Here is a 288,358-nt window from a genome sequence, read left to right on the forward strand (position 1 = left end):
TATTGAAAAAAGATACCCAAATAACCACTTTCATTCCCACTTCAGTTTACTTTATCTGTATGAGATCTCCAAAGCCTCAGCTGACAACAGAAGCAGTACACTAACAGACTCACTGTGCGTAAGGGGCCAAGCTAAGCCCTCCCAAGGGTTAGGTCAGTGCTTATGAATACGTTCGTTCCCCAAAAAACATCATAATACTCACATGTGGGTTTAAGTAGCCCAAAGATCCAGAACTAGTAACATTTTTGTTCAGCTGTAGTATTTTCCACCTGTACAGAATCTGCCAATGCCCTAGAGTTTGAAAACGAGCCCATGGTCTCCGGGAGAGCTGTGGACACACATACACACCAAGTCCATTTCCTCATTTGGAACACAGACCACTTCATGTTTATCACTATTTTCCTAATTGTTCCTTCCATGTTGCCACGCCTGACGAGCCAGTCTGGCATAGAAGGAAACCTCCAGGACCCATGGAAAGTACCCAGGGACTCCTTAAACATGTTAGCTACGTGCACTGCAAACAACAAATTAAGCAACCCAATAAATGTGTTCATTCACTACGGGTCTACGGCCTCCCGTGTGGGAAGACGGTCCAAGGTCCCCGTGTGGGAAGATGGTCCAAAACCCCCCATGTGAGGTCTTCCTCACAGCCCCCCCCCCCATGTGGGAAGACTATTTCAACATCCCAGTCGCATTGTCACCATCAGTTTATACCCTATACAGGAAAATACATTCATCGCGTTTGTCCTCCTTCAAGGCAAGAATCATGAACTTTATATTTTATCCTTAAAAAATCCATGGAAGGGGTGCCTGGGTGGCTCAGTGGGTTAAAGCCTCTGCTTTCAGCTTAGGTCATGGTCCCAGGGTCCTGGGATCAAGCCCCGCATCAGGCTCTCTGCTCAGCAAGGAGCCTGCTTCCCTCTCTGCCTGCCTCTCTGCCTACTTGTGATCTCTGTCTGTCAAATAAATAAAATATCTTTTTAAAAAATCCATGGAAAACAATTATCCACCAGATATTCTGTAAGGAAAGAAATCAAACAAAAATTCCAGAAGTGGTGATTATTCTACATGCAGAGAATGCCCCAACATGTTTTTCTCTATGGCTACGTAATGCTGGGCGGTAGTGAAGGGGGCTTTACTTCATCATGGAGTAGACAGGGGTTCTGAAGTTCTAGTCCCAATAGTAAGTGTTAATTATGTACTATTTTCCTTTACCATTTGGAAATTGATCTTGGGGAATTATTATCTTTGAACATTTATTTCATAGAAAGATTTATTTGCAGACGGATTTGTACATTTATAGTGCTCTAGAAACCCAGCTCTGGGGGGAAATTTTGTGTAATCTGTTTTGAGTACATAGAAAACATTCAACAAATAACTTACTGAATGTTAAATTATTGTTCTCTGGCAAAGGTATAAATACCTATATTCATAGGTACTTTAAGTTGTAGAAATCAGTAAATATTATGTTTTACTTTGTGTTTGATAGTTTAAACACCATCACAAATCATATTATCAGAGCATAGTACTCTCTATAAAAAGCAGAGATAAAATAATACACACACCACAACAGAATATATGCATTTGCACAACTTTTAATATTTTAGGGAAAAAACAATGTAATTTCATAATTCAAATTTCATTTGATTTCTCTTAAAAATATTTTCCTAATTTAATTCAAAAAGGTTATTTCATTAACAAATAAGCAGGTAAAGTTTACAAATCAGTAAACTGGGTAATATGTCACTGCAGTTTGGTACAAATATTTTGTTTTCTCTTTTAAAAAGAGAGCAGAATACAATGAATTTCACTATCTATAAATCTGCAAAATGCCAGCTACCAAAGTGAGGAACATTTCCGGAACTTACCATGATCATTTGTTAAAGTTGTAGTGATTTTAGGGTGTTAACAGTCTTCTGTGCATTAACTAGAACCTATCGTTTTTGTGCTGAATCCTTCTCCATTCTGCATAAGTCTTTGTGTGTGGGGTGGTATATATCATTCACCAAAGTAGGTTCTTCATATATTACTCTATTGAGACCCTGAAAATCCTTCATTCTTCACGTAAAGAAACTTCGATATAGTACTGTGGTAGATTAACCTTCACGTGACTCTCATGATCTCAACCTGCTGGCTCAAGTCCTTCCGCGTTCCCCTCTTCTTCAGTGTGGGCAGGACCTAGGACTTGCTTCTAACCAACTGAATTTGGCAATGGGGATGGGCCATCACCCCCATCATCACATTACAGTGTATAAAACTCCCTCTTGTTAGCAGACTTGCTCAGAGTCTCTGTCTCTTTCTTTCTCTCTCTCTCTCTCTTTCTCTCTCTCTCTCTCTCTCTCTCTCTTGCTGTCCTCGAGCAGAAGCAGGCTTCCAGGAATCTCCCAGCAGTAAGGAACGGAATGCTGTCCATAACCATAAGACTGAGGACTTCCTCAGCTGAGTCTCCGGATGAGGACACAGTCCTGGCTGATACCTCAAAGCCGCCTTGCAGAAAACACGGTAAACCCGTGCCCAGCTCCTGATCCACAGAAACTATGAGATAATATATTGTGGTGACTTGTTAAACCTCATAGAAAACTAATATGAAACCATAAGAAAAAAGGGTTGTGTTTTTTTGTTTTTGTTTTTGTTTTTGTTTTTTGAGAAAAGACTTAGTACAGAGGATATCTTTTTCTACTGCTTAAAAAAATCACAGAAAAATAGGCATACACTCGAAGAGCATAGCAAGGCTCAGTGTATGGAGTTCTGGGTGGTCCTGTTGTGGTCAAAGAAAGCAACGTGATTCCTGGCAGGCACGTGGCAAGTGGCTTATCAAGACCATAGCACATTTCACTTAGAAATGGCTAGTGAGTGCAAATGGTCATCTCCATGCAATTATCCTCCGACCCCTACCACAAAATTCATTACTGGAATAATTCCTGTGGTTAATTCAAATTCTTTACACTCGGAATATGCAAATATCCCTGAATATGAAATGAACTGGTTGATTCTGGGTGTTCTGATGGATGACTCTGACTCTGAGATCCTAGATTCCTAACCAGAATGACAGATCGGGTCCAGATCCTACAACCTGCATTTTCCATGGCATCAGCACCCTTCCCCTGACATTCCAAAACAGTGACTAGACTGAGATGGTATTTCAGGGGATGGTTTGCCTAGATCGTTCATAATTTAAAAAAAAGAAATGGAGAGCTTTTGTACAAAACAGGACTTTTCCCAAGTAAATGAAAAAAGATGGTCGCAAGAAATCCAGTTGCGACAACCTTCAGAAAAAGAGAACCACAAGACTGCAAAGAATCGTGACCATAGCACCCCACATTTGAAAGAAACAAATTTAGGATTAAGTTCATTCTGATGAAAGGGAGGAAGGATACATTTGCAGTGTTAAGGACAGAGTTTATACCTGGGCACAACTTCAGTTAGAAAATATACCTTTTGGGGAGATTGTCAGCTGATCTTTATCATAATTTACAAAGATTAAAATGACGAATTACAAAGAAAAAAAAGCAAAGTAGCACAGACTAGAATGCTTCACACGCTTTGCTGACTATGAATTTTTCTGCTCCATAAGTGAACAGAATACTACAATTTCATAGCTGACATTCAATATTCATTTCATCACTAAAAATGTATGCAAACTTACTAAAAAGAGACAGATCATAAAAACACTCGGCCAAAAAAAAATGCTTTTTTCTAGGTTGCTAGTGCACTTTTGGCCCATGGGCTCTGGTTCACACGAAGATAGAAATGCACTCCAAGACCATCTGAGAAGCACTTCCCGGCTTAGAAGCATCCGCAGGTGACCAATAAAGGAGGCAAAACACAGATTTCCACGCAACACACAACACTAGGGTCCAACTTTGACTTTTATAAACTTCCAGGTCTCATTTTTAAGAGAGTAGGACCACAGCTCACATCCTTGTTCTCACTTCAAACCCAAAGTCATTATGCAAACCACATGTGAATTTTCGACAATCAGGCCAGACAGTCAGACACCGCTGCACAGGGGTTAATGGGCACAGCCGAGTTGCTTCTACACACACAGGTCATTGGGGGGGGGGCGGTGAGGGGGAGGCGGGGCTTCATTCGCTGGGAGGCCCCCACTTAGCAAGAAAGTCCCATCACCAGAGCCCAAAGTGAGGCGCCGCTGCCCTTCAGAAGAAGTACTCTCTCTGGCTCTCACTGACTGAGCTTTGCACATTGACCTCACTCTTCAGAGCAGTCTCAGCACTGTCTCCAGCCGGGGGAACAGTTGACTGATTTTTTTGGTACAACCACCTCTGTTGATAAATGCGTGCGGCTACCACGGTGAGACAGAGCAAGACAAATACCACCACCGCTATCACACCTGGTGAGAGAACGGGGAGGTGCAATCAGAATACAGACTTCTAACATACAGGACCTACATAGCTGATAGCAAGCTTCACGTACATCACACGCGCATCATCAGGAAAGTGGGCACTGGCCTACTGGAACACTGACTTTACTTCTAAGTCCGCACGTCCTTTGGATACAACAGTTTTATGCCTTTAGGTTAAAGATCTATTGGCCTGGCATTCACTTGGTGCCTTCCTGTTAAAATTCGGAACCCCAGCATGGCCTCTAGGTCATGCTCCCACTTCATGATAACAAGCGAGTATGTTTTCATTATTTTAAAAGGATGGAGTGTATAGATTTGTCATGGAGTAATTAAATGCTTATGTGCAAGTACATTAAAAAGATCTGCTGCTGACATTCTGCTGATTTACAGTTCTGTGGTGAGTACACCAGTTCCTTCTATGAGGCTAGAAGAGTCTTACGTGATCTCTGCTGCTGGAGGCCATGTCTTGTGTGTGATCCCTTTCAGTTGCTTGTGTGTAGGGTCTGTGCTGTACCTTGGTTATGTGATTATGGTATGTGAGAAGGTAGCACCTGTCTTACGGGACTGTTCCTCTTCCTGCTGGCGGTAAGGGGGCAGGCAGTCATGGTGGGAGTCCACATGGGAATCCCTACATGGCACAGAACTACAGGCAACCTCTAGGTACTAAGGGCAGCCAGCAACAATCGAGACACTCTCAGCCTTACAACTACAAGACTCTGGATGCCTTCAACACCCATGCAGAGGAGGAAGTGGATCCTTCCCCAGAGGAATCTCCAGATGAGACCTCAATGCTGGCTGACACCTTCATTGCAGGCTCCTATGACACTGAGCAGAAGACCCAGCTAAGCTCTGCCCAGACTTCTGACCCACAGAAACCAGGACATACTAAAAGGGAGTTGGGTTAAGTTCTACGTGGGTGATGATCTGTCAGATAGCAGTAGATAACCGATATACCACTGTATTAAAAATTTGTAGAAAGAGAGACAATGTTCAGCGACAGGGAAAGTGGATTATTTGACATCTTTTGCTGGTAATGCTTTAAGTACTGAAGTGTTAGCTGTGTCAGTGCTTCTCAACTTTGGCTGCATGGCAGACGATGGCTCAGAATCTTCGGTGGGAGGCTTGGACACCAATATTGTTTCAGAAGTTCCTCTCATTTTTTTCAAGGGCTGCCAGTGTTGGGACGGTCAGATAAGCCTAGAGGGGTTTGCTCAAGCTGCCATACTCATTAAAGAATGAGGGTTAATCCGTACTGAAACAGGGAGGTACCAAAACAGTGTTCATCAGTCAAACACTTTTAAGATGACTGACAGGCATTGATATTGCAATTAGCAAATGTTAGAAAATGCATTACTGTTTAGTTAACTGAATCCAAATTCGTGTTGTTAAATGAAGATTCTTCACTATGCTCTGGGACAGAAATAAAGAGCATAACGGAGCCCAAGAGACTCGCAGCTCAGTGGGTGCCTTTGGTCACAGGGATTCCTGAGCAGATGCTCAGAACCTTTGGAAAGGTTCTTAATACTAACAAGTACAACAGTCATCACGTTCACTACACCTTGCACCTCACCTGACAACAAACAGTTGTTGCTTTAATTACTCTGAAGTTTTGTTACAGGACTTCACTTTGAAGAGCTACATTGTATCCAATTTTAGTGTCAGGGACAGGAACTCAATAACAGTGATCAGGCCACTTGATTATCCAGTCACTGTCACCGTTACCCTCAAACACCTAGGATGTTACTATGTATGTAACTGAGTACTAGCTTGTTCTTTCTGTGAGACTTGGTAGGGTTCCAGAGCAACCTCTGTCTTCATCCGCTCTCTGAAGAGACTGAGATGATGTGACTAATGCATCCGATGCCTTCTATAACCTTCCTTTCAGCAATCCCAGTGTGAATGTGTCTGTGACAAGCACTTAGGTCTGTCTGCCTCTCCATCCATCTACACATCTGTGTCCTTCTCTGCCTGTCCATCAACACGATGGATGCCTTGGCAAGAAACACTCTGTGATCTCCAGTGTACCAGGTGTGAGCATGATTTAGGTTAATTCCCCTTCCTCTATTGTTCCCTTTGTTTGCAAGAAGAGAGGTGATGGAGTGCAGCACGAGGAGAAATCCACCTGTTGGGGTGGTTCTTTAACCGGACTAAGTACTTTACACATAGTGTGGTCTGTGGTCATTCAGACACAGGGCTGAGGATTCCACCCAGGATTCTACACTGCAGCTCAATATACTTGGCAGCTGACAACCGTGCAGCACAGAGCCATAGCACAGATCGAAAGCAGAGCCAAGTGAGTTGTGGGGGCCAGTAACCTGAGTTGTTACCTCCCTAACACCCCATGTGCTCTGGTTCTCCCTCCCGTCTATCAGGAGCCAAGCAGGATTTCTCAGGGGAATAATATTGCTGCAACTTACTTACTTTGTACAACTTGACAGTGATAATTAATCAAAGGCGATAAAGCTCCAAAGACCACACCTTCTGTTCTAGCACCAACCTGACTGTCATCGTTGCTCTCTCTACACATGGCACCAACCATGACATTTTGCATGTTTGGACTTTGATTCCTATTTCAAACGCATGGATCACATTTAAGTCGTTTTATTTTAAATCAGCTTCTTGCTTTATAGTGAAGTCTTCTCATTCAAAATAAATGAGAACTGTTCAGGATTAAGACTTGATTTATATTTTAACACAAAAGTATTCCTTTTAGGTGTACATTATAAATAACACATATGTTTCTTTGTTCCTGGAGTTATGAAATCAGAAGATCATATACTTCATTCTTTAGAAAAAAAGAAGTGGTTAAGATAGGAATGGGCAAGTTCACATTCTTAAACAGATTTGGTCAGCACTTGAAAATGTCTGAGTACCTTCCTAATAGTCTGGAGAAAACTGGCATCTTGATGAACAGAAACTTAATGGGCAGATCCAGTCTGGTCTGCCTGAAAAGTGGACACCCATCTGTATCCCCCAGCTTGAGGACGACCTCCCTTATCTGGAATAGCCGTCAGACAGAGAGCAGCTCGTTCCCTCCTGGCCCAGAGAGTTTGCAATGGACACATTCCAGTAGTCTAATAAATATAAGTGTTCTCTGAATCATAAGGAGGAGACTTGAATATTCATTTTTTAAAGCAGGCCTAAATAAATTCTGTTTCAGAGAATACAGTGGGAGATATTTAAGATGGAACAACTTGTACCTCTTCAAATATATGTAAGTACATAGAAAATATAAATATACATTATATGTGAATATATGTAAATATATATGTAAATACATACATAGTTTATCTATAGGACTTTGCTTTAAAGAGCTGTTATATCCAGTTTTACCATCACATGCATAGAATACATGTGACACTGAACGTGTATATATAATACAAATATATGTGAATAGTTACATTTAGAAATACAAATAAATATATGTAAATCTAAGTTAAGACTGACACCAGGAAACAGTTCCATATACTTATGTTTAGAAAACTCTTTAAGTTTTCTATCTTTATGTCTATGAAAATGACAATTTGCATAGTTTAGGCGATTCTAAACTCACCTAATGCTTTACTTTTAATATTATTTTTAACGTTTGGGCAAATGGATTGAGAGATCCCTGGCTATTTTTGGATCAAAGATGTAAAGGTGAGTATGTTGTGTACGTACATGTGTACATATGATCTCCTGAGAAATATGAATGGGTATTTTCAAACAAAAAACCTTATTACTCTGTGGTTTGGCAACTATCCTTTAAAGAGCATCTCGGTGCAACCATGGGTTCACTCCACTCAGCCCCGCAGAGGCCGACATGGGGGCAAGCCAGTAAAGAACGCCCACAAAGGGGTGTCCTGCCATTGACCTCGCCCCTCAGCTCGGACTCCCGGACACGGCTTTATGCCGGCGGTGAGAGCAACCCCGAGGACCAGGTCGTTCACAGCCCTGTTACCTCCGATGACAGCAGGGTCACTTCTGTCAGCGCTAACTAAGGGCTCTCCCCCGTCTGTCGGTCCAGAACCACCTACAGCAGAGAAAGGGAGAATGACAGAGGCAGAGGGAAGAAGGCTTTGGCGACGTTCGCAAACATCTGACAGGAGAACAGAGCCCTACGCGAGCGGAAAGGAGCAGGAAACCCAGACCAGCGCAGGGCCAGGCGACCCCACCGAGGGCCTGGGCAGCCCTGGGGTACAGACGGGGTGGAGGACCGCGGGCGGCGAGCGCGACCGCGACCGCAGGCGGAGGGGCACGCACCTGTGCTACCTGCGAGCGGGCGGGTGGCCTCCCGCGCTGTGGCTCCGGGCCCAGCGGACTCCGCGCAGCGGGACGTGGCGGCCACGTATCCGTGCACAGTGACCGCGACGGGGCCGCCTGGGCGCAGCGCAGCCTTGAGTGGAGCGGCGGGGCCGAAGCGCACGGCCGACAGGCAGCCAGTGAAGCCACGCGCGCCGGCCCGCTGCGTGTCCGGATCCGCGCCGGGGGCCTCTGCGGGCAGACAAGAGAGGCACGCGTTAGGTCGCGGGGGGCGCAGGCCTGCCCCGCGTCTGCAGGACCTCCACCAACCGACCCGCCCTCGGAACCCTCTGCCCTTCCTTCCGTAGGGCAAGACAGGCAGGGCGGTCCCTGCGGCCTTCGCTAGTGACCGGCTGGCGCCAACTTTGCCCGGGGGCAGGCCGAAGCAACCCCGGGTGCGGTCCCGCCCAACAAAGGATTCCACCTTTGCTGTTGCGTTTCAAAGATCACGGCAGTATTTTGTAACGGGAACTGTGGCTGGTAATCTAGGCGATCGCAGTGAAATGTCACCCGCATGGGGACAACAGTGCTCTGGGAATCCCTGGGGCCGTTCTAACCTCTCCATTTACACTTGATTCTGGCCCCGTTTGCAGCCCCACAGGGGCCCCGCCCAGCTGCAGCTGCCACCGGGGAACCTCACCTCCTGCTGCCTTTCCCGCGGTCCTAGCCCCAGACCTGGCTCAGATCTCACCGAGGTTGGTTAGTGGGAGAAGGGCAGTGACGGACCCACAAGAGCAGAGCACCAATCCCTTCACCTCGAGGACGATTAGCTCCTACACTGCACTTGCTCAGTGCGCCCAGTTCCGTGCAGGCTCCAGACATTTCATGGATGCGCAGGGAAGCTGCCTCAATATGGGGACCCGCGTCATCTGTGTCTGACTCCCTCCCTGCTTCAGTGTGTTCACTAGTCGGGTGACATCTTCTCCTACCAACCATACACAGCAACCAAGAATTCACCCGGTGCCTTCCGCAGGCCGGCCACCGTGTGGGGTCATTTGCAGAGGTGAGAATTTCATGCTCCCGATGTAATACCTACAGTGTTTTTATTCCTGCTGGAAGCTAGTTCACATTAGATTTCAGAAATGTCTGAATGTCTCTCACGTGGAGCGACCTGGATCCAGGCTGGTCACGGGAATCCCGTTTTCAACAGGATATTATCTCTTTATTCTGCCAATGGCTTTTGGACATGTTTGTAATTGCTTGCATTAAGGGGTGGGTAAATGGGGATCATTACACGATATTTATTTTTTTTATTTCTTTATAAACTTATAATGTATTATTAGCCCCAGGGGTACAGGTCTGTGAATCGCCAGGTTACACACTTCACAGCACTCACCATAGCACATACCCTCCGCAGTGTCCATAACCCAGCCACCCTCTCCCTCCCCCGCTCCCCCCCAACCCTCAGTTTGTTTTGTGAGATTAAGAGTCTCTAATGGTTTGTCTCCCTCCCTATCCCATCTTCTTTCATTTATTCTTTTCCTACTCCCCATGTTGCATCTTCACTTCCTCATATCAGGGAGATCATATGATAGTTGTCTTTCTCCAATTGACTTATTTCGCTATATTTAGAATAAATGCTATACCTTCCATAGAATATATGTGCGACTCTACAAGTCTTTTTGGTTAGCATGATAGAAGGTCTTTAAGTTCACCCTGAGAATCTCAGCTGTGATCTATCCCTCTTGATGTTGTGGATAAACTCTTAGGGGGTAGTGTTTGCTTCCTTTGAGTTTTTGAGGGGTAGTCTAAGTGCTATGTAAAAGACCTCTAAAAGCAACTACAATGAGGGGCATGTTTACATTGCTACAATACTAATAAACAACTCTCTGAAACACACAGCTCTCTGGGCCAGGCTGATCATATGAGGCATCAAGGAGGCTTATGTATGATGAATTTCAGGTAGATTCTTACAGTGAAATAAGCCAGCTGGAGACTACTCAGCTGAATGATCATTTTAGATTAAAGAGCTCTTCTGGGGCACCCAGGTGGCTCCGTCGTTTAAGGGTCAGCCTTTGGCTCAGGTCAGGATCTAGGGGTCCTGGGGTTGAGCCCCTTCATGCTCCCTGCTCTGGGGGGAGTCTGCTCTTCCCTCTCCAACTGACCCCCCCCCGCTCCAGCCCTTATGCACACTCTCTCTCCCGCAAATAAAAAATAATAATAAAATAAAATAAAAAATAGAGTTCTTTAAAGGTCACTTCTTTTTGCTTTCAAACAATATATATTCCATAAAGAAAGGCATTCTTGCTTGAATATACTTAAGAGAATGTCAAGAAGAACTAAAACAGGAAAATGCTCTGATAGTAACATAGGAATGCCACAATGCTAAAATACTAAAAAACAAAAACAAAACACCACAGGCCAATTAAAAGTCCCAGCCGCTGAGCAAAGAGAGGACCTGCACAACACTCGCTTTCCTGGTCAAAGTCTAAAACGAGCACTACCAGGATAGGGTCACAGAATCAATCCTGGGCAGACATGTATCTTATAATTAACTGGACTAACTTTGTGAAATTCATTTTAAAGATAAATTTTAAAATGTCTCTAGGCAGTGCTATTATTCAAGAAAGGAACCCCGGTAGAACACTACATTGCAGTCAAGAACTTGTGCTTGACATTTATACGTACTTGAGGATTGTGGGTATGGGCATGTGTGGGTGGGCTTGTGTGCCCCCATAGCCTGTTATTAACCCCAAAGCTGTAGCCATGACTTTGTATGCATATGGGGTACCAAGAAAATGCAAGTTTACTGCTCACTGCTTCCTGCTGCCTTCATATTTTCCATCCTGAGGTCATGGTTGTGATTCGTTTTTTGACTGGAATAATTCTCTAGTATTTTCCTCAGATGGGAGGCATGGTCAATATTTAATCTCCATCCTTCCTTGTTATCCAAAAAAACTTTTTTTTAACCTTGTCAAATACATTATATATTAGATGCTTGCATTGTGGCTCATTCCTCATCCATACTAACGATAATCCACATCATTTTTTTATCCCGCTGTAACAAATGAGAAGTTAGATGCTGATGCCCAAATCATTATTTTTTCATTGTAGTAACTTCTGTCTAGAAAGTTTGGAGGATTATTCTCTGTGGGTTTTGCAATTCAGAAATTTTCCCAGTTGTATGTCTTTTCTCATCGAAATGCATTCTTTCAATCTGCAACTCATATTTTCCTTTAGCTCAGAGAATTTTTTTTTCATGCATAATTACTCTTTGCTTCCAGTTCTGTTTCTGGACCTCTAATTATTCCCATTAGGTTTTCTCTCATTTTCCCTTCTAATTTCTCTCTCTTAATCTTTTTTTCTCTGCGGTTTGAGATAGCCCATCTCTGTAATATTCCAGACTACTGTCTAATGAGAATCAGTGATGATTCTCTCCTTCAGATAACACTGTGAAATCATGAAAACCCATATTTACTTTAACCCTCAGAGTTGGTGTGTGACTTTTTCAAGTGTCCTTGAATGCCAAGTTTCATCACAGTTGTGTTCTGTCTTCTTTAATGGCTCTATTTTGATGTGGGAATTGTAGTTTTGTCTTCATTCCTCCTCCCCATCTTCTTGGGGGGTGACATCATCTTTTTAGCTCTTGATTTATCATTCCACTGTGAGAACTCCATGGCTGAGGATCTTAGATGATAGGGGGGTCCTGGCAAGCTAGAGGCTGCATCTTTTCTGCCCCATACCCAGCAGCAGACCTGCAGGCTCATGATCTGGCCCCAAACAGAATGTAGGAAGTAGTCTCTCTCCCTTACAATGGCAGAAGGAACGTGGCCCAACCATCCAGTCCATCCCCTGCTCCATGAGGGGCACAGAGGATAGGTATAACCATGCTTAGCAATGCTGACCTTCCCTCTGGAAGTCAAACTTTAAAAAAAAAAATTCTAGATAAGTGACATAATTAGAAAACGAGTAGAAGACAGACTTTTCCATTCCATCTTTCCAACAATTCAGAGCCAGAGGGTCCTGATTTTTGGAATGAGAAAGAAATGAATTATTCCTTCCTCCCCAAAACACATGCCCACCGAGCACCAGGCTCTCCCAGCGCTTGCAGCTAACACCAGAGAAGAAATCAGGGGTAATCTGGGACCTGATGTGCCCAGAGCGAGCAATGCCAGTAGGCACTTCCTGGAACACTAGTCATTGTACATAATACAGACTCTTTGTATAGTGACATGTAGGCAGTCTCCACCACTCTTTCACCCAACAAGGTGATCACATCAGAACTCCACGCAATCGCTGCTTTTAGTTCTTCAATCCACTTCACAACTGCGCAGCCCCTCCCGATGTGGCTCTGCCCGTTTCAGCAGTCCTGAACCCTGAGCCCTTCCACTTCCCTCCCCCCACCTCCCATCATACCCTGTCCTTAAACACACTCATTCACACTTCAGAATAGACACCCAGTTACGACCCAGCTGTGTGCGCAGAAGAGGCATTGGCAAAAGAAATGAATCTCTAATGGTTTTTTTATATTATTATTGAGATATAATTCACATACCATAAGACAGGCCCTTTTAAAGTATACAATTCAGGGGGATTTTGTATATTTACACCGTTGTAAAATCGTTACCAGTATTCCCTCGCAGAATATTTCCATCTCTCCTAAAGAAACCCAGTACACATTAGACTCCATGTCCCATTCCTACCCCTCTCCAGCCCTGGGCAAACCCAAACTTTCTATTTCTATGATTTGCCTATTCTGGACATTTCATATAAAATAAGTCATACAGTAAGTGACTTTCGGTATTTATCCTCACTTATTTAGCATCATGTTTTCACCCATTTGTAGCCTGTGTTGCTACTTCATTACATTTTATGGCCAATATTTCACTTTTCTTTGTGGCACACAGTGAAACACTGGCACAAACGTAATGCTGTATCACTTAGTTGATAGTCCCTGGGGTTATTCCCAAGCTGGGTTATTTATTAGTGGAGAACACAGCTATGGGGATTTGCATATACCTATTGTGTCTGAACATATGTTTTCAGTTCTCTTGGGTATATACCTAGGAGCGGTCATACAGTAACTCCGTGTTTAACTTCCAGATAAACTGCCAAACTGTTTTTCCACAGTGGCCACACATTTTACATTCACATCACCAATGCACAAGCGCTCAAATTTCTCCACCTCCTCCACTTGTTACAGTTTTTTAGTGATATCTTGTGGTTTAGATTTGCATTCCCTTGCCGGCTAATGATCTTGGGCATCTTTTCATATTGGTCTTTAGTAAATCTTCTTCAAAGAAATGTCTTTGATTTCAGCCTTTGACCAGATCTTTTGACCATTTTTTAAATTGGGTCATTTGTCTTTTTGTTTGGTTGTGAGAGCTCTGTATATACTCTGCACAAAAATTTCTTATGAAGCTGGAGCAAACAATCCTAAAATTTGTATGGAATCAGAAGAGACCCTGAATTGTTACGGAAATGTTGAAAAAGAAAAACAAAACTGGGGGCATCATGTTGCCTGATTTCAAGCTTTACTACAAAGCTGTGATCACCAAGACAGTATGGTACTGGCATAAAAACAGGCACATATACCAGTGGAACAGAGTAGAGAGCCCAGATATGGACTCTCAACTTTATGGTCAAATAATCTTAGACAAAGCAGGAACAAATATACAGTGGAAAAAAAGACAGTCTCTTCAATAAATGGTGCTGGGACAATTGGACAGCTATGTGTAGAAGAATGAAATTTGACCATTCTCTTACACCATACACAAAGATAAACTCAAAATGGATAAAAGACCTCAAAGTAAGGCAGGAATCCATCAGAATCCTAGAGGAGAACATAGGCAGTAACCTCTTCGATATCAGCCACAGCAACTTCTTTCAAGATATGTCTCCAAAGGCCAAGGAAACAAAAGCGAAAATGAATTTTTGGGACTTCATCAAGATCAAAAGCTTCTGCACAGCAAAGGAAACAGTCAACAAAACAAAAAGGCAACCCACAGAATGGGAGAAGATATTCGCAAATGACAGTATAGACAAAGGGTTGATATCTAAAATATCAAAAATGGGCAGAAGACATGAACAGACACTTCTCCAAAGAAGACATACAAAAGGCTAACAGACACATGAAAAAAATGTTCATCATCACTAGACATCAGGGAGATTCAAATTAAAACCAAATTGAGATACCACCTTACACCAGTTAGAATGGCCAAAATTAGCAAAACAGGAAACGTGTGTTGGGGAGGATGTGGAGAAAGGGGAACCCTCTTACACTGTTGGTGGAAATGCAAGTTGGTGCAGCCACTTTGGAAAACAGTGTGGAGATTCCTTAAGAAATTAAAAAATAGAGCTTCCCTATGACTTTGCAATTGCACTACTGGGTATCTACCCCAAAGACACAGATGTAGTGAAAAGAAAGGCCATCTGTACCCCAATGTTCATAGCAGCAATGGTCACGGTCATCAAACTGTGGAAAGAACCAAGATGCCCTTCAACAGACAAATGGATAAGGAAGATGTGGTCCATATATACTATCGAGTATTTTGCCTCCATCAGAAAGGATGAATACCCAACTTTTGTATCAACATGGACAGGAATGGAGATTATGCTGAGTGAAATAAGTCAAGCAGAAAGAGTCAATTATCATATAGTTTCACTTATTTATGGAGCATAAGGCATAACACAGAGGACATGGGGAGATGGAGAGAAAGGAGTTGGGGAAAATCAGAGGGGGAGATGAACCATGAGAGACTGTGAACTCTGAAAAACAAACTGAGGGTTTTGGACGGGGGGGTGGGAGGTTGGGTGAGCCTGGTCGTGGGTATTATGGAGGGCATGGATTGCATGGAGCACTGGGTGTGGTACATAAACAATGAATTCTGGTACACTGAAAATAAATAAATAAAAAAATGTTATTTGTCAAAAAAAAATTCTTATGAGATGCCCGACTTGTGAATGTTTATCCTCATTTTGTGGATTGCCTTTTTACTTTTTTAGTAATGTCTTTTGAATTACTAAGCTTCTAATTTTGAGTAAGTCTGACTTATATATTTTCCTTTCTTCTTGTGCATTTAATAAACGATGATCTAACCCAACGCTTTTGAGAAGCCTTCTCTAAGAAACCAGTGCCTAAGCCAAGGTCACAAAAATGCACAACCATAGTTTGGTCTAAGAGTTTTATAAATGTAGCTCCTACATGGAGGAATATCATTCATTTTGAGTTAATTTTTCTAAATGGTGTGAGGTAGAGTCAACATCACTTTTTTAACCTGTTAGCTCTGTACCATTTGTTCAAGACACTAGTCTTCCTCCACTGGATGGGCCTGGCATCCATGTCTAATATCAACTGATGATAAATAGTTTGACTTCTCGACTCTCAATCTACTACGTTGCTCAATACGTTTGTCCTCATGCCAACAGCACACAGTTTTGACACCATGGCTTTGTACCACATCTTAAAATCCAGGCTGAGAACTCCAGCTTCACTTTTCTTTTCAAGATGGTTTCGGGCTAATTGGAGTCCCTCACATTTCCATATGCATTTGGGATCAACTTGCCACTTGGACTTGGACCAGAATTGTATTGAACCTGTAGATCAATTTGGGGAGCACCACCATCTTAGCAACATTAACACTACCAGTCTACGAACACGATGTCTTTCCGTTTGTGTAAATCTTCCATAATTCCTTCCAGCAGTGCTTCATAGTCTCCAGTGTATGTGTCTCACACCTCTTCTGTTCAAGTTATTCCAAGGTATTTTATTCTTTCTGATGCTACTTTAAGTAGAATTCACATTTTGGTCTTCATTTCATTTTTGTTTTATTCATTGCTAGTATAAAAATACAATAAATTTCTGTATGTTGATCTTATATCCTTCCTCCAACTATGTACTATCTCCATTAGCTTTTTTCATGGATTCCTTACAAGATCACATTCTCTACAAATAGAGATAGTTTTACTTCTTCTTTTTTATTCTAGATACTTTTTACTTTTTTTTTCTTGCCTTGTAGCCCTCACTCAAACCTGTACTACAGTCCTGAAGGAAGGTGGTGAGAGTAGACATCCTTATCTTATTCCTTATCTTAGGGAAAGATTTCCATTATTTTCCATTAAGTGTGATGTTAGGCATGGAGTTTTTATACCTGTCTTTTTTCATGCGAGGAGTTTTCTTTCTATTCCTACTTTGTTTTTTTTGTTTTTTTATGAAAGCACAGTGGATTTTTCTCAAATGCTTTTTCTGTGTCTATTGAGGCAACCATGTGGTTTTTGTCCTTTGTCCTATTAATATGCTGTTTTACATTGATTGTTTTTATCTGCTGACCCAACCTTAAATTCCTAGGATAAATCTTATCTGGTCGTGTATAACAATTTGTTTGTGTGACTGGATTAGATTTTACTGGATTAGATTTGCTAATATTTTGTATTCATATTGCTGAAATTATATAAACTTTTTGTGTCTTCCACCTTATGACTTTCCTCCCAAATGAGATAAATTCTTAGGCAGAGCAGAGCAACGACAAAACATATGTCAGAGAAGTCAATGGAGTTTTTAATATCCAAACTGTAGTCTGTCCATGAGGGCATCAGTAAGTAACTCCCACATTTTATTTATAACCCAATTCTCATATATGGAGTTCCATTTCAACACAAGATCCTTCAGTGGGTTTCTTTTCCCTACTAAGGTTTATCCACATGACTATACTGACTTGAACTACTCTCAACGTATTGTACTCTTTCCCAGGAGGAAAGAGAAAGGCACATCTTTATTCTGCACCTCTCAAAACAGATTTTTGTTTTGGTATTTTGGGGATATTTGCTGTTGCTGCTCTTTAATGCACAAAAGACAAAATCCACAGAATACCATTTACACAAAAGTCTTTAGTGAAATAAAACCGAGTGAAAATGCCAGGACACCTTACTAGGTTGTTGTATTTTAAAGCTCTCTTACTTTAGGGTTACAGGCCATATCCAAATCAAGACTAGACAGAAAATTAGAAACCTAACAATCTGCACTTAAACTAGGATTTTACTAAAATTATTTTATAGTAACCGGGAGCACTTGACCTGAGTAGTCATCGTTAATAAGACCACCGAAGACCGGGAAAAGCAAGAGAATCCTGTTAATTTAGAAGATGACCCTGAACCGTTCCTCCCAAAACATATTAGGATAAATAATAATGACGATAAAGGAGATCCATCATGAACACTATTTTATTCTTCATGTTCCCTATTGTACTGAGAGCGCTTTGAGGCAGCTTCAATATGTCTTGTTTCTAGGATTCAAAATGCCCAGGGCAGTACCAGTGCACATCAGGGACCCCCAGAGCTTTTTTAATGAACAGACATGTTGTTGAGTCGAAGGAGCTAACCAAAAATAAGCGGAGGACAGTCTGCCATAGCTCAGGACAATTGTCTTTGGAAAATGAACGGCTCTTTACTAGCCGGTCTGTTGGTCTATTTTACTGCAAGTTTATGAAAGGAAGCTCAGCTTATATTTCCCAAATCTGAACACAAAATAGTTATCTTCTCATAGTTACTAACTGCTAAGTAGAAGTTATCCTGAAATAAAGCTACCCAAAAGAGGAAAAGTTTTATTAGCCTTTGATCAAGACATGTATCTCTAGGTACAGATGAGATGAATATTTATAATTTTATTAGACTCAGTTGCTTCAGGCAATAAACTTCATTGCTGAATTTCAACTTTAATTTCTACAGCCTGAGAGAGATGCTTTTTGACTAGACCATTCTTGAATAGAAACATTAACATCCTCGATTCTGTACTACTGCTCTCGACATATGAACTTGCAGGAAAATAAAAATGTATATGATAAAATGTATTATTCTCCTTTTTTATTAAAATGATTCCCTTTATACAGGGCAGTTTAGTTATTAAATCAGTTTCCATAATCCATGACCTATCTTTTTACAGATAATACATCCAAAGCTAAATTGTCTTTAAAAATGTTTATCAATTTCACACTTTCTGCTGTCAACTTCCTACCTTGTGCCACAGTCACTTCTGAACCTGTCTCATCTCTCCTGTCAGAGCCAGAGTCACTGAGGGCAGGCACTTGTGTGTGGTGTGTTCCTTTTGTTTCTTGACCCTATCTGTCCTCCTGTCTGGGAAGAGTGGCCACAGACACCTGCTCCAGCAACAAAGGAGTGATGACTTTGCTGGGGGCTGACAGGGCCATCGTTGCACTCACAGACTGCACTGGCACATAAGTAAGCTGAGCTCTGAGGCTTGCACACCCCTAAGATGATCTACTCCTCACTCTGTACAAGCCATGAATGGTAACTGTCAGGCCAGAGAGTGGAGCTCAGCAGCACATAAAAGGGAGCAAATTCTTTTCCACTTGGATATTAAAAATTCTTTTCCACTTGGATTGTATAAAAAATTATACTATTCAGCTGACAGCCGAGGATGGGGTTCCATCCCACTGTTCTGTGAAACTCAGCTAGGCTCTGACTTTTTAGGAACTTCATAACCTCTTCCCACTAATTGTATACTGTTATTTTCATGGGTCAAAGCCAGAGGAGAACCTTATCTCTTTCCATTGTTTGCCCAGTTCTTGTGGTTTTTCTACACTATGTCACTGTTTTTGTTTTGTTTGGTTTGGTTTGGTTTTGGTTTTGGTTTTTAAATTTATTTGACAGAGAAATAGTGGGAGATGGAACACAAGCAGGGGGAGTAGGAGAGGGAGAAACTGGCTTCCCACAGAGCAGAGAGCACAATGCGGGGCTTGATCCCAGGACCTTGGGATCATGACCTGAGCAGAAGGCAGATGCTTAATGACTGAGCCACCCAGGCAAACCTCTCCCACCATTTTTTTTTTTTTTTGCCACTGTTCTAAATAGAATTTTAAAAAAATCTTACTGGGTGTGTATCTAACTGATGAATCACTAAATTCTACACCTGAAATTAATATTACACTGTATGTCAGCCAACTAGAATTTAAATAAAAACTTTTAAAAAAAGAATAAAAAATCTACTCATATCACAAAAACATGGATGTCCAGAAGCGCCTAGAAAACACACCTGAAGTCATACATTAGAGACTGAGCTGTTCCCCTCCCTCTCCCATGGGCTGTATAAGCTACAGATTTCTCCCAGCACTGGAGGGGAACAACTGCTCATCTGCATTCCTGTGGCAGCTGCTGGAGGCCCACACTGCACATGCGGAGGGAGCAGGAACAGAGAGCCACAGCTAAGCCTTTCTGCCAACACATCATGGGGCCCGATTCTTTATCCACCTAAAGCACAGTTAGAAAGCAGGACCACTTTGGTCCAAAGTTGGTATCCATTACATGATGCCAAGACTATGTTTTCACAACAAAGAACCCCGAGACCCTGTTTCACTGGCTTAACCTGCACCTGTAACTCCCAGGACTAACATGAAGCTTCCCGTCCCCTCTACCATCTAAAGGATAGGCATCTGCGTTTACCATTTACAAGGGCATGCTGTGATTTGCCCCATTTCCTCTGAAAAATAAGAACTCATAATTTTATTGCCCATCATCTTTTAGAAAAATGTCACCGTCTCACCCTATTTTGAACGTGTGCTTGTGGGCTGTCTCTAAATCTCCAGCATCTGTAAGATGTTTTATGTGTCAGGGATGGAAGAAATGATCAAAGATCAAGGTACAAATGGCTGAAAAGATAGTAAAGAGTCCAAGAGTTATCTCAGATTAAACACAGCCAGATGAGGACGCCTGGGTGGCTCAGCGGGTTAAAGCCTCTGCCTTCAGCTCAGGTCATGGTCCCAGGGTCCTGGGATCGAGCCCTGCATCGGGCTCTCTGCTTAGTGGGGGGCATACTTCCTCCTCTCTCTCTCTCTGCCTGCCCCTCTGCCTACTTGTGATCTCTATCTGTCAAATAAATAAATCTTTAAAAAAAAAAAAAAACACAGCCAGATGAGTATCATGTACCAGAGCAGGAATCCTACCCAAGACCACAAGAGGTTTTCTCCCAAATAGCTTTAAATATCGACAGCACATACAGTTTACAATATAAACAATCAAAAGAAAAAAATACCCTCCAAACTTTATTTTTATTTCAATTTAATTCTTGGTGACAAGGGGAAAAACAAAGGCATAAATAATTTGATGCTTAAGTAGTCTGGTATGCTTTTACTCTGCTACTTTTATGGAGAATAACTCATAGCCCTAAAGGGTGTGGGGGGTCTTCAGATCCTGACCTTCCAAGGGTAGCTGGGAGCACTGAACACATCTCAGAGCAGGTCCCAGCCTACTGCCCAACACGTACTCACTTGCTCAAAGAAAATGTAAGTCCTTTCTTCTTGTATGTGTAAATCTATATTTACTGTTGGGTGATTTCTGCATTTGACCCCTGATTAATATACAATTTGTGAACATGATACCTGCTTTGATTTTGCCTTTCCTCAATTGTTATAAAAATACCAAGTTTCATTCTGCATGATTGCCAAGCGAGAGGGCACATGTGGAGATACTTCTCAGGAGTCACTGTGGCTCACCTAGCAGACAGCCCTCACTGGTGATTACAGGCACACTCGGACAAAAGGGCCACTTCTACTTTGATTGTCACTTGCTGGGAAACCATGAATAAGACAAGGAGCTTCTTTCAGCCTCAGGAACCCTTCCCGTGTTTGCAACCTGACACTTCTAATCCATGGCCGGGGTGGGGGTGGGGAGACGACGCTCTTTCTGACACTTACCTAAAATTGTCCCCAACATAAGGGATTTGACAGCATTGAATTCTGTCCCTGACGACAGGATGACTTGTCTCCTTGCATTCTGGTCAACCTATTAAATAGTCCACGAGAAGCAAACATCAAAATGGCGAGTAATTTTGGTGATAAGAGAATGGGAGTCTGAGGGAGACCAAGGGAAATGGTAAAATCGAGCCACACGTTCATGCTATCACAAGGGTGGAATGGTTTCATAGCAATTGTTTTAATACCTCAGATTTCATGCCACCCTATTGCCTATTCTTACACCTTTATTTGTCTTCATGCTTTAGGGATCTGTAATTGGTACGATCCACAAAGAAATGCAATAAGCTATTTCAAACCTTAAAGCTTTTGCTTATTTCAAACAGAAATTAGTAACACAAGCCACAAAACATATTACAGGCACAGAGTCAATATATAAAGGTTATTCTTCAAAACCCAGTGACAATGAATAATTGAAACTCAGAGGCTTTTAAAAAATGTGTTCCCGGGGCGCCTGGGTGGCTCAGTGGATTAAGCCGCTGCCTTCGGCTCAGGTCATGATCTCAGGGTCCTGGGATCGAGCCCCGCATCGGGCTCTCTGCTCCACAGGGAGCCTGCTTCCTCCTCTCTCTCTGCCTGCCTCTCTGCCTGCTTGTGATCTCTCTCTCCGTCAAATAAATAAATAAAATCTTTAAAAAAAAAAAATGTGTTCCCACTTTCAGCAAAATCTTGCTTTTCCCCTTGTGTTTACATTTCCGCCATCTTTGCTCTTTTGTACTCAGATGGAAGTAGGATCTCATTCTCATTGGAACGTCTCCAGTCATCACTGGGAGAAACTGGGCAACATTCCCCTACCGGCGAGGATAGCTTGGCATTTTCAGCGGTCAGATATTAACAAGAACCCTGTCAGCCTCTTACTAAACAAACAAAGGACATTGCTAAAGAAATCACTTTGACTATGTTTTCTTTCCCCAGGACTTTCTGGGAAGACTAATGAACGTGTATCTCTTTTACTAGGATTTATTCTCAAAGCCTTGTTGGAGGTCATACACTGAATGCCACAAGTTTGGTTACTGTGGCGGCTGTGAATCTACCCCTTACCTCTACAGAGACCACTGCTGCTTCTCTGTGAATTGTCACCTGGTGAAGCCGCCCATCGGCGAAGTTTTTAAAACCAAAGTTAAAAACGTCAGGTTCTTGGTGCCTGTCCAGCTTATACCTGATCTGCAAACTTCCTAAACAAGACCAAAAAAATGACATTTTTAACTAAAATGGAATTTTATAAAAACCGTCAATACAGGTTCTAAACCACACTTTGTTTTCATTTATTTCCTATAATTTGAATTTATTGAGCATTTGCTTAAGAGAACCAAGAGTCTCTATTCCTGGAAGAATGATCATTTATGTGCTATTCCAGGGCTGAATTCAGAATCCGATTACACTATTTTAAAAGTCAAGACCAAATGGTCTTTTCCCAAGTTCTTCCATTTTCCTTAACAAAAGGAAAAAATTCTAAGTTAAGCATATGGGAACAGGGAGCTAGGCTCAAAGTTAATTATTCATGTGATATTCATAGTATTAAATGGTAAAACCTCTAGCAATATTGCATTAACATTCAGTTTCTGTAAGCATCACTTCTTTTAATGTGACTTATTTTAATGCATTTTAATGTATTGCTGACATTTGCATAATGAATTTTTTTTTTGCACAACTAGAATTTTTTTCCTAATGTTTCTGCCATAATCAAGAAACAGAAGACCAAAAATTTGCTACAACATCTAAATCTCCTGATATCCTTCACAGGGATGCCCACTACCCCATAACCCCATATTGCCTGGAGCAGATCTTCCAGAAAGTAGGTCTCTGCCCTTCCTCTCTCTGAAGCTAGGTTACAGCTTTGTCTAATGCTCCATCTGCAATAGTCTTGAAAAGACTTGGTGGCCATGAGTTGGGTACCTCTCACCCACTTTTCTTTGTATGAAGATATTGCCATGAATGGCTTCTCAGTCACTGATGAGTAAAGAACAATCCTATTCATGTGATGCATAGGAATAGTGGATTTTAGATAAGTATACTTCTTTACTTTGCTAAGAAGGAGGAGGAAATATTTTCCATGTACAAAATGAGCTATCTTGTTTCAAAGTGAATTGCAGAACTAATTTATTCGAGTACAGAAAGAAAGACTTCCTAGAATAGCAAGAAGCCTAGCGGCACATCAAATACCTAAAATGATCAAGCTTCCGTGGGGGAAATGTATCTTAGATGTAATCATGGAAATGTGAACTTTAGTGATAAACACTTAAGGGTTATCATGAACTAATGTAACAAGCATGGCAAGCCATGCAATTGTGTTTCCTTTTCGTAGGGTCCCCTTCATTGTCCTTATTTTCTAATTCAGCCTCCTCATTCTTACAGTCTCGACACTCACCATTGGGGGTGAGGATCACAGACAGGTACTCCTCATATAAGGAGCTCACATAGAGGAGTAAGCTGGGCATCCCTGTGGTCCAGAAGCTCAGTGTGGCCACTTCTTCAGCCAGCGTCAGACCTTCATGAAGTAAAGCTGCAAATGAACTGGAGTTCTTGCTGGCAGTGTAGTTAGAATGTTCCTGAAAGTTGTAGATAACGGACGAGCCAGTTCCAAAATACGCAGAAATCTCTGGAATGACACTCATTTTTGTTATGTTAGCATGAAGTCAAGGCAAGGCTCTTCTCTACGTGTATTTACACACTATCTCTAACCCTTAGTCTCTCAAGACAGAAAACAAGAATGTCATGCTTTGCTGCTTTTTTTTTTAATTTAGAAATATTTCCAATTAAAAAGATAATCAAGTATGGATAAAAAGATAACTTATCCCCATGTGTATTCACATGACGTAGAACTGAGTAACAATATTTTATTATGGCCCACAAAATGCTTCATCTCAGAGTTACATAGCATTAAATGCCGAGTGTGAGTTATTGTCCATCTCAGTGCCACGTGAATGGTGCTGAATCCAACAGAAGTCATCATGAGCTTCTCAAGAACAGAATCATAAATGGACAAATTTGGGAGAGAAAAACTCTCCTTTAGCTGATCAGAGAGAACTGCCTTACCCTTTCGTAGAGAAAGGGTCAAATGCCAGAAACACGAGGCAAACAGCCAAATGAGGTGCCTCCTTCTCCCCGTCCTGCCCAGGGTACACTCACCACTTTGGCAGAATGGCCCGTCATATGCAGAGAAGGCACAGTCACAGGTGATGCCCCTAGGTCTCTCCCTACATCTCCCTCCGTTGCGACAAAGGTGTCCATAGCTGCTGCAGTGTCCCGGGCAGCCTGGGTCCACACCCGGCGTCATTGTGGCCCTTTCTTCCAGGTCCAGGGCCATCCCGTTCAACCGCAGCGACCGAATGCACCCCAGGAAGCCTCTCTGTCTGGTGGCCGTCCCGCCTACAAAGGAAACAATTACAGCCGTGCCCTGGGGATCTCGGTGGCGTTTCAACCCCACGTCCAACTGCGGGCGGACTGACCATGTCACAAAAGGGACCCGCCAGAAGCTTTACAAACACATGCGATTTTGAAAACCTAGGCTGTGATCACATACTAAGAATCATCAAACGATATTGAATAAACCACAGATGGAAATATTTTTGGAGTTGATCTTGGTAAATATTTACTCTAAAAAGTACTTCTTCAAGTTCTGTTTAGAAAGATTTGTACATTTTTAAGTCAGTTCCTTCATTAAAAAAAAAATCTCTCCTTTTCAAAGTTTAAGTGTATAAACTGTGATGGGCACAATAAAGTTAGATAGTTGAAAATCTTTGCAATACAATATATATTACAAATTTGTAACATGCAATGTATATACATTGTATAGAGTTAATATGTAATATACATTATAATTTGTATACGCATTTGTCATACATATTTTGTTACATATTTGTTATACACTTGTTATATATAATATAATACATATATTATATATAATAACAAATTATACATGTAATACCATCCTTTCTTAGAAATGCTCCCATTAACAATGCCATGAAAAAGGAATTGAGGAGCGGGCCAAGAAAGAAAGTAAGGTTAACCCAGGCTTGGGGCGCCTAGATGGCTCAGTGGGTTAAGCCTCTGCCTTCAGCTCAGATCATGGTCCCAGGGTCATGGGATCGAGCCCCATGTCGGGCTCTCTGCTCACCGGGGGGCCTGCTTCCCCCTCCCCTGCCTGCCTCTCTGCCTACTTGTGATCTCTTTCTCTCTCTCTGTCAAATAAGTAAATAAAATCTTTAAAAATTTTAAAAATAATAATAATACCCAGGCTCAGGCCTGCCTCACTCCAGCCTGCCAGCTCTGAGGTCAGGAGGGTAACAGTCACTGAACACTGAGTAGCTCTCTCTCTTTCTATCATGCCTCACAAATTTGAGCCTAATCTCAAATCTGGGGGCATGGGGGTCACCTGGAGTGCTTGCTAAAACAGAGTTGGGGATTATTTCCAGGGATTCTGACTCAGTGGGCCTGGGGCACATAGATCAGCATTTTCCGCCAGCTTCGCATGTTCTGGAAACATTGTTTCTGTGAGGATGGCAATTCCAGGTAGGTGTTCATGCCAACTTTGTTCCTAGAAATTCCATTCCTTGATCCTCAGGTTTACGAATTAGAAAACAGAATTGTTTAATTTGTATCACAGTTTGATGACTTGATGTGAAGACTTGGAGTTTTCTGTGTCATGGGTTGTGCACACACACACATACACACACACACACACACACACACACACCTCCTTGCGTAGCACAGTCCCCAGAAGCTGTAGGTGTCCTCTGGCAAAGCAGACTGCAGGCTAATCTGTGATTTAGATTAGTTCCTAATTGGACCAGCTCCTTTTTTTTTTTATTTGACAGAGAGAAATCACAAATCACAAGTAGGCAGAGAGGCAGGCAGAAAGAGAGGAGGAAGCAGGCTCCCCGCGGAGCAGAGAGCCCGATGTGGGGCTCAATCCCAGGACCCTGGGATCATGACCTGAGCCAAAGGCAGAGGCTTTAACCCACTGAGCCACCCAGGTGCCCCAGACCAGCTCCTTATTTACTTGAAAACACATGAGAAATGACCAAAGAAGCGCTTCTTCATTGATTTGCTTGCTTTCCAAATTAGAATAGAGTTATCTGAAAAGTAATGTAGCAAAACTTCTCTCTCCCTTTGAGAAAAAGAAAAAAAAAGTCTTAAAAAAAATCAGTGAGTAAATGAAAAGGAAGACTTCCACTACCCAGAGCTTTCATCCCTGAAGCACCAGCAGAGAGTATGGAGACGGTCCAGTTCTGAACTCAGTGTCTGCAAGGACTGGGCAGCGGAGGAAGGTGACACAGCCATGTGAGTCCTCCTGCGGTCTGTTTTAGAGGTGACACAGGAGAACTTGGGCATAGTCACACAGCAGATTCTCTGACTGTACTGAGAAGTGAAGCCGGGAGTTCTGGATGAAATTTGCTAACTGTTTTATAAATAGCATTGATAAGAAGTCACTAAAGCAAACACAGGTCTTCAATACTGTTGAGGTCCAGCCTGGGAATCCACTCACTGGGGTCTGGGTTTCTCTTCTATTTCAGTTTCTAGACTACATCACTCGCTCTCTCTGGACCTCCATTATCTCATCCATGACATGGGAAATCTATGGAAACCATGATCCCAAACAACACACTATGGAAACTGTATTAACAACCATCTGAGGACAGAGAGCCTGATTCTTGCTTGAGCTCTCAGTGCGCGGTGCCGACAGGAGCCGCGTGTACCTGCTGCCATCACAGCTGGATGGCTCAGGTCTCTTCTGTGTCCACCAGCACAGCCCAGCCAGAGCGCAGTCACACTCACCCACGAAGAGCTGGCTGTTGAGCTGCAGGCGGGCATGGCCGTCCACAGGCGCGGCTTGCGTCTTGCTGGGGAGCTGGTCCACTTGAAGTGTTGCCTCCTTCACGTTCCTCTCGGCCCTCACGTGGTGCCACCGGTTGTCGTTAAAGGGAGTGGGAGACCGCACTGTGACCTCACATCGCCCGTTGCCCACATCGAAGGAAAAGGTCACTTCTGCAGGAGCTGCAAACACAGAGAAGAGAACAGCCTGGTTCATCCCCGGGGAGGATATTCAATCTCAAGAGACAGGAGGGAAGCGGCACGACACGCTCTGTATGAAAGCGGACAGTGACATTGCCGGCAATCAATGTCACTCTGAGCTGGGTAGGAGGCCAACAGAAGTGTGTGTCCTGCGGGAAGAAAAACAAAACCCTTCTACCCTATTCCTCCTCAGAGAATGCTCCTCATTTTGCTCAACCTTAAGGAGTAGAGATCTTTCCCCACCGGAGGCAAACTGGCCTGTGACCTGCCTTCTTATATATCAGCGAATTTATTTCAAGGTGGGTGGAATCCTCATGTACTTTATTTAAAAAGCCCTCCGTGAAATTTTGAAGTAAGGAACCGAGCCTCGCATACATGCGTGAATGATGTGGCGAGTCAATTACATGAAATGTTTCTGCAATTTAGGGAGTAGTTATCGGACCAGTTTGATTTAAAAGATCCTTATTCCACACACTGTTAGGGCAGCATAAAATTGGACTGACTGCTGTGTGTTTTGTGAATCACTGTTTTCCTCTCTATTAAAAATAAAGATTTAATTAAAATAATGGAGCTTTAGGCACTCCTGGGTGGTAAGGTTGGTTAAGCATTTGACTCTTGGTGCGAGCTCAGGTTGTGATCTCAGGGTCACGAGATCAAGCCCTGCACTGGGCTCCACACTCAGCGTGGAGTCTACTTAAGACTCTGTCTCCCTCTTCCCCCCTCCCAACTCTGCTCTCTCTCTCTCAAATAAATAAATCTTTTTTAAAAAGGTATTAGAGGGGCGCCTGGGTAGCTCAGTGGGTTGAAGCCTCTGCCTTCAGCTCAGGTCATGATCCCAGGGTCCTGGGATCGAGCCCCACATTGGGCTCTCTGCTCAGCAGGGAGCCTGCTTCCCTTCCTCTCTCTCTGCCTGCCTCTCTGCTTACTTGTGTTCTCTGTCTGTCAATTAAATAAATAAAGTTTGAAAAAAAAAGGTATTAGAACTTTAGTATGTACTAAAGGAATACAAGTCATGAAGAAAGCATAGCAGTACTTTGGGAATTAGGTTCCCAGAAGGGTTATTGCTAAATACTGAGGCCTGGTGGCTTTGCCCAGGGGGCAACTCACCGTGCAGCTCTAGCCTGATGAAGTCTGTGATCCCCAGATTCTCTACAAACACCCCAGAAGGCGCTGTTGTCTTAAAAAAGAAAGACATGTCAGCACTGAGCTCTCCATGGAATGTAGGGAAGTGAAGGTACGAGGTCTCGGTGTTGAAGGAAGCAGAATTCCAAAATGAATCTGTTTCAAAAAAAAAAAAAAGACAGTGACAATAACAAGAAAACAGAATAACAACCATATTTTGTATTTCTAGCAATTTTTTAACCATTATTACCATTTTTACCATTATTAAATGCATTCATTATCTATGCAAGCCTTCATTTGGGGGTTCTTCCAAACATACAGCCACGATGTGAATATCCAGATACTGACTCTTTCAAGGATTAAGATGGACAAGACTGCAACTGAGTGGACAGATAATCACTGGAAATACCCTGCATTTTTTAGAAGATGATATTATTTATAGATTACCATTAAGTCAAATTGACTCTGGGGGGGGCGTACAGTTAGATGAACTTTAATACACGCGTAGGTTTGTATAACCACCACCAAAATCAAGAAAAAGGATAACTCCATCTCCCCTCCTCTCTCAGGCTGTTCTCTTACAGTCATACCCTCCCCCTGCCCCTAAGCCCTGGTCATTGTGATCTACAGTTGTGCCTTTTGCAAGTGTCATATAAACGGAGTCACACTGTAGGTAACCTTCTGAGACTGGCTTCTCTCACTCAGTGGAATTCGAGATTCATTCAGTTTGCCACGACTTATTGCTGATCTATCGTCCTTCATCCCGTGGATCAGGCCACCATTTCTTTGTCACTGGAGAAAGTCAGTGTGGTTTCTAGCTTTGGTCGTTCACAAACAGAGCTGCTCTAAACATGTTTGCCGATCACACATGTATCTGCAAATAGTTTTCTTTCTTGCTTTCCAACCTGGGTGCCCTTCCTTCCTTCCTCGGTTGCTGCAATGGCTCGGACATCCAGTGCGACTGAAGTCACAGAACAGAAGCAGTGAGATTGAATATCCTTATCTCGTGCCCACCCCTGCAGGGAAATGGTTCAGTTTTTCACCAGTAACCATGCTGCCAGCTGTTCCATATATAGATAATCTTTATTAGAATCAAGAAGTTCCCTGTTATTCATAGTTTGCTAAGAATTTTATTGTGAATGGTATCTGATATGAATGTATCATGTTAATTCATGATACAATCATAGTAATTCAAATGATCATGCTCATATCAATTGATGCAGAAAAATCATCTGGTGTGATTTTTCTTCTTTAAACTGTTAATATGGTAGATGATATTGATTGATTTCCAAATATGGTCAACCCTTGAACAGCAAGGGGGTTGGGGCACTGACCTTTGCACAGTTGGACATTCACATGTAACTTTGGACCCTCCAAAAACTTAACTACTAATAGTTTACTGGACAGGTTGACTGGACACCTTACCAAGAAGCATCAACATTTGATTAACACACACTTTGCATGTTATAGTATTATATACTGTATTCTTACAATACAGTGAGCTGGAGAAAACAAAATATTATTAAGAAAATCACAAGGAAGAGAAAACACATGTACAGGATGGTACTGTATTTATTGAAAAAAATCTGCACATAAGCAGACCTGCCCAGTTCAGACCCATGTTGTTCCGGGGTCAACTGCACTGAATCAGCCTTGTGTCCTGGGTAAACCCCAGTTGACAACGGTGTGTTATTCTTTTAATGTTCCTGGATTTTTTGCTAATGTAGTTGAGGATTTTTGCATATGTATCTGTAATGATGCTGTTCGTAGTTATCTCTGTCTTAATTTTTTTTTTTTTTGCATTTTCTTTGTCTAGTTTGGGTATCGGGGCAAAGTTGGGCCCTCCTAAAATGTTAGAAAGAATTTCCTCTGCTATTTGCTGAAAGAGATTGTGTAAACATGGTGTTATCTCTTTGGTGGAGCTCACCAGTGAAGTCATCTCCGACTGAATTCAATTCCATCAATACTTCTAGGTCTCTACTAGTTGTTCAATTTATCTTGAGTGAGTTTTAGTAGTTAGTGGTTCTCAAAGAATTAGTCTGTTTTATCTACATTGGAGAACTGACAGGTGTAGAGTTGTTTGTGGTATGCCATTATTATTCTATTGATGTCTGTAGGGTCTGTAGTGATACTCCAGCTTTCACTACTCATATTGGTAATATTTCTCTTCTCTCTCTCTCAACAATTTTGCTAGAGATTTATCTATTTTATTGTTCTTTTACAAATATTTTGTTTTTATAGATCTCTGCCTTTAATTGATTTCTTATCTTTATTATTTCCTTCCTTCTGCTATTTTGAATTATTTTTCTTCTTTTTCTAATTTCTTATGATAAAAGCTTAAATCATTTGGTTGAGATCTTTTTCTTTCATAATACAAGCATTTAATGCTATTATTATCTCTCCAAGCACTGACATAACTGCCTCCCACCATTTTTGGTATGTTGTATTTTCCTTTTCATTCAGATCAATATATTTTATAATGTCTGTTGAGACCTCCTTGACTCATTTAATATTTAGTAGTTTGGTGTTTAATTTCTAAGTGTTTGGAGACTTTCTCACTCTCTTTGTTCTTTGTTTCTATTTAATTCATTTATGTCAGGGAATGTATTTTTGTGTGATTTATTTGGTATGTGCTCAAGTTTGTTTTGTGACACAGAATATGGTGTATCCATGTGCAATTTAAAAGAATGTGTATTTTACTGTTGGTAGGGTGTTCCATAAATGTCAATTAAATTCTGTTGCTTTGTGGTGACATTAGGTTTTATGTACACTTTGCTTGTTTCCCCCCATTAGTTCCAAAGATTAATGAGAGAGGAGTATTGGATTCTTTAATTATGATTGTGATTTTGCCTACTTCCCCTTTCCATCCTGTTGGTTGTTGCTTTATGTATTTTGAAGGTCAGTTATCAGTGTACACATTTAAGAGTCTCATGTCTTCTTAATCGCTTTTTGTATCTATTAATTTTCTATGCTTTCAAGCAAAAACTTTAATACAGAAACTCCAGCTTTCTTTCAATTAGGTTTTGTGTAGTATATCTTTCCCTGTTCCTCTTTTTAAACTTGTGATATCATTATATTTGAAGTGAGTTTCTTATACAAAGTACATAGTTGAGTCATAACCATCTGTCCTTTAACTGGTTTGTTTAGACCATTCATATTAAATATAAATGTTGACAAGTTTAATTTAGTTTTATCATTTTATTATTTTTTCCTGTTTCTTGGGCTTTTTTGTTCTTTTCTGTCTTCTTTGGGGTTAAACATTTTTTAGTATTCTATTTTTGTTTGTCTATACCAGTTCCTTGGTTGGTTATTTTAGGAGTGACAGTATATACACTTACCTTTACAGAGTCTGCTCAAAATCTACAGTTTAACCACTTGGACTCATATGTCAAAATCTTGCCAACAATTCTGTCAGTTTACTGAGTCCCCTTTATTTATTGCTGCCAAATGTATTCCATCTGTACAAATTAAGAGCTCTATAAAATAATGTTGTATTTTTTGCTTTCAGCCACAGGTATATTTAAAATAACTCAACAGGAGAATATCTGTTATATGTACCCTGATATTTACCATTTCTCATGCTGATTTTATACCCCCGAGGTCCCAAATTTCCTTGTGGTATCATTTCCCTTCTGTCTGAATCTTCCTTTAGAATGTCTTTTAAAGTATCTTCTGGTAACGAATGCTTTTAGCTTTCCTTCATCTGAGAATTTCTTAATCTTCGTCCCTGAAGGAGGTTTTTGCTGAATATGGAATTCCAGACTGACAGTTCTTTACTTTTAGCCCTTGAGAAATGTTTTGCTACTTCCTTCCTGGCTTCCATATTTCTAATGAGAAAGTTACAGCCATATGAGTAGGTGTTCACCTACAAATTGATGCATCACTCTTCTCTCTGGTTGATTTCAAAAAATTCTTCATAGCCTTTGTTTTCAGCAGTTTGATAATGATGAGTCTGAAGGTGAATTTGAGTTTATCCTGTTTCAAGTTCATTCAGCTTCTCAAGTCTGTTTTTTGCCAAACTTGGACAATTTTCAACCTTTTTTTTTCCATTTTTTTTTTTCAGCACCACACTATTCTGTCTGCTTCTGGATGCTCAATTACATGAATGTTAGATCTTTTGTTGTTGACTCAGAGTTCCCTGAGGCCATGTTCATTTTTAGATTTTTTCTTTCTTTTGATCAGATGAGTCATTCCCATCATTAAGGCCAATGACTGTCTCATCTCAGATCCACTATTTGGCCCACCCAGGACATCTTTTATTTCAGTTTCATATTTTTCAGTTCTAAAGTTTTATTTAGCTCTTTAGATATCTATTTCTTTGGTGAAGTGTTCTTTTTCTATTTGCTACAAAAGTGTTTATGATTACTTGTTAGAGTTCTTATGTAATAGCTGTTTTAAACTCTTTATCAATTCATTCTAACCACTGTGTCACAGTTGCCTTAGTATCTGTTGGCTATATTTTCCTAAGCCAGCTTAGATTTTTCTGGTTCCTTGTGCTAAGTAATTTTGGATGACTTCCTAGATATTTTAAATATTATATTATTAAATTCTTGGCTTTGTTTAAATGTTATGGAGCATGTTGATTTCATACACACACACACACACACACACACACATATACAAATTTTATTTTTTGTTTTTAATTTATTTAGGTTTTTTTTTGCAGGCACTTGGCCTACTTAGGATCTGGTCACACATTGCAACCTGCCTTCTGTGGGCCTTCTCTAATGGCAGTCCAGTTTCCAAAGCCTTTGCAGCACAACTCAGCTCTGCCTCACTTGTGCAAGACCCAGTGCCAGCCTGGGTCTTGTGTTGTCGACTCTCCATTCAGTTCTCAACCTCTTGGGTCTACAGTTAGGACCGGATCCATGCATGTGTCACTCCAGGATGAACCCAGGACTTCGTGAACAACATATAGTATGCTTTCCTGAACGGCTGCCTCCCTCTGTTCTTCTAGGTACTTTCTGGTCCCCTGGTCTCCCTTGTCAGTCATGGAACTGGAAAACAGACTCTACTGAGACTGCTTTGTAGTGCTCTCCTATGCAACTGTACCTGGTCCATTGCCAAGCGACAGGTGAGTGGAGGAAGAAAACAAAAATAAGAGGAATCTTCCCACCATCTCTGAGCCACAGCTGCCCTATGCAGAGCAAAAGTCCCCTTCTGAAGTCCTGCTCTTGTGCATTCCCTGGGCAGCTTCTGCTGCTATCATCATGGGTCTGCCTGGATAGAAAAAGAGGGAAATGGGATTCCTGCATTCCCTGAGAGTTAAGAACGTTCTGTTCCAGCCTCTAGCAGGGCTCAAGGGCTTCTCCTGGAACCTCTCTGTCCGTGATCCAGTGCCCACATCTGGGTTGACCGACAGATGTTGGAGGGAAAAATAAATGATGCCTTCTGGTTTCTCCTCCTTGCCACTGCTGGCTTCCCAGAGCCCTGAGATAACTGTTTCAGGCATTCTGCCCAGGTTTCATAGGGAACTCATGGGAGAGATGGGGTGGGCACGCTTAGTTCATCCTATCCGGACACAGAGTGTGGTCTGCAGTCTAAGGTCATGAGTGGGAAGAACAACTCTTCGTACTATCATCCATCGAGGCACGTTCATATGTTCTTTAGACTGTGACTATCCACCTCTCAATATTTTTGTCATGTGATGTAGGAAACTTCCTTTTTCTCAAAGGCAAGGCTGAGAAATGCCAGGATTTCTCCACATGGCAACATCTCCTATGCGGCCCCAGGAAGGGTTGGCCACCACAGCCTTGGTAGATGTTGAATTTTGGCCTGTTGAATTTTGCCACTGGAGAGTCTGGGCCAGAGGACTGACGTGCCTGACTTTTCCCTCTGGCCATTCTGTGGCATCTCTGCTAAATGAGAAGAAGCAGCTGCAAGCAGGCCACTCAAGCCACTTGGAGGGGGGCGCTGGATCCAGTTTTGAAGTTCAAAGCAATACGATTTGTATTTGTGAATGAGTCCAATGTGTGTTAAGAGAGGAAAGAAGTTATGAGTGGCGGTTACATTTTCCGTCTAAGCTAATGGAAGCATGGAGTTGCCATGCCCTGAGTTGGGGAAGGTTGTCGTGGAAACACTTTTTTTTTTTCTTCTTTTGGACAAACTGTTCTGAAATGCCTACCGAGGCAGAGAGGTACAGCCTAAGCAGCTGGATGGCAGGGGTGGGAGTGCAGGGAGACGGCCTGGGGTATAGCGATGGCAGAATCATTGACCTCAATGTGGGATTTAAAGCCACGAGCCTGTTGGGAACAGCTCACCTCTGGAGAGCAGAGAGATGGAGGGCTGAGGACGCAGGCCGGGGACACAACAACAGGATGCCACTGGCAGGGGGAAGGAAGGAGGGAAAACCCAGACTTTTGTGGGTAAGCTGGCAGCTGAACAAAGACGTGAATCAGAGTGAATGAGGACAGCAGGCCAAAGTCAGGTCTGACGCCGCCTGAGAACAGAGTGTGGGTTTAGCCGGGTTCGAGCTTTACTGATGCCTGGGAAAGGCAGTTTTTAGGGATGGAGGAGAAGGCTTGAAGAGAATATATTCAAAAGGGATTAGAAAGAAGTAAATTAAAGGTAGAGTGGATCCACTCTATTTCAGTTAGTTTGGGAAAGGGAAGGCTTCAAAGAAATCCACATGCAGTGGGAAGGGTGAGGACAGTTAGGACAACTGAGGTTCACAAACTGTCAGAGGGTGACAATGAACAGGCACGTGATGGTTTCCGTCACCCTGTATCTCAGTATCTTACCACTTTTAGGCATCTCATCACTCAGCCAATACTTACTCCAATGAATTAATTATCAAATCACTAGATTTTGCTGACTGGGTGATCAGTGTTTCAGATCATCCCACCAACATTCACAGCAATAGTCCAACTCAAATACTACACAGAGGACACACATTCCGAAGGTAATACAATATTCCTCATTTTTTTCTCAAGCACAATGCCGATGCACACTTCTTTTGTAAGTTAACACATTCCTAATGAAATGCAGAGTATTAGGATAGACGGTGTTTTTACGGACACAGGCAGCTACATGTCTCCTAAAACACTGACATGTATTTCCAGGGGTCAAGACAGTTCCTCTTGCCTCTACTTACTGTCCCCTGAGCAGAGCAGAGGCCCCAGCGCATAAGCCACTTCTGAATGTGGTCGGCCTGTGTCTCTCATCGCAACCTGAGTGACTGGCAGGTGCTCCTTATGGGAAAGGACTACTGTGTCGCTGGTCCTACAAAACAAATACAACCACCTTAGCGTTATTCTGAACAACATCCAGAGAAGGAGCAAATAGTCTCTTACTGCAGTGCAAGACATGGTAAGCTAAATTTGCAAATACGTAACAATAAGGAAATCAAAGGGCTCATCTGAACTCTGACATAGTAACATACTTAATAAGTCTCTGAGGATCGGAGTCCTTATTCCTCTGTGTGACCACAGAGATAACAATGGGCAGGGCTGAAATCATCACCGTCACTGCGAGCACAACATTATATTTCCCTGCAATGAAACAGTTTGCTGCCCTTTCCCATCTAGCCATCTTGTGAGATTTAAATGCAAAACTTACACGTGCAAGATCTGCCTGGCTTCATTAAAAAAACAAAACCAAACTACCCAACTGAAAAGATTTAGGTGTTCAATTCCCAGATTTTTCTTTTTTAACTCAATTTTCCAAAATTCCTATTGTGGTTACTAAGTATTTCCTTACATGTTGATGCCATCCATTAAAAAAGAAAGAAAGAAGGAGGAGGTTGATTAAACCAAACTGAAGGTATGATACAATGTGCTCTTAAAGTTAATACATGGGGTGATGTGTAGGAAGAGCTCGCCAGTGACTGTCACTATCTGTTCATTCACCCAACATTTGGTGCACAATGACTCCTTGCCAGGTCCTGCATGTCGGGGGCAAGGGCATAAAAATCACCATCAGTGTCCCCAAGGAATCTAGTGGATATTATAAACAATGACAAAAATATAATTGTAATACAATAAAATCACGTAAGTGAATATTTAGGACTGAATAGCTATGATTCCAATGTAACAAACACCAGACTAGAACCAGAGGTCCTGGTAGGAAGCTAGCTGTCCCACCAACCAGCACTCTGGGCTAAGAAAGAAGATTCTTCTGCACCTTGTGAGCTGCTCATGTTTTTATGTCCTGCTTCAATTACCTATGTACTTTGGATTTAGAACAAACAACAGTGGGGGTGCCTGGGTGGCTCAGTGGGGTTAAGGCCTCTGCCTTCAGCTCAGGTCATGATCCCAGGGTCCTGGGATTGAGCCCCGCATTGGGCTCTCTGCCCAGAAGGGAGCCTGCTTCCTCCTCTCTCTCTGCCTGCCTCTCTGCCTGCTTGTGATCTCTGTCTGTCAAATAAATAAAATCTTAAAAAAAAAAAAAAAAAAAGAACAAACAACAGTGTGTCTAATGCATCCTTCAGGTGCCCTGCAACTGTGTAGAACCTAGGAAGTTTCAGTTTCTAACAATTATAAAGCCCCCACTCGCTCTGATGTATACAAATGGAAGCATCTGAAACTGACATTTTTGCAAGTCAAAACAACCAGCAATTTCGAATGGTTCAGCCTAATAGCTTTGCTTCAAAAAGACCCTGCATCACTTAATAGTTAATCAGTCCAATTCTGTTGAGGCATCAAAAATATTCTTTTGAGGTAGGAAGCTTAAAATTATTAGCATTTTTATTTTGCTTTAAAAATGTAACAAAGTGACTGCCGGTGCATATTAGCAAGATATCAAAACTTTGAACTAAATATCCTGAAGTTCAGAAACAATTTTTTTGGAATCAGATGGTTTCCAAAACTCAGACAGAACAAAATCCCAGGGCTTTATCTTGGTAAGGCCCTGCGATTTCTGTGCTTGGAAGCACACAGGCAGGTCGTCCCAAATACTGAACACCTGGTTTGTTGGGACAGGACAGGTGGTCCGTCACAAGCCGGAAGATGGCGTGGATTGTGGGGGGAATCAGTCTGAAAAAAATGTTTGTTATAGATGTAGGGCTAACACAGTAAACTTAATTCCTGGTGTTAAGCATCAGGAAATCTTACAAATAAGCATTTTCATTCCTGTCATTGCTATTTTGGTAGACCATCTACAGGGAAAATGTAAGAGCATTAGTTATTCATTGAATAACCCTGAATTTTAAAGAACCACTTAAAAATATCATTTATAATGTAGTGAAAAGCTACACTTTAATTGTTTTTAGCAATGACAAAGTACAGAAAGCCCTGCCAAAAAACCGAAGGAAAATCATAATGGGTAATTGTGTGTGTTAAGGCAGATATTATAATACGTTCTTTTTTTCATTCTGTTGTTTGAAAAATAACTTCCTGAACCTGAGGAAATTTTAAACAGCTCAGAACTGAAAATTCTTTCTCAGCACAGGTCATTCCCAATGCCCACGTTTCATGTAGGACGAGATTCATTGCCAGGGTCACCAGACTCATTTGAAATCGCTGAATTTAGTTATATCTCAGTTTTTTTCCTTGCCTCTCCATTTTCTCTCTTTTCCCCGAAGGTTGGGAGTGTTGCTCTCTAGGTATGACGATTCTCACGATAGGTCTGGAGCACTCAGTGACAGGACTTCCAAGGCCACTTCCTCTTGGTCTTCAGTTTCCAGCGCTCTAGAGACACTTCTTTCTCTGGCTGTTTCACAGAACACTTTTTCACAGGTGCAACACAGCCACTGCGACTTCTGAGTTCTGGGAAAGGCTACAGAGATCAAACACCGGGGCAGTTTTCACGTTTCCTAATTGTTCTGGAGAAAGCGAGCCTGGGGACCATGGAATGATCACCGCCCGGAGCTCCCTGTTTTGAAAGCCCCTGGGCTCACTCGGGCTGTGCTGCTCCCTTCGCTGATCCCATCAGCAAATGCCCTCCATTTGGAGCCTGCAGTCCTGTGACACTCCAGGTCCTGGAGGGCCAGTCTCCCGTCCTTGCTTCCACCTTCAGGACAGCCATTGACCACTGCTTTCCCACGTACATCTTCCCAGCACGTCACCATCCCAAACATTCAGCAAATGACTGGCTGGAATTTGTTGGAATTAAGTGGATCAAGAAAATACTGATTTTTCCTACTCATGGCAGTCGTGTGATATCTCCATTTAGATACATCTTCTTATAATCTCATAATAAAACATAAAAGTTCTGTATATTTTTATCTTTATTCCAGGATCTACAGTCTTCATGCTGATTTTGCAAGTGGTATTCATGATATTTTCTTACAGTAATAGGCTCTTTGTAGGAATTCAGTTATTCTAAGATTCAGTGGGTAGCCCTACTAAATCCTCATTAATTTCAATAATATTTCTGTCTATCCTCTTGGGTTTTCCTGGTAGGCAACCATATTTTCTATGAATAATGTCATCTTCATTTCCTTGTTTCTAATCATTTGTGGCTTTGAAATGCCTCCTTACTTTTGTCCCTCTGCTATTCATTTCTAATCTAAATGTCCTGTAAGCAGAGAAATTGTCCATACCATAACAACTACTGTAAAATTTTTTGGGTTTTGCTTTATGAAACATTAGGAAAATCAGTTTGCAAAAATGTGTCATGTGTGCCTGAGAAAATTATATATTCTGTAATTTTCAGGGCCTACCAAATCAAACCATTGATTTCATATAAAAATATTCCATATCCTTAATAATTGTCATCCATTTGATTTACCAGTTGCTAACAGATGTATGTCTAAACCTCTCCTTACAGTGGTTGATTTTTATATTCCTTCTTTCAATTCAGACAATTATTTTCTATATATATTTTGGGTCATTTTTGTTAGAAACATACAAATTTAGGATTATTAGGGGTTTTTGGTGAAATTAAAAATCATCATGATATTTAGATCTATATTAAGATCTATATCTTCTATATTAAGACTTCAAAATTTGGGGGCACCTGGATGGCTCAGTGGTTAAACATCTGACTTTGGCTCAGGTCATGCATGATCTCAGGGTCCTCTGATGAGCCCCAAGTCACTGGGCTCCCCACTCAGCAGGGAGTCTGCCTCTCCCTCTGCCCTTTCCCCCACTTATGGGCATAGGCACACTTTCCCCCTGTCAAATAAATAAAATCTTTAAAGAAAAAAAAAAGACTTTTAAACTTTAATTACTTCTGTGCACATTTGCTTGGTAAGTTGATTTTGCTTTCAACATTTCTAGGTGTACAAACAAGATATACTTATTTTTATTATTTTTTATTTTTTTATTTTAAAGATTTTTTATTTTTTATTTATTCAAGAGAGAGAGAGAGATCACAAGGAGGCAGAGAGGCAGACAGAGAGAGGGGGGGGAAGCAGGCTCCCTGCTGAGCAGAGAGCCCAATGTGGGGCTTGATCCCAGGACCCTGGGACCATGACCTGAGTGAGCCAAAGGCAGAGGCTTAACCCACTGAGCCACCCAGGCGCCCCAAGATATACTTATTTTTAATTCAAAATGACCTATCTGCATTTAAATGGCTATTTTTGTCACATTTATTGTGCCTCATTACTCATAATATTCTTATGTTATTTTGTTGCTCCTTGTTTCCTCTTCCTTTTTAACTTTTTTTCCTACCTTCTTTTGAATTAACTGTTCCTAAAATCCTGTTTTTCCTTCCTTCCCTCTTTGGATTTGAATATTACACTGTTTCTAACCTTCAGTGCTTACACTTGAAATCTTAATGCATGCACTATGAGCCGTTTAATGCTGACAAACTTCTACAAAACAAGTTTCTAAGTTCAATCATATTCTTATTTCTAACCCTAGCTGTAGTCCTCTGTTGATCACAATCATTTTGTTTCCTGGACAGGACTGCTCCCTCCTGTTTCAGTATGGTACATACCTGACACATGACTGGTTTCTGTTAACCTCTGAGTTTACACATTTCTTTCCTTGATGTTTCTTCTAGCGTCTGGGACTCTCCTTACCAGATCACCCACTTTCATTTTAAAAACCATTCTTGAAACTTTGTCTTCTGGAGTCGGCTGGTGTTGTATTTCTTCTGTCTGTCTGTCTGTCTGTGTGTCCCTGTATCTTGGCCGGGGACACACTTGGAACCGGACAGTTACGGTACTTACTGCTGCACAGTGAGGGGAGTGCTGGCACCACAGAGGGGGTCTTGCCTGGCTCCAACAGTCCTTGCTTTGACACCTTCTGTTCACCTCCACTCCCTTTCACATTCTCTTTAATCTTCCTTGATTTCAGCATGATGCTTCTACAGATGGATTTACTCTTATTTATCCTGCCTGGTATCCTAGTATTTTCTCAAGTCTGGCCACTTCTTAGCTATTTTGGCCCATAATTATAGCCGGTCTCCTCTGTTGAAACTTGACTCCAACCTCAGTTCTCCCCTCCCTGTCCCCCCTTTCCTTCCTCCCATGCCCATCGCTCTGGGCTAGAGTCCCTGCCACTTATCTACACTCATTTTCCGTTTCACCGGTGTTCTGCTCTCGCATGTCTTGTATCTGATCTGACAATCTTACATTTCAATGAGTATATTTTCATTTCTAAACGTTCATTTGGTTCTTTTGTAAGATGTGATCACCTTTGTTGATAGTATCTGGTTGCTTTCTCAATCAATCCCAGGCCTTATTTTTCCAACAGCTCATGCATTTATTTTATCTGATGTTCTTAAGGTATCTGTGATCTGGGATTTTTAGGCATCCGTTTACTCGGTGGTTTCTTCTGCCTCCCACTTCTGTCCCCTGGGGCTGCATAGCCCTGATTGTGAGCTCATGTTTGGTGGCATTTTTTTATCTGTGGGAATCCTCAGGGAGGGCAGGCCTCTAGCAAGAATGTCACATACTTCTGCAATGAGCCATCGGTACTGCTGACCTGTGGCCACACTAACTTAATCCAAGGACCATGTAAATTTGAACTCCGGATCTGTGTGAGGGCAGGTCTATGGACATGTGTTTTCAGGGAGTTATTTCTTGCTATGTGGGGGGTTAGCTGGAAGGTCGGTCCCTTTCCACCTTCTCTCTGGGTTTGGAAACATTCTGAGACCTCCAACAACAGGGAGAGGTTTGTGTCCCATAATCCCATTTTATGTACCCTAGAACCTGTTTGATTTCCCCTACAAGGCCATTTTAAAATGCAGCTGTCAGCGAGGGAGGTGAGCAAGCCTGCTGGGGTCAGCCACGGGGCCGTCATCGTATCTATCAGGTTAAACTTAACCATAGGAACTCTGATAATGGTACTTTCAGTGAATGGGAAACATTAATCTGGTATTACTATCTTGTCTTATTAGGAAAAAATTAAATGGACATGATTAGTTACTCATAGGTAAACAGAAATAGCTACCTTAACACCTCAGTCCTCGGATTAATTACACTGTACACATCAAAGCTTACCCCTTGAACTGGCTGGGGAATACTTTAATCTGTTCCCTTTCTACAACTGTCTTGTCCAATGTCTGCCTAACTTACACAGTTTAAGCAACACAAAATTACAGTTTGCACAGGGAAATTATATGGAAATCACCATTCATTCCGGGCAGCATCACAGTTGCAGTGATATTGAGAATCAAGGCAGTTCCCCTGTAATCCACAAGCACATTTTTGAGCACCAGGCAGAGAACCTCCCCAGTAAGTGTGTGTCTCATTGGTTCTTCCAACCCACCAGCTCACTGGGGTTCCATCTGAAAGACAAGTATGAGAAAGGTGACACCTGCTTTGCCCCCACTGCCTGCCTCCCAGCATAGTCCTTCACTCCCCCATCTAAAACACAGATGAGCAGACTCTAACTCCACAGCAGGCTCATTTCCAAGAGACTTCCAATGGTTTAAGAAATACTTCCACGTCTAGACTTACGTTCTCCCCATATGTTTTACTTTAATTAGAAAACGAGCAAGTCGTCCCTAACTCATTCAGGCATGGTATCTACACATTTCTCTTGAGGACTCCAATGACATCATGTATTTGGAAAAAACACTGAAAGAACTGTCATTTAAAAAAAAAAAGGAACAAACAAAAACCAGAGTAATTTGTACACTGCATCCAAAAGCTGTTTGAGAGCCTAAAATGTCATTGAAAGATGTAGTATTATGAGACAAAATATGGATTTCTTATCTATTGGACGAAAACACTGTACTCTTGTCATGTCTTTGAAGTCTGCTGAAGGAACGAGCTTCTTGTACTGACACATTGGCTTTGTATCTGGAAACCACAGACATGGCCTGACAAGCCTCCCTCATGCCTGAGGCGGGTCCTAGGCTCTGGACAACTGAGGCCAGTTTAGCTCAATGCTCAAATGCTCCAACAGGGCCAGAGGCCACCTCAGCTCTACTGGGCTGTGTCCTCTGCTGAGGCCCCAGGACAGACATGCAGGGTGAGGGTGACAGGGAAGAAGGGCCCTCGGGAGGGTGGAGGGGAACAGTGCCTCATAAACAGAGAGAGAGCAGGGGAAATGGAAGTGACCTCCATCAGCTGCCCGCGATGTCTGTGTCAGCATGCTCCCTCCCTCAAACCCTCAGGTTGTCCCCACCCGGCCCCCACCGGGAGTCTGGAACACATCCCACCTTCTCCCTAACTTACAGCTGCCACCGTTCGTTATGGCTCCCTGTTCGATGAGCCTTCACCTGCTGCCCACAGCCTCCCAGCAGGCGCACATGGGCCACACTCATTACCACCCACCACAGGCCTGCTGGGTGAGATGTGCGCCAAGAAATCAATGTGGGCAATGTTTGGTTTTTCCCCTCCGTGTGTTGAAACATATCTGTAGGGGGTAGAAGAGCTTTTCCACTCAACAGATACTTTTTCAAACACCATTTTAAACACAGGATTACTCAACATCCTTTTCATAGATGGGGGAGCAAAAAGTCATTGCCCACAGATGCACAATTGTTTGTTTACATCTGAATTTCTCATTTCCTCTATCAAGTAGGAACCAGCAAGTGTTGTTCAAGGTACAGAATGCATTTGGCTCCATTCAAGGTTTCTTGGAGCAATCCAGAGAATTTGCAGAAGGATCATTAAGAACAATGCAAAAAGGAAGAAGAGGCTGAAGGGAAAGGGAACAGGGATCCCCACACCTCCGGCACCTGAGTCCCTGGCTGGCCGTCCTCCACTCTGGCCAGAAGAGTAATCCTCAGGGACATTAATGCTCATGGCATGGAGACCAAACAGTCTCCTGGAATCAGCACTTGCCCTCCTTGAGCTCCCTCTTAGGCCCCCAGAACCGCAGCCCCTGAAACCATGGGCAGCATAGAGACCTACCAGCCACTGCAGGCAAAGGCCGTGGGAACCTAATGAGAGCTGAAAAACGAGCCAGGGCCTGCGACACTTAGGCCCCAGCTCCGCCTCCTCTCCTCTCATGATAAACCCCGGTGAGCTGATAACAACTGAGGATTTGAACACAGGGGAATTCTTGGGGGGAAAAACTCGATTCTGACTGACATTCCCATTCCCAGTCCTCTCCATGACACTCTTAAGCTCCCTGCTCTGCAGGCAGCAGCCGCCTAGGGTGGTTTTCCATGGCAACATTCCACTGAGGGCTCCTGGGGAAGGCTTCTTGCTGCCCATTCGTGTGCGTGGATGACACACCGTGAAGCAGTGCAACCCTTTCAAGTGTCAGGCGACAGTGTTAGGCCTCACCTGCACCATAATGAAGGGCTGCTGGGATCACAGGCTGGACTGCGTCCGTCTTAACGAGGTTTGTACAAGTTCTCCAGCAGCAGCCCACGGAAGTGCAGCCTCCAGCCTGTGTAGTTAACGAAGTCCCTTGTTCGTCTCCACCCCAACCCCAGTTAAAGCCTCAGTTTGGTCGTGGCTGTGGCTGCGTTATTTACTGCTGTGGGTGCGTTATTTACTGCTGTGGGAGGGAGCACAGCCGAGGGATCACTTGCGAATCAGGTCAGGAGAGGCCCGTCCTCTGCGTGGGGATTCTTTACAGACCCGGGCGGTGTGTCCAGGCTGTGGGACAGACCACACACCAGCACGCACAAGTTTGCTTCCATATTCAAGGGGGTTTTGCTTTCCGACCCTGCTAGTTCCTGGCATCTACACTGCTCTGCCTTTTCCTCTTTCCCTGCTCCAGCAGCCCAACCTACCCTGAGCTCCTCCCCCAGAGGCTGCTTTCTCTCTCCTGGGAGCAAGCCAGTTTAGCTCGCTCATGTGTTTGGCAGGAACCCAGTCACAACAACACTAAGCCCCTAGCACTAACTATGCATTCCACTCACTGGAGCGAGGCCAATGAACAGCATTTGCTTTATGCATTTCATCGACGTTGTGCAGTTTGGTCCTGGCGAGGTTAGTGTCTTAGCGTGAAAGTCTTGGGGAGATGCACCCCTCGGCTGCTGAGCGGCAGCTCGGACCCTGAGCTCAGAGGATCCTGACTACCTTTCTGACAAAATGAGGTATTTCAAAGGAAGAAAATACAAAACAAAAAATAGAATTTTCAAGAATAGTAGCGCTATGAAGAATGAGCCACTGGCCGGTGTGCTGTGTGAGAGAACTGTGTGATACTGACATGGCTCCCTATTAATGATGACCCGAGAGACTAATCACACTCAGACCATGATGAAGAATCTCCAGATAACTAAGCCACACATGCTGTCCCCCATCTGTCTAAGACCGAACATTATGGAGGTGTGGCCGCCCTTCATGGTGGCTGAGGACCCAACGTTCCGACGGCCTCGTGAGGAGGCTTTCATTGATCCGTCGCTCACTTGAGTCTGGGAAGAGACTTCCCAGCTCGTTCTCTGCTTTGAGCGAGGAGCCACACATACGGACCTCGCTCTTTACTCTGAGGAAAAGCATCTCTGTAACGTCCCGATCGCGACATGAGCACCTGGGTCAGGCCCCTGCCACCGGCGGGCATGGCAGCCCACGATGGCGAGGGACTCCCACTACTCACCGCGGCCAGCTGACAGCCTCGACTTCTTGCAGTGCAGGACCAGCTCCTGTCGGCAGTTGTCCGCATCGTCCATGATGGCTTGCAGCTGGTCCGGGCTGGCTGTGTACTTAAAAAACACGGGCTGGGGGCTTTCTCCATTTGAGCTTTTGACCTTGGCCAGCTGGGAGCCATTGTGCTGTACCGAGGTCCAGGTGGTGTCCTCTGGGCAGAAACAGGGTTGGGAGGGAGAAAGCGACTGTGACTAGGTTGGAGCAGCTAAACATAATGTGAAAGTCGGAAGCCTCTTTTATCTGAATTAGGGTTTTAATGTTTGTAGCTATCAGGTCTGTTTGACGTTGGAGTCAGCATAAGGGACCCTGTTAAACTGTCAGGAATGGGGACTCTCTTTATTGGAACTCATGTTACCCTGAATGCAGCCAGCACTGTCAGGGGGCCAATTCTTAAAATTCTGCGCTATAATATTCAAAGTTATAAATAAAATGTTTTGTCCTTTAATTTATGTCTTTCCATCACTGTAAGAAGAAAGCTAAGTTTTTACTGTGTGTGTATATACCCTTATATTAATATACATATTACTCTTCACTGGACTGAGCATTTTTTCCTCTGGTAATCAAAGAAATGCATAAGAGACACGTGAAGGGAATAAGCAGCTCACATGATCATGCAAAACGATAGGAAGCCAGTGTTTTTGACAAAAATTGACTGATCGTGTGTCAGCATCTCATTCAGTGCCCAGCCCCAAACGAGGTTCCTGCTGAGTCGCTAATATGACCATTCCCGTCGGGAACATGACACACTAATGTCTGCTGGCAAATTCTGACCTGCTTCTGTTCCATGATTACCCATACTTTTAGAAGAGACTTAAAAACAATAGATGAGCTCTCCACGGTGTTTCAAACAGAAGAGAAAGATCTCCCCTTCTTTTACCTTCCAACACCTGGCTCCTCCCACAGTGTAAAAGGGCCATGGTTCAGGGGCCAAAAGGCTGGCCTCACATTGTCCTACCCCAACTTCGTTTATAACATCAAATCACATAAAACATCCTCTGGTACACGCATGGGGTACAGAAATGATCAGTCGACATATTTCCAAATTATAGGGGCTGGAAACAGTCACGGGAGGTTTGTTCTTATTACTTTTAGTGGTTAAGACCTAAACGAGGTTAAAAAATCAAAATGATGTTACCAGGAACCCTCAGAGCCCTCCCTGCCCGGCCCTCCCCATCCTGCCCCAGGAAAAACCCAACAGCCCCACTCGTGCTCACGGACCCATCGAATATAGTCAGAGACCCAGAGCAGAGAATTCCCAGGGGCCATAGCTCAAAGCCTATGAAAAACATCGCCAAATATGCAAAATCCAGCAGGGACAGGGGCAGACTGTGAGTCAGCATGACTAACACAGTCATTCATTCAGTCAGGGAGAAAAGGCTTCATAGATCATCCCCTCTCTTCACTCATTTAAGGGGCTCTAAGTGTTCCTATAGCAACTTGAATCCCACAGGTTTTTCTCCCCCTCCCCCCCCCAATCATGTCTTCACCAGACATTTTATATTTCAACATTTTTCTGGAAAATTTCTTAAATGGACCTGGTGTTATTTTTTGCAATTACCTACTCACATTCACGGTCAGGGTTTCTTCCACCAGACGAAAGGTGGTTAAGAGCGCCAAAGGAGAAGTCAGGGGCTGGGCTCAGGGACTCATGGGTTCTAATGCCGGAGGGTCATTTACGTGCATGGTTTATGGCACAAAGAGAAACGCTGTGCCTGAGGGGCTCCTGCAGGCTGGTAGCCGTGCAATGGACTCACGGTTGTGCATGTTACAGTGTAATCAGAACTCTTTCTTGAGTGGAGAGAAGGGAAAGGGTGAACAGAATATCAAAGCTGCCTTTTGAAAAAAAGAGAAATTTCAATGCTTGCGCTTTCTAGAAGTATCACTTGCAAGGACCCAGCGAGGGCTTGTTATGTTTCCTCGATGTGGCACAACATGGGATTTTCACAGGTTTCCGACTGTAGCTGGGAAGGCACCCTGGAGAGGCAACATGACAGAAGCTCTCAGGACAAGGAGACGGACCAAGGATCTGAAGGGACCAGAGTGTTGGGAAGGCACTTCACTGTTACACACCGTAGTATGGAGCACGAACGAGATCGGGGGAAATTAACTGTAATAGGGAAAATTTCAAGCAGGACTTTCGAACAGTTGAATGAGGCCCCATCATGTCACGTTCTCCAGCTCAGCGGAGCCTCTGGTCTGCACACAAGCAGGGAGGCTTACTGTGGCTCCTGGCCTACCGTTCACTTGGGCAAACCCAACCCACATTAATGTGGCGCTTTGGTTTGATAAGCAGGATATAAAAAAATTACACTGACTCACCATATCATATGGCACCCCTAGTTTCTCTTTTTATTTTGCCAAATTATATCCACTTGGCAACCTGCAACACTTATTACACTGTGGATTGTATCTCTGAACTATACAAGGCATCGTTTAAGGGAAACAGGTGGTCGAATGGGGAAAAGGAAATGGATGTGTATTTTCCACGGTCTGGGAAATGTGAACCCGAGATGTGTCTGCCATGTTCGTTTTCATCTCCCCAAGGGAAAAGAAGAAAAAAGACTTGATCTCAAAAACCCCGATGCCTGCCTAGGTGGTCGGTCTGTCCCACACGAGATGGACATTGATCTCCAGGAAAGGGAAGGCAAGAATCCCCTTTCTGACAGATGCCTGAAATGAAGTCCAAGCTGGGTCCAAACACCACCTCTTCGGAAATGAAGCCAGCTGCCTGCATCTCCTCTGATGGGAAGTGGGTGCTCGAGTTCAAAGACGAGGAGGAAGGCAACATGCGAGGCGATGGGACCCATTGCCTCCTATGTGCAGAAGAAGGACGGGCACTCACAGTGACACAGGATGGCAGAGGGATGGGAAGACTAGTAGGCATCCCTGGAGTCACCAAGATGATGTGAACACTGTGTTCTGGGCAGGACAGCCCCAACCCTTCTCAGGACTCCGCCACGTCACGATCCGGAGGCAAACACTGCAGCAGGTGGCTCCCATCTGTCTCAAGCCCAATCCTCCTGCTGCCCAGAAAATGGAAGGGAAGCCTGGGAACACCCACTCACCGAACTTCAGGAAACTGTGCCACGTCACCACACAGTGTGGTCACCAGGCTTTCGGAGGTGCTCAAGTTCTCAAAGAGAGCTGAGGCCCATGACCTTTCCAGAGTGCCTCATGCACCTGGGTTGTATCCTGGATTTCAAAAGAAAACACTCCCGGGAAAAAGAGAACCAGATCTGATGGGCACCTATGTGCACACAGGGCTGCGAGGGCCAAGCAGCTGCTGTGAACGTTCAGTGGGGGCCAGAGGAAGACAATTGGTGGCTCTGATCTGTACCTGCCCTAGACCTGGGAGGAACTGGCCCTGCTGTGTTGTCCATGTGCCAGAGCCCAGGAGGACTGGATGCTTGTGTTTCACCAAGGAGAGGGACAGCTCCTAGCAGCAGGCAGCCCCTGCGTCCTGGGAGAGGCCCAGAGGCCGTCCTGTCTCAGCCCCATCCCTTTGGGTCCCTCTGGATCAATATTTGCATTAGGGCCCTTAGAAGGGCTGCCGTTCTTGTCATGGCTCGGAGGCCTTGAGCTTTGCATGATTCACTTTAATATTTTCCACGCAAGAAAATGCTCTAAGACACAACTGGACACCCCCAAGAAATGTAGCTACTTCACGGCCTTCTTCTCCTGGGGTTTCAGAGGGTCATCTTGTCACTTAACAGGTCACACTAAGTGTAGCTTTATGTGTCCGCTCAGTCATTAGTGTGGACACCTGCTGTTTAACATGGAAGGACATGGGGCCCCGCCCCCAGAACCTTCCACATACTCGGTACCATGAAATGTCATTAGTGTCTCCCCCTGTATTTCAGCCCACCACATGGCAAGAGAGCAATTTCCTTGGAGAGAACATTATGTAGACACTTAAAAAATTAGATACGGACAGAGCACTGTGTCACGGTCAATGGGAGAATACGGGCTCCAATCAGTGCTCTTGGAATCATCAAAAAATTCTCTAAGCTTTCAGTGTCACATTTGGTAAATGGGGAGAGTGAACCAGGTGACGTCAAAAGACTGAAAACCATAGTTCTGGATATTTTCAAAGGCCAAGGCACTGCTTGTTGAGACCATCTTCCTGTCCATCCATAGGCAGGGCCATGCTGATGAGAGCAGGAAGATGAACTTTCCCAAAACACACGTCTTTCCACTCCCTTGGGAGCAGGGACAGGACCTGCTCCAGAAGTTGTGTGTTCCCACGCATGCTGGGCACGACTACTTTCGGAACTCCCTTTAGAAGCTGCAGGAGATCAGCCAGAATGATGTTTCCTCGGTGGGAGCAGGAAGGATTCCTTGCAGGCAAAAACCCATAAAAAAAAGAGATGCAGAGTCATGGTGTGTGACCATCATCAAAGCGCAGATTTTCTCTTTCTTTTTTTTCTTACAAATTCTAATGTTTCAGCATTATAGAATCTTCTGGAAGAGATGCAATTTACGAGCAAAACTTGCCACATGTGACATGATGATGTCATGCTTACCGTCCATCTCAGTTTTCAAGGGCAAAACAGAAATCACAACTCTACCCAAGCAGAGAAAAATAAATTCCGCAGAGGCTGTGCATGTGTTCATGAAGGAGATTCTCCAATCCACATGCAGAGCCTTTTTATTTTGTTTTATTTTATTTTTTACAAATTCCCAGCAAGTGTCCCTATCTACAGGCGTACCTCAAGACACACAGGCCCCGTTCCAGACCACCAGAATAACACGTGTATTGCAAGACAGTGAGTGAGAAGAACGTTTCAGTTTCCACTGCATGTACGGGTCACCTCTCCGCCCTCCTGGAGTCAGTACGAAATGTGCAATGACATGATGTCTAACAAACGTACATACCTAGATCAAGAGTGCCTCTTGCTGAACGAATGCCAGCCATCGTCTGCACTCTCAGCGAGCTGTGATCTTTGTTGCTGGAGAGGCTTGCCTTGCTGTTGGCGCTGCTGACTGATCAGGGTGGCAGTGCCAAAGGTCAGGGCAGTCATGGACACTTCTGAAAACAAGACAATGGTGACGTCGGCAGCACGACTGACTCCTCCTCTCCTGAGTGATGTCTCTATAGCGTGGGATGCCATTGGGTCGCGTTTCACCTGCAGTAGAATTTCTTCCAAACTGTCAACTAAGCTGATGCAATATTCTAAACCCTTTGTTCTTTTAAGCACCTTCACCAGGAGTAGATCCCACCTCCAGAGACCACTTTCTCTGCTCATTCGTCAGCAGCAACTCTTCATCCATCCAAGCTGTATCCTGCAGTGGGTGCATCCTGTCCTCAGGCTCCACTTCTAATTCTGGCTCTCTTGCTATCTCCACCTCTCCTGCAGTGACCTCTTCCTCTGAAATCTGAACCCCTCAAAGTCATCCATGAAGACTGGAATCTACTTCTTCCAAATTCCTAATAATGCTGATATGTTGATCTCTCCCCATGAATCATGAATGTTCTCCATGGCATCTAGGACGGTGAATCTTTCCCAGAAGGTTTTCAATTGACCTTGCCCACATCCATCCTAGGAATCACTATCCAGGGCAGCTACAGCCTTAGGAAATGTTATTTCTTTATAATGATGACCTGCCAGTTGAAATGACTCCTGATCCATGGGCTGCAGGAGGGATGTCGTGTTAGCAGACATGAAAACAACATAAATCTCACTGTCTGACTCCATCAGAACTCTGGGGCGATTGGGTGTACAGTAGGTAAGTGATGATAATGTGAAAGGAATCTTTTTCTTTTTTTCCTTAGGTGGGTCAAAACAATGGGCTTAAAACATTCAGTACACCATGCTGTGAACAGATGTCCTGTCCTCTAGGTTCTGCTGTTCCATTCACAGAGCACAGGCAGAGGAGATTTGTCATGATTCCTAAGGGCCCTAGGGCCTAAGGGCCTAAGGGCCTTGGAGAAATGATAAATCAGCACCTGCTACACGTTAAAAGTCACCAATCGCCCTGGCCCCGACCAGACGATCAGCCTGTCCATGGAAGCTGTGAAGGCAGCACTGACTCCTTCTGTCTAGCCAGGAAAGTCCTTGATGGCACCTTCTTCCCATGGGAGGCTCTCGCATCCACCCTGAAAATCTGCTGGTCAGTGCAGCCGCCTTCAGGGACAATCTTGATCTTCCAGATCTTCTGGAACTTCCAGATCTTCTGGATCTCCTGGTTACTTGCTGCAGCTCCTGCCACAGCGCGTGCTGCTTCACCTTGCACTTTCGTGCCACGGACGCAGCCTCCTTCCTTAAACCTCATGCACGGATCTCTGCTCATTTCAGGCTTCACTCCTGCAGCTTCCTCCCCTCTCTCTGTCTGCACAGAACCGGAGAGAGTCAGGGCCTTCAGCTTTGGCTGAGAATGTTGTGGCTGGTTGGACCTCTTATCCACTAAACGTTCTCTGTATCAGCAATAAAGCTGTTTCACTTTCCTATCATTCATGTGTTCACTGAGGTAGCACTTTTAATTTCCTTCAGGAGCTTTTCCTTAGATTCACAACTCGGCAAACTGGCATCAGAGACCTCAGCTTTTAACATGCCTTCCTCACTGAGCTTTAGTAATGTCTAGCCTTTGACTGATAGTGAGAGGCATGCAGCGTCTCCTTCCAGCTGAAAACGTAGAGACTACTATAGGGCTATGAGTGGCTTAAATTTAATATTGCTGTGTCTTGGGAATAGGGAGCCCAAGGACAGAGAGGGACCTACGTGAGGAAATGACCAGTTGGTAGAACCATTTACCAATGAAGTTCACGGTCTTGGACACACATAGTTCACGGCGCCTGAAAAACCCCAAGAGTAAAGATCACTGGTCACAGATCATCGTAACAAATATGATGGCAACAAAAAAGAAGTATTGTGAGCATTACCAAAATGTGCCACAGAGACACCAAATGAGCATGTGCTGTTGGAAAATGGGGCTGGTAGACTTGTCTCACCCAGAGCTGCCACAAACCTACAATTTGTTTCAAAAAAAAAAAAGCACATCCCTTTGATCTGAATCCAAATTCAGTAAAGCAAAGTGCAATAAAATGAGGTATACCTATATTTAAAATAGCAATGCAAACCTATAATAGTCATAATATGTTCAGTGAGGTGAATTACATCTGTCCCCCTCCCTAGTCTGAAGGTCAACGAGAGATGTTCATCCCTCTTCTTACTCAAACGCGGTGTGGCCCCTGGAAGCCCGCAGCACAGTGGTCAGGTGTGAGGATGAGTGACCAAACGCCTGAATTGAACATCTGACTGGAAAGGGAGATGTTTGACTGGGCTGAGACAGAAGCTGTTGCAGGAAGACAGAGGCAAAAGAAACAGAAAATCCATACAAATCCACAAACATAAAAAAAGCACAGCAGGATGCCTTGACAGGTGCCCATTCCGTAGAGAATTTCCTTTTGAAATTAATGGGAGAGTATGTAAAGCAGCTGACTGGCTGTCCTCTGTTCTACCATGACACCGGCTGGAGGCCACTCACAATTTCTGTCACGGGAAGAAGGAGGCTGTTTAAGAAACACGGTGGCTCGGTTAGCATAAGCCTGACAGAGTCCATGGTAAGTGCTGCGTCACTGACACACTGAGCCGATGAATCAGGATCCGAGCGGGGCAGCGGGCAGGTGTGCAGCAGACCATGTCCTCAGCGTATTCCTCGAGCCCTGCCGACTCTTGCGAATCTGATGCAGAGTCATAGCTCTGTCTTCATGCCATCTCTTCCCTGAGACAAGTGTTCCCACAGTGCCATGTCTGGGAACCAGTGTTTGGAGCACGACTAGGAACACATCAGAGGACAACTGCGGGGGGTTTCCGGGGCACAGATGTCCCCACTGTCCCAGCGGGCAGAGCCATTGAGCTCACATTTCTCATCCCGCTGTCAATGAAGTTAGATGCTGTCTCTTCTGCATAGGAAGGGGATGGATCTGTTAACAAATTGCATAAACAGTCTCTTCAAAATAGTTTTGTTTTGTTTTGTTTTGGTTGCTTTTATACTAAAGATACTAAAATTTATACAGAGTATATTTAGGGTATATTCTGGCACCAGAGTTTGGAAGGCTGTTACCAAGTATATACTTGTAGCCATTGCTTTAGAATTTTGTTTTTTGCATGTTTCTCCAAGTGTGAGTATTTGTTTATAATAATTAAAGAATATTTCCTTGTCCATGGGCATGGCAGCTTCATGGAGAAGGTGACCTTGCAGCAGAAATATTTCCCTCTGGAAGAAGAAGGACAGGATCTTAGTTCTTCCACCGTCATGATGAGGTTTGTTGGGGGACCTCGTGGGACTGTAACTCTGGTTCCTTCCTGGATCACCTTGGATTGTTTTAAACTTTTGATTGATTAAAAACTTCACAGTGAAACTCCGCATCCTTATATCAGGGAGATCATATGATAGTTGTCTTTTTCTGATTGACTTATTTCACTAAGCAGGATACCCTCTCGTTCCATGGAGGACATTGGGAGATGGAGAGGAGAAGGGAGTTGAGGGAAACTGGAAGGGGAGATGAACCATGAGAGACTATGGACTCTGAAAAACAATGTGAGGGTTTTGAAGGGGCGGGGGTGGGAGGTTGGGGGAACAGGTGGTGGGTAATAGGGAGGGCACGTATTGCATGGAGCACTGGGTGTGGTGCAAAAACAATGAATACTGTTATGCTGAAAATAAATAAATAAATAAATAAATAAATAAATAAAAATGAAAAAAAAAAAACTTCACAGTGTACCTTCTGGAAATATTTGTCGTCTTAGCACGGCACTTTCCTTATGGGTTTGAGTTTTATAAAAACCCTTGGCATTTAATATTATTTGGAAATCCTCTCTGCAGTATTTCTAACAATAACAAAGCAGGATGTGTGTGTGTGTGTGTGTGTGTGTGTGTGTGCACGAACACATGTGTGTTCCATGCTCCAGCTCAACCCTAACTCATGGAACTTTATGCCATTTATTCATCACATAGAATAAGAATATACTAACCTTAGGGGTTTTATTTTATGAAAGGCAACTAGAAACTTTTCTAAAAACTTAATTACCCAAAAGGTCTTGTGATACAATGATCTGTACTTTGCTTGGTCATTTGCAAAGTAATATGAAGGCGTAGATGGCTGTTAAGTGTTATCTGATAATAAAAACATATAGCAATATCAATCATTAAATCATTACCCCTAATGTTCATGAATTCCTACACACACAGACACACACATGTGCACTTAAAAGCTCTAAGCCTTTCCAAGATTAAGTTAGAGAGTTTGGAAGATGTTTAATTTACAGAATCCATGCCTTCAATATTATCTTAATAAATATGAGCGATTCTGCTGGCTTTGTGGATGCTGTGGTCATTAAATTCCACCACAGCCAATTTTACAAATGGAGCGACAGAACCATGGCCTGGACTGAGAAATGAATAGCAGCTCCAGAATTTTACAGCTGCATTGGCTCTATTTCTCCTTTCTGTGATGCCCTTTGCCCTATTTCCATTTTAATTTTGGTGGACACAGGGCAGGCTGTGCCAGTGAAACTAAAGATCCAAGCCCTGTGGCCATGGCTTCTGAATCTGTATGTACATCAGAATTTCTCAGGGGGCTTCATAAAAACACAGCTTTTCCTGGGATACTACTGCAGAACCCAATCCTGCTGAGATCAGAGCTGCCCTTCCGTGGACAGTGGACAAGGGTGTGGGGACCCAGAGATGCCCCATGTTGCTGTGGGATGCTGGACAGCATCACCAGCCACTCCAAAGCAAAGGGGAGCCTGCTGGTCTGTTCAATTAATGTGTAAAGTCACTCTCCAAAATTTATTTTTAGAAGTTCATATTGCCGAGGAGATTCTAACTATCCAGCGGGCTTTCAGATGACACATTGCACTTGTTTTTATGACCAACAGGTCCCCACTAACTAGTCGCACAGTGGGCAACCCAACCTCACGTAGTCACTGCGGGAATCCTGCTCTCCTCTGCAGACCTGACTCTTCCCTGCTGCTAATACCTGCACCTTCCTTTCAGAGCTTGGATGCAAGCATGGAAGACATTCCAGATGCCTGTCTTCCTCCAGCCACTTTCAGTCCATGGATTCAGCCCCGACTCCCTCCCCTTCTCCATTCCCACCTGCTCCACCCCATCCCCACTAATGGGTCTCCTTGCTCGTGCTGGGCACAGCCTGTAACAGTGGGGGTCCTGGACCTGTCACTTTCCAGGAGTGTGACTTGAGGGTCCCCTCTGGCCCCCTCACCCACATCTGTCCAACACATTAGGATCCCGGGAGCGGACTCCCTCTGCTTGAAGGCTTGCTCGGGTTTTCTGGAAGCAAACCTAACTGTCAAACTGAGTGCTTCCCTGAATGGCTCTACTTAAAATTGTGACCCCTCCCCCATCCACGGTCTGTGTGCCCTGCTCCCACCGTATTCAGCCTCACAGCACCTGCTCCCCGCGCACCAGCCACCAGCTCCAGCAGCAGTTCTCAGGGCTCTGGTTCTGTGCACAGACTTGTGCACCACACACTGGGGGCAGGGAGTGTTCTCCTCCACTCCCTGCTGCAGTTACCCCCGTGCCCAGCACAGGACTGATACTGAGGACATAGGTGTTCCATGTTGGGGGACACTGTTTTTTCAAATCCTCAGTGTGGGGCATCACTTGGACATTCCTTCAAGTCATGCCTGGGAAGAAAGTGATTTGTATCCTTAGGAGACAGTCGGTGAGGCCTTCCTCTTATATAAATTGACCAAGAGATTTTACCTTTTAGAGGCTCCTTCTTGCCTTGAGGAAAAAAAAAAAACAAACAAAACCCTGGCTTATATGCCAGCAGATAATTTCTTGAGTTGCCCAGAATCAAAACCCGAGATCTGTTCTTGCTTTCTCTTCGTACTTTGACCGTAACTACTCTTCCCTCTGCTAGTGGGCCCACTCTGAAAAGGCAGCAGCAATGACAGACCATCAAAACACATCAGTGATGCTATGCAATTCATATTAAAACAAGTGTCTGTGAGCCAGCGGTACATTCCGAAGGCACTTTATAAATACACACAACAAAAGCTTCCTGGTGAAGCCTGGACCATGTGTCCATGTGCATGATTAAACCATTTTTCTTTTATTATAACCATACACTGCAGACAATCAGGCAATTAGCTGTCTGTCATGCCTTTTGGCAGCAAACGTCTTTTTTTTTTTTTTAATAAATGTGACCTCAGCCTTACCAACCCCGCCAGCAGTTAATTATCAAGAAAACAACTTCAATCATTGATAGCTTACTCATCTTTGCAATGTGCCAGCTGGGATCATTTTCACTTTTCTCCAGATCTCAAAATTTTTCAGTGTATAAGGAACTTTGCTTATAGGACAAAATATACGAAAATCTTTAATAGGTCTTAGACTTCTGTGATAATTAGGCATGTGATTGATAAAATTAAAATGTATTACTGGGATGCCAGCATCTTTATTTAGCTTTCTCTGTTCTTGGCATTCACTTGAGCCATGAAAACAAAGCAGAAATTGAGTAAGTTGAAGGCCTGTTACAACCACTGGAGCACAGGATGTCTAGAAAGATCTTTACATACTTAACACATCACATACCTTTCAGTAAAGTAAGTCAATATATTCGCCTCTTATCCCGTTGCAGTGTTTTGGTCAGTTTCTATGATAAGATGCTTGCCCCAAAGCCCCCAACAGTCATATATCCATCCAACGCAAAGTTGGGGGTAGTTTTGGGGCTGGAAGATATAACTGATCCAATTCAGATCAACACTAGATTCACCATCACCAAAATGGTCAGATTTTATGTATGCAGTGAGAGTAGGTATAGAAACCACAGCAGAACTTCCAGCTTGTCACAAACTGCCATTGTCAATTCCCCCATAAGTGACTCCTTCCATCTAGAAATTGCAACCCTATCGGGGTGACACGTAGCCAGAGCAGAGAAAGCAAATTATAACCAGGTTAGGGTTACCTGAGAACCATTTACAGCTGACTCTTTTCTGACCAGTGTCTCAGACTTTGCAGGGTCAAACTCTAAGGTTGCCAAAGTCCCCACCAGGTCCACGCCACTAGAGTAGCATGGGAAGTTTGTAAAGGAGGGTTGTTTCTGCTGGTGAAATGTGATGTGAGCACAGAAGAGAAGATGTGGCCACCAACACACACACACACACACACATTAAAAGAGGCATTCAAGGTTGCATCAGTATACAGGCAGCAGTCATTCACCACGGTACATGCAATGATCCTTTGCAGGACTTGCCTACGACACATCTGTATCCATCCACCATGTATAACTGGGTTTCTAGGGAAAATGAAATATTGCTTATACATAGTTACACAGGAACACACACGTTACTGGACAGAGCTAAACCTTGTGGTTTTGCACACAGCAACCAATCACACGAGCTTAACAGGCACAATAAAGCATATCATTAGTGTACCTGTCATGTTGCAGTACACAAAAGCAGGTCCCAGTGGGCCACTTCCATCTGAATCGATATAGTAGAACCCTGAGGAGTCCCCTCTGTGCCTGTGGGCGTCACAGGACTGCTCGAACAGAGCTGCAAAGGACAGGGGTCTCAGACAGGGCTGCAGTGGGATGGATCCCTCCCTGTCCTTAGTGATGGGATGGTCTCCCCAGTGATACTCATTCTGCCTTGCTCTCTGGGACAGTTTCTCCAGGGGAGTGGTCCCCTGTGTCAGTCAGGCAGCATGAAGACCCTGAAACTTGGAACGAAAGATTTTAAGAGGTTATCACCATTTGTATCTGAACCCTGCCTGTTCTAGCAACAAGATTCATTCCAAAACCACGATAACTGGCCTCACGCTATCTCCTATTCTGCCCCATGATATCTAAGCCTCAGAAGTGCACTGGCTTCATCTCCCTAAGTGATCTGTTATTACCTAATAACCCCATCAATGTATTAAATTACTCAGTAATTATATCCTCTGTTTACTTAAAACAATCTATCTGTGCAATGCATTACTTTCCAGAGGAGTTTTATAAATCAGCAACTCTCCTTCATTGCATTTATGATGTGTGTTTTAAAAGGAAATTTCCTGAAATGATTCACAAATGATTATTCAAGCAAATTGAAAGTCAAATATATATATATGTATATATATATATATACATATATATATGAAATATCTCTCAGTAATTTCAACATATCCCGATTCTTAGTTGAATTTTTTATACGTGCAATAAATATTTTGCTATCACAAGGCAAGTGACTAACATCAGTAGATGATGGACTTCATCAATGTTTGGAATAAGTCTAAATGACTAATCAACTGAGTAACAGCTCACATTTGTCTCACTCATTTCCTTGGCAAGAAAGACCCTTTGAAAACCTGAGAAGTGGCTAATGGCAGCCAGTCAAGAAGGACAACGTGGACTGGGTCCCTCAGCCCCACTAAGGCTGAGACCTGGCATCCATGAACACAGACCCACAAGTGGCCAGGCCAGAGCCACAGAGCAGAGTGATCCTAGCAGGGACAGAGGGGGCCGAGCATGGGCGGAGAACAGACACCATTCGAAGCTCACTGAATTATCTACCTTTTAAAACTCTGCCTCTTTTGAAGAGTGGAGAGAATCCAGGAGAAGGGGTCAGCCAGGGCACAGGGATTTTCTCTTTTCTCACAGAAGAAGATCAAAGTTATGTCCGCCTGCCCAAGGATTTTGCAAAATATGACATTCTTTTATAAATTATGGCTGTGTCAGTGTGTCAAATTAGACTGGCCCCCATCTGTCACACACCTAGCACCACCATCCACACTCATGGCCACAGAGACAACATGGATTGCTTTCCCAGACATGCTGGCAGTTTGCCCACTCATGTTTGTGTTTCTGCAAATACATAAATATGCTCATAACTGCCTAGGAGAGTGTCCAGAGGGACAGACGCCAAGTGCTAATGGTGGTTACGTTTGGGTTGGGGCTGGGCCTGCCTGGGGACCAGAGGTAGAGAAGGAGACACTAGGAAGACACCTGCTGTACGTGTGAATGCAGACATCACTGGACCCTTACACCAAAATCTCATGGTCTCTAATCCCTTCTTGTGGCTTTGAAACTATCCCACCTTCACTTCGGTAGACAGAGAATCACAGTAAAGTCAGTTCAGTCATTCGACCAAATCAAATTATGAAGGCCATGAGTGAAAGACCGTTTTTTATAATACCTGGGACTTTTTCAATCAGAGTTGTTTGGAGCAATGTTTAATCAGAGTTACTGATAACACTTTAGCAACTGTGCTTTAGTCATTAAATCTGTGTAGGACACGTTACTCGATGTGATAGGCAGACACTGTAAGTAGGAGTCCACCCCATTTCTAGCTGCAACTCTAGACCAGTCACTCAGCCTCAGATGGCCCAGATGCCCAGCTCCTTCCAAATAGTTACCTCAGCAAGTTCTTACCTGGCACCATAATAGTAAATAGAGATGCAGGTAGAACTGCTCTGGTTGAACTTGTGGGATTTTGGTGGGGGGGTGAGTGACCTCCCTTTGTCTGCAGAGCCTTCTGGCTCCTCTGCAGAACCCTCTGGGTTGGGGACCGGGTCTTCTCATCCCAACACTGATGCCTGCTTCCCTGGGGTTCAGTTCACTTAAGGTTGGATACAGGACAATCCACGCTTTTCTTGGTGAATATTCATGTCATGCTGTCTCTCTAAAGACCCAGAGAAGGGAGACGTGCTACAAAAGAAGGGACTCAAAGTGGTGGCAGCCACTCTGGAAAACGGTACGGAGGTTCCTCAAAACGTTGAAAATAGAGCTACTCTATGACCCAGCAATTCCACTACTGGGTGTTTGTCTGGAAAATACAAATGTCGTGATCCAAAGGGGCACGTGCACCCCAATGTTTATAGCAGCAATGTCCACAATAGCCAAACCAGGGAAAGAGCCCAGACGTCTACTGACAAACGAATAGACAAAGAAAACATGGTGTGAAAATACAATGGAATATTACTCAGCCATCAGAATGGATGACATCTTGCCATGTGCAACAACATGGATGGAACTAGAGGGTATTATGCTCAGTGAAGTAAGTCAATCAGAGATAGACAACCATCATGTGATCTCACTCAAAATTGGAATTTAAGAAACAAACAGAGGAGCATAAGGGAAGGGAGGGAAATATAAAATAAGATGAAATCAGAGAGGGAGACAAACCATAAGAGATCTTTATGAAAACAAATGAGGGTTGCTGGAGGGGAAGGGGTGGGGGAATGAGATCACAGGGTTATGGGCTTTAAGGAGGGCATGGGATGGAAGGGGCACTGGGTATTACAGAAGACGGATGAATCACTGACCTCTCCCTCTGAAAATAATAATACACTACGTGTTAATGAATGGAATTGGAATAAAAATAAATAAATTAAAAAAAAGAAATGTCACTGATACACAAAAAAAAGGAAAAAGTGGAATAAAAGCATAGACAACAAAAGTTAGTAATTAGAAAGCAGTGAGCATCTTGGGGCTCTGTTGTGAGCTTCTAGTAGCAATGAATTAGGGGTCAATAAAGTGTGCTTAGCTGTGAAATTGAGAAAATGATTCTTCAGGAAAGAGACCGGCATTCAAGGTGGAAGGAATGGGACGGAGAGGTGGTCGAGAGCCCTCACTGGCAGCGGCGTCACCACGGTCAAGGGAGCTGACCTCTGCCTTTCCTCAAGCACACAGTGTGGAAAATAAAGCACTTACCTTCCAGGGCAGTTCTGAGGGTTAAAGGAGTTGAAACGTGCAGAACTAGACAGAGTGAGAGTCCCACAGGCATGCAGTAAGTCCCCAGTGTGTAAACCACCACCGTCATCAAAGAACATCAAGATTGCAAGGGACCTGAATGTTTGCCTGGCTTCTTCTGGCTGACATTTAGAAACCCCCCATGGTATTTCCCATCCTGTGCTCCTCCAGAGAATCTCCCCGTGTGATTTTATAAATACTGACCATCAGTACTTTGTCCTCTTTACTTTGGCAGACAGGACTTGAGAACCAAAGTTGGGTCCAACCCAAGGAACAGAACAAGTAACATCACCATGCCATCTAGATTGCTTTTTGTATTGGGGGAAGGGGAGCTTGTTTTTTCACTTTTTGTTGCATTTTATCTTCCTATACTTATCTTCCTTTGCCTCCTATTTTATTTTATTTTTTTCCTGTCCTATTTGATACTGTGGATTTCTGTAAGCTGTCATAACATCACTAGGAAATAAAATTGATTAAAAATAACCCAGACAAGGGCACCTGGGTGGTTCAGTTAGTTAAGTGTCCGACTCCTGATTTCAACTCAGGTCATGATCTCAGGGTCATGAGATCGAGTCTGATGTCGGGCTCCATACAGGGCTGGGATTCTCTCTCTCCCTCTCCCCCGGCCCCTCCCCACCTCTAAAATAAATAAATAATCAAACCAGACACAAATTAGTCTCTAAAATACCTATTGGTTTTGTTGTTTTCCACCACATGGTTGCACAGATACAGACACATATACACCAAATTATGGAAAGGAAAACAGAACTGCACGGAAATTAGGACAGCGAGGTGTGAGGCTTACAGGAATGGCAGGTCGCGCCTGTGTATCCAGTGTGCACGCAGTCACAGTTGAAGGTGTCCCAGGACTGGGAGCATTTGCCCCCGTGTTCACAGTAGCTGGGCAAACACCTGCAAGAAAACAGATACACCTGCTATTCCCCACATTCCGTCAGGAGAAAGTGTGTGTCTTAGCGCTAACCCACTACAGTGAAACATGGTATCAACAGGGCCTTCGGGAGAAAAATGAGACCATGGACAAAACCTGCTGGGTCTGTCAAGAAGGTTTCCTAATGCAGTACCCACCACAGATAAGAAATCCACTAGATGCTACCAATTGTTCTGTATTGGCAGAAGATCAATTTTTATACATTGCATTCTATCAAAAAATGTGATTGCTTTTTCACAAAAAAGGCAAGATTCGTTTCATCCATGAACTGAGAGACAAAGTGCTAGCAAAGGCCAAAGGTGGTCAGCTGCACCTGTTCCCCTCCTGGCCTCCATGTCCTTGCAGTGGGACCTGCAGATCCTCCCACCAAGAGGCTTAGCCTTCTTCAACCTGGGTTGGGCATGGGACTTGCTCTGACAAATGGGGCATTAGCAAACTGAGACATCGGGGGCTAGAAGAGTGTTTGGGGGTGAAAGACCTGTATCTGAAAAACTATAATATATTGATGAGAGAAACCAAAGATCACACAAACTGACAGAAAGACATGCTATGCTCATGGATTGGAAGAATTAGTATTGTTAAAACGTCCCACTGCCCAAAGCAATCTACCTATTGAATGCAGTCCCTATCAAAAGGCCAATAGTACTTTCCACAGAACTAGAACAAAAAAATCCTAAAATTTATATGGAACCAAAAAAGACCGTGAACAGTCAGAACAATCTTGAGAAAGAAGAACAAAGCTAGAGGTATAATTCTAGATTTCAAACTATACCACCAAGTTACAGTAACCAAAACAGTAAAAACAGACACAGAGATCCATGGCATAGAAGTGAGAGTGCAGAAATAGACCCATGATTGTATAGTTAATTAATCTATGGCAAAGGAGGCAAGAACATACAATGGTGAAAAGACAGTCTCTTCAATGAATGTTGGGAAAACTGGACGGCCACATGCAAAAGAATGGAACTGGTCCAGTTTGTTACACCACACACAAAAATAAACTCAAAATGTATTAAAGGCCTAAATGTGAGACCTGAAACCATAAAACTCCTAGAAGCAAACATAAGCAGTAAACTCTTGCCCATCAGCCTTAGCAATATCCTCAGGCAAGGGAAACAAAAGCAAAAATAAACTATTGGGACTACATCAAACTCAGAAAGTTTTGCCCCATCAACAAACAAAAAGACAACCTTACAAATGAGAGAGGATATTTGCAAATAATATATCTGATAAGAGCTTAATAACCAAAATATATAAAGAGTGGATATAATGCAACATCAGAAAAACAAATAACAAATTAAAAAATGAGCACTGAATCTGGACAGATGTTTTCCCAAGAGGTCATCCAGATGGCCAACAGACACATGAAAAGATGCTCATGACTCATCATCAGGGAAAGGCAGATGAACCACAATGAAATCTCATCTCACTCCGCTCAGAATGGCTAGTATCAAGAAGACAGGAAACAGCAAGTGTTAGGGAGAATGTGGTGAAAAGGGAAGCCTTGTGCACTGTTGGTGGGAATGTAAACTGGGGCATCAACTATGGAAACAGTAAGGAAGTTCCCCAAAAAAGTAAGAATAGAAATGATATATGATCCAGTAATTCCACTTCTGGGTATTTATCCAAGAAAAACAAAAACATGAATTCAAAAGGATACATGCACCCTATGTTTATTGCAAGCATTATTTACGACAGTCAAGACATGGAAGCAATCTGAGTAGTCATAACAGATGGGTGGACGAGGAAGATGTGGTATATATACACACAACGGTAGACTGCTCGGCCATAAAAGAGATGAAATCTTGCTATTTGATAGAACATGGATGGACTTAGAAGGTATTATGCTCAGTGAAATAAGTCCGATGGAGAAAGACAAATACCATATGATTTCATTTGAATGTTAAATCTAAAAAAAAAAAAAATGAGCAAACAAAAGACAATAAGGAAGAGAAACCGAATCATAAATATGAGAACAAACTAGTGGTTACCAGGTGACGGAGGAAGGAAAAAGGGCAAAATATGTGAATGGGATTGAGAGGAACAGACTTCCAGTTATAAAATAAATGCCAGGGATGAAAAACATAGCATAGACATGAACAGACACTTCTCCAATGAAGATATACAAATGGCTATCAGACACATGAAAAAATGTTCATCATCACTAGCCATCAGGGAGATTCAAATTAAAACCACATTGAGGTACCACCTCACACCAGTTAGAATGGCCAAAATTAACAAGACAGGAAACAACGTGTGTTGGAGAGGATGTGGAGAAAGGGAAACCCTCTTACACTGTTGGTGGGAATGCAAGTTGGTGCAGCCACTTTGGAGAACAGTGTTGAGATTCCTTAAGAAATTAAAAATAGAGCTTCCCTATGACCCTGCAATTGCACTACAGGGTATTTACCCCAAAGATACAGATGTAGTGATGAGAAGGGCCATGTGTACCCCAATGTTTATAGCAGCAATGGCCATGGTCGCCAAACTGTGGAAAGAACCAAGATGCCCTTCAACGGACGAATGAATAAGGAAGATGTGGTCCATATACACTCTGGAGTATTATGCCTCCATCAGAAAGGATGAATACCCAACTTTTGTATCAACATGGATGGGACTGGAAGAGATTATGCTGAGTGAAATAAGTCAAGCAGAGAAGTCAATTTTCACATGGTTTCACTTATTTGTGGAGCATAACAAATAACATGGAGGATATAGGGAGATGGATAGGAGAAGGGAGTTGAGGGAAATTGGAAGGGGAGATGAGCCATGAGAGACTTTGGACTCTGAAAAAGAGTCTGAGGGTTTTGAAGGAGCAGGGGTTGGGAGGTTGGGGGTGCCATGTGGTGGCTATTATGGAGGGCACATATGGCATGGAGCACTGGGTGTGGTGCATAAACAATGAATTCTGTTACGCTGAAAAGAAGTTAATAAATAAAATACAGCATAGAGAATATAGTCAATAATATTGTAATAAGGTTGTGTGGTAACACATGGCAATGACATCATTCAGGCTGAGTGTTTCATAATGTATGTAATGGCTGACTCACTCTATTTTACACCGAAAACTAATACAATATGTCAACTGTGTTTCAATTACAGATTAAAAGAACTTAAAGGTAACTCAACTTAGATCATAGACCTGATTGTAAAATACCAAACTGCTAAAGTCCCAGAAGAGAATGCAGGAGAAAAATATAGCTGACCTTGGGCATGGCAATGACTTTTCAGATATGGTCTGTGAAAGAAAAATTGATAATTCAGGCTTCATTAAAATTTAAAACTTAAGGGAATGAGAATAGAGGCCACAGACTAGAAGACTATCTTTACAAAGACATGTATTTGATATAGGATGGATATCCAAAATATAGATAAAACTTTTTTAAAATTCAACAATAAGGGAAATGAACAACCAATTAAAAACTGGGTCCAAAGAGTCAAAAGATCTGAACAGATGCCTTAAAAAAGATGACCAGATGGAAAATACACGTATGTAATCATGAACAGACGCCTTACAGAAGATTACCAGATGAAAAATACATGTATGTAATCATGAACAGATGCCTTACAAAAGATGACCAGATGAAAAACACATGTATGTAATCATGCTCAACATCATTAGTCATTAGGAAAGCACAAATCAAAACCACAACAAGATGCCACTTCTCACCCACTGGAATGGTTCTCACCAAAAAAAATCATAACACACGTATTGCATGGAGCACTGGGTGTGGTACAAAAACAATGAATACTGTTACGCTGAAAATAAATTAAAAAAAATAAAAAAAAGAACTCCTCAAACTCAACACACAAAAAACAGATAATCAAGTCAAAAAATGGGCAGAAGACATGAACAGACACTTCTCCAATGAAGACATACAAATGGCTATCAGACACATGAAAAAATGCTCATCGTCATTAGCCATCAGGAAGATTCAAATCAAAAAAAAAAAAAAAAAAAAAACCACATTGATATATTACCTTACACCAGTTAAAGTGGCCAAAATTAACAAGACAGGAAACAACGTGTGTTGGAGGGGATGTGAAGAAAGGGGAACTCTCTTATACTGTTGGTGGGAATGCAAGTTGGTGCAGCCACTTTGGAAAACAGTGTGGAGATTCCTTAAAATATTAAAAAAAGATCTTCCCTATGACCCTGCAATTGCACTACTGGGTATTTACCCCAAAGATACAGATGTAGTGAAAAGAAGGGCCATCTTCACCCCAGTGTTTATAGCAGCAATGGCCACAGTTGCCAAACTGTGGAAAGAGCCAAGAAGCCCTTCAAAAGATGAGTGGATAAAAGAAGATGTGGTCCATATATACAATGGAATATTATGCCTCCATCAGAAAGGATGAATACCCAACTTTTGTACCAACATGGATGGGACTGGAGGAGATTATGCTGAGTGAAATAAGTCAAGCAGAGAAAGTCAATTATCATATGGTTTCACTTACTTGAGGAACATAAGGAATAACATAGAGGATATTAGGAGAAGGAAAGAAAAAGTGACTTGGGAGAAATCGGAGGGCGAGATGAAGCAGGAGAGACTGTGAACTCTGAGAAACAAACTGAGGGTTTGGGAGGGGAAGACTTTAGGGGGTTAAGTGAGCCTGGTGGTGGGTACTAAGAAGGGCACATTATTGCATGGAGCACTGGGTGTGGTGCATTAACAATGAATCTTGGAACAACTGAAAAAACTAAAATACGATTTAAAATATGATTAAAATATAAAATACAATAAAAAAGCTCTTTTAGAAGAATTTGCTAAAAAAAAAAAAAAGACATCATAACTGATGTAGGCAGGGACGAGGAGGATTTGGACCCTTCTACGTCACTGCTGGGAATATAAAATGGTACTTTGGAAAGCAATCTGGAAGTTCCTCAAGCAGTTAAACACAAACTCACCCCTGACCCAGCAATTCCCCTCCTAGGTATCTGCCCAAGAGAACCAAAAACACAGGTCTGCACAAAAACCTGTACATTCATGTTTATATCAGCATTATTCATAAGAGTCAAAAAGTAGAAACAACATACATGTCCATCAAATGAGGAATGGGTAAAACAAATTTGTTAATATCCTCACAAAGGAATGTTATGCATCACAACTTTGTTAATGATGTAGAAATGAAGACTGACATCAATTTAAAGGCAGATTACTTGGGTCCTGACAAGCCACAGGGCCTCTCTTGTTATACAGTTAAAGCTCTCAATATAGTCAAAAGCCTCATACATTTGCAGGAACTTACTTACATAAGTACTTGTTATCCTCTGGAGCTCTATGCCTATTTCTCTCAAGGAGTCAAAGGAATGGATAATTTTGGGTTCCTTCTACTCCTATGCAGTTAGCACTCCTTTGCTATTCGGGAGGAAGGTGCTGGAAATGAGCACAATGTCTTTCAAAGGACACACATAAACACTCTCCTGCGAGGTCCTCTGGCATTTGAGTGGAAGACACCTAATTCTATGCTAAGAACTAGAAGGTGAGCTTCTTGGGAAAATGGAAGAACATCTCTTCACCTCCAATGATTATAGAGCAGGTCTGTTTGTACCCGGGCCTTTCCCTTAGTGACTGTTGTCCCATGTCCTTGGCCTATTTAGGACAGTTTCCTTGACTCTACACACCTGAGGTCAGCTTCCTTACCCCAAACCTCCAGCTTTCCTGGCAGGACCCAGCATACACAAGGAAGACCAGAGAGAAGCACCAGCTATAATAAGAAACTAAAATGGTGGCACACTCCCATGTTTGTGATTGGTGGAAACCACAAGTCCAGCATGCTGGTGATGCTTACACACAGATGAGGTGAGCTTAGTCTGCACCAGTTTCTTTGGGAAGGGAGGTTATGAATCCTACATATCGTGCATGAACCAGGTGCCTTCCATATTTAGGGAAGATGTTGGCCACAGTTGGTGCAGAGGAGGACAATCAGGATTGAGATAGTGCTTAATGCCTTGACCTCTAAACAATTGCCAAGAGAACAGTTGTTAGCCTAGAGGAGAGCCAATGAAGGGAATTCACTGGGTACTTGTTGGACTATGGGGATAAGTGTGCATAGATTTAGAGCAGGAAATATGAAGATTCATGGTAGAAATCTGGGTGGAAAGGAGGACAATGATGAAGCATTTGGTGAATGGGCAAGGGTCTCATTCCCAAAAAATGGAACAGAAGCAGGATTCTCTTCTCTATGGTGAGAGGAGATCCCTACTTTGAGATGAAAACTTCAATAGATGTCATGCTTAAGATTCTTCTCAACTTTAGGATTTTGTACTTCTATGATTCCCAAAATATCTTCAGATTTAATAACTAAGCCTCTTGACTCTGTACCTCCAAAAATTGTGCTTCCTCTTCAGTGTTCCATTGAGTAGTGATACCACCCTTTATCCAGCTGTCCAAGCCAGAACCCGAGGGTCATCCTGACCTGTCCCTGTCCATCCCCCCATAGACATGCACTCATCAGCTTGCGCTTCTGTTCACCAAACACCGTGTACATCATCTACATTTTTCTCTTCCCTACCTCAGGCTATCATCCCTTCTCCCATGGGTAGGCAGCCCCTTACCTGGCCTCCAGGCCACACACCCTCTCTCTGTGGCCCACACCCAAACCATCTTCCCCCGTCGGCAGTATTGCTTAGCTGTGCAAGTGGCTTCCTAGCACAGAGACCTCAGTGACTTCCTGGAGAACCTTAGATCAGTTTCCGGATTTTGAGCTGGCCACTAGGCCTCTGTGGTGTAGCCCCTTCCCAGCCAGGCAACCCCATCTCTCGCCATCCCTGCTGCTTGTCCTCAGACACCCAATTTCTACAGCAGCCATGTTCAAACAGGCAGACTCATGGCGGAACTTTGGCTTGGGCTCATGGCTGAACCTTTGCCAGATGCCCAGCCTCTCTCACTCAACTGACATACCCACCTTCCACCCCAGGGTAGGTGTCTCTCCCTCTTCTCTGATAGCCCTGCCTTGTCCCAGCACAAATTAGGCACCCATCCTGCATGTCTCCACAGCCCCCCCACAGTTCCACTTCAGTCTACTGATCTCCAAAAAGCAACAAATAGAGCACCTGATGCTGCATTTAGCATCTAGAAGATGAACGCTGGCCAAAGTCCACAGAGGTGGGCAAAACAGCCCCATCAGTATAGTCTATGCCTAGAGATGTTCAAGGTGGCATTCCTGTGATCCTAAAAGAAACCTGGAAAGGACTGTGTAACCTGAATTATAGGACATGAAATTCTAATGTCCAAAACACAATTGCTGTAAGACATGATCCCTCACCACGATAACCTCATTCCTGAAGCCTTGTCCCCAAGAGCCCACAGCTTTTCCCATGTCATGGGAGCCTGAGGTGCACAGAGCACCATATGCATGAGTCCTTGTGCAGCTCAGGAAGGTCTCCTGTATCCCCAGCAGGTTTCAAACATCTTTTCATAACCTGCTGTGCTGTTGGACCAGGAATGCTGTTATGCATCATGAATTATTAACTCCTTTGCCTGACAGATAAGAGTTACAAAATTCCCTGCATTTCGATCATAAATCTCAGTTTCACCTGAACACAGCGTGACTGGCTCTAGACAGGCAAAGTGCTGGCTGGCGACGGCTGGGCTCGGCATGGAGCAAGTGCCCCGCAAGAGCCTGGCATGGATGGTTGCTCAGTCGTATTTCCATGTGAATTTACTTCACAGTGCATTGAACATGGAGGTGGAGGTGAGGCCTGAAGCACTAAGGAAGAGTGAAGTTTCTAACAGTGCAGAGTAAGGACATGTTTTCTGATGTAAAACCACAAAAAACATAAAAAATTACAATTATCGGCTACATCAGCCAAAGTGCCGATGGCTCTTTTCAGACCCACTTACAGGGTTGCCATGAACCTCAGTTTCTGCTCTGTGCAGAGAAGGTAACTTAATAAATATCCCGGATCCCCGATGTCCCCCTCCATTGCTGGTATGTACTTCTAACAACCATTTTTAGGTGTGATATGGGAAATCTTTCTATTTTGGTGATACACACCACACACACACACACGCACGCATGCGCACACACACACACACACACACACACAGGCATACTTCATGCATACTTTGTTGTTGGTTTTTTGTTTTGGGGGTTTTTATGTGTTTTTGGCTAAAACCTTTCTGCCCAAGGTGCAACATGCATTTCTTATGTAAGAGAAACACTGTGATTGCATCATGCTTTGTGTAGGAATTCCCAGGGCACTGAAGTAACTTTCTCTGAGCTACATGAGCTCCACGACTGAACAACAACCTGACCCCTGACCCTCCTGAGCCACGGACAGCCATTCCCATTGGCAAGGGCTGTACCCTACCTCCAAATGAATATTTCTGAACCCCCTCCCAATACTAAGATTCAGGATTCCAGAGCTGGTGGAAGTTATCACTTACAGACGAAGCCAATTTCTACGCCAGCATACATTTCATAACCTGAGAATTAGGATTCAGAGTTTTTGCCTAATTCTTTGAATCTCCTTTGCCCCTACAAATGAACATAATGTAAACAATACCCATGAACATCTGCATTAAGGAAACAAGTTCTTATGAGTTAGTATTTCAAGCTACTGGAACTTAAGGCTTTCTAACACACTGCCAAATTGCAACACATGACATTGGACATGACATGGGATTCCAACTAGTGTCGTTAAACTGGGAACAGATTTACTGCACAAAGCACTTTGCACAGCGTGAACTTGGAAGAGATTGGCCACACACGGATGTGGGAGGGTGTCTGGAGTGTGATCATTTATTTGACAGGAACATAAGGCAGTCCTACTTCAGGAAGGGCAGACATACCAGGCACAGAAAAAATTTAATATCATCAAGCTAAGCCATCCCTTTTAGTTAGAAAACCTGAAAGTCCAAGAGCACGACAAACAATACAGTTTGAATAAAGTTTCAAGGCTTCGCGATTTTAACGTCCTACGGTTTGGGGGGTTTTCTTTCTTTTTTTTTTAAGTTGAGGAATAATTGACTTATAACATTATATTAGTTTCAGGTGTGCAATAGAATGAGTCAATATTTGTGTATCTTGTGATCACAATAAGTCTCACTACCATCCAGCACCATACACAGTCACAAAAATTTCTTTCTTGTGACAAGGACTTTCAAGATCCTCAGCAACTTTCAAATATGCACAACAGTATTCACTACAGCCATCATGCTGCTCATTACATCTCCACACTTACTTATTTTAGAGCAGGAAGTTTGTGCCTTTGTCCCCTTGCACCTGTTCCCCCACTATGTCCTCACTGACTGCTCAGTGTGTGGTAACTGGGTTCCTTCCATTCCTCCTTGTGTTTGTGTGACTAGGAATCCCAGAGGCTGAGATGCTTCTAGGAGGCAGAGTTACTTTTCATTTTCCACATAGAGAAAGGAGCATGGGGTGAATTCCGCTGACCACATGTGGCTTTTGACTTCCTGGTCCTCAACGATTCATCATCTCTCTAGAATATTCTAATCTGTTTTGTGCCGTGAAAGAATTTTTAGAAGTATTTTTACTCATCAGTATTTACACTCTTCAACAATTACAGTACCATGAACAGGATTCTGTAAAACCTAAGTGGCTTGGGGACACACACAAGGAAAACTCATAACAGTGCGTCTTCTAAGAAAACATCATTTGAAAGAAGCAACTGTTTGAAATTAAACAGAGTCGATTTCTAGTCTTCAATTAATTATAGTTTTCCATACGGGTTGGCTATCAGGAAGAGAGAAGGGACTAGAAGGAGGTGCTATCCCTCAGAGGCTCATTTGTTCTTAACCCATTATCCAAAAATTTTGAAATCAGGAATGCCGAAATGACCTGGGATGACTTTACCTGTCAGTGAGGCTGCAGGTATCTATCTGGAGGTCATGGAAAGTCCCCAGCGACCCCTGCTGTACCGTGATGGGGTCCACCACCTGGTCACCAACAGAGATGAGCCTCAGGCAGCCCTGAAACGTGGCCAGGGGACTTCCACATCCAGGGCCAGAGCTGCTGTTGGGACAGCCTGAATGAACACAGAGACACACAAAGGAGAAAGTCAACAGTCATGACCAAAACAGCCATCAGTATTCTGTACGTGCAAGTTTACCGCCTCTGGCTCACAGATGCCTGAAGATTACGCTTCTTCATGGACCGGGTGGTGGATGGCTGAGAACAGACACTACTGGTTTTGGTAAAACACAGAAATAACAACTCAAGCCAGGCTGGTGGACAGCTGAGCCAAAGGTAGACTCTACCAGTAGAGTCAAGGCCCATTTCCTCTAAGCTGAGTTTGATTTCTATTATGAAACCACCCAAAGAAATCAGTCCTTTCAGTATATTAAACTATATGAAGTAAAGGCCATGGGATAACAGAATCAGAAGGAAAAAAAATCACAGGCCTACCAGGACCTACAAAATTTAAAATGCTTGAGAAATAATTATGTATGTGAGATTCCTACTCTGAGCGTGTGTGTGTGCGTGCAAGCACAACACAGTTAAAACAAGGTTTGACCATAAACAGTCAGAGACATCTAATGACAATGTAGGTGACTTAAATTTCCAACTGTTTCTGAATGAGGCATTTTAGTCAAATACCTTTTCTCACACACACACACACACACACACGCGCGCGCGCGCGCGCGCGCGCACGCGCACGCAGCTAACAAGTATCTCAATGATACGGTCCTGAGAATAACGGAGAAAAGTTAGCATCCTGGGGCACCCCATGCAAGAAGAAATGGGCTTTGACTGTTTTCAGTAATAGTAAATTTTTACAAGTTCTGATGCATTCACTAATTGGCTTGCTGTAAATTACTGTTAAATCAATGAAGGAAAGAGGCCATCAGACCACAGTGACTCACCAAAAGCTTTAGTGGCCCAGGACAGCAAACCAGACTCTGAGACTGTAAATGAGTTTGATTTCTGTGTGGCTTCGTGTGGCTCATAAAGGCTCTGAATCCAGAACCTATGGACAGCGACCCCAGACAGCCACCCCTGCTTTCAGCTGGAGCCAATCAGTAATTTCTCTCCTTGCTGCCTCCCCTCCTCTCCAGGAGCCTTTCTCCGGCTCCTGCCCATGGAGCACTCCTGACCACTTCTATTTTGGTGTTGTGTGATTTGGATCAGTTTTTGCTCCAAAACACACTTAAAAATTTGAATCTGCCTCAGGTTATCTTCTACCATTACAAACCACAATGCCTAGTCAGTGTTTTATTGTATCCCCCTGGTTTCCCATGAGGACAAGGCTCTTATACCCATGATGAGCAAGGACACAGCTTTGAAATCAAAGTCAAAGCCAATTGGGGTTCAGAGCTGCCTCCTTCCCCTCGTGAGGTCAGCAGGCTGGCGGATGCTCTCCCACCTTCTGTGGAGCTGCCCTCAAAGCAATCACAGGTCCTTCGATATGAGCGCCTCCAGATTCCCAGGGGACAGGAAAAGAAAACACACTCACAGCAATTGCTTTGGTGAAAGGCCATCATGGGGAGAAATCTACAGACACAGCTTCGTCTCCATTTCACAAACACCCCTCATTTGGGGGACTGAGGTTGAGCTGCCCTGGCTGCAGGGAGCAGAGTATCATGGGTGGTACCCTCCCCAGGGATGTCCAGTGCCCACGGATGCAATGTATGGGTCAGTGACCCACAGCTTCAACTGGGATGTCCGTGAGGGGCAATGCTTCTTCAGAGCTCCCTTGAGGTTTCTATGGTAATGGCATCACACCTCGCCTTTCTGCTCATCCCACTGCTCTCTCCCCCACAGTGGGGGTCATTCCTGAGAACTAACCTCACTAAGCCACTGTACACACAAATGTCCCAAGCAGAGAGCCAGCTTCCTGGGAAACCTACCTGTAGCCACATGGGATAAAAATCTCCAAGCATTCACTTAATTAAATATTTTACTTTCAGATGCAAACACAATAGAAGCACATTTTTTAATAATTTAATATTCTTTTAATTCCAAGAAATTGTGAAGTAAATTTTATGCTTCCTGAGAAACTCGCCTATTTTATTCATTCTCTGCCTTATACAATTATGTCTCATTGACATCATTTCCAGGAGAATGTTTTCTTTTAATTTGTTAAATACAGAGTCATAACTATTCATCTTTCTAAAAAAATCATTAAAAAATCATTTTCTAAGCATTTAAATATTAAGGAAGTTTTTGGTAATATTTACAGGTGGGATTTGAGGTTACTTTAGAAGTCTCTTATTTTTTAAATGGAATGAAATCAATAATTTATTTTTTTAGAAATTTATTTGTTTATGTGAGAAAAAGAGAGATAGATAGTGACAGCATGAGGGGAGGAGGGACAGAGGGTGGGAGACTCAAGATGGGAGCCCAACGTGGGGCCGGATCTCACAAACTTGAGATCATGCCCTGAGCCGACATCAGGCATCAGACATTGAACTATGCAGCCCAGGTGCCCCTAGAATCAATAACTTCATAAAGATTTTATTCATTATACCTATATGTTTTTCTTTCTCCTTTCTCTGAACTTTTGTCATGAGGGTCACTGGTGCACCTTCAATGGACAGGGACTGAAGACAGAGCCTCCTCTTGTTCCCACCCAACGGCCACAGCTTGCACCTAAGAATTTCCACAAGATGCACATGATTTATCTCTCCTCTTCTTTCAGTGACTGAGGCTTTGCATTCCTGACAAATATACCCCAAAACCAGCCAAGGCCTTCATCCGGTTAAACCCACTGTTGGACACAATGAAGCCCCATAAATGAGCCTCGTGGAGACGTTGACACTTCAAATGTGATGTTACATCACAAAGAACGGACAAACTGTCCAGTTTCCCTTTCCTTTTTCCTTGTTTTATGTGAAAATATGCACATTTCTGTTTATAAAAGAACTTCTGGAAGGTTGGATATGTTTGGAAGACACCTGGTGTGTCTTTGTGTCTTTATAGGCGACTTCTACCGACAGTGCTTAGGGACTGAGAACGTTAGGATACAGGATTAGAAACGTTCAGCCAATAAACCTTCCCCTTTCTCCAGATCACAAACTTCAGATGCATCTAAAATACAATGCAGTATCTGGGGCGCCTGGTGGCTCAGTCAGCTGGGCGTCCAACTCTTGATTTCCACTCAGGTCATGATCTCAGAGTCGTGGGATCGAGCCTCGTGTCAGGATCTGCACTGGGAAAGATTCTCTCTCACTCCCTGTCCCTCCCCATCCATCCCCACTCACACACACACACACACACACACACTCTCTCTCTCTCTCTCTCTCTCTCTAAAAAAAAAAAAAGAAAGAAAAGAAAAAGAAAAAATAAATACAGTGCAGTACTTAAGTGTTCCTATAAAGACTCAACTGAATCCAGTGGTCACAAAGAAAATTTTCTCAAAGTGGAATATTAAGAAGGAAAGAAGGAAAGGTCAAACCACAAAGTCCTTCCTTGTTCCAGTTATGAGAGAGAGGTCAAGAAGCAAGGGGTGCCATGGCCCAAGACAAGCCCAGACCACCAGCTGTCTGTTCATCCACACAGATTGCCCAAAGTCCCAATGGTAAGGTGGCAGAGGGTCATTCCTCCATGACCTGATTCGGGATGTACAGTGAAAGTGGACAGGGGATATTTATTGCTAAGTCAATGGAACATATCCATCACCATGGAAGGAGTCAGAAATTTAAGTACCTCTGAGGATAACAGAGAAATTGGCACTGGTTGTCACAACCCCGGAACGGGTCATGAGGTGAGACCTCATTACAGCCGTCATTGTTCTCTGGTCTGCTAAGGCCTCACACACACAAGGACACTCACGAGATTCAGAGCATAATTTAATGTTTCCCAACTCTGCAGGGCATGTGTGCTGGTGGACAGCACTACGATTCCACAAAAGGAATCCAGAGGACAGCAGCTTCCCACTACCCTCCCTGTCAGGCACTGAACACTGAGTATGGTATGGTAGAGCAAAACTGTTATCAGAAGAACAATTTACAAACAAAGCTCACACTGAGGAGAAATAGAAAAGGAAAAAGGGAAACCTGCATTACATGTAAAAAGGCTACAAATCTGCGAGAGGAACTTTGTCATGGAAAGAAAGCCACAGAGCCCTGCTTTATGCCTGCTGTCCTGCCATAATTATTGAGATCATCCCCTCCATTCACTAAAGCATCCCGGTTTGGACAATAAATTATATGGCCACCCTAACTGTAATAGGAAGATGCCTTAATCTGCTCTTATGGGAAAGCATGGCAAAAAAAGAGTCACTGACCACATGGTGAGCAGGGACTTGCCACTGAACCTCCATCAGGAGAGCTGGCTAAGGAGGGTCTCAGAACATGGGGCACTGACTGCCATGAATACCGCTTACTGCCATGGAGCATGGACTGGATAAAGTGGATTTCCCTGTTAATACAATGCATATTCCAGTCCCGATGGATGCTCATTAAGAGGATAATTAAAGAGACACTGGCATACACCACTCTTCGAATTGGATAAAACATCTCTGGCATTGACCTCTTTGGGTCTCAAAGTTCCCACTCAATTTGAAATTGACCTCTCCCCCCCTTTCACCAGAACAGAACTGGGGAGTCCAACGGACCATACAGACGAGGGCTCTGTACAAGGGATTCTTTCACTGTGCATACAGCTTTGAGCACAGCACATCTACTGAGAACCAGGCTGCATGTTCACTGCTCCTAGACCTGCCTCTCCTACTTTTCCTTCACAACAAATAATGCTCATCTTCTTATTTAACATCAGTAAATTGGGGTGTTTTAGTTTTGAGTGTTTGCTCCACCTTGGTGACAGCATTAGCTGGGTTGTTTGGAAAGTGTATATTCCTTCTCCAGGAAAAAAGATGCTATTATGTTGGTATAAAAAGGAGAGTTAGCATGGAGGTTCCTCAAAATGTTGAAAATAGAACTACCCTATGACTCAGCAATTGCACTACTGGGTATTTACCCTAAAGATACAAACATAGTGATCCGAAGGGGCACGTGTACCCGAATGTTTATAGCAGCAATGTCTACAATAGCCAGACTATGGAAAGAACCTAGATGTCCATCAACAGATGAATGGATCAAGAAGATGTGGTATATATACACAATGGAATACTATGCAGCCATCAAAAGAAATGAAATCTTGCCATTTGCGACGACGTGGATGGAACTAGAGCATATCATGCTTAGTGAAATAAGTCAATCGGAGAAAGACAACTATCATATGATCTCCCTGATATGAGGACATGGAGAAGCAACATGGGGGGGTAGGGGGATAGGAGAAGAATAAATGAAACAAGATGGGATTGGGAGGGAGACAAACCATAAATGACTCTTAATCTCACAAAACAAACTGGGGGTTGCTGGGGGGAGGTGGGATTGGGAGAGGGGGAGCGGGCTATGGACATTGGGGAGGGGAGGCGAACCATAAGAGACTATGGACTCTGAAAAACAACCTGAGGGTTTTGAAGGGTCAGGGGTGGGAGGTTGGGGCAACCTGAGGGTTTTGAAGGGTCAGGGCTGGGAGGTTGGGGGAACAGGTGGTGGGTAATGGGGAGGGCACGTTTTGCATGGAGCACTGGGTGTTGTGCAAAAAGAATGAATACTGTTACCCTGAAAAAATAAATAAAATGGGAAAAAAAAAAAAAGATTGAAGCCACCTAAAAGCAAAAAAAAAAAAAAAAAAAGGAGAGTTGAATACGTTGGTTTGAATCAGTGCCTGGAATTGCTTTGTAGGAATCAAGTGGTGTTTACAGCGGAGTACGTACAGGTCATTCTGAATTTATACATTAGTTACAGATAATGTGCTGTGATTGCAAGATCTTACACTATTTTTGCCACTAAGAGCCAAATTTTAATTATAACCAAAAAACAGCAAACTGGTAATGAAGAAAAGTCATTATACTCTCTCATGGGATGTTTAAACTTTGTAATTCTGCTCATTTTAGAGACATGATTTGTTATTGGAAACTGTACTAACGAGACCGTTTTTCTGCACATCAACACAATTTTATGAAAACACGTAAGAAAAGCCCATTATGCTTTTTTTTCCCAATACACTGCCCCCAAATCTCTAGGGTCCTTTCATAGACCAAAGGCTGGAAACAACGAAAGGTTGTTTCATTAAATTGACTGTGTATATTAGGAAAGCTTGACAGTTTGTACATAAGGAAATTTTTTTAAATCACTGGCAAGATGATTCTTGGCAGCTCTAGGATATTTATCACATTTTTGTAATAGCAAAAAAATGGGCACCATAAGGTTGTTGCTCTACAATAAAACGGGATGGTGGATTTAATAAGTGAAACATGGTGTCATACACATCGAAACCACAGGGCAGTAAAAATTAACTAACTTTACCTATAAATACTCACAGGGCTGGATCTCCAAAACTAATCTAGAACAGTGACAGCAATAACAATAAACAGAACCCAGAAGAAGGCACACGGTAGTGCCCTATGTGTGAACTGAAAAGCAGGAACACAGAACACTGCTGTGTGAAGTCACCTGCATGGATATAGGTTCTAAAGAAAAGCAATACATTAGAAATTACAAACTTTCAGTTGTAAAATAAATAAGTCATAGCAATGCAATGTACAGCATGGTGATTACAGTTAATAATACCTTATTGTCTACTTAAAAGTTGCTAAGAAAGTAGACCTTAAAATTTTCATAACAAGAAAAAATTGTAACTATGTATGGTCATGGATATAAACTAGTTATTGTGGGATTATTTCCTAATGTATACAAACACTGAGTCATATGCTCACATCTGAAACTGACATGGTGCTACATGTTGATTAAAACATAAAAATGTGATACAAAGATTAGTAAAAAAGGGGGGGCAGGGTAATACTTAACTGGGGGAGTGAGAATTTAGAGGAGCGAGGGAGACATTAAAAGCATTGTAGTGTCTAATTGTGTACATTAGGGGGTGAGCCCACAAAAGCTCTTTCAAGAAACATGAGTAGTATTTTAAAATACATACATGAATTACATAGTGACTTCATATCACATCAACATGTAAGTATTTATGGAAAGTACCTGTTCTCATGTAGCTGTGCATTGCACATTTGGAACTTGTCCGATGCTCAAATAAGAGAGAAGACTCTGTAGTTTTAGAAAGCTTTTTTTTTTTTTTTACTTTTTAATACAAAATAACTAGTATTCCATTTTGTACCATTAAACAATACAGCAAGGACTTTTCTTCCTATCCCTTTTAGTGCTTCAAAATCTTTTACATTTTAGGGGTGCCTGGGTGGCTCAGTGGGCTAAAGCCTCTGCCTTTTGCTCAGGTCATGATCCCAGGGTCCTGGGATCGAGCCCCACATTGGGCTCTCCGCTTGTCAGGGAGTCTGCTTCCTCCTCCTCTCTCTCTATGCCTGCCTCTCTCCCTACTTGTGATCTCTGTCAAATAAATAAATTAAAAAAAATCTTTTAAAAAAATCTTTTACGTTTTAAGTTACAGCTCCTGGATAAATTCTTTATTTAGTTTTGAAGAAATCGGTTCCTCTGCAGAGCTCTAAAATCCATCATAAGCATAAAGGTTTAAAAACCTGTCTGGGTCAGAGGTGCACCATATTTGGCAGGCGGGGAGAGTGAGCAATCCAATGTTCTAATGCTCCTGGTGCCGCTCCACGCTCACAGTGATGCTTGATTTAGAGGGCTTGAAAGATTAAACGCCCTGTGTGGGCTTACTGTCAACTCTTCAGGAGGATTTTATACTTTCTTATTGGGCTATCAAGTTATCTCCACCATGACCTCGAACTTATTTTGGAAAGAAACAACCATAAAATGCGAAACAGGAATAATATCAAGGATGGCTTCCAGCCATGATTAGAAGGAAGTCTCACAACTGACAGGCCTAAGCTTCTTGTGGCTCAGAATTTTCACACGGATGCCTCAGAACAGACATTTGTTACCCTCAGAAGCTCCCCCTCCCTGGCTGCACAGATCCTGGACAGACTTGGTCAAAGTTCTACCGAACAGGCAAACGCACCGTCTCCCACAGTTGGGTGATGGCCTGGTGTTGTCTTGGTAAAGTTCACCACGAGGTAGTGAGTGAGTGTCAGTAGCCATTAAATTCCTCTCTTGCTCTGGTGTAGGTAACGGCGTCTTTGTGCATACACAGTGGGCAACAGAACGCTTCCTGAACATTTAGGGCAACAGAGCAGCTGGGGATCTTGGGGAAATGCAGATTCTGGTTCAGGAAGTCAGGGGAGTTACATCTGCACCTGTGAGAGGCTTGAAAGTGGTGCTGCCATGGGTGGCTCCCGGGCCACACCGGAAGACCTGGGCCACCCGGTGAGGAGAGCAGCTGATGAAAAGAAGACCACCCATGTGCAACAAGAAAACTGTCGCATAAAAACACCTGAAGGAAAGGTTCTAAGGGTTATCTGGCCTTCCGAAAATACTCTACAGTGAAGCACAAAAGGTTAGAGACAGAGAGCAAGGACCCTCAGAGTGGCCTGCACAGAGTCACCTGGAGAGCCCACTCCCCGGGCGTCAGAGCCAGAGAAAGCAGATCTCTAGGGACAGAGACAGGCCCTAGCATTCTGGAAGGTTTCCAGGTGACTGCAGTGAAAACAAGTGCTAAATTCAAAACCAATCTTAGCAAATGCACATCAAAACAAGGCCCCCCGTAGACTTGCGTTTTAGGCCATAATTTACCGCCTTTGTCCGGGGCGCCTGGATGGCACAGTAGGTTAAGCACCCTTTTCTTGGTTTCGGCTCAGGTCATGATCTCAGGGTCATGAGATCGAGCCCATGTCGGGCTCTGCACTCAATGGGGAATCTGCTTGGGATCCTCTCTCCCTCTCCTTCTGTCACTCCCACTTGTGCTCTCTCTCTCAAATAAGTAAATAAGTCCTTAAGAAAAACTTACTGTCTTTGCTCAACATTCTCATTGACTAAGGTGAAAGAGAAACCTCACTCTTCAGTATTAACCTTCATTTAAAAATGCCGGTTGGAGCGGGCTATGGACATTGGGGAGGGGAGGAGAACCATAAGAGACTATGGACTCTGAAAAACAACCTGAGGGTTTTGAAGGGTCAGGGGTGGGAGGTTGGGGGAACAGGTGGTGGGTAATGGGGAGGGCACGTTTTGCATGGAGCACTGGGTGTTGTGCAAAAAGAATGAATACTGTTACGCTGAAAAAATAAATAAAATGGAAAAAAAAAATAAATAAATAAATAAAAATAAAAATGCCGGTTGTCGCAGAAGGCAGGAGCTGGAAAGACAAGGATGGTTTGATTGCCAGCACCACCAGTTCCTTTCACTTACCGCCCAAATAATAGGTGTCCCCTGAATCAATCTGCCCACGCAGGGAGTGAGCTATAGAGGCTGCCTCACCATCCACCATCACATTCAAGTGATTTCCTTTCAACAAGAGGGACACTGAATGCCACTGCCCATCACTTAATCCAGCACCTGGAAGTAAAAAAAATTGGGTAAGAAATTCCTAAAAACCCTATAGATACAGCTACGCAGAGCCATGCTTGAAAACAATACAATCACGATCTTAGACACCCTACCAAACTTCACCATGAACTCACCTGAAACCCACCAGGTTAATTAGCTGGCTGGGCAATGGAGACCCACCACAGAGGACAGCTGGGCCTCTTAGAGAGAAAGGGAGAGACTTGGGACAGATGTGAGCTTGGGGGTTTCTTAACAGGCAATGAGATCACATGGTATCCTGGTCATGTTTATCTAGGAGGAAGGGGTGACCTGTGGAGTGATGCTCATTGAGTAAATGTATGGTTCCAGAAGGTCCTTGCATCTGACCTCCCACAGTCATAGATTGGCCAGTTGCGTTCTAACACAAATTATATTCTAGCAAAAATTACTGTGGTCAGTTAAGAGTATTAAGACATAGGTGCACATGGCAATGACTGTGTTTCACTTTCTCATCACTCAGTTAAATCAGAAAAGTACAGGGAGAAAAAAAAAGAAAGCTGAATTGAAGGAGGAAGGAAGAATCAAGAGTGGACAGTCCAAACATTCTGCCTTGGACAGCACAATCTTAGTTTCTCCCAATGCTAGGGCTTTAACAGACTAACACAATAGGATCCTGAACAAACTTAAAATGATCAAATATCCTAGTCCCCTGGCACAGGGCGTACTTCCCCCTCTTCTAGTTTGTTAATATTTTAGGATGTTGAGAAGCATAAGATTTTCCAAAATTGTTGTTATAAAAATAAAAGCTTGTCCCTACTTTCATTTATTATTACTATATATAATCTTGGTACACTACTTAGAAAAATATATCATATATATCAATATAACTCTTTAGAAAAAGTGTATCAGCAACTTAAGTATTACTAAAATATGAAAATTCATAGAACAAACTGTAAAGTTTAGAAAGCATCACATTAAAGTGTATGTGTGTGTGCATACTCAATCACTGTCTAAAAATGGACCAAAAAACAGTAGGAAATATTTTTAAATATTAACATTAACTTTGGATGAGAGAATTGTGTTTGCCTTCTTGCCCATATCCCATTGGCCAAAGCGAGTCATTCGTTCAAAGGCAAGGGACTCCTCCCCTCCACGGGGAGGTCAGGGCCACTGTCACGACCCCAGACTCACCTGCTGCTCTGAAGGAGCACAGTGAACAATTGGAATCTTTAGAAATTGTCTTACCCAACAGGGAAACAGGCCATAAACAAACACTTCAGCTCATTGAAAACAATAAAGTGAGACTCTTTTGATTCCTTTGATGTCATGCCCAAGCTCACGAATGAGCCTGCCTGACTCTAATTTGATCGTCTTAGGGGATTGTCCTGATAGATTAGCCTATACCTCTTGCAAACGAGAAAGGCTCAGACTGCTTAGAGTCCTCTGAGTTTTGAAGTCAACCTGCAAGTTTCAGAAGTTATTTTATAGCTCATGGGGGTATTAGCCCCAAAGAAAATATGGTCATGTTTCCAGTGGAAAGTTAACCAGGCATATTTAATTTAGTATCAGAGTTTGGCCCAAGGAACCTAATCAACCCCGTAAATCCATGTTGCTCCAATGCTCTTTAATATGTCAATGACACTGCAATTAAAAATGAAAATACAGCTTTTTTTGTCTTGGCTTCATTTCTCATCAGTGATGTTGACATGGATTCAAGACCCATGTGCGTGGGAAATATGTTTCTGGCCTGACCCAGAAGGTCATAGACCCTACTGTAAAAATTGCGATGCCTCTGCTCCTCTCAGACTGTGAAATAGGAGCAATGGTACTTCCCAGCACTCCCTTTCAGGGACTTTAGCTCTTTGCCATGTACACACATCTCTCACTTACTGTGTCACATTTGTGAATCCAAAACTGTTGCAAAGGCCCCACATGGGTTAGGTTCATGAGCAATGATGAGAAAGCTGACAACAGAATATGGAGGATTGCGGTTAGATACTCAAGACCTATGTTATGACACCCGTCCTGAAGGAAATCCTCCAGCCCCGGAGCTGAAGGAATCCACAAACAAGAACCTGGGAGTGTCCCTTCCACTCTTGTCATTCAGTATTTATTTTAAAGTTTACCTAACATTATCTGTCAGGACAGAACCACATCCATTTAAAATCGATGGTAATGGGGCGCCTGGGTGCCTCAGTGGGTTAAGCCTCTGCCTTTGGCTCAGGTCATGATCTCAGGGTTCTGGGATCAAGCCCCATGTCAGGCTCTCTGCTCAGCAGGGAGCCTGCTTCCCCTTCTCTCTCTCTCTCTCTCTGCCTCTCTCTCTGCCAACTTGTGATCTGTCTGTCAAATAAATAAATAAAATCTTTAAAATAATAAAGTAAAATCTGATGTTAAAATTCCCTCCTGTCCCCCCCCCCCCACCACCTGTCTAGGACATAGAGTTATTTCCTGGGAAAACTTGCAGAAAACACTCCAGAATATCTCCTTGAATGGGTAAAAGATGCCATTTACCTCTATAATAAAAGACTGTTTTAATAAAATTCGACATTCTCATTTAAAAGTGAAATGCCTGCTCTTACGATCATTCTGTTTCTCCCCATTATAATTCTCACCCTTTGTGTTCCTTTTGTGTGTCTTCTACCCTCCTCACTTCTGACAGAACAATGGTCTGTCTCCCAGGCAGCCCTTACAGCCAAAGGATGGATGGAGAAAGGAGGGGCAGGGGTGTTTTGATTTGTGCTACTGGGAACACGATGCTCATTCTCCCACCCACCCCCCAGCTCCACGAAGGCTTCAGTCTGGGAGGCCAGTGATGGTCTCGGGACTAGTTCTGGAATAATGAGAACTAAAGGTTTGGGATTGACTGCTGACTAGCAGGCACTGGGCTCATGGTCTGTAGGCTCAACATCATTGCTTCTACGATCGGTCACACTAGTGTCACTCCAACGACGAGGACTCAAGGCTTGGGGAGAACACAGGTGGCACTTTTCGAGCCCATCAGCCCTAGCAGGACAGAAGTGGTTCTGGAAATGGGCCTGGGAGGCGAGTCCTCTCACGCACCCCTCCCACCAGCTTGTGTCAAATCCATCCTGATCGCAGAGAACACTGCCCTGGGCAGTGGAGGCCCTTTGGGAAAAGGTGGACCGTGTCTTTTCCTACAGAAAGGGAACACATGCTCGCCTCCCCCCACGCTCCACTGGCCCAGCTCCACAAGCACACGGACACTAGATTGTACACTCTGGACCTTTCTAGATCCCTTCACAAACACAGTGAGGTAACTATTTGGATAAAGGACCCAAAAGCTGGAAGCAGGATGAATGGTAACTGGGTGTCCTTTCCTGGCATCCGGCGTGATTATGTGTCACTCAGCCTTTAAACTTTGGTTCTTGGTTTGGTAGGTGCTTTCACACTTCATCCAAGGTTTGGAGTGAAAACCAGTTACCATCTGTCTCCTCTTCCTCACTTTCTGTGCCTCACAGACACCGCACCTTTCTCCAACTGAAGGCTCGTGGCCTGCTGCCCAGAGTGCGACTCTCGGAGACATTTTTCCAACAGCATCTGCTCATTCTGTGCCTCTGTGTCACGATCCTTCAGATTTTTTCATCACTGTGACATTTGTGATGCTGATCTGTGATCCGTGATTACACCTCGCTGAAGGCTCACGTGACACCATTTCTTATCAATAGAATTATTTTAATTAAGGCGCGTATATTGTTTTTCCAGACATAAAAGTTCCTGCACATTTAACAGTACAGACATAACTTTTATATGTGTGGGAAAGCAAAAAAAAATCAATTTGGTTCACTTTATTGCAATATTTGTTGTATTTGGGTGGTCTGGAACCAGATCTGAGTATCTCGGAGGCAGGCCTGTATTTCAAAGGTTAAAAAAAAAAAATCACCCCTCAAATGCTTCTTAAAAAAAGCAGCAAGAAAAATGCACCTCTGGTTTGCTTCCAAAAATTAATGCACTGTCCAGTGAAAGCTTAAAAAATCAATTCAATAAAACGTTTCTATAATATTTTAGTGCCAGCCTTCAAAAAAAGTTAAATAACTAATCTCAGTGTGTTGGAAGGGAGAACGGTGTGTACTCATGTGAAGCAACAGCAAAACACTATCTCTTCATTAATAACGAATGCAGCTTGTAGATGTACACAAACCAAGATTGAAGCGATTTCCACAATCTGATTTGACACTCCTGGTTGTGCTCATCTGAGGTCCACAAGGGAATTCCCTACACCGGTGGTCAGATTTTTTCTTTTATTTATAAAGAGAAACAAAGAGCTATGTTTCATTCCCAGCTTTCAATTCCGACCTGGTAACCTGGGTCAGGCAAGGCGCTCCTTCCATAGTCAACACTCATGGAATGACACCTCCCTGGCTTTACATTTTCACCAGCACTCTAATGCAAAACAGTCCCCAGTGTCTGAGGATAACATGACCCTGGAAGGGAGTTTAGAAATGTGGGTCCTTCTTGGAAGCCAAGCAGAACATTCACCTATAGTTATAAGAAGCCTTATCCAAAACAGGGATTCCCAAAGGAATGGAAAATCTGAGAAAAATCGTAACTTCAAATATTATGATTGGTGTGCATATAGGCTCAAAAGATGGTATAAGGAACCTCTTTTGTCAGGACTCTGACTTAGGCTACTGTTCTCCAGTGTTTCAAGCAGACTGCCAACTTCCCACCAGAAGTTGATAACTAGGTTATTTTTTAAACTTTTAAAAAATATATTTATTTATTTGACAGAGAGACATCACAAGTAGGCAGAGAGGCAAGCAGAGAGAGAGGAGGAAGCAGGCTCCCTGCTGAGCAGAGATTCCGATGTAGGGCTCAATCCCAGGACCCTGAGATCATGACCTGAGCCGAAGGCAGAGGCTTTAACCCACTGAGCCACCCAGGTGCCCTATTTTTTTAAAGATTTTTTATCATTTATTTGTCAGAAAGAGAGAGAGAGCACACAAGCAGGCAGAGAGGCAGGCAGAGGTGGAGAGAGAAGTAGGCTCCCTGCCGAGCAAGGAGCCCAACATGGGACTCGATCCCAGGATGCTGGGATCATGACCTGAGCTGAAGGCAGCGGCTTTAACCCATTGAGCCACCCAGGCATCCCTATTTTTTAAACTTTTTGAGAGGTATGTGTGATCTGCAGCTAACTTCGGGTCACACTGACTCACACACCAACAGCCTGGATGTACCTAGTTCAAAAGTAAAAGAACTCTAGTTCGCTCTAGAAGGATTATGAGTATCTTACTGATTCAGTTGCTCGTTTAATGCAGAGGTGACAGAAGGACCATGTGGTCACAGTAAATGCCTATTACCTGCTGTGACATCCCTCGCCGGGTGTCCGGGCTGGAAGAGACTCAGCCTGAGTTTTCCATCATTAAGAACGAGGACGAGAGCCGCTGGCCCATGTTGGAATTGAGTGGTCAGCAACAGCCCTGCCCTGTTCCACGTTCGAAATTGGAAAGCGACTGACACCTTGTCCTCTCCAACGGTGCCCGGTAGAGCCAAGTAACTCCTGGAGCTCAGAAAAGTGATGGGCACAATTTGAGGATGTGAGCACGAGAAGGACACATTTCCCTGTGAATACAGTGGAAAAGGATTTAGGAAGGGGCAGAAGGGATGCTTTCGTGAAAAATGGGCATTCCAAGAGGTGCAGTTTCCTATCAACCTTCCAGCAAGCAAGGACCTAAGAACTAGGCTTCCCCATCCAACTGCAACCCAGATTTACCTGACAGGTCCCTCAAACCGTGACACTGCCCTGGCTGGGTAAACCTTCTTCTGAGGCCTTTAGGGCAGTTCTGTCTCCTCCATTTCTGGGCATTGGCAAAGGAATCTCAAGACACATCTTTCCCAGGCCTTGTGCTGGGCTCAGGACACAACAGAGGAGACAGATTTCTTATACCTCAAGGCACTGGCTGTTTACATGCAGCATGGAGCCCAGCACCACGGACAGCGGCTCTGGGAACCTTCCCGCACTCCCCTTGGTTGTGTGAACTCTAACACACCTGTCGCTCAGGGAACACAAATATCTGGCTCAGGCAGGCCCTGGGCTTCGGCCCCTCTGAGGCAGGGGTGTGGCCGGTCTGAGCGGGCTGCCCACCTCTCAGAGGCTCCCATGGGCCGTGCCAACCAGCATGCTCTCCCCAGCCTGACCTCTGACCTGCTGGCTGCCTGTTGCCTTTACTTCATTCTATTTTACTAAAAAACATACCGTTGAGCTTTAGATTATGTCTGCTTCTCCAGGAGAAAACTTACCTTTAATCATAGTGTTTGGGAGGAAGGAACTTTAGTTCTTAAAAGAACTCCAGTTAAGTGGGGTGCCTGGGGTCTCGGTGGGTTAAGCCTCTGCCTTCACCTCAAGTCATGATCTTGGGGTCCTGGGATTGAGGACTCAGCAGGGAGTCTGCTTCTCCCTCTCCCTCTGTCTCCCCCCCCCCTGCATGTACTCTTTCTCTCTAAGTAAATAAATAAATTCTCTTTTAAAAATTAGATAAATTTTCATAAATTCCAGAGGAATATGTGCCCAAACATTGCCCTTCCTCTCCAAAATGTATACCGTAAAAGCACTGTAATCAAGTCAATATGGCATTGGTATGGGGTAAACACAGCAGCGGAGCCCAGTGACTGACCCACAGGAAGATCTGAGACCACAGGTACAGCCAGTACATATTGAGAAGTAAGATTCAAGCCTGTGCTCAGAGGTTGGGTCTGGTCACTAAACACCTCAGACACTAATGGGTACCCACAAGACCTAAGATAACTATGATCCGCACAAAGAGTAAAGACCAGACAGTCGAAGACTTAATTTTTTTTTCAGTTTTAAAGTAAATAAATAAAGGAAACCGTCTTGAAATTTTTACAGGAAAATCCTTGAGACTGTATCTAGAGTCTAGGGTTTCAGAAGTATTTCAAAGCAAGACCAAACACTTCAAAGCTATTTTTTAAAAAATACATTGACTACGTACCAATAAAGGCATTTATATACTCAACATGGCCCATAACATTTAATATAAAAGATACGATATATGATATATAATTATATTATAACATGATCTTCTATTTCATAGAAAATTGGTTAATCTGAGAAAACATTTGGATCATGAATGACATAGGGTAATCTATCAAACCTAAAACTCTCTTATAAATTGGGGCACCTGGGTGGCTCAGTCAGCTGAGTGACGGACTCTTGATTTTGGCTCAGGTCATGGTCTCAGGGTCCCGGGATTGAGTCCCATGTGGGGCTCCGAGTTCAGTGGGGAGTCTGATTGAGAGATCCTCTCTCTTTATCTCGCTCATGCTCTCTCTCTAAAATAAATAAATCGTTTTTTAAAAAAAGCATTTCCACAGGGGCGCCTGAGTGGCTCAGTGGTTTAGGCCTCTGCCTTCGGCTCAGGTCATGATCTCAGGGTCCTGGGATCGAGCCCCGCATCGGGCTCTCTGCTCAGTGGGGAGCCTGTTTCTCCCTCTCTCTCTGCCTGCGTCTCTGCCTACTGTGACCTCTCTCTGTCAAATAAATAAATAAAATATTTTTTTTTTAAAAAAGCATTCCCACAAGGTTTCGCTGAGTTGGAAAATGGAGATGGAAAAAAGCTTACATAAAACAATCTCATTTCTGTAAACGACACTCGATATGGAGGCATCGATATTCACAAAGCTGGGTGCACTGATTGTAGAGGACTCGGGTCTAAGGAACCAAACGTGGAAGGGCAGACGCTAGCTTAGTAACATGCCGGCCCGGGGGGACGACATGCAGCCACGTGGAGAGACGGAAGTCTGACAACAGTCCAACCCATCTAAGGGGTCCACCTGCTTTGAGATAACATGCTCCTTATTCACTGACCTAAAGGAGATCCACAGCAGACAGATCCTTGGCCTTGGGGAGAGAAGGTCCCAAACTTTCCTAGTTGTCTGTTTGAAGCCACATCTGCCTTCTGAAGAGTCAAGCAAGTTTTCTGGAGAATCTTTTTCTTTCTTAGGTCACAGGACTGATTTTACTAACCTCCCTTTGTGTATCCGTGGGCCTTGGCCTCCCTTTGCAGAACAATGGGGCGTTCCTGCACATCAGCAAACAGGCACCAGACCACCGGGGCACAGCCCCTGAGCACGGAGATAGAGTTTGTGGCCAGCACCACGGAGTCTGCCCGGGATGAAAAGATGCAACAGGCCACCCCCTCCCTTCACCGACCCCCTCCTAACCTCTCTGCAAATCTCTGGGCTGGGCAGAAACCCGGCAGCTGGCTTTTGCAGAGGAGTCCACCTTCTCCCCAGGTTCCTGACCTCAAATTAAATTAAGCTCAAATTCCTTTCCAATCCAAATTTGTCTCTCGAGTACTGGCCTTTCGAGCGAGTGACGGGCAGCTGAGCTAGGAGTTCAGTAGCAGGAGAAAGAAGCAAGAGGAAATCAATCCCAACAGAGACCCTGCCCTGAAAATCTTTATTCAGATGCGCCATGATGCATTTGCGAAAGCGTGCGTCTGTTTCCACACACCTGTAAAAATTAAGAAGCTGGTGATGGGGATGAATGAGGGCACTTGTGAGGAGTGCCAGGTGATGCAGGGAAGTGCTGAATCCCTAAATTGTACACCTGAAACTAATATTACCTGTATGTTAACACCCGGAACTAAAATTTTAAAAGTTAAATTAAAAAATCAAGTTAACGTGTGTAAACCTGGTGATTCACAGACCTGTACCCCTGGGGATAAAAATACATTATATGTTTATAAAAAAAAAGAAAGAAAGAAAGAAAAGAAAGGATGAATACCCAACTTTTGTTGCAACATGGACGGGACTGGAAGTGATTATGCTGAGTGAAATAAGTCAAGCAGAGAGAGTCAAGTATCATATGGTTTCACTTATTTGTGGAGCATCACAAATGACATGGAGGACATGGGGAGATGGAGAGGAGAGGGAGTTGAGAGAAATTGGAAGGGGAGATGAACCATAAGAGACTATGGACTCTGAAAAAGAACCTGAGGGTTTTGAAGGGGCGGGGGTGGGAGGTTGGGGGAACAGGTGGTGGGTAATAGGGAGGGCACGTATTGCATGGAGCACTGGGTGTTGTGCAAAAACAATGAATACTGTTATGCTGAAAATAAATAAATAAATAAATAAATTTTTTAAAAAATCAAGTTAATTATTTAGTGAATTAAGTCAAATACGAACTAAAAGGTACATGTGATTGGCACTTTCCCTGCCTGCAGGAGAGGCATATTCTAGACTGGGTCCATCAGACAAGCTGCAGTTCCCTGTTCCTTTGACCTCACATGTAGCTTTCTTACCATGATGAGGATCTGAGGTGTGTGTTTCTTGGACAAATCAATGATATCCACTCCATTATAGTAGAGATTTTCGAAGCAGCCATGAAAGTCTTTTTGTGGGAATGCCACTGATTTTCCATGTCCAGGAATCCCTCCAAAGCTGATCTTAGAAAGAAAAAAATGACATAAATAGTATTGTTTAATGATTTTGTGATTGTCTGCCTAAAACACGTATGCTCAGCCAGTGTAGGATAATTGCCTCCAATCTATCTGGCATTATTTTAACATTATCATGTTAATTTCAAGTGAATTTTTAGATGTAGAAGTACCGAGGCTTTCTTTATTCCATTTAGATAAGTAGGTTAAATATCCCTTCTCACAATTTGCTACTCAAAGGGCTATGTCACTTCAGCTGACGGGGAATGTTGTACGTTCATTTCCATGGTCACTCTTGATCTGGGTGACAAGGCGGCTGACCGTGATGACATTCTACTTTACAAACCTTCCTAGAACCCAGCGTCGGGATCTGGGTCTTTGCCAGGACACTGCTGATGGGTTAGAATAGTGAAGGCATCAATAATCTCATTCAGGACCAGGCTCTGCAGCTGGCCTCCTCGGCTGAGGCCACTTACACTAAATGAATGTTGAAATCATCCCCTTTGCTCTGATAGATGTGCTGAGCAGAACTGGCAGAACAAAAGGTGTTCTCCAGTGCCGGGTTAGATACGTGCGGGCTACACGCTGGGGATGCATTAAGCCTTTAAAGGTCCCAAGAAACAGTATTTTGAATCACCTGACTTTGGCTCTCTTGTTCCTCGAAAAAGCAGGGTGGAATGTATGGTGATTACTTCTCCAAGCACCCTAGATTGTTACTTCTGTTGATGATTGTCCTAAAGCACAGAGATCTCCAAGGGAACAGGTCACAGCCAACACCAGAAGTAACACAGAAAGTCGTCCAGACACGTGTATTTTACTATGCCGCCTGTCATACTGATAGCTCTTCATCTACACACTTTCCGAGTTCAACAACTACTTCCTCTCAGGGGAGAACTCACACCTATGAGTGATACAACATCTCAACAGTGCATGTGGGTCTCCTGCTGGGCCGATGTCACCCATGGGAAACGTTTCACCAGAATTCCAAATCTAGCAAAGGGAATTTCTCTGCGCAGAGGTATTTTCTTAGAAGGTTATGTTGTGTTTAAATAATAAAATCTGTAATACTTGAAAAGAAATGTTCACACCTTATAATCAAGATCCAAGTAGTCGGATTCGCCCTCGGCCTGGAAATGCTGACTGTGCCTGTCCACGGTGAAGTGGACATACGTGCTCCCGAGCTCGATGAGGACAGAATGCCAGTGCTCATCATCCAGCAGGCTGCCCAGGGTAAGGGTCGCACAGGCATCAGGGGAAGGCAGGTTAGCACGGCCTACAAGGACAGGTGAAGCAAATGAACCCCTCCATCCAACTCGGTACCATGGCTGCCGTGTGGGAGGTCAACTCTTTCCCCAATCACTTTCCTTGCACCCTTCTACCTAGAGAGCTGGTCAACTGCCTTTATTTCAGCCTCATGTACAAACTTCTCTCACTTGAGAATGATTTCTTCTACCTTTCTTGTGTTTATTATTATTAATTATTGCATTTTTTTTTTTTTTGGAAATATCTTCTTCTGAGAACCTCACAAAGAGCATTGCCTCACAGTTTCGGGGATCCACCCTTTGTCTTTACAATATCACCAGGTTGTTTACTGAACATGTGCAAATGGTCTTACACCCTAATCAAGCTATAAAACTTGTTATAGTAAAGTACTTTCGGTATACATGTGTGTTCTTTGTAGTACACCTCAACTGTGGAGCGACCACACTTCCATTTGCCCAGACCATTCTGTTTCATGCCTCTTGCTCCAGAGTAATTATTTCTAGGGTCTTCTTTCTTTCTCAAAAGTGTTCTGGTTTCAGGATAAATTAGCTACTTAACTGTGAAAAACTAAGCATGAAAAGATACTTCCATCTAAAGAGGCATATTTTTTAAAACACCCACTGGGAACTTTTTACCTGAATTAAGCGATAAGATGAGCTTTCCTCTAACTAACTGTAGGGTGACGTGTTTGCCGTTTTGTCCTTCTTTGTGGAGTAGAATCCCATCAGTCTGTCTGGTTTTAAATTTCAAAGAAATAACATCTTTTGCTGGATTCACAGATTTCTGATTAAACGTGTATAGCAAGAAGCTTTTCCCATCAAAATTAACTATCTCGGATCCTACAGCAGAAGACATTAGAAAATAATCTAAGTATAATACATATTTACAGATGCACTGAAATGAGCGAGTTGACACAAACACACACACATACATAATATACCTCTGGTCTGTTTAGTGCAGAGGGGAAAAAACGGTGCTGCCCATCCTCCCCGATACCCGTAGTTGAGATCCCTAACCTCCACTCTTTGCCTTTTCTGACATTTTCCCTAACATGTATCAGCTAGAAATACTTCTGTTGACTAAGCCCAATTGCTTCTGCCTTTGTACTGGACACTTCTCATCCTGTAAACAACAAAGATTGGTAAAACAGTTGAAGTCACTCCCCATGGTGGCACATCACAGCTATGAAGCTGCCATTGTCCCTCAGCTCTCCAATAGTCTTATTTTTCCCACTGTCAAGGTGACTTGCATTCTCTTTATTGAAAAAGTTGTATTTTATCATTAACATAAAAAGAACACTGGTCAAAGAAACCAAAGACAGAACAGGAGAAGCACGAAGGGATTCATACTACCCAGAAGAATGTCTTGTATTTCTCATATTTCACAAGTAAAAAGACAAGACGTTACTGTCCTTAAAAAGTCAAAAACCATATGATTTTACTCATGCGTGGAATCTAAAAACAAAACAAACAAACAAAAGAATAAACAAACAGAAAGCAGAACCAGACCTATAAATGCAGAGAACAAACTGGTGGCTATCAAAGAGATGGGGTGGGGGGTGGGTAAAGTGAGTGACGTGGAGCGGCAGGTCCCAGCTTCCGGTCATGGAGTGAGTGAATAAGTCATGGTGTGAAAGGTACGGCCAGGAAATTAGCCAACTATATTCTAATCGAGTTGTACGGGGACGTGTGGCAGCTACGCTGGTGGTGAATATCATACAACCCATAAAATCATCAAATTACCAAGTTGTACACCAGGGGCACCTGGGTGGCTCAGTGGGTTAAGCCTCTGCCTTCGGCTCAGGTCATAATCCCAGGGTCCTGGGATCGAGCCCCACATTGGGCTCTGCTCAGCGGGGAGCCTGCTTCCCTTCCTCTCTCTCTGCCTGCCTCTCTGCCTACTTGTGATCTCTGTCTGTCAAATAAATAAATAAAATCTTTTAAAAAAATTACCATGTTGTACACCTGACGCTAATGTAACATAGTGTGTACACTGCACTCAAATTTTTGAAAAAGAGGTTTTTTCAAATGTGTGTGTGCAATAAATGAAGGTGCAAGAGGAAGCCAAAGAAACAGGAAGCTGATGTCTTCTGAGCTGATGATACGTTGGGTTTATTTAACTTCACAAAAGCCTGGGGCCAATGTACACTAGGACCTGCATTTCATTCAGATGAACTAAAATATTTACAGTAAACCCTTTATGTTCACAACTCTAAGTAATCCTTTATTTCATGCAGCCATCTTTTGAAAATTCAGGAGTTTGATTCCAGTTCCCATACATGGTGGAAAATATATAAACGCAGCAGTGTGTCTAAAAATCATGGAAACAAGCAATTATTCTCCATTGCATAGTTAAATGAACGTCTGATAAAAACATATCCCTTTGTCAAATTCGAATGATGTCCCTTCTGTGGTTAGCGAAGAAGAAACTTTTGTCCCACAAATGATTTTATCAGGCTTCTTTTGACCAGATCGGGTTTGTCCCCAGCTTCCCTGTTGCCGCTATAGTTTTGTAAAAGTAACATTGGTCTTCTAGGTATGAGGACGTCCTGGTGTGTTGGGTAAGCACAGATCTGGCCCCATCCCAGAACTGCTGGGCTGGAGTGGGACCTGAGACTCTGCTTTTCTAACATGTCCCCTGGCGATGTTGATAATGATGATGCTGCTGGTCTAGTAACTACATATGAGAACCACTGCTCTAAAGAACCTAGATTATATTTCCTGGAACATTCCCCTCAGGCAAAATGGAGTAGTGAAAAATTTATTGCATTTATAGAAACACAAAAGAATGGGCTGAAAATCCTTTTGTTGTAATGTTTTCTTTTCCTCTCCAGTGAGATCCCTAACACTCATACCTAGAACAATCAACCACAAGCTAATCATCACATTCTATCTTATGAGGCACATTTAACATGTGTTTTGACAGGTTCTCTAAGCCTAGAAGGGGACTGAGTTATAATCTAGAGATGTCATCAATGGAGTAAAACAAAACCACTTCAAACAACATATCTTGTAGTAGTCCTGGTGGTTTCACTAAAATCTTAAATGGTAGCAAACATAAGCTCAATGGAGAGGAGTTAAAACAGCACAGATAAAAATGAGGAATTGCTTTCAGAAGTCTGGAATGTGAGGCTGCTTTCTCTTCATCTGAAATGACCCGCATCACTCTGCAGCGTGTATGGCCCCATGAGCTAATTTTTAAAAGTTCGTTAAAAAAAGAACAACAACAACAAAAAAAAACGAAGAATTGTGGCAGAGAGCACAGGTGCCCACAAACCTAAAATGTTTGCTGTCTGGCCCTTTACAGATGCCTGTCATCCCGCACTCAGCGCCATTAGCCAGTGATCCTTTCTGAGCCAGATTCCTGACTGCTTACAGGTGGCCGTGATAAGAACCAGCTCACCGCAAGATATGTGGCAATCCTTCTTCTATTTAAATATTAAAAACCCCATTTTTGATGGGAAATCACAAATTTAATTATTTTTGTTGAACTACCTGTTGCATAATTCAATACACTTTGTTTGTGGCTTTTCATGAATCTATATTTATGAGGTCAAAAAATAGGTAAATATTATGGCTCCTGTGGAATGTCACAGAAGACTGGTTTTATATGGACCATCCTCCATAGCTTCAGACCCTGCCTTGGCAGGGATTTGGCTTTGGAAAATACAGTTTTGTTATTAAAAGACCATTTCCCCCCATATTCCCTTCCTCCCCCACCCCCACACTGCCCTGACTTCATTTCCATTTGTTCCCCCAAGTACACTCTATTTTCATTTAACATGGGTGTAGCACCCCTAGGTGCTGGGATGAAACCCAAGAGGACAGACATGGCTTGGCCTTCCCAGAGCTTACAGTGCTCCCCTCACCTTCTCACTTCAGCTATCATGAAAAGAACACATTTTACCAGGAATAGCCTGTCTTACTGCGGGCTGCTAAGGAAACTAGAGGCAAGGAAGCTCACAGTCAGGAAGGAGGAAGTGGAGCAAGGGGGAGGTCTTCTCTGGGGAAGTGTCTGGAAAGAAAGAAAGACCTTACCCATCATATGGCATGTGTCACATGCAGTTTACAAATAGGCACCCAAAAGCAGCCAACACGGTTCAAACAATGGGCCATACTGTTGATCAAGAAGCCCCTCATGATAAACATGAAGCCCATGTGATAAGTAAGAGTGCGCCCTGTCACAAGGACGACTTACAATGGGAATGTGTGGACTGGAAACTCAGTTTCAGGCCTCGTCAAAGAGAAGCAACTCTACAGAATGTCGTTCACTTACAAATGTTCATGAATCAGTCTGAATATCTGAAAACAAATGGACACATCACTAAACATAACATGACATTTTTAAACAGTGTCACTCATACACCATTTTTAAAGGCAATAGATTTTTTTTCAAAGATTTTATTTATTTGACAGACAGAGATCACAAGCAGGTAGAGAGGCAGGCAGAGAGAGAAGGGGAAGCAGGCTCCCTGCTGAGCAGAGAGCCCTATGTGGGGCTCAATTCTAGGACCTCGGGATCATGACCTGATCCGAAGGCAGAGGCTTAATCCACTGAGCCACCCTGGTGCCCCAAAGCAATAGATTTTTTTTAAAATTAAACCAAAACACCATATTGTGGGACAGAGAAGACTCCGCTCAGTGAGTTTGCAGTGGCTAGCTCTCCAAGCACGGATGGGGAACAGCCCATCTGTAGAAGCAGAGGTTCCCTCACCTTCATGCCCATGTTGGTGATAGTCGTCAAAATATAGCCCCAGTTAATAAAACTAATAATTATAAATTAAAATCGTATAAATTGGAAAAACACTTTGTATTTTCAATGAAGTATCATATCACATTTTCCATTTTGGAATATAGGTTCTGCACTCTTGCAATGGGCAAAACTATTGGTTCTCATTTTGATTCAATAAGTGACCTCCATCTCAAGTATCCCAATAATTTAAATAGTTGAATTACATATGAACACATTTTTCATGAGCCTTCTTGTAAAAGTTAAGTGTGATGCTAAGGGGTAATTTAATGCATTATTTTGGAGTTTTTATTCAAATAAAAATATGTTAGAGTTGGTTATTTGTATTAATTATGGACATTTAAATTTTTATGATACCTATATTACATATGTATTTATATTACATATATATTTATATTTATAGAAATATATAAATATCAAGGATGTTTTGAGGTTGCTAAATAAAACCTACAAATTTCTGCTGTAACAGTCAGTACATTTTTGAAATAAACACAATATTTTAATTTTTTTTTTAACTAGGCTCCATGCCAGGCATGGAGCCCAATGTGAAACTTGAACTCATGACCCTGAGATAGAGACCTGAGCTGAGATCAAGAGTCAGATGCTTAACTGACTAAGCCCCCCAGGTGCCGCAGATAAACACAATGTTTTAAAATGGCCAATTACATGTTTTACTCCCAATTTTATTTTCATGCCTGACTTGACACAGGATCAGAGTGTCACGGGGATGACTGGTAGGTCCCCATGGTGTTGGCCATTCTGTGACTACATAATCCCTATTCCCAAGGACTCATGCACTCCTTTCCTCCCTCTTCTCTCCTTCTGTCCTCCCCCCCTTCTCTCTTTCTTCCCTTATTAAGACAGACAACACGCTAATGAACACAAGACGACATTACACCACCACAGAATGGGACAAGTACAAGCTCAGGGAATGCTTGAGAAGACACTGACCATGAACACGGGAGTCCAAGTGGAAAAGAAGGAACAGAAGATGCCCCAGGGAAGAATAACAGTCGAGAAAGAAATGAAGGAGGACCTGGGGCCAGTGTTGGTGTCTGTGGCTTACAGTAGAGACCTACATCAAGGATGTCAATGTGAAACTGATCAGAGTGTGCAAATGTTACTGAAAACTTAAGAAAGTGGAGGATACCCGAACGGAAACCTTTTTAGAGTGGGATACAAAGCCTAGAACAAGTCCGTGGGGAATATGGCCCTGGACAGCCCCCTTCCGCAGGGCTGCTGGAGGGGGCATGGGACTCTAAGAAGACCTCATGCACACACCACATGCACTCTAGGAGTTGGGGGAAGGGAGGGATTTTCAGGTAGAGAACCTGTGTGTGCCACCCCAGGAAGCCATGAAGAATGCCTGGTGTTTATAGGAACAGCAAATATCATTGTAATTGGAGTTTAAAGAAGTGAAACCAAAGAGAGAAGTTACATCTAAGAGACATTATATGCCAAGATAAGCAATCTGGACATTTTCTCAATATCAACAGAGCAGTGAAAATAGAAATGGGTGGGGGGGACAATAATTAGCACTTTGGGCTATAAATCATGTCATATACAATTACTGTCAAAAACAAAAGGGCAAAGCTCTATACTTAAACATTTGTTCTTATTAATAGTAAGAATGAAGACAAGACAGAAGCTCCACTAGAAAGCCACGGACTCCGAGTAGTTTTGCGAGTCGCCGTGACTGTTATTGGTCCACAGTTTTAGGCTAGGAGCCCCCCCGTGGCGCACAGCTCATGTTTGCTGACTTTAGGGTGCACGCAGGTCCTTCCCAGGACCGGGCCCGCAGCTTTGATCTCCCTGGGACTGACCTCTCCCTCAAGGAGTTGGTACCGCCTCACGAAGAACATCAAGCTAATGGCAAATCGTCATCAAAGACCTTGTTCTGCTTTGAAGTCAGTAAACCTGAAGTCGTTTCCAGAGTAATGGGAGGAAGGAGAAGCTGATTTTATGGGATCAAAGAGAAAATGGAGTATCGGTGTCCCAGCCGCTTGCAGCAGTGAGCATGTTCACAGATCTCGGACACAAAAGGAGATAAGGCAATGGCCTGAGGAAAGGGCGGGAAAGGGCGGACAGCATCATGAAACCATCTCTGCTGAACGTTGCGTGGAAAGGCCAACACAGAGACAGGGTTTGGAAATGGAGTGAAAGCAGAGCCCGTCTGAACTCAGGAAAATGGTGGAGCTGAGGCCGAAGGGGACCCTTGAATCTAGGATGGGGTCGCTTCTGGGATGGTGAGCCCCACCTCCAGAAGGTCTCCCTGCCTGTGGGATCAGCAAAGGGGCGATGGTATCCTTGCTTTGCAGCAGCTCCCTGTGCCCCACAGCGCCCACACCCTCCTGCACCCTGAGACCACAGCAGCCCAGAGTCCCACAGCCACTGTGTGCATGCTCCTGCCTTCCTCCCTCCAGAAGCCCCTCCCTACCCCAGCTCACTCCGCAAGCCCTTCACTCAGAAAACTGACTGACCACCCTTCTCCCTAGGCCCCAGGATCGTGTTCCAATATTTTACATTTGTTTTGTACAATTTTATGACTTCACATAAAATCCTGATGAAGAAAACCAATCATTTTAGAAGGGCCCCCTACATCCAGTCCCTAACACAGTTCTTTGCAAATAGCAAGTGTCTGATAAATTCTTACATGGCACGTGAGGGAACAAAGAAACGAAAGCCTGCATAATATAGTAGTTATGAGAACCAAATCTGGGGGGAAGACAGAGTTTTTAAATCCTAGGTCCAGTATGGAATAGATCTTGCAAACATCTCCATGTCTCCATGGTGAAGTTCTTCTCCCTTGAGGCCATACCAAATCTGTCTGGCTGGTGTGGTTGTTGAATGAGAAAATGTCTCTTAGGTAGGATCTGACATATTAAATATTCTGCCTGTGACAGATCTCACTGACACTTTTCTGCAAAGCTAATGCTTGGATCAGGTATGAAATGAAGTGTGACCAAAACCCCAACCTCCCACGATGTTCCCAGCCAACATACTCTTTGGGTTATTCTCCAGTTTTCTAGAAATTTTTCACTAATATTTTTTTCTTTTTGTACTCATTTTTAAAAATTCCATTAAAAAAATGTACTCATTTAAAAAAATCTACTCCGGTAGAGTCGATTTCCCCCACAGACGTCACTGAATGCGTTTCTGCTTGTGTTCACACTCATATTGGCTGTGATTTTTGTCCCTCTGCTCATCAGTGGGGAAAAAAGAGAAGACACAACACATAAATGATGTTCAAACAAAGGTTCACGTCGAGGAAAGTGGGGATTCGAGCAGTGAGTATGGGCGAAGCCTAGAGTCATTTTGGATTACGGGGAAAACAAGATCATCGACAGTCCCCTGCAGCCCCACACCAGGGTCACCTCAGTGCCCAAGAACGGCACCATCCATCACAGTGAATTGCTGTGGTTGACTTGGACCTCATTGTTTGGATGACTCACCCACTCTAAAACAGGTACCCTGCTCTCTCTTGGGAATCTTGGATTCCGAGGCTCAGTTCAGGCCCACCTCTATATTCAACTAAAGTAACTAAAGACAGCAATATCCAGGTTTTCCACAAAAACCCACAGAGACACCTAAAAAGTTAGAAACAAGTCAAGCTCGGTTTTCAGCCTGGCCGTGAGAGCATGTCCCTCTGTCACTGATTTGGGGGCGGGGAGAGGGGTAAACAGTACTTACGGTACTTGCATCCGTACACTTCTATCCTCATCCCAATCCTGCCCTTGGGGCTCCAGGCTAAGGGGAGGAAGCGCACGAACCTGGCTTCAAAGGGAGGCTGCAGTCGGTAATGCACTACGCTGTCTGCGTTTGTGTTTCCTGGAAAACCCTGGGAGAGAACGGGGAAAGGGATCAGTGTATCTGCAAAACTCCAAGCTCCCTGGCTCTTCTCCTGCGAGAGTTAGGGTTGGAGGCTTCACTCTGTTCTTATGCAAAAGCCTGCCTGCTTTATAGAAAGTCTGCTAATTTTTAAGAAGAATGTGACCACATTTCCTCAGGGCCTGGATTAGTCAATATTGTTCTAAGCTTTCCTTATTTGCAGGGTGATTTACATTTCAGCACACCATTAAGCTGGCTGTAAACCTGCCACCCTTGAAGGCTTGCTCTTCCCCTAAAGCGTTTCCCTCATCTCTAAGCAGCAAGGATGCTCTCATGTAGCCCCACATCTAAGGCAATCAAGCACGATGTTAACTTGTCGTCGGTGCAGGAAGAACTCTCGATGCTGGGATATAAGCTCTGGGAGGGACCTACACAGGGTTCTAGTTCCAAATCCTTCATTTATAAAGGCAAAACTAAAGTCCAAGAAAGTAGAAAGAGTGAAACCATATGATAATTGACTCTCTCTGCTTGACTTATTTCACTCAGCATAATCTCTTCCAGTCCCATCCATGTTGATACAAAAGTTGGGTATTCATCCTTTCTGATGGAGGCATAATACTCCATCGTGTATATGGACCACATCTTCCTTATCCATTCATCCGTTGAAGGGCATCTTGGTTCTTTCCACAGTTTGGCGACCATAACAAATAACATGGAGGACATGGGGAGATGGAGAGGAGAAGGGAGTTGAGGGAAATTGGAGGGGGAGATGAACCATGAGAGACTATAGACTCTGAAAACAACCTGAGGGTTTTGAAGGGGCGTGGGGTGGGAGGTTGGGGGAACCAGGTGGTGGGTATTATGGAGGGCACGCACTGCATGGAGCACTGGGTGTGGTGCAAAAACAAAAACAATGAATTCTGTCACGCTGAAAATTTTTTTTAAAAGCAGAAAAAAAAATCCAGTAAACTATTTCTTGATTAGCTGTCTAGAATTATTAGAACACTAAATGTCTATCTCTGTCAAAGTAGGTTGGACCTTTAGAGGCCGGTCTGAATAATGAGTTATTTTCTTCTTATAATTGTGTTATAAAGCAATTTTGCTTAAAATATAAATATAAATAAATAAATTTTTTTTAAAAAAAGGAAAGTAGAAAAAGTCTGCAGTGGTAGGACAGAGGCTACCTGGCAGGGCCAAGACTAGATTCTGGGCTTTGGATTTCAATCACAGTGTTCTTAGTGTGCGGTCCAGTTGCCCCCAAGTTAGCCACATTTCGGGAGCACTGGGGAGACCCACAAGACAGAGGGGTGCCCTTGCCTGGACACAGGCACCTGGCCTCAGGCTAGAAGGGGCCAAGCTGAGCACAATGGACGTTGTTACAGGGGACGTGCAACTCGTTTCTCACCGCGTTGATTTCATGTGAAGATCAGCATATGGGGAAACCATGAAATGGGTGATGCTCTGCATATACACACATCGATCATGCCACTGATGATTTAATCTATTTTAGACAGCTGTGTCACTAATGATTTGCTCGGTTTCTCAAAAGTAACACATACATGCAGGAGTAATCAGAGAACAGAGCACAGACTCCAACACCAGGAAGCGCGTCCCCATGCAACCTCTCTGCCCTGACCCGCAACCTCTCTTGAACGCTCCTGAAGTACTCCATACTTGCGTCCGGGGAGAAAAAGGTGGGTGTGCTTTCGATGACATGGACTTTGTTACCCTGTCGGCGAATCCGCTCCCCTCATCCCTACGGTCCTGCCTACCTTAGCATTAACTCCCGCACAACGATCTTCCAGAAGCTGGACTGTGAGTCACAGGACCACAGCTCTGGTGTAGACAATTTGCACCTACAAAGTCCCCTGAGACACGGGGCTCTTCTGTCCTGCCACTTGGGCCCCAGAACCTCCGCTAGCCTCCTTCACACCAGGATTTCGAAAGGCTCTTCCTGCTCTGGGCATTTTGGTGTCTGCCCCCAACACTGTGCACCCCCTTTTAAAACTGATTCCATCGACTCTTCCTCAGATTGTCCATCAATTTTCCCAGAGGACCTATGAAACAGCAAAACCATAACAGCCTAAGGTTTTCCAATCGTAACACAGCATCTTAGCAGAAAATGCTGCCCCATCCAAGGACCTTACCAGTCTACACTCTGAAAACAGACAGAGCCCCAGCTATGGTGCGTCTCTTCTCAAAACCTATGTCGACTGGTAAATCTACCTCAATGCTATCAGTTCTTTGGAACCCCTGTCAAAAGTTCAAGTTCTGCATTCTTTGATCTCTCCAAGTTTTATCATCCAGAGGGCCAAAGATGTTCTCATAATACTCCTTCATATAATAGTAATAAAATGAGGGAACAGAATACTTGACACTTTCTTATGCTCCCTTACACCAGAAGGACACACTCCACCTCCCACCGCAGTTAAAAGGGTCAGACATACTCACACCGCAAGGGAGCAAAGCTCGTAATTGGGCCAAAAAGAACGCCCATCTCGTCATTTTGCTTTGTGAAACCCTAGACCTGGCTTAACACCCAAACCAAACAAAGCAAGCCCGATCACTACTCGGGCTTATAAGCCATGACAAGCAGGTAGGAACAGACGGAACCAAGAATACAGAAAACTCAAATGTGGTATCAGGGGCAGTCTCAGAACCTATAACGCTTCCTCTTGGCTAGTGAATGAAACATCATCTGGGAAGTCCTCCGGCCTCCCTCTCTTGCTCAGTGGAAGCACCGTCTTTGTCCAACGTCACCTGTTCTTCAAGGGTCAGCAACCATTACACCAAGAGCAGGCAAACCCTCTCCATTGCCTCCATGCTTCGAATGGGAAGTAGGGAACTGCAGGCTGGCGTGGGCAGGAGCTGCTTTGTACCAACATCACCACTGTCCAGCACATGCTCTTGGCTCTTATTACAGGCTCCCAGACCCACTGCCTTCATCCACAAAACCAGCTTGGTCCAGCGAACTCTGAAGGTTGAAGAGCTATTACATGAGATAATACTTGACAATCATGTTCCCACACGTGCCTGGAGTTAGGCCATCCACGAGCACCAGCCGTCCACTGTGGCCACAGCCTTGGCTGCCGTTTTGGTTATGGTGGGTGCATCTGGCAGAGGCTGTTCATCTGTCCAACTCTGCATCCCCTTCCTTACACCCTGTCTCAGGTTCAAGACCCGAGATGTGCAGATCACCATCAGCTCCCACATTCATTGTGATGCCAAGATTACAATTCAACCTCAGAACTGAAGTCCATGTTTATCTGAGGGTAACTGACAAAAACTAGGAAAGGTATTTGAACAAATTGTTTTATTTTCCTTGGATATCATTACTTCTTTCTGAAGCATTTTGTCCATGGAAGGTAAATTCTGGACACTGTCGTTCAGATTGTGTGATGACAATGCCATAATAGCAAAAGGAATTTCTAGGGCTGTTTTAATGGAATTTAGACAGAATTTTTAGGAATTTTAGACAGAATTTAGACAGACTATTTAAGGAATATGTCAAGTGTCAATAATGTCTTAATAGTCTATGAAAAGAGGAGAATCAGAAGGCACTCTTTAAAACTTCTGAGAATCTGTATACGAAACATTTGTCACACATGATTTTACTACATTCAAATATTGGAACGTATGTGTGTATGTGTGCACAGCTGTGTGACCATGTTAATTCATTCTAATCTTAAGGAATCACATTATTTTTGTCTTACATAGAACTATCACCAGTCCCTTTGGGTACAAATCAATCATGCATTTCTTTAAAGATCCAGAAGTTAAATGAAATGACTTTGGCACAAGACGGATCCCCACTAGCACGTCACTCTCACTTTTGTGGCTCACTACTGAAATGATCCCATATATTTTGTGAGGCTAGTGTTTATCTCTTAAGAGGCGGTGTGGTCTGTTCTTTGCCATATGTATTTTTGCTTTTGTGTTTCCAGAACAGATCTGGGTGAACAGGCCACACAGACTTGCCAGAACGAAGGCCCACTCTGTGCTCTAGTAAGTGGGAAGATGAAAACCCCATCTCTCATGACAGGAACCTTGGGGAAGCTAGCATTTTCGTGTGTAAAGTAAGAACAAGAAAACCTCTCATAATTTTGATGAGTTAGTGAGAGGAGTTCCATGGGCCTGTCTTTCTGGCATCCCTCTTGGCTCGCTAGCACTAAGAAACACACCAATGAGACTCTCCCCACGACTGATCACAGGGACACTTCATCTGGACACGGACTCAACATCCGGTCACTTTAAAGGCATAACATTGAATCCTTCGTGCACTATTAGGAGCAGACCATGTCTGATGAAGTCTTCCGTTTCCACGTTAGTTAGGTTGAAGGTAACCTGAGTCCACGGCTTAGGCTCCGCTCACATGCTAGAAACATGTTTCTGAGATAATTTGTTTTAGGAATCTGTGAATTTTCTGAAAAGCTGCCAACTCTGCACTGATTTAGTTAGCAGTCACGTTAGTAGACTCTAAATCCAGAGAAGGGATCATTGGGAGACTCTCGCAGAGCCATGGTCTTGGTTGTAAACTGAGTCATCACGATTGCACACTGGAGTCAACAAATGACCTTCGAGATGCCTATTATGTATTTGTCACTTCAGATTTGAAATGTCTTTGTCCTAAGGTTGGCTTTTATACCAATGCCTTCTTTCCAAACACAAGCGGTGTTGCCTATAGAAACAGGTCTTGGTGATTTTAAAAATAAATAAATATTAAACCTCATCTGCAGGCCCCTAGGAAATCTGAGCTTCATTATTCACTCACCGCTGTTCATTTTATTTTAAGACCTCTGAGGTAGGAGGAAGGATGTTGCTGGGATCAAGAGAGTGTGCAAGAATCCCCAAGCTCTAATTCTGGCCGTTCTAATTACGGGGCCAGGATGGTCTTGGACAAGATGCTTAAATCTCCCCACATCTCAGCTTCTTCATGAGCAATGGGGGAATAATAATAATTACTGTTACTATTAAAAATAATATTTTGTCCCCATCAATTCCAGAGGCTCACAGACCATGAAAGGACGTACTAAAATTATTTCCTGTAGTTAGACCACATCAAAGTTGTAGTCAGTTGCTTTAAAGTGAGTGACCTTGTTATGAATTATTTTTAATATTTGAGTGAACTAGAAAGTACCATAACATTTACACATATATAAATCAAGAAAATCTTCCTCCTGTCATTTTACTGAGTGAGCTGGACTGGGATGTCAGAAGTATGACCTGGAGGGAGGGCCTGACCCCTTAGATGTCAGTCAGCCAGGTGCTTCGTGCGAGGTGAATGCTAGAGTTTAACTCGTACAGATGAATTAACTTCAACAGTGTCCTAGAAAGTGAATGAATAATCTCCCTTCTCAGTTAAAACAACCAGACAGGTGCCTGATCTGCATCTTCTGATGTGATGATCTCAGTGTGTTGGAAAAAATGTGCACTTAGTAAGCATTTCCTGGTTTCTTTCATGGAAGCAAGTCTTTCTTTCATGGAAGCAAGTCACACAGTCAAACCAGTGACTGAGCAAAAAGAGACGACCATGTCTCTGAGTCCCAGCACCTTCCCCTACCTGGAGAGGGCACCCGCCCCATGACTGAGCACAGCTATGCCTCCCAGAAACCCATAGCACCTGGCCCTGAATTCATCCACATCCCAAGGCCAAAGCAGGTGCAGGAAACAAGGTCCCAAATGCTGCTCTTCATTAACGTGCTTTTGTAAACTCAGCTGTATAAAAGAAGGGTAATGTAAATATTACCAAAATATTATTGAAATGAAGTATTTTTAAAACATGTTGAGAAGTTGTAGGCCTTTACTGCTTAGTTTTACCTTCTGCTTGAAATACGAACCCAGCAGAAAAGACAAGACAGGTTTCTGATTCTGCAGAAAAACCAGTAGGGTTTCTCAATGCTCCCCACTTCCCTATCTTCTTACGTGATCAGGAGAAATACATTTTATAAGCTATCTGAAAGGCCTATTGGTGCTGGCAAAGAGGTTGAAAGTAGAGAAAGAGCCAGAAAAAAATATTTCCAATAGCAAAAAGATCATACTTTAAAAACAACATATGACATGGATGGAACTAGAGGGTATTATGTTTAGCAAAATAAGTCAATCGGAGAAAGACCATATGATCTCCCTGATATGAAGAAGTGGAGATGCAATTTGGGGGGTTTGGAGGGTAGGAAAAGAAAAAATGAAACAAGATGGGATCAGGAGGGAGACAAACCATAAGTGACTCTTAACATCACAAAACAAACTGAGGGTTGCTGGGGGGAGGGGGGTTGGGTGAGGGGTGGGGTTATGGATACTGGGGAGGGTATGTGCTATCATGAGTGCTGTGAAGTGTGTAAACCTGGCGATTCACAGACCTGTACCCCTTGAGATAAAAATACATTATATGTTTATAAAAATATTTTTTAAAAAGCAACATATGGTTATTGAAAACAATACCAGAACATCACAAAAAAGGTGTGTGGTTTGATACGTGGCACAAGCTTATTTTCTGGAAACCGAATTAGCTTTCAGTATTTGAAGAATGACACCAAAGAACAAAATGAGGTATTGTTAGTGTAAATGAGTGTTTAATAGTGTGTCTCTCCTAACAGCAACTTGAAGGTATTAAATAAGTTAATTGAATGAGAAGAATTAAATATATAACTTGACTTAAATATAAACTTGACTCCAGGCATAGTTTTGGGGGCATTCTTTAACAACTCAGATTATTGGCAGAATAGCACTATCCTCTTAGCCTCCTGCATATGTTCAAAATAATGATATATCAAATGGGTTATTTGTACAAAATTTAGAAGATTTCTCATGGAGAAGTACCCGTGACTTGAAGAGATACCATATGTATTTAATTCAACATTAAATACTTTATAAAGTACGGAACCTGGGGCGCCTGGGTGGTTCAGTGAGTTAAAGCCTCTGCCTTCAGCTCAGGTCATGATCCCAGGGCCCTGGGATCAAGCCCCACATTGGGCTCTCTGCTCAGCGGGGAGCCTGCTTCCTCCTCTCTCTCTGCCTGCCTCTCTGCCTACTTGTGATCTGTGTCTGTCAAATAAATAAATTTTTTTAAAAAATCTTTAAAGTAGGGAACCCATCTAAATTACTGTGATGGGGTGAATTGTGTCCCCCACCCCTAATTCATATGTGGAAGCCTGAACCCCCCATAGTTCCGAATGTGACTGTTTGGAGACAGGATCTATAAAGAGGTGATGTCAAGGTAAAATGAGGCCATTGGAGTGAGTCCTGATCCGACAAGCCTGGGTCGTTACAAGAGGAAATCTGGATGCACAGAGACCCCAGGGAATGTGCACATGGAGGGAAGACCCTGTGAGTACCCAGGGAGATGTCACACATCAACTGCAGCACAATAAATTGGGGTGGGGGGACTTCACACCAGCATTAGACGTCTTGAACAAAAACTCCCCATTTTTAAATAACTTCTGAGGAAGACTGAATACCATTGAGCAACTAAAAAAATACTTCTGAAAACTTCTCTGCAGCTTCCCATTTCTTTCAAGAGGCTAACTGCCAGGTGCCTGGCCAGCTGAATCAGAGGAGTGTGCAACTCTTGATCTCAGGGTCTTGAGTTCAAGCCCCACCTGGGGTTTATTAAATAAGTTACTCAGTAAATAAACTTTAAATAAATATATATATTTTAAGAGGCAAATGGCCCATTTTAAAGATTTTATTTATTTATTTATTTATTTATGTATTTATTTATTTGACAGAGAGATCACAAGTATGCAGAGAGGCAGGCAGAGAGAGAGAGGGGAAAGCGGGCTCCCTACCTAGCAGAGAGCCCCATGTGGGGCTCAATCCCAGTATCCTAGGATCATGACCTGAGCCGAAGGCAGAGGCTTTAACCCACGAAGCCACCCAGGTGCCCCAAAATGGCCCATTTTAATACAGGGGAACAAGCAAACAATTCTGCCGTAGTAGAATGAAAATGTTTTCCGAAATGAAATTCTGAAATGAAAGTTCCGAATGAAATATTTTTCAAAATTTTCTTCCCCAATAGATATTTGGATTTATCCTAGACTGTTTATAAGGGAAACACACTCACCCTCCCAAGATGCCGCTATCATACGTACAAAAAATCAGAGTTGCTTCTGAGTAGTAGGCACAACTTTGCATTCAAAGGAAGTGTTAATTAGGATTTTGCCAAATGAGTTAAAAATTGTATCAAGATCAAATAGCTGTTTTTCAACTAATTGTCTATCTAAAGTTGTTTTGGTCATTTTATAAACCCCTTGCCCCCAAAAATGCTCTTTTCTTACCGTTTTAAATTTGAGTTACCAATACTGTTAAACCAAAATGATTAGGGTCATTATGAGTTCAAAATTAACTCTGGGGATGCCTGGGTGGCTCAGTTGGTTAAGTGGCTGCCTTCAGCTCAGGTCGTGATCCCAGCGCCCTGGGATCGAGTCCCACATCGGGATCCTTGCACAGTGGGGAAACTGCTTCGCCCTCTGCCTCTGCCTGCCACTCTGTCTGCCTGTGCTCACTCTCTCTGACAGATGAATAAATAAAGTCTTTTTTAAAAAAAATAACTCTGACACAAGAATTATGCTTAGAATAGGATAAAGGAAAAACGTATCTGAGAAGTAAGTTGGAATGAGTATGAAGTAAGTCCTTTGCCAAATCGACTCACCGTTTTCCAGGGACGATAAAAGGCTGTGGGGGCCAGAGCAGAGAGAAGACAATTCTCCATGGGTTTCTCCCACTTCTGCACATGTTACAGAGCAAAGCCCTGACTGTCTTTTCTTCTGAACTGTCTTGCAAGGACATTTATATAGAAAGCGGCCCTGTAAGATCTTTTTTTTTTTCCTTCCAGGTGAAGGGCAGCTATGCTTCCTGCACAAAAGACTCAGGTTCTGGGAGCTCTTGTATCGTAAGCCCCTGAGTGTGCAGACATCTACCTGGGCATCATGCACACTCACATGACACACGTGTGATATAGGGTCAAGGAGAACCAAGGCCAGGATGCGATGCTGCCTGCCAATATCCAAGTCAGTCCCACACTCCCCGTCTCTGACCCAGAAGTCTCCCATCTCCTCTCACATCCAGGAAACAGGCAGGCGAACTTGTTGCAAATAGAGCAAAAACTCAAACACCTCACAGTTCTAGACGGAAATCTTGAAGTTCATCTCCCTGCAGACTTCTGAGAACATGTAGGAAAAGGCGTAGGACTAAACACTACTTCATCCAAGCTGCTATGCAAACATTTGTACATTTGACTATATTGGTCTGTTATGTTGTTCTCTTTTGTTTGCTTTTATTAATGCATTATTTTTAAATTTTAATTTAAATTTTAAATTATTTTTTAAATTTATTTTTAAATGCTACATGTTACACTGTTTCTTAATAAAAAAAAAAAAACAAGAAAAAACAAAATGTGGTCTGTGTTCTCACTAGCAAGAAAACCCCTGTTGACAAGAAAAATAAATGAGAAACATAGATGGCTTTGGCTGGAAAAGTCAAGTAGTGCAGAAAAGCTTAACATGCAGAAGCCACTCTTCCTGCCTTCTCCCTGTCCCCAGTTAGCCATTGTTCATGGTTTATTGTAATTATCTTCTGTGTTTACTGCTTCCCACCTTTTTTTTTTCCAGATTTTCTAGTAGGGATCCCCGTGATTAGAGATGGGCAGACATGACGTCCCCAGTTGAGACACAACAGGGGCCATCCCTCTGCCACAGAATCCTTCCCATCACTAACCATGTTCTAGAGAAGCTCCAGCCGACATCCCAGGCACAGGGGAAAATATTAGCAAATACTGCTCATGCTTCCCCCCAGCAGGGAAGCAAGCTGGATCCATGAAACACCAGTGGCTGACACCTGGAGACACCCCTCATCCCTTCTCCTCCAAAAGGGAAGCAGGAAGGATAGATCCGTCCAGGTCCCAATCTTCAGAAAGACTAATCAGGAGCTCATGTTTGGTTTAATCACTTAAGCCAGACCAAGTGAAGTCACATTAGTAAACTGCTTACCACTCATTTTTATTCAACACGTGGCATAATAAGAAAGCATGCCTCTCATTACTTACATATTGCATTTGCTCAATGGTACGTTTTGTGACACTATATTCTACTCACGTAATGGATCTCCACAGTTTGTCTCTGCAGTAAAATTTCCACCTACATAAAATTTTCACAGAATTGGAAGAAATCTGCATTATGTTCTGTGTACAACCCAGATCTTTTCCATTTCAAAATGTTCACCTCTGTATTTCAGTATGCTTGATGATCTCATTTATAATCTCAGGGTATGTTTTAGACTCTTTAAATATGCAGGCTAAACTAGAATCTGGGATTCCAGAGACACAGGAGGTGATGATATTATGGTCTGAGCTCCTGATAGTGTCAGGAAAGACTTCCCATCTCTTGGAGAGGGCCCTAGACAAAACTAGACAAGAGGCAGATGAACAGAAGTGTGTTCATACAGATGGGAGAGGAGAAGCTAGCTCTGGGCTAAAGCTGGAGGCTCTTTAGACCTCATTTAGCAGGGAAAGAGGGAGGAGACAGGGCTCCTAAGGGAAGAACAAATAGTTGCTTTAGGAAAGACAAATGGGTTATAGGGAGAATGAACCAGAGATGGGGGAAGTTTGTGGTAAGATTTGTTTATGCAGGTGAAAGAGGTTTTTCTTTTTCTGCACCATGAACAGAGGATGTGGCAAGGATTTAGGGTGGGTTTATCTCAGTCTCCCTCCTGGGAGTCGATCCGCCTCAAGAAGGAGACTCACGGCTGCCTCACCTCTCAGAAGTGGCTGCTTTGAATCAGATTAGCGCCTTGAAGGCTTCTTTCTGCAGCTGTTCCCCAATGCCTTCGGGTTAAAATCTTCTTCGTGCCAGTTCGGGGTTCAGAGAGGGTCCCCTTACTAGAAGCCCCTCCCCCTGTGTCCTCACCATGGCCTCCCCCAACCCCTACCCCATGGGGCCAAGCCTGTTCTTTACTCTGCACGGAGGACAAAACTGGCTGCCCTGAGGTCTGCTGGCCAGAGGCAGAGCGGGGTTCCTCCCACGGCTGTCAGACTCCAAAGCCCTTTGAGATCTGACCACTCGAGACATGTCAGAGCCACCTCGATCCAACCCTCCTTGTGATCTTCAATCAGTTTGCCTCGCTGTCAGCCACTACCTGAGATCCTGGACCATCTCTTTAGGCACTCTGTGCCTGTAAGAGGACAGCAGCACTCACTACTAATCATGTTACCTCTATTATCATCCACTTTGTAGACAGCAAGCCCTTCTCAGAAACACCCAGACCCCAAGCCCGTCCTGCACTGAGAGACGCCTTGCAGCTGTTGCCATTGGGCTGTGACAAACACCATGGTAGAGGCCATGAATGCCCCGGTGTGAACGGGGGAGTGGGGAGGGCGCCCTGAGGGTAGGCATCCTGCACTGCCACCTCCTATAAGGAGGATCTCCCCTGGAAGCTTGTGCACACACCACTATGGACCATGCTCCCCGCCGTGATGGAGGAGCTTTGCTACTCATCCTCGCAATCCATTTCTGATGGTGTTTGGCCACTTATGTGATGGAAGACCATTGGTTTCCAAAATTTCGTGAAATTTACATTAACTGAAAATTTTGTTCTTTAGACTCTATTTATTGGGGGGAAGGGCAGAGGGGTAGGAGCAAAGGAGGGAGGGAGAAGGACGAGCTGACTCCCTACTGAGCAGTGAGCCTGGGCCCACTGGATCTCAGGACCTGAGATCATGACCTGAGCTGAAACCTAGAGGAGGTGTCTTAATCAACTGAGCCAGCTGGGAGCCCCTGAGATTTTTGAACTAACTTTCAAAGTACGCAAGAGAGGAGAAAATACGTTACAGAAGGATTCACAAAATGGTAATGACTGTGATGTTCTGTGCTTGTGGAGGGTCCCCCCCCCCCCCCCCAAAGCCCTGAGTCAGGACCTTGGTTTAGAGCACTTGCCTCACAACCCTAACTCCTCCTCTAACCCCTCCCCTACTCCTCCTCTAACCACTCCCCTAACCATGCCCAATACCCCCTCCCCTAACCACTCCCCTAACCACTCCTCTAACCACACCCTAATCCCCCCCACCCTTCTTCCCATGAATCAATCCATGTAACTAACTGATGAAGAGCAGGAAAGTTTGTTGCTGTTGTCTGCTTTGTAAAGCAAGGTTGCTTGTTGCCACCTCTCTTCTGGATTATTTCACAGACATTAGAGAAAGCTTTAGAAGAAATTTCTCCCTCAACTAGGAGAGTGGATCTTCCCACGTTTTATCACAAACCTTTCCTATAAACATTTCAGAAATGCCAATATAATACATAGTATTTTCTACAAATGAATAAAAGCAAAGATTTATCTTATTCATGTAAATGCTAAGAAAGCAAGATAGCGAATTAATGACTGAAGCCTCACACCTGAGGCTTGCGCAGACGAGCAGAGACCTGCAGCCGATCAGCTACAGAGAAGGACTATACACGTAAGCGACGTCGACTTTGCAATCATGGGGAAAACTATGATGTGGGATTTGAAAAGTCCTAGAAATGTTCACTGTCTTTCAAAACATCCCTCCTATTCTTTCCCACAGAGTCCAAGGGGCCGGCGAGGCCTCGGACTTTGATTTACCATGAGTCGTAAAAGCTTTTCAATCTGGAGAAGTCCCTTTCTGAAATGGAACTACCCTTTTGTGGCATTCTTTTAAGTCAGGTTCTCTCCTTCATTTCTTCATCCAAACGTATTTGTCGAACAGCCAGGGTTGGCATAGAGTCTGGAAGAGGACCGCACCCCCCCCCCATCAGCCTCTTCGCTGGCTTGAACCAGACAGACAGAGAGACATCGGAAGAAAAGGGCTCACCTGTGCTGAGCTCTGACTGTTGCCAGGACACTAAACGTGATTTTTTTCATAAGCAGGATCTCAACAAATCCATGCCATGACCCTGTGGGTTAAGGTTAATCAGGCTGTTTTTTATGGAAATAAAGAAAAACAGAGGTTGAGGTTGGAAAGTTGCTTGGCCAAGGATCATCTCCAGAGAGGCCTGCCCCTGAGACTGAGAATGGGAGGTTTCCAGAATAACGTCCCCCACACTAGGGCACACGCTGGGAGGAATCCACTTACTGATGGGAGGCTTTATCTACACATACTCCTCGGTTTTCCTACCACATAGGACTGCTGAGTGGTGGAAACACTAAGTAGGAATTCTCAGGGGAAATGCCAAGAAAGAAACATCAAGACTAGGGTGCTGAGTGATGGTCTTTAGTCAATCCTTCATCTGTCTCATGCCTTCAACTAATCCGTCAGCATGCGGAGGGTTTGGACGGATGGACTCAGAAGCCCTACAAACTCTGACTAAAAGAAAGACCCCATGACAAGATTTCACCAATGCCCACGAGTTTAAAGGACAGCATAGAGTGCCAAGATTCTGCATCAGAAGAAGCCAGAGACATCTGGAGGAGAAAGGTACAACTTAGCCCCTCACAGGCCTGCTTCTCATGGAAAGGAAGACAGAAAATTCTGGCACTCCTTCCTGTAAGCATCGAAAGGCCATCCTTCCTTCATTCAAAACTTAACACCCCTCCAAAAGAAAAACACACACACAAAAAAAACAAAAAAATAAATGAACGAACAAACAAACGAAACACGTGGAAAGACTGAGTCAGGAGCAGTGGTTTCTACCCCAACTATTCCTAACTTAGTATTATGGTCTTACAATACCTCACTTTTATTGTTTAACTGTCTCTGCTCTGAGTACATTTCAGAGAATATTCTTAAGTGAGCATTCAAGTGAAGCCATAAAAATGTTCTGTACTGTGATCAAGTGGGCATTTTAACGATTTGTAATTATGCTTCTAATGCAGGAATTACTCCATGCCTCCCAAGCTAAGCTTGTTAGAGTTCAGACAGATTCATGAATGTGTGCAGTCTCTGTTATATTTCCATCCTGGGCTGTTTTTCTTCTAAATGTTTATAGCTGCTTAAGCAGTGATTTAGAAAAAATATTTTGACTACTTTTTTTCACTCTACAAACCAACTTCAAATATTGTGGAAATATTAAAAGATATAATTCTCCCATTCCGTTCTCGTGCCTCCAAGCCTTTTCGTTTGTGTTTTTGAGAATGCTATGCATTGAAAGTAATCTAAATGTGCTAGGTGTCCTGATACAAGCGTGGTGTTTTCCTTTTGATGCTGTTTCTCAAAGGTTCACTTCAGCACAGAGGAGCTGCTGACATCTTCTGCTGCTCCTGTGTGGGCTCTGCCTGTCCCATCACTGGGCTTACTTGCCCTGCTCTGTTCCACCAACAGTTTACAGGACTGCTGGAGGTCTGTGTTCTGGGATCCTGGCTTCTCATATGGACCCACTAGGAAAGCCCTGGAGACCACATGATCTGCCCACAGAGTCCTACCATGGCCCAGGGTAGTAACAGGGAAGATCAAGGGCAGTGAGAACGCTTAGCACTGCTTCCCCCGGGATCCCTGCCCCCACTCACCAGGCAGCACCCCACCTCAGCTCCTGGCCACCCACTCCCAGGACACAGTGGTGGATGCTGCAAACTAGGGTTATAAGAGCCTTCTGTCCACTTGTGACATGCATGTAATCTTAGTGGGGCAGTGACAGACCAGGGAAGAAAACAGTATCTGTTAAGAAATTCTAACCCAGAGTTCCCGCCTGTCCTGCAGTGTCCATGTGTAAATCTTTTGACTCTTCATGGACTTCCACTCTTTCCATGCAAAATCAAGGGGACAGTGACACCCTGGCTAGCCTTCACCATGGAGGAGGGAAGGGGTGCTTGTGATTTATAGATTGAGAGAAAGCTCATGAATCCCATAGCTGATGATTTGTGGAACGAGGCCAGGTAGAAAGAAAGAAGTAAAAGAAGGAATGAAAACAGAAAGGTGAGGTGTCCCTTTCATTCAGACAGTAACAGATGCACTGAGAAGTCTGAAGGGTGGCCAGGAGTTAGGGTCTAGGGCCCGATGGATGGACACCATAGACCCCTGAGCCTCAGCAGAGCACACAAATCTCAGTTCCACATCTGTAATAGACACCTGCTCTAGATATGTAGTTTCCTTCCCTGCAAACAGGGTCTCTGCTAAATCTACTATCCTTGGATTTATGAAAGGCTTTACCCATTGGCATGTTGTCCCACACCGTGTTGCCCTGGTCAAGGAATGTGTTTCATAGCAGATGAAGGGCAGCAGTGAGCCTATGATGGTGGAATTCATGGTCGTACCATGCCTTTTGAAGACTCAGTTACAGAGCTGGCTGGGTGACAATCACTTGCAGGCAAAATTTGGCCTTTTGAAGACTCAGTTACAGAGCTGGCTGGGTGACAATCACTTGCAGGCAAAATTTGTCTGGGGCAACGTTCTTCAGGAGGCTGGGTATGCTCTGAATCAATGCATCCATATGGGATGCTCTTTCTCCCATAGTCAGGATTCACGGGTCTGGGAAGCTAGCGCTAGAAATTGAGGGACACCTGTATTACCCTAGAGACATCGAAATATTTGCTCCTTGTTTCTTTGACCTCACGCTCGGCAAATCTAGAGACCCTCATACAAAGGGAAGAATGCTATCACCAGTAGACATACTGTGATTCCACTAAGGTGGAAGTGAAGACGGCTATTCGGCCACCTTGGCCTCTTCATGCCTTTGAATAAACACATAAAATGAGAGGTAAGGTGTTTAACAATCCTGACTATGCAGAAAAATGAGACTGTTAATCCACCGTGGAGGAAATGGAGGGCATGTTTGCAGTGTGAGAGATTCCTTGGAACCTCCAAGCCCTGGGGCGAATGTCAGTGAAAAATAACAACCACCCAATCCAGGCAGGACTACTGGTAGTCCAGAAAACTCAGGAATGAAGGGTTGGGTCACTCCACCAGATAAAGAATCATGACCAAGTAAGGTGCTTGTTCACAGCAAATGTAACGTAGAATGAGCAGCCGGAGTAGCAGGTACAACACCAGCTATAAACATGTGACCAGTTCAAGAGATAAGGACTCTAATTCTTTTTCTCATAAGATTTTGTTCATTTGTTTCTTTGTTCAGAGTGCAAGTGGGGGGAGGGACAGAGGCAGTGGGAGAGAGAGAATCTCTAGTGGATTCCATGCTGAGCATGGAGCCCAATGTGGCACTCAATCCCATGACCCTGACATCATGACCTGGGCCAAAACCAAGAGTCAGATGCTTAACCTACTCAGCCACCTGGGCATTCCAAGACTCTAATACTTATGAGTTTTTCTTCTTTATTTTGTTATGAGTATTTTTGTGTTGGTCCATCTCTTTTCTTCCTTCTCTTGGTCCTTATCAGAGAACATACAATGTATGGAGTTTGCACCATGGTATTGAAGTTACAGGTTATCAGGCAGAAGAGGACTTTGTATCCTCTGCTAGGGAATGTATTAGTGCTTTCTAAGTTGTATGTAAGATTGTTGTATTATGATAGATATAAGTATAACCTTGTTATTGTTTTATTTGGAAATTAAGCATGACTTGAAGAGACGTGTATGGGTCCTAAATTGACAGGGGTTAATTGTGTTGGTTAATTCTATGTGACAACTTGTGTAGGCCAGAGGACCCAGATGGTTGATCAAATATATGTCTGGATGTAACTGCAAAGGTATTTTTTAATAGGTGATTTTCACTTAAACTTTGAAAAAAGCAGATTATTCTCCATAATGTGGGTGGGCCTTGTCTAATCAGTAGAAGGCCTTAAAAGAAAAGATTGAGGTCCCCCAAGTGTGAAGGAGTTCTTCCTCCAGGCAGGGTTCAGACTCAAATTGCCACATCAGCTTGGTCTGCCATCAATCTGCAGAATTTAAACACGCCAGCTTTCACAGTCAGCAAATTCTTTAAAATAAATCTCTCTTTCTGTGTCTGTCTCTGTTTCTATCTCTCTTTTTCTCTCTCAGTGAACACACACACACACACACATTCTAGAACCCTACTACAGAAAGTACTTCACATTTGTAATTAAGAAAATGAATAAAGAATGGAAAATGGGGATCATATTTACTCAGAAATTACTGGCATGTGCCCTCATTGTTAATTATAAAGATTCTAACAGAAATCTCTAGTAAATTCTCAACAAGCACCTTCAAAGAAAGAATAGAAAAGGACTAGGCTATATACCAAAACCCAGAATAAAACAAAAAACAAAATGAAAATCCAGTAACTTCATGAAGTAGTAGGCAAAGTGACTGTAAGAATAAAATTAATCAAATAAGAAACATACAAAACTGCAACTAAGAAAGGACATATAACCAGACATCAACAAAATATAAGCATAGGATTTGCTTCTCCTGGAGGCAATGGAGCCAGGATGCTGGGTTTCCCCAAACTCTGAGCAAGCCAGTCTGAGTTTGATCCTCTGGCAGAGAGCTACCTGCTGAAAAGCTCAGCCATGGTTTTCTTTTCTTCAGGGAATTGCTGAGAGACCATCTGTCACACACTCAGCCTAAGTCTGAGCATAAAGAAGAGCAGCGTCAGCCACAATTGTGATTATTAAGAATGACTCTCACCCCCAAGCTAGCGCAGTATCCTCTCATGGAGAAGAGCCTGGTTAGGAAGCTTGGAAGCCAGGCGACTCACATTGGAATTCACACCGGGTCCAGGGCACATGGCTCTGGGTTCAGCTGTTCCTGGGACAGATTGGGAGATCTGACTAGCTCCCTGATCAGTGTAAGAAGTGGGTCAGATTGAGCAGAGTGGAGATGCATAACAAAGAAATAAATGTGGACACCTGTGGCTGGCTGATACTCAACCTGGATGGTCAATGGGTTAAGGGCCTGACTCCTGATTTCAGCTCAGGTCAGGATCTCAGGGTTAGATTGGCTAACCACCACTTAGCAGGGAGTTGGCTGAAGGTTCTCTCTCTCTATCTCTCTGCCCCACCCCCATTGTGCTTTCTATCACTCTCTCCCAAATAAATTTAAAAAAAATCTTTTTTAAAAAAGAATAATAAGAGGAAGGAGGAGTCAAGATGGCAGAGAAGTAGCAGCCTGAGACTACATCAGGTAGCAGGAGATCAGCTCGATAGCTTATCTAAACATTGCAAACACCTACAAATCCAATGGGAGATCGAAGAGAAGAAGAACAGCAACTCTAGAAACAGAAAATCAACCACTTTCTGAAAGGTAGGACTGGCGGAGAAGTGAATCTAAAACGACGGGAAGATAGACCGCGGGGGGAGGGGCCGGCTCCCGGCAAGCGGCAGAGGAACGGAGCACAAAATCAGGACTTTTAAAAGTCTGTTCCACTGAGGGACATTGCTCCAGAGGCTAAACCAGGGTGAAGCCCACGCGGGGTCAGTGTGGCCCCAGGTCCTGCAGGGTCACAGAAGGATAGGGGTTGTCAGAGTGTCGGAGAGCTCGCAGGTATTAGAACGGAGAAGCCGGCTGCAGAGACAGAGCCGAGGACTGAACTCTCAGCTCGGGGTTACCTTGAACTGGTCGCGGGCTGGGTGAGCTCAGAGCGCGGCTAGAGGCTGGGGATACAGGAGTGATTGGGTGCTGTCCTCTGGGGGCGCACTGAGGAGTGGGGCCCCAGGCTCTCGGCTCCTACGGGCCGGAGACTGGGAGGCCGCCATTTTCATTCCCGTCCTCCGGAACTCTCCGGAAAGCGTTCAGGGAACAGAAGCTCCCAAAAGCGAACCCGAGCCGATTACTTAGTCCGGCCGTAAGGGCGGTGCAATCCTGCCTTGGGCAAAGACACTTGAGAGTAACTACAACAGGCCCCTCCCCCAGAAGATCAACAAAATATCTAGCCAGGACGAGGTTCATCTATCAAGGAAAAGTAGGTTCAATTCCTAAGACAGCAGCGCAATTCCAGAGGAGGAGAAAGCAAAGCACGGAATTCATGGCTTTCTCCCCATGATTCTTTAGTCTTGTGGCTACTTCAATTTTTTTTTCTCTTTTTTCAATTTTTTTTCTTTTTTCTTCTTCTGCTAAATTTTTAAAAAACTTTTACCCTTTTCTTTTTTAACGTTTTTTGACTAGTTTATCTAAATATATATATTTTCTCTTCCTTTTTTATATTTTTTCTTTATTTGTTTTATTTTTTAAATTTTTTTTTCTTTTTTTTTTCCTGAACCTCTTTTTATACTCTTTCTCCCCCCCACAATTTGGGGTCTCTTCTCATTTAGTTACAGCGCATTTTTCTGGGGTCTTTGCCACCCTTTTAGTATTTTATTTGCTCCTTCATATCCTCTTATCTGGACCAAATGACAAGGCGGAAAAAATCACCACAAACAAAAGAACAAGAGACAGTACTGAAGGCTAGAGACCTAATCAACACAGACATTGGTAATATGTCAGATCAAGAGTTCAGAATGACGACTCTGAATATTCTAGCCGGGCTCGAAAAAGGCAGGGAAGATATTAGAGAAACCCTCTCTGGAGATATTAAAGCCCTTTCTGGAGAAATTAAAGAACTAAAATCTAACCAAGTTGAAATCAAAAAAGCTATTAATGAGGTGCAATAAAAAATGGAGGCTCTCACTGCTAGGATCAATGAGGCAGAAGAAAGAATTAGTGATATAGAAGACCAAATGACAGAGAATAAGGAAGCCGAGCAAAAGAGGGACAAACAGCTACTGGACCATGAGGGGAGAATTCGAGAGATAAGTGACACCATAAGACGAAACAACATTAGAATAATTGGGATTCCAGAAGAAGAAGAAACAGAGAGGGGAGCAGAAGGTCTATTGGAGAGAATTATTGGAGAGAATTTCCCTAATATGGCAAAGGGAACAAGCATCAAAATCCAGGAGATGCAGTGAACCCCCCTCAAAGTCAACAAGAATAGGTCCACACCCCATCACCTAATAGTAAAATTGACAAGTCTTAGTGACAAAGAGAAAATCCTGAAAGCAGCCCGAGAAAAGAAGTCTGTAACATACAATGGTAAAAATATTAGATTGGCAGCAGACTTATCCACAGAGACCTGGCAGGCCAGAAAGAGCTGGCATGATATATTCAGAGCACTCAACGAGAAAAACATGCAGCCAAGAATACTCTATCCAGCTAGGCTATCATTGAAAATAGAAGGAGAGATCAAAAGCTTCCAGGACAAACAAAAACTGAAAGAATTTGCAAACACCAAACCAGCTCTACAGGAAATATTGAAAGGGGTCCTCTAAGCAAAGAGAGAGCCTAAAAGTAGTAGATCAGAAAGGTACAGAGACAATATACAGTAACAGTCACCTTACAGGCTAATAATGGCACTAAATTCATATTTCTCAATAGTTATCCTGAATGTTAATGGGCTAAATGCCCCAATCAAAAGACACAGGGTATCAGAATGGATAAAAAAACAAAACCCATCAATATGTTGCCTACAAGAAACTCATTTTAGACGCGAAGACACCTCCAGATTTAAAGTGAGGGGGTGGAAAACAATTTACCATGCTAATGGGCATCAGAAGAAAGCTGGGGTGGCAATCCTTATATCAGATCAATTAGATTTTAAGCCAAAGACTATAATAAGAGATGAGGAAGGACACTATATCCTACTCAAAGGGTCTGTCCAACAAGAAGATCTAACCATTTTAAATATCTATGCCCCTAACGTGGGAGCAGCCAACTATATCAACCAATTGATAACAAAATCAAAGAAACACATCAATAATAATACAATAATAGTAGGGGACTTGAACACTCCCCTCACTGAAATGGACAGATCATCCAAGCAAAAGATCAACAAGGAAATAAAGACCTTAAATGACACACTGGACCAGATGGACATCACAGATATATTCAGAGCATTTCATCCCAAAGCAACAGAATACACATTCTTCTCTAGTGCACATGGAACCTTCTCCAGAATAGATCACATCCTGGGTCACAAATCAAGTCTCAACCAGTATCAAAAGATTAGGATTATTCCCTGCATATTTTCAGACCACAATGCTCTGAAGCTAGAACTCAATCACAAGAGGAAAGCTGGAAAGAACCCAAATACATGGAGACTAAACAGCATCCTTCTAAAGAATGAATGGGTTAACCAGGAAATTAAAGAAGAATTGAAAATATTCATGGAAACAAATGATAATGAAAACACAACAGTTCAAAATCTGTGGGACACAGCAAAGGCAGTCCTGAGAGGAAAATATATAGCGGTACAAGCCTTTCTCAAGAAACAAGAAAGGTCTCAAGTACACAACCTAACCCTACACGTAAAGGAGCTGGAGAAAGAACAAGAAGGAAACCCTAAACCCAGCAGGAGAAGAGAAATCATAAAGATCAGAGCAGAAATCAATGAAATAGAAACCAAAAAAAAACAATAGAAAAAATCAATGAAACTAGGAGCTGGTTCTTTGAAAGAATCAATAAGATTGATAAACCCCTGGCCAGACTCATCAAAAAGAAAAGAGAAAGGACCCAAATCAATAAAATCATGAATGAAAGAGGAGAGATCACAACTAACACCAAAGAAATACAGACAATTAGAAGAACATACTATGAGCAACTCTACGCCAACAAATTGGACAATCTGGAAGAAATGGATGCATTCCTAGAGACATATAAACTACCACAACTGAACCAGGAAGAAAGAGAAAACCTGAACAGGCCCATAACCAGTAAGGAGATTGAAACAGTCATCAAAAATCTCCAAACAAACAAAAGCCCAGGGCCAGATGGCTTCCCAGGGGAATTCTACCAAACATTTCAAGAAGAACTCACTCCTATTCTCCTGAAACTGTTCCAAAAAATAGAAATGGAAGGAAAACTTCCAAACTCATTTTATGAGGCCAGCATCACCTTGATCCCAAAACCAGACAAGGATCCCACCAAAAAAGAGAACTACAGACCAATATCTTTGATGAACTCAGACGCAAAAATTCTCGCCAAAATACTAGCCAATAGGATTCAACAGTACATTAAAAGGATTATTCACCACGATCAAGTAGGATTTATTCCAGGGCTGCAGGGTTGGTTCAACATCCGCAAATCAATCAATGTGATAGAACACATTAATAAAAGAAAGAACAAGAACCATATGATACTCTCAATAGATCCTGAAAAAGCATTTGACAAAGTACAGCATCCCTTCCTGATCAAAACTGTTCAAAGTGTGGGGATAGAGGGCACATATCTCAATATTATCAAAGCCATCTATGAAAAACCCACCGCAAATATCATTCTCAATGGAGAAAAACTGAAAGCTTTTCCGCTAAGGTCAGGAACACGGCAGGGATGTCCATTATCACCACTGCTATCCAACATAGTACTAGAAGTCCTAGCCTCATCAATCAGACAACAAAAAGAAATTAAAGGCATCCAAATTGGTAAAGAAGAAGTCAAACTATCACTCTTCGCAGATGATATGATACTATATGTGGAAAACCCAAAAGACTCCACTCCAAAACTGCTAGAACTTGTCCAGGAATTCAGTAAAGTGTCAGGATATAAAATCAATGCACAGAAATCAGTTGCATTTCTGTACACCAACAACAAGACAGAAGAAAGAGAAATTAAGGAGTCAATCCCATTTACAATTGTACCCAAAACTATAAGATACCTAGGAATAAACCTAACCAAAGAGACTAAGAATCTATACACAGAAAATTATAAAGTACTCATGAAAGAAATTGAGGAAGACACAAAAAAATGGAAAAAATGTTCCATGCTCCTGGATTGGAAGAATAAATATTGTGAAAATGTCCATGCTACCTAAAGCAATCTACACATTTAATGCAATCCCTATCAAAATACCATCCATTTTTTTCAAAGAAATGGAACAAATAATCCTAAAATTTATATGGAACCAGAAAAGACCTCGAATAGCCAAAGGAATATTGCAAAAGAAAGCCAAAGTTGGTGGCATCACAATTCCGGACTTCAAGCTCTATTACAAAGCTGTCATCATCAAGACAGCATGGTACTGGCACAAAAACAGACACATAGATCAGTGGAACAGAATAGAGAGCCCAGAAATAGACCCTCAACTCTATGGTCAACTAATCTTTGACAAAGCAGGAAAGAATGTCCAATGGAAAAAAGACAGCCTCTTCAATAAATGGTGCTGGGAAAATTGGACAGCCACATGCAGAAAAATGAAATTGGACCACTTCCTTACACCACACACGAAAATAGACTCCAAATGGATGAAGGACCTCAATGTGAGAAAGGAATCCATCCAAATCCTTGAGGAGAATGCAGGCAGCAACCTCTTCGACCTCAGCCGTAGCAACATCTTCCTAGGAACAACGGCAAAGGCAAGGGAAGCAAGGGCAAAAATGAACTATTGGCATTTCATCAAGATCAAAAGCTTTTGCACAGCAAAGGAAACAGTTAACAAAACCAAAAGACAGCTGACAGAATGGGAGAAGATATTTGCAAACGACATATCAGATAAAGGGCTAGTATCCAAAATCTATAAGGAACTTAGCAAACTCAACACCCAAAGAACAAACAATCCAATCAAGAAATGGGCAGAGGACATGAACAGACATTTCTGCAAAGAAGACATCCAGATGGCCAACAGACACATGAAAAAGTGCTCCACGTCACTCGGCATCAGGGAAATACAAATCAAAACCACAATGAGATATCACCTCACACCAGTCAGAATGGCTAAAATTAACAAGTCAGGAAATGACAGATGCTGGCGAGGATGCGGAGAAAGGGGAACCCTCCTCCACTGTTGGTGGGAAGGCAAGCTGGTGCAACCACTCTGGAAAACAGCATGGAGGTTCCTCAAAATGTTGAAAATAGAACTACCCTATGACCCAGCAATTGCACTACTGGGTATTTACCCTAAAGATACAAACATAGTGATCCGAAGGGGCACGTGTACCCTAATGTTTATAGCAGCAATGTCTACAATAGCCAGACTATGGAAAGAACCTAGATGTCCATCAACAGATGAATGGATAAAGAAGAGGTGGTATATATACACAATGGAATACTATGCAGCCATCAAAAGAAATGAAATCTTGCCATTTGCGATGACGTGGATGGAACTAGAGCGTATCATGCTTAGTGAAATGGGTCAATCGGAGAAAGACAACTATCATATGATCTCCCTGATATGAGGACACGGAGAAGCATCATGGGGGGGGGGGGTAGAGGGATAGGAGAAGAATAAATGAAACAAGATGGGATTGGGAGGGAGACAAACCATAAACGACTCTTAATCTCACAAAACAAACTGGGGTGCTGGGGGGAGGTGGGATTGGGAGAGGGGGAGGGGGCTATGGACATTGGGGAGGGGAGGCGAACCATAAGAGACTATGGACTCTGAAAAACAACCTGAGGGTTTTGAAGGGTGAGGAGTAGGAGGCTGGGGGAACAGGTGGTGGTTAATAGGGAGGGCACGTTTTGCATGGAGCACTGGGTGTTGTTCAAAAACAATGAATACTGTTACGCTGAAAAAAATAAATAAAATAAAATAAAAAAGAATAATAAGAAAGCCTGCAGAGTTAAACAAAGTGAAAGGCCAGTGAGTCATCATGGCATCTCAGATTTTGAAATGATAATGAAGAAAGTGGAGAACAACCCATCCTCCAAAATATGCCAATCTCCGGGGGGGAAAAGTCTGTCGCCTTTAAAAAACGTTCCCTTGGAAAGTACTTCCAAGGACATCTTCTCTTACCCACTCATTGGGTTTCTTCTGAATATTTATGGCACAGGTATGGAATGAATGCCTTTACATAGAGCATGAACATGAAAACAGTTGGGAGCAATGAACCCAGCATCAGAGAATGCATTGCTAAGGCAATGTCTGGTGCTTCAGGATTTCTGGGCAACAGGGCTGGATGTCAATTTGGCTGTCACCGTGATGGTGTCTGTGGAGTGCTCTCTACTTATGGATACGGCTCAGGGGCCAAGCCATGAACTATGGCTTACCTTTCTGGGTCTGATTAGAGAGAGGGCCAGAGCTCAGAATTGTTAAGTGAATTGTACATTTTTATTAAAGCAATAATCTTTGAAGCATTTAAATACTATTTTCCATTTCCGATGTTATGTACCACCTGAAGGGACAGTCAGCACTTAGCATCTGTGGGACACCTGGGGGTGACCCATGGGTTTCTGCTGTTGAATAAAGTTGCAAGAACCTCTAGGAGCTTCAGAGAAGCACACATTTGTTCAAAATATTTTTTTTAAGATTTTATTTATTTATTTGACAGACAGAGATCACAAGTAGGCAGAGACAGAGGCACAGAGAGAGAGGGGGTAGCAGGCTCCCTGCTGAGCAGGTAGCCCAATGGGGGGCCCGATCCCAGGACACTGAGATCATGACCTGAGCCAAAGGCAAAAGCTTAACCCACTGAGCCACCCAGGCACCCCTGCTCAAAATAATTTTTTAAGTGAAACTGTATTAGGAACTGGTTTCAGGCCCTTTCTGGCTCACACTGGCCATTTTTAAAAAGGGATAGAGGGAATGAAGCCACAGCACGAATTTATCCATTTCCACTCCAGACCTGGGAAAACTCATACTCTGCATTCTGTGTTCTCCAGAGAAGGACGAGCACCACTGTGATCCACAAAGCGTGACCACACAGCATTCACATACTTTCATGTAACCAACAGCACAGGTGGAAACAAACATGGCCAGCCAGTCAGGCAAGTGACTGTAGGTGGGGTCAGTGGGGCCAGGGAGTTAGTCCGAGTCAAGTCTGTCCATGGAAGTGCATTTTAAAGGAAACTTGCTGTAATGGGGTGTAAATATCCACAGAGAGAGGAGCCCTGGTGACTTCCTGCTCCTGCCCCCTTCAAATACCTTTGGCTATCTCACTGTCAAGGAAAAGCCATGCATCATTTGTTTTCTTGTAAATGGCAGAATCAGAATCTACAACTGCCTTGGTGTAATAGAACAGGTCTTATCAACTTGACATTCAGCACGATCCAATGTCCTAGGAAAGCCTCCTTCAGGTTGAACTTGAACTTGCTTGGAATCCTGAGGATCCAAGAAGCTAATTAGTACCATTTCATAAAAATCTCCTAATGGGGGGTCAGGGCTCAGATGATTAAGTGTCTGCCTCTGTCTGATCTTCAGATCCTGGGACCCAGCCCTGTGCGGGGACACAGCCCTGAGCTGTGATCCCAGCTCAGTGGGAAGTCTGCTTCTCCCTGCCCCTCTGCCTGTCCCCCTGTTGGTACTCTGTCTCTCTCTGTGTCTCTGTCTCTGTCTCACTCTGTCTCTCTCTCAATTGAATAAATAAAATCTTTAAAAAAAAATCTCCCAACATCATATCTAGGGAGGGACTGTCACTTCCTTGTCAGTTAAAGACCACAATAACCCAAATTGTTGAATCTTTTGTGCATATCCCGCTTTGATCCTGGGATAATTTGGTAGGTTGTCTTCATCATGTTGATGGTTTCCTGTTCTGAGCACCATACTTTTCAGTGCTCTGAGAACATGCACGTAAGCCCATTCTTAAAATTCAATACCTCCTCCTGGAATATTCTGGAGTGGATGACCACCACTCACACCTCACCAGTACATATGAGAGCACCTGTGGTCCTGCTCCTTCCTCAGCATCATTTTTTAGCTTAGCTAATCTGAAGAAATGCATTATCATATCCCCCAATGTGTGCAGTTCGCTCTATCGATGGAAGACTCAGGTAGGAGGCAAAGTGGTTGCAGCCTAACTAATCCTAGCAAGCTAAAAGGCTAGAGAACATATGCAGCAGAAGCATCCTCTGTGTAGTGAAAAGGACCACAAAAATCCTTCAGGACTCACTCAACTGGTTTTATTTACAAAAATATTTACATTAGAACCTAAACTCCTTCTCTAGATACTAACAAAAATATTAAGAAGGTTTCACCAAAAGCCTGGCAGAAATGCAGAACCATTTGAAAGTTCTAATGTATTTCATGGAATGTTCTATAATCTGGGGTTTGTGTCTCTCTGGCCCAGAGTTTGGGCAGGTCCTCACCTGACCTTCCCGGATTTGAAGAGATGACACAGAGGCACAGATGTGCTCAGTGCTACAACCTGGGCTGTTGAGTGAGCACTCCTAGGTAAAACATTTCTCAAAACCACAGAAAAGGCAGGGTGGGACACCCTGTGTTCTATCATTGGAAATTTTATAATGTATCAGATGAAGCACAAGGAAGAGGAAAACAGGAGTGGAATCCATCTCTGTGAGCATCAGTGTCATTACAAGGAATCTAATAGTGCACTTCAGATGTCTGCCCAGGGTACATACATGGAAACATTGTGCTTTTCTTTTTCTTTTTTTAATTTCTTTTCAGCGTAACAGTATTCATTGTCTTTGCACCACACCCAGTGCTCCATGCAATATGTGCCCTCTCTATTACCCTCCACCTGGTTCCCCAACCTCCCACCCCCGCCACTTCAAAACCCTCAGGTTGTTTTTCAGAGTCCATAGTCTCTCATGGTTCATCTCCCCTTCCAATTTCCCTCAACTCCCTTCTCCTCTCCATCTCCCCATGTCCTCCGTGTTATTTGTTATGCTCCATAAGTAAGTGAAACCATATGATACTTGACTCTCTCTGCTTGACTTATTTCACTCAGCATAATCTCTTCCAGTTTTCTTACAAAAAGATACCTATTAAACATAAATATGTAGATCGGTGTTTATAACTAAACAAGCAAAATGCTCTAAACATGAAAGCCCCATCTAAATTTCTTCAAAAGCTGCTATATATCTCAAATGTTTACTTTTCCCCATGTTTTATTTATGAAAAGTTCCTTTTTCTCTGTCACTTGGCAAGCTCAGGGCTTGTTAGCCTGAAAGTCCCTGGCATAAATTCAAATACATTTTCACCACCTCTTCTTTGCTTTAATAAAAACCATCCACAAGTGTGAGATCTGGTTTGATCTGTTTTCTGTCGAGTCACGGTCACCTTGCTCCACGAGCCTGGGTGGTGGGCCAGCCAGATGCAGGTCCTGCTGTCTGGCACAGTCAGAATGAAGCCCACTAACAGCCACAGCCCAATACCTTCATTTGCTGCTGGAAACCTCCAGCCAGGAGGAAGTAAGTGTCATCCACTAAGAATCACAGGTCTGCATTTTGTTCTTTTATGTTTGGGAACCATTAGAAAGTGATCTTAGTTGGATTCAGCTTGTCATAAACAGGGCAGTGGGGAGGTTTCAAAACTGAAAGTCACACTGGGATCATTAAGGTCTTGGCAACAAAGACCCCTGCAAGGCACAAAGCATCTTACAATCAGTAAGATTCTCCTCCCTAGGAAAGTCAAGATGGCGGAGAGTAGCAGGCTGAGACTACATCAGGTAGCAGGAGATCAGCTCAATAGCTTATCTAAACACTACAAACACCTACAAATCCAATGGGAGATAGAAGAGAAGAAGACCAGCAATTCTAGAAACAGAAAATCGACCACTTTCTGAAAGGTAGGACTGGCGGAGAAGTGAATCCAAAGCGACAGGAAGATAGACTGCGCGGGGAGGGGCCGGCTCCCGGCAAGCGGCGGAGCAATGGAGCCTTAAATCAGGACATTTAAAAGTCTGCTTCACTGAGGGATTTTGCTCCAGAGGCTAAACCAGGGTGAAGTCCACACGGCGTCAGTGTGGCCCCAGGTCCCACAGGGTCACAGAAGGATTGGGGGTGTCTGAGTGTCACAGAGCTTGCAGGTATTAGAATGGGAAGTCGGCTACAGAGACAGAGCCGAGGAGTGAGCTCTCACCTCAGGGTTACCTTGAACCGGTCGCAGGCTGGGTGAGCTCAGCCGGAGGCCAGGGAGACGGGAGTGATGGGGCACTATGCTCTGAGGGCACACTGAGGAGTGGGGCCCCGAGCTCTCAGCTCCTCTGGGCCGGGGACTGGGATGCCGCCATTTTCATTCCCATCCTCCAGAACTCTACAGAAAGCTTTCAGGGAACAAAAGCTCCCGAAAGGGAAACCGAACAGATTAATTAGCCCAGCCCCTGATAAGTGTGGTGCAATTCCACCATGGGCAAAAACACTTAAGAATCACTACAACAGTCCCCTCCCCCAGAATATCAACAAGAAATCCAGGGAGGACCAAGTTCACCTACAAAGGAGAGCAGATTCAGTACCAAGGAAAGCAGCAGAATTCCAGAGGAGGAGAAAGCAAAGCACGGAACTCATGACTTTCTCCCATGATTCTTTAGTCTTGTGGTTAATTTAATTTTTTTTTCAATTTTATTTCTTCTGCTGCTATTTTTTTAACTTTTACCCTTTTCTAAAGTTTTTTAACTAGTTTATCTAATATATAACTTTTTTCTTTTTTATATTTTTTCTTTAATTGTTTTCCTTATTTTCTGACCCTCTTTTTATCCCCTTTCTCCCCACACTCCCATGATTTGGGGTCTCTTCTGATTTGGTTAAAGCCATTTTCCTGGGGTCTTTGCCACCCTTTTAGTATTTTATTTGCTCCTTCATATACTCTTATCTGGACAAAATGACAAGGTGGAAAAATTCACCACAGAAAAAAGAACGAGAGGCAGTACCAAAGGCTAGGGACCTAATCAACGCAGACATTGCTCACATGTCAGATCTAGAGTTCAGAATGACGATTCTCAAGGTTCTAGCCGGGCTCAAAAAAGGCATGGAAGATATTAGAGAAACCCTCTCTGGAGATATAAAAGCCCTTTCTGGAGAAATTAAAGAACTAAAATCTAACCAAGCTGAAATTTAAAAAGCTATTAATGAGGTGCAATCAAAAATGGAGTCTCTTACTGCTAGGATAAATGAGGCAGAAGAAAGGATTAGTGATATAGAAGACCAAATGACAGAGAATAAAGAAGCTGAGCAAAAGAGGGACAAACAGATACTGGACCACGAGGGGAGAATTCGAGAGATAAGTGAAACCATAAGACGAAACAACATTAGAATAATTGGGATTCCAGAAGAAGAAGAAAGAGAGAGGGGAGCAGAAGGTCTATTGGAGAGAATTATTGGAGATAATTTCCCTAATATGGCAAAGGGAACAAGCGTCAAAATCCAGGAGGTGCAGAGAACCCCCCCTCAAAATCAACAAGAATAGGTCCAGACACCGTCACTTAATAGTAAAATTTACAAGCCTTAGTGACAAAGAGAAAATCTTGAAAGCAGCCTGAGAAAAGAAGTCTCTAACATACAATGGTAAAAATATTAGATTGGCATGGGGAGATGGAGAGGAGAGGGAGTTTAGGGAAACTGGAAGGGGAGATGAACCATGAGAGACTATGGACTCTGAAAAACAACCAGAGGGTTTTGAAGGGGCGGGGGGGGTGGGTGGGTGGGAGGTTGAGGAACCAGGTGGTGGGTAACAGGGAGGGCATGTACTGCATGGAGCACTGGGTGTGATGCCAAAACAATGAACACTGTTATGCTGTAAATAAACAAATAAAAAAATTAAATATTAGATTGGCAGCAGACTTATCCACAGAGATCTGGCAGACTAGAAAGTGCTGGCATGATATATTTAGAGCACTAAATGAGAAAAACATGCAGCCAAGAATACTCTATCCAGCTAGGCTATCATTGAAAATAGGAGAGATAAAAATCTTCCAGGACAAACAAAAACTGAAAGAATTTGCAAACAACAAACCAGCTCTACAGGAAATATTGAAAGGGGTCCTCTAAGCAAAGAGAGAACCTAAAAGAAGTAGATCAGAAAGGAACAGAGAAAATATACAGTAACAGTCACCTTACAGAAATACAATGGCACTAAATTCATAACTCTCAATAGTTACCCTGAATGTTAATGGGCTAAATGCCCCAATAAAAAGACATAGGGTATCAGAATGGATAAAAAAACAGAACCCATCTATATGTTGCCTACAAGAAACTCATTTTAGAAGTGAAGACACCTCCAGATTTAAAGTGAGGGGGTGGAAAACAATTTTCCATGCTAATGGGCATCAGAAGAAAGCTGGGATGGCCATCCTTATATCAGATCAATTAGATTTTAAGCCAAAGACAATAATAAGAGATGAGGAAGGACACTATATCAAAATCAAAGGGTCTGTCCAACAAGAAGATCTAACAATTCTAAATATCTATGCCCCTAACATGGGAGCAGCCAACTATACAAACCAATGAATAACAAAATCAAAGAAACACATCAACAATAATACAATAATAGTAGGGGACTTTAACCCTCCCCTCACTGAAATGGACAGATCATCCAAGCAAAAGATCAACAAGAAAATAAAGGCCTTAAATGACACACTGGACCAGATGGACATCACAGATATATTCAGAACATTTCATTCCAAAGCAACAGAATACACATTCTTCTCTAGTGCACATGGAACCTTCTCCAGAATAGATCACATCCTGGGTCACAAATCAGGACTCAACCAGTATCAAAAGATTGGGATCGTTCCCTGCATGTTTTCAGACCACAATGCTCTGAAGCTAGAACCCAATCACCAGAGGAAATTTGGAAAGAACCCAAATACATGGAGGCTAAAGGACATCCTTCTAAAGAATGAATGGGTCAACCAGGAAATTAAAGTAGAATTGAAAAAATTCATGGAAACAAATGATAATGAAAACAGTCGTTCAAAATCGGTGGGACACAGCAAAGGCAGTCCTGAGAGGAAAATATATAGTGGTACAAGCATTTCTCAAGAAACAAGAAAAGTCTCAGGTACACAACCTAACCCTACACCTAAAGGAGCTGGAGAAAGAACAAGAAAGAACCCCTAAACCCAGCAGGAGAAGAGAAATCTTAAAGATCAGAGCAGAAATCAATGAAATAGAAACCAAAAAAACAATAGAACAAATCAACAAAACTAGGAGCTGGTTCTTTGAAAGAATTAAAAAGATTGATAAACCCCTGGCGAGACTTATCAAAAAGAAAAGAGAAAGGACCCCAATAAATAAAATCATGCATGAAAGAGGAGAGATCCCAACCAACAACAAAGAAATACAGACAAATATAAGAACATACTATGAGCAACTCTACACCAACAAATTTGACAATCTGGAAGAAAAGGATGCATTCCTAGAGACATATAAACTACCAAAACTGAACCGGGAAGAAATAGAAAACCTGAACAGACCCATAACTAGTAAAGAGATTGAAACAGTCGTCAAAATTCTCCAAACAAACAAGAGCCCAGGGCCAGACGGCTTCCCAGGGGAATTCTACCAAACATTTAAAGAAGAACTAATTCCTATTCTCCTGAAACTGTCGAAAAAGTAGTAATGGAAGGAAAACTTCCAAACTCATTTTATGAGGCCAGGATCACCCTGATCCCAAAACCAGACAAGGATCTCATCAAAAAAGAGAATTACAGACCAATATCCTCGATGAATACAGATGAAAGAATTCTCACCAAACTACTTGCCAATAGGATTCAACAGTACATTAAAAGGATTAATCACCACGACCAAGTGGGATTTATTCCAGGGCTGCATGGTTGGTTCAAAATCCACAAATCAATCAAAGCGATACAACACATTAATAAAAGAAAGAACAAAAACCATAGGATTCTCTCAATAGATGCCGAAAAATCATTTGACAAAGTACAGCATCCCTTCCTGATCAAAACTCTTCAAAGTGTAGGGATAGAGGGCACATACCTCAATATTACCAAAGCCATCTATGAAAAACCAACCACAAATATCATTCTCAATGGAGAAAAACTGAAAGCTTTTCAGCTAAGGTCAGGGACATGGCAGGGATGTCCATTATCACCACTGCTATTGAACATAGTACTAGAAATCCTAGCCTCAGCAATCAGACAACAAAAAGAAATAAAAGGCATAAACTAGTCAAAAAACGTTAAAAAGAAATAAAAGGCATCCAAATCAGTGAAGAAGAATTCAAACTATCACTCTTCGCAGATGCTATGATACTATATGTGGAAAACCCAAAGACTCCACTCCAAAACTGCTAGAACTTGTACAGGAATTCAGTCAAGCGTCAGGATATAAAATCAATGCACAGAAATCAGTTGCATTTCTCTACACCAACAACAAGACAGAAGAAAGAGAAATTAAGGAGTCAATCCCATTTACAATCGCACCCAAAACTATAAGATACCTAGGAATAAACCTAACCAAAGAAGCTAAGAATCTATACTCAGAAAATTATAAAGTACTCATGAAAAATTGAGGAAGACACACAGAAATGGAAAAATGTTCCATGCTCATGGATTGGAAGAACAAATATTGTGAAAATGTCTATGCTACCTAAAGCAATCTACACATTTAATGCAATCCCTATCAAAATACCATCCATTTTTTCCAAAGAAATGGAACAAATAATCCTAAAATTTACATGAAACCACAAAAGACCTCTAATAGCCAAAGGAATATTGCAAAAGAAAGCCAAAGTTGGTGGCATCACAATTCCGGACTTCAAGCTCTATTACAAAGCTGTCATCATCAAGACAGCATGGTACTGGCACAAAAACAGACACATCGATCAATGCACAGAATAGAGAATCCAGAAATCGACCCTCAACTCTATGGCCAACTAATCTTTGACAAAGCAGAGAATGTCCAATGGAAAAAAGACAGCCTCTTCAACAAATGGTGTTGGGAAAACTGGACAGCCACATGCAGAAAAATGAAATTGGACCATTTCCTTACACCACACATGAAAATAGACTCAAAATGGATGAAGGACTTCAATGTGAGAAAGGAATCCATCAAAATCCTTGAGGAGAACACAGGCAGCAACTTCTTTGACATCAGCCACAACAAATTCATCCTAGGAACATCGCCAAAGGCAAGGGAAGCAAGGGCAAAAATGAACTATTGGCATTTCATCAAGATCAAAAGTTTTTGCACAGCAAAGGAAATAGTCAACAAAACCAAAAGACAACTGACAGAATTAGAGAAGATATTTGCAAACAACATATCAGAAAAAGGGCTAGTATCCAAAATCTTATAAAGAGCTTAGCAAACGCAACACCCAAAGAACAAATAATCCAATCAAGAAATGGGCAGAGGACATGAACAGACATTTCTGCAAAGAAGACATCCAGATGGCCAACAGACACATGAAAAAGTGCTCCACGTCACTCGGCATCAGGGAAATACAAATCAAAACCACAATGAGATACCACCTCACACCGGTCAGAATGGCTAAAATGAACAAGTCAGGAAATGACAGATGCTGGAGAGGATGTGGAGAAAGGGGAACCCTCCTCCACTGTTGGTGGGAATGCAAGCTGGTCCAACCACTCTGGAAAACAGCATGGAGGTTCCTCAAAATGTTGAAAATAGAACTACCCTATGACCCAGCAATTGCACTACTGGGTATTTACCCTAAAGATACAAACATAGTGATCCGAAGGGGCACGTGTACCCGAATGTTTATAGCAGCAATGTCTACAATAGCCAGACTATGGAAAGAACCTAGATGTCCATCAACAGATGAATGGATAAAGAAGATGTGGTATATATACACAATGGAATACTATGCAGCCATCAAAAGAAATGAAATCATGCCATTTGCGATGACGTGGATGGAACTAGAGCGTATCATGCTTAGTGAAATAAGTCAATCGGAGAAAGACAACTATTATATGATCTCCCTGATATGAGGACATGGAGAAGCAACATGGGGGGGTAGGGGGATAGGAGAAGAATAAATGAAACAAGATGGGATTGGGAGGGAGACAAACCATAAATGACTCTTAATCTCACAAAACAAACTGGGGGTTGCTGGGGGGAGGTGGGATTGGGAGAGGGGGAGGGGGCTATGGACATTGGGGAGGGTATGTGCTATCGTGAGTGCTGTGAAGTGTGTAAACCTGGCGATTCACAGACCTGTACCCCTGGGGATAAAAATACATTATATGTTTATTAAAAAAAAAAAATTTTGGAAGGGGAGGCAAACCATAAGAGACTATGGACTCTGAAAAACAACCTGAGGGTTTTGAAGGGTCAGGGGTGGGAGGTTGGGGGAACAGGTGGTGGGTAATGGGGAGGGCACGTTTTGCATGGAGCACTGGGTGTTGTGCAAAAAGAATGAATACTGTTATGCTGAAAAAATAAATAAAATGGGAAAAATAAATAAATAAATAAATAAATTCAATCATCAAAAAAAAAAAAAAGATAAACTCAAAATGGATAAAAGACCTCAACGTGAGACAGGAATCTATCAGAATCCTAGAGGACAACATAGACAGTAACCTCTTCGATATCAGCCACAGCAACTTCTTTCAAGATCTGTCTCCAAAGGCCAAGGAAACAAAAGCGAAAATAAACTTTTGGGACTTCCTCAAGATCAAAAGCTTCTGCACAGCAAAGGAAACAGTCAACAAAACAAAAAGGCAACCCACGGAATGGGAGAAGACATTTGCAAATGACAGTACAGACAAAGGTTGATATCCAGGATCTATAAAGAAGTTCTCAAACTCAACACACACAAAACAGATAATCATATCAAAAAATGGGCAGGTATGATATGAACAGACACATTTCCAATGAAGACATACAAATGGCTATCAGACACATGAAAAAATGTTCATCATCACTAGCCATCAGGGAGATTCAAATTAAAACAACATTGAGATACCACCTGACACCAATTAGAATGGCCAAAATTAGCAAGACAGGAAAAAAACGTGTGTTGGAGAGGATTTGGAGAAAGGGGAACCCTCTTACACTGTTGGTGGGAATGCAAGTTAGTGCAGCCACTTTGGAGAACAGTGTGGAGATTCCTGAAGAAATTAAGAATAGAGCTTCCCTATGACCCTGCAATTGCACTGCTGGGTATTTAACCCAAAGATACAGATGTAGTGAAAAGAAGGGCCATCTGTACCCCAGTGTTTATTGCAGCAATCGCTACGGTCGCCAAACTGTGGAAAGAACTAAGATGCCCCTCAACAGATGAATGGATAAGGAAGATGTGGTACATATACATAATGGAGTATTATGCCTCCATCAGAAAGGATAAATACCCAACTTTTGTAGCAACATGGACAGGACTGGAAGAGATTATGCTGAGCAAAATAAGTCAAGCAGAGAGAGTCAAGTATCATATGGTCTCACTTATTTGTGGAGCATAACAAATAAGATGGAGGACATGGGGAGATGGAGAGGAGAGGGAGTTGAGGGAACCTGGAATGGGAGATGAACCATGAGAGACTACGGACTCTGAAAAACAACCAGAGGGTTTTGAAGGGGCGGGGGGGGTGGGTGGGTGGGAGGTTGAGGAACCAGGTGGTGGGTAATAGGGAGGGCACGTATTGCATGGAGCACTGGGTGTGATGCCAAAACAATGGACACTGTTATGCTGTAAATAAACAAATAAAAAAATAAAATTATAAAAAATACATTATATGTTTATAAAAAAATAAAAAATAAAAAATTTTTAAAAAATTTTTCAAAACAAAACCAAAAAAGAAGATTCGCCTCCCTTCCTGTTGGCCATTTTATTTTTGCTATGTCTAATTTTATTTCCAAAGGGTTGTTTACATTATCGTGTACTTTAGTGTTTAAAAGTTACAAGCTGACATTTATAAATTATATAGAAGATGTAAGGAATAAGGAAAAGAAACCCGTACACATCTTAACCTTTCTAAGAAATGTGGTATAATCAACATCTTTGGAGTCATCTGTACATCCCTCTCCCTGTCCATCAGTCCTGTTCCCTATTCTCTGTGTTTTCTTTATATTTTTACCAAAGTAAATGCATTGCTCAATCGTATTTGATTTTGTGTAGTTTTGAAGCTACAACAAATGCAACCATCCTGCACAATTTTTCTGCAAGTTGCTTTTATCTCTTCCTCGGTAGCATGTCTACATGCTTACAATGTTTCGCTGTAGCTCATTGCAACTTGAGCATGATACTGCAAAGCACATACCTTCCACTCGACGGGACTGGGTTGGTCCCCATTTTTTATTACTACAAAATGGCAGGTTTTCTCTAGCTCTAGCAGCAGAATCACTGTTTCAAAAGGCCAGCTCTCTTCAGCCTGGACCAGGTCATGATGAAGCATTTTCCAAAGCGATGGCTCTAACTCACAGCCCCACCCATGGGCGCAGGCATGACATCATCACACAGGCTGCTTTCCATGATGTCAGGAAAACACTCCATACCCAAGACATTCTCAGAACTGAAGCTACTTTCTAGACATTGACATGAATGTTGAGAAACTTGGGCTCTTGGTAGGAGTTCGCTGCAAGCCTGGGAGAAATGTGGACTCATTTGGAAGTTCTTACCTATTTAAAGGAGTGTTCTCAGAAAGAAAGGAGAAATGGGGAGGGAGACAGAATATTTGTAGAAATAATGGCTGAAATCTTATCAAATTTGATGGAAACTCTTAATTATAGAGTCAATATTTACCTACAATAAAATAAAAACAAGCAGATCTGCTCTTAGGTACATCACAGTCACACCATGGAAAAACAAAGGAGAAATTTTGAAATTGCTAGACAAAAATGTCCCTTCATATACAGAGGACCGCATTAGATTAACCACTGAATTCCAATCAGAACCAGTGGGGAAAAGGCCCTGAAATGAAACTAGTCAATAAGCTGAAAGAGAAAAACTTATCCAGGTGCCTGGGTGGCTCATTCTGTTGGGCATCTGACTCTTATTTCAGTTCAGGTCAGGATCTTAGGGTCCTGGGATCAAGCCCCATGTCAGGGGCCTGCTCAGTGGGGGGTCTCCTTAGTGCTCCCTCTGCTCCTCCCCCTGCTCATGCACACACTCACACTCTCTTTCTTTCAAATAAATAAATAAATCTTTCCAAAAAATTGTCAACCCAGAATTCCATACCTAGCAAATCTCTCTTTCACAAATGGAAGCAAAATAAAGTTATTCGCAGATACAGAAACTTACAAGAATTACTAAAGGAAATCTTTGAACCGAAAAAAAGCAAAAAACAAAAACAAACAAACAACAACAACAACAAAAAAAAAAAAACCCGAAAACTTGATTCCAAGGTTTGAAAATGCTGAATTTGTTAAGGAATGTGCGTGAGCATGTGCATGTGTACCTATACAGAATGTTGTGAAAGTGTTTCAGCAGTTTACTCTCTGCTCATCTCAGAGGGAAAAACACTAGAAATGGCTGAGAAACATACCTGGGAGGTTTAACTATTTCACTTTGTTTTGTGCTTACTTAAGTTTATAAATTTGGAATAATCATTAATTTTCTAAGTCCCTCTAGCTGAAGTTAGTGAAGATTCATTGAAATAAAACATCTTAAGATATTTTTAAAATGCACATGGCGAAAGAAGCACAAAATAAATTTGAGTTTCATTTGTACTAGGGTGATGGAAGGCAACAACATATTATGTGGGGAGATTGGAGCTGCAGACAGAGGGCAAAAGTTCCTGGGAATTAAACAAAGTTCCAAGGACAGCTCCAGATTTTTAAAAGCTGTGAAACTGATGGAGCACAACCAGAGATCCCAAGGGAAACAGGTGTTCTCTGAGCTCCACGCAGGATGAAAGGCAATTTGACAAATGTCTGTCTCTGGCAGGGTGAGCGGTTAGGACTGTCAAGCCTGGGAGGGTGGTGGGATGATGGAGCTACAGGGCTGAAGGTGGAGAGAGGATGTGGTCTGGCTACTTGTGTCCCTTACCTGCCCTCAAGGGCCCTTTGTGACCAGACCACAGCTCTGTGATGTGGGCATGGGGCTTGTGTCTGCACGCACACACCCAGGGCTCAGTTGTCTGAGGGCAGCAGTGCGATCAGTCACTAACTCTCAGGGCTCTCAGTTGCCTGAGGGCAACAGTGCGACTAATGCTTTTCAGAGGAAAGAGATGGAGAATTATCTCTTCCCTCAGGAATTCTTTACTGGTGGTTGGCTGAGCTCCAGTCCCACTAACTGGGCAGTTAATGCCATCCTTGCCTTCATATGGGGACTGGGGCTCTTCTTCCTCTTACTTTCCTATTTCCAGCCAGATCCATCCTCACCACCACGGAAGAAACACAGGAAGAGCAGGAAGGTAAGGAACCCTCAGCCCAGACCCAGCAGAGTGTGATTGTATCTTCTTTTCTATTATGTTTTCCACTTTTCTGAGTCACTGGAGAGACTCTTGAGATGGGAATGAATAGAATTCTCAGGAGAGAGTAGACCACCGTCCATCCAGCACAAGCCAGACCAGGCAAGGGTTAGAGGGACATGAGGATTTCTCCCCGAAAATCTTGGGCCAGAGTCCAGGTGTGGTGGAGGGGGTCCAGGACAGCGTCCCAAACACAGTGACTGGTGGCCAAGGACTGGAGGTTAAGAGTTGCCTCTCTAGGGGAGGTCAGGCCCCTGAGCACTGGGTCACCTGCTGCTGGGGCAGGGGACCCAGCCTGTCTGTGTTCTCTTATCTCAGTACCAAGAGGAGCCACAGAGAAGGAGCAACAGAAGGAAGAAAAACCAGACTCTGAAAGGTGAGTGTACGCCACTCACCCCTGCGTGCCCCAGTTATACTGTTTCCCTCCCCCCCAGCTCTGAGGGCCCAGCCCCACTGTCTCCAGGACACCAAGGCCTGAGCCCATCTCTCAGGAAAACAGAGCCCTTTACGGATGCGGGGAGGGAGAGCAGAACCCGGAGGCTTCCCAGATTCTGCGCCAGAACAAAGCTCTGAGGGGCTGGAAACGGGTATCCCCAGCAGGGGTCCCAAGGCTTAGACTGGGGGCTGGACCTCCCGCTCCCACTGTGGACAAGCTGTTCAACTCTGCTCAGATTCCTCTGTGAGGCCATGAGGTCCTTCCTCCCCCAGCAAGGTCATGAACGAGGAAGCACTTTGGAAAAGACAAAGCAATCCCCATCATGAACCCTGTAATCACCGTGCAGGCACGTGGCCTTGGACAGTGCTGTTTGGGGCTCCTGAGTCCAATCCCCCAAACGTCTCCCCTAAAGGGATGTTGTGTCCAGCCTCCCGTAAGACCCCTGGGCCCTGCTTTCTGCTTGACACGGTCTCCTGTTTCCAGTTTTCAGAGATTGCCTACATGATCTGGAAGAGGTTCAGGACCTGTTCTCCCTTCTGCAAAGGTAAAGAATCTGCCCCTTTCTCCCTTGGGTGGGCCTCCTGGAGTCTATGGTGTGACCTCCGCACTGTGGGAAACGACCTCTGGGGCTGTTCAGGGTACTGGGAGGAGCCGTGGGGACAGATTGTGACCAAAGCCCAAGGCTGAGGGACAGCGGGGGCATTGTGATGTGGGTGTGGGGCGTGGAGAGCCGTGGGGACCTCTCCTGGCCCAGGCTGCTGCAGCAGCAGCTCACACCTCCTGTCTCCCACAGACACCTGGCGGGGCTCTCTGACCAGGATGACTTTCACCAGTTCTTACGTCAAGCAGCCCCTGGGCAGGTGTGCCGAGGTGCGCCAGCTAGAGCTGGTCAGCCATGCAGGGAGCCTGTGGAAGATGCTGCTCCCACCATGGCCCCCTCACCTGCCCACGCTCCGCTGACAGGGCCCCCTCAGCCTCTGGCCTCCACCCTGCCAGCAGGACCAATGACCTCAATTTCTGTCAATGCACACTTCTCTCTGAGTACTTCCTGGCCAGCAGAGCCTTTCCTCCACCTGGATGGATTTTAACACCAGCCACTTGCTCTTCACCCTTCCCCGCCAGGTCTCCCTCCTTTGGAGGCCTCCCCGCGGCCTCTGACAGCCTCCTAGACCCCAGAGCGGCCGGACTCTCCTTGGCACTCCCTCAATGTGACTCAAGGGCACTCTCGTCTTGCCCCATCCCACAGAGCTTGGCGCCACACACGCCTAGGTCAGCTGACAGGTCAGCTTCTCCTGTCCCAGCCATCCCGGGCCTGGGCTGCTCATGCGGCCCCATTTCGGCCCTGTCCTGGTGGCAGGCGGCTGCCAATGCCTGGAACCTGTCCACCTCAACACGCTTGAAGTCCCATCAAGCGCCTCTGTCCCATGGCCCACCAGAGGCTGGGGAGACCTCACACACAGACAGGGAGAGAGTAAGATTCCCCTCTCAGTAACCCGGACATCCAGAAGCTCCTGGACATACTAATTGCCAAGAGAACAGAACTGAAGTTTTGGAAGGAGAAGGAAAAGAAGGAAAGGTCAAAGTAGCAGCTGACATCTTTCAGGAGAATGTTCAAGTCTCCAGGTGATGGGCAGGACACCATGGGCTGCCCGTCCTTCTGGAGCATGAGGGGCAAAGCGAAACAGCTGCTCGATCCTGAGATGCCCCCACATCCCAAGATTCCAGGGGACAATTTGAAGCAGAAATGCAGCCAGCTCTTCTGGGGTCTCCCCTTTCTGCACAGCGAGTCCCTGGTGGCCACTGTCAGGGTGACCGATCCCCCACTGGAGCTCCCATCCATCATATTCAATGAGCTCTCTCATGCCTTGCCACTCCAGATTCAGGACAGCATGGCTCCATGCCCCTCCCTGACCCAGGACATACAGTACCCTTTGGTCCCGCCCCAACCCTTGACCCTGAGCTTGTCCCAGTCCCTGCTCCTTCCTCTGGCTCAGCCCCAGCCCCTCCCTCTGGACCAGCCCCAGCTCCTGCTCTTCCCTTTGGCTCAGCGCCTACCCTCCCTCTGACCCAGCCCCTCCCTCTGGACCAGCCCCTATCCCTCCCTCTGGACCAGGCCCAACTCCCACCTGTAGCTCAGCCCCAGACCCAGGGAGGCCTTGCACCCTGTGTCCCAGTTGGACCACCTTCTCTGCCCCCTGAGATGGGGACCTGTGAAGTTTCTTGTCCTGTAGCCCAGAAGACACCATCTTACATGTCAACTGCCATTCAAAACCTAGAATGTCACTTTCTGAAGAAGCAACTAGAAAGCGGCAAGGTACCCGCTGTGGTGAAAAGATCTCAGAAAGTCTTTAGCCAAGGTCCTCCCAACCTTCCACAGGGTGGCCAGGCCCTTGAGGGCCATGGGTCAATCTCTGTCCTTCCTGGGGACTTGATCGACTCTGAACTCTGGGAGCAGCTGGAGTGGCCCCTTTGGAAGAGGCTCATGAAGCAAGAAAGGGGCCTGCCCCGCAGGATCCAGCTATCCCTGAAGATACAGCCTCACCAAGAGTTCCAGAATGTGCCCCAGGCACGCAGCTGGCACAGCCCCACGTCTGAGTCTGAGTCTATGGATGGAAGCTGCCAGGCCATGCAGAAGACTGGGCCCAGGTACCCAGGAAGGACCGTGCCAGGAAAAAGCCTGGGCAAGGATTCAAGGTCCAGTGCAGGGAGGATCCGGAAAGATCTACACAGGGGAGCAACGAGCTCCCCAGGGAAGGCTCCAGGAAGAAATCGTGAGGAGTCAGACACAGACTTGAAGCCCTCCACAAGCAGTGCAGACAAGAAGCGCCCAAATCAGGACCTGAGAGCCCATTTCAGGAAGCTAGGGCAGTTCAGAGAAGGTCAGATGCCATTGGATGTTCATCCTTCCAGGCTCGCTGCCCCACACCTCAGACATTCCCAGAAAGCCAAGCCCTCACGGGAAACCTGGAAATCCAGCACTTTCCAAGTGTTGGGAACCCTGCATGACCACCTCCCATGATTTTTCCATCCTCGATCCGTACGCTCAAGGGATGATAGAAGCACATATCATAAGGCTTGGGGTGAAGCACTGGTGGGGCCTCCCCCTCAAGGTTCTCAAGCCTATAAACCTCTTCAAGTTGAAGAAGGGCTTCCTTCTCTCCCGGTCCTCCTGTCGCCTCTCAGCCACCTGCGTATCCAAGGCTGGCTCAGGGACCAAGTACGTGGGAAATATTCCTCAGCCCTATCAAGGAGAGGTGATGAAAGGGTCTTATCCCACCTGGGGGAGTCCCCTCGGTGCTCCTCAGCCTATGTGTGAGGAAATCCAGCAGGATCTGGAAGGGACCTCACCTGGGGGTGGCCCTCCAGCTGGACAGTGGGCCAGGCCACCTTCTTGGACCTTCACATACAGCTTTGTGGGCAGAATCTGGCACAGTGAGACTGCCTCGAGGACTCTTACGAACAGCCCCTTGGAGTCAAGCCCAAGTCCAGCAACAGCCACAAAGGAGCCAAGGAGGGTGAATGGGGGTCAGGCCTCACAGGACATGACCGTGCTAGAGCTCAACTTAGAGCCTCAGGATTTGAATGCCGAAGAGTCTGGGGATGTGGGGGAGGTCGAGGAGGCCCCTGCCTGGGGAGTCACCTTAGAATCCCGTGTGCTGGCCAACAACCAAGGCCTCCATGGCGAGCCGAGAAGATCAGTGTCTTCAGGGAAAAGCGACAGCCCCCCACCACCTACAAAGTTGGTCGCCCAAGAGCCTGAAGTGCTATGCCTTGAGGCGCGGCGCAGGGGATCTGAGCCCTGGAAGTTGATGGAGTCTTAGGACAGGCCTCAGGCCGCCAGCCCCACTGTGCTCCTTCAAGACTGTGAGACTGGGGTCCTCCTTCAAGACTGTGCCATTGAGGGTCTCCTTCAAGACTATCAGTCCAATGTGCTCCTTGCTGCCAATGTCTTGGCTTCTCAAGGATGTCTGTCTGGCTTCCGGAGCAGGTCCAGTGAAGACACATCTACTTCCCAGGTGCTGCGTGGCCAAAGATCCCATGGTCAGAGCCCCCACAGGCAGCTAGGACCCCTGGTACTGCGGCACCAACGTAAGAGCCTGAGCAGGTCATGTGTCCCCCCTGAGGGGAGAGAGAGCTTCAGGAGGTCCCCCTCAAGAGAGCCTGCCAGAGGGTTGTCTGAACTGAAGGTCTCCAGATCAGTGAGGTGAGATGCCCCGTCCGGAGCCAGGAGTCAGCAGAGGCCTCAGGAAGCAAGGCCTGTGAGATCACGCTGAAGAAGGAGGAGGCACCTCCGGAAAACTACTTCAGGAGAAGGATGAAGCACTTGCTCCAGTGGTTCTTTCCCACTAGAGGCAAGGGACTGGAAGATTCCCTTCAAAAGGGCAAGGCTTCATCATCCCAGGGCCGGGGACAATTCATGGGCAGGTCGGCCATGGACAGCGCTTCTGCTGAGGCTGAGGTGGTCGTGACCACTGTGGGGCAGATTCTAGAGGAGAAAATGGTGCCTCACCAGGGACTCAGGGCCCCGGAGTTCAGTTGGTGCCAAAAGGACCTCCAGGCTTCGGTAGACCCCAATGTCTGCTACCACAGGGTCCTCTCCTACCAAGAGCAGAGGAGAGTGATGAGGGAGACAGCTAGCCCACAGGGCACCCCCAGGGGCCGCAGCTATGCCAACAAAACCGAGTGGATCGGGTGGTCCCACCAGGGTGCCGGGGTGCCCAGGCAGACCCTGCCAGTATGGGTCCCTGGTGCCGGGCCCTTCAGGCCACATCCTGCAGCCCCACTGCCCCAAGCACTGCCTCCTTCAAAGATACATCGCACCTGGCCAGCCACTGTGTGCTTCTCACACCTTTTCTGGGAGGACAACTTTCCTCCAAGAAAAAACGCAAACTGTGCAGAGAAAAACTTTTTTTTCTCACATTAGCGCATCCTCAATGGACTAATGACTACTCCATTCCACAATTACTTTGCTTCTCCAAAATATATGTTTTTTTTTCTCATAAGTGGTGCTGGCCTCTGTGTGTTTCCTGCTGCAGGGGGTGGGAAGGATCAGGGTCCGCTCTCCCCGAGGGACTGCTTTGGCTTCCAGAATGAATGGGGCCTTGGAGGACAGGTGACCGCAGGGTCCACCCCTGCCCCCTTCCTCATCTCTTTCAGTTTCCACGACAAGGTGAATAAGACCCAGACCAGGACCTCACTCTGCCCATCCTCTCCTACTTTCCCTCCACCTGGAACTTGTGTGGCTGTAGGGAGGGTCTGCTGAGGCAGAAATCCTGCTCAGTCTCCAGAAAGATGGAGTCCTAGGTCAGAGTGGGGCCCACAGTTGGGAGATACAAGGCTGGCCCTGAGGGCAGAGGTGAGAAATCCTGCCCCCACCACAGTCTCCTGCGGGGAGTAGAGGATGGTCACCCCAGGAGCCTTCTCACCCCAGGGAATCCCGTCTTAGCTCCATCAGCCCTCTTCTCACACTTGGAGCAGCAAGGGACGAGCTCGCTCCCAGCACTGAGGGTGTGTTGGGGGTGCCAGAGAGATCCCCAGACACCAGCCTACCCAGCCCCATGAAGAAGCCTGCTCACCAGCAACCCTTTCCCCTTCTGGGGGATGGAGGGGTGTGGCTGTGGGCAGGCAGACCCTGCTCTTAGGGTGGGAAGCCAGGAAGGAGGCTAAGTGACAGGGTGTGCCTACACCTGGTGTGACGACTGAAGACCCTTGATGTCCCACTGCCACCCAAGGACCCCGAGGGGAGAAGTTAGAGGTCCTGGGGCTGTCCCTGCAGGGTCTCCACCCCACTCCAGCTGCCAAGTCCAGGGTGGGGGGTGGAGGGTTTAGGTGAGGGTTGTCCAGAAGCCACCTGAGCTCCTACATGGATGGCCAGGTTCCCAGAGACAGCAAGGCCTTCAGGCAGAGAAGTTAACTTCTGCACAATTTCATAAGCTTGTAGAACTGAGGATCCCAGGATGGACTAGTGGTCTGTGACCATTACGTACATGTGGGGCCCAAGGATGGCTCCCAGGGGACTGGTGGGGACTCAGAGGCCAAGGGTCTGGCCTGGATCCCGGTCTTGGTTACCCGAGAGCTCGGAGGGGCAGGAGATCCTCAGATGGGGCTTGTCCCACCCCCGGCTGGAAGGTACGTGTCCAGAAGGAGGGTGCACTCTAGAAGGGCCCCCCCTTGTGTCCCGCTCCCAGCCCAACATCGTCCTTCGGGGCCCCCCACACATCGCTCTGATGGAGATCCACACAGAGATCCCACACAGAGACCTCTGACAGAGACCACATGCAGAGACCTCTGATGGAGACCCCCACAGAGACAGTGCACAGGGACCTCTGACAGATATGCACACAGAGAACTGACAGAGACCCACATAGAGACTCCACAGGGACCCCTCAGCATGACCCTACACCAAGATCTCTGCCAGAGACTCATAGGGGCAGGGGCTAAGTTTCTGTTTATCATGTTACCTCTACTGATGATCATCCACTTTGTAGACAGCAAGCACTTCTCAGAAACACTGGGAGACCAAGCCCCTCCCGCACCAAGAGATGCCTGGCAGCTGTTGCTCTTGGGCTGTGACAAACACCATGGTAGGGGCCATGAATGCCCCGTGCGAATGGGGGAGTGGGGAGGGTGCCCTGGGGGTAGGAATCCTGCACTGCCACCTCCTATGAGGAGGATCTCCCCCGGAAGCTTGTGCGCACACCACTACAGACCATGCTTCCCCCCGTGATGGAGGAGCTTTGCTACAAATCCTCACAACCCATTTCTGATGGTGTTTGGTCACTTACGTAATGGAAGACCATCTGTTTCCAAAATTTCGTAAAATTTACATTAACAAAATTTTGTTTTTTAAAGTCTATTTATTGGGGGGAAGAGCAGAGGGGGAGGAGCAAAGGAGGGAGGGAGAAGGACAAGTGGACTCCCCAGTGAGCGATGAGCCTGGGCCCCCCGGATCTTAGGACCTGAGATCATGACCTGAGTTGAAACCGACCTGCCCAGGGGTTCTCAGTGGTTCAGGTCTGCACTGCTGGATACAGTCACCTCCTGGGCCCACCTGCCATGTGGCCACCACCAAGGAGTGTCAGTTGTGCCTCTCACCCTAGCACCTGTGAGCATAACAAATCTGGTCATTTCTTAGCTTTCCTGCATATGACTTCCACAACCACGCTGGAATGTTCCTAAAAGACCCCACAAGGCGGATTTACCTCCCCCACTCAAAACACAGTGGTATTAGCAGAAAACAGAATCTTCATTATAGATACATGTGGTCCAGGAAAGCTAAGTGATTCACTAAGCCAGACTTCTAGAAGGTGTCCTGCATCCTAGATGCCTAAAGAACTCAGAGAGCCCGTTTCCTGCACAGTGGATCACAACAGCTCAGTTTCTCTCCGCCCCAAATCCTTGTTTCCCTGCTCATGACTGACCCCGTTCTCAAGACCATCAGCCGTGGCTTATGACTAGTCAATTCCGATTGTGTAAAATACACTAGAAGGAGGACCCTGCATGACAAATGACAAATGATTGAGACAGAAGAAGTCATATTTCTGTCACAGTCTCTTAAAACAAGAAAAAGCTTCTTAAAACATGAATCAGAAGATGTCAGGACATCCGGCACAGGAGGCTATGCAGCTCCATCTGAGCAGGCCAGTCCCTCAGATCACTCACCATCTGCGACTGATTTTAAAAAGACAGTGTGTGCTAAGTAAACATAATTTAACTTATATAATTTTGGAATGCTTTACAAAAAGGGCGATCACAGTTCCTGATATTATCTTTTTATGATTATGAAAAGAGTTAGTTTGACCTTTGCTCAGTATTTATTCAAGTGTGATTTTTAAGCCTCATTTTACTAAATGAGATGAACCATAAAGCTATGGGATATTGTAGCATGAGCAATTCAGAAGTCCTGAATGCAGCTGAAAGGCGAACCCGTGCAGAGAGGATCTAAGGGCCGGGGACCAGGAACAATGTGCTGGTGGATGTTGTCACCATAAGCTTATGTCACACATGACTTTTCAGTCTTACAATGAATGGGTTTTGTGAATTCAAAATTATTCTGCAGAAGCTGTCATAGCTGTCCTTGCCTTCCGTCATCACTCTGGTGACGGGGCACTAGGAATCTTGTAAAATATTTTACATCAGTCCTGCCCACCCACCAGTGATAGAACTACGATATGCTCTATACACAGGGAATCATTTTAAAAGGTTATTTTCTATGAGATGACAGCTGCTTTCACCTGGAAATGCAGTAAATACTTTCCTTACAAGATTCCAATGACTGACGGGTGAGGAAACACACCAGGCACTGAGTGCAAGGGGCTGGAGCTGGGCTCTCAGGGCTTCGCAGGCTGGGGCTGTGGGCCGGAACCAGCACCACCAGATCGGGAGCCCCAGAGCCCAGGGTCCACGGGGAAATGCAGCAGGTGAGTTCGTCGGAAGTCAGGGAGTGCTCCCTGGAGGAGGAGGCAGTGGGTGCAGCATTTTCATGGTACGGAGTATAGACGGGGGCCACCAGAGCAGGGACGATTGGGGCAGGGCACACCTGCAGGGAAGATGCTGAGCTGGAAGGAGGCCGCGGGGGGCTGGCAGGCTGCCCTGGGACACCGGAGGAAGTTTAGGACATGGGCTGGCCAGGGGATGAGCCCGCAAGCTGGGTCAGGAAACTGCACTGTAAGTGACCCTGAGTGTCCAAGCCAGGAAGGGCAACACGGTCCCCAGGCAAGGGGCACCCAGGGAGGCTTCAGGGCACAGACCCACACCTGCTCCAGTGGGACGACCCTGCAGGGCCTGGAGTGGGGGAGGGGAGTGGGGCTGCTGCAAACCTGGGCCGGGAATCTGTCTTTAAAAACTGTATCTGAAATGGAACTAATTAGTGATCAGGACTGAGTAAAACGGAGTGAAACCAGTTCTTGGAAGGTTGCAAGGTGTTTTGCCTCCTGGTGCCCAGCCTGGCTTTCATTATTGTTGGGTTTCCCTTCTCCTCCAACCACCAGCCATGAAGTCAGCGTCCGGCAGAGTTCCAGTGACTAGCTGATTGTGGGTGGGGGCCGCAGGAAGCAGGGTCCCCATCACCTCTTGTGGATGCGGCTCCCCCAGGGCTCCCCAGGGGGGAGGACCGTCACCCTGAGAGACTCACGTGGATCCCAGTCCTCAACCCTCCCCAGCCCAAGATCAGAGAGAGGACTGTCCCTCCTTCCTCTGGAGGGGTCGCCTTGGAGCGGGCCCTGAGAGGGGGACTGTGGACCTGTCCCTTCTTTGCCAGTGGCCTCCCTGCTGCACTTGTTATGGTCCCTGGGCTGTGAGGATGTGCCCCACAGAAGTAGTCATTTAGTGAATCCTCAAGATGGCACTGCTTTACCCCCTCCTGGTGACAGTCACATCCAGCTGGCTCTTAGGAAACATCTGATAAGAAACGGGAAGTGCAGGTGCCTGAAAATGGGCTGGACGAGGGAAGGGCGGAGGGGCTTTGCAGAGCCGGCGACAGAGGCACACAGGACAGGGCCGGAGGTCGGCAGGGACAGGTGAGGAGCCTGCGTGCTGGTCCCAGCTGGGCTTCCAGCTCTCCGTCAGTGTCACACCTGCCCACAAACCTCCCCTCAGGAGGGAAGGCTGCTTTGGTCGCCGGCGTGTTATTACAGTAACTGTCACAGCCTGAGCACCAGTGGGACGGTCCCTGGTACCCGGGAGACTTGGCAGTGTCCTTTCATGCTGTGAGCATCCAGACACGTGGTGTTGTTTCCAGCAGCATCTGGAGAGAAGGATACCAGCCCTCAGTGCAGGAAGCAGATCTCTGTGCAAGGAGGAGCCTCCCCATTTATATGTGGTTACTCGGTCTCTGTAAAAATGACCATATCCCTGTGCAGTTTAAAGGTCCTCTTAGGCATCGCACATATCAGGCTGGCAGGGTAAAGACCTCTTCCTCCAGCAGTGACTGGAACCCACTCACACTGTTTTTCTTTTAAAAATATGGAAACTGGCAGATGAAAATAACAGAACACGAACATGTATGTACCAGCACATTTTGAAATAGACTGGACATTTTGAAAACTTACTTAAAAATTCAGGAAAATGATGTCAGCAAGATGACACATTAGAAAACTCCAGACCTGTTCCCTCCACAGAAACAGCAAATACACAATTAGAGACTGACCAAAATAACATATGGGAACTATGGGAATAGTCAAAGAGTGACAGCAACCAAGTGAGTGCCTGGTCAAGAATGAGCCACATGTGGCAGGGCAGGAAATTCCGTCACCGTGCGGGGGGCAGAACAGCTTAAGTAGAGTGGTCGCCACAAGCTGGTCCCCTCTGCAAACCAGAGAGAGCAGAGTGGACTGATCTGCAACCCTTTGATTTCTAACCTGTCTAGGGGATACCTGAGGGACTGTTCTTGGGACACCCAACACAGAGTTCAGACAACCAAAAGTGGCTCACACCACAGAAGGGGGAAAATCACTGGAAGCAGTAGGTATGACTTGTGAAAACCGTCCTAAAGGTAATTACAGACACAGACATCTGGGGCAAGTGATTACTGATTGAGGTACAATAGAGCAGCTCACGTCCCTAAAATGAGCAAGGGTGTGAGCCTAACAGAGAGGAAGACATTAAAAGCAGCCATACCAATGGGAGACCTGGGAAGACCTGGGGAGAGAGCATGTGCATGTTGTCAAGGGACAACAAATGCATGAGAAAAATGCCTGCCAGGCTGATTAGCTAGGGTCTCCTCTGTAAAACTATCAGTGGGTTTCTCAGGCATAAAGGCAGGTCAGGGAAAATTCAACATTAGGCAAATGTCCTGCAAAAATTAGGGAGAAACAAAGACATTCCCAGATCAACAACAGAAACTGAGAATGGCCATTACCACTAGATCAGCCATTCAAGAAATGCTAAAGAGAGTTTATCAAGTTGGAATTAAAGATGCTAGATGGCAACTCAAAGCCATATGAAAATACCAGATTCTCCACAAGAGAGAAATAAATGGATAAATATAAAAACTAGCAAAGTATTATTGTAATTTTAATTGTTACTCCTTTCCACTTTTATTGAGAAATTACTGACATACATAACTCCACTTTTTATTCTTCTACAAGATTTACAGCAAATAGCCATGAATATATACTTAAGTATATATAATAATTATAAATCTATGTTACTAAGTACAAAATATATAAAGATGTAATTTGTGATATAAATAAGGCAAAGTGTGGGTGAATAAATAAATAAATAATAAGGTGTGGGTAGAAGAGCTAAAAGAAGGTGTTTTGTGTGCAATAAAGTTAAATATCAGGTAAAAACAGGTTACTATAACTTTAAGATATTATATGCAATCCCCATAGAAATCACAAAGAAAATATTTATAGAATTTACAGAAAAGGAAATGAAAATTAAATCAAAATATATAAATCAAAATGAGTTAAAAAATTAAATACAAAAGAAGACAATAAAGGAAGAATAAAACATTTAAGACATAAAGACAACAAATAACAAAATGCCAATAGTAGGCCATCCTACCAGTAACCACTTTAATGTAAGTGAATTAAGTTCCCCAATCAAAAGGCCTGTATTGGCAGCATGATACCAAAAAACTAAAAAAAAAAACCAAAGCAAAAACAAAAACAAACCCAGGATCCAACTTTATTCTATCTATAACATACTCATTTTAGATGTAAGGACAGAAACATAGATTTGGAAGTAAAAAGGACAGAAAAATATATTCCATGCAATTAGTAACCAAAAGACCAGGGTTGGGTATACTGATATCAGATAAAACAGACTAAGGCAAGAAGTGTTTCAAGCAATGAAGAACAATATATAATGATAAGAGGTCAATTCACCAAGAGGATGTAAGAATTATAAATAAATGTGCAACCAACATCAGAGCATCTATATATCAACCTGACAGAACTGAAGGGAGAAATAGATTGATCTAGAATAAAAGAAGGAGACTTCAATACCACATTTTCAATAACAAACAGAATAATCAGACAGAAGATCAGTAAAAATTAGGGGACCTGAACAAGACTATAAGCCAATTGGTCACAACAGAGATTTACAAAATATTCCATCCAACAGCAGTAGAATACAGATCTTTCTCGAAAAGACATGGAACATTCTCTAGTATAGACCAGATATTAGCCCATAAAACAAGTCTTAAAAATTTTAGAAAGATAGGGATCAGGCAAAATATCTTTTCTGATCAAAATGAAATGAAACCAGAAAGGTTTCAGAAAAAAAACTGGAAAATCTACAAATATGTGGAAATTGAACAACATTACCTTAAACAACAAATGAGTCAAGGAATAAAACACAAAGGAAATGTGAAAAATTATTGAGACAAATGGGAATGAAACCATAACCTAGCAAAACTTATGGGATGTAGCAAAAGAAGTGCTAATAGGGAAATTTATGACTATCAATGCTTACATTGAAAAAAGAAGAAATATCTCAAAGTCAGCAACCTAACTTTAACCATAAGGAACAAGAAAAAAAAAAGAAGAACAAATTAAATCAAAAGCTAGCAGAAGGAAGAAAATACAGATTAGCAAAATAAAGAATAAAAATAAGATAAACAAAACAAGATAAGCAAAATAGAGAACAGAAACAGAGAAAACCCACAAAACCAAGAGTTGAGTCTTCAAAAATCAAAAATTGACAAGCTGTTAGTGACACCGACTAATTAAAAAAAGAGAGACTACTCAAACAGCTAAAGGCAACAATGAAAGTAGGTCATTACTAGGATTTTATAGATAGGGAAGGATTATAAGAGAATACTGTGAACACTGTATAGCAACAAATTGAATAACTGAGGTGAAATGGATTAATTTCTAGAAATATGAAATTTCACCAAGACTAATCCAAAAAGAAATAGAAATATGAACAGATCCATAACAAGTAAGGCTACTGAATCAGTCATCAGATCTCCTTACAAAGGAAAATATCAGACTTGATGGCCTCACTGGTGATTTCTACCAAATATTTAAAGAAAAACCAACACCAATCCTCCTAAACATTTCCAGAAATATGAAGAGAGAGAACTCCCTGACTCATTCAATGAGGCCAGCATTACTCCATAATCCAGAGATACTACAAGAAAAGACGACTACTGACCAACATCCCTGATTAAGACCAGTGCAAGTGTCATCAACAAAATACTAGTAAACTGAATTTGGTAGCATATGAAAAGGATTATGCACCATTACCAAGTGGGATTAATTCCTGGGATGCAAGAATGATTCAATATACAAGAAACAATCGGTGTCATAGTTCACATTACAAAAGGAAGGGTAAGTCACATGATTATGTTGACCGTTGCAGGAAAAAGCACTTGACCACATTCAGCACGTTTTCATGATAAAAGCATTCAGCAGACTAGGAATAGAAGAAACTATGTCAACATAATAAGAGACATATATGAGAAACCCACAGTGAGCATCATACCCCAGAGGGAAAGGCTACAAGCTTTTCCTCTAAGATCAGGAACAATCTGGGGATGACAGATTTTGTCACTTCTACTAAACATAATACTGGAAGTACAAGCCAGAACCATTAGGCATGAAAGAGATCCAAATTGGAAAGAAATAAGTAAAAATATCTCTGTTTGCGGATGGCATGTTCTTATATGTAGAAAATCCTAAAGATTCCAGGAAAACAGCAACACTTTTAGAACTAATCAATGATAGCTGACCAAAATCAACATACAAAAATCTGCTGCAATTCAATAACCCAGCAATGAATAATTTAAAAAGGAAACTAAAGACAACTTCATTTATAACAGCATCAAAAAGAATAAAACACATTGGGATAATCTTAGCCAAGAGGTCGTAGAGTTGTACACTAGAAACTATGAAATGCTGCTGAAAGAAATGAAAGAATACACTTATAACTGGAAGGCTATACCATGTTCATGTTTTGGAAAACTAGATATTTTTAAGATGTTAATGCTTTGCAAGGGATCTACAAATAATTTTCAACGTGGGTGCCAGGATTACTCAACAGGGAAAGGACAGTTTCCAACAACTGAGTCTAGAAAAATTGGATAATAGTATGCAAAGGAATGAAAATGGACCTTCACCTTATACTGTATACAAAAATTAACTCAAAAGGAATCAAAGTCCTCAGCATAAGACCTAGGGCTATAAAAACTCTTAGGGAAGAAAAACAGGACAAAAGCTTTATCACGTTAAATTTGGTGATGATTTCTTGGATAGGACACTAAAAGCACAGACAACATAAGGTAAAATAGATAAATTCAAATACATCAAAATTTAAAATTTTTGTGCATGAAAGAATGCCATGAGCAGAGTGAAATGAAAACCCATTAATGACAGAAACTATCTGCAAATCGTCTATCTGATTAGGGGTTCATATCTGGAATATATAAAGAACTTTGTACATCCCAACAACAAAAAAATCAAACATCTTGCACAAAGTTCTTCAATACACATTTATCCAAAGAAAACATACAAATGCCCAATGAGCACATGAAAAGATACTCAACATCAGAAGTCATCAGAGAAATGCAAATCAAAGTTACAGTGAGACACCAGTCACACCCTTTGACTATATTTTCAATGGGAACTCATCAAGATGTGTTGTTGAGGGTGAGTTGGAGCCGTGGTGCCCCGGTGGGAATGTAACGCATCAAAGCAGACAGCTCTTCAAAAACTCAAAAACAGAATTACCACAGAATCCAGGAATTGCGCTTGTTGGTATATACCCAAAAGAACTGAAAGCAAGGTCTCAAAGAGATATTTGTCCACCCAAATTCACAGCAACTTTATTCCCTACAGCCAAAAGGTGGAAAAGTTCACGGATCCCTCAGGGGATGAGCAGAACTGGCATATACATGCCGTAGAACATTCTTCAGAATTTGACACACACCCCAGCATGGATGGACCTGGAGAACATTATGCTACGTGAGATCCGCCCATCTCAGAAGGACAAAAATGGTATGACACCACTTAGATGAGGTGCCCAGATGAATCAAATTCATGGAGACAGAAAGTGGAACGGTGGTTGCTGGGGTCTGGAGAAAGGGGGGGAATGGGTAATTTGTATCTAGAGGGCAGTGAGTTTCAGTTCAAGAAGATGGCAAGGATTTTGGAGAGACGGCAGTGTGAATATGCTCATGGAATTGACCTGCCTACTTGAAAATAGTTACAAAGTTAACTTCTGTGTTGTGTCTGTTTTACCACAATAAGAAATATTTTTTAAAAAAAAAAGTGCGCTTTCAAAAAGAAAAAAAAGTGCGCTTTCATTAACGTGAATGAGACCCATCCTGATTTGTGATCCAGTGAGAAACCCAATTCCTGCACATAAACTCCCTGGGGTGATGGGGAACCCCACCCACCCCCGCCCCCAGTGCCGATCTCCTGGTCACCCTGTGTGTCAGCCACCGTGCCCACCCCCAACATCACGGCAGTGACATGGGACCCACCTGCCATCATGCCTCGTTTGGAGTCACAGAGTGGCAGGATGCTTGGCACAATTTCTCACCTGTCTCACACAGTGGGAATATACCCACCACAGCTTCACACAGTGAGGACCTCAAAATTCCCACTCTGGTGTTTCTTTTTTTTAAGATTTTATTTATTTATTTGAGAGAGAATGTATGTGCATACACTGAGAGAGAGAGCACACGAGCAGGGACAGGAGAGAGTGAGAAGCAGCCTCCCCACTGAGCAGGAAGCCCGAGACAGGGCTCGATCTCAGGACCTCAAGATCATGGCCTGAGCTGAAGGAAGACACTTCACCGCCTGTGCCCTCCAGGAGCTCAGAATGCCCAGTCTCTTAACCTAGATGTAGCCAGCACCATCACATTTTATCTAGAGGGTAATGAACTCTGACTCATTAATCCACATAGAGCAGTGAAAAACAGGATGTTACAATCCATGACTCCATCGGGATAAAAGCAGAGGCTCCCCCTCCCACACTCTTATGACTTGCACAGGGGCAGGGCATACAGCTGAGCAGCCAGGTCTGACTGAAACTGTCCCCCGCCCAGAGAACGGGTAGCAGCCTCTCCCAGAAGGTTGTCTGTGAGCCTGTCCCCACTGGGGTTCTTGGGGAGAGCAATGCAGGAGCAGGATCATCTCCAGAGGCTGCCTGATAGGCTAAGCAGGACCGAGGTAACAAAATCCACCTTCAGCAACAACATAAAATGTCTAATAAAAAAAAAGTATAACTTGGAAGTCACAATGCTAAAATCAGCAGTAAGAAGTAGAAAGCAAAACCAAAGCACGTTCAGCCACAAAGTGTGAAGGAGAAACCTAAAATGAGAGTTGAAAATGACACAGAATTGCTGAATGGAGAGCCTTGGCTCTGGAGTGCTGTCCAGCCCCCACCCAGGGAGCTAGGGGGAGGCCGGCAGTCAAGTGGCAGGTGTCTGAGGCTCTGCATGTGGTGATGGAGCCGGGAACTTCCAGCTGCCTCTCCCCTGCATCCCCTTTCCTAATCTCTTGATTCTTCTGATTCATGTGTAGCCCACAGTCGTTCCTCAGACCAGGCTCCAGGTTTGGAGTGATCCAGAGAACAAGAGGTATAAGGGTTGGAGAGGAGGATCTCCTATGACAGCGGCTTCAGACAGAAAGGATATGAAAGCCAGAAAGGCAGAGAGAGAAGTGAGCTTAGAGACACTGTGTCCAGACAAGGGCCACAAAAAAACAGAGGCAAATCTAGGATGGTCATCTTCACTGCCTTGCATTTCCCTGAACCAAGATGCCATGAGATGCTGAGCAAGTCCCCAGCCCGGGATGAGGTAGGCGATGCATTTTCCCAATGCTAAGCAGCTCTCTTTGCTGGCACCCAAACCTGGAGAGAACCGCCATGCCTGCTCTGCATCTCACTCCCACCGGAGAGAAACCACCAGCAGAGGCACTGTGGGGGAACTCTGAACAAGATGGAAGAGCTCTAGGAACCGAGCCCAGGCGGGGCTGCGACGGCAGCCAAACCACATCATTCCTGAATGCCACAGAGGATCCCGAGGGCAGCAAGTGCCCAGACATCTCCCGACCACTGTCCTTGGGTGCACTTTCACCTGCAAAACCCAAGCCTTGGAGGACCCAGATCTGCCTCTACTTCACCAAGGGCACAGCCATCCTCTCGTGCCTCCTCCCCCTATTCTGTAAGGCTTTCTTCTGCATGTGCCGGGAAGCAATCTCAAAGCAGGTAACAAGAACAAGGACAAGGGGGTGGGAGTCAAGATGGCGGAGAAGTAGCAGCCTGAGACTACATCAGGTAACAGGAGATCAGCTCGATAGCTTATCTAAACATTGCAAACACCTACAAATCCAACGTGAGAGCGAAGAGAAGAAGAAGAGCAACTCTAGAAACAGAAAATCAACCACTTTCTGAAAGGTAGGACTGGCGGAGAAGTGAATCTAAAACGACGGGAAGATAGACCGCGGGGGGAGGGGCCGGCTCCCGGCAAGCGGCGGAGGAACGGAGCACAAAATCAGGACTTTTAAAAGTCTGTTCCACTGAGGGACATTGCTCCAGGGGCTAAACCGGGGTGAAGCCCACGCGGGGCCAGCGTGGTCCCAGGTCCCGCAGGGTCACAGAAGGATCGGGGGTGTCGGAGTGTCGGAGAGCTCGCAGGTATTAGAACGGAGAAACCGGCTGCAAAGACAGAGCCGAGGACTGAACTCTCAGCTCGGGGTTACCATGAACTGGTCGCGGGCTGGGTGAGCTCGGAGCGCGGCTAGAGGCTGGGGATACGGGAGTGATTGGGTGCTGTCCTCTGGGGGCGCACTGAGGAGTGGGGCCCCAGGCTCTCGGCTCCTCCGGGCCGGAGACTGGGAGGCCGCCATTTTCATTCCCGTCCTCCGGAACTCTACGGAAAGCGTTCAGGGAACAGAAGCTCCCAAAAGCGAACCCGAGCCGATTACTTAGTCCGGCCGTAAGGGCGGTGCAATCCTGCCTTGGGCAAAGACACTTGAGAGTAACTACAACAGGCCCCTCCCCCAGAAGATCAACAAAATATCTAGCCAGGACGAGGTTCATCTATCAAGGAAAAGTAGGTTCAATTCCTAAGACAGCAGAGCAATTCCAGAGGTGGAGAAAGCAAAGCACGGAACTCAGGGCTTTCTCCCCATGATTCTTTAGTCTTGCGGCTACTTCAATTTTTTTTTCTTTTTTCAATTTTTTTTTCTTTTTTCAATTTTTTTTTCTTTTTTCAATTTTTTTTTCTTTTTTCTTTTTTCTTCTTCTGCTAAATTTTTTTAAAACTTTTACCCTTTTCTTTTTTAACGTTTTTTGACTAGTTCATCTAAATATATATATTTTTCTTTCTTTTTTATATTTTTTATTTATTTTTTAAATTTTTTTCCTTTCTTTTTTTTTTTTCTTTTTTTTTCAGAACCTGTTTTTTATCCCCTTTCTCCCCCCCACAATTTGGGGTCTCTTCTGATTTGGTTACAGCGCATTTTTCCGGGGTCTTTGCCACCCTATTAGTAGTTTATTTGCTCCTTCATATCCTCTTATCTGGACAAAATGACAAGGCGGAAAAAATCACCACAAACAAAAGAACAAGAGACAGTACCGAAGGCTAGGGACCTAATCAACACAGACATTGGTACTATGTCAGATCAAGAGTTCAGAATGACGATTCTGAACATTCTAGCCGGGCTCGAAAAAGGCATGGAAGATATTAGAGAAACCCTCTCTGGAGATATTAAAGCCCTTTCTGGAGAAATTAAAGAACTAAAATCTAACCAAGTTGAAATCAAAAAAGCTATTAATGAGGTGCAATCAAAAATGGAGGCTCTCACTGCTAGGATAAATGAGGCAGAAGAAAGAATTAGTGATATAGAAGACCAAATGACAGAGAATAAGGAAGCCGAGCAAAAGAGGGACAAACAGCTACTGGACCATGAGGGGAGAATTCGAGAGATAAGTGACACCATAAGACGAAACAACATTAGAATAATTGGGATTCCAGAAGAAGAAACAGAGAGGGGAGCAGAAGGTCTATTGGAGAGAATCATTGGAGAGAATTTCCTTAATATGGCAAAGGGAACAAGCATCAAAATCCAGGAGATGCAGAGAACCCCCCTCAAAGTCAACAAGAATAGGTCCACACCCCGTCACCTAATAGTAAAATTGACAAGTCTTAGTGACAAAGAGAAAATCCTGAAAGCAGCCCGAGAAAAGAAGTCTGTAACATACAATGGTAAAAATATTAGATTGGCAGCAGACTTATCCACAGAGACCTGGCAGGCCAGGAAGAGCTGGCATGATATATTCAGAGCACTCAACGAGAAAAACATGCAGCCAAGAATACTCTATCCAGCTAGGCTATCATTGAAAATAGAAGGAGAGATCAAAATCTTCCAGGACAAACAAAAACTGAAAGAATTTGCAAACACCAAACCAGGTCTCCAGGAAATATTGAAAGGGGTCCTCTAAGCAAAGAGAGAGCCTAAAAGTAGTAGATCAGAAAGGTACAGAGACAATATACAGTAACAGTCACCTTACAGGCTACTAATGGCACTAAATTCATATCTCTCAATAGTTACCCTGAATGTTAATGGGCTAAATGCCCCAATCAAAAGACACAGGATATCAGAATGGATAAAAAAACAAAACCCATCAGTATGTTGCCTACAAGAAACTCATTTTAGACGTGAAGACACCTCCAGATTGAAAGTGAGGGGGTGGAAAACAATTTACCATGCTAATGGGCATCAGAAGAAAGCTGGGGTGGCAATCCTTATATCAGATCAATTAGATTTTAAGCCAAAGACTATAATAAGAGATGAGGAAGGACACTATATCCTACTCAAAGGGTCTGTCCAACAAGAAGATCTAACAATTTTAAATATCTATGCCCCTAACGTGGGAGCAGCCAACTATATCAACCAATTAATAACAAAATCAAAGAAACACATCAATAATAATACAATAATAGTAGGGGACTTTAACACTCCCCTCACTGAAATGGACAGATCATCCAAGCAAAAGATCAGCAAGGAAATAAAGGCCTTAAATGACACACTGGACCAGATGGACATCACAGATCTATTCAGAACATTTCATCCCAAAGCAACAGAATACACATTCTTCTCTAGTGCACATGGAACCTTCTCCAGAATAGATCACATCCTGGGTCACAAATCAGGTCTCAACCGGTATCAAAAGATTAGGATTATTGCCTGCATATTTTCAGACCACAATGCTCTGATGCTAGAACTCAATCACAAGACGAAAGCTGGAAAGAACCCAAATACATGGAGACTAAACAGCATCCTTCTAAAGAATGAATGGGCTAACCAGGAAATTAAAGAAGAATTGAAAAAATTCATGGAAACAAATGATAATGAAAACACAACAGTTCAAAATCTGTGGGACACAGCAAAGGCAGTCCTGAGAGGAAAATATATAGCGGTACAAGCCTTTCTCAAGAAACAAGAAAGGTCTCAAGTACACAACCTAACCCTATGCGTAAAGGAGCTGGAGAAAGAACAAGAAAGAAACCCTAAACCCAGCAGGAGAAGAGAAATCATAAAGATCAGAGCAGAAATCAATGAAATAGAAACCAAAAAAACAATAGAAAAAATCAATGAAACTAGGAGCTGGTTCTTTGAAAGAATCAATAAGATTGATAAACCCCTGGCCAGACTCATCAAAAAGAAAAGAGAAAGGACCCAAATCAATAAAATCATGAATGAAAGAGGAGAGATCACAACTAACACCAAAGAAATACAGACAATTATAAGAACATACTATGAGCAACTCTACGCCAACAAATTGGGCAATCTGGAAGAAATGGATGCATTCCTAGAGACATATAAACTACCACAACTGAACCAGGAAGAAAGAGAAAACCTGAACAGGCCCATAACCAGTAAGGAGATTGAAACAGTCATCAAAAATCTCCAAACAAACAAAAGCCCAGGGCCAGACGGCTTCCCAGGGGAATTCTACCAAACATTTAAAGAAGAACTAATTCCTATTCTCCTGAAACTGTTCCAAAAAATAGAAATGGAAGGAAAACTTCCAAACTCATTCTATGAGGCCAGCATCACCTTGATCCCAAAACCAGACAAGGATCCCACCAAAAAAGAGAACTACAGACCAATATCCTTGATGAACACAGACGCAAAAATTCTCGCCAAAATACTAGCCAATAGGATTCAACAGTACATTAAAAGGATTATTCACCACGATCAAGTGGGATTTATTCCAGGGCTGCAGGGTTGGTTCAACATCCGCAAATCAATCAATGTGATAGAACACATTAATAAAAGAAAGAACAAGAACCATATGATACTCTCAATAGATCCTGAAAAAGCATTTGACAAAGTACAGCATCCCTTCCTGATCAAAACTCTTCAAAGTGTAGGGATAGAGGGCACATACCTCAATATTATCAAAGCCATCTATGAAAAACCCACTGCAAATATCATTCTCAATGGAGAAAAACTGAAAGCTTTTCCATTAAGGTCAGGAACACGGCAGGGATGTCCATTATCACCACTGCTATTCAACATAGTACTAGAAGTCCTAGCCTCAGCAATCAGACAACAAAAAGAAATTAAAGGCATCCAAATTGGTAAAGAAGAAGTCAAACTATCACTCTTCGCAGATGATATGATACTATATGTGGAAAACCCAAAAGACTCCACTCCAAAACTGCTAGAACTTGTACAGGAATTCAGTAAAGTGTCAGGATATAAAATCAATGCACAGAAATCAGTTGCATTTCTGTACACCAACAACAAGACTGAAGAAAGAGAAATTAAGGAGTCAATCCCATTCACAATTGTACCCAAAACTATAAGATACCTAGGAATAAACCTAACCAAAGAGACTAAGAATCTATACACAGAAAATTATAAAGTACTCATGAAAGAAATTGAGGAAGACACAAAAAAATGGAAAAATGTTCCATGCTCCTGGATTGGAAGAATAAATATTGTGAAAATGTCTATGCTACCTAAAGCAATCTACACATTTAATGCAATCCCTATCAAAATACCATCCATTTTTTTCAAAGAAATGGAACAAATAATCCTAAAATTTATATGGAACCAGAAAAGACCTCGAATAGCCAAAGGAATATTGAAGAACAAAGCCAAAGTTGGTGGCATCACAATTCCGGACTTCAAGCTCTATTACAAAGCTGTCATCATCAAGACAGCATGGTACTGGCACAAAAACAGACACATCGACCAGTGGAACAGAATAGAGAGCCCAGAAATCGACCCTCAACTCTATGGTCAACTAATCTTCGACAAAGCAGGAAAGAATGTCCAATGGAAAAAAGACAGCCTCTTCAATAAATGGTGCTGGGAAAATTGGACAGCCACATGCAGAAAAATGAAATTGGACCACTTCCTTACACCACACACGAAAATAGACTCCAAGTGGATGAAGGACCTCAATGTGAGAAAGGAATCCATCAAAATCCTTGAGGAGAATGCAGGCAGCAACCTCTTCGACCTCAGCCGCAGCAACATCTTCCTAGGAACAACGGCAAAGGCAAGGGAAGCAAGGGCAAAAATGAACTATTGGGATTTCATCAAGATCAAAAGCTTTTGCACAGCAAAGGAAACAGTTAACAAAACCAAAAGACAGCTGACAGAATGGGAGAAGATATTTGCAAACGACATATCAGATAAAGGGCTAGTATCCAAAATCTATAAGGAACTTAGCAAACTCAACACCCAAAGAACAAACAATCCAATCAAGAAATGGGCAGAGGACATGAACAGACATTTCTGCAAAGAAGACATCCAGATGGCCAACAGACACATGAAAAAGTGCTCCACGTCACTCGGCATCAGGGAAATACAAATCAAAACCACAATGAGATATCACCTCACACCAGTCAGAATGGCTAAAATTAACAAGTCAGGAAATGACAGATGCTGGAGAGGATGTGGAGAAAGGGGAACCCTCCTCCACTGTTGGTGGGAATGCAAGCTGGTCCAACCACTCTGGAAAACAGCATGGAGGTTCCTCAAAATGTTGAAAATAGAACTACCCTATGACCCAGCAATTGCACTACTGGGTATTTACCCTAAAGATACAAACATAGTGATCCGAAGGGGCACGTGTACCCGAATGTTTATAGCAGCAATGTCTACAATAGCCAGACTATGGAAAGAACCTAGATGTCCATCAACAGATGAATGGATCAAGAAGATGTGGTATATATACACAATGGAATACTATGCAGCCATCAAAAGAAATGAAATCTTGCCATTTGCGACGACGTGGATGGAACTAGAGTGTATCATGCTTAGTGAAATAAGTCAATCGGAGAAAGACAACTATCATATGATCTCCCTGATATGAGGACATGGAGAAGCAACATGGGGGGGTAGGGGGATAGGAGAAGAATAAATGAAACAAGATGGGATTGGGAGGGAGACAAACCATAAATGACTCTTAATCTCACAAAACAAACTGGGGGTTGCTGGGGGGAGGTGGGATTGGGAGAGGGGGAGCGGGCTATGGACATTGGGGAGGGGAGGCGAACCATAAGAGACTATGGACTCTGAAAAACAACCTGAGGGTTTTGAAGGGTCAGGGGTGGGAGGTTGGGGGAACAGGTGGTGGGTAATGGGGAGGGCACGTTTTGCATGGAGCACTGGGTGTTGTGCAAAAAGAATGAATACTGTTACGCTGAAAAAATAAATAAAATGGAAAAAAAAAAAAAGAACAAGGACAAAATGGAAAATAAAGGACGATGCTGACCATATCTAACCTTATTCCAGGGTAGCCCTGAAATTGACCATTGTGTAACTAGGAGCTTCAGTTTCTCGTTCTGCAACATGAAAACACCTGCTGAAGAAGATGAAATGACATAAAACACCTGGAATGCTTGAAACCATGCCTGGCTTATAGTAAACGCTCATTAAATGTCAGACACCAGCCCCCGGGCATCCCCTTGGCTCACATACCCGCTTCCTTCTCTGGGTCCCACTGCATGTTGCACTTGGGGTGCTGTTTGCTCATCTTCCCACGTTCTTCCAAAGCATTTTTTTTCAATTCCCTATCAATTCCAGATTATTTTCTTCCTCCTTTATAAAAAATGGTCACAATAGACAAAATGAGAAAGTATCTCTCCTCCTGTCCAATAACTATCACTTGACTAGAGCCGCCTTTGTCCTTCCTGGCCATTGTCACGTTGGGATGTGTTGGAATCCCAGCTCTAGGACCTGTGAATGTGACCTCATTTATTATCTGGTCTTTGCAAGAGTCAAGTTAAGATGAGGTCACTGGGATGGGCACTAATCCAGTATGGCTGGGTGGTTTATAAGAGAGACAGAGCAGAGGGGAGACAATAAGAAGACACAGGGAAGATGCCACGTGATGACTGACACAGACATCGCAGTGATCCATCTACAAGCCAGGGGCACCAAGAATCACCAACAACATCAAACTATTAGAAGGACATGGAAGGTTCTCCCCTAGACCCATGGGGGTAGCAGGGCCCTGACAACAGATTGAGTTTGTACTTCTAGCCTCCAAGGTCATGCAAGAATAAATTTCTGTTATGTTGAGCCTGGGGTACTTAGTAACTGTACCTAGGAAAATCTTACAGGGATAGACTTAATTCCTTCCCACCTCAAGGTGCCCAGGAGTGTCTGAGAGGCAGGATTTCCAAGAGAGCCAGGAGATCACTGTGTGCCTCCTTAATAATCGATTAGCAGATGTATTTAATTTAAGGGTAGAAAATCTTCGACAAGGTGATGAATGCATTGAGCATTTCACTTGTTATTATTTGGGAGCACACAGAAAAAAGCACTACCACAGTAACTTCGCCTTCCATTTCGAGACACTTTTCTGCTAACCCTCAAGTTTCCTCCCAGGAAATAGGAGCTTGTGCTGGGTTTGAATCTTCCCTCAGCAGGAACTTCCGCTAATAAAGCTCTTGCAGCAGAAGGCTCAGAGCACCCCAAGAGGTCTCTTTCCGTGGTCGCGAAATTTTTCTCTTCTCTCTTTTAAGAAAGAAAACTATTGAATCGTTACAATGATCAAAACTCTGAATGGAAGGTAAGCCACTCAGATTTGAATGATTAAGACCATTAAAAAATACACAATAGAAGACGGGATCAAATCCAAATAAAGTGCCTTTGCCTAATGCACATCAAATGGGGAGGATTTTAAACTTCTCTCTCTTGGTCACAGACGTGACGTGAGGCAATGTTCTGGGACACCCGCTGCCTGCCCTCCTTTCTTGCTCACCGCTCCTTCTGGAAAAGGGGTCTGACCTTGGACTCTTTTTCAAAACTGGGCTCTTTTGATAGTTTTAACTGATTTCTCCTCAAGGGTGTAAGGAAGAATATTATGCCAATAAGAAAGTAAGAAGAGTTCTGAGCACAGCACAGTGTCACAGGGACTATGACTGGCAGGAGATCTGGTGCTCAGGAGTGGAGTTCAGCTGGTGGACAGGAACAGGACAGACAGACACGCCCCTCTCCATACACACTGACCTCTGTACCATAAATCCAGAGGCAGCTTGCCCTTTTATATGCAAGAAGAAAGTCACCTAAAAAAAGTTTTCCTTAAATTGGAATAGTATTTATTCTTATCTGTATCATCAAAAAGCCTATATTAGGAATAGAGTCACAGTGGAGATCACTTAAGATTCTATTTACATGAAGGACACTCAAGCCTAAATCCTCATTTCAGCTGACAATCTCAAGTAAATAGCAAGCAAATTTTCATTTTTTTATGTGTAATAAAAACAGTGTGAATGATAATGGCTACGCCTTGTAGCCATTAGCCTGTAGATCTTAGAATCAACACAATTTATGTCAAGGGTGTAATCTGGGGACAAAGGCCAACACAGAAGCACCATGAAAGAGAGAAGTCAGTAACTGGAAGTTTCCAAATGCCATCAAGGAGAGACTGGCATCATGGAAGTCTCAGTCATCCAGGAAAATAGCCAGGAATGACACCATTTTTTTTTTTTTTTTGGAATGACACCATTTTGGAAGCCATTCACCCAACAGAGAAGACGTGGCTTCATGAATATGGGGTCAGCTTATCATGCCTTCTTGAGAACCCAGAGATGCAAAGGGTCCTACTGTTTTAGAGGACAAGAGCGCAGAACTTGGGGGGATCCACATAGAGTGAGCAGAAGCAAACCTGGACTGGGTCTGGGGGAGGCAGCCCCTCAGCTCTCAGGTTTGCTATTCTGATACACCCTGAGAATGGCCTCCATTAACTACAGCCAGGGTCTTGCGCTCCTGGCATACCCAGCAAGGACATGTGGGGCTGCTCAAGGTCCATGGGGATTGACTGTCCTTACAAAGCTCAAGGGTAAGAGAGCCACAGAAACACACTGTGTAGACAAGAAATTAGAACCCTTGTGTGCTGTTGGTGGGAATGCAAAATGGTGCAGCCCCTGAGGAAAAGAGTTTGGAACTTCCTCAAAAACTTAAAACAGAATCACCATATCCAGAAATTACACTTCTGGGGATATGTCCAAAAAACTTCAAAACAGGATCCCCAAGAGACAGGTGCACACCCATGTTCAATGCAGTATTATTCACATTAGCCAAGAGGTAGAAGCTACTCAAGGGGCCATTGATGGATGAAGGGATATCTCAGTCCACTCAGGCTGGTAGAACAAAATACCATAGACTGGGTGCCTTCTAAATGACAGAAAATTACCACTCACAATTCTGGAGGCTGGAAGTCTGGGGCTGGTGTGTCAACGTGACCAGTGAGGACCCTCTTCTGGACCACACACATTCACTGTGTCCTCACAGGGCAGAAGGGGGTAGGCATGTATCTGAGCCTCTTTGATAAGGTGCCATCTTTTTCTAGAGGATTCCACTCCCATGACCTAAGCAGCTCCCAAAGGTCCCACCTGCTAATACCGTCATCACCGTTGAGGGTTTGGGTTAGAGCGGCGACTTCAGGTGGGACACAAACATTCAGATCATCACAACAGATAAAGAAAAGATGGTGTATCAAGAAAATGGGATATTATGCAGCCATTACAAGGAAAGAGGTCCTGTCCCACGTTACAATGTGGATGAACTTCATAGACCTTATGCTGATTGAAGTAAGCCAGGCACAGCCAGACTCATGCTATAAGATTCCACTTATATGAAGCATCTGAAGCAGTCAAAGTCCTAGACACAGTTAATAAAATGTGGTTTCTGAAAGCTGGGGAGTGGAGGAAGGGGAACTTCATGTTCAGTGTGTTCAGACCTCCTTCCATTTTACAAGATGAGAAACTTCTGGACAACATGAATATACTTAATACATTAACTTAATATAATTAACTCCAGTAATTATACATAACTAAACACCTAAAACCTGTTAAGATAGTAAATTTAATGTTATGTGCTTTTTCCCACAATAAAAATTAACTGTTTTGTATTTTTTAATCCCTTTCAACACCCAGTGTTTAATTGAATAGCAATATATACATGTAGTTTAACAATAACAATTGTGTGTATTTTTAGCCCCCAGCCCCTCCCGCAGAGTGAGAAATGCTATTACTAATTTGTTGTGTGTCTTTCCAGAATCACTGCGTGTGCGCACATGCATGCATATGTGCACGCTCATCTCGGGGACGTCGGATGGGGGCACAGTGTGCACATCACTTTTCTTCGCTTTAAAATAGCGTTTCCTAAAGCTCGTTATCAATAAATAGATTCACCTCCCTCTTTTCAAAGGAAGGCACTCTATGCAATACTGCACTGTAGCATGCTTTATCTGTGCACTCACCAGCGGCAGAGAACCGGACCGTGACTGTGAGGAAGTGACACTGTCCTCACAGGCATATTCTGTGCCGCTCACGTGTCCCTGCGGGATTCGTTCCCAGGAGTGGAGTTTCGACTCGGTGTAGACGGTGCACTGAGGGGACTCAAGGTGCTGATCCTTCTGGACTGTCATCTTCAGAGCTATGCGGCAGGCTTTTGGGACCCCCTTTACTTAATTTTATGGAAATTGCCCTCCAAGGTTTTGTGAGAGTGAACAACTTTTCATGCATTTATAAAACCTTCTGTTTCATTTTGTTTACTGCCTATTTCTATCTTTACCCAATTTTTTTCAAGATTGTTTATTTATTTATTTGTCAGAGAGTGAGTCGAAGAACAGAGAGCAGCAGGCAGAACAGGCAGAGCAGGCAAAGCGAGAAGCAGGCTCCCTGCAGAACAAGGAGCCCGGTGTTTGACTCGATCCCAGGACCCTGGGGTCATAACCTGAACTGAAGGAAGACGCTTAACCAACTGAGCCACCCAGGCATCCCTATCTTTACCCATTTTTAAGTGATCTGTTAAATCATACCCATTTATTGACAAGAATGCTTTATAAATGAAGAAAACTTGCTCTTTATCATATATATTTAAATTTTCCCCAATTTATGTTTGGTGTCTTCTCACAGCAATTTTTTCCCACACATCATTTTAAAATTAATCTGGTTTATTAATTTTTTTTTGTAGCATGTGGGTTTCCCATTTTCCTTAGCATGCTCTTTCCAATAATGCATACAAAACATTTTCTAATTGCATCTAGCCCTTTCTCTGTGGCTGATTTATTTTAAATTGTATGTATTTAAGGTATAAAAATAGGGATCCAAATTTATTTATTTTTTTCCATGTTGTCCCAGTATCATTTATTGAATAATCCATTTTTGTCACTAATTTGAAATGCTACATTTATTTTTTGCTAATTCTGTAAATATATTTATTAATGAACCCTATTGTGTTTCTTCACAAATCTTTGCATTAATATGCTAATATAAACAATATTACCATTAAGTAGCTGCAAATAGCTACATTTAAGCTTTGTAAGGCATTTTACTAACTTAATAGGAATAATTCCCTTTAATACTATTCTTTTTACCAACTGCTGTGGCTACTTCTGCATGCAAACATTTTAAAATGAAAGAAAGACCTCATTTTAGGGGCGCCTGGGTGGCTCAGTGGTTAAGCATCTGGTTCAGCTTAGGTCACAATCCCAGGGTCCTGGGATCAAGTCATGCATCAGGCTCCCTGCTGGGTGGGAAGACTGCTTCTCCCTCTCCCACTCCCCCTGCTTGTGTTCCCTCTATCTCTCTCTCTCTCTTTCTCTCTCTGTCAAATAAATAAAAAAGAAAGAAAGAAAGAAAGAAAGAAAGAAAGAAAGAAAGAAAGAAAGAAAGACTTCATTTTATTTTATTTCAGGGTTAGTTAAGGATGAGCATACATCATATATCATTACACCATCAAGTCTTGATACCCAAGGACAAAGATTAATCTCACTTTTCTTTGATGCCCCTTAATGGTGTTTTAAGTATTTTTTGGAGCATTTCTTGTCAATTTTATTGTTTGTGATTCTATTATAAATGAAGTCCATGGTTCCTTTATCATTTAACTAATTACTTATAGGTACAAAGAGAAATTAATTAATTTTGGAAATTACTTTCATGAGGAGATACATCATTGAGTTATTTATTTTTTTTAATTATTTCCCAGGAGATTTTCTATGGTTCTCCAAGAACATATAATGACAATTTATCTTTATTTCTTTTTTTTAATATTTTATTTATTTGACAGAGAGAAATCACAACTAGGCAGAGAGGCAGGCAGAGAGAGAGGAGGAAGCAGGCTCCCCGCGGAGCAGAGAGCCCGTTGTAGGGCTCGATCCCAGGACCCTGGGATCATGAACTGAGCCGAAGGCAGAGGCTTTAACCCACTGAGCCACCCAGGCGCCCCTTATATTTATTTCTAATCTTTATGCCTCTTCTATTATTTCCCTCTCTCTCTCTGAATGCACTTGAGAACATAAGTTTAGAGGCTTAGAAAGGAGGGCTTAACACGTTCATCTTTTAGGGTCATGTGGAATAAGTGCTTTTAAAAAGCCCTCCGAATTCTCAAAAGTAAAGGAAATCCCAGTTCGATTATCTCTGACACAAGTTCTGAAATAAGGCAGAAGTAAAAGTTTAAAACTTAATCCAGAGATGAACAAACAATAAGGGAAAGACTACTTTTTACCTAAGTAATATGTAAGACAAGTATGAAGCCAAGTCACCCACAAGAATCTCATGACAGAAATGTGAGAAACACTAGTCTCCTTCAGATTGCAGAGCAGGCGTCTGTTTTACATCCGTGTTAATCCTGTTCCCTGCATAACACCGCTCAATAAATGATACTGTAGCAACTAGGCAGCCATTTGGAAAAATCCACACTGAGACCTGCAGTTAACAGAAGACCACCTTAGACTCAATGGCATCATCCTTGTTCAACTTTGTGGGGAAGCAGTGTTAAACTTCTCACTCTCATATTTGGCACCAAAAGCTTCCCACTGCATAAGCGGCATCCCATGGGTGGCTAAGGTCTCCATATCGTTAACTACCAATCTGGTTGAGGCCTATTTGAGAACAGCAACTTTCCCTTAATTCAACACAACAGTCCTTTATCAAGAAACCATAGTAGGTCTGGGCCTCCCTGGAGATCATTCCCTGACTTAATGGCCCTCAGAGCTCAGGAAGGGAAGATGCGTGTAGAAAATCCAATCGCTGGGGCACCTGGGTGGCTCAGTGGGTTAAATCCTCTGCCTTTGGCTCAGGTCATGATCTCAGGGTCCTGGGATCGAGTCCCATGTCGGGCTCTCTGCTCAGCAGGGAGCCTGCTTCCCTTCCTCTCTCTCTCTGCCTGCCTCTCTGCCTGCTTATGATCTCTCTGTGTCAAATAAAATAAAATCTTTAAAAAATAAAAAAGAAAAAGAAAATCCAATCGCCGTCCACAATGGTCAAGTGCCATCCACAAAGGAGGGTAGAGAGGGGCTGCCATGGTGATCGATAAGCTATACATGAGGAGCAGGATGGTTAAGCGGGAGATACTCATGTCCCTACAAGGCTGAGTACACAGAAGTGACCGATAATGGAATCATCAAGTGCTGCTCCCATTCTGCTATAAACCGACTGGTCTCAGAGCCACACTTGGACCTGGTGAGCCCGTTGGCCCAGACCCCAGTCTGACTTCACAGACCTGTAGACCCTTTCTGCAACTACCTACGTGAGGTGGGGCTTGGTTCTGTTGGATCATCAACTCAATAGTGAAGGTGTGCACCCAGACCTGAAAGAAACCAGCATGGACTTAGCAACTGAACTCACAGGGGCTGCATCCGGTGAGTTTCCACTTCAGCTCCCAGTCAAGCTGCCCACTCAGCAGAGTGCCTACTTCCTTGCACACACGCTTCCTTATTTCTGATTCAAGTTGTTCTTTTTATGATTGGACATGGTTCTTATCCCTCTTTATTTTGAAATCACATACAGGTCTCATGATTTTTCTACTTACACCAAGTAACCATGGTTCATTTAAATCTGAATTCAGTATTTGGGGGTTTTTTTCTGGTGATGCCATGTTTCAAACATATCCTGAACAAAAAACACACCTGTGCTTGTGATCTGGATTTCAAAAGCAAATATTTTCCTGTAGGCGCACCAGCCCCTTCCCTCAGCCCACGATCCAGTGCAGAAGTAACTGACGGCCCCATCCCATCTGCCTTGCTCCCAGCATTTTCCTGTCATTTCTTCTACCCTAAACCTTTGGAGTCATCTCTGTCACTCTTGTAGAGCACTATGAGGTTGTCTTGTCTTTCCATGTGATGTTACTTAGCCTCACTAATCAGTCAACACTTTCTGCTTGGTTCAGGTTGTAAGTTATCCAAAGTGGAACAAAGTTTCAAATTCTTTGTTATTTCTCTTTTATTTTCACCTGAGGACCCACTGATATACATTTTCTCAAGGCAAAAGAAATCTATTCAATAGAATTATTATACTAGATCCTACGTTTATTTCAAATAATTTATTTTGTTGGCTTTTTTTTTCTCCAAATCCATTTACTAGTCTATCCTTAGACTATGCCTTTCTCGTGCAAACATCCTGCAGAGGAAGAAAACGCCACTTAAATTCTAAGTTGTTAGTATGTTCCGGGTAACAGCCCAATCTTGAATTCCTAAGAGATACATAACCTTTGAACTTGAGTTCTCAGGAGTTAAGAATAAAGCCCTAATTAATGCAAAATGTACAGGTTCAGGAAATAATCTAGTACCAAAGATGGTACTAACTTTAAGCACTTGGTTGTTATTGATAAAAGCAACAAGAAGACATTCTGGGTTTTGTTCCACCAGGTTGGTGACTACTGGGGAGAAAGAAAGTGTCCTGCAGCCAAAGGACAATGGAGTGAGGGTCCTAAGGTCTCATTAAAGGGAGGATCACGTGCTCAGGGTAACAGGTGCCCAGGACAAGCTGCGTCCTCGGGCAGGTTGTAATCTCCTGAGATCCAGGCAGGTAAGGTCACTAAAGAAGCAGAACCACTTCTCCCGCAGATGGGACATGGGTCTTTCATTCAGTGCTTCTGGGATACTCTGGGAATCTTGTTAAAATGTAGATCTGCAAGGCGCCTGGGTGGCTCAGTGGGTTAAGCCTCTGCCTTCAGCTCAGGTCATGATCTCAGGGTCCTGGGATCGAGCCCCGCATAGGGGTCTCTGCTCAGTGGGGAACCTGCTTCCCCCTCTCTGCCTGCCTCTCTGCCTACTTGTGATCTCTGCCTGTCAAATAAATAAATAAAATCTTTTTTAAAATGCAGATCTGGGATCCAGGAGGCCAGTATGGGGGTTGAAACTCCATTATCTCTGTCAGGATCCCAGGTGATACTGATGGACGGTGGGCCTCCTGTTGAGTTGTAAGGCCTGTGGTCATCCAGGTTCTCTCTCTTGCAGAGAAGGGAGAACAGGAGTAGAAAGACGCAATGTAGATAAATACAAAAAGCAGATAAATATAAAAGATATTTTTATATCTTTATATTTTATATATATTTTATATACATAGATATATAATATATATTTAAATTATTTAAATATACACAAATATATATAAATTAAATTTTTTTTATAAATTAAATTATTTAAATATATATCTACTTACTATAAATTAAAATATATTTAATATATAGATATATTTCTGTATATTAAAAGATAAATATAAAAGATAAAGCAAAGCAGATAAATATAAAAGAAAGCAGAGGATCATAAAGAGAGATGAAGACTAGGAGATTTGAAAATATGGCCCTCCCAGCTTCCCTCCCTTCTTAGTCCACGGCAGCCCATTAGGGTGGCTGCAAGGTCCTTATGTGGCTCTGCCCACAGCCCAGGACCCTCAGTGCCTAGTGTGGGGCAGGTAGGACCACCCAGTGACAAGGAGTCTTCCAATGACCACAGATGGGAGTTCTCAGATGGCCCCTCCGCTGGAGCCAGACAAGTTTGAGCACTTCCCTGGGCTTCTAAACCCATCCATCTGCACCGGGAAAAACATGCCAGTAGCTGACCCAGGGAAGGCGGGGGGGGCAGGCCTCCCTCTTGGGTACAACTGAGCCCGATACCCCCGGAATCTCCTTCTTCACAGTGGTCAGACTCCTAAATCACTAGACCGATTCAAATCTCAAGGCTGGTGCAGTCCCAAAGCCCTAATAATGTGAGCATCTCACTGTGCCTAATGTTTGTGCGAACAGCTCATTTATACTCAGTACCCATCGTCCTGGTTGGGGTCTTGCAAGGAGGGAGCCTGTGAGACCAGCCTCCAATAAATACCCAGGCTGCTGAGTCTCTAATGAGCTTCCGTGGTTGACAACACTTGGCGAGGACAGCTCTCACTTGTTCTGGAGGGAACTCAGCACGTTCTGTACGTCTCCACTTGGAGAAGACTCCTGGAGGTTCATGCCTGGTTTCCTGTGGACTTCATCCCATCTACCTTTTTCCTTTACTCCTTTTGCTTTGTACCCTGGATACATCATAGTTTTATGACTACGCATCAGTCCTGTGAGTCCCCCTAGTGAATCATAGGACCTGAGGAGGATCCCAGGGATCTCCAGACACCCAGGAGGGGGAAAAGTGCAACTCAGCCAACAGCTTACCCAGAGGACCAGCCAGGTGCACCAGACTTCAGACCTACAGAAACCGTGACCTAACAGCTTTGTCTTGTATTAGGCCATCAAGTGCCTGGTCGCTTTTTATAGGAGTAGCACAAAACCAGGAAAACAACAGTATCTCTTCTGCTAATAAAGAGGGCAAATATCTCAAGAAAAGTCTTTAGAATCTTAAATTCACTCTCAAATTAATGGCAGCAAAGCATAGATTAAAAACCAGCACCTGAAGAGTGGGAAGGGCCTCTGGGAAGGTAGGTGCTTTAGGGTTAAGAGCAGGTCCTCTGTGTGAGAGGGTCCAGAGAGCAACCAAATCTGCCCGATTTTCTTCAAGAGACTGTGGGTAGAATCTCTTAATTATCAGCTCATGGGACTTACGGTGGCCAGAGCTGGCCATATATGCAGTCTGAGGCAGAGACAGCACCACTTGCACTGTGGGGTTGGCTGAAGGACGTGCAAGGAGGAGAGCCTTTCCTAGAGGAGACCAAAATGCAGAAGGAATTCCTGCTCTGGAGGAGCTTCAAGAAGCCCTGAGCCGAGATGAGGGCCTCAAAGGGGGGGAAGAGCAGGGAGCTCAGGAGAAGCGTCCTACCGCAAGGGAAGGTAGATTCCACCCATGCACTCATCCAGCAAACATTTACCAAGGCAGGTCTCTGTGAGCGAGCTCCCCGGGTGTGGGAGGAAGGCCACCACACCAGTCTTGACCATGCGACAGCCAGTGGGAGTGAGGAGTCCAAGCATCTGTCCTCACCTGCATGGTCCAGGGTCAGTAACACCTCTATTTTTGGCCCTTACTCCCCTGGGCTCCTTGAAACAAGGTGCCACATGGTGATGCTTGGGTTTGGGTCCCCCCAAAACCGCTTAGCTGAAAAACAGGAATGGCCACAATGTCACATCCATGTATTGGGGTGGGATGAGGGTAAAAATATGAACCTTGGTTAATACAACCAAGAATAAGCACGCATTAGCGATCCATTACCTGATTTCGAAAAACAAGATTTAATTTGGAACAAAAGCTCTCTAGGTAAATGCTTCCTTAACTTTTAACTGTTACTCATTTTTTTTTTAAGATTTATTTATTTATTTGACAGATAGAGATCACAAGTAGGGAGAGAGGCAGAGAGAGAGAGAGGAGGAAGCAGGCTCCCTACCAAGCAGAGAGCCCGATGCGGGGCTCAATCCCAGGACCCTGGGATCATGACCTGAGCGAAAGGCAGAGCCTTTAACCCACTGAGCCACCCAGGCGCCCCACTGTCACTCATTCTTAATGAATGTTGGTCTTAACCCTGGTTTGGACCTGGCATTCCTAGAATTAGCTAAATGTCGAGATGTACTTCCGATTACCACTTGGCAACTGTTTTTTGGGGGTATTAAAATCAGCTGGTCCCCTAAATACTAATTATCTCCCATTTTGTTCTTTTACCCAGTGTTAGACAACTGACTAGTTCTTCCTAATTCAATTTAAATCAGCATCTATTGATGAACTACAAAGAGGTCCAGAGATAAAAAAATTAAATAGGCCATAGTCTATGAAGTTATACTAAATAACAGAGTTCTAAGGGACTTCAAGTGAGGCCAATTTGTTACCCAACGAGTATTATCATTTCGTTGCTTGTTAGCATTACAGATAAGCTAACGAGCTACCATCTAACAAGTAACGGCTTTTTCGCTGATACTTCCCCTCTTACCATGACAAGACAATTTTTTAAGACTTACCTAAACATCCTTACCTAAATTAAATGGAACCTAAACTGTATATTTTTGATTGTGGGTAAATTGTCCTAATATAAAATTCACCACTTTGGCCACTTGTAAGCATGCCATTGTGTACCACTGACAATCACATGGCTGGGCAACCGTCACTGTCATGCATCTCCAGAACTTTCTCATCTTCTAAAGTGAAGCTTTCCCCATTAAACTAATTCTCCATTCCTCCCTTCCCCTAGCCCCTGGCAACCATCTAAGTGTATTTTTTTTAAGATTTATTTATTCATGAGACAGAATGTTCCCTGTGTGGGAACAGGGAAGACGGGAGAGCAAAAGGAGAGGGAGAGAGAATCTCAAGCAGACCTCACACTGAGCACAGAGCCAACAGAGAGCTCAATCCCAGGACCCTGCGATCACGACCTGAGCCAAAATCAACAGCTGGAAGCTCAACCAACTGAGCCAGCCTGGCGCCCCAAGTATATTTTTAATAATAAGAAGAAAGTAATTCCTTCTCCACCTGAGAAATCTTCTTGAGGCCACAGTCTGCCCCCGTTGCCCCAATGGCCAACAGCAACGCAGCAGATGCTCACCCCACTCTATCCTCAGAGGTCCTCCCTCAGGGCACACTATGATCTAAAGACTCAAAACTCTGAATATCTGGTAAAGTCCATGTATTTTAATATTCAGAAGATCAGGCAAGCAGAATTTAATTCTTCTCAAAGAAGCGCGGGCATCAGAAGCAGAAAGCACGTCCCTGGTGTAAGAGAGTTTAAGCCATTGTGACTCCAAAGAATCCCTGAGATCTATCCCCAAGAAGGACAAGGGGCCACACAAGTGCCCAGGTTCCTGCTGCAGCCAAATGTTTGTCCCTCAACATGCCGTCCTCCAAATGGACACTGCCCATGACATGTGTGTGTCAGTGTCTGGAGACTTCAGAAATCTCACTTAATCAGAGGACTCGGAAGAATGGGTTTACTTGGCTGAACAATTGACAGCAGCTCCCGGGCTCTGGGAGGGAAACTACACTAGGCTGCACGTGACCTCACCCCTTCAATCGCACACTACGTCCAGGAACAACGGGAAGACACTTTCAGTGTTTCACTGCAGCACAGGGCTGTTTGACTTACTGCATAGATCATACAGGGCCACAGCCCTCTTATATTTACTTGAAAACAAGCTCAGGTACTTTGGGGAGCTCTGTCTCTGTGCTCAGTCTGACAGATCCGCAGCAACAGGCAGTGACTGGCGCAATTCATACCGAGAGACGGCTCTCAGGAAGGAACATACCGAGACGCTTTCTTCTCGCTGGTACTGCTTCCAGTTCCTCCCGCCGTCACTGAACATGAGGACGTAGCTGGTCACCCAGTCGGAGCTCCCGTACCCTCCCTGCGTGGCCACCGCTGTGACCTCCATTCTCTCTCCAAGGTCGACCTGCATCCACTGGTATTTATCTGACACAAGTGGAGACCAGCCACCGGCCCCTTGAGTGGAAACAGAAGAAGGAGAGAATAGTAAAGGGAGAGAAATTGTTAAGACTTACATTATCCTGTGAAGAAAGAGATCATAAATAAAACTTATGAAAATCAGAGTTCCAAATTCTGGAACGTATAACCCCTCATGATCACACACACACAGACACACATGCACTCAAAACCACGGGCTTTGTAAAACGGGTTAAGTAAACAGATGAATCCTACATTCCTCATGAATTTCTCTGGTTTCTCGGTCATAACCCTGACTCTCAGGTGTCCAGCGGTCCCAGGCAACAGGTGGCAGACCAAACACCAGGTCACCACATCCCTGCTTGAGACTAGTGTCTCCACCAGACTGTATGTATGACATACCTTTGGCTGGACCTGAAGGAAAACATGCAGACAGTGGTAGAACCAGAAAAGCTTAGTTCTGGAATCCCAGCATGAGGAAGTACCGTACTGAATGACGGGATCGGAAGGGTGGTGGTGGCAAACCCGACGCTCGATATGCTCCCAGGTTCACCTGAGGAACAGGCATTTCAAGGAACCATCTGAAACGCAGAGCGGCAGGGGTGGACGCGAAGGTTTTCCTGCACAGGGAAGGAGAGCCTGAGGGGCAGCGGGGAGCTTGAGGGAAAACACAGAGCGAGCGAATAACAAGGACGTTCTAGGTTTTTGATACAACAGATGCAGAGCAGAATCACGAGGAGACTTTGTCTTGTCAGTGAGAAACAGATGAGACACAGACTCAGAGGGGGCTCCCGGAGGCTGTGTTGGGACATATTTTATTCTTGCAGGCCCCAGAAACGTGGGTTTTGAATGTGGAGTTAGACGTCACGTTGAAGTTTTTGGTTTTAAATTAATAAGCAATTAAAAAACTGGAAAATAAGCTTGAAGCACCTTCTGGAACCGATATTTTGCCAATTATCCGTGTGCAAAAAACACGAGTCATGGAAGTCATCTGTAATATGATAGGAGGGGTTTTGGAAAACACTTTTCCCCACCATCTGACACCTCGCTTGAGGTTCTCATAATGAGGCCTAACGCATTAGACCGCATTTACCGTCTTCCTGTGAGGGGCTCTTACGGACCCCAGAACTGGGTTTTCTAAGGCCTGTAGGGCTGAGTGTATGTCAGGAAGTGTGTTACGTGGTCCCAGGATGGCTGGGAGGGAAACAGAAGTGGGGCGCTTCCATCAGGATCGGTGACGTCCCCAGGGGGCAGGCATGAACATCTCTTCACCACATCCTCCCTTCACGACGTCTTCCCCTTCTCCACATCCTCCCTTCACCACACATGTTCAAGCATGGCCTCCAGGAGAACTCAGGTTATTTCTCATTTATTTCTACCCAGATTTCCCAGACTGAATCTTTGTTCAAGTATTCCAAATTTTCCTCTCAATTTACTGCAAGCACAATGCCTTTTTCTTTGACCCAGAATTCAAAATGTGCTGCATTTTGGGTTGTTCTGTAATGCATTTTTAACTTTTTATTCTGAAATAACTTCCAATTGCCCAAAGAGTTACAAACGTGGTAGAGAGGATTCTTGTCTCCTTTGTACCCGGTTCCCCCCAAAGTTAACATCTTACATCATCATGGGGCTTTTATCAGGATGAAGGTATTTACACAGGTATGGTATTAATGCAAACACAAACGTTATTTGGATTCCCCTGTGTCCTCACTGACCCCATTCCTCTGCACCAGGAGGCTGTTTACACACCAAGTCTCCTCTGTGTCCTCAGTCCATGCCAGTTCTGCCTCCTTCCCTTGCCTCTCATGACGAGATTGGTTCTGCTGCTTTGTACCAGGGCCCCGCTCGAGGCTGATAACTGGAAGTCCTTCTGTATTCTAACTGAGAGCCACTCACAGTCCAAGGACATTCCTTGGCAGCCGGGCATGATTTTTATAATTGTCACAAAAATAAACTTAAAAATTAGGTGTTGGCATTCTGCAGATCATTTTAACGTGGAGATTCCACATTTGAAATTTCCTACGGATCACTTTAGATCTCTGAGGGACTACTGACATCCTGTATCCAGGCTCATCCTAGTTCGCAGCAGAGTCCTATAGAAGGTATTGATGATACCCTTGCTGGCATTTCGCCATCTTTCTCTGTGAATTTTAACCTCTCTCGAGGCCAGGAAGTATCAGCAGCATGGCGTCACCCGTGCAGGGAGGCAAATTCAGTAAACAGATCACAATGCCGCTGGCATGTTGCCCCAGGACCAGCCTCCCCCACAGGTGCCACTGCCTACCTGCCAACCAGCCTCCCCCACCCGCAGGTAACCAAGCCCGAACATCTCCTGACCTGCGGTGAGGACGTGCTTCTGGTATGCACGCCAAACCATCTGATGAACTTGGGGTGGCAACAGGCATGGAACGGCAGAATCCCCTATGCCAGGGACGGTTCACTCCAGCAGGCTAACAAGGTCCCCGTGCCCCCAGATCGATGCTGGGGGGGGGGGTGATGTGCAGGGGGAGTGTGCATCCTTCACCCCACCACCTGCCTCTCTCACACCTCCACCCCTGCCTGAATACAGTGTCACAATGTGTACCAAGGAAAACCTATCTGGGGGCCCCATTTGTGCAGAGCAAACTGCAGGGCCTGGAAGGTCACACCACACAGAACATCCTTCTCCCTCCTGGGGACAGTGTGCTAGCTGTGTGTTGCGGCACTGATGGGGACATGGCAGGAGGATGTGTGCAGCACCCAGTGTCATCCCTCTCAAGGGCTGCCGGTGCTGGATGACAGTTGCCGTTACAACGGGCCATCCCCGCTATGGCTTCCAGGTGCATGAGGGGCCACAGCCCTGGCGCAGAGCTTTCTGGTGACCTTATCACTGAAGGTCTGTTGCCTGCACTTCTTCTCAGACAAAGGTAAGATGGCAAAGAAAGACAAACTTGTCGTGCACGTGTGATGGCCAAGGATCTCGCCTGGGGCCCCACGTGGGTCCCCACAAGCCCCACACCCAGCAAGCGGGACCAGCGTGACAGTCTCTGCTCTGCCAATGAGGAAGACACAGCACTTGAGGCTCCTGTGAGGGTGTTGGATGAAAGCTCGGCCCCCTTCCACTCTCGACCCCTTGTACGGACATCTCCCCGTAGTTCCTGGGTTATTCAAGATTGTCTGCTGACCACCAACCAGACTATATTTAAATTGATCTGTTGGAAGGTTTCTGTCTCTAGTTAATCCTATGTGACTGCGTCCCCCTCACCCCCACTTTGGTGGCTCCGACAGCAGTGGGGACACTTCCTCAGGGAGAAGAAATGTTAGCTAGGAAACTCTCAGCGGGGCCTGAATTACTCTGTCCGCTGGCGATGATGTCCATCTGGCGATGACCATGACTGCTGCCCCTGGTGCCCCATCAGCGGCAGGTTATATTTTTGAGTTGGGATTATATCTTGTACACCCTTAGACTTGATATCTGGTCGAGGAAGGGCCGCTGGGTCTGCGGTTGTCTTTGTCTTATCTTTTTGTTGTCTGTTGTGTTGTTTGCTGTGTTTAAAGAGATGGGGCAAGTAGGGAGTAAGGGACCTTTGACACCCCTAAGTCTTGCTCTCCAGTATTTCAAGGATTTTCAGGGTAAAGTCACCCAGTCAGGTGACAAGGTTTACCTGGGAAAACTAAAAACACTCTGCCAGTTAGAGTGGCCCACTTTCTCCACAGGGTGGCCGCCAGAAGAAACATTTGCCTTGGCTCAAATCGACTCTACCCAGAGTAATGTCTTTGATCTCCCTCGAGACCAAATACCATACATCATGACCCTCCTTAGGGCGTGGTATACACTCTACTTAAACAAGATGACCCCACTTGAAATAATGCTCGGGAATCCGCCCCCCCCCCCCCCGGCTCTACCATCAGCTACAAAAGGTTGCCCTAGCAGAAATATCTGATCAATCTGTACTCCAGTTACTGCAGGCACTACAGTCTGTCTTAAAAAGAGCCCATGCAGGGATCCAAATTGCCCATAGTGAGACAGAGATGGAGATGGATCCACATCCTTACCAACCTGGGGACTTGGTTTAAATACGCCGCCACCAAGTGGGAAACTTGAAACCTCGCTAAAAGGGACCATTTACTGTCATCTTGACCACCCCCACAGCAGTAAAAGTAGAAGGCATCAGGGCCTGGATTCACGCAGATCATGTCAAACGAGCCGAGAATGAGGACGCCCCCCAGAGATGAAAGCCGCTGCCAATGGGTCCCGCCAATCATGGACTAAAGGTAAGACTCAACAAACAATGAATTTGTTGAGTTCATTGTTGCTCCTATTGTTACCTGTTTATGTAAAAACTTCTGAGTCACCTCATCAGACAGAAAAGTATAGATAGAAAATTAAACAAATGAAATTAGTAAAAGTGAAAAAGGTTATACAAAGCAGTAAATAGCTAACTCATCAGCTGACTGTGTAATTTAATGCAACCATATGTCAACTGGCACCCATAACCCCCTTCATCGTGTACGCCCCTTATTACATATGTCCTAGTACAGGGGTCTATAACAGAATATGGGGGCGCTTCAAACTATTACTGTACACGATGGGGTTGTGAGACAATTGTCTCTGACTGGGAAACAAACCATAATCCCCATATAACTGTAATACCCACCAGAACAAAAAAAACTATGTAACACAAAAAAAATTTGTTGGAAATTTGGCTGTGAGGAACTTCCCCTCAACAGCGTCCCACCAATGTGGGAGATTTTGTACAAATATATCTATCACAATCATCAACCCCAAAGACCGTCTTTGGGAGTATGGCCGATCTTGGGGCCTCAAATATTATAAAGCTGGCACAGACAGAGGCGGGCAATTCACCATCCAAAAAATAAAAATTAGAGAACCACGCTGGTCTATAGGGCCAAACCCAGTTTAAAATCCTCCCAAGCCACCAAAACCAACCAGACCACCAGCCACCCCAACCCCAAAGGAGGCTGTCATAGAGGATTAAAAAAAAAATGTTGACAATGACAACAGCGCCACCAAAGTTTTACTCCCATTGGTAGATTCAATGTTTAGCTTTTTAAATACTTCAGACCCTAATATTACTTGAGACTGTTGGCTATGCTTAAACCCTCAGCCCCCATATTGTATTAAAATGCGGGCCAACCTTACCATAGGGACTCGGAAGGGACAGATTAGAAATAAAAGTTCTTATAATTCTTGTGAGTGGAAAAAGGTGCCTAGAATAACCGTAGGAAATATAAAAGAAAAGGGACTTTGCCTTGCGGGGGAAAAAAAAAAGGCAAGCTTCCCAATATAAAGACCTATATGAGACCTTAATAGTCTCACTAACTTCCTTAAGGCCCCCGCCAGGGCCTGGTTTCCTTGCAGTTCAGGGCTCACACCATGCCTTAATCTTGCTTTGTTCCAAAACTCTTCCTGGAACAAACTCTGTATAACTCCCCACATCCTTCCCCAAGTAGATTATTATGGAGAAAGCGAGAGATTCCAACATCTTACTGCAGGGATAGAATGGACAAAGCGTGTGGTTCCCATCCTAATTCCAGCACTAGTGGTGGCAGGGATAGCAGGGCCCACAGCAGTAGGAACCACAGCCTTAATAAAGGAGAAAGTAGATTTTGAGGCTCTTGAGTCCCAAGTAGACGCTGACCTACGCTATATACATAAAAATATAAACAAGCTAACTGATTCCTTAAGCTCTTTAGCTGAAGTAGTACTGCAAAATAAAAGAGGGCTTCACAGGGGCGCCTGGGTGGCTCAGTGGGTTAAAGCCTCTGTCTTCGGCTCGGGTCATGATCCCAGGGTCCTGGGATCGAGCCCCGCATCGGGCTCTCTCTCTGCTCAGGAGGGAGCTTGCTTCCCTTCCTCTCTCTCTCTGCCTGCCTCTCTGCCTACTTGTGATCTCTGCCTGTCAAATAAATAAATAAAATATTTTTTTAAAAAAAGAGGACTCGACATACTATTCCTAAAAAAAGGAGGGCTCTGCGTAGCCCTAAGAGAGAAATGCTGCTTCTGGGTAAATCACACCGGAGTCATTAAAAACAGTCTGGCAGCCATTAAAAAGAGACTAGATGAGTGCAAACAACAACGCAGGAACTCCCAGAGATGATATAAAAGTTTGTTCAACTGGTCTCCATGAATAACTTCCCTGATATCAGCAATTACAGGCCCGCTGGTTTTATTCTTACTGATGTTACTTTTTGACCCCTGCGTTATAAATGCCCTAATGTCATTTGTACAAAAGAGAATTGGGGTGGTAAAAATGTTAATCTTACAAGCTCAATATAACCCCTTACAACAGGAGGACATAAAACTGGCTAAAAATCAAGGATTTGACTAATCTCCAAAGAAAAGGGGGGAATGTAAGGGCCTACTTAGCCAGAGCAACCCCATCTCGGTAGAACAGCCATTTTGTTGTTTATGCAGTGAACTTAAATTGACCCTTCCCTCCCCCCACCCCAGAGGAACTTACTTAGAAACAAGTCTGGGAAACCAGTAAAATATGGCTGACCAGTCCCTGATAACAGAGCCCAGATGAAAGGATGAGTCAGGCCAGATGGAGGTGTCCAATCAGTAAAGCGCACATACTATCTCCCTAACCACCAAAGAATGTAAACCCTGCCTTTTGGGCGCCAAACTAGGGCTCCAATTCTGACCAAAGTGATAGGCTAGTTCAAATAGCTACTATAGGGTAAATTGTAATTCAATTGGCCACCCCTGTGTGACCTAGCATGACTATGCAACTTTCTCTGTGTGTTACAATCTCATTGGTCAGGCTCAACCACATGGCCTTTGCTCTATAAAAGCTGGTCTATGAGACTGGGCAGGGTCGCTCTCTCCATAAGAGATGGCCCTGGCCGGTCAGTTTGATTCTCAGTTCTGGCACGAAATAAAGCTTTCTTTGACCTTCACTTTGTATCAATCTCAATCCTTTGATCACGGACCCCATCAGAGTGCATTGCTGCCTGCCCCCAGGAAGACGACGGGCACCCCCAGGAAGGCAATGAGCGTCCCCAGGAAAGAGGGGCCAACAGGCAGACGGGCTCTGGTGACGGTGTGGAGGTCCCCCTGACCTCCTCTCTCAGGGGTCCTAGGGCTGTATGTGCTGAAGCCTGGGTCAGACACTGCTATTACTGAGGGGATTAAGGTGTTTGCTGCAACTCTGATTCCTCAAGAGGAATCATAGACACCAGCTGTGTCTATGTAGCATTTGGGTGACCAGGACAGAGTAGGCCCTGAAACCCTGCCTCTGGGCCCTCAACTCCCCTGCCTGTCTGCTTCCTGCACTCCCCTAAGAGCTTCAGCCGGGAGAACAAGACATTTCCCATGAAGGGCACCCAGAGGGGAATGGTCACTGCAGCAGCCTCAGTGTGAGCCGGGTTCCTACGTGCAACGCAAAGACGTCCAAAATGGCTTGGTAAACAGACCCCTTGAAAGTCAAATGAAAATACGTGCTCAGTGCACACCCATCACCCTGAGGTTTGCATTAAATGCCAGTGATCTTGAGGAAGAGAAAGCGCCCCACAGGCATTCATGTGTGACCTCCCCAGGGACAGATTTCCACACCCTTAAGCACCAAGCATTCTGACTGCAGTTCTGTCTTCATAAAACAAACAAAAATGGGTCAATCCCATGTGTTTTGTTTTGCTGTCCTTACACAGACTCCTGAACGTGTCATGGAGACCCACTGAGATCTGATCGGAGGCTCTCAGCTCCGACCCGTTTGAAGTTCTGCCCCAGCAAAACATATGACGGTTCTGATGATTTCCCACCATGCAAACAGAGCAAGAATTGCCCATCAAGCCTGTCACGGACCCGAACAGGTCGTAAATCCTTCATTTATGACCGAATAAACTGTGTGACTGAGCTCATTCATGTCCCGTGAAATCTCTGTGTTTACAAGGAGTGTGGCTCTGGAATGTGTCCTAATTCTAGGAGAGCATCCTCTCAGCAGCCCCCTGACTCACGCAGAACAGACGGGATATCAGATCACCCCTGAGGCCATCGGAACAGAGACACCTCCCTCTGCTGTGGACTCCCTGAGGAGTCTGGGGCCCACAAGGGCAGGAGGTCAGGCCAGCCCACTGCTCCCCACAAGAGCTCAGCCGCACGCTCTCAAAGCAATGTCTCTTTTTTTAAAAATCCAGTATGGTGGAGGATTGTGTCAGGAAATGCAGGGGGTAGCTGCTCGGAAGACAAAACCATGACAACTAAATTAGCCACCCATTTGTGACTGCTCCGTCGGCCAAATTCCTCTGGGGAAAAAGAAAGAAAATTCCATTGATGCTAAAACTCACGTTCTCTTGAAGGACGCTGTATGGCTTAATTCCTAACTGTTCATAAGCACGCCATGAGAGCCTCTGATGAAAAGAGTCACGGCCCGATTACCTGCTGTAGGAAACAGAGTATCCTAATGAATGCAAAAATGGGGAGGCCTGAGCGTCACGTGACGTGACGAGCAGCATTGGGTGGGGGGCATTCAAAGGATGGCATGTGAATGTGTCAGAGCAAAGCCCACTCCCCCGATTTCCTCAGAGGGAACACGGCAATGGGACAACAGTCAGGCTGCAAGGATGGCAGGAAAGAGAACAGGGGGCTCTGGGATCACCATCCCCCCATGAGCCCCTAGTCCAGGCAGGTCCCCCTTCACATTCACAGCAGCAGAGCAGCTGACTGTGGGGGGCCCAGAGAGGTCCCAGCAGCCCTTGTCCCTGGCTATGGTCTTCCTGAGTCACAGGTTAAAGGAGCAGTTCAGGACTCCCGTGTCAATTTCAATATGGCGCCTGTGACCCATCAGGGATCCCAGTGCCTCAGGAAGGATTGCTAACTGGACCCCACCACTTTGGCAGACAGTAAGGCCACCTTAGCTGGCTAATCCTGAGCCAGGGGCCCTGGACAGAAAAAAAAGGAAATTCCTAGAAGGAGCAATGCAGATGAACTGGCTGGATGGAAAATCAATGTAAAGATTAAGTGTTTATGTCTTTTCTTAGGGAAGTGACCTGAATCACAGCCTTTCTTCTTAAGCAAATTCTCAGGTGTTGATCTCCGCTCAAGTCATGATCTGGAGGGTGTGTCGGGCAGAGTCTGCTAGTCCCTCTCCCTCTGCTCCTCACCTCACTCATGTTCTCTTTCTCTCTAAAATAAGTAAATAAAATCTTTAAAAATAATAAAAATAAAGAAAATTTATGTACTGACTGCTGTCTTACTACCTTAAACATCAGGTAGATGCAGCAATCAGCTACATACAAAATCCCTGGCAGGAGCAATGAGGGTTCAGATAGTTCTATTTTTCCATAAAAATATTGAAAGCTCAAAGACTGCTGGGCAAAATGAGGAGGCAAGACAGACACCTTCTTTACAACCTCCAGGTACCTTAATATAGACCAAGGTCATTTTAATCATATCATCAAGTTGTCTAACATGGCTTCTATGACCAGATCTTGCACCAAATTTTCAAAAATGCTACAACTACTATATAGGAAGAATCATCGTCATTATTGTTATAATCTTCCATATTTTATACAATCCACATTTTACATCATAATATCCTAAACTGAAGTGAACTAATCTCTTCTCCAGCATTTACAAAGTCAAAAGAAATTCCAGGAAAGAATCTGAGATGTTGGCTTCATTTTTTTTTAAGATTTTATTTATTTATTTATTTATTTGAGAGAAGAAGAGAGACAGAGAGAAGACAAGTGGAGTGAGGGGCAGAGGGAGAAGCAGGCTCTCTTCTGAGCAGGGAGCCTGGTGCAGGGCTCAATCCAGGGACCCCAGGATCACGAGCCCAGCGGAAGGCAGACGCCCAACCGACTGAGCCACCAGATGCCCCTGGGATGCCAGCTTTCAACAGAAAATATGCACAGATAATCCTTCAGAAGGATATTGACAAACCATGCTGTCTGAATCCTGCCTTAGGAATAGGTATGAAAGCAGATGGTAAAATGAAGGAATATTTAATGAAATATGTATACAATCAAGAGTAGCAACAACCATAAGAAAGAACCTCATCAGTTGATTGCCATGCTCTTAAAAAATTAATTTAAATCTGCAAAGAATGATCTAACTATAGTAAATACATTTTATACTTACCACTTTACAATGGCTGCTTATGATAATCTAAGTTATTAATTTTTTAATTAAGTATAATGGAAATAAATTCACCTTAAACACTGGGATTTTCCCTTCTGATGCTTATAAACTTCCCAGTGCCACCACACTGACAGGACCAGAGGCCTGAATCATAAAGATATTCTGTATATGCAAATCAGAAACACAATACACAGGCCCCTTGGGATCCTTTAAACTAATTAAGGATGGTTCTTATTTGGTTTTTACAGTCTTTGGGCAACCATTGGAAAGTTTAGATGTTAAGCTGGCATTAGAGGAACCACCAGACCAAAATAGTAAATTTGATCTTTTAATTATTAATTGAAAACCGGCTTCAGTGAGAGGCTATTTTCACCAAGGACTGAAATTCATCATGACTGATGCTTCCTAACTACCTGGAGGAGAAAATTTCTGGACAGAAATGGTTCTTCATAGTAAAAGGTCATGAAGGTTGTCCTCAGCGGCATGATCTCTCCAGCCCCCAAACTCACCAAAATCCTTCACTGTGTCCTTACGGGGCCGCATCAGTCTATCTGATCACTTGTGGGATTCCTGCACTTGACTTTTGAGAACACGATAAAATTCAAGCTACACTTAAACTGTGATCTTAGAAATACTGAATAAAGGGAGGCAAATGCTCTGTTCCATCATAATAATCTTCAGAATTTACATTTACGTGGAACACAGTCAATTTAAAATTTTACTTTCTGGATGGATCATTCACCAAAAAAGTTGATCTCTTCCTTTCCAAGGTAGTGAAACATCTGTGTTTTCAGTGCATGCATTACTCTGTCTGCTGAACTACTGTTTGTGCAAAAGTGAAAGCAACTTCATCCATGACAGTCAAGGAGCAAGAATGAAGGAACGAACACCCACCCCCCAGAAAGAAGGCCTTTAGCTCCCTTCCCATGGGTACAAACACAATCTATTTTCAACAGGAGGCTTTGCCCCGGCTCCTCGCAGGCCAGGTCCTGGGATGGAGCTGTTTCCCCATCACTACCCCGTGGCAGCTTCCCATCTCACTGGCGCCAGCCAGAGGCTTGCTGGGTGTTCCCAGTGCCCATGATATTGGCTCATTCATTGTTGGTTTTTTCTTTTTTTTTTTTTTTGAGACTTTGATTATTTATTTGAGAGAGAGAGAGAGAGAAGAAAGAGCAAGAGCTGGGAGGAGAGGGAGAAGCAGTCTCTCCACCAAGCAGGGAGCCAGACGTGGGGCTCGATCCCAGGATCCCAAGATCACTGAGCCACCCAGGAGCCTCATGTTTGTTGTTTTAGTTACCCACGATGAGCACACTTGCTAATCGCCTGTATGTGGAGTTCACTAAAAAGGGATGACAATAATCTGGAGCCTCCAGTAATTCCCTTCTGATTTATGACCACTTGCTGACCATCAGCAGGGGTGGGAAACATCAGAACCAACAGAAAAGAAGAATGCTACAGATGCAGGAAACTGGAAATGATACATCACTGAACCTGCTTCTTCACTTCCACCCAACTGCAATATAATTACCCTTGGAGCCACAAGAATGAATATTAAGTAAGAATGGTCGTTATTCTCTCTGAGAAAGACCCGTGATAGGCTAACAGCAAGACAGCATCAGACTCACCATCTCTGCGATTAAGACTTGCGAACCCCGGGCCATGGCTGCTGGACAGTTCCGACGAGCTGCTGAAGGACTCTCGTGGCAACGTGGACGCCAGCGGGACATCACAGCGATCTGTGCGGAAAATCCAAATTCAGATTAACCCCCTGCTCCAGGCATTCCCGACTTCTGGCCTCCCTCCATTCCTGCTTCCTTCTTTCTCTCCCTCCTCTCCTCCCTCCTTTCCTTGCTTTTAGTTAACAGGCCAAGAAAATGCTAGAACTTATGGCAAATGTCAGTCTTGATCAGAAGTGTGTTAGTCGGTGGCAAAGAAAATAAAACCCCTGATTGGTTGCATTTCCCATCTTCCATGGTGTGCATACTCCCATCGTGGGCAATTCCCATGATGTCAGCGTGATGTCACCAACCATCACAAGGGTAAGAGGGTCACACATGTCACTTCATTATACAGCATTTCCACCGTGCAGATTAAGAGATTAAAATAACCTCAAGAGCATAGACAAGAGTGAGATGCCATGAAAGAGAGTAGTACGTGGTGAGTTTGGAGAGTTTACCTTGGTTTTAAACATGATTTACTTAACTGTAACTTTATACAACTTAATCTTTAGTAATGACTGTGTTTTAACAACTGGCTTAGAAAATTCATGAAAAGTGAATGAATGGCTCTTTCTGGCTGCTCTTTCTGGGCCAGCCCACTGCCCGTCAGTGGAGAACTATTAGAAGAATTTCCTTTAAAATCAGGAAGAAGACTTTAACAGGCATCACAGCTTCTGCTGAAAGCCATTCTCAAAGTCCTATCAGTACATAAGAGAACGTTTAAGAATTAAAAGCACAGAATTGGGAAAGGAAAAAAAAAAAAGCAACCACCATCACTTCCAAGTGATACAACTACAAAGGCAGAAAGTCCAAAAATCAGTAAGTGACTGGTTTAACAGCTCAACATCCCAAAACTGATTTCATCTTAAACTCTAGCTGGGGTTCGATGATAACTAGACTGGCAAATAACAACAAAACACACAAAGTAGCTAAGAATGAATCTTACAAAACTCTGCAAAACATTTATGGGAATTATTATAAAAACTATACTGAATGACTGAAAGAAAAACTGAGTAAAATACAGACTCCTGCGATCGCAGACAGGAAGACAGTATTTTTAAACTCTCAGTTGTCCCCAGTTTGAGCTAAAGACTCATTAGAAGTCCAATCAAAAGCCCAGGAGGGTTTTTCCTAGAAACTGAATCGGGGAACAATGACTTAGCCGTTCATAACATGGGGTACAGATATGATTTAAGGAGCCTGCGAAGAAACCACAGCATCTTCAGCAGTGCCCATGCTGTTTTGTTTGTTTGTTTGTTACCATCATAAGTTACAGACAGTCTTATAGCAATCTTCACAGATATCTAGAAGTATCATTTATGTTCCTCCTTACTTCTAAATAATCATATTCGACTCAGCACTACATTTTGTTATTTAATGAGCTAATAACAAAAGAGACATTATAATTTCTGATTTATGGATATCAGCCCTTCACTGTAACTGGCATATATATATATATAAATATAATGCATGTATAACCATTGCTATGAGAAGGGGACACAGACTTCAGCAAAGTTCCAAAGGGGTCTCTGGCACAGGAAGGCTCAGGAAGCCCCCACAAAGTGTTGGCCTATTACTGGGGTATGATTAGTACTTCAGAAAATTCCAGAAGAGGGGTGTTATCTACAGGTCATAGTCAATGGAGCTAACTTGAGTGCCAGCGTAGAAGGCTCTCAGGGTCTAGCACGTTGAACAGAACAGGCCTGCATTAGTCTCCCTGTACAGAGGGAGTCCTGGGAACCTCACCACCACCTTGAAATCACACCACAGACTGACAGCAAGAGAGGGCTATTCCCATTAATTGTGTGTCTAAGGAAGCCTGCTCTCTTCCCAGCCCTGGCCCCACATGGTTTTCTTTAGGGGTCTGTCCTGATGCTAGTCCCCTCTGCTCACACTGTTGTCATCTCACCACTGAAGCTAGCATAGATTTTGCAAGTGGACTTGGGTGGGACTGGCATTCACCAGCCTTGCTGACTCTTGGTGTCACTCACCCTTCTCTACACCTTGGTTCTCTCCTCAGTTCAATGGGGAATCACACGACTAGACAGTGATGATATCACAAAATTATGCAATGGGGAGCCAATCCCCACAACTGTACAGTGGGCCGTTACACAATGTTACAATGGAACTCACACAGCAACATGGTAGGGAGCACAATGGGGACTCACGCACTGAGAGGACTGCCGAGGGTTGAAAGTATTTGCTTTTATTATTCTCACTCTGGTAAGACAAGTCAACACGTATTAAGTTCCTTCAAAAGATGTTATAAGGACATGTTCCCCATATAGAGATGTAAAAGGCAGTGTTCAATGTTCCAAACCATATTGTCATTTTTTATTCTTTCTTCAAAAAAGGCATATGAAGCTTAGTCTTTAAAAAGAAAAAAAAAAGAAGAAGAAGAAGTAATAGCTTTTGTGCTGTAATCTTTCTTTGGAAGAACCACTTATAAAATTTATTTTTAAGTGACAATTTTTTTATAACCCTAACTTAGAGGCTTCAAAACCATTGTTCCATTTTACTCCAATGTAGTAGAAGTTGAGGACTTGTGTGGTCGAAAACAAGTGGTCACATCCTTGTAAGGAACCTGGAGAGGAGAGGTTCAGGATTTGGACAGTGTTTTCCAGGCATTCAGTGTGTTTCTAACTGAATTTAATCCAGGTAGGGTGAAGCCTATAGAGCCATCCCAAACCTCCATTAACTACCGTTTTCAACCTGAAATGTTTAGATTTTCTACTATGACTCCTGAAGCAAAAATTGTCAAGACCCAATTTAATTTTCTTTTTTCTTCGCATCATTATAAAACATGTGAATCCCACTAAATGAGTATCAGAATAATCTGATAAACATTATTTCTTTTTTTATTTAATTTTATTTTTAATTTCTTTTCAGCATAACAGAATTCATTGTTTTTGCACCACACCCAGTGCTCCATGCAATACGTGCCCTCATTATTTCTATCCAAAAAAAAAAAAAAAAGACGATTCCTGAAATGTTTCAAAGGTACAAGAATTATTCACAAAGTATGGATTTCAACAAGTGAGATGGCAAAACAATTTTAAAAAACTACTATTTATCAGTTAGAGGGAAAAGCAAGTTGAGTACAAATAATAAGCTTATGAGAATTAACATATGAAAATAGACAGAGACTATTGCAGTTAAGTAAGCTAAAGCAATTTTATTTCCCTTCATTGTATTAATGAGAGTGAGTCCATGGAATAGTCTTAATTTTGAGATGCACTCATCCTTCAATGGTTCAAATGTTCTCCAAGTGAGGTTCTCAGATAGGCTTAAGAATGCTAAAGGAAAAGTGGCGGTCCATTGTCATGGGTTTTAGAGAAAAAAAAAACACACCACAATTGTTCATGATTTATGTATGACTCAGTATCAGAGTGCTAGAGACATCCTTATGTGCGTTCTGATATAATAAATCCATATTTACTCAAACCTTGTCTCACTAGGTGCACCTGTTACAATGCCATTTTAATCAGAAGCCTATTGTACGTCTTACCAGCAGAATAGCCTTAGACTGAGATTATAAAACAATATTCCAGCTTCTATTTTTTAAAATTATATATATATTTTCCAGGTGAAATCTTAGAAATTTGGAACTTCCCACAGCTGGAGAAAACAGAGCTAGCTTAGCCTTCCCACTCTAGGTGAGCTGATCTGGGGGTTTTCTAGGTTCTTGATTTCCTTCTAAAGTTACCTAAATCTACCCTTCCCCACAGACAGAAAACAAGCCCAGACAGACTCCGTCAGTTAGCCAAGCCTGTCCATAATACATTTATTCTGGTTTCTTCGAAACTTCAAATTCAGTTTGTACTCAATTATGTATAAGTGGTATCTTTTCAGGATGCCTTATCTTCTGGATGAGATTAAAAATTCCTCAGCACAGAAAATTCATGTTTGTTTGTTGCTTGTTTTTCATCCTTCAGCATATCACAATGGACTCCAGTCCCTGGAATGGAACAGAGAGTATGACCTAAATTCCCCTCCACTTCCAATCCTCCCACGGGGGCAGCAGAAATCAAGGCCTAGACCCACACAGGGGTGCCCTGTTGCCACTGGATTGGCAAGAACATCTGGACTCAGAAGAGCCTGAAGATACCTGGGAATCTCTCTCCATTAGGTGGAATGAGGCCTGGATCTAGACTGCTGCTCCAATATTCCCCAGTCCCTGGTGGCCCATCAAGGCCACTGAGAACTTTGTGAACATCTGGGGCCCCCACGCCTCCCCCACCACGAGGTGTGTGCTTAAAGAGTCCCAATCCCTACGTGTTCTGAACCATGCTGTCAGCACTTTGGATGGCGTACTGACCTTGGCCAGCGTTCAGGGACACTGGCCAGTCTCCAATGCTCAGGTGCACACATCTGTGCACATGTGTGTGATGGAAATGCCCCCCTAGAAGTGACAGGACATTCTGTAAACATGGCATACACGGTGCTCTAGGGACCCGTGCCTAATTCTACAAGCCCATCTCAGCCACTCCCACCCTCACTTGCCCCTGAAAATGAAAATGTGTGCTGCTGTGTGCTCATACCGGCCATTACCCCCATGTGGGACTATAATTGGCCACCAACTGGGCATCCCATGAATTTGAACAACTGTGAGACTCAGTTGCTTAGTTTCATCATCCTCAAACCCAGCCTTTTAGGAGCCCAGCTGAAGGAAAGCAGAGGTGATTTCAGATCTCTTGTCTGTTCCAATAAGTTGTGCATGCTCATAATAGAATACAATCATCTCTCTGTGAGAACCAAGTCAGAAAGGGCAAATTACACCAAGTTCCTGACTAATTTATTTATCTAACCCATGCAGAGAGTACTTGCCTACCCATTAGCAGAGTCCGAAGTTAAGCACTCTTGTTTTTACTTCTAGGCTTGCTTTCCTATCATAACCTATGTTGTGAATGATTTCAAAGGTTTGGTTTATGTTCACTGCATTAAATGAGAGCTATTTAATGATTAGCTCTAGATCCAGATGTTGCCTGTAAAATTATTCGTCAGCATTGAAGGGTTCACTTTTTTTTGTAAGTCAAAAGGTAACATTACAAAAACAATTTACCATTAATTTTAGTGGGATGATATAGCAAATTAATACTCATTAATTGCAACTATCATTAAGTATAAATTTGAGATAATTATTGTTCTTATAATTAAATAATACCTCATGTTCCCTCCAGCTGAGTGAACTCATACTGACAGTGTTTCCTTTTTTAGATCAAAGCATTTGTAATATGTCTTACATATTTTTGAGAAAATTCTAAATGACAAAATAATATATTCCAAATGCTGAATCCAAATGGTAGAGAAGATGTAACTGGGCAAATATTTGTTAATAAAAAGTGCTTCCTAACTAATGATCTGGCTTTGATCTTCCAGAAAATCTGAAACTGAAAAGAACAAAATCACTTTTGAAAAAGTCTTCTTGTTAGAGTACCAATCAATAAAATTGAAAACAGGAAATCAAAGGACAAAATCAATCAAATCAAAATCATTTACCAACCTTTGAAAAGGTCAGTAAAAGATTCTTGCCAGGCTAGCTTAAAAAGTGAGAGAGAGAGAGAGAGAGTTAGTTCACAAATTCCTAATAACAGAAATCAAAGAACATCAGTACAGATCCCGCAGACATTAAATGGGTAATGAAGAAATAATATGGACAGCTCCACACCTACAAATTTGATAATCTAATTTGATAATCAAATATGGACTAATCCCTAAGAGAAACAATCTGCCAAATTCACACAAGAAGGAAGACAATCTGTATAGGCCTATATCTATTAAAGAATCTGAAACTATAATTAATTACTTTCCAAAAGAGAAAGCACCATGTTCAAATGGCTTCAGTGACAATTCTACCAAATATTTAAGGAACAAATGTTACCAATTCTCTACAAATACTTTCAGAAGCTAGAAGCAGAGGGAATACTTTCTAATTCATTTTATGACAACTGAATTACCCTAATACTAGAAGTAGTCATAGATATTACAAGAAACCCATAGACCAATATCTCTCATACACATAGAAGCAAAGTCCTCAACAAAGTATTAGCAAATTGAATCCAACAATGTACAAAGAGAGCAGGTGTAATTCATCCCCGGTATGCAAGGCCAATTCAACATTCAAAAAACAATTAATGTAATTGCCCACATCAACAAGCTAAAGACGAAAACCACACAATCATATAAAGAGATGCAGAAGAAAGTATTTGACAAAATGCAAAAGCTGTTTGTTGTAAACACTCTTAAACAAGGAACAGAGGGGAACTCTCCCATCTTGAAAAAGAATATCTATCAAAAACCTTAAGTTAAATCATACCTAAAGGTAAGAAACTTGACACTTTCCCACTGAGATGGGGAGCAAGACAAGGTTGTTCCCTCTCCCCCTTTTCAATATCCGACCAGATGTCTTAATTAATGCAATTGACAGGAATAGGAAATAAAAGGGATACAGAATGGGAAGGAAGAAATCTTTGTTCACAAATGGCATGATCATCTATGTAGAAAATCCAAAAGAACTGACCAAAAACCTGGAACTAACAAGTGATTATAGCAGCACACAGGATATAAGGTTAATATACAAAAGTTGACCCCTTCTTATATACCAGCAATGACAGGTTGAATTTGAAATTAGAAATACAACACCATGGGGCGCCTGGATGGCTCAGTGGGTTAAAGCCTCTGCCTTCGGCTCAGGTCATGATCTCAGGGTCCTGGGATCGAGCCTCGCATCAGGCTCTCTGCTCAGCAGGGAGCCTGCTTCCCCCCTCTCTGCCTGCTTCTCAGCCTACTTGTGATCTCTGTTTGTCAAATAAATAAATAAAATCTTTAAAACACACACACACACACAAACACACACACACCCCACCATTTACATGAGCATCCAAAAGTACGAAATACTTGGACATACATCTAACAAAATGTGGACACAATCTGTATGAGGGGAGCTACAAAACACTGATGCATAAAATCAAAGAACTGCATAAATGGAGAGACAGTCCACGTTCAAGGACAGGAACATTCAATACTGTCAAGAGGTCAGTTCTTCCAATTTCATCTATAATTCCAGGCAAATCCATAAAAATCCCAGCAAGTTATTTTGTGGGTATCAACAAACTGATTCTAAAGTTTACGTGGAGAGAAAAACTACTCAGAACAGCCAACAGAATATTGAAGTTGGAGGACTAACACCAGCTAGCTCAAGACCTATTACAGAGCTGTGGCAGTGAAGACAATGTGGTATTGGCAGAAGAACGGACAAATGGGTCAATGGAACAGAATAAAGCCCAGAAGCTGCCCCACACAGTAGAGCCAACCGATCTTTGATAAAGGAGTGAAGGCATCCAATGGAGCAAAGACAGGCTTTTCGACAAATGGCGTGGGGACAACTGGGCATCCACGTGCGACCTCAAGAGTCTAGACACAGACTCTCACCTTTCACAAAAATTGACTCAGATAGATCACAGATGTAACTGTAAAGTACAAAACAAAAAATAAAATAAAATAATATTCCCAAAAGATGACACAGGAAAAAATCCAGATGACCTGTGTTTGCAAATGATTTCTAGATGCAACACCAAAGGCATGATATGAAAGAAAGGATTGACTCGCTGGTGTTGATGAAAGAATTTAAATGAAAAGACAAGTCACAGACAGGGAGAAAATATTTGCAAAACATACATCTGCAAAGAACTGCTCTCCAAAATATAAAAAGAACTCTTGAACTCAATAATTAAAAAGAAAACAAAAACTCCATTTAAACATTGGTCCAAAGACTTCCTGGCACGTCAACAGAGAAGATATGCAGATGTCAAATAAGCAGATGACAAGAGACCTGACTTCACCTGTCATCAGGGAAATGGAAATTAAAACAATGGGATACCACCACACACCTATCAGCATGGCCGACACCTGGAACTGGGCCGACATAAAATGCCGGCATGGACGGAGGGCAGCAGGAACCCTCACCCATTGGTGGTAGGAGTGCAAAACGGTACGGTCTTTTTGGAAGACAATTTGGCAGGTTCTTAGAAAACTAAGTATACTCCCTCCATGCATTCCAACCCCTGCACTCCTTGGTATTTACCCAAAGGAGTTGAAAACTTACGTCCACACAGTAACACACACACACTGTTTCTAGCAGCTTTACTCGCGGATGGCCAAAGCCTGAAATCAAAGAAAGTGTCCTTTACTCAGCGAATGTCTAAAGAAACAGTAGCACAACCAGATAAGGGGATCTTTTCAGCACTAAAGAGAAGTGAGCTATCAGGCCATGAAAAGTCATGAAGGAAGCTTAAGTGCATATTAGTAAGTGAAAGAAGCCAATTTGAAGAGGCTACACACTTGGAAAAAGCTCAATTATAGAGACAGCAAAAAGATCAGTAGCTGTCAGAGTTTTAAGAGGTAGACAGGAATGAATGGGGGGGAGGGGTGGAGCTCCAGGGACTCTTAGGGCAGCGAAGCTACTCTGTAGGACACTGTCATGGTAGATATAGGTCTTTATACATTTGGCAAGTCCCATAGAGTGTACAACACCCAGAGTGACCCCTCACATAAATCATGAGCTGTGAGTGATAACGGGTTCATCAGTTTGAATGAAGGAAGCCTCTGGGGTGACTGCTGGTAATAGGAGAGGCCGTGCATGTGTGGGGAGAGGGGGAATATGGGAAATCCCTATACCTTGCATAATTTCGCTGAGAACCTAAAATTGCTCTAAAAATAATGCCTCCTAAAAAGCAAAGGCTTTCTTTTTATCAACGACTGAGAATTTACTTAAGAATAAAGAATGTGATCCAAAAACTTCCCTGCGACAAGACACGAACAGTTCATCTTTACACTTACTTTTTCCAGCTCTACATCAAGAAGACTCTGAAATTTTGCTCTAGTGCTTGGCCGAAAAATTCAAATCTATTCCTTCTTGGTTTTAAAATCATGCAAAACTGTGTGACTTCCCAACCTCAGAGGAACCACAGACCTGGGGGAGAACTGTTCCATGTTTCTCACAGGTTGCCCTCCTTCCTCACACTAAAGATCCAAGAATTTGCACCTGTTTGAAAGACAGAATTTTAATGATCCCAATTATTATCCACTAAGTTCCCCAAAAAACATATATTCAGCAAAAGGCACAGACACCCAATGGTGACTGTGGCTTCAGCATTACAATCGGCACCTCTTTTAATGACTCATCCTGCTTCTCATGGAGGATCCGCAGGTTTTGTAAAGAACCAATATTTATGTTTATTTCCTCAGCTTCTAGCCCACTGCCCGGCAAGGGGCAGGCATCTGATAAACATGCTGAATTCAACTGGGCCACGAGGTGGAAAACGACTTTCTGAAATCTTCACATCTAAGTTATATTTCATCTCGACACATGTTGAGCTTATGCCGCCCAAACAGCCAAGTTAGTCCTGATAGGAAAAGCCTGCAGGCTTCACTTTCGGGCACAGCAGCTCTACGGTCCACCTGCTGTCATGGGAGCAGCTGGGCACCCGTGCTGTGCTCTGTGGGTGGAGTTTAAACCAGGGCTGGCGAGTCAGCAGATAAGAAACACTTCAACCGCAGGAATCCGGAACCCTCTCCTGCTCCTACTCAGAAGGCTGCACTTGAGAAAGTCCGCTGTCAACTCACATTGGCATTGATGTGGCCCTAAACCTTGAGTTTAAAAAGAATTTAACTAGTCGTAGCTCGCTAACTAGAAACCTGACTTGCTGACCTGTAAATCTGAACTATCCATTTCGAGGGCCAGAGTCTAATATCCCACAGACTCTACTCACATTGTTAAAATGGCCACAGAACAATGGAATGCGCCTGTTTTTAATATTTGTTCAGACATTGTTCCCACGCCTTACCAAAATACTGTAATTCTCATAAAATCACGTAGCTCCATTCCATAGATGGTGCTCCTCCGTAAGCTGATTCACGGAGCAAGAGTTAATAAATATTTCTTGGAGGAAGACATAATTTATTTTGAAACTTTTGGACAAATATTTTAAGTTTCTCAATTTGTGCCACCAAAAATTTGTAAACAAGGTTATTTCATTCCCTCTCTACTATCTGAGGGTAAGACGATCGAAAACGACAGGACAAAGTTTTTAAAAATTTAGGAGGACAACACACACAAAACAGATAATCATATCAAAAAGTGGGCAAAAGATATGAACAGACACTTTTCCAATGAAGACATACAAATGACTATCAGACACATGAAAAAATGTTTATCATCACTAGCCATCAGGGAGATTCAAATTAAAACCACATTGAGATACCACCTGACACCAGTTAGAATGGCCAAAATTAGCAAGACAGGAAACAACATGTGTTGGAGAGGATGTGGAGAAAGGGGAACCCTCTTCCACTGTTGGTGGGAATGCAACTTAGTGCAGCCACTTTGGAGAACAGTGTGGAGATTCCTTAAGAAATTAAGAATAGAGCTTCCCTATGACCCTGCTATTGCACTACTGGGTATTTACCCCAAAGATACAGATGTAGTGAAAAGAAGGGCCATCTGTACCCCAATGTTTATTGCAGCAATGGCCACAGTCGCCAAACTGTGGAAAGAACCAAGATGCCCTTCAACGGACGAATGGATAAGGAAGATGTGGACCATATACACTATGGAGTATTATGCCTCCATCAGAAAGGATGAATACCCAACTTTTGTAGCAACATGGACGGGACTGGAAGAGATTATGCTGAGCAAAATAAGTCAAGCAGAGAGAGTCAAGTATCATATGGTTTCACTTATTTGTGGAGCATAACAAATAACATGGAGGACATGGGGAGATGGAGAGGAGAAGGGAGTTGAGGGAAACTGGAAGGGGAGATGAACCATGAGAGACTATGGACTCTGAAAAACAACCTGAGGGTTTTGAAGGGTCAGGGGTGGGAGGTTGGGGGAACCAGGTGGTGGGTAATAGGGAGGGCACGTTTTGCATGGAGCACTGGGTGTTGTGCAAAAACAATGAATACTGTTACGCTGAAAAAAATAAATAAAATGGAAAAAAAATAGGAGGACACATGAAAGGATTTAGATGTTCATTTATATTTTAAGGAATGTTTCTCCTGCAAGTCCACATGACAAATCTTAACCAAAAAAAGCCAACAACACCCTATCCTATTTGATCCATAAATATTATCACCAATAGTTGAATTTTTAGGACGAGGCTTAGGTGACTCGAGAACTTACTATCTTGGAAAGAATATTTAGTATTCGGGCCATTTTCACTGGAAAGAATTTAAAACAACAAGTACAAAATAACTAACATATTCCCAAGCTAAAAACTCACCGCTTCATGAGAATGAGAAACAGAATACACGCCATTGCAGAGAAATACGTATTTGTGCTTTAAATAATCAACTGGGAGGCTCAAAATCTGGTGTGACCATCGATGAAAGTCTGGTCACAAGCTCTGTTTTGTAATTTGGATCCACCTGCCTTTTGCTCTCTCTCCTGCCTCCCTCCCATCCTCCCCTTCTTCCTTGTCTCCCTCCCTTCCTCCCTCTCTCCCTTCTTCTTTCCTCTGACAGAGTCAACAAGGACAGTTGTTCAAAAGAGTCTGCAGTTGGTGGCAGCAGGTACAATCAATCCAGTCCAAGCACAAATATTTTTACATGACCCTTCCACAAAATACCATTTTTCCCCATTTTGTTGGAGGGAGAAAAACACAAGGCAGTAATTTCTTTGTAGGGAAATGTGTACAAGATACATGGGGTGGGGAGGAAAGTTTTTATATTATGGGATTTGATATATTATGGAATTTAGATGATTCTGAAAGTTTCAGTACAATCCACTCACAGTTAAGTATTTTCTGGAACAGCCCACTAAGGTCCTGGTACACGACAGCATTGCTATTTAATGTAACGTTTATCTAAAAATTATTTGAATTTAAATAGTAACAGTTCACTAAAAACTTGGGTCTATGCCCAAAAAATTTCCATAAAACAATCGTTTCGTTTAATGGTTCATGTTTATTCAAAACTAGAGGCCACTGCTGTTACACAAGTGGAAAATCCAATCATTTTTAGGAAGCATGTGTGTGTGAGTATGTGTGTGTGTGTGTGTGTGTGTGTGTGTGCGCATCAAGCAAATACAAACTTAGATCACCATTGAATAAAACAATATGTTTAGGGTCGCCTGGGTGGCTCAGTGGGTTAAAGCCGCTGCCTTCGGCTCAGGTCATGATCCCAGGGTCCTGGGATCGAGCCCCACATCGGGCTCTCTGCTCTGCGGGGAGCCTGCTTCCTCTTCTCTCTCTGCCTGCCTCTCTGCCTAGTTGTGATTTCTCTCTGTCAAATAAATAAAATATTTAAAAAAAAAAAAAACAGTATGTTTTCCAGTATCTCATTAGACACACTTACAAAGGTAATATATCTATTTGGTGTTATTTCCAAGGGTGCAACTAAACATTTCTTTTCAAAGTTCACCCAAAGAGGGTGGTGTTTTTTCACTCCTCTACTAACCTTTCGAGCCATGCTGAGATACAGCACTCGTGTCAAAGACACGGGGAAATGCTAAAATGTTCGGCAGCTAGTAGAGATTTAAAATTCACAGCATGTGTTGAAACACACCATGTATATATACTGCTTTTTCTTTTATATATCTTTCGATCTGCATCATCTAGGTATTATATAAGACCACAGAACTTAAAGTTAGTTTATAAAAGATATAAATCTGCTAACCTCAGGGAACTCCAGATTCTAACAGAAAAATGCATGATAAAATCCAATGTTTTGTTCTGTTTTAAAATATGAGAAATAGCTCAAGATTTCAGACACCCGTAGAAAAATGCCTCCGTGATTTATCAGCAGTAATTGTTGAAACTTAATAACGTCGCAAGTATACGAGTAAAGTGCTACGAGCACGAATTAAATTGTGCCACCCAAATCCACCCACGGTGCCAACAGCCACACTTAGGATTATCGCTGTAACCCTAACAGCAGTCCATAAGAAAAAGAGATCAGATGAAAACCCACACATTTAAATGATTCCATTCACCTGCTTTCAAGCGTAAACACATTTTCTTTGTTTAATCATGAATATTTTCAATATCAGATAAGAGACAAATGAATGAATAAACATAAAATCATATTAAAACATGAAACAGAAAACATTTTTTCCTAAAGAGGAAAAAATTTCACGATGTTGAAGAGCATGCAAAATATCCCATTTAATTCATTTTTTGCTGATTACCCTTCTATTTTTAACACAATGCTTACTCTCAAGTTTTGAATAATGCCTCGAGGGAAATTTTACTTATTTCCCAAAGACCATTAGCAAAAGTTTACTCTCCCTTGTCATTCTCCCCACTCATGACTGTAAATTGCCAATGAAGAAGTTATTTTCCCTCATAACTTGTATTTATTTCCACTTTTCCTTTTGCTTCTGATCTTACTGCTCTAATGAAGTCAAACCAGCTCTCATTTCATTATAGCAAATCAGCTTACACCATTATCTTTGGTGACCAAAACTGGGACCATGTTTCCCTGTTTTCCCCACTTCCGCAATCTTCAGTCAACAATTCCCATTACTGTATTCCATTTATTTAACTCCATACAACAAGAGCTTCTGTAACCGAAACATATTATTCCTCTTCAGTTTTAGGAAATTTTCTTCTACTTTTAAGTTGATAATTCTTTCAAATTTATTGAAATTGGGTTTGATTTTTGGTTTTTCTTTTTTTGGTCAAGTAAAAAATGTAATATTCTTTACTTTTTAAAGATTTTACTTATTTATTTGACAAAGAGAAAGATCACCAATGGGCAGAGAGGCAGGCACAGAGAGAGAGGATGAAGCAATCTCCCTCCTGAGTAGAGAGCCTGATGCGGGGCTTGATCCCAGGACCCTGGAATCATGACCTGAGCCAAAAGCAGAGGCTTTAACCCACTAAGCAACCCAGGGTCCCCGAAATGTAAATATTCTATATATAGTTGAAAGCCTGGATAATATTGTCCAATATATTCTATACCCAAAATACAAAAGCTGGAAATAATTTCTTCAAGTCTCTTTATTGTTATCACTTCATTACAGTTTATTTTATGTACTTGTTTGCCTATTTTATCCAAAGCTTTCTTTTTTTTTTCTTTCCCTCTCTTCTTGCTTTCTTTTGAATACTCTGAAATCTGTCCCCCACCTAGTCCATTTTTTTTTTATTCTATTGGTTTGGAAGGTATACTTCCTTTTACAATTCTTCTTGTGGGCTTCCTTAAAATCTTATACTACACTCTGGTTTACAATTTAACAAAGCCTACAATCAAACAGATTTTAATAACCTCCACAAAATAATGCAAGGATCATAAAATGCCTTATTCTGATCATTCCTTTCCATGTTGACTTTCCATTGCTCACGTAGATTTGTCTTTCTTTTCATTACACAAACTGCACGCTGATGTTGTACATACAGCTTTATTGTTGCTCAAATGTGTGATCAGATTTGCACACTATACTAGATTTTCACATCTCATACTGCCCTCTGTAATTATTTCCTTTCTTGCTAAACTTACCCATCAACATTTCTTTAAAGAAGATTTGTTGGTCTTTCATACTTTTGGATTTTATTTTTTCTATGAATGGCTTTATCTCACCTTCATTCTTGAACCATAAAGCAATAAGTCTATAGTTCCTGGTTGGCAATTATTCCCTCTCACAAACTTGAGTTCACATCCCTGCTTTTATTGTTTGTCATTTGTCTCTCAGACCACTCTTACCCGCTTCTCTCTATTCTGGTGTTCAATAGTTCCAACATAAAGTGTTGCGTGGTGATTTCTTTATTTTTGTATTACTAGGGATTTGAAGGTCTTCCTGAATCTAAAGATTGGTGACTTTTCAATTCTGGGCAATTTCTATAGATGGTCTCTATGGATTACCTTTCTATATAAACACTTGTTTCTTCTTTCCACATCTCCTTCTTCCAGAACTCCTACCTTACACAGAGATCTTGTTGTGTTCTTCTCCCTGCCCCTTGGCCCGGTTTTCATATTTCCTGCCTCTCTGTCTCCCTATGGAACATGCTAGTTTTTTATTCCACCACTGTCTTCTAATTTGCTGTCTCTCTCAACCTGTGTCTAATCTGCCATGTCAGCAGCCACTGAATTCCTTATGCCAATGATAAAGAATTTCATTTCAACACTGTTCTTTCTCAATTCTGCTCAATCATTTTGATCATCCTTATTCTTTCCATTCTCCCCATCTTTTATTTCCTTACACCTATACAACAAATTGTACATTATAAATTGATTCAATATCTACATTTATTTTTATCTGTGCAGTTTCTCATTTCTTCTGATTCTCCCTCATGGTGCTTTGTTTCTTCTATATGTTTTGTTCTTATTTTTATTGTAGGTATATGTTTTCTGGACATGGACCCATGAGCCTAGATTATTGCAGAAGCAAAACACATTCAACAGGAAGACAAGACATGAGGAGACAGAAATGGAAACAGGTGTGTGTGTGTGTGTGTGTGTGTGTGTGTGTGTGAAAACCCTGGTGAGAATGTCAGTGCAGTGAGGTGTCTGTAGTTCAGGGTCAGTTAAAGGAGATGAAAGCAGTGAGTGGAGAAGGGACCTTTCAAGGAATGTGTGTGTGATATGAGAAAATACATGAAAGTTTTACCAGGGAAAGTAAGATCATCTTTAGAAGATTACTCTGGCAGTAGAATAAACTGAATTAGGAGGAGGTAAGCTGGCAACAGGGAAACCATGGAGACAACTATCGCACATCAGTTCCAGAGACATTGAGGGCTTGAACAAGTGGTGGAATAATTAATGTGGTGGAACAAATTGAAGAGAGAGTGCTAATCCTAATCTTTCAGAATCAAGCCGGAATGTTCCCTCTCTAGGGGTCCACACCAGTGTCTTCATACCCACTATAACTGAGACTGCATCCCAAAGTACATACAGATACGTCTGGCTTGGAGACTAACACTCATTTAACAATCACAAAGGTCAAACCCTCTGTATTGATGGCCAGATACTATGTATCCTAGAAGACTTCTGAAAAAAATAGCCAGATCAAAAGTAGTATCAGTTGGATTATACAATCCAATACCAAATAAATAGGTAAATAATGTGATTAAAAATGGGCAGAAGACATTTTTCCAAAGAAGACATCCAGATGGCCAACAGACACATGAAAAGATGCTCAAGGTCACTCGGCATCAGGGAAACACAAATCAAAACCACAGTGAAATATCACCTCACACCGGTCAGAACCATTAAACTCAAAAAGACAAGAAAGAGCAAGTGTTTGTGAGGATGTAGAGAAAAAGGAAACCTCATGCATTGTTGGTGGGAATGTAAATTGATGCATCCACTGTGCAAACAGTACAAGGTTACTCCACAAAAAAAACTAAAAATAGAAGTGTCTGGGTGGCTCAGGTGGTTTAACATCTGACTTGTGGTTTTGATCTCCCGGGTTCTGAGATGGAACTCCACGTCAGGCTCCATGCTCACCACAGAATCTGCTTGCAGATCCTCTCCCTCCCTTTCCCCCTATTTGGGTTCTCTTTCTTTCTTTCTCTAAAATAAATAAATAAATTTATTTATTCTTTTTTAAAAATAAAAAATAGAAATACCATATGATCCAGTAATCCTATTACTAGATATTTAGTTAAAGAAAATCAAAACATTAATTTAAAAAGATATATGTACCCCCCCCAAGTTTATTCCAGCATTAGTTACAAAAACCAAAATATGGGAGCAACCTTCCTGTCCATCAATAGATGAATGGATAAAGAAGAGGTGATACGTATGTGTGATGTGTATATATATATATAACGGAATATCACTCAACCATAAAAAAGAATAAGATCGTGGGGCGCCTGGGTGGCTCAGTGGTTAAAGCCTCTGCCTTCAGCTCAGGTCATGATCTCAGGGTCCTGAGATCGAGCCCCGCATCGGGCTCTCTGCTTGGCAGGGAGCCTGCTTCCCCCCTCTCTCTCTGCCTGCTTCTCTGCCTACTTGTGATCTTTGTCTGTCAAATAAATAAATAAATAAAATAAAATAAAATAAAATAAAAGAATAAGATCGTGCCATTTGCAATAGCACAGATGAGCCTAGAAGATATTATGCTAAGTGAAATAAGCCAGACAGAAAAGACAAATGCCATATTATTTCATTTTCTAGGTGGAATCTAAAAAACAAAATGAACAAAGGCAGAAAGACCCATGAATACAAAGAACAAATTGGTGGTGGCCAGAGGGGAGGGGCAAAAAATTGGAGCCAGGCAGGGGGGGTAGAGGCTTCCAGTTCCAGAATGAGTAAGTTATGGGATGAAGGGCACAGCCTGGGAGTAGTCAGTGGCATTGTCTGGTGACAGACAATGGGTTGTCTGGTGACAGATGGCAGCCCCCATCCCTGTAAGCACAGCATGAAGGAGAGAGCTAGCCAGTCACTAGCCAGTCACTATGCTGTACATGGGTACAGACCACACCTCAATTAACCCCCCCCCCACCTCTCTGAAAGTATGGTCAGTGCCTTGAGGACCCTTGTTGAGCTTTAGTTCTGTGCTACTTGAAAGGACGCTGTCGGAGTCAGCACCTTGGAAACGGTGCCCCCACTACATCATTCTGAAAACAGGGTCAGAAACAGTCTTCATTTGAAAGTAGAGATATTCTCTAGGCACCATCAAGCTCTTGAGTCCATGAGTCATAAACATTTTCAATAACAGTAACAGGTTTTGTTGACTGGGAAGATCCCCCAGCCCAGACCAGGGGAGTCAAGCCTGAGACCTCACAGGAGCTTGCTCCTGGCCTGCCGGGTTCCTAGCCACAAGTCCACAGCTGCCATGCCAGAGACAGCTGTGGCTCAAATGAACCCAGCCTCCTGGCTGCCCAGACAGCAATGGACAGTCACACTGAGGTGCAGGGGCCGTCTGTCAGCCTCCCTGTCCTCTGCTATGTTGTACAGTCAGCCTTTCCCACTGGGCTTGAAGACATATGGCTTCAAGCATCTAGTGGGTGAACCAGGCTTCTGGGGACCTCCAGTGACCCACTGCTCCCAAGCACCTCTATTTCACACCTCGAATATGGAGCCCAGCTCAGACTTGATGTAGGATCTCCCTAGAAACAGACATCTCGTCCAAGAGCCCCTGCCCAGAGGCCTCCTTATTCCCACGCATTGATCTTGGGTAGTGTCCCTGACACCTGGCCTTTTCAGTGCCCCCTTAGGGTCCCAGCAGGTTTAGAACATGCACCATGCACCTGGCCTCAGGCCAGAAATTATGCCATGCATTTTTCAACTGAAAGAAAAGGAAACATTCGAAATCAATGAGTGAGGTATTTCCATGGGCAAATGATGAGCTCAGGGATGCTGTCGTAAAAATTAATGTTTTACTAGGCTACCTGCAGATTGATTATAGAACACCCATGAGGATGCTGCATGGCTTCTGTATATTTTCAAAATAGCGTATTTTCAATATATTAATTTCTTCTTAACTTGGTAAATACTTAGTGAGCACCATTAGCCGGGCTGTAGGGACAAATAAATGTGATTCTGTTTTCAGGAACTTTAAAATCTAAGGAAGGAAGCATACACGTAAGCAACCATCTGCTATATGAAGCAGATAAGAGCCTGAAAGCCAATGCTTTCATAATAGATGTTAAACTAATTACCGAAATGGATGGTGCATTTTGCTTCCTTGTCAGGATGATGCAAGCAAAGCACCTGGTCAGGGATTGAATCCCAATCCCTTCCTGGCTCCACCCCGGGTGGGTCAGAAGGCCACCCCCTTTCTGTCACAGTTCCCTGGTAGGAATGGCCGCACAGCCCAGCAGAGACAACATAGAGAGTCAGATCTAGGGATCTGGCTGGAAGCTTTGAGAAAGTGAATCATTGGCCTGTTTACATACTCAACAGCCTGCTGTCTCTCAGAACTACCCCCTGTCCCTTCAAGAGGTCCCTGCTTTCCTGGTAAGCACACACTGCTCTGAAGTGATGAGGGCCAGAGTCCAGCTAGGTGGGGAGCGCTGTCCCCAGTGGTGTGGCTGGGCAGCCCGACCTTGGCCGTGGATCTGCCAGACAGAGCACCACCAGAGCACGAGCCCACTGGGAAAGAGGAGGAGAGAACAAGCCTCCGGGCACAGCCTCACCCGCTGGCCCCAGCCCTACCCGAAATGAAGCGATGGGAGCCCACAGTTCCCCTACTGGGGTAAGTCCATGTGATGGGGTTTTCTGCCACTTGGAACTGAAAGATACTTACCAGGGCCCTGGTCCAACAGCTGCATTTCTCACTGGTCTACACACAAAGTCCAGCAAGCACCGAGTCCAGACAAGTATCCCAGCGTGCAGTCACACTGCCCCCTAGCACTCAGTCCTGACCCCAGCAGCAGGAAGGAGGGACAACTCTGGGCCAGCCCAAGCCCGCATGTCAGCCCAGACCGTCACTCAGCCTCACTGTCCATGCAGACAAGGGAAGAGGATGAGGCTCACGGAGGCTCTGTGGATGACGGCTGCGAAGCCCCCCTTGCCCACCCGTGCACGCACCAACACGCACACGCGCCAACACACACATACCAGACATGCCGCCCCCCACCCCCTGCCCCCGGGGCCGGGCAGCACTCCCATGTGCGCGCTTAGCTTCCTGGGTTAAGCTCTCTGGTTGCCCGGGATTCACAGACGTTAAAATAAGGACTAACTAGAGCCTCGAGTCCTGCAGGCAGGGCCTGATTTAATGTCCCCAGGGAGCAGGTCACGCCCATGGTCATCCGAGCTGGCAACTTCCCTGCGGGCTCACAAGCCCCGGAGAAAGCACCCGCGGCATCTGAGCAGCCCAAGCCAGGGGACAAGAGGAGGGCAGTGACCGAGCGGGGGGTGCACTGGGTCTCAGCCCCTCAGGAGGTCACCGAGCCCCCAGCCCCCACACAAGGGCCGCCAGCCCAGCTCCCAGTGGCCCGATGAATACATGGCCTGGAAATTCCTTCTCCCTAGCAACAACCACTAAATCGAGGACAGAACTTCAAACCATAGATTCTGTGAAAGCCACATCTCTACCCTACTCGGGAAGCCAAAAACTTACAGCTTGTCATAGTCCCTGAAATTAACAAATCTATTCTCCAGTTCAGGAAGCGGACTTCTCCAGGTGTCTGTGCATGAATAACCTAACAACCCCACGACTGTCTAACCCACGATACTCAACAGTAGTAAAAGACCCCACCCAGATGAGATACATGACACCATTTCTTGTCCTACAGCGGTGCAATAGTGCAATAAACCTTCATAGTTACCACTTGTACCTGAAAATAAATCAATGTAACATGTACCGTTTTAGTGTCCAAGCTCTGATCAAACTGGAAATGACCAAGTCAGCCATACTGCCTTATTTGGAAGAATTAGACAAACGTGTGGGCCTACTGAGCAATGCTCCAAGGGACAGTACAAAGGTCATGCTGTCTTACTCTCTTTCCGCAGTATTTACAAGTTGTGTATAATTCTTCTCAACACGTGATAAAAGACATCTTTAAAGCATGTCATCCTACGCCATAGAATTCATACAAGGAATAACAAGTATATCTGTTTGGATGGTCTAATGCCTCTCAGAAATAGGGTGACATAAATAATTCAGTCTTTAAAAGTTATTCAGCACAAACCAGCCTGGGCCAAAAGCAGCAGCACCACAGCGGCCACAGGTGGCCAGGGGCGTGGGATCCTGCAGAAGTCACTCTGAAGCATTTTGTATGTTGAAGCCAAGCCTTCGAGGCTCTAGCAAGTTAGTGGGGAGAGGCCCTTGGCTCTGCTACTTCCAGATTGTTGGAACTATTTTATACTTTTATAGTCAAGACTAATTTTGATTTAAGGGAGAAAATTCAACGTGAAATTTGCTCAGTTCATTGAGAGGTTTCTGTTAGTGAATAGGTCCTTTATGAAGTACTTTTGAATGATTTGGGGTTTTTCCTCCCAATTCAACTTGAAAAAGCAGATTTTCATGACTGCAAGTCCTCTCCCCAAAATGTCCTTCCAGGCCTGGGAGGGTCCCTGATGGCGTATCTTCGGGTCATTCTGTCTGTTCTGCGTAGGGGGTCTCCCAGAATTGGAAGAGCCGGCTCCGCTCTTGCCCACCACTCTGTGTTGAGGATCACCACGGACTGTGTGAGTTTTCGGTTTATTTTCTCTGTGTTCCCGAAAGCATCCTCACCACCTCAGTATTTCCGGGAAGTGCATTCAAACGCTATAAATACGGGTCTGTTTACTGGTTTGTCGCAGGCTCTCTCTGGACCGTCTGAACTCTGCTGCTCGCTGCAGCATGCACCCATCTATCCCGTGCTCATTTTGCTCAACACATTTCACTGCTGCAGGAGCGGACCCCTCATTCACTGCTCCAGGGACACCCCCTCTGACAGGCTCCCTTCCTGCCCCAGGCTGATGTACGTGGACGACTGGGCTCCCTCCAGACAAACACAGAGCAGGCTACTGAGGCAAAGAGAGGCCAGAACCAGTGAAAATCCTGGAAGGAGTTTAGCCCACACTGGGCAAGATGAAATACCTTGACAGACCATATGGAGCCTCTTGTCCTCATGGCCTGTCCAGAGATCATGTACGCTCAGACAGTAACAAAGAATTTTGATGACACTTAGCAAATAATAACAAGAATCCATGTTGGCTGAAAGAACAAGGCTCCTGAAAAACAAAACCCTCGAGAAGAGATACACGACAAATACGTTTACTTAAATGAACGCTCATGGGGCGCCCAGGTGGCACAGCCAGTCCAGCAACCAACTCTTAATTTTGGCTCAGGTCATGATCTCAGGGCTGTGGGATCGAGCCCCACGTGGGGCTCTGTGTTGAGTGGGGGGTCTGCATGGGATTCTTTGCTTCTCTCTCTGCCCCTCCCACACGTGTGCCTGCTCACTCTCTCTAAAAAATAAATACATATTTGTCATTTTATACCTCTTAGTAATTACAGAATTATGTCCAGTTACCAGGTTCCACAGGCGTATTTTTTTATTCCAGATTACTAAGGCTCGTCGTGTCACCAGGTTAGGGTGATTCGAAGACTACAAGGGCCTCGCTATTATACCAAACCAGGCATGTTATTTATATTTGAAAGGGATAATACTGTGTGATCATTTCTATTACAGGATTATATTCATGCACCTGCGTCAGAGAAGACACAGTACGGTTTCCGCACATAAAGAAGCCGAGGCTCCATGAGGGAAGGGTTCGACTCTGGAGCAAATCTTCAAGCTGAGGTGGCAGCACGACGAGGCCTGTGGAGACCATGGTTTGGTTTCCCACGGCTGCCGTCAAAATGGGCCTGGTCCACACCCCCAGTCATGGTTGGATATCTCTCCTATGTATGCAGGAATTTACTGGGGAAGAGGACAGGTGTCAGTATATAAAAACAAATTCAGATGATCACTCCTAGAACAGAAGTGTGGACACCACATGTAGTGGCCCAGAAATATATCTTTCTTTCTTGCAATGAGAAGGGCACTTTGGAAAGGAAGGATTCACAAGAAAGCTTCTAGAGAAAGTTACAAGCACTGAGCTTTAACAAAGTGAGAACAAGTCCGTCACATTCACTAAACGGAATCCTGGATCTGTAAAAATGTCATCACTTATGTCAAATAATCACCATCAATGACTGAAGTTTCTCACACACGCTTGGGTCCTTTTCTGGTAGACATGGAAAGGGGGCAGCAGCTGTCAGCTCTAGCTTATACTTTACTTACATGGGGAAAATAATTCAGCTGTGAATTACCTTCCCATTGTGTTGTCCCCAAGTGGGGAGGGGGTACACAAGACCCTGCAGAGTGACGCACAGTCCAGGAAACTGGTCGACAACAACCAAAATGTTGACGTTTTCGTACTCATATTATATCTCTTCTCCCTCCCAAAGGGTCTTGGAATTCATAAAGGAATCGCGGGCTCACCAGCATAATTCTAAAGCAAAGAGCTATCACCTTCTTCCATTTGTGGCTCTTGGTAGGAAGTAAAGGAGCCAACAACAGCCTACATAGCAACTTCCAGAAAGCAGGGCTCTAACTTGGAATCTATAACCTAACTTCCCTCTTGAGTTATTTAAGAGGACAGATCCATATTAGAACACTCTCATCTTGACTCAGGACAGAGAGTTCTAGAAGGCAGACCAGGGAGATGTTCACATTTTTAAAAAACCAGCTCCTAAGCCCTGTTTTACAGAATGCAGCTTGTTTTATCTTCAAAAAGACAGAGAATACAGAGCGATAAAACAAGACCACAGTCATGGCTATTTAGAAATATTTTCCCTCCCATGTATCATCTTCCTGATATAAAATTTCCCACTGATTAGAAATGTTCATACCTCACATGTGTAATCTCTGAGATGTCAAATCTTTCAAACAAGTCCTGTTCCTTGAGAGGATCTGTTAGGCTGGAGCCTTGCGGAGGCTGACCCCTGGCTGGCTGCTTTACTACTGACAACTTGCTCTAAAGACAGTAACTCTGTCTTTGGTCCATGTGGGCAAAGACCTTTGTCTTTTTTTACTCATATACAACTCTCATTAATTTCTAGTTAGTGCTCAAGAATATTTCATGTTTGTTCATTTTAAAGTTCTATCTGAAAGAACTATTTGAGTTTTGAAAACACTAAAACGGGGCGGGGGGGGACAAGGAGGATAGCCAACAAAAGACTTCAGCAATATTCATGTTCATGATTTCTTGTTTGTGCCTCAAATCTCACACTGCTGCAAACTCCTTGAGAATTTCTCAAATGTTGGGGCAGAACAAAAAAGACCCCTCTACCTTGACTTAGTAATAACGGATTGCAAATACATGCTGACGTATTTTGTTTGTACACACATTACAACACACACTCCCCAAATAGCAGGAGTTAAAGAAACACCGATTTGGTCAAACTAGCGAATCTAGACATGAGATTCATTGACAATTTATTTCTACTGCTACAGATGATGTGGCCAGATGAGATTACTGAAAAATTATCAAAGGCTGTCTGCGTGGTCTCTATGAATCTTTAAATCTGCAAGTCATTTAAACATATACTCGATGCTTGCAGGTGTCATCTCTGTGGTGATCTGATCAAGGACTTTAACCTGAGTGTCTAACACATCCTTCCATTGCAAATGTACATGCACTTTTGAATTTACTGAACTTTTCATAAGCGTATTAAATATACCTAAAAACACAGGCTGAAAAGTACAGACTATCATCAGCACCTGGAGATTCAGCCCAAGACCCAGAGGGGCTGAGCCTGGACACCCAGCCCATCTCTGACTCGAGTGTCTGCATGGATATTCAGACACAGAACATCACAGAGCACAGGATTCCGAAGAAGGATGTTCAGTGTCAAAGAGCCTGATACCTCGGTGAGTTTCAGGGAGTAAAACACTAAGTGAAAATAAATACCACAACAACTGATCTTGCCAATACACTGTAATCAGCACAACAGAGATGAGAACGGCAACACGGCACTCTGCTCTGCCTCACAGAAAGGATTTTTGAAGCCCCTTTTCCTTTAAGTAGGAGTGACCTCCAGTGACTTTTTAATGGTACCTCAGAGTAGGACGTGAATCATCCTACAATTTACTAATATCAATGAATGATTAGCAGGGGTCGTTTCTAATTTCTTAGCAAAATGACAAGAGCTCTATTGCAGGATCTGAGGATATGATTTTACCTAAATGCCCCCATTTTAATTAATTCAGAGCAGTTGTGGTACCAAGCTAAATTAAAGTTGTGTCTGAAACACAGGGCAGTATTTGCTGAAAGGAGATTAAGGCTCATTTTGAGGAGTGACCCACACCTGATATGGCATTAAATGAGCTAATACTAGATGATGATACCAGAAAATCATCACAGCCCTCCAGCATCCACGGATGAAGGAGTGGGATAGTGACTTCAGTGCAAAGCTTTTTCACTTTAGCCAACTTCCCGGTGAGGGCAGTCGGGCGGCCTTGCAAGGGCTGAATCCGGACACCCCCAGCAAGGTCAGTTTCTGAACGAGCCTGCTAGCCCTTTCTGGAAACGCACACCAGCTTGACCTGAGCCCTACACCGGATCTGTTTTTATTTATTTATTTATTTTCTTGAAGGGAATAGGGGCCAGGAGAGAAGACAAGAGGAGCTTTCTTAAAACCCCTTAAGGGATGAAAAGCCTCGGATGGCGAGTTCAGTCTGAGCAACAGTCTTCCAACTTTTCCTGACATTCAGAGTGAAATCCCCAGAGGGGCCGAGTCTCTGGACTTACAGCGCTGTCTTTGGCCGGGTCAGCCCGAGCTCGCCTGGCGCCCGCAGGCTCTGGCCTCCAGGAGCCCTGCACCCACTATGGCGCGGAGCCGGACCTGACGCGAGCGCGGAGGGCAGGCTGCGCTCCCGGGGGCGCGAGGGCTCCGGGGGCGCGAGGGCTCCGGGGGCGCGAGGGCTCCGGGGGCGCGAGGGCTCCGGGGGCGCGAGGGCTCCGGGGGCGCGAGGGCTCCGGCCTCCCCGAGCTCCGGGGCCGGTCCGGGGCGGGCTGCGGGCTCCTCGGCGCGGACTCCGCAGGGCGCGCACTGCAGACGCGCTAATGCAGGACCCGCCGCTCGCGGACCCGGCTCCCGCAGCCCGCACCTCCGGCGCCCGAGAGACACGGCCCCGCCGGCCTGGCCCCCCCTCGGGCGCTAGCCCCCCGCCTGTTCTCGAGCGGACCCTGGGCTCCGCCAGAACTTGGGCTCTCCCCGAAAGACTCCGCTCCCGGCAGGGACACCGAAAACACCCGGTTAGCTCTGCTTGCGACTTGGCGGGAGGGAAGAGCCCGGCGAGCCCGGCTGCGGGCGCTGGGACGCGGCACGCTGCCTCGGGACGCCCCTACCCCGCACCCCGCATTGGTGCCTCTGCAAACCCGCGCGCGCGGGAGAGCACGAACCCCAAGAGCCGTGCGAGTTCCCCGAGGACGGGCGTACTCACGAGCTTCCCCCGCCGCCAGCGGGCTCCAGGGCCGCGCAGCCCAGACAAAGAGCATCCCGAGGAAGGCCGCCGCGCCCGGCTCCATGGCCCCGCGCCCCTGCCCCCGCGGGGTGCGGCGACTCCGGTGGGCCCGTCCGCAAGCTCCCGGCGGGGTGGCGCCGCCAGCTCCGCGCTCTGCCGGCCCGCGCGCCCCGCGCCCTGCAGCCCCACCTGCGGCCACACCCACCGCCGCCCGCCCAGCGCCCGCGCTGCGGCCCCGCACGGCCCCAGGAGCCCCTGGCGGCGGCGGGCGGAAGTGCGCGCGGACCCCGGCCCGCCTGCCACCCGCGCTGCGCTGGGGACCCCTGGGCCGCCGCCGCCAACCCGGATCGCTCATTCCCGGGGCTCCCCCCGACCACGCGCTGCCCGGCCGGCCGCAGTCCGAGGAGCTTCCGCCCCGGCGCCAGGGAAGGGTCGCCTGCGGTTTCGGGGTGGGAGCGCGGGTGTGCATGTGCTGCGTGTGGGTGTCCGTGGTGGGAAAGGTGAGGCGGGGAAACAGCTAATCGGGTTGGAGGACAACATTTCCGTGTATGGAAAACTGTTGTAAAGAGGACTTCTTGCCTTTTGAACTCATTTAATGATTCAGGCAAAAACACCTCGTGATCTCCGTAGGCAGGCAGCAGACCGTGATGGACATTGTAAACTTTGGCGGTGATCTGTGTCCATTTGTAGCTCAATAAGGCTGGTTGGGGGGGTGGGGATAAAAATACACACACACACACACACACACATACATATTATATATATATATATATATACACACACACACACATATATTTTTTTTTTAATTTTTTTTATTTTAAACGCTCCCCCACTTGAGCTACGGGTCAGCATTTTACTACGGACAGCCCTCCTTGGAGATCTGAGGGCTAACACTGACCAACAGGTAAAACCACAAACTACACCTTGGCAGAAGGAATGTTGTTCCAAATGCCACGCCGAGCTGACCTTACACAGAGCAGGTGCACTGAATAGATTTAATTGAAGAATGAAAGCTTTTGAAACAACTTGTGTCTACTGTATGTGCGTTGCTTTCCACTCAGATTCTCTCATAACAGTTCCCAAAGAACATACTTTTTTAATGATGGTGTATTAAAGGAAAAGCATATCAAAGGGGGCGGGGGCTTCACAGCGTAAAGATAAAAACCAGAAGCCCATGGAGGGAGAATCATTTCAAGACCTGTGACCTGGAACTCAGTTGGCAGCTTAGTGGCCTGTCTCCTCCCCTGAAAGGGCTCCCAGCAGGTGTAAATCCAGGAGTTACAAGCTCGACATCACAGATCAATACGGTCCTAAAACTGATCAGACTCGTGACAAATGTGCTGAGATGGGGAAACAGGCTCCAGGCATCCTTGTGCCGTCCAAAGTGATCGGAATACAAAAGGAACTTTAACATTTAGGAGAGCTCCCACTTGTCTGAGAGCACAGCAAGCAGGAAAGGTGTTGTTTTTTTTTTTTTTTTTGTTTGTTTGTTTAATGTTTTTTTAATTAATTTATTTATTTTTATTTGCTTATTTACAGCATAACATGGAGGACGTGGGGAGATGGAGAGGAGAGGGAGTTGAGGGAAACTGGAAGGGGAGATGAACCATGAGAGGAAAGGTGTTTTAATGGTTATTTTGCCCGGGAGGTGGGGAGGACAAAACCAGAAATGAAAAATTTAAATAGCTTTGCCAAAGTCATAGTATTAACAGCTGGAAGGACTGAGAATTAGACCAAATACAGAGATTCTGATCTAGACTTTATGGCTTCCTACCCTCACTTGGGGCCCTGGGATTCAGGAACACTCTCCCCTCCCCTGACCCCAGCAAAAGGCAATGACAACAAAACCTGTTCAGAAGATATGTTTGGAAACTTGCAAAAAAGCCACAAGCATTGCAATGACCTTCATTCGCTCATCAGACACTTCCTCTGGGCCTGCCAGGAGTCCTGGGACTGGGACATTTTATTTCTAATTTTGTAAAGCAAATATAAATTAACGATTTACATCAAGGGTCTAACACATTTTTTAAACGACCTATAAACCAAGCACGGTAAGTGTGTGTATTCTTAGCCTAAACAAATGGTCACAACGTTCCTCTGAAGTAAATACTAAGCCATGTTAACAGATAGGCTGGACCTCAGAGAGGGTTAGAGGTATGTCCAGAGTCACACAGCAAGTGGGGATTGGAAGCCAGGTTCACTGAACTCTGAGAACACTTTCTCACAGAGACAGTGTCTCCACAACGGAGAAGTTGTCACCCTGTGAAAACTATACTCATTTGGAACACTGAAAAAATTAAATTAAATTTTTAAAAAAAACTGTACTCAGTGGTTCACAGGAAACCCATTTAGAATGCCTTGGTCAGCACCTCAGTAATTGATACCAATAAAGCCAGAAAGGACAATGGTGATAAATCACTTGAGCAGGGATTAGGATGGGTTTTCAAGTCGGATGAGACCCAGCAACAGGAGGGAGTGAGACCCGTGTTTGGCCTTCCCCCTGTAGAGCACAGCATTGAACTGTTAACAAAAATTCAACTGAGTAAATTTTAAAGTCTATTTGACTTTATTAATTGATTCAGGAATCCAGCAACATCCCATCTAGTAAACAGAGGGGAATTCCAAAGGGCTCTAGAACGGGAAAGGTTTTTTAAGGATGAGGGAGTCATAAACAGAAAAAGAAAAAAAAAGGATTATTTGGGGTAGGATCATCTTCCTTTAGGGAAAAGGGGTCTTATTAGGTGGACTACTTCATCTTGCTTTGGGGGTTGGAGAGAACCCATGTGACAGATTACCTTTATATGTTGTTGATCCTGACCAGAGAAGTCCGGATTGATCAGTTAAGACTATATTTCTGGGGGAGGTTGAAACTTTGATTAGGTTAGGTATTAAGCCCCAGTTTGGTGGCTTGGTCTAGCATAAATGACTCCATTTGGGGCTTGTGGTTTTCTTTTTAAAAGGATGCTGGACCGGCGCACCTGGGTAGCTCAGTTGGTTGAGTGTCTGCATTGGTCTCAGGTCATGATCCCAGAGTCCTAGGATCGGGTCCCAAGTGGGGCTCCCTGCTCAGCAGAGAGGCTACTTCTCCCTCTCCCTCTGCCACTCCCTCTGCTTGTGCTCGCTCTCTCTCTCTCTCTCTCTCTCTCTCTGTCATATAAATAAATAAAATCTTAAAAAAAAAAATAAAAGAATGCTGGACTGGACCTCAACACTGGGGTCACGGCATGACCTCCCAGGACAAAGGCAGCCAGGGTGAGCAGTGCCCAGAGCAGAGCCCTGCGAACAGGAGACCCATGCGGTGCGTCCATTCCTCCCTCTCCAGCTGTGTCCTCCAGGAGGAGACTGAGTGGCTTGCTTTTCGGTTGTTTGGTTTGTGTCATGGGAACCACAGCCCGACCTAGAGCCATTAGAGAATCACAGGTTTGAAGCCCCTGCAGAAGTCTGGAGTCTGCAGCATGGAGCAGCTGCAGAGACGCCTTGGGAGCCGGCAACAGCTGTGGAACTTGGAGCCCCTGCCAGCTGCTCAACACCTGGGAGCCTCAGCCTCCTGGTGTGTTCCATAAGTCCTCTCCACGGAGGACAGCTCCAAGCACTAAAGGAGAAAATGTGTGTTGAAGCTTAACATCCTGTGCCTGTCTAGAGGGCACTGAGTCGGGCAGGCATGCTGCTGGGAGCTCTGGGCTGGGAGGAGAGGGCACGCCGGCCAGGGGACGGCCAACAACCGGGAGCTAACGCATTCCATCCCCTGACCTTTCTCCATAGCTCTTTGCTCTTTTAAGTAAGAAAGATGAAAAAAAAATGTGGAGACAGAATCTGGCACATTGCTAGAGCTGATGATTCAGACCCCTGGATTGTGGGCGCGCACAGCCGTCAGAGTTTGTACCAAACACAAAAGAGAACTTAATTTCAGCATGAGTCAAAACACAAGACAAGAAATGACTGCTCACGTTCGGAGGGGTATAGACGCTCGTGTATGTCACTGCACACAGGCTGTCTATGGAAATACTCCAAGGGAAACCGAGCCCCTAGCATTTCCTGGCCAGTGTCCTCTGTCCTCCCTGCACACCTGGGTCCCCTCCGTCCCTCAGCGGAGGAACAACCAACTTGCCCACCACAGTGAACAGTCTTCTGAAGGCTGTCCACAGACTGAAACATGATGCCATTAATTCCTCTTTTCATTCAGCAATTTCTTCCCTATAAATTCTTATTTCTGCATGTTTTATTTAAGTCTAGAAATACATTTAACTTTACCCTCATAGTGGGAACAGATTTGTCATTAAATCCTCTGAAAGTTACAATACTGTGAATAAAATATAATAGTATTTCTATTAGGAGTAATTTTTCCCATAAGCCCCTGAGCAACAAATCCTGAAGAACAATTATCGAGAGACAGACTCCAGGGAGAATATATGTCCCACATGTGATATAGGGCACACTGCACAGCATCTTTCCAGGTTCTCTCTGATGAGCTGTGTTCCCTGTAATTAGTCCTTGGAAAGCTGGGGTTTTAACAGCCAAAGGATTGTGCATCTGATTACATAAATCTCAGCTATAAGAATAGTCAACCTCATACTTCTTAGAAATTCAGTCTGCTTCAACCCAGTAGGACCTTTTGTGACGAACACTGGTGTCTAAGACAACCTAAAATAAGCCTCCACCAAGAACTTGGAGTATAAAAACAATACTGCGTGGTATTCCCCAAAGTGTGTGAAGAAACGTTCCACATGATTACTCCCAGATCATCACACACAGTTTCCCTGACGTTCTAGCTTGGATGGAACCAGAGAAGCTTAAAATTAAGATGGCACCCAGACTCAGGTGGCCAGCACTCCCCCAGTTCAAGCACTACCTTCCCCAACACCAATCCTTCACATGCCAATGCGTGCCAAAGGCCAAGGCACACCCTTCGGAAAAGAAGGCAGATGCTAGGATTTCCTCCAATCACAACCCACCGGCAGATACATTCACGGAGTCAATGACATGAGCTTCCACAAACAGTTCTCTTCCTCTTTAAAAAAAAAAAAAATTACAGAGATCTATTCGTACCTTTGCAACCAAATTTCTAATTCTATGGAAGGCACAAAAGATACCTCTGATTTTTTTCCTCACTTCTTTGGAGCCAGGAGGAAGGAGGCAGCATGGAATGTATCTAAAAAAATTTTTTTTCCACTTAAAATTAAAATCAACATCTGAGCTTGACATAAGAATTTTTAGAGTCCTCCTACTGGAAGGGGCACGATTTTGAAAAATAATTTTATATATTCAAACTCTAAATTGTACCTCTTTCAATATGGAAAGCGAAAATAAACAAATAAATAAATAAATCCATTTGGGTTGAGAGATTCATTTGCTAAATGAGCTTTCAGGGCAAAAACAAATGTCAGTTAATATACTGCCATTTGAGGAGAGTTTGAGCAGAACCCAAAAGGGAGTTAAACGTTTTTATGGGTTTAGCTGTTGAAATTGTTAGGCTTAATGATGAAAAGCTAAGAAACGCTTTTTCAGAAACACATCCTTAATCTCTAAATCATGGTCACCACAAACAAGTTAAGAAAATGTTAAAAAAAAAATAAAAAATAAAAAATAAAAAGGCCCCTGGGTGGCTCAGTCCATTGAGTGACTGCCTTGAGCTCAGGTCATGATTGAGTCCCAGGATCGAGTCCCACACAGGGCTTCCTGCTCAGCAGGGTGTCTGCTTCTCCCTCTGACCTTTCCCCCTCTCATGGCCTCTCATTGTCTCTCTCTCCATCCCAAATAAATAAATAAAATATTTTTAAATGTAAAAAAAAAAAATTGAAGAAAAAAAAGAAAAGAAAATGTGGGCAGTGTGAAGTCTTGGTTTTATTACAGGTAAGATGAGTAATAATGCCGTCTTGAGCACCCAATTCCAGGTATAAAACACATTTTCTAAATTTAGTTGAGAATAAAATTGGCTCTGCTCTCAGTGGGACGTCTACCAGAAGGCCCTGAGAGCGCCTCTATACCATGTTTTGTATCCTGCCATCAATAATCATAAAGTTTGCTCTTCAGAAAGTCAGGAAGCATAAACATTATTGCATTTTTTTTCTCTTTTAGGTTAATACTTGGACAAGAAATTGTATTGATTCCATCATCCTTTTTTTTAAGATTTTATTTATTTATTTGACAGAGATCACAAGCGGTCAGAGGCAGAGGCAGTCAGAGAGAGAGGAAGGGAAGCAGTTTCCCTGCCGAGCAGAGAGCCCAATTTGGAGTTCGATCCCAGGACCCTGGGATCATGACCTGAGCTGAAGGCAGAGGTTTTAACCCACTGAACCACCAAGGTCCCCCCTTCCTTTTTTTTTTTTTTTTGTTTTTTTGGTTAAAAGGTTTAATGTCCTTTAAGGAAATGATGTTCATAAATGCAATTTATATTGTTGTAATCGCTGGTGATAAAATGTTACCATTTTTGATAAATTTGTATTTGAAACTTATTTTGACAATAAAGCATGCTCCAAACTGTGTTAAATTTAAGAATACTAAGACTCACAATAATAATAATAATAATAATAATAGAAGGACAGGGAATAACAAACATTGGTGAAGAAGTAAACTAGGAGTCCTCGCCTACCCTTGGTGGTAACTTCCAGCGGTAAAACGTGGAGTGACTATAACAGTGCGACTACAAGCTACACACGCGAGAGACACAAAAACGTGCCCCCACACAAACTAGAGCACAAATGTTTGTAGCAGCATTACTCACAAGAGCCAAGGCGAAGACAGCCCAGACGCCTGTCAACACATGAGTGGATAAACGAAATGTGGTCTATGCAGACAATCAAATACTATCTTGCCTTTAATAGGAAGGAACTTCTGATGTAAGCTCCAACATGCAAGAACCCTGAAGGCATCATGCTGCATGAAATAAGCTGATCCCAAAAGACCAAACAGGATATGATCCCACTTCTCTAAGGGCAGTCTCAGAGACAAGTGAAGTAAATTAGTGATCACCAGAAGCTGTGGGAGAGGGAGCACAGGGAGACAGCATTTCATGCATACAGTGTTTCAGCTGGGGAAAGCTCTGGAAGGTATGGTGGTGAGGTTTGCACAACATCGTGAATGAAACGGGGCCGAATTACATGCCTAAAAATGATTACAATGGTGAATTTTATGTTATGTATATATTGTATTCAAGAAAAATAAATAAGAAAGAAAATACAGCTTCATCAATACAAAAGTTATAACTTTAGTAGACTTACAGACCTTGATTTGGATGAATTTCAGTCATTAAAATGTTGAGCGGGGAAGAAATACTACTGAAGTATTTGGAGAAACCTTGAAAACATGCTAAGTGAAGGTTGGCTGCAAGGACCACGTATAATATAAGCCCACTGATAAGAATTTCTCAGAAAAGACAAATCTATAGAGACAGAAACTAGACTAGCTCTTGCTTAGGGTTGGGCGGGGGGAGAGGGAGTAGAAGAACAAGAGGATAACAATTAAGGAGAGAATGGTTTCTTTGGGAAATTAAAAAAAATACTCTAAAATGGGTTGTGGCACTGAATGTACAACCCGTTGAGTATATTAAAAACCACTGGACACTTTAAAGAGGTGAAGTGGATGGTAGGTGTTAGGTCCATTATTAAACGAAATGAGACTGAGACAAAGTGAAAGTTATTTAAAGTTTTATTTTATGATAAGTATTAGAAGTTAGACTGATCGGCCAGGGGAATGAGACTGAGACAAGATGAAAGTTATGTAAAGCTCTATTCTATGCTAAGCATTAGAAATCAGACTGACCGGCCAGGGTCACCTCCGAAGAGAGCGACCACCCCCAGCTTACAGGCTCAAGAATTGACTGACTGACCGGTCAGGGCTGCCTCCAAAGAGAGCGGCCGCTCTCTTCATCTTCATCTCATCTTCATCTTCATCTCCCCATCTTACGGACTACCTTTTATAGAGCAAAAGTCTGGTCACACATAGGTGGCCAATGAGATTGTAGTCATGTTAGGTCACATGCAGGTGGCCAATTGAACTACAATTTACCCTATAGTAGCTGTTTGACCTAACCTATTACTCTGGTCAGAATTGGTCCTCAAGGTTGGCGCCCAAATGGCGGGGTTTACATTTTTTGGTGGTTAGGGGAAAAGTATGTGTGTTTCTTACTGATTGGATGTCTCCACCTAGCCCGACTCGTTCTTGTATTCTGGGCTCTGTTATCAAGAACTGGCCGACCTGGCCTTGTATTCTGGGCTCTACTATTAGGAACTAGCTGACCATATTTTACTGGTGTCCCAGACTTGCTTCTAAGTAAGTTTCTCTGGGGGGAGGGGGGCAGGGTCAGTTTAAGTTTTACTGCACAAACAACAAAATGGCTTTTAACCAAGATGGAGTCGCTTTGGCTAAATAGGTCCTTATAGTAGGTATCTCAAAGCCATTTTTAAGGAAGAACACAGGAACTCTAAAAATACAATGAACCCATTAACATCTACTAGACCACAACTATTGCAGACAGAAATATGACTGACAAATGAGAGGCCACATCCATAAGCTACTCCTCAGTTTGTTACTGTCCTAGTAATGCTGTCAAAACCCCTCAGATCTCAGCAGGAGACATTGCCAGACTGAGCTCCCCAGGATCAAGGCCACGGCCAACTCAAACAGGTGCTCCAGTTTCACCTCGCCAGTGTTGGGGATGCTGGCCATTGACTGATCTAGAATGGCCCCAACTGGGATGCCTCAACAAGCCCAGCCAACAAGCCCAGCACCTCTTACAATGGGGTGTGGAAGCAAGAGGAGACGCAGGAGAAGATGCAAGTCTGCCCCAAGCCCTTCCTGCAGCACCTTGGTGAGCACTCCACTGACCAAAGCAAACCTCATGGCCGAAGGCAGAATCAAGGGCCAGGATGGCAGATCTGGCTTCACCTTCATGTTCTCCCCATTTCTACCTACAATGGTAACCAGAACTTTGAAACATCTTGCTTTCTTTCCATCTCATTTGCTTAAAAATTGGCCACATTTAACATTTTTATAATTCAGCTTGAACAACAGCCACATAATTCAGGTAGATGGAAAAGTGAATCAAATCTATTTGCAACAGCGAGCTCTGAAATGCCCCCGGACAATGCTGTACGTGACTTGAGCCTTGACTGTGTCTGGTGCGTTCTCCTTAAAGCTCTTTGTAGCAGACGTCTTTGCTCAAGTGTGTTCACAGCAAGCATTTTTGCTTGCAACGAGCAGTAAAGCAATTTTGCCATAAAAAATTTAAAGGACTAAAAAAAAATGGTCAGATGGCAGTTTAGTTTGACAGTTTGGTTTCATTTCTCCATTGACATGCTACTCTCATTGTCACAGCATGTAAATTGTAACCCCCACAATGGCCCACGGAGTGGCGCGATTCTGAACCGACATCACCCATAGAGCTTTGGAATGTCTGTCGATGGACACGTTGGCAATATGCCAAGAGCAAACAACAGTGTGGAAGGCTTTCATACACGCCACAGAACTCAGTTACAAATATGTGTCCTGGTCTTTGGAAACTGATACTCCTCTTAATGAAGGATGGAATTTTAGTGGGGAAAAAATGTGATGCCCAATGAGGAGACAACTCGACAGGCCAAAAAAAAATATGAACAAAGACGTTAAAAACAAGTGTTTAGGTACAATCCAGAAAATCAAATCAGTTATATGCAGTTTTGTCATGAATCTACATGCATTTTAAGTGTATTCAAATATTTTGCACTTCATAGCAAAGTGTTTTGAGTTTTACTATTGATTTTTCATGTTTCGTGGTGTCCTTTTCAATGAATGTGTCTCTTTCATTTTTTGTGATTTTATCTTTTATGGCAAAGTTGCCTTATGGTCAATTAGGAATGTGGCGGAAGTGTTTGCTGCGAAAATGCTCATGGTCAAGATGTTTCTGGCGAAACTACGGAGAACCCAGCTTGATGACTTGCCTTTTAATTATAGGAAATTTTAGCTTTTGCAAAGATAACTACATTTTAAAACTACTTTTCTAAATATTCTTCTCTTATCACTGAAATGCATGCCTGTATGCACAAAGAATAATTGGAAAAGGAAAACGTTAATAACGACCCACAGCGCGTGCGCACGCGTGCACACACACACACACACACACACACACAGACACACACACAGACACACACAGACACACACAGACACTGCTCTTGCCTGTGGATGAAAAGTACCAGGTCACTGATGAAACAGAGGATAACTCTTTCTTTATGCACACTTTATAAGACTGGGTTCGTTTTATTTGTGCTGTAATTATACTGTGACATTACTCTGCGTCTCGTTCTGGGTTTGCATGTTTTCTTTCCAGAGAGTGGCTTCATATGTGGAGAATGAAATCCTTTTCTGGCCTGTCAGTCTAAAACAACTTTGAATCCTAAATGGATCTCACATGGTCTGCCTTTAACACATTCTTTTTTGTTGTTACAGTTTCTGAATGATGGACTGTATCAGTCACATGAATTATGTAACAAATGCCCACCTGTATAGCGTTGGGCACACTTTCTATCCACAGGCAAGATCAGAAGAAAGAAATGATTATATCATTAGAGTCCTTTTTTTTTCTTTAAAGTGGTGGCTGTGGCTGATTTAGAAAGATGTGATTTAAAAGTGGTCCCTCGAAGTAGGGCTTAAGAAATTGTTCCTGCCAGGAAACAGACCAGGCTCTGCTTCTCACTTCTCTCCCCCATCCATGTATTTCAATTACCAGGAAGGTTAATGGTGCCGAACAACAGAGGTATGAAGGCGCCTTTCATTACCTTCAGCGTCAGAAGACCCCCGAGCCTCTTTGCCTTGCCTCAGTGTTTATGGGGAAAGACAGAGTGTTCTCTCACACACCAGAGAACATGAGAACTGACTTCTCACAGCCGAGCAGAACTTTGCCAACATTTTCTGGAAAACAATTCTGTCCCTTTCAGAGCCAGCTTGGAATGTAATTTGAACTCAAGTACAAAGCAGAACGTCCTTTAAGATGAGCTATAAAATCCCTTAATCTTGTGAAATCAGCAAACTGCCTTCTACATTCTCCCATACATGATCGCCAACAATGCCTTAGTTACTAATCAACCAGAGTAGACAAGTAGGGTGTCTCTTTGAATTTTTTATACTGAATTAACAAAAATAATTGGGATGTTAAAGACAAGAGGGTCGTGATGGGCAGAATGTGCCAAGATGTCTGCAGCGTACCGTGATGCTGTCACCACTGATGTGTAAAACATCTTACGGACGTCCTTTGTGACCTCTCCTCTTGAAATACCACCCTTCATGCAGCCTTCATCAGGATTAACCTTACGTAGAAATAATCGGTTCCTGTGAGCAGTACAGGTTTTCAGGGGATGGAAATGAACTTATGAACGCCGGAATCTCTCTTGTTTCAACACAGACTTGCTAATACTTAGCATAAGACAAAAACCTTGTTTCCTTTTCCTTGTTATCATTTCAAACACGTAACAAAGGCAACTCACTGAAAGGCAGGCAGTGTTGCCTTAAAATCTCCCTCCTCGGATCCTCAGCTTTTCTGGGGAAGGACATCAAGCCCCAAGGAAGGGTGATGTGTGCAAAGAAAAGGTCACTGGAGTAGGGTTGCTAGGAAAAATGCAGCACACCTATATAAATTTGAATTTCAGAGAATCATGTAGTTTGGGGGACATACCTGTGCTAGACATAAATCTGGCAACTCTACATCAGATGTACTGAGGAGACGATTTTTTAAAAAGAGGTCATGGAGAGCATCAGAGATTAACACAATACTTCACAGTTCTGTCTAGGGCCAAGGTCAGCAAACTCTGGCCTGAGGGCCAAATCTTGTTTGCCCCTGTTTTAATAATGTTTTCCTGAGGAGCATCTGGGTGGCTCAGATAATTGAACATCTGCCTTCAGCTCAGGTCATGATCCCAGAGTCCTGGGACTGAGTCCCACATCGGCCTCTCTGCTCAGTGGGGGGCCTGCTTGGGATTCTCTCCCTCTCCTTCTGCCGCTCCTCCCCCTGCTTGCATGCACACTCTCTCTCTCTAAATAAATAAGTAAACAAAATCTTTTTAAAAATGATGTTTGGGGGCACCTGGGTGGCTCAGTCATTAAGCATCTGCCTTCGGCTCAGGTCATGATCCTGGGCTCCTGGGTTCCAGCCCTGCATTGGGCTCCCTGCTTGGTGGGAAGCCTGCTTCTCCCTCTCCTTCTTCTCCTGCTTATATTCCCTCTCTCACTCTCTCTCTGTCAAATAAATAAATAAAATCTTTAAAAAAGTAAAAAAACAAAAATAAATAAAAATTTTAAAATGATGTTTTCCTGGAGACATAGTCACACGCAGTCATTGGGTATAGTCTAGGGCTGCTCTCATCCCACAATGCCAGAGTTCAGTAGTTATGACAGATACAATATGTCCTCCAGAGCCTAAAATATTTACCATCTGACCCTTTACAGAAAAGGTTAACCAAATTTTCTTCCCAGAAAAAATTCCCTAAATGGCAACTGCCTTCCTAAATACTTACCCTTCTCATCTCTGATGAAATGTTCCTTTCCATAGGCATGCTCGTGACTTCAAAGCTGAAAATCTGTTAGGTTATTAAATATGTGATACTGTTTTACTCATTGGAATTAATCATAAGAAAATCAGGTTACTTCAAGAAAAACAGCTTTGAGAAATTTTTAACATGTCAACAATTGTGTTTCAGAACTCCAGATGGCCTCATCACAAACGTATTTCTCAACACAATGAAGCAGAGAGTATTATGGAAGACTCAGGGAAATCCAATCCACCCACCAACGAGATCTTCCAATCTTCAGGAGAACATTTCTTACTCAATGTGGTTGAAAGTGGCATAAAGAAGCAATTGTTGAATTCCCATGTGGATAACTATGGTTCTGAAGAATGAAGGAATCACAGAATTAATCTCCAGGGAGAAGAAAAGCTGGGCTCACAAAGTCTGTAGTGTGCCAGTGAGTAGCTGAAAGGAAGCTACTCCTTCCTTGGGATTTTTGGAAAGTTGAATTTTGTAATTTAATTTAATTTTTTTCAGTGTTCCAGAATTCATTGTTTATGCACCACATCCAGTGCTCCATGCAATACATGACCTCCTTAGTACCCACCACCAGGAAAGTCAGATTTTATTCCTTAGAACCAACACATGGCTGAAGACACTTGGTGGGTGGATAATGTGAAAGGGGTCTGGGGACCAAAGTCACTCCCTAGTGCGGGTACAGATGGTGGACAGAAAAAAGACAAAGTGCGCACAGCAGCCCAGGTTTGAGAACCTAGCTTGCAGATAAAGAGTGCAGAGAAGAAAATTCCATTTCTAGTTGACCTGTAAGAGGTATGCATTTAATTTTCCAATTGTGACGTGTCCAGAGCAGGAACAAGTCTAAACTGTCATGCCCGACCATGTGGCAGCTGCCAGGGTTCCCTGACGCAGCAGCTACACAGTGACAGTGAAGGAGGGAGCCCAGACCACAACGAGCGCCATGGCATGGATTAAGAAAATATATCTTTTTTTAATATTGTGTTATGTTGGTCACAGTACACTGCATTATTAGTTTTTGATGTCATGTTCCATGATTCCTTGTTTGCTTAGAACACCCAGTGCTCCATGTATCCGTGCCCTCCTTAATACCCATCACAAGGCTCATCCATCCCCTCACCCCCCTCCCCTCTGAAACCCTCAGTGCGTTCCTCAGAGTCCACAGTCTCTCATGTTTTGTCTCCCCCTCCGATTTCCCCCAATTCACTTTTCCCTTCCTTCTCTTAATGTCCTCCATGTTATTCCTTATGCTACACAAGTAAGTGAAACCATATGATAATTGACTCTCTCTGCTTGACTTATTTCACTCAGACTAATCCCCTTCAGCCCCTTTCGTGTTGATGATTAATTTGGTTATTCATCCTTTCTGATGGCTGAGTAATATTCTATGGTATATGTGGACCATATCTTCTTTATTCATTCATCTGCTGAAAGTCATCTTGGCTCTTTCCACATTTTAGCTACTGTAGACATTGCTTCTATGAACATTGGGGTACAGATGACCCTTCTTTTCACTACATCTGTATCATTGGGGTAAATACCCAGTAGTGTAATTGCAGGATCATAGGGACGCTCTATTTTTAATTTTTTAAGGAATATCCACACTGATTTCCAAAGTGGCTGCACCACCTTGCATTTCCACCAACAGTATAAGAGGGTTCCCCTTTCTCCACAACTTCTCCAACATTTGTTGTTTCTTGGGATTAGGCAAATATTTCTTAGATATGACACCAAAATCACAATATATGAGAAAAGTCAATAAATTAGATTTTACCAATGTGAAAAATGCCTGTTCTTTGAAAAAAACATTCAGTTAAGAATATAGGAACAGAAATCATGAACTGATCAGAGATACTTGCAAGTAAGAGATTTTATTTTTTAAAAACTTGTATATATAGATAACTATTGAAACTCAATGATACAATCTGAACAGACCAATTTCTGGTAAGGAGATACATTAGTATACAAAAACCTCCCAACAACAACAACCAAAAAGTCCAGGACCAGAAACTTCATTGGTGAATTATACTCAACATTCAAAGAATAATACCAATCCTCAATATCTCCAAAAAACAGAAATGAAGGGAACACTTCTCAATTCCTTTTACAAAAAATAAAGTCCCCTGATACCAAAACCAGACAAGGATGTCAAAAAAAAATTAGAAGTCGATATCCCTGATGAATATGGACACAAAAATTCTCAAAAAAATTAACAAAGCAAATGGAACAACACATGAAAGGGATCATACGTCATGACAAGCAGATCTTATTCCAGGGGTGCAAGACAGCTCAGTACCTGCAAACCAATCCATGCGCTTCGCCACATTATCAAAGAGATGGGCAGACCATCACACCGCCACCCAGTAGACATAACGGAAACATCTAACAATGCAACATCCATTCATGATCAGCATCTCAGCAAAATGGGCCTGGAAGGAGTGTAGCTCAACAAAGACAAGGATGAACCTTGAGGACACCATGCCAACACACAGTAAATGCGACAGAGACACAAATAACGAACAATCTCATTTACATGGAGTCTGAAAGCAACAGACCAGAAACAGGAGCTCCTGCATGTGGAGAACAGACTGGGGCTGCCAGAGTGAGGGACTGTGGGGGCAGGAGCAGGGAAAGAGAGGTCAAGACTGACAAACTTCCAGGTGTAAAATAACTATGACCCGGGCAAATGATGTACAGCACGTAGATTATGCTCAATAATGCTGTGTCATAGATTTGGAAATTGCTAAAAAAAAAAAAAAAAAAGCAGCCTGTGAGGGCCCCTGGATGGCTCAGTCAGCCGGGTGCCTGACTTGAGACAGCGGCTCAAGTCCTGATCTCACCAGCTCCAGGATCCAACCCCGGTGGAGCTCTGTGTCAGCTTCTCGTTCAGCAGTGAGTCTGCTTGAGATTCTCTCTCTCCCTTCCTCCTGGCCCCTCTGCCCACTGGAAAATAAACAAATAACTCTTAAAAAAGAAAAGTAAGTAAATTTTTAAAGTTCTCAACCCAGGGGGGGAAAAAAAATTGTGTGCACTCTATGTGGTGTGGGTTTAAACTAGACTTACTGTGATGACCACTCTACAATATGTACAAATATTGAATCATTCTTGTATACATCTGAAGCCACTATAAGGTCAAATTGTATCAATTATGCCTCAATAAAAAAATAATAATTGAACAACTGAACTTTTAAAAAAGGGGACAACTTTGAAGGGAAGCTTCCCCCGGGATGGATGGAATGCTGACTAGTGCAGGAAGAGATGCTCGGAGTCACAGACGTTAGGGAGATGTAAAGAACATCCACAATGGAATCACTTTACAGACAGACGTACCAGCTACAACTAAACACGCAGGTTACAGGGGTGCCTGGGGGCTCAGTCGCTGAAGGGCCTGCCTTCTGCTCAGTTCATGATGGGATCAGCCGATCCTGGGCTCCTGTTCAGTGGGGACCCTGCTCCTCCCTCCATCCTTCCCCATGCTCATTCTCTCTCTCTCTCTCTCTCTCTCTCTCTCAGACGATAGCAAATGTTTGTGCTTTTTTATAATAAGCCCAACCTGGGAACAACACAAACATCTGTCAGTAGGCAAAGTATCCCTCAGTACACAAATCGGGGTGTATCTATACAGTGGAAGACACAACAGTAAAAATACACATGTTGTAGACAAGCGCAAGGAGGGAAGGAGTCACAACATCCTCACCCATAGTAAAAGAAACCTGGCGAAACATGACAAGTACTTTGTGACTCCGTGTCAAATTCTCCATGCAACACAAACCAAACTACAGTGGCAGAAAATAGATCAGTGCTGATCTGCTGATGAGCACGGCAAGGACAGTGAGCAGAAATGTTTATAAAGGAGCAAGAAATATCTTTGGGGAGATAGTTACATGTTTATTTTCTAGATTGTGAAAATGATGCGCTATATATATATATATATATGTATATATATACAAAATATATATCACACACTTCAAAACGTGCAGCTTAGTTCATTTCGATTATACCTTACTGAAGGTGCTTAGAAAGAAATACATTCCTACCAAAAAAGAGAGAATATAAAATATTAGCCAATGAGCATTATGATTTTTACTGTTGGAATTCCCAAAGGCACATGGTCAGATGGTACTTCTTCAGTGAGATGTTCCAAGGTGTCCTCTGTGCCGTGGGAAAACAAAACAAAACAACCTCCTAAGAAACATTTCAAGGCACCAGGTCACACACTCCACTTATTCTTTGTGCACTATGCTGCTCCGCCGCCACACACACACCATAACCAATCGCATAAAAGGAGAGGGAAGACCTGAAGTCCAACAGTGGCATAGAGAACGCACAGCCTGTCCCACGGCTCCTGAGCAACCCAGCCTGGGGCGCTGATGTAAAAGTGGCTGTGGAGTGTGTCTTACACTTTGAAAAACAAACCACCACACTAAGCACAAAGTCTGTAGAATTCTAGCACTAAAATGAAAACAAGAAGCTCATTGGAATTAAATCTTGAGAACGACAGCATCCAGGAACCTGTCCTCTTTGCAGACACATGATAGAATTAAAGAACATAATGTAACTTCACTAATAAACACTCAAAAAGGATTCCTGACAATGGGAGCAAAACTGATACTTCCTGTCATAGGGCAGATCCTTCCTTGCACATGTATTGAAAGGAGCTGAAATACTAAGGAAGGGGATCAGGATATGATACCCCCCAAATATGCCACGTTAACATCAAGACTGTTCTGAGCTAAAGGCAGTTGAAAATCAATAGAGGCAGCAAAAACCTTCCCTCCCCTTTTCTGCCTAAAATCAGAGCTTTACCTTCCTTTGAGAGAGTGTATCTGCTTCTGTACCAGGCAGAAGAGAGGGTCTGCTCTAAGATACGTCCATAAACAAACCTTACCAAGATAACTCTTACCCACCATATATTTCTCTCATCCATTTCCTAGGCACTTTCCTACCATGTGTCATACCTCGAAGCCTAAACCCCATTTCCTTTGTTAAAAATGGATATAAGTCCCCCGTGTCTAACTGGTTCTTTGAGTTTCACTCCCTTTTTGTGGACTCTCATACATAATAAAAGATTAATAAAAATTGTATGTCTTATCTCCCATTAATCTCTATCTTGTTGGTTTAATTTGCACACCCCCCATGAAGGAGTCTAAGAGGGTGGAGGAAAGATTTTCTTCTGTAACATTGGCAATAAAGGAGAAAACGTGTTTTAGTGGTGAGATAAGAATAACTTTGGAGTTGATCAAATCATCACATCGGTCACAGGGGTCTTCTCTCCTGAGCACCGTCCCTTGGTATCTTTGTCTTGCCTCTGCCTTTTATGGTACCTGGGAGAGCTGCAGTGTCCGGGAATATCATCTGCTTTGTGCAACCTGGGTCCTATATACAGGCATTATTTAAGAAACTATTTCCATACTTCCCTTTAAGCATGTTCAAAGTAAAGCCATTAAATTCACATTTTAAGCATGATGGCAACTCAGCACACACAGCAGACCCTTGAGAAAGCACAACGTGCCTATGGATTTTGGGTATGGTGTTAATGTGGGCCTCAGGATTGTCAGAAGACAGAAAGCACCGCACTGCCTTGTATCAGCCAATGTTTCACTCTCTCCAATGATGCAGCTCCCTGGAGCCTGTGACATTTCACCAATACCATGCTTTCTGAGAGCAGTTTCTGCCCTCACTCAGAGTCACACCCTACTTAGTCTGGCTTTTTTTTTTAATCATGTGAACAGTTTCAAGATTCACTGCTACAGTAGGGCAGCTGGAGAATACATCTGAGAGCCCCCTCCACAGGAACATGTAGTCTCTAGACACTTGTGGGTCAGGTGAGCAAGAGAAAACCCCTTGTAAATCTGCATTAAGAAAAACTATCCAAACACCTGGGGAGAAGCTAAAATATTTTAGCTTGCTCTTTCTCAGGGTCAAGCTAAAACTTGAGTACCAGGTCTGCCTGAGGGTTATCTGACTCTACAGGCATGCACTTTTGCTTCTTTGTTTGTCTTGCTGTTTAATATTGCTGGTGCTGTGTTAGAACTCTGGAAGCCTTGGTCCTCACTTGTAGAGAAACTATTCTTGTCTGGCAGCAATCCAAAAGAACTTTGTCCAGTGGGTACAAATGATTCCTGTCTGAGAGAAAAAAAAAAAACCCAAAGTTTAGGATTTTAGCTGGTTTTCACTCCAGAAGCTTAGGTGGTTTTTTACCTAAAATTAATGATTTTACGGAAGAATTCTCTCTTCCAGCTCCTGTAAAAGCTTCCACTCCATCCCGCTCTCTCCAACCAGCATTACCAGCATCATGCTGGTTCTCTTATTAATGAGCTAATTAAATCTATGACATATACTAATTTTATATTTGCATAAGAGTCATGGGTTTAGTTTTTGAAAATTGTACTTCAACAAAGAGCATGAATCATACTGCATGAGCCAGTCAATAAACTATGGGTGCATGAAGGGAGGGTCACCTGCATGGATGCACACACACGAGACCACTGGTCACTTTCAAGCAGGAGCTCTGCAACCTCTTCCTTGCTTTTATCTGGGTTCCAAAGAGCCACAATTTTACAAAACCTAGAATATTTGCTATACTTCCCTATTAAAAACTTCTGGACCCATATTTGTTGTATACCATTGTAATTTCAGACTCCTGTTTCTCCTAGGGTAGTTAAGGCCCAGCATTCTGTGTGCAGGTCTGATAATGGGCTCTCATATGAAGCTGAGATGTGAGCTAGACAGTTAGATGCTAAATCCCCATCTTTCCTGAATGCTAGGACACCGTCCCTCAGCATCACCCCCCTGCCCTGGCTCTTCCCACTGTTTTCCTGGAAGAGAACAATTCTTCTTTCCCTCTGGTCCCAGGGAGGCTACTTGGACACCTTTGCATCTTCTCCTCCCTCCCCATGGCTGTCCTCCTCCAAGTCCCAGCATCTTCTTTAAAGATTTTATTTATTTGACAGAGATCACACGTAGGCAGAGAGGCAGGCAGAGAGAAACAGGAGGAAGCAGGCTCCCACTGAGCAGAGAGCCTGATGCGGGGCTCGATCCCAGGACGCTGGGATCACAACCCAAGCCGAAGGCAGAGGCTTTAACCCAGTGAGCCACCCAGGTGCCCCCCCCCCCAGCATCTTCTTTAAAGGGTCTCTTTCCCTTGCAAACAAGTCCATTGCAACTGATCTGACTGGTGGATACCATCAGAAAGAATGAATCAAATACCTGAAACAGGAAGAAATGGATGCATTTCTAGAGACATATAAACTACCACAACTGAACCAGGAAGAAATAGAAAACCTGAACAGACCCATAACCAGTAAGGAGATTGAAACAATCATCAAAAATCTCCAAACAAACCGAAGCCCAGGGCCAGACAGCTTCCCAGGGGAATCCTACCAAACATTTAAAGAATTAATTCCTATTCTCCTGAAACTGTTCCAAAAAATAGAAATGGAAGGAAAACTTCCAAACTCATTTTATGAGGCCAGCATCACCTTGATCCCAAAACCAGACAAGGATCCCATTAAAAAAGAGACAACTATCATATGATCTCCCTGATATGGGGACGTGGAAATGCAACATGGGGGGTTAGGGGGATAGGAGAAGAATAAATGAAACAAGATGGGATTGGGAGGGAGACAAACCATAAGTGACTCTTAATCTCACAAAACAAACTGGGGGTTGCTGGAGGGAGGTGGGATTGGGAGAGGGAGAGGGGGGTTATGGACATTGGGGAGGGTATGTGCTATGGTGAGTGCTGTGAAGTGTGTAAACCTGGCGATTCACAGACCTGTACCCCTGGGGATAAAAATACATTATATGTTTATTAAAATAAATAAATAAATAAAAAATTAAAAAAAATAGAATTACAGACCAATATTCTTGATGAACACAGATGCAAAAATTCTCACCAAAATACTAGCCAATAGAATCCAACATTACATTAAAAGGATGACTCACCATGATCAAGTGGGATTTATTCCAGGGCTGCAAGTTTGGCTCAACATCCACAAATCAACCAATGTGATACAATACATTAATAAAAGAAAGAACAAGAACCATATGATACTCTCAATAGATGCTGAAAAAGCATTTGACAAAGTACAGCATCCCTTCCTGATCAAAACTCTTCAAAGTGTAGGGATAGAGGGCACATACCTCAATATTATCAAAGCCATCTATGAAAAACCCACCACAAATATCATTCTCAATGGAGAAAAACTGAAAGCTTTTTAGCAAAGGTCAGGAACATGGCAGGGATGTCCATTATCACCACTGCTATTCAACATAGTACTAGAAGTCCTAGCCTCATCAATCAGACAGCAAAAAGAAATAAAAGGCATCCAAATCAGTGAAGAAGAATTCAAACTATCACTCTTCGCAGATGCTATGATACTATATGTGGAAAACCCAAAAGACTCGACTCTAAAACTGCTAGAACTTGTACAGGAATTCAGTCAAGTGTCAGGATATAAAATCAATGCACAGAAATCAGTTGCATTTCTGTACACCAACAACAAGACTGAAGAAAGAGAAATTAAGGAGTCAATCCCATTTACAATTGCACCCAAAATTATAAGATACCTAGGAATAAACCTAACCAAAGAGGCAAGGAATCTATACTCAGAAAACTATAAAGTACTCATGAAAGAAATTGAACAAGACACAAAGAAATGGGAAAATGTTCCATGCTCATGGATTGGAAGAACAAATACTGTGAAAATGTCTATGCTACCTAAAGCAATCTACACATTTAATGCAATCCCTATCAAAATCCCATCCATTTACTTCAAAGAAATGGAAAAAAATAATCCTAAAATTTATATGGAACCAGAAAAGACCCCAAATAGCCAGAAGAATGTTGAAAAAGAAAGCCAAAGTTGGTGGCATCACAATTCTAGACTTCAAGCTCTATTACAAAGCTGTCATCATCAAGACAGCATGGTACTGGCACAAAAACAGACACATCGATCAATGCACAGAATAGAGAATCCAGAAATAGACCCTCAACTCTATGGCCAACTAATCTTTGACAAAGCAGAGAAGAATGTCCAATGGAAAAAAGACAGCCTCTTCAACAAACGGTGTTGGGAAAACTGGACAGCCACATGCAGAAAAATGAAATTGGACCATTTCCTTACACCACACATGAAAATAGACTCAAAATGGATGAAGGACTTCAATGTGAGAAAGGAATCCATCAAAATCCTTGAGGAGAACACAGGCAGCAACTTCTTTGACATCAGCCACAACAAATTCATCCTAGGAACATCGCCAAAGGCAAGGGAAGCAAGGGCAAAAATGAACTATTGGGATTTCATCAAGATCAAAAGTTTTTGCACAGCAAAGGAAATAGTCAACAAAACCAAAAGACAACTGACAGAATTAGAGAAGATATTTGCAAACAACATATCAGATAAAGGGCTAGTATCCAAAATCTTATAAAGAGCTTAGTAAACGCAACACCCAAAGAACAAATAATCCAATCAAGAAATGGGCAGAGGACATGAACAGACATTTCTGCAAAAAAGACATCCTGATGGCCAACAGAAACATGAAAAAGTGCTCCATGTCACTCGGCATCAGGGAAATACAAATCAAAACCACCATGAGATATCACCTCACACCAGTCAGAATGGCTAAAATTAACAAGTCAGAAAATGACAGATGCTGGCAAGGATGTGGAGAAAGGGGAACCCTCCTACATCATGGCTAAAATTAACAAGTCAGAAAATGACAGATGCTGGCAAGGATGTGGAGAAAGGGGAACCCTCCTACATCATTGGTGGGAATGCAAGCTGGTGCAACCACTCTGGAAAACAGCATGGAGGTTCCTCAAAAAGTTGAAAATAGAACCACCCTATAACCCAGCAATGGCACTACTGGGTATTTATCCTAAAGATACAAACGTAGTGATCCGAAGGGGCATGTGCATCCAAATGTTTATAGCAGCAATGTCCACAATAGCCAAACTATGGAAAGAACCAAGATGTCCTTCAACAGATGAATGGATAAAGAAGAGGTGGTATATATATACAATGGAATACTATGCAGCCATCAAAAGAAATGAAATCTTGCCATTTGCAACGATGTGGATGGAACTAGAGGGTATTATGCTTAGTGAAATAAGTCAATTGGAGAAAGACAACTATCATATGATCTCCCTGATATGAGGAAGTAGAGATGCAATGTGAGAGACTTGGGGGATAGGAAAAGAATAAATGAAACAAGATGGGATCGGGAGGGAGAAAAAGCATAAGAGACTCTTAATCTCACAAAACAAACAGAGGGTTGCTGGGGGGAGGGTGGTCAGGAGAGGGTGGTGGGGTTATGGACACTGGGGGAGGGGGTGCTGTGGTGAGTGCTGTGAAGTGTGTAAACCTGGCGATTCACAGACCTGTACCCCTGGGGCTAATAATACATTATATGTTTATTTTAAAAATTAAAAAAAAAATTTAAATACCTGAAATGGATATGTTGGCAACTCTGAGTGAGGGAAAGCTGGGAGGAGACTGATTTCGTAAGTGTATTCACTATTTTTTTACTTCTAAACAATATTGTGTCCCTCCAGCACCTAGCACCCACAGACCTGGGAAAACAAATTTTAAATGAACAAAGATTCAGTGTTATTCAAGTCAAAGGATGTATTCTACTTAGTATTTTGAACCAGAACAAGGGTTGAACTTGGTCCAAAGATGACTAAGGCATCCCACTGGTCCTCGAGAAGGCCACAGTGCAATGGAGTTGACAGATGTCTACCCAGAACATAGAAGATAGTGTTCATAAACATTGTAGAGGTAAAAACCAGCTGAAATTAGGGCATAACTAGGGAGAAACACATGACTTAAAGGATCTAGAAAGGCTTTCAAGGGCTGTCAAATTTTAACTGGGCTTTCAGCATTCGATTAACATTAGGGAATTCAAAAATCGATGTGGGGAAAAAGGGTAGCTGGCTGGGGAAGCAGCGTGTCAAAGAACAAAGAGTCTGGTTCTTTTACATGCCCCCAAAAGTGTAAGCTTCAGTGACAGTCATTACTTAGGCATGATGACACAAAGACTTATTTTTACTAAAAAAAAAAAAAAAAAAAAGTTTAGGAGAGTCTGAAGCTCTATTTAAATGATATTCCCTCAAAAATGGTATTACTTTGTGATTTTAATTCGAAGAAGCATTTCTAAATGTGCACCTGTTTAAAGATACACAGAAAAAAAAACAGTGATTTCCCTGATTTCAAGGCAACCTTGGCTCCCTTCCCAGCCTCTTCCCAGGCCACACCCACTGCCATCTGGGCAAGCGTCACCCTGGATTGCCCAGCCACCAGCAGGGCCCAAGGCAGGAGGCACAGTTGTATGTCCCCGAGGAGGTACCAAGGGAAGTGGGTGGGAGTGTCTCCTACTTCTCAGACACACCAGGATGATTTGGCATTGTCTTTCATCTGCTCAAATCACTTCCAAAATCACTCATTGTTCATAAATAATGAAAATCCTGAAGGTCACGGAGAACTTGGAGGACTGAGAACCAAAAGAAGAAGCTCGTGGTCCGAGTTTGACAAGTGACTCCGTAACCTGGGGTGTTTCCCGAGTGAAATGAGGCCATTCAGGAAGGTGATGCAGGCAGGAGCAGGTCTGCGTCTGGAGCTCCAGGGAGAGGCTGCAGGAACAAACCCTGGCACCTCAGAGAACACAGGCTTCCGGACGCCAACCTCTCAAACTCAGGTAAAAGGTTACAGGATTGTAGAGGGCCCCCAAGAAAAGGGTACCAACGGAGGACAAAGGCCTCCTTCACATGAGAGCTCACTATTTACAGGAGGGCAGGAAAGACCACAGAAAAGGGCAGCTGGGGAAGGCAGTCAGGAGCACACAGGACTCTTGAAGACACTGAGACCGAATATGCAAATGGCCCATGGCCAGACCATAGATAAAAAACCTCCGTGACCTGCCAGGAAGCCAGCCCCTTCTCTACCTGGCCCAGTAAGGCCGCCCGCTATAAGACAGACTTGTAACTCTGTGAATAATGCAGGAAGCTCAACAATAAGTTCCATAATGGTGAAGCCAAAACAGCCAAGAGCTGACTGGTAACTGGCAGCTTTCCTGACTTTTGGTGCCACATCCACCTTAGGACCAACCAGAGAAAGCCAGCAATGCTCCCCAACCATCATCCCCCGGATGTGAACCTGCTCGTTGTCCGCCCCTAGTGTCTTCTGCTCGGGGCTCCCCTGAACCTTCCTTTTGCTCCACCAGAAAGTTCTCCCACATTCCCATCTGCCTTTGAGTCTCTGCCAGACCCAAGCGATGGGGGCTGACTCCCTCGGTGGCACGAGCTCTGGATAAAGAGCTTGTCTTCATTTGGCTGGTTTTCACTTGCTTCCCGCACAATAGGCAAACGTTTTCAGAAAGCCAGAGAGTTTAGCTGGGTGCGTCCCCGTGCATGGGCTGAGTGAGACGAGGTGGGAATGTGTCCCTTGTGCTTGGCAATATGGAGGCCATGAGCGACCATGACTTCGAAGGAGTGTCGGAACACCAGCCAGATCTGAGTAAGATGAAGAACAAAGAAGGGCTGGAGAGAGTGGATGCAGCAAACATGGGTGATGATATTGTAAACACTCTCCCGAGGAAAAGAAAGGGAATTCGGAAAGTAGAGGCGTGGAAATGGGTGGTTTTACAAAGGATGTTTTAGAAGATTCTGGAACATGACTACATTGTGTCGGGAATAAGACGATTTAGAGAGGACTTCCGGTGATGCCAGACACAGCACAAGTGATTGAAGACAGGAGGTCATGACGTGGTGAGGGGACAAGGGACCTAGAGCAGGAGCGGGAAGGCAGAGGGGAACTTTTTCCTTCAAAGGGTTGGCAGACAATGTGGGCAGTTGCCAGTAAGAGGAGGACCTGTGCATCTATTTTCTTAGTGAAGTAGGAGGTAAGGCCACCAGCGGAGGGGGAGCGGGAGGCTGGTTGGCGGGGAGCTGTCACAGACACGGAGCAAGGAGCCTGCTGGAAAGTGTGCTGGGATCCCAGCATGGTGGAATGTGGCTGGTGAGGGACCAAACAATTTGGGAGAGTGGGTGCCTAGATTCCCTCCTCCTGTTTTGTTCACAGGAAGGTCTGCATTGGTGCTAAGTGGGGCTCGGTCCAGCAGGGAGGCAAATACAGGGAGGCAGAAAGAATCGAAACTGCGGGGGAGGGGGGGCACCTGCCAGGAAGGGAGCCTAGTGTCCTTCGATGGCGGAGACTCATCTAAACAAGGAGGAAAGAACTGCTGGAAACCAGTCCCAAAATGCGGGGTCTGTCTTCCCAGGGACACAGATGACCTTGAGGCGGGAACACTGGAGCGGTTGAGCTGGAAGGGTAGAAAATGTAGCTGACATTTGGAATATTGAATGAGGGGATGTTGGAAATGGTGCTCCATGCACTGGGGATCCCAACTCCGAGGTGACACACAGGAAGCTGGCGGACATGAGCAAAGCCAAGGACAAGGAAGTGGGACGGCTATGCACGGGAGTAGTCAGAGTATCACAGGCTGGGGCACAGGTGTTGGCCTCGACTTCCAAAGCTCAGGGTGCAGGAAATGTTATAGCATTTTATGGGGGTTTTTTCCCCCTATAAATGCACTTGGGTGAGATTCCAGGCTCCAGCGCAGGAGAGGATGAAACCCCCATCCTTCTTGTCCCATCTGTCCCTTCCAGCTCCAGAGCCACACCAGGGCTCCTGCTGCCCCCGCCCCTGTGCTGAGTTCGGGGGAGCCCCGTCCCTGTGCCTCTCTGCAGGTGCACACACCACATTCCTTCTGAGATCTCATCACCTCCTTGGCTGCTGCTGTCCCCTGTCCCAATGGCTTCCCTTTCCCCTTGCCCTCGAGTTGCTGCTGAAGACAGCAGGCCTGGGGCTTCTCCTGTGTGGAGGCCAGTGCGGGGCCCCAGGCGACAACTGACAGAGCTGGGTTACCAGAATAAAACAAGAGAGGAGGGGGAATGGGGGTAGCGGAAGCTTGACTTAATGTTTCCATAAATTATTCTGGGAAAATTCCAAAATTATTCTTGGTGTTTGTGATTATATCTGCCATATTCTGAGTATAGTAAGTGTATTCCAAAATGTAAATTGACATCTGTTGAAATAAGTGAATTAGGGCATTTTAAGTCTCATTATGACTTTTTGGATGCCTGTACAAAAAGTCTGAGCACACAATGGTTCCATAATCAAATATTACTATTTATTTTATTTATTCATTACTTTTAGTTCAAAAGTCATTAGAGAGTAATTTTCTTTTCTACTGACATATTAACAGAAGCAAACAAAAAGGAAACATGATTTACTTGAAGCTTGTGTTCACTTTAGGATGCGGAGGTAATTACAACATATTATGCATTCTAATCACTGACGTCCCCCACCAAGGGGGGCCAGGTGGCAGCGTTGTAATTACAAGAACAAAAGCTATTCTCATGGTGGTGTTTATATTGGACCAAATATCAATCCACCAAATCTAGCAATTTACGTCTCAGGAGGCGCCTGCCTCCCCCGTCCCCATCTTTGTGGATTCTTGGGGTTAGTTCATTCTTCTCTGTCTTTTAGAAGGAATTGGATGAGAGTTGTAAATTAAAAGCATGCCCTCAGTTCTCCACTGTGGCTTGGTCATCAGTAAGGCTGTCCCATTGCTGTTCAATCTGCAGGGTGCCCCTGTCCTCCAGGGGAGGGTTTGGGGGATCCTGGCAGCCGCCAGGGGCTCCCAGAGAACCTGCTGGGTGTCACAGTACCAGGATCATGACAGGTAAATGGATTATAACCAGGAGGTGTTAAGCTGTGCCCAGTATTCTCTAAAATAAAAGTAATCATTGGAAAATGCATACATACGGTGCAACACTGGGAAGGGCTTTGCAGAGGAGAGGACGGGCACCTGCAGGGCCCCCTGGGACAGGGAGGAATCATTCAGAGCCTGCCTGAGCCCTCCAGACTCCGGTCCAGCTCTGGGGTGCTGCTCACAACCACGGAGGGCCCTCTCAGACACTGAGCTTCCTTTTTATTAAAAGAATCTTAAGTACTGAATTCTGGAACACTAAAAAGAAATTTTAAAAAATAATAAAAATTTTTTAAAAAGAATCTTAAACACCAAGAACAATTTAGACTTTCCCTGGTTTAAATGGATACTTGGTGTCCTCCTTGAATCCCAGGGACCATTGGTTCATGCATTGGCCTGACTAATTTAGTTCTATTTATGTGGATGGATTTGCTAACAAAGGGTATTTTAGTGAGTATTAAAATAGCCATACAAAAATAGTACAAATAACACACTTTTGAAGCTAACCAGAACCCAAAAAGTAAAATCGTTGCCAATGTACTTTTCCCTCATAATGTCCCCCTTTTACCGACATGAGCACCAGCTTGGGAAGTCCTCCTTGCTTTCCCCGGAAAGCCCTGTATGTGAGTATGAACCTTTTCCTACCCTCTGGAGTGTGTGTGTGTGTGTGTGTGTGTCTGTGTGTGTGTCTGTGTGTCTGTGTGTGTGTGTAGTGCCATCATTTCTGACAACCAAACCAAACTGCGGGTAGAAATCCATCCCATCTCTGCAGATTGTTGGAAACAGCTAGCGCTGGGGATCATGATGGGCAGCTCCGTCAGTTGAACATCCGAGTCTTGATTCCGGCTCAGGTCATGACCTCAGGGTCCTGAGATCCAGCTCTGCGACAGGCTCCATGCTCAATGGGGAATCCGCTTAAGATGCCCTCTCCCTCTCCTTCCCCCTCAGCCCCTCCCCCCAGTCATGCAAACACACCCCCAATCACTCTCTCAAATAAATAAGTAAAGGAAATGTTTTTAAAACGTGCCTATTTGGGGCGCCTGGGTGGCTCAGTGGATTAAGCCGCTGCCTTCAGCTCAGGTCATGATCTCAGGGTCCTGGGATCGAGTCCCGCATCAGGCTCTCTGCTCAGCAGCGAGCCTGCTTCCCTCTCTCTCTCTCTCTGCCTGCCTCTCTGTCTACTTGTGATCTCTCTCTGTCAAATAAATAAATAAAATCTTAAAAAAAAACATGCCTATTTTACATGGCTCTTATGAAGTTAAAGTCAAGAAAGCCAATGTAAATTCTCCAACTTCGTAGGTGTCCTGTGTTAAACCTTAGTTTGCATGGCCTCTCCTTTGCTCAGGGACACGTCCCTTGGTTGAAGCTGAGTGGATTTAGGAATCCAGAACTCTGGAAGGATTCTCCATTAAGTATGCTTTCTTCCAAGACAAGGAAAGGATAGCAGCAAGTGTGTGCCCTTGTACTGGGGGCCTCATATCCTGTAAGGCTAGGTGAACTGCAAAAGTCTTTGTCTTTGATTGACGTGCTTTGGATGGTCCCAGATAAGCTAAGCCTAGGACAACGGTCACCACCAACCACACAGCAGCATCCCAGGACACCTTCCTCCCTCCCGACGCCCCCGGCAGCATGGCTTCCTGCTTCTTCCCACCCACACTTGCGGGTGATGAAGGTGACAGCCACTATTTCCAAAATTTGCAGCCTGTCCCTATTCCATTATTTCACACTCATAACACACACAAAGCAACACAAAACTCAAGAGTGTACATGAATGAAAAAGCTGTTCCTGTGTCAAAACAGACTTTTCAAAACCAAAGAAGGATAAAAGTAAAAAAGAACTCTTTTAATTCAGGTTTCTCACAAAGAAATCCTGGATTCCTGGACGTGAGGCTGAGCCCCACCAGACAGAGCTGTCTGTCAACATGAGCGGGAGACGTTAGAGGAGATGCCCTCAAGCTTGTCTAATGCATCATATGAGTATCAATGACCAGAATATGGAATTTTTTCATTATTTTCAAACTATTCTTCCTCCTGAAGCCAAACTTATGGATCATACTTTCAATATTTATGGTATTGCAGTCAGTTAATTATAGATTATTAATACATGTAAGTTATTTTGTTGATTAAGGCCCAGGGACAAGTCTGTGGTCACCAGAGATTCATCCCAAGGGAAGTCCTTTCTCATATTGAAAATACAAATGGGCCAGGCCCTGGGGGCTCAGTCAGTTCAGCATCTGACTTTTGGTTTCAGCTCGGGTCATGATCTCAGAGTCGTAGGATGGAGCCTGATGCCTGGCTCCCCGCTCAGTGTGAGTCTGCTTCTCCCTCTGCCTCCGCCTCTCTCCCAGGCCCTCTGTCAAATGAATAAAATCTTTTTGAAAAATGTGAATGGGGCATGCCTCTGTGTTACATTGGGAATCATTATTATTGAAATTAATAAACGTTAACATGGAATTCGTAGACCACCAATGAGACTAAAAAATATTTTCAAACTACACAGTTTTAATGAAACAAGCAAAACATTGCATCTGCCTTTTGTGAAAACAAATCAAAGAACAGCTTTTTATATCACATTCAAAAATTAATTCTAAATACCAGTTTGTTATGTATTTCTATAATTATTATATATTTGTAATTTTTTTTATTTTTCAAAAATATGGCAGTGCTCCAGAATTCCAAGAATCAAATGATATTTGTATATTTTGGTACTAGCCCTTTATCAGATCCATGTCTTTGCAAATATTTTTTCCCAGACCATGGTTTGACTTGTCATTCTGTCAACAGTGTCTTTCTGTTAGAGAAGAAGTACTTCATTTTAATAAAGTTCCACTGATTTTATATTTATTTCCACGATGTATTTTAAGTTAATATATGTGAAAGGTATGAAGTCTTTGTATAGGTTTTTTTTTGCATACACATGCATTTGTTCCTGCACCAAAACTCACAGGAAGAGAAAGAGACAATCTGAAAAGGCCTAGGTCTACTGAAGAATTTGAATCAGTCATTAATAATCTGCCAAACAGAAAACACTAGGGCCAGATGGGTTCGTTGGTGAATTCTACCAAACATTTTAGGAGAAAAAATTATGCTTATTCAGTAAAATCTCTTCCAAAAAATAGAACCAAAATGAATACTTGTAAATGTATTCTATGAGGTTGATATTATCCTAATATCAAAAGCATATAAAATATTATTTAAAAAGGAAACATTCAGACAAATATCTTTCATGGGTATAGAAACCATAGTCTTCAATAAAATATTAGCAAATCAAATCCAATAACCTATGAAAAGAGCTATATTCCAGGACCAAGAGGGATTTATTCCAGGTATGCAAGACTGGTTCGATGTTAGCAAATTGATGAGTGAAATTCGCCATTTCAACAGGCTAAAGAAGAAAAACTGAATGATCATATCAGTAGATGTGGAAAGAGCACTCAACAAAGACTTAAAAAATATATAGATTGGAAAAGAAGAAATAAACTCTCTTTTCTCCCAGATGACATGATCATCTATGCAGAGCATCTGAGACAATCAACAAAAAATTCTGGTAACAAAAAACAATTATGGCAAGATTGCAGGGTATATTTCCATATATAAAAGTTTATTGCTTTCTAATATATCAGCAATGTACACTTGGGTTTTAAATTAAAAACACATCATTTACATTAGCACCAAAAGAATGAAATACTTAGGTATAAACCTAACAAAATAAATATAAGATTGACACGATCAAAAGGACATTTAAATAAATGGAGAGATATTTCATCTCCCTTTTACAGGAAGATCAAAAACTGTTAAGATGTCACGTCTCCCTAACTTGGTCTGTTGATCCAATGAATCCAGATCAAAACCCCAGCAAGTTATTTTCTGGATATTGACAAACATATTCCAAAGTTCATAAAAAACTGAGAGAGCCAGCACAATATTGAAGGAGAAGAGCAAAGTTGGAGGACTGCCACCACCCAACATCAACACACACTCTAAAATTACAGTAATTAAGACCATGTGGTATTGGCAAAAGAATGGAGGACGAGATCAATGGAGCTAAACAGAGAGTCCAGAAATAGGCCCACACAAATATAGTCAACTGATCTTTAACAGAGGCAAGGCTGCCTCTCACAAAAATTAACTTGAAAAGGATCAGAGACCTAAATGTAAAACACAAAGCTATTAAACAGAGGAGAAAAATCTAGGTCATCCAAGACTGGGCAATGATTTTTAGACACAACACAAAAAGCACACTTCTTGAAGGGAAAAATTGATCATTTGGATTTCACTAAATTAAACACTGCTAGAAAACCACAGACTGGTGGACCTGCAAAATGGTACAGCTGCTTTGGAAGACAGGCTGACAAACTCTTCCAAGATTAAACTTACTCCAGTCATATGATCAGCAATCACACTCCTTCACATCTACCCTCAGTAGATGCATGGATAAGCCAAGGCAATATACAGACAACAGAATAGTATTCCTCAATTTAAAAAAAAAATGGCTATCAAGCAAAACAAAACAAAAACAAAAACAAAACATAGAGGAACCTTAGAAGTATATTGGTAAGTGTAAGAAGCCTGTCTGAAAAAGCTACAGGCTATATTTTCCCAACCATATGACATCGTGGAAAAAACAAAACTATGAAGATAGTAAAAAGATCAGTGGCTGTCAGGAGCTAAGGACAAGGGAAGGAATGATGAATAGGGGGGTTGCAGGAATTTTTAGGGCAGCGACACTCTGTAGGAGACTATGATGGTGGATACATGACATCATGCTTTTGTCAAGGCCCCTAGAATGCACAACACAAAGAGTGAACCCTAATGTAAATTTAATTAACAACAATGTTTCAGTACTGACCCATTAACTGTAACAAATGTACCACTCATACAACATGTTAAAAATAGGAAAAAGGGGATGGAGGCGTTGTGAGGGTGAGGGGAGTGTATGGGAACTCTGTACATTCTGCTCAGTGTTTCTAAAAACCCCAAAACACTCAAAAATAAAGTTCTTAAATTGAAATAGTGCTGGCAGAGAGAGTTGGAGATTTATATGAAAGTGTTGACTCATGAACATTTCCAAGATTTGAACAAAGTGAGTTAGTAGTGACTTAGTCCAGGGGCTTGGGAAGATGTGGGGTCATCTCCCAAGGGTACCGGATTCCTTTTTGAGATGATGAAAAAGTCCTGAAATTAACTGTGGGGATGATTGCCTTTTCTGTGAATATACTAGAAACTACTGAATTGTGCACTTCAAGCAGGCGCACTGTGCGATATGTGAATCATATCTCATTAAAGCTGGTGCAATGAAGATTTGTATCATAAAGTTAAACCAGTCGCATTTAATAGTTTGTCTCTCACCAGAGTGCATGCTTCAAAGTCTTAACATCTGACTTCTTACCAGAAAGTCAATACTTTTTAAAAGTATAAAACTCCAGTGAATGTCTGTGTTTTACTGATTTCAGTGAAGGTTAGGAGAATCACAGGGGCAGAGACCCTTAAAACATTTCCCTTCCAGACCACGGATGGTTTCAATATGATTTTTAAGTGTTATTGTTAATGCCAAGGAAACTGTATACAATGTTAATTTGGGCTGAAGTTTTGAGCATTTATTTTAGGATAAAAACAGTTACAGTAATCCCCCCACTCCCCCCAATACACACAGGCAGAGAACAGCCATTGGCCAGTCACAGCAGTGGCTCTGTCCTCAGAAGTACTGGGAAGAATGAAAGAAGAGATGGATGTCCAGATGACAGGGATTCACAAAATAAGCTTTGTGTTATGTGGAGGGCTTGCCAAGGAAAGAAATGAGACATCAAAAAGAAGAAACGTGAGAGCCACAGAGAGAGGAAGAAGGTTTGGAAAATGAATTCTCCCAGTTATTGTATCTGGCTGTTTAATTCTGTGGCATGATTCTGGCAATTTGCACTGTATTTGGGACAATGCACTCTGACATGAGTGAAATTGAATTAGCATGATTCTTTTATATGGAAGTTATCTTATAAAAGAGTTTAAGATCTAAAACTGATAATATGATTACTTGCTGATGATTTTTTAAATATCACATGGGAACCTAACTTCTAGTAAGGATGTTTAGACAGCAGGTGTTTCGAGGTGATCTGTACCCTTCTGTAGACTCACGTTCATCTCCATATCAAGTGAAAACCACATTTCAGTGTACTCTTCAACTGTATAGGACACACGCACACACACACGCACACATGCGCTCACACGAGCACGAATGTTGGGATTAAACCTTAGGTCCTGGGGGACTTGGTGTAAACTTGAAGAGCCACACATAGGTGGTTTGGGAGCATCAATCTATTACCTGTTTGAATTTAAGAGACTAAGATAACCACTGGCAGTAATGTCACCAGAGAGGACGTCCATGCTGAACACATCTCCCACGTAAGTTTCAAGGGTGTGACTTCACCCAAACGTTATGAGGAAGACATTCAACCACCTGACCACAAAGCCTCTGGTACCATAAACTCTAGTCATGTTCATCAAATGTATTACCCTACAAACATTTGTACAGACCACCGAATTTCAAAGGCACATTTTAAAAAGCTTTCTTATTGCATATTGGTCAATTATTTACTTTCTGGAAGGGATGGAGGAATTTCTGCATGTAAGTGCAGACTTTATTTTTTTCTTGGACACATTGGAACAGGCACTGTAGGCTAAAATTGGTAGTGCTCATGCATGGACAGTCCACACCAGGCAAAATGCAGAGTTTCATGTGTTTTTGTATTTTATAATCTATAAAAATTGAAATGAGGTAACTGGAAGGTAAACTCAAAAATATTAACTAAATTAGGTTTGTAACACACTGAACATTATCTATTAGCATATATGTGAAGAAGCCTGACTCGCAAAGGAAGTATTTCCAGGGAAAAGACTCATACATAATGTTTTACAGAATAGAATAAAATCATTTTCATAATACATGTGTGTATTAGCCAAAATCCATTTCTAAACCTTTATTCTATTCATCAGACTCACTACTCCTCTTCCAAAAAGATATGTCCATGTAGAGTCAATAAGGCTCAACTCTTGAAACGTGTACATTATCTGTGTAGAAGAAATGAAGGTGCATTATAAGCCATAGTCACCAATTTAAATTCATGTTTCATTCCATAAAGTGGACTGCATCACATTACATAATATTCCATAAGTACGAAATATGAAAAATTGGAAATTTGTTTATCTAGATGATGCAACTGACCATGAGGAATGACCTGAATTATTACAAATATTTCAAAAAGAAAGATTATTTATAAAGCCTTTTTCATCCAAAGTCCAGATCTTACAATATGGATAATCTCCATTTAACATGTTTTTCGTTTCCTGCTTTCCTTTGAGAAAAAATAGATAAGAAATTCCTCAAAGAAAAAACAAGGAAATGAAATAAAACTAAAACAACACACAAGTTAATCCGGTGTATGTTAGTCCTTGTTTTTCTAGATCTTACTTAATTTAAAATCAACTTGAAATCTGCTGTAATATGTACTGCTTAATTAAGTAGAATCATTTAGACAAGTCATGTTTCAAGTAGAGGTGTGCCCAGCCCTTCTGGTAATTCTATTTAAAGATGCATTAAGACAATAGCTGAGATTCCTGAATAGATTAAATTCAAGGAGTTCTGGATAACAAGAAGGTCACTTCTAATAGCTTGTGTCCAGTCCTATAAACACCAATTCAAAATACTGCATGATAGAGATCTTGGGATCTAATTTTGCATCAACTTTTGCAAGCATAATACTGAAACTTTTAGGCCCAGCAAAATATAAAGGATGCAAATAAACCTCTATTCAACTGGGATTTTTAAAAATTTTTAGTCACAACACTGAAAAGAAATTTAAAAAAACAAATAAAAATTTTTAAAAATGTCAAAATCTTGAATTTTAGGAAGATTTTGAAATCACTTGATGCTTTGATAAATAAATAAACTGATACAAAATCTGAAAAAAAATTTTAGTCACAAAAATAATACAGGCACATACTTTAAAAAGTCAAATAGCACTAAAATGGCTACTCTGACCATCAACTTTTCACAATAGGTGTTGCGAACTTGGACAAGTCATTTAACCTCTCCATCGGCTCCCCATCTGTAAAATGGAGTAATAATGCATCAAATTTAAAGGGAGGCTGAGAGGATTCAAGTAGTGAAGGACTCAGGACATCCGGCCACAGCAAGTGCTTCCTGCGACCCGCCATTGTTATCAATGTTCCCGCCCTCGCAGTGACCCTGTCGACTCCTCTAAGTAGCCCCCATCTCACTTGGAACGGGCTTTGAGTTTCTTCTCTCACTGCTGGGAAGAGTGTAAAGACTCATCTTCACCCCAAATCCTCACCTGACTCAAGTCATGGGTGTTCCACCGTCATACTCAACAGCGAAGTTTCATGCCAGAGCTTCTTCCAGTGATGAAGGACAGACGGCAAAAATCAGATCCCACAGAGGCGCCTGAGACGGCAGGATCCAGGGACCCCACCCACACAGCCTTTGATGAGAATGATTTTTGTTCCAGGGAGAGGCTTGCGTTCCCTGGAGATAGAGTTTCACACTCAGAAAGTTCCTGAAAATAAATAATTCAATGGAATTACAGATTTCCCAACTGAAGATAGGGAAGGCGTGTATGAAAATGCCCTTGGGACATGACTGAAATTCTCTGCAGCCCTTTGATGTCCTTCAGGTTCCTGAGGTGTTCATCAAAACCTCAGAGCGGCAGAACTCCTCTTCATTCCCATCATTGTCTGACTCAACTTCTGTTTTAACTTACAGATCTTGAGGGACATATGCCGTGATTTCCTCAGTCGTAAAACTGTGAGGCCGGCCCCAAATCGCAACCCTGGTAAACCCCAGACTATAGATGCTGCACTTCCTTGTGGCAGGAAGGGTTCTTAGCTGTGAACAACATAATGTGACAATTTTTCTTCATATCCTTTACTAAACTTTCATAAAAAGGTTTAGTAAAGGATACAGTGAGCTCGCAGAACCAGCAGGGACCTGAAGGGCTTTGCTTGGGAGATGAGTAGAGACCAAACACCCTGAGTCAGGGTTGGTGGGGTAAAGGGGCAGAAGGGCCATGGTAGCATCTTGGGGAGAGCCTGCCACTCCCCTTATCTTTGCCCAGTTAGGGCCAACCCAGAGCTATTTTTAACTTTTTGAGGAGTGTCCCCCACCACGGAGTGCACAGCCAAAGGAACTGGCCTCAGGGTCTCATAAAGATGTCTGCACCCCCGCACTATGCACCACTGGGAAGACACGGAAACAGCATAAAGGACGCCCGATGGAAGGGATGGAAGGAGATTCGGGGTGTGTCTATCACCAGATGCCATTCCGCCTTCACAAGAAGGAAGTTCTGCCATTTGCAACAACATGGGGGAAAGTGAGGGACAGCCTGCTAAGTGAACTAAGCCACACCCTGGGGGACAAAAAAATGGCACGATCTCGGTTGTGTGAGGAGTATCGAACAGCCGGACTGAGAGAAGCAGAGGGTGGGATGGTGGAGGCCAAAGGCTGGGGGGGGAGGTGGGGAGATGAAGAGGATTTAATCTAAGGCACAAAGTTCAGGGCTGCCAGTTGACTTAAGTCCAGACATCTGCTGTACTGGGTCATGCCTACAATTAAATACAGTGCATTCAAAAATTTGCTAAAGGCTTAATCTTAGGTCAAGTGTTCCTTTTTCCTAATTCTACATTTTATTTTTTAATTATGTTCGGTTAGCCAACATAGAGTACATTATTACTTTTTGATGTAGTGTTCAATGATTCATTCGTTGTGTATAACACCCAGGGCTCTTACCACAAAATAAGAATAAAAAGTAAAGACAGTGAGAGGGGAAAAAAGCCCCCCTAGGACAGAGCATGAGCGACCGCTCCCCCCGCCACACGCACCTAGAGGGGGACTGAAGCGACATTCATAGTGGCAGGCAGCACATTGATTCTCAATAGGAGATCACATCTGGGGAATTTCCTCCAAGCCAGGAGGTGGGTGGGGGCTGGACAGTCAAAAAAATAGCAAGCATGGCATCCCCACATTCACACACATTCTTATACACTCTTAGAAATTGTAAGTGTTTGTGATTAACACGGTACAGTTATCTTTCAAACAGTAAAGACTGCAACACCTCTGTGTCCTGCCCCAGTTCTAGCATCACTAGGCACCACCCAATTCCCTCCTCCAAGATGGTCACAGGCACATCTCCATCCTCTGAAACCCACAGAGTAATGGTGAGTTTAACCATCCCTGAGGAAGTGCTTACATAAGTGGTTTCACAAATCAAGGGGAGGTCAAGGGAAGTTCGTTCTGGAGCAAGGAAGGAAATGTCAGTCAGCATGTGCTTCTGCAACAGTCCTGGCATTGTGACATGATGCCCTTCAGTCGCTCCCTGCCCCATGCTCACTTCGCTCCCAGGTAGCACTTCACTCATCTCCTTCTTTACCCGGTGACTCAAACCAGACCTCCATTTCTGGGGACATTGAGACCTTCATGGTCTAGCCAGTGCGGTATTGCTGCTGCCTCATTAATTTTGATAAGATATAGAATGTAAGGAGGCCAAGACCCAGGACCCCCTGATAACTGGAATGGGTGCCTTCTGCCCATCCCATGACCCTTTTCCCCCCAACTTGCCCAGGGATTTGCAGAGACTGGGATACCAGAAAGCAGTCTCAGCCTCCTTGCAGGCCACTGTTGTGTCTGCTGATGGAAGCAGACTTCCCATGGGTCTGACAATGTTCAAATCCAGGGTCCTCAACTCAGTGGCAAGAAGAAAAATACTCATGAGCATGAGATCGCACTGTTCATAAGTAAAAGCAACAGCGGTTGCTAGTTCAAGTCGTAACCAGGTCCTATAAAATAGTATGCCGAGTGATCAGCCAGGATGCAGCCCGGGGCACTGACAGTCCAGCTTAGCTGCCCCGGACATACTCCCCTCCCCCGTCTAGCCAGCGGAGCCACTGTCGCCACATGCTCCAGTAGCCACCAGCGAAGTCTACTGTCACCACAACAAAATGCCGCTGCCCCCTTATTTTCCCCCTGCGTGTTCCTGATCATGTCTTGGGTTAGGGGATCGTGTTTGCTGAGTGCAAGTCTTGTGCCTCCTAGCTGGCTATCAAAAGTGCCAACAAGGTAGTATCTGTCCCCTCATCCATTACCAGCATGAAGTCGTGACTCCAGAATATAACAGTCAGTCGTGCAGTTGGCAAGTTCATTCCTGATTCCCAAACAGTCTGCAGAAGCAAGCAGGGAACTCCGTGCTTCCAGCCGTGTGCTCTCAATTTTCTTCTTAGTATCCATGAGACAGACTCCAAGGTGCTCACATGGTTCATTCCCAGCAGAACTGGAATTAAGATCACACCCTGAGAACATGTGAACACCACACAAGCTGGTTATTCAGGTCATGTTGCAAAAGCATAATCATTAGAGGGTTTTCTTCTGTGACAGTTGGCAGAGAAAAAGCACATGGAAACAGCTCCCTGTGTCTCCCCCTGAGCTCATGAAAAGCACTTGGACAGCCAACAACTGTGGGTAGGTATTTTAGGAAAAGTACTCAAAATAGGAAAAGAGTAATCCTCCCCCATATTAGGTCAAGCAGAGTTTCCTTCCTAAGCTACTTTTTAAGTCATTTTGATCCCCCTAAGAAGTAGTGGGACAGAATCATAGTGTATGTGAGCCAAATGGGCTCTGGCCCCAGCCGGTCATGACACAGACAGAGGGCACAGCCTCGGAGGCCGGCTGCCCAGTGGGCTTGCCCTGGACCTGGTTTCCAGGCACTGTCTCAGGCCCACACTGATCCAATGCCCATTGCTTGCCCAGCATCACATTAGAGGTTACAGAGACATAACAGTCCCCTATCCTGCCCTGTTACAGAAGGTATTATCATGACTTTATTAGTGGGAATGCATTAAAACAGCATTTTTTTAAAAAAAATATTTTATTTTTTTATTTTAGAGAGAAAGAGAGCATGAGTGGGGAGAGGGAGAAGTGGGCTTCCCTTCGAGCAGGGAGCCCGATGTGGGACTCGATCCTAGGACTCCAAAATCATGACCTGAGCCAAAGGCAGGTGTTTTAACTGACTGAGCCCTCCCCAGATGTCCCTAAAAGGGCACTTTTAAAGTAAATCTTCCCAAATGTAAATATGAACTTGTGAATGTTTTTGGTCTTGAGCACTCAGTAATAACAACTCTGAGGACCAAAGGAGTACACGTAAAGTGGGGGGGGGGGGGGAACAACCCTCTTCTTTCTCCATAAAAATGTGTCTCAGAATAACTGGGCTTACAAAAGCTTGGAATACAAAGGCTGGTGATGAAAAATATGTGATTGAGATCGCTCCAATTAAAGACTTCTAAAATATTTTTCTTTCTTCTGACTAAAGTATTTTAAGCTGCAAAGAAGCTCGTTAGCTGTAATGGGACTCATTGAGGGCTGATTCTTGGGAAAGAGACAGACCCAGCCTGCCATCAGGCATGTGTGTGGGGGGGGCGCTGTCCTCAGCCCCAAATCTGGCAGAGAGTACACAGGCATGAAGCCAGTGTGTGAGGACACAGGGGGACGTAGGGGGAAGAACAGAGCGTGGCTCTCAGGGAAGATCACGGGTCAGAGACTGAGTAGTCTTGGGCTTGACGCAGTCCCCAGTCCTGGGTGAACTTGGAAATGTCACTGAATCTCTTCAGAATCTCTCAGAAAATGTCTTACCGTGCAGGCTCAATTCTCCACCAGGTCTGCAACTGTGTTTCCAGCACTGAATCCATTTACCTCAATTTACTCTGTAAACTTTTTATATTCTTCATTTAATCTCAGGAGCATTGGACTTGTCAGTTATCTTGACATCAGAGCTCTGCAAAATTGCCTAAATTAATGAAAAATTCCATATGGCATGATATCGTGTATCTTAAGAGACTGCTTTTCTGTCTAACATTACTCATCGATTACTAGATTTATGTGCACATGGTTAACCTGTCTCAAAAGTGAGCTAATATTATTCAGTAGAGTAATATTTCTAATGCAGTGTGTCAAAAGTTACATTAAATTCTCCCTGAAATATAGTCTCCTTATAAAAATCGTGCTTCTCTTATGTTACCAATGATAAAATGACTGCCTCAAAGTTGAAATGTCTTGAACAAGTGAGCATTCTCAAAAAAAAAAAAAGACTTCTATGTAGACTTTTTCTTATTTCAGCACATTACTTTTTACAATGGTTTGTTTTGAAATAATTCGAGATCACCAGAAAGTTGCAAAAGTAGAGCAAAGACGCTCGATGTAGTCTTCATTCAGTTTTCCCAACTGGTTACATCTTACTAACAATAGAACACTGTCAGAACCAGGACGCTGACATTGATACAACACAGGGATGATGCACGTAGCCTTCACCGAAATCTGGGTACACACTTGATCCATCACCACAAAGAGCTTCCCCCTGCCTCCCTTTCCCAGTCACACACACCTCCTCCTCAGCCCACCCCATCCACCAGCCCTACTGTTGGCACTGGCACCACCCATCTGGCACTCACCTGTCTCCTTTTTTTGTTGTTGTTGTTGTTTTGCCATTTCTTCATTTCAAGAATGCTATATGAACGTACTCATTCACTACACGCCTTTCAAAAGCCAACTCTAAGATGAGCTTTTTTCATTCAGCGTCGTGTCTTTGAGATCCATCAGAGTACCTGCATGTAGCAACTGTCCATGCATTTGATTGTGGAATAGTGGTCCACAGTATCAATACGCTATGCTTTGCTTAACCATTCGCTTATTCTAAAAAGTTTCTTAAAACTTTGGTTGATTCTGCTTTACAGCTATTAAAAATGAAGCTGCCATAAACAATGGCGTGACAATGGGTGCAGGGATTTAAGCTGTAATTTCACTTGGACAGATGCCTGGCATGCAATCACCGGCACAAACCTCACTTGGACGCAGTGTATAATTCTTTTGCTATATTGTCAAATTTTACTTGCTAAGGTTTTGTTAAGGATTTGCACATCTACGTTTATGAGCACTATGGAGCTACAGTTTTCCTGTAAAGTCTGGGTTTTTTTTTAATCAAATTTAAATTTCATTTAGTTACCATTTAGTGTTATATTAGTTTCAGGTGTACAGTGCAGTGATTCAACATTCCAGGTGATGAGAAAAGTGCACGCCTTCATCCCCACCCCTGCTTCCCCAGTGCCCCAACCTCTCCCTTCCGGTGACCATCCTGTGTTCCCCAGAGTGAAGAGTCTTGTTCTCAAACCAAGTTCATGGTTTTCCTGTGAGAAACAAGTAGGAACTTACTACTCTAGATTCACGTGAGACCTTTGTGTGTCAGAAGTGGAAAATAAATGGGAAAAAATGCAGAGGACTTTTACCTCGGTGAGATTTCTAGAGGTCCAGCGGTGTGGGGCATGATGAGAGATCCAGTCTCAGATGAAGACAAGTTATTATAAGGTGTAATACAAGCTTTATAAGATGAATTGGGAAATATTCCCTCTTCAACTTTCTGGAAGGGATTTTGTAGATTGATGCTAATTCTTCTATAAATATTGGTAGAATTCTCCAGTGAAAACACCTGGGCCAGGAGATATTGGTTTTGGAAGTTTTTTCAATTATGGATTAAATAGATTAATAGATTTCGGGCTATTCGAATGACATGTCCTATATTGGATGAGTTGTGCGAACATTTCGTTTATGTTGGGGGTTTATTGAGAATTGGTCTATTTTCTCTAAATTATCAAATGTATGTGGTTGGAGTCACTCACAGAATTTTCTTACTACCATTGTCATGTCTTCAGGGTCTGTATTGATGCCCCAAATTCCAGATATGGATAAATTGAAAGCACTCTCTCTCTCTCTCTCTCTCTCTGTCTTTTCACCAGTTACTAGACGTTTGTCAATTTTACTGATCTTTTCAAAGAATCAGCTTATTTCCTATGCTTTTCTCTATTTTTCTTTTTTCTATCTTATTCATTTCTGCTTGTTTTATTCCCTTCCTTCTGCTTGCTTTGGTTTTATTTCACGACTATTCCTGTGGTTATTCCCCCACTTCTGGAAGGTACATTTGGAATCGACATAACTTAGCAGCTAGCAGAATCCTTACCTTTGTCCCCTGACCTGGGGAGTGACACTACAGCTGCAGGAGAGGCCAAGTGGGAGCCATTAGAACCACTGCATATACCTAGGAAAGTAGGAAAGCAAGAGAACCACTACATTCCTTGAGGAACTGGGGGGGTCTGTGCACCCATCAAGGACATTCTATGTGGCTTGGAGAATAGCAGTGGATTATTGTGTCCTTAACCAGACAGTGATTCCATAAGGCAGCTGCCATGGCAGATATGGCTTCATTGCTTGAGTGATTTTCCACATACTCTGGTACCCAGCAGGCAGCCATTGATCCAGCCAATGTCCCTATCTCCATACCTGTCCATCAGGCCTACACCAGGGGTAGCTTTCTCAGCTGGCAAGGCCAGTGATGCATCTTCACTGTCCTACCTCAGGGTGCATCAACTCTCCAACCTCATTTAGTTCTCAGGGGTCTTGATGGCCTCTACCTTCCACAGGACATCTCACTAGCCCATTATGCTAATGACATTATGTTTACTGAACCTTGTGAGAAACAAGTAGTAACTTACTACTCTAGATTCACGTGAGACCTTTGTGTGTCAGAAGTGGGAAATAAATGGGACAAAATGCAGAGGACTTTTACTTCGGTGAGATTTCTAGAGGTCCAGCAGTGTGGCGTGATGAGAGATCCTGTCTCAGATGATGGCAAGTTGTTATTATATCTGACTCCTCCCACAACCTTGAAAGAGGTGTGATACCTGGTGGCCTTCTTTGGATTTTGGAGGCTACATGTTCCTCATTTGAGTATGTGACTCGTGCCTTGTTGCTGAGCCACACAAAAAGCTCCTAGTTTGGAGTGAGACCCAGAACAAGAGAAGGATCTGCAGGAGGTCCAAGCTGCTGTCTGAGCTGGTCCACTGCTCGGGCCTGTGATGCTCCATTTGGGCCGTATGGTGCCTAAACAGCCAGGGGCAGAGAGGGTTGCTATTTTGAGCCTTTTGAAGGCCCTTCTAGGTGCATCAAAGAACAGGCCTTGAGGATTTTATCATCCACTGGATAACTACTCTCCTTCTGAGAAAGAGCTCTTTGCCAGCTTCTGGGCCAAGAGACTAAACACTTGACCATGACCACTAAGTTACCAGGTGACCTCAGCTGTCCACCATGAACTGAGCCCTACCTTACTCACGAAGCCACAAAGTGGGGCTTGCACAACAGCACCCCATCATCCAAGGGGAGTAGCATATATATATATGGAATTGATATATATATATATATGATATATATATATATGGATATATATATATATGGATGATATATATATGATATATATATATGGAATTGATATATATATATGGAATATATATATATATGGATATATATATATATGGATGATATATATATATGATATATATATATATGGAATTGATATATATATATGGAATATATATATATATATATATATATATATGATCAGTATAGTGCAGGTCCTGGAAGCACACATAAGTGACATGGAGATGTGACCCAAATACCAGTGGTCCCCACTCCTGCTACGCTGCTTTCTCTCTCCATGTGCACATAGGGCCTCTTGAGTTCCCTATGATTCATTGACAAAGAAAGGGAAGACACAGTCCTGGTCTACAGATGGTTCTGCTTACTCTACAGACCCAGCAGTGGGCTGCCACAGCACAACAGACCCTCTCTGGGACATCTCTGTGGGACTGTGGTGAAGAGAATCCTCCTCGTGGACAGAACTTCAGGCAGTTCACCTGGTTGAAAGATAAATTCCTAGAATAAGAAATAGCCATACTTGTGGTTTTATACTGGATCATGGGCTGTGGCCAATGGTTTGGCTGGATGGTCAGGGACCTGAAAGGCACAGGATTGGAAAACCGGTCTTAAGGAAATATGGGGAAGAGGAATACAGGTAGGCTTCTCTGAATGGGTCAGAAATGTGAAGGTATTAGTGTTCATGTGAATTCTCAGCAAAGGGTAACCTCCGCAAATGAGGATTTTGATACTCAAGTACATGAGATGATCCATTCTGTGTTTACAAGCCAGCCTGTCTCCCCAGCCACCCTCGTCATTGCCCAAGGAGCTTATTGACTGAGCACCCACGGTGGCACAATGGAGGTTATGCCTGCACTTAACAATGTGAACTTCCATTCACCAAGGCCAACCTGGCCATGCTCACCATGGAGTGCTTAATCTTCCAGCAGCAGAGTCCAGCACGTCTCCAACATGGCCCACTCCCCCGGGCGATAAGCCGGCTGGTCTGTAGCATTGATAACACTGGATAGCTTCCATATGGAGGGGCAGCATTGTGTGCTTACTGAAATAGACACTTGCTCAGGATACAGATTTGTCTTCCCCACATGAACACTTCTGCCAAAACTATTATCTCTGGACTTACAGAATGACTTATCCATTGGCATGGTATTCCACACAGCACTGCTCCTGATCAAGAAACCCGTTTCACAGCACACCAAGTGGGGCAATGGGCCCACACTGGTGGAAGTCATGGTCTTCCCATGTTCCCCAGCATCCTGAAGCAGTTGGCTTAGTAGAACAACGAAATTTGAAAACTCAGTTATAGTGCTGCCTGGGTGGCTATAACATGCAGGCAAAGCTCGTCCTGGGCCAGGGTTCTCCAGGGCACCATATGTGACGTGAGTCAGTATCTGATACATGGTTCTGCTTCCTCTACAGCCAAGGCTCATAGGTGTAGGAATCAAGTGGTTGAAATGGAAGTAGGACCATTGTGACCCCTGCGAGTCTTTAGTGTTCCCATAACCTTATGCCCTGCTTGCCTTAGCTCCAAAGAGAAGAATGCTTCCACCGAGATACACAACAATTCCATTTAAATGTGAGTTAACACCGCCATTCTGCCACTATGGGCTCCTCATGCCTCTGAATCAACAGCCAGGGAGGTCAGTTTTATTGGCCCTGATCACCAAGGGGACTATTTTCCAGACTACAAGTTCCACGTTAAAGGTGAGGAGGTGTGTATCTGGAATACAGGGGGTCCCTTAAGGCAGCACTTGCAAAGCCTAATGCTCTGGGATTAGGTTCAATAGAAAACTTATAACAACCCAATCCAGGCGGGACTGCCAGTGACCTAGACCATTCAGGAATGAAGCTGTGGGTCACCCCACCAGATGAAGAACCACAACCGGCTAAGGTGCCTGCTCAAAGTAAAGGGCATACAGAACAGGTAGGGGAAGAATGCACCAATACCAGCTACAATCATGTGACCAGGTACAGAAATTAGGACCACAAGTGTCTGGGGTATTTACTCTTTTTTTGTTATAAATGGGGGGGGGCTTTTTTTTTACTCTCTTATTATCACATAACATTAAGATGTATTGATTTTATATCCTAGTACATAAGCATTATTGATTTTACATTAAGTTATATTACTCAAGAACTTTACCTCCTCTCCTGAGGATGGGGTTGGTGCATTTTCTGTTGAGTGTCAGATTGTTATATCATGTTAGAGTCAGGTAGAATTATGACCTTCTTATTGTCTTTATTGGAGGTTAGGTATGGTTTAAGGAGATTCACGTGTCATGTTGACCTAGGGTTTGTTATTTGTGACGGCTAATTTTATGTGCCCACCTGATTGGCCACACAGTGCCCAAATTAAACATTATTTCTGGATGTATTTGTGCATGTGTTCCAGATGAAATTAGTATTAAAATTGTTGGACTCAGGAAAATTGATTGCTCTCCCCAGTGTGGATGGGCCTCACCTAATCTGTTGAGGGCATGAATAGAATAAGAGGCAGAGAAAGGAATAATTTGCCCTTGCTTTTCACCGTTGAGTTGGGACACCTCATCTCATCTCCTGATCCTCAGACTAGAGTCTATATGACTGGTTTTCCTGGTCCCCAAGTCCTGGGTGTGGGACTGAGTCACACCCAGCTTTCTTGGGTCTCTAGATTTCAGGCAACAGACTGTGGGACTCCTCAGCCTCCATTGTGGTGTGAGTCAATTCCCTGTTACATGCATGCATGTGCGCACACACACACACACACACACACACACACACCATGCAAGTTCTTCTTCTTTGGAGAACCCTGACTAATACAACATGTAACCACCATCATAATCATACAGAATAGTTTCTGACCCAAAATCCCCTGTGTTCTACCCGCTCATCCCCCTCTCCCCCCAAACCTCGGACAGCCACTGATCTTTTTACTGTATCTCTAGTGTTGTCTTCCAAAGTGTCACAGAGTTGGAATTCCACAGCATGTAGCCCTTTTAGATTGTCTTCTTTTACTTGGGAATATGCATTTAAGGTTCTTGCATATCTTTTCATAGCTGGACAGGACATCGCTTTTTATCACTAAATAATATTCCATTATAGGAGTATTAGCACGGTTCTTTTGCCCATCCACTTAGGAAGGACATGTTGGTTGCTTCCAATTTAGGGGAAATTATGAATAAAAGTTATACACGAATTCATGTGTAGGCATTTGTCTGTATATAGGTTTTCAACTCATTGGAGTATATACCACAAAGTTTGATTGACAGATTGCATGTTAAGTGTCTATTTAGTTTTTTTGAGAAACTGCCAAACTGTCTTCTGCAGTGGCTATACCATGTTGTGTTCCCTCCAGCAGTAATTAGAGTTCCTGGGATTCTCTATCCTCACCAACAGTTGATGTCATCACCATTCTGGATTTGGGGCATTTTAATAGGTGCATTGTGGGTATTTTATTGTTGTTTGAAGTTATAATTCCCTAACCATGTATGACATTGAGCATCTTTGCATATGCTTATCTGACGTACTTGTATCTTCATTGTTTGTGTGTCTACTAAGCTTTTTTGCCCATTTTTAAATCAGGTTGTTTGATTTTTTTTTTTTTTTAGTGTTGATCCTTAAGAGTTCCTTGCGTATTTTTATATGAGTGTTTTATAAGGTGTGTGTTTACAAATATTTTCTCCCTCTCTTGCATCTGTCTTCTCATTCTCTTGGTATTCATTTCTTTTCTAAGTCTCTAAAATTTTTATTTGTGAGTTTCTTTGGGATAAGATCCCTTGATTTTTGTTCAAGTTCACTGATTTTTTTCTGCAATATCTAGTCTGCAGTTAATCTCATCCTGTGTACTTTCTATCTGAGCTTTTTTTCATTTTAATCTCTAGGAAATTGATTTGCCTCTTTTATATACCTCCCTTGCCTCTACTTCACAGGTTCAATCCTTCCTGTAGCTTCTCAAAAATATGGACTATAGTTACAATATCTGTTTTAATTTCCTTGTTTAAAAATGCTTTAATCTCTCCATTTCTGGATCAGTATTAATGGATGGTTATTTTTCCTTCTCATTGCAGTTCAATTGTCCTGCTTCTTGGCATGCCCAATAATGTCTAATGGATGCCAGTCATTTTAATTTTTACTTTTTGGTAGCTGGATATTTTAGTATTTCTATAAATGTTCTCGAATTTGGCTCTGGGATGTAGTTAAATTACTTGAAAATAATTTTATCCTTTTGGGTCTTGCTTTCAAGGTTTTTTAGGTAGAGGTCCGACGATGTGTAGTTTATGTTGCTGTGTTCCCACTTTTCAGGACTGAGAACTATTCTGAGTACTCATGTATTGAAGTTTTCCCATGCTGGCTGGAGAGACCAGGCATTTTTCCCTGCCCTGTGTGAGTCCCAGGGATTTTTTTTTTAACTTCAGAGAGAGAGTGCATGAACAGGGGGAGGGGCAGAGGGAGAAGGAGAGAGAATTCCAAGCAGACTCTGCATTGAGCTTGGAGCCCTAGCAGGACTCCATCTCAGGACCCCGAGATCATGACCTGATTCGAAACCAAGAGTCAGATGCTCAATGGATTAGGCCACCCAGGTGCCCCCCTTCTGATGCTCGAAGGTGGTTCTTTCCCCTGCCTTGGGAACTGTTCTTACAGGAGTATAATGGTCTGTGCTCATAAACTTTCAGACCTAGTTTCCATTCACCTCTGCTGCTTCCCATCCCTGTCCTTACTCTGCCACATAGAACAAGCCTGGCTCTTTGCACCAGTTTTTCTTCCTTCTACCTACAATGTGTTTCCTCCGTCAGACTCGACTGCCTCCGACTAGCATCCAGCACTGAGCTCCAATATTGCCTTTTCTTATGCAAATATGATTCTCTAATTTTCTCTCAAATGCTGTTTCTTACCTTCAAACCATCTTGTGGTTTAAAATAACCAGTTTGTGTATTTTGTGTTTTATTTTAATGTGCTTTCCTAAGCTGTCCTACCCAGTGGTTGATAATCACATGGGGACAGGAACTCTAAGTTCTTGTTTGGCACTGGACTCCTTGTGTCTTGGTGGACAGAAAACTTGGTTAATATATGTCTGATGTGGCTCTTTGGCTTGGTCACTGATTAGAAGTCTGCATCTATCAACTTTTGCCATAGTGTAAGCCTTCTACTGTCTCTTTTGTGATATCAGCGTGTTCGCCATCCACAGGAATGCTTGTTTTACATTTATTATTCATTTTCTGCAAACGGGCACCCTAGGTCTGCATTCAGTGTGAAGTGACAGTCCAGATTCATATGCCAGAGTCTTCAGGTTTTCCACTCATCAGTTACGGAATTTTAAATGCTGTGGAAATAAATTTGCTAGAGGCAGAACTATATGTTTCCCAAAGATATTTTGATATTAAACACTAATAATACATTTTTCCATTTTTTTCTAATTCCAAAAAAAAAAAAGTCAGCGTTCTTAAAGCCTTCATTAAAAAAACCTCCAGATCTTGAATCACTATACTGTACACCCAAAACTAATAGAATGTCATATGTTAACTACAGGAATTAAAATAAAAACTTTAAAATCTTCCAAATCAATGAAAAACAAACTTGTCATTGAAATTTTAAAATTTAAGAAGATATTTCTGCTTTAATTATGTTGTTGCTCTGAACAAAATATCTTCTTATCACTGTACTTAATTTTGGCTGGGAATGTATATTAGTAATTGGTTTTTTGTAGGCATCTGAGAAATCACATTGGTTTAAAATATCTATTATTCCTATTACAAAAATTTAACTGCAAATAGGTTAGGAAACTATGGATGTAACTTTAGGTGTAACACAATTTAGTTAGTGGGAAAATACTTTGCAAATACCGAGTAAGCCACTTGGACTAGCTCTTCTAGCTCTGGACTCCACTTATTTCTTTTCCTAAAGAAAGAGGGAAAATCCTTAAAGCAAAAATTTATTAATTTTTTTCCACAATGCTGAAGAACACAGTTTCAGAATTATTTTGACTTTAGGGATATTCTTTTTATAGGCGACAATGATGCCTTTTACTGGTTTTACTGGTATCGAAGAGATGTTGGAATTCCTCATTAGACCGTCCTCCCTTGGATGGGAAATGCAGCAGTGACATCTGTCTGCAATGCCCACCGCTCGTCTAGCAGGAGGCACACAGCTTGCTGTTCCTGATGGAGTCATTTCAGTCCTATCCAGATAGAAAAACTTAGATGCAATCTTGATTCCAGGAAGGAAGGGAGATTATAGAGGAAATTGGGCTGAGTGAATCCTTTTTCCTCCCTCAAGGGGGATAAATGTGTTGACTCCAAATGTGTAAAAACAAGTAAGCAAACACTTGGTATTTACGAACTCAAACTAGATGGGCTTCGCATGCTGGTGGGAAAGGTCTGATTTGGGGATAATTCAGGACCTTTGGTCTAAAGATGTGCTTCTTTTTTCAAAGCACACTGTTCAGGAGCCCACGTCTGATGCCAGATACTCTTCCAGGTGCCAGAACCTATTTTCTACATGTAGATAACAGTGAGCATGTAAAATCTTCTTTTTTTAAAAGATTTTATTTATTTATTTTAGAGAGAGGCAATAGTGACAGAGAGAGCAAGAGAGAGCACAGGCAGGGAGGAGAGGGAGAAGCAGGGCTCCCCTGAGTGTGGAGCCAGACATGGGGTTCAATCCCAGGACCCCGAGATCATGAGCTGAGCAGAAGGCAGACATTTAACCAAATGAGCCACCCAAGCGCACCGAACCTATAAAATCTTGAGCTGGTATATGTTACTAGTTAATATAATGCGACATTTTCCCAAGTTTATTTACAGTTTCAAGAGTTTGACCTGTCTCTTGCAGACGTCTATAAGGGTGGGACGCCTTCCTCTTCCTCTGCCTTCCCCTCCCCCTGCTTCTGTGCCGCATATGTGCTTTCTCTCTCTGTGTCACATAAATAAATAAAATCCGTGAAAGACAAAAATTCTGTAAGGACTTTGAGAGGGACTTCACACAATTCCTTCCCACCATGTCTCTGAGTGTGTTTTGTTTGGCTAGGCCAGCACCAGTATGCCACAGGCCGCCTTCCTGCTCCTAACCAGGGTCTAGAGTCACCAGGTTATGCTACCTGTCTGGCCTTGAAATCATCTGAGTGTGCAAATGAGACTTGCTTCAATCTCCTGTGACAGAGGAAGAACTTAAAGCCCGACTACGTCAGAGACTTGCCAAAGGGGAGGGAACCACTTTGCGACGTTCATGGGTGTCATACTTTCTTATGGAAGCTGTTGACAAGTCCATAAACTCAGCACCTTCAAGCAGCAGAAACTGGTTGTCCTATGGTTTTGGAGGTCAGATCTCTGATGTGAAACCAGACGTTGGCGGGGCCACATCCCTTCAAAAGACTCCAGGGGGGAAGTGATGGTCTTCCTTTTCCAGTTTCTGGAGGATGCCCACCTGGCTTGGTGTGTGGCCACATGCTCCACATTGAAAGCGAGTCACTCCAACCCCTGCTTCTCTGGTCACATCTCCTCCCTCTCTCTCTCTCACGCCTGCTCCATCAGAGGACCCTGGAGATCACACTGGGTACTCTGGGATGATCCCAAAACCCGTAATGTGCAAAGTCCTTTTCATCCACATGGAGTCACATGGACACAGGGTCTGGGGAGAGGGTAGGGGTGACACTGGGGCTGTTATTCCCACCAACTGAGTGAGCATATTTGCACCATGGACTATTTCCTCTGTTAGAAAGTATTAAAAGTTCCATCATATGACTGTGTTAATATAAAAATCTAGTTGTTTAATATAGTCATTATTATATTCACTTTTTTCCCTTATAATTTTAAAAGAAATTCAAGTCCAACCTTTTTGTCAGCTGTACCACATGGATAAGGAGGTCCCGGATGAAAAGGTTGAAAATGCAACTTGAGCGTTGGACTTCTATTTCCTTCCTCTTCACACTCAATTTCCTAGGTCTGGCTTGGAATTTCAGATGGAACTGTGCAGTTCTTTCTGAGCTGTTTTGGAATGCGCCACCACCAATGGCTTTCCTCAACACAATGAAGAGTTTAGTTGGTAACGCCGCATTTTGGCTGATGCCTGCTGTCATTGAGGCTGTCCTTAGACCAGATCCAGCATCCTCCCACCCAGGGAAGACAGTCATCACACCCACAGAGGTCTTTCCTCACCAGAAAACACTCTTCCAGAGAGGTGCGCTAATCCATTTCCTGCCTCCCACGCTCTTCTACACATTCTGGCTTATGCCAAGACCCAGGCGGAAATTAAATTTTCCTCCAAAATGAAATTTACCTTCTCCAAACTGCTGACTCCCTTGCTGGCCCATGGCATGAGCCAGGAGTCTGCCAGTTTATTATATGACATCATGGCTGTCTACGAGGGTGCACTCCCCCAGCTAAAGAACCATGATGAGATGGCCCCAGGCCTCCAGCTACGTTGGGTTTCCTGAGTTCCCTGATTTAAGAACCAGCCTCCAAGGGCATGAGCTGCACTCCCCATGGCAGGAGAGTCCATACTTCCTCACTCTCATGCCGGGTACAGCTTTCTCTAGCTTGTCTTGACCCAGTTTTGAGGCTCCAACTAGAGGTCCATCAGTGACTCTTCTTGAGCAACTGGTTAGTTCCACACCCATTCCCCTTGGGTGCTGGGCTCTCATGCTCTAGCCCTGGGCCCGGGTCCAGGCAGTTCGGACAGCCCCTCTACCCTACAGCCTGCTGACATGGTTCAAACTAGCCAATCCCAAGCCTGCCCACCCTGCCTCGCCTGTCCCATCCCACAGAAACCCCAAGATAGGTCCTTGTCCACATTTTCCCTTCATCCCCTCTGCCTCTCCACCTTAGTCTCCTGACTCCCATGTGGCCCTCAGTGGTGCAGACCCCCTCCTGTGGGAACCTTGGAGTATAATAAACTCTCTTTGCAATGGAAGTCATCTTCTGATCTGTTGGCCTCACTGTGAAGACACATACATGTCTCCACACCAAACACCCATTGAAATAATAAGAGTTTTCACAATCCCAACAGTTTTGTACATACACAAGTCCATGAATCTGACAATGGAATGCGTGAGTTGAAGGAGAGACACCTGAACATGTGTAGTAAACCCCTTCAAGTGCAGAAACAATGAAGGTGTGTGTGAAGAAAGAATAAACAAGATCTGGTTCACAGTCCGCCTGCTGGGAAGACAGATAAATGCTCCCTTTATGGAATATGAATCACAGAAAGCCCTTTGTAAAGCCAGTCTTATTAACCCTCACCTCAAACACACAAATCGAGGGCTGTTATCTCTTTATTAGGGATTTAGAAATGGAGGTTTGAGAAATGTAGGTAGTTTCTTAAAGTCACGTAGTAAGTCATGTAGCCAGATACTCAGCCAAGTCTGACTCACCACTGCCATTAAAAAATGCAACATTATATGTCTAGGTTTCTGCAAACATTTTTGCAAAATAGGAGTTGGGAATGGAAGCCAAAATTCGCAGTTGCAAGTTGAACATAGGAAAAAATATTAAAAGTCCTTAAGAAGATGCCAGAATTGGAAACTCATCTACAGAGAGAAGAAATTGTAAATTGTGCTGGGTTTGGTAGGAGCAAAGGCGATCTCCACATCCTCACAGAAAAGTCAAGGGCTCTAGTCCCTTTGAAGCATGTTTACTTTATCCATGAATGATGAAAACCTCTAAAATGTAAGGCCAAGGGTAGGAAACCTGCTGTTAAGAAATGTCTAGTTTTCTGTCTTGTCCTGCCAGTCTCAAGCGATTCAGGCTTTGATCTTCTTATTTCCACCCTGAGGACACTGTGCGTAAAACGTGCAACTGTCATGATCTCGATCGATTCTTTTCCATTAAAACTCCTGTCTATAGCCACTAATTCTTTGAACAATTCTTTGCAGTACAGGGAAAATACTTTGAAATTTTCATGTCACTATTTGTAGCCCACTAATTTCAGTTCTTTTCTGTCTTAATTTTATAGAAATTACAGAATTATCGATCCTGCCCTGTGCGATATCATATACTATGTTCCTGAGTCTAGTTTTTGTCATGGTGCCTTGGTTGACATGAGGTCATTCCTCTCCTCAGTTGGTTAACAAATATCCAAAGTCCTGAAGGTTCAGATTTGTCCGTTTTTGCCTAGTAAACTCCTCTACTATGTGTAGTTTAATGTCTTGTCAGTATTATTTCAAGTCAATCATTTCTATCAATAGTAAAAATTTCCATATTTATTATTGTCATTGAAAATATTATCCAAAAAAATTATCATCAAACTGGGTGGCTCAGATGGTTTAACATCCAATTCAACCCAGGTCATGATCTCAGGGTCCTGGGATCCAGCCCCGCATCAGGCTCCCTGCTCAGTGGGGAACATGCTTCTCCCTCCCCCTCTGTGCTCTCTCACTCTCAAATAAATAAATAAATAATGATCTGTAAAAACTAAATGAATAAAATATTATCAAACTATGTGAACTGATAGTATTTTTGTTACAATCAAATAACAGAATCAATTCCAGTGTCTCTTGAATTCTTCTACTGGCACAAATTACCATGGATTGGTTAGTTTTAGGTGTTACTGGCATCGTGTTTTTATGACAAATATTCCAGACTGTTCATAAATGATTATTTGCCTTGATAGAAGTTCCCATATATATTTTCTTCAGATAAGAAAAAAAACAAGTTTACAGACCTAAAAACAGCAAAACAGAACTCTAATTTTTTTTATTTTAAATTTATTTTTTCAGCATAACAGTATTCATTGTTTTTGCACAACACCCAGTGCTCCATGCAATACATGCCCTCCCTATTACCCACCACCTGGTTCCTCCAACCTCTCACCCCCGCTCCTTCAAAACCCTCAGGTTGTTTTTCAGAGTCCATAGTCTCTTATGGTTCGCCTCCCTTTCCAATTTCCATCAAATTCCTTCTCCTCTCCATCTGCCAATGTCCTCAATGTCATTTGTTATGCTCCACAAATAACTGAAACCATATGATACTTGACTCTCTCTGCTTGGCTTATTTCACTCAGCATAATCACTTCCAGTCCCAGCCACGTTGCTACAAAAGTTGGGTATTAATCCTTTCTTTTTTTTTTTTAATAAACATATAATGTATTTTTATCCCGAGGGGTACAGGTCTGTGAATCACCAGGTTTACACATATCACAGCACTCACCATAGCACATACCCTCCCCAATGTCCATAACCCCCTCCCCCTCTCCCAACCCCATCTCCCCCCAGCAACCCCCAGTTTGCTTTGTGAGATTAAGAGTCATTTATGGTTTATCTCCCTCCTAATCCCATCTTGTTTCATTTATTCTTCTCCTATCCCCCTAACCCCCCATGTTGCATCTCCACGTCCTCATATCAGGAAGATCATATGATAGTTGTCTTTCTCCAATTGACTTATTTCACTAAGCATGATACCCTCTAGTTCCATCCATGTCGTCACAAATGGCAAGATTTCATTTCTTTTGATGGCTGCATAGTATTCCATTGTGTATATATACCACTTCTTCTTTATCCATTCATCTGTTGATGGACATCTAGGTTCTTTCCATAGTTTGGCTATTGTAGACATTGCTGCTATAAACATTCGGGTACACGTGCCCCTTCGGATCACTATGTTTGTATCTTTAGGGTAAATACCCAGTAGTGCAATTGCTGGGTCATAGGGTAGGTCTATTTTCAACATTTTGAGGAACCTCCATGCTGTTTTCCAGAGTGGTTGCACCAGCTTGCATTCCCACCAACAGTGGAGGAGGGTTCCCCTTTCTCCATATCCTCTCCAGCATCTGTCATTTCCTGACTTGTTAATTTTAACCATTCTGACTGGTGTGGGGTGATATCTCATTGTGGTTTTGATTTGTATTTCCCTGATGCCGAGTGACGTGGAGCACTTTTTCATGTTTCTGTTGGCCATCTGGATGTCTTCTTTGCAGAAATGTCTGTTCATGTCCTCTGCCCATTTCTTGATTGGATTGTTTGTTCTTTGGGTGTTGAGTTTGCTAAGTTCCTTATAGATTTTGGATACTAGCCCTTTATCTGATATGTCGTTTGCAAATATCTTCTCCCATTCTGTCAGTTGTCTTTTGGTTTTGTTAACTATTTCCTTTGCTGTGCAAAAGCTTTGGATCTTGATGAAATCCCAATAGTTCATTTTTGCCCTTGCTTCCCTTGCCTTTTCTGATGTTCCTAGGAAGATGTTGCTGCAGCTGAGGTCGAAGAGGTTGCTTCCTGTGTTTTCGTCAAGGATTTTGATGGATTCCTTTCTCACATTGAGGTCCTTCATCCATTTGGAGCCTATTTTCGTGTGTGGTGTAAGGAAGTGGTCCAATTTCATTTTTCTGCATGTGGCTGTCCAATTTTCCCAGCACCATTTATTGAAGAGGCTGTCTTTTTTCCATTGGACATTCTTTCCTGCTTTGTCGAAGATTAGTTGACCATAGAGTTGAGGGTCGATTTCTGGGCTCTCTATTCTGTTCCACTGATCTATGTGTCTGTTTTTGTGCCAGTACCATGCTGTCTTGATGATGACAGCTTTGTAATAGAGCTTGAAGTCCGGAATTGTGATGCCACCAACTTTGGCTTTGTTCTTCAATATTCCTTTGGCTATTCGAGGTCTTTTCTGGTTCCATATAAATTTTAGGATTATTTGTTCCATTTCTTTGAAAAAAATGGATGGTCTTTTGATAGGGATTGCATTAAATGTGTAGATTGCTTTAGGTAGCATAGACATTTTCACAATATTTATTCTTCCAATCCAGGAGCATGGAACATTTTTCCATTTCTTTGGAATGGAAAATTTCTTCCTCATTTTCTTTCATGAGTACTTTATAGTTTTCTGAGTATAGATTCTTCCTCAATTTCTTTCATGAGTACTTTATAGTTTTCTGAGTATAGATTCTTAGCCTCTTTGGTTAGGTTTATTCCTAGATATCTTATAGTTTTGGGTGCAATTGTAAATGGGATTGACTCCTTAATTTCTCTTTCTTCTGTCTTGTTGTTGGTGTACAGAAGTGCAACTGATTTCTGTGCATTGATTTTATATCCTGACACTTGACTGAATTCCTGTACAAGTTCTAGCAGTTTTGGAGTGGAGTCTTTTGGGTTTTCCACATATAGTATCATATCATCTGTGAAGAGTGATAGTTTGACTTCTTCTTTGCCAATTTAGAGGCCTTTAATTTCTTTTTGTTGTCTGATTGATGAGGCTAGGACTTCTAGTACTATGTTGAATAGCAGTGGTGATAATGGACATCCGTGCCGTGTTCCTGACCTTAGCGGAAAAGCTTTCCGTTTTTCTCCATTGAGAATGATATTTGTGGTGGGTTTTTCATAGCTGGCTTTGATAATATTGAGGTATGTGCCCTCTATCCCTACACTTTGAAGAGTTTTGATCAGGAAGGGATGCTGTACTTTGTCAAATGCTTTTTCAGCATCTATTGAGAGTATCATATGGTTCTTGTTCTTTCTTTTATTAATGTATTGTATCACATTGGTTGATTTGTGGATGTTGAGCCAAACCTGCAGCCCTGGAATAAATCCCACTTGATTATGGTGAATCATCCTTTTAATGTAATGTTGGATTCTATTGGCTAGTATTTTGGTGAGTATTTTTGCATCTGTGTTCATCAAGGATATTGGTCTGTAATTCTATTTTTTTAATTTTTAAAAAAAATTTTTTATTTATTTCTTTTTTTTTTAATAAACATATAATGTATTTTTATCCCCAGGGGTACAGGTCTGTGAATCGCCAGGTTTACACACTTCACAGCACTCACCATAGCACATACCCTCCCCAATGTCCATAACCCCCCTCTCCCTCTCCCAACCCCACCTCCCTCCAGCAACCCCCAGTTTGTTTTGTGAGATTAAGAGTCACTTATGGTTTGTCTCCCTCCCAATCCCATCTTGTTTCATTTATTCTTCTCCTATCCCCCTAACCCCCCATGTTGCATTTCCACGTCCCCATATCAGGGAGATCATATGATAGTTGTCTCTTTTTTAATGGGATCCTTGTCTGGTTTTGGGATCAAGGTGATGCTGGCCTCATAAAATGAGTTTGGAAGTTTTCTTTCCATTTCTATTTTTTGGAACAGTTTCAGGAGAATAGGAATTAATTCTTCTTTAAATATTTGGTAAAATTCCCATGGGAAGCCATCAGGCCCTGGGCTTTTGTTTTTTTGGAGATTTTTGATGACTGTTTCAATCTCCTTACTGGTTATGGGCCTGTTCAGGTTTTCTATTTCTTCCTGGTTCAGTTGTGGTAGTTTATATGTCTCTAGGAATGCATCCATTTCTTCCAGATTGTCAAATTTGTTGGCGTAGAGTTGCTCATAGTATGTTCTTCTAATTGTCTGTATTTCTTTGGTGTTAGTTGTGATCTCTCCTCTTTCATTCATGATTTTATTCATTTGGGTCCTTTCTCTTTTCTTTTTGATAAGTCTGGCCAGGGGTTTATCAATCTTATTGATTCTTTCAAAGAACTAGCTCCTACTTTCATTTATTTTTTCTATTTTTTTTGTTTGTTTGTTTCTATTTCATTGATTTCTGCTCTGATCTTTACGATTTCTCATCTCCTGCTGGGTTTAGGGTTTCTTTCTTGTTCTTTCTCCAGCTCCTTTAGGTGTAGGGTTAGGTTGTGTACTTGAGACCTTTCTTGTTTCTTGAGAAAGGCTTGTACTGCTATATATTTTCCTCTCAGGACTGCCTTTGCTGTGTCCCACAGATTTTGAACTGTTGTATTTTCATTATCATTTATTTCCATGAATTTTTTCAATTCTTCTTTAATTTCCTGGTTGACCCATTCATTCTTTAGAAGGATGCTGTTTAGTCTCCATGTATTTGTGTTCTTTCCAGCTTTCCTCTTGTGATTGAGTTCTAGCTTCAGAGCGTTGTGGTCTGAAAATATGCAGGGAATGATCCGAATTTTTTGATTCTGGTTGAGACCTGATTTGTGACCCAGGATGTGATCTATTCTGGAGAAGGTTCTATGTGCACTAGAGAAGAATGTGTATTCTGTTGCTTTGGGATGAAATGTTCTGAATACATCTGTGATGTCCATCTGGTCCAGTGTGTCATTTAAGGCCTTTATTTCCTTGTTGATCTTTGGCTTGGATGATCTGTCCATTTCAGTGAGGGGAGTGTTCAAGTCCCCTACTATTATTGTATTATTATTGATGTGTTTCTTTGGTTTTGTTATTAATTGGTTGATATAGTTGGCTGCTCCCATGTTAGGGGCATAGATATTTAAAATTGCTAGATCTTCTTGTTGGACAGACCCTTTGAGTAGGATATAGTGTCCTTCCTCATCTCTTATTATAGTCTTTGGCTTAAAATCTAATTGATCTGATATAAGGATTGCCACCCCAGCTTTCTTCTGATGCCCATTAGCATGGTAAATTGTTTTCCACCCCCTCACTTTAAATCTGGAGGTGTCTTCACGTCTAAAATGAGTTTCTTGTAGGCAACATATTGATGGGTTTTGTTTTTTTATCCACTCTGATACCCTGTGTCTTTTGATTGGGGCATTTAGCCCATTAACATTCAGGGTAACTATTGAGAGATATGAATTTAGTGCCATTATTAGCCTGTAAGGTGACTGTTACTGTATATTGTCTCTGCACCTTTCTGATCTACACTTTTAGGCTCTCTCTTTGCTTAGAGGACCCCTTTCAATATTTCCTGTAGAGCTGTTTTGGTGTTTGCAAATTCTTTCAGTTTTTGTTTGTCCTGGAAGCTTTTGATCTCTCCTTCTATTTTCAATGATAGCCTAGCTGGATAGAGTATTCTTGGCTGCATGTTTTTCTCGTTTAGTGCTCGAAATATATCATGCCAGCTCTTTCTGGCTTGCCAGGTCTCTGTGGATAAGTCTGCTGCCAATCTAATATTTTTACCATTGTATGTTACAGACTTCTTTTCCCGGGCTGCTTTCAGGATTTTCTCTTTGTCACTAAGACTTGTAAATTTGACGGGGTGTGGTTCTATTCCTGCTGACTTTGAGGGGGGTTCTCTGCACTTCCTGGATTATGATGCTTGTTTCCTTTGCCATATTAGGGAAATTCTCTCCAATAATTCTCTCCAATAGACCTTCTGCTCCCCTCTCTCTTTCTTTTTCTTCTGGAATCCCAATTATTCTAATGTTGTTTCATCTTATGGTGTCACTGATCTCTCAAATTCTCCCCTCATGGTCCAATAGCTGTTTGTCCCTCTTTTGCTCAGCTTCTTTATCCTCTGTCATTTGGTCTTCTATATCACTAATTCTTTCTTCTGCCTCATTTATCCTAGCAGTGAGAGCCTCCATTTTTGATTGCACCTCATAATAGCTTTTTTGATTTCAACTTGATTAGATTTTAGTTCTTTAATTTCTCCAGAAAGAGCTTTTATAACTCCAGAGAGGGTTTCTCTAATATCTTCCATGCCTTTTTCGAGCCCAGCTAGAACGTTCAGAATCGTCATTCTGAACTCTTGATCTGACATATTACCAATGTCTGTGTTGATTAGGTCCCTAGCCTTCAGTACTGGCTCTTGTTCTTTTGTTTGTGTTGATTTTTCTGCCTTGTCATTTTATCCAGATAAGAGGATATGAAGGATCCAATAAAATACTAAAAGGGTGGCAAAGACCCCAGAAAAATGCGCTGTAATCAAATCAGAAGAGACCCCAAATTGTGGGGGGGAGGGGGGGAGAAAGGGGATAAAAAGAGGTTCGGAAAAAAAAAAAAGAAAAAAATTTAAAAAAATAAAACAAATAAAGAAAAAATATAAAAAAGAAAGAAAAAATATATATTTTAGATAAACTAGTCAAAAAACGTTAAAAAAGAAAAGGGTAAAAGTTTTAAAAAATTTAGCAGAAGAAGAAAAAAGAAAGAAAAAAAATTGAAAAAAAAAATTGAATTAACTGCAAGACTAAAGAATCATGGGGAGAAAGCCATGAGTTCCGTGCTTTGCTTTCTCCTCCTCTGGAATTCCTCTGCTGTCTTAGGTATTGAACCTGGTTTCCTTGATAGATTAACTTCGTCCTGGCTGGATATTTTGTTGATCTTCTGGGGGAGGGGCCTGTTGTAGTGACTCTCAAATGTCTTTGCCCTAGGCGGAATTGCACCGCCCTTACCGGGGGCGGACTAAGTAATCCGCTGGGGTTCCCTGAACGCTTTCTGTAGAGTTCCGGAGGACAGGAATGAGAATGGCGGCCTCCTAGTCTCCGGCCCGGAGGAGCCAAGAGCCCGGGGACCCACTCCTCAGTGCGCCTCCAGAGGACACCACCCAATCACTCCCGTATCCCCAGCCTCCAGCCGCGCTCCGAGCTCACCCAGCCCTCGACCAGTTCAAGGTAACCCCAAGCTGAGAGTTCAGTCCTCGGCTCTATCTGTGTAGCCGGCTTCTCCGTTCTAAGACCTGCGAGCTCTGTGACACTCTGACACCCCCGATCCTTCTGCGACCCTGCGGTACCCAGGGCCACGCTGACCCCGCGTGGGCTTCACCCTGGTTTAGTCTCTGGAGCAATGTCCTTCAGTGGAACAGACTTTTAAAAGTCCTGATTTTGTGCTCCGTTCCTCCGCCGCTTGCCGGGAGCTGGCCCCTCCCCCCGAGGTCTATCTTCGTCGTTTTAGATTCACTTCTCCGCCAGTCCTACCTTTCAGAAAGTGGTTGATTTTCTGTTTTAGAATAGCTGTTCTTCTTCTCTTCAATCTCCCATTGGATTTGTAGGTGTTTGCAATGTTTAGATAAGCTATCGAGCTGATCTCCTGCTACTTGATGTAGTCTCAGCCTGCTACTTCTCCGCCATCTTGACTCCTCCCCCTCTCAATTCCTGACTTTTTTTAAAGATTTTATTCATTTATTTTGAGAGAGAGCATGCACCTACAAGCGCATAAGAGTGGGAGGAGGGGCAGAGGGAGAGGGAGAGGGAGCATCTCAGCCAGGCTCCCTGACGAGCACAGACCCCAATGTGCTCGATCCCATGGCCCTGAGATCATGACCTGAGCACAAACCAAGGGCCAGACACTTAACCAACTGAACCGAATGTGACACCTGGGTATGGGACTTTGACACACTTATCTACTCACACCCAGCTTCAGTTTCTTCACTTGTAAAGTAAAAAATTTACAAAGTTACAAAACTTTCTCAGAATTGCATGGAGACTGAGTAGGCTGATGAGTACACAGTTAAGCTCACAGTTACTGGGACATACTTAATAATCAGTACATGGTAGCTATTCATGACTTTGCTTTCTTTTTTTTTTTTTTAATGAGAAAAACCTAAATCTGAATGTGAGAGCCCAAACCTGCATTTAATTTTTTCTAGTTATTTTTCTTTTTTCTAAAAGAAATGTGCCCTAAATCCAAGTAGGTCTTCTGACAACATGACAAGATTTAGGACTAAAACACATGCTGAGGGGGAGTTTTACCTCCACACTGCTCAGATCCCTTAATCAATTAGCAGCATAAATATGGCCATTTACTTAACATTCCCTTTCTCCAGTGGGTGACTCAATAACCTTCCTATGTGTATCTATCTATATGATTGAGGCAGGACAGGGGAACCACAGACTGACATTTGTGTCAGGTGCTATACTCAATGCTTTCCTGTTTTTTCTCTCTCAATTCTCAGAGCATCTGTCTGATGGAACTGTTACTCTTTTAATTTTACTTACCAAGAAATGAATGACTTGAACATCTTCCCAAAGACAACATACCCAGGAAGAAGTGGACTGTATTTTGAATCCCCATTTGATTCTATGTTCTTCCCACCATACCAGGTTACCATGGACATAACAATAATATCTTCATGGTCAAATGAAATTATTACTATGATTACTGTTCAAAGATCACCTTTAATAAGATATACTATTTGCATCTGTTAGTGATATTTTTGATTCTATGTGTTGCTTTTAAAATCAGTATTCCTCTTTCACAATCTACAAACTGCAGGCGCACTGGGCAGAATCCAAATCTTTCACTCAGTTTGCACGTTGTGTTATTCTCACTGATTCCCACATAGCCAGCTCTCCCATTGACCAGCATCGGGGGGGGGGGGGGGTGCACTTTTCCACCCATCATGATAAGTGTACCAAAAATGAGCTTCTTACAGAAAGAAATTACAAAGTTTTCCGGGAAAGTAGGCAAGACTCGGAAAAGTTGCAAGGCTCCCCATCTCCTGTGATAGAAGAGAAATAGCTTGGCGTATTCATTCTTTTGGGTCATTGTTTATCAGGAATGTCAGAAGTTAACCACAAAGGCTGGAGTTCTCACATTGTTTTAGCTAAATTGGTAGACTATTGATGTTTTAAAATCTGTAGCAGACTGACTTGGTGAGGAAAAATATGACCAGAAAAGTGATTTTAGTTGATTCATAGCAAATCCCTTTTTTTCTGAAACAATTTTAAGGCAGTGGAGCTTTTTTTTTTTTTTAATATTGATGCTGAATTACAAAAGGACTAAAAAGGTGGTGAAATGTTGTGGTGTTTTTTAATCTGGGTAACATAGGAGAGAGACTAGTCAATGAACTTCAGGATACTTATACTTGCATAAAACCCAGATGACGGGCCAACACGCCGCACCCTTCTTGCCATACAGGTTCCCTTGTCGGTGAGTTTACAAATTAACAGTTCTTAGTTCCAGCGCCCTCGTGTGTCTGGAGTCCCCGCTTCTTCTTCCCCGTCTCCTCTGCACCAGACTTATTTCTCTTCTGAACTTTTCCCCTTGGAGGTTGATGTCTATGACTTTCCAGCAGACAGCCTCTTTGCTTCATGATTTTACCTTCTCATCCAAAGGTCCTGCTTTCAGAACCATATTCATAAGAGTAAAATACACTCACAAATTTAATAACAAACCTCAGTCATCAGGAACTGTCTTCTACAAGCATGTATTTATAACCAACGATACAGTAAGAGTTCTTCAATGTGGTGGTTCCATTTGTATTTTTATTTGTATTTATATTTTGAATGGTTTGATGAAGTAGTTAGGAAGGAAAGGAATACTTCAGTGTTCTGGCTCTTCTTTAGCTGCCTGAAAGATTTCTCTTTTTTTTTCACTGTTTTTTTAAGTTTATTTGTTGAGTAAACTCTATATCCAGTAGGCTTGAACTCACAACCCTGAAATCAAGAGTTGCATGGTCTTCCAACTGAGCCAGCCAGGTGCCTCACTTTGTCATTGATTTTTAACAGTTTTAATAAAAACGACCAAGGTCTGGTGTTTTGTCTTGTTTTGTTGTTTTGGCTTTGGCTCACCAAATACCTCTCCATTGATATTTTTTTCATCAGTTCTGGAAAGTCCTTAGCCAGTATTTCTTTAAATGCTGTGAGTTTTGCTTCTGCTTTATTCTGTTTCTTCTCTGCTTTTGAGACCCCAATTACACATCCTGTAGAAATTTTGAGCATGTTCTACCTGTCTCTTGTGATTTTATTTTCCCCCATGCTTATTTTCTTTCCTACTTATTTTGGATATTTTCTATTGATTTGTCTTCAGGAGCAACAATCCTGTCCAATCTGCTCTTACGTTCATCCACTGATATCATAATTTAAGATACTGTGTTGGTTCAGTTCTAGAATACTTATTTGATTTTCATACATTCCAATCCTCTGATAAAACCCCCCATTTTCCATCTTCTCCGTCTGTCTCTTGAATACATCAGTCAGTGATTTAAAAGCCCTTGTCTGCCACTGCTAATAGCTAGGTCATCTGTGATTCTGTTTCTATCATCCCTTGTCATCTTGCCTCTTTGCGTGGCTGCGCTCTGAGAGTGTGCCAGGTACATCCGTAGAAGACCCAGGGATGTTCCCCACTATTGGAGGGGTTCTTCTACGTCAGAGGATGTGTGGGGTCTGATTTCCCACATCGAGTTTTGGGAAAACAGAAAAATAAAGCCTGCTGCCAACCCAGAAAACATTTCCACAAATTTTTTTTTAAAAAACCAAGAGAACAGTTTGTTATTGAATAAGCATAAAATTAACATCGTACAACCATTAGACAACCTGCTAAAGATGCTGCAAAGGCAGAGTAGAATCCCACCCTTCTCACAGCCAGGGACACTCAGTCCATTGCATCCTTGTACATTGTCCTGACTATCAAAAAGAAAATTAGAACTTGCGGTGTCTTTTTCACAAACAGGAAGTTACCACTTGGAGCTAAGAGTTGAAACTTGAACCCCCTGAAACAGAAAGATGGGGTGTCATACTCCTTGGTGTTTGTATTTTGAAGAGATACCTCCAAGATCTTCAAGAAGGACATTCTTGGGATGCCAGGAGTCGGGTTTAGCTTCTGCACATCTCGTAGAGGCAGACAGAGCACTTACAACTTCAAATTTCCTAAACAAAATGATATAGACACATTAGGAGGACAGAGTTTTCCTCCCTTATGCACCAGGGAACATCTTACATTTCCTTTTTTTTTTTTTTTTTTTTTTTTTTTGTCTTCAGATGGGTATTTAGCCTTATACCAGTTAGAGTTACACTCGATTGGAACTGGGTGGCACTTTGGGTAAATTTTAGTGAGATTCAGTGTACCTTCAGTTCCCCTCTAGTCCTTTCAGTTGAGAATCCATGGTGGATCTGGTTGGGTTGAAAAGATCCACTTCCTTTTTTCAGCTTCCTTTGAGCCAAACAGACAACAGCTTCAAAATCTCACAAATGTCTTCAGTGAAGAAACTACTGTGTGCTTAAGGCATCCCCTCCCCTACATCTCTAAATTTGTTACTCTAATATCATGCAAATGACCCTAGCAGAGGTCTCCCACCAAATGCAGCAGAAACCCTCAGGCCAAGGGCAAGTGTAGACCCTCAGTGTCTACTCAATCCTCCCTGTAGAGGTCTCATCTTAGGCATATACTGCCACAGGTCCTTATTTCCTGAAGACCCTGAGGCTACAGGAGAACTTAACCTGCTTTTCAGAAGCTTTGGCATTGCCAGCTCCTTCCACACAAAATTCAGCAGATGTCTTCTGAGGAAAACCACCCTGTGTCTCACATTCTGGAAGGCTCCCATGCTCTGACTCTGGATGAATGTGAGAGCTCTGCTGGTTTCTCTTGTCTCCAGAGGTAGTTGTTGGCTTTGGCCAACCCCCGCTCCTCAGCCAGTGCCCAGAGCTGGCAGACATGCCCGGGAAAGGGAAGACAGCCGGCTCTTGGGGTACCTGGAATGGCCAACCCCTGTTAGGAATGGCATTTCAGCCAGCTCTTGTGGCTCCCATGACCCTCCAGTGTCATTCCCAATACAATCTCTGTGGTGCATGCCTTTGTTGTAAGGGGGATGGTTCTGTGCCTACAGGGATGGGAGGGGGGCAGAAGCTTCCCTCCGGACCACTCTCTGAGACTTTGCTTCTGGGACAAAACCCTAAGCCTGTGCTCTTAGTAAAATAAATAAGTAAGTAAGGGATCTACATTTCTCCTTAGTTTGTAGCAACCAATTCTTCAAAAGCAAAAATTGCCCCTAAGTCCTCCCTTTTTTTATTTTAAATGCCCACGTGTCTTTCTGTTTTGTTTCACTTTCTTGATCTCTGATATTTTTTCTCAAACGACAGAACCTCCATCCCAATCACAGAGACATCATTTCACCAATCCACCCACGTTGGCTTCCTCTCAGCTTTTTGGTCTGAGATGATACTGGTTACAAGTTATTAAGTTATTAGTATCTTCTGATGAGGTATGAAGAAAGAAAAATTGCTTTTTTTTTAATCTTATTTATTTATTTGAGATAGAGGGAGAGAGAGCAAGTGGGGGAGGGACAGAGGGAGAGGGAGAGGGAGAATGTCAAGCAGATGCCACACTGAGACTCCTTAATTTATCTGGCTTGTTACATTTGCATTCTTAAGTTACAGGGTATGTGTATTCAGTGCATGGCATATAACAGCTTATAAAGTTTAATATTTGATTAATGAGTTAGAATCATACAGGCAGATTAAATGAAGAACAGATTGCAAGTCTCACACACACACACACACACACACACACACACACACTGAAGTAAAAAAGAAATAATACATGGTGCATAAGTCAGAAGTCAATTTTGGGTGAACCTGTCCCCTTTTGAATTCATTTATTGATTGATTTGTCCACTGATACGTCAATATTGGTCACTCTTGGAGTAAGAGCTCCAAAGACCACTGACCAGGGACTGTTCAGAATCCTATTTGGTGGAGAAATTTGGTGATTAGTAGCCGCTTGTAGCTAGATTTGAAAGATGACAGACATTCTCTTTATAAAGTGCTGGACAATTAAAAGTCAGATTATTTGAGGGGGAGACAGCAGAGTATTAACAGCAAAATATGAAATGCTCACCACTCTGACCATCTCTATTAACATGAGAACAAGAATGGTACAGACAAAAACAGTTCACGTGTTTCATGTATCATAGACATCGGTTGGTAAACCACTGTTCGACTGAACAGCAAGCATCATAAATAACAGAAATTAGGATCAATAATACCAATATCTTGCTGTCTATTCCGTAATGACATATTCTTATGCTTTGAGGTATTAAAAAAAATTAGGAGTCTTTGTATTTACTGCAAGAAAGACTGTAAACCTTGAGCAAAGAGGCGCATGAAGTCTCTCATGCTCATCACTTGAACCTGCAGCAAGTGCAAGGCCACCTGAACATTGGAGAATGGTCCCGGCTGGAAGGAGCGTGCTGGCCGCAGGGCACAAGGGAGCCGAATGGGGTTTCCACCGCAGCAAATGCCCAGGAGGCGGGCTGTGTCCCCACGGACTAGTTCCATTACCCTCTGTGCTTTCCATGTGACACCACCACCCCCGCCTGTCCACTGTTCCTGGACCAGAACCGCCTGCAGGCTTGGCCCCTGCACGGGGCAGGTGACAGGGCGGTCCCACCATCGGCAGTCTCTCCCCACTGACAAGTAAGATATACTCAGGTCAGGACACGAAGTTTGACTTGGGAAATCCTACCAGGTGGGATCTGGAATCCGAAGAGAGGGTCCAAGTTTCAGTCCTGCTGGTGTCAGACGCTGGTACCTTGGTCACGATGGAGTCCACTGAATGGGACTGGGAGTCAGAAGACCTGGGGTTCCTCTCTCAGGCCCACCCCACATCTCTGGGTATCAGCCCACTTACACTTGGTCATGGTGGGCTGAGACCAGGCAGCCTTGCTCCTTCCCTCCCTGCCTTCTTTGCAGCACAGACACACACAGACACCCACCCAGCCAACACAGGTGGGGGGGTGCCCTCTCTGGCAAACAGAAGGGGAAAGAACCACTGCATGCAAGAGCATGGGAGACCCAGAGCCCAGCAGAGGGGGCTTCTCCAGATTTCCAGTGCTGGGAGCAGAGGCAAGACAGGCAATGGATGCAAGGGGACTCAGTGTCAGAAATGGTGAGCAGCAGGGAGAAACATAGAGGAGAGGGGAGAGAGTGTTGGGGAGAAGGCTGCTGTCTCCTGCCAAGGAAACCCCCTCTACAAGGGGATGCTTGAGCCGAGGTCCTGAGTGGTGAGGGAGGCAGCCGTTCACACATCTGGGAAGCCTGCTCCAGGCAAAGGGGAGAGCAGGTACAAAGGCCCAAAGGCAGAGCATGTCAGCTATGTGTGAGGAGCAGCAGCTGGCGGTGGCTGAAGAGTGAGACTGGGGAAGATGGCGGGAGGTGAGATCTGAGTGGGGCTGGGTCATGCTGGACCTGGCAGGCCACTGGGCAACTCTGGCTTTTACTCTAAGTAGATGTGGCACCATGGGAGAGTTTGAACAGTGGAACCGTGATAACATGAGGAACATGTGTTAGGCCTTTGTCCCCGTGCCCTGGCACAGAGCTCCAAAGACCCTTGGAATTGTCAGAGTAATAAGAGTAGCTTCTGCTTTCCAGTGACATGGCTGGTGGCTCCAGGATGGGGGCTGATGACCAGGAGACCACCCATGTGCTTAGAGGGCTAGAATTTTCTGCCCCTCTCCCTGACTTCCAGGGAGAGGAGAGGGGCTAGAGGTTGAATCAATCACCCATGACCAACAAGTTAATCAACCATGCCTATGTAATGAAACCTCCCTGAAAATTCCAAAAAGACCTTCTGGGTTGATGAAGGAATGGAGGTGCTGGAGGTTGGTGCCCCCCAAGAAAGCGTGGCAGTGCCCTGTCCCTCTGCACATGGCTTGCCCCATGCCTCTCGTCCCCACCTGGCTGTCCTGGAGTTGGAGTCTTTATAATAAACCGACAGTAGTGAGCAGAGCACTTTCCTGAGTTCTGTGAGCCGTTCTAGCAAATTCTCAAACCCGAGGAGCAGGTCATGGAATGCCAAGGCTAGAGCTGGTCCAGCAGAAGTACAAGTAGCCCAGGACTTGTGACTGGTTTCTGAAGTGGGGGATGGTCTTGTGGGACTGGGGGCTCTGCCCCAGCTTGGGGTTAGTTCACGTCAGAATGGATCTGAATGGTTCCACACCCAGCTGGTGTCAGAACCTGGGCCCCTGGTGTACAAAACGTCCATGACCTTTGGTGTCCAAGGCGTTGTTAGTGAAAACAGCTTGGGGAAGATCCTCTGACAGCTGAGAAGGGATTGCCTGGGGTGGTTGCATTCCAGATGAAGCGTGGCAGCTGGGCAGCCTGTCCGCAGTGTCCTAGTCATCTGATCAGGATGGGGGAGGGGAGGATGGCAGCCCACCAGCTGCTGGAACACCTGGTCTCCGAACACTGCTCAGTCCATGCTTTATTTCAGACATGTTGATCGTCTTGTGCTCCTCCAGGTCTTACGAGCCCTCCCGTCCAGGCAGCGATGAGGCATGTGTGCCGAGAGTGCTAAGGGGTCCTCGTGGAGAATTAAGACAGGCAGGGAGAGGAGACCCGGCCACAGGGATGGGCAAGGACAAGGCAGCCGAGCCTGGAATGCAGAATGTGCTCTTTCTTGAGATTATCAGGAAGCAATCCGGTATTACAGAACAATTTCAGTGAGTCCATCATTGTGTTGACTGTATGGCCAAGGGCCAAGAGATGCTCGGCTTTATTGTCTAGGTAATAGAGAGCCAGGGGAGGCTTTCAGATTGAAAGGAGACATGGCTGAACCGTGGTTCACACATCTCCTGGCGCAGTGTGGTAAAGACCGAGGTGCGGTGGGATGTGCGAAAGAGACAAAAGGCAGGACCACCAGAGGAGAGAGGGCAAAGGCGGCCTGGGGATCAAATGCAGGGAACCAGGAAGCTGGGCCACCAGCCTTGGCCAGGAGCGCTGGAGGAGGAAGAGATATCATTTAGGTCACAGATTCCAGAGAGTGGATGCCACACCCAGGACGTGGAACCAGACCGAGTGTCTAGTTTAGGCAGGAAACAGTTTAATTTTCAAAATCAAACATCCAGCCTTAGAATTTACTCATTTTAATGTAGAGTATCCTGTGGAGAAATGTGCTAGAATTTCCACTTTATATTTAATTTGCAGTATCTCGGCTCATTAGAACTTTCTGAAGACTTCTCATGCATTCATTAAATTATACCAGAATAAATGAGTTGAGAACTTAGATCGTTTTCCCAGTTCAAGGTACTATATGCAATCATCCTCTGTTGTCTTACATTACTGCTTTTTACCTATGTCACTTCTTCAACATTGCATATCTCATTACCTTGTATCTACACTTGACTCAAGAGGATCTAACCAGAGCTAACTTGTGGGACAGCTTGTGACAACCTGAGGAGCCGAGGAACATTTTTTTTTTTTATGGCAGGCGTTCCAGAAGGGAGAAGCACAGCAGAGCCCAACTGATTCAATCACCTTGAGGTCTGAATTTTCTGTGTCTACGCTTTTCTTCCCTTCATGAAGGAGAATTCAACCTTCACATTTTGCTATGGCTCCCACTGCATGAGCAGGCAGTAGTTTTGCCACCTCTCCTCTCTTTCTCTCTCTCTCTCTCTCTCTCTCTCTCTCTCTCTCTCTCTCCCCCCTTTCTCTCTTTCACTCAGGCTTTCCAGGACTATTTGGTCTTTCCCTCGGGGGTCAGAAAGCAAGTAGGGTCAAGTCACATTTCCCTGTATCTTCCTTCCTTCAAAGACCACTGGTGACCAGGAAGGCCAGTTGAGAAAGTGGGGTGCACGGGGATACATAAACTCCTTTACTGGTCCCATTTTGTGAGTTAATAAAGGTTACCAGCATCCAGGTTTGTAAATCCAGCTTCTGTCCTAATCCTGAAACAGTGAACGCCATCCAGAAGTCCTTCAGCAGGGGAGTGAGTTCACAAACTGTGCTACATCCATACAACGGAAAACAGAACAGAAGGAACATTAACAGAAGGAACACCTGACCCAGGCAAACATGTGGACCACTCGGCAATGCATTTCGCCGTGAAGAAGCCAAGACTGAAACACTCTCCAGTCTCTGAGTCCATCTGTAACATCCTGGAAAGGGGAAGCAGAAGGGATGGAGCACAGATCCATTACCGTCAGGGCTTGCTGGCGCCCGGAGGGTTCCATGACAGAAGCAAAGCATGATGGGAGTTTTGCAATGAAAGAAATGGCTTTGTTGGTGGGTATGTGACTGTGCACCTTGGTCAAAACCCACGGAGCACACATCGGGCTCTCTGTTCCGTGGGGAGCCTGTTTCCTCCTCTCTCTCTGCCTGCCTCTCTGCCTAGTTGTGATTTCTCTCTGTCAAATAAATAAAATATTAAAAAAAAAACCCACGGAGCACACACCATAATGGGTGCTGTTAACTAAAGCTCACTCTTCACGGATACCTGTTAATGGAGGAAATCAGTCAGGAGGTGTGTTAAACCACCAGTTTTAGCCAAGGACCTTAGCTCTGCCGTAAATGAATAACATAATTGCTCTGGCTCCTTGGGAGAGTGAGGCCCTTACCTTCCATTCTGGAGAATTCCATCCCTCCACAAATTCCACTTGTGCAGGAAGGAAAGCACCTCAGCACGAAGCCAGCACTAAGCTGCCTGCTCATAAATTTGGGGAAGACCTCCTAGAATCATTCCATTCACCTCCTGCTTCTGGGTTTGCACCTTTGTCTCGTCCCTAAATGAAGTCCATTCCAGAGAAGAATCAGGAAACTTTCTCTACCTCGGGATATGTGATTTTCACCCTCAGGTTCAGCACACATCTGTGTAACAAGAGAATGGAAATGGGGCTAGCCTGGGCAGGAGATTCTGTCTCTGCTTTTGGGAAGCAGCCCCTCGCAGAGCTCAAGACAGCAAGAGATGAACGGGGTGTTTCTCTAACAGAATCACTCGTGAAATGTCAGAGTTCTGCTCAAGACTTCATCTATCACCTCCATGCCAGCCCACCCCCAAGGAAAACCACAGGGACCCCCAGTGTCTGTGGGAGTCAATCTGAAAATCACTGACCAAGGGGAAATGTGGAGAAGCAAGAGGGGATGGAGGAAGGAGGAGGGAGACCCCACTCTGTGCTTGGTCATGGCGGTGGCTGTTGATATACTTAAGCAGATGTGTCCCTCCCTACGTCACATCATTCCCTGCATTTCACTGCACCTTTTGCCCTGCCCCTATTTTGGTGACTCTCCTTGTCTAACACTCCCAGTGCCCCGGGAAGGTCTATGATATTGGGCATCATGTAGAAGAACTTCCATGTTCAGGTCTTTGCTAGCTGTTCTAACTTTATGCATCCGCTGACACCAGGTTCCTAGGACGCCCTCCTGTGCTCATCTGTTTGTCAAGCTCACATTCATGCCACAGCTCACGAGCTTCTGCTGGGGTCCTCGCTTGCCCTCAGGCACCCACACTTGTAACTGTCTGAAGTCATACTTAACAGAGCAGTTTTAATGGGAGTAATGAGTGGACTCAGCCAGGGAGTCTTAAAATTCCTTTGGACCTGGTCTTCTTAGAAAATCCTTTTGAACCTTTGTTTAGGAATTAAAAAGCAGAGAGCAAGAGTTTTAACAATTGCATACAAGTCATACAAGATAAGTGGGCCCCTTTTCTCCCCACTGTTGGTCCCTTAGGGAAACTTGCAAACCAGGCTGGACCCTGGAGGCCGGCATTGAAGTGGCCTTGTCCACAGCAGAGAGCGCTCCGAGGCTTGGACCAGGGCAGTAAGTTGATCAAGCCCTGTAGTAGGGCAAAAGGCTATTTGTTTACTTGTTGAGCAATGCTTTGGATGGACTGAAGAGACTCACAATAAGGACATGAGTGAATAAGTTACTTCAGGAGGCTTTGAATCGAAGACTGTGGGCAGAGGCTGCCCAAGTGCCAAAGGGATGGATTTCACTCGGATTTTTAAGGAATGGATTAGTGAGGAAGCAGCACACAGATGTTGTGACTGGATGTCACCCAAAGAACATCCTCACACATCGGAGATCTGCACCCCATGCAGTGCCCAGGGGCAGCGTAAAGCAGAGATACACTTACAGCGACTTTGAAGTAAAATTGTTTCAAGGTCACTGGAAGTACCTCTTTACGTGGGTTTGCCTCGTGTCTAGGGTGCTCTGCATCCAAGATCCCTTTCTATGTGTGGCCTTTGTTCTTTAACTGTTAGTTTTAATTAGAGTATGTTTTTTTCCCTGCTGTTTTTTTTTAAAGATTCCATTTATTTATTTGACAGATCACAAGTAGGCAGGGAGACAGGCAGAGAGAGAGGGGGAAGCAGGCTCCCCACCAGCAGAGAGCCTGATGCGGGGCTCAATCCCAGAACCCTGGGATCATGACCCAAGCTGAAGGCAGAGGCTTTAACCCACTGAGCCACCCAGGCGCCCCTTCCCTGCTATTTTTATTGAATGATTATTATGTAGGCAAATTTTTCAGTCATAAAAATACATTCCACACCACATTGCTATGAAAAATTATTCCTTCCAGTTTATTATATCATCTGTAAAGTGTTTGTGGGTTTTTTTTTTTTATTTTTATTTTGAAATGAATTTTACCTTTTATTTACTTTGGCAGAAAAGTTGTGAAGAGCACAGAGCCTTTACCCAGTTTCCCTGTAACGTAACCTAACATAATCATTGTACATTTACCAATTCTAAGAAATTAACATTGACACATTATTATCATCCAAGCTGAAGACTTGACTGGAATTTAACTGCTTTTTCCCCTTGTGTCCCATGATTCCTCATGGTATGTAGTCACTGTGTTTCCTCAGGTTTTCTCCAAAGAGATGGCAGCTCAATCTGTCCTTGCTGGTCCTGAAGTTTTGAAGAGCCCAGGTCAAGTTTTCCATCAAGTGCCCTGGGGTTTGGGTGTGTCCAGGGTCCTCCCATGATCAGATGGGGTTTCTGGGAAGATCTGGGGAGTCATAGATTTTCAGAAGGATGCCACAGGGGTGATGAACCTGAGTCCTTCCATTAGCTTAGTCACATGACTTATTACTGGTGACATGAACCTTCAAC

At 43.6% G+C, this 288,358-nt stretch overlaps 1 protein-coding gene and 1 pseudogene across 4 annotated transcripts; one reads left to right on the forward strand and one right to left on the reverse strand.

The window, feature by feature from the left end:
- Positions 1 to 4,020: 4,020 nt before the first annotated feature.
- On the reverse strand, positions 4,021 to 214,654 carry LOC123952300 (contactin-associated protein-like 3). Of its 4 annotated transcripts, XM_046021654.1 has the most exons (24): positions 214,545 to 214,654; positions 188,587 to 188,697; positions 176,723 to 176,916; positions 100,457 to 100,604; positions 92,653 to 92,856; positions 91,843 to 92,027; positions 90,620 to 90,763; positions 86,657 to 86,918; positions 81,219 to 81,365; positions 71,836 to 72,007; positions 61,870 to 61,976; positions 57,769 to 57,888; positions 45,315 to 45,515; positions 41,943 to 42,099; positions 35,576 to 35,703; positions 28,468 to 28,638; positions 27,124 to 27,342; positions 24,475 to 24,714; positions 23,714 to 23,944; positions 22,387 to 22,520; positions 21,289 to 21,376; positions 8,606 to 8,836; positions 8,304 to 8,375; positions 4,021 to 4,351 (listed from the first exon to the last, which is right to left on the reverse strand). In XM_046021654.1, exons 1-24 carry the CDS (start codon positions 214,627 to 214,629, stop codon positions 4,158 to 4,160), a joined length of 3,945 nt encoding a protein of 1,314 aa, XP_045877610.1. In that variant the 5' UTR covers positions 214,630 to 214,654; the 3' UTR covers positions 4,021 to 4,157. The 4 variants fall into 4 exon arrangements, with proteins under 4 accessions (XP_045877610.1, XP_045877611.1, XP_045877613.1 ...); XM_046021655.1 differs by lacking the exon at positions 8,304 to 8,375; XM_046021657.1 differs by lacking the exon at positions 176,723 to 176,916 and having other exon boundaries at positions 214,545 to 214,625.
- Positions 139,178 to 144,799, forward strand: LOC123952299 (annotated as a pseudogene).
- Positions 214,655 to 288,358: the final 73,704 nt, after the last annotated feature.

Source organism: Meles meles, chromosome 10, assembly GCF_922984935.1.
Source record: "Meles meles chromosome 10, mMelMel3.1 paternal haplotype, whole genome shotgun sequence".
Lineage (NCBI taxonomy): Eukaryota > Metazoa > Chordata > Mammalia > Carnivora > Mustelidae > Meles > Meles meles.

What these genes read in the sequence shown, in the direction of transcription:
- LOC123952300 (XM_046021654.1), bottom strand. Translation starts at nt 214,629, where the DNA reads ATGGAGCCGGGCGCGGCGGCCTTCCTCGGGATGCTCTTTGTCTGGGCT. An exon ending in AGTGTACGGATGCAAGTACC is followed by an intron (nt 92,857 to 100,456) that starts GTAAGTACTGTT and finishes CTTCTGCTGTAG; the next exon opens with GATCCGAGATAGTTAATTTT. An exon ending in CATCTTATCGCTTAATTCAG is followed by an intron (nt 92,028 to 92,652) that starts GTAAAAAGTTCC and finishes CTGTCCTTGTAG; the next exon opens with GCCGTGCTAACCTGCCTTCC.